The following is a 288,358-nucleotide window of genomic DNA, read 5'->3' as shown; positions in this document are numbered from 1 at the left end:
ATTTCATTCAGAGAAATCTTTTTTAAGTTAGTGATGTCTAAGTCAGTGTTTCTCAACCTCAGCATCTTTAAGACGTATGAACTTCAACTCCCAGAATTCCCCAGCCAGTTCTAATTCAGTGGAAAAGTCAAGGCTTAATGCTCATAATTTCTAGCTAGTATATTTGATTAAGGCAAAGGGTGGGGAGCTAGCCAAGCTTCTAGAGGCAATATTACTCTTTTTGCCCTTTTGTTTATTGATGGCTAGTGAAGGGGGAAAAAGGCATTTCTGGAGAAAATTGAAAGCTGTGACTCTTGTTTCTCCTTCTGTAATGGATCCTATTAACAGTTAACAAGTCTCTTAAATTAGGTTAATGTTGGTGGTACCATTCCCTGTTTTTCCCCTGGAAGGATTAGCACACTCTAAAGCTGCAGTGTACAAGCATTTTCATCAAATTGTTTCCTGCAGTGATGTTGGGATTACCAAAATGTCAACATATTCAAGGCGGCAATAATGCTGTAAGTAATTTTGATAACAGTTTGTTTGTTCACTTACTGAATTTCCGCTTCAGGTTTTCTAAAAGGCTTTTATGCACTGTTTTTGCATACAAATTCTTCAGAGGCTATCTTTGAAAATGGTTCAGAAATTGTGTTTGTGTTTATTGTTTATGAAGAGGAAATAACAGAAAAAACCAAAAATATTAATGATACTTTATACATATAAAATTATTCCATTTCTAAACAATAAAAACATTACATAAAATCATATTGGTCTACCTTTTAATTATATTAATAAAGACACATTTCATATGCAAGGTGCAAACATTTTTTCATTGTTTGAAACTTGGAATAACAGTATGTTGGTCTCAAAACAAAACAGGCTTATTTTGCTATGCTATATGCATGAAGATGAAACTTTTGGTCACCTAATGAGAAGGAAGGACTCATTGGGAAAGAGCCTAATGCTGGGAAAGATTGAGAGCAAAAGGAGAAGGGGATGACAGAGAATGAGGTGGCTGGATGGAGTCACCAAAGCAGTAGGCGTGAGCTTAAATGGACTCCAGAAAATGGTATAGGACAAGAAGGCCTGGAGGAATGTTGTCTTTGGGGTCACGATGGGTTGGATACGACTTCACAACTAACAACAAAATGCATGATAAATCCAAACTTCTTCAATAAAATTCTGTATTTTTGATCTGAAGTTAAACATCACTATTAAATTTTTCCAAAACCATGGTAACAAAGTGGAACAACATTGAGAGTCTTGGTTTTCCCTAGGTTTTTTGCTCATTAATTCTATTTGTTACTGAATCACTAAAGATCCGGAATAGTTTACAGCAGTGCAGACAAAACAAAAGAAACTTCTGTATAACCATTTAAAATATCCATGGCAAGCATCATTCAAATCAAACTATCAAAGACAACAGTAGAAGACAATTACATTGAAATGAAAAATCAGCAACAATTAACTAGTCTTTTACTTCTCATTTATTTCAATCACTTTAGACACCTTATAATAAATATATCAAGTTATTTGGTCACTAAACTTCCATTTGTTTAGTTTCCATGTAGATGCATATTTCATAGAAACAAATTTCATTTTACATATTATTGCAATTGAAAATTTGCAAACTGAAAATGTTATAGATTGATCTTAATGTAATACAGTGATCCAGGTATTACTATAATTGTTATTTTTTATAACAAAGAAATACTTATTGGCAACGTATTGATAAAATGTTTTCCCCTACCCTTTTAATACATATCGAGTAACATCTAATTCTGTCTAAATCTAAATCTTTTTTAACAGGAGTCTGTGCATTAGAAAATATGCACAATTATTGATTTATATTTAAATACAGAACGTGATGCTTTGATTCCGGTATCATGGGTATTTAGATCAGGGGTGTCAAACACAAGGCCCAGTGGCCTGATCCTGCCCACAGGGTCTATAGATCTGGCCCGCGAGTGCACCCTGGAAATAGTGAAGGACTGGCCAGCAAAAATGGGTTCCTGAGCTCCGTTTTTGCTGGCAGAGGTTGCAGGAGGCCATCCTAGCCGAAAGCCTCATTTTCACTGGCAGACTGCTTGGGCAACCACAGGCGCTCCCCAACATGAATGATGTCCTGCTGGCCATGCCCACCCTGGCCACGCCGAACACAACCCTGATGCAACCCTCAATGAAATTGATTTTGACACCCCTGATTTAGATTATTGAGTCTTGCCAAAAACGAGGCTTTTTAAGATGTCCACATCTTCTTGCATGACTGGGTGATCGCAGGACATCCTCAGATTAGAAGCTAGAATGTGACAGGAAAATGCTGGTTTCTGCACCAGGAGAATGTAGTGGTTGCTAGACTCTATAGTCTCCAAGAAAATCAAGGTCAGCTGAAGTATTAGTAAAAGAGGGGCAGGGGATTTTTACTTCTCCTCCCCAGTAATCGTGAATGCAGCCTGGCAAACTGTTCCTAAAATTCAGAACAGGTGCTTATTGAGTGGAGTGTAATGTAGTTTAAGAAGTTATTGCTGCAAATAAATTGGAAAGTTCAGCAATGCATGCAGAAATACTTGATAAGACACAATAAATTATTTCAACCAGTTTGATTTAAAGTTCAGAATTTAATGGACAGGAATAAATAGCTTTCCTACATTTCAAAAACACATCATTCTGTATTTTCCTTTCCAGAGAACTTTTAGATATCAATTCATAGCATGACGTTATTAGATAGGGATGAAGGAATGCAATCAGGAAAGACTAGTATGGAAGTATGGCTAAAATGAAAATGCAGGTGTGACCATGGAAATTCCTATAAAATTATTGAAATCTAATTTCACTAATATAAATTCACTGGCAATGGTTGGGTTGTGTCTTAATGAATGAACCAGCATGAGTTGCAATAAGTTGCAAATCAGTTTTCAAATCACAATAGCTGAATTCTCACTATATTAAGCAAAATAAACCACAAGCATGAATTAAGCCAACAGACTTAGGAGGCAATCTTATTTCTGTATTAAAAACTGAACTAAGACTAGCTTTAAGTTTTTTTTTAAATAGTTATCATTGCTTGGGAGTGACTATAGTGTATGTCTGTAGAGGGAAGGGAGAACTTATGGGATAAGTTTTAGTAATGGGGTGGGGGGAGAAGCAGCAAAGATTAAGCATAAGAAGAAAAACAGTAGACAGAAGTTGGCACAACCAAAGATACATATCAGATCACCATGTAAGATGGGATGGGATCCTTATATGTCCAGCTCCTCAGTGAAGGATCATTTCATCTGTTCTTAGTTGCCTTGCCGCCTGCTGATTTAACAGTTAAATAATGGATAGAAGGTACGGGTTTTTTGGAGTATAAGACGCACCGGAGTATAAGACTCATCAAGATTTTGAAGAGGCAAATTAAAAAAAAAGTTTTTGCACTCTGCAGACCTTGCCAAAACAGCCCGTTTTTCATCAAAAAAGGGCATGCATAGCCTTTATGAGGCTTATAGAGTGCTCCTGGGAGCAGGGGGGGGGGATGAACAAAAACCAGTCCGTTTTTCGCGCCCAGGAGCACTCTGGAAGCCTCTTAAAGTCTATGCACGCCATTTTTGCAAAGGGGGCAGGATTTTCGGAGGCCAAAAATGCTGTATTTAGTATATAAGATGCACCCAGATTTTCAGCCTCTTTTTTGAGGGAAAAAGATGTGTCTTATAGTCCAAAAAATACGGTACTTGTTTGATTCTCTGTACTTTAGTGTCTCTCCGCATTGCCTATTTAATATTCCATTTCAGTTTAACCAAAGATGAAACATCTAAATTTGTGTAATCGTTTCGCTGAGGTGATTTCTTGTCATGATTCTTTATAAACACTGAACTGCAAATAAATATTAAAAGAGAAAGAGGAACTTTTTGTTTTTATTTTTTTTAAATTAATACTAGAATATTTCATCTTTTTTCCCTTTGGAGTTCCTAGGGAAAAAGAACACCCCAGTATGTATTTTGGCAATTCTTGTAATGCAGATGTAACTGGGAAGCCAAAGATAAGGGTTCTTTGTAGCTGTAAGATCAGAAGCAGAAAAGCATGTGGGAGAAACAAGGGCAAGAGAAGCCTGAGCTGCTTCAAACTGGTGCATTGTAATGCACACGGTTGACATTGATAAATAGCTCCCTTTAACTAGCATCTGCAGCAGATTGTCAGGCTGAGAAGAGTTCCCAGCATACCATATTCCTCTGTGTGAATGAAATCTCTGTTGAGTCACTATTTACTCATCTACCTGTGAAAAGGATGGTGGTGGGGATAACATCCATTTCCTTGTTGCAGTTTTGTTTATTTGATTTTACTTTTAATCTTCTGTAGATATAACATGCTTATTTCTTCTGGTGCCTTTTGCAGGGATAGATACAGGTTATCCTGTTTTTGATTAGCCACATAGCTTCCCTCCCCCTTTTTTCAGGCTAAGTGGTTTTTAGAGTAAGAATGGGCTTTCTAAGGTCTGGAATCTTGTTTCCATTAAACAAGTGAATTAAATAGTATTCACTGTGTCTTTTATAGCTGAAAGAATGTACAGTTAAGCAAGATAAGAACTGGGTATAGTCTCAAAACTACTATTCCTCATGAAAGAGAAGAGAGAATGAGTACTTTAAAAAAAGTTCATTAGTTGAGACCTCAGTGTATTAAAAAGAGTAAAGCTTGTGTATTTTTCCAAAACCCACACTTTATTTGGTATTTCACCAGGGTTAAAACTTTGTAGGATATGTATCTTGATTGACACACAATGATTTACTCACCCTCAATTGAAAATAAATTCTATTATTAACTAACTAGTTTTTAAAAGGTCAGATACCTCCTAGTATTTCAGGGTCACCTTCAAATAGAGTTTAAATGAATTTTTCTAATAATGAAACATTCATAGGTACCCCGTTCTCCTAAAAATATTGCTGTTTAAAAAGTTGTTAATGAATAACAATATTCTAGCTGACATGTTATAAAACATCCAATATTTATGATGTCCATTTGCTTGCTATTCAGTCAAGGGTGGTATGTATTACAGTTAATGACAGGATTGAACAGAATTGGTAGATCTATAACAGTGATGGCTAACCTTTTGTTCTCGCATGCCAAAATCACTCACGGATGTGCTCATACCCATAATGCAATGCAGCCAACATGCATGCATGTGCTCCCCCCATGCAAAAAATTTAGCAACCAGTTCTCTGCCCGGATAGTGTGGCCATGGTGGGTATAGCCTACTTGGCCTTCTGCATCATGGCGGGGGGGAAGGCGTTTTCAGCTCCCCAGGCTCTGGAGGCTTCCTTCGAACTTCTGGAAGAGCAAAAATGGCCATCCTCTGGGCTCTGGAGGCCGGAAACAGGCCCGTTTCTGGACTTCCAGGAGGTCCATTTTTCACCCTCCCCAGGCTCTGAAGGCTTCTTTTGAGCCTCTGGGAGGGCAAAAATGTTCTCCCCTGGTCTCTGGAGGCCCTCTGGATGCTGAAATGAGCCCATTTCTGGACTTCCGGAACTTCCGCAAGGCCCATTTTTTGCCCTCCCAGAGCCTCCCCGCGGGCCCTGCACATACCTGGCATCCAAAACAGGCCTCATGGAGACTCCTGAGACCAAAAATGGAGCATGGGATCCCCACTGCACCTCCCGTGCTCGCCCCACCTCCATGCATGCACGTGTGTCTCCCGCGGTTCCACCACAAAACTGCGGTGGACTAAAGCGCGCTCGACGAAAGTGCGTACGTGACGTCATCACAGCGCGACGAAAACAGCACGCTGTGAGCGGTGAACTTAAAATTAATGCGTAAATCTAAACCTAACCCCCCCAAACCTAACCCTAAACCTAACTCTAAGCCTAACCCTTAACCTAACCCTAAACCTAACCCTAAACCTAACCCTTAACCTAATGCTAAACCTAACGCTAACCCTTAACCTAACCCTAAATCTAACCCTAACGCTTAACGTAACCCTAAACCTAACCCTAACCCTTAACCTAACCCTAACCCTAACCCTAAACCTAACCCTTACCTTTACGTGAATCGGCTTGCTTCAATTTAATTTTAATTTTAATTTAATTTATTTTTAATTTTATTTGTCGTGCTGCTGCTGATGTCACGTACGCGCTTTGATTGGGCGCGCTTTAGTGGACCGCGGTTTTGATGGGTCACGGTCTCCCGCATGCATGGCAGGGATCTGAAAATCAGCTGACCAGTGGGAGGCACATATGCATGCACAGTGGAACTGAGCTGGGCAATGGCTCACGTGCCTGCAGAGGGTGGCACACATGCCATAAGTTTGTCATCACGGACCTATAAAATGCTATTAAGAGGTGAATGAGAACTAAACTGTGTAGATAGGGGGGAAATAAGCAGAATGGAAGTATGGAATGAGGAAAAAAGAGGGAAGGGAAATTTAATAAAAGCCAATACAGTAATAGTGCCAGGTCTCTTTATCAACTCTCTATTGACTTGCATTCTGAGTCAGCATGAACTAGGATAAATTCTTGCTGCTAATGCATCGTAATGTAAACCTCCTTTACAGAATGATTGCTGTACTAGGTTTTCTTCACTCATCCTTGCTTTCACTTAATTTACATTCGGAGTTGTGCTGAAAGCAGTAAGGGACACTTCATTCCAAACCCAGTAATATTTTTCAATACATTTCCAAAGAATAAAAAAAATATTGATCTAATGTTTAGTCTCTAGAAGATTGATAAATACTGTTTATAGATATATTGAGTTTAATGTCCTCAGCAACTGGTGATTAATTTATTTTGTCCAGAGAATCAATTCTGCATTCAGTCCCTTATGTTTTCTAATTTAACTGCTGAATTTTATTGATTTAAGGATTTGAGGCCAAGGCTGATGTCAAAGTGCATTGTCATAATGCCTTGAGCCAAATATTGGGAATTCCACCTTATAAAATATTGTTCAAAATACAGAACTCCTTAAAAATTACATGTATGTCCAAACCTTATTTATCCAATTATACTGACCAAAAAAGAAAGAAAGAAAATAATCTTGAATGTGCAGTCAGATGTGAACAGCATCTATATATTGGCTGTCAAGAAACTAAGGTAAGCTAGTGCAGCCCAAACAAAAGAAACACTAATTCATTACATGACTTCAATTTTCTGTAGATAATGCAGTTTCTTTCCTTCAATGCCATGCATAAAACTTTAAATCTCTTTTCTTATTGTCACCTAATAGTTCACCTGGATGAAATTGCCCCTGGCTCTGCAAATATAGCAGTTAACTCTAACCTCTAAATTAGCAACCTATTGTGTTGCCTGGCAGCTTGCATATATAGGAGCTAATAAAACAACATACAGAATTGACTCACTTTTGAGCTTGTCATACATTGATGCAAAAAGCTGGTTTCTGAGCAGATTTTATTAGCACTTTCAGTAACAAACCTATTCTAAGACCTTGAAGCCAGTTTTCTAGATTTACTATGAATGACTAGCAACTCCTTTCAATATTGGACTTATTATGGATGCTTTGCCTGTCTTCTGTTGTTCGCCTGTTGTAAAAGGATAACCATGATTGTTATAGTCTTATTTTGTATTAATATTGGATGGTGGTATTTTCCTTATGTAGTCTGTAGGTTGTGCAACACTATTATTCAGATAATCACATTTTCAAATAAATAAAAGTATTATGTGTTCAGTCACCTTCTGGGACAGGCACAAATCAGGTTAATATAATCACATAGTTAATGTGAGGCATAGGCTGAATTCAAAGTTCTTAGACCACTACAATGTTTTAATACTGAGACAGCTCATCCCATGCCCAGTATTTGAAGCTGGCTATGATCCAACATTGACTAAGGTGTGTTTACATGGCACTGGAGATTAATGTATGGATTTTCAGCTAGCTCTCAAATACGCATTATCTAAATAAATCCTAATACATGTCTAGGAGATGTATATAATCTGTGTCTTTAATTAATCCCATTTCAGAAGTATTTTCCCTATTACCTAGCATCATCTAAAAGCTTATGAGTAGCGAGGGAAAGATGTTTGATTATAGTTTGACATGTTTTATATGAGAAACCTTTCACAGATATAGCATACAAATACCTTGCTTTTCATTTCAGATTGCTTGGAATTTTGTGCCTATGTAACATTTGAATAGTTCGCCCATGAGAGATTGAGGTCTACGAGAATCAATTTGGTGTAGTGGTTAAGGTGCCTGCTTAGAAATCAAGAGACTGTGACTCCCATCTTATATATTGAAAGCTAGCTGGGTGAACTGTGCTAGTCACTCTCTCAGCCCAAGCCATCTTACCGGATTGTTGTTGTGGGGGAAATAGGAGGAGAAGGAGTATTGATACATGTTCCACTTTCGAGTATTTTCAAAGTCATAAAGGTGGGATAAAAATCCAATCAATCAATCAATCAATCACACTCTTATTTTGTAAGAATTGCTTTGCATAGGCTAATGGTGAATTTCTAATGTTTATTCATTTCTACAGAAATAATTTAGATAGGGAATAGCTATAGTTGTTTCTGGTTTTACAACATACACTTTCACAGCCAACTGCTCCTTTTCCACCTGAGGCAAGATGATATATAGTGAAAACTGGCTTTGGTGCATGGACAGTTTGTTTGTTGACATTTTTAAAGATCCAAAGTAATATTTACAACTTCACTTTCAAAAGACAATCATTGCAGAAGATTTGATAACAATTTCAGAAGTTTTTTTTTATTTTAATAAGAAAAGATTAAGACACGTTTTCTAGTGGTTCATGGAGTATAATGTCCTTAATTCAAATCCTTAGCAGCATGGCAGCATTGAAGTTGATAGAACTTCGCTAAATTTCAATGTATGGGAGTTGTAGATCCTGGATTTTGGATGCATTCTTTAAATTAGCCCATTTGAATTATGTTGATTCAAAAACTAATGCCCTATGGTGTGCTATTTTTCCCTGTTGAAAGTTACATATAACACAAGTATTTTAGTAGCATATAAAGTAAAAATAATGCCGCAAAGATACTAATCTCTGCCCTAGTCTGCTATCTTTCTCAGACAGCAGTATTCGGAGACACATTTGGTTCTTACTTGATTATAATCCTTCATTCCCACCCTAGATTAGCATGCACAATTAAAGGCAAATTGTAAGAGAGGGATACACTTACAGGTAATTTATGCTATGATCCAGAACTTATTGCACTGGCAAATATCTGGCAGATAGTTTTCTTCTGGTCTATAATCTGTAAAAAAAATTCTTTATTGGATTATGTTTGTTGTCTATTAATTTATTGCTTTGTCTTTACTCTTAAGGCATGGATAGACATTTTGAGCTGTGTACTACCCTATGTCTCTTCTGTTGGTGTGGTTTTTCTAAAAATGGATTGACATTAGAAACTTGTAAAGAGAAGGAATGAGAATTGGGCTTCTTTTACATGTAGAGATGTCCTGGTATGATGAAAAAAATGTGTTCATCTTTGTCTTAATTTGTTAGTGGACACTAAGACACAAAGGATGAATTTTTGTTGCATTTCAGCTTTCAATCAAATCTATTACAAATATTCCTTTGCTCTCAGTGGAACATGTTCTGACCTCCGCCTCTTCATACACCAAAGCACACCGATACAAAGATACTTCAAGGATTTATTAACACACAGACTAGACCTTGTCAGCAATCCAGCACAGACCAGACCTTGGCAGCAATCCAACACAAACTGACCTTGGCAGCAATCCAGCCTGCCAAGCTAGCCATGTTAGCTTCTCCAGCTCTAGTGAATATATTGATTCCTGCGACGAGCGTGTGGAAAGTCATTCCTTTTATAGTCTTGAGACGAGCCTAATTACCACCAGCTGAGGTCAATTATCTCCTGTAACTGCGTAACTGTTCCTTACACCTATTAGTCCTCCGTTGCCGGGCATCCAGGACCAACTCCCTTGTCTCCTCCCCACTGCTCCAATGCATGACGTCAGGATCACACTCTCTTGTCTCCTCCCCACTGCTCCAAGGCTTAGGCGCCTCCTGGTGGCCAACCAGCCTCTCTGCGCCCTGCTCGGAGTCGGAACCCTGTCCAGGATCCTCCACATCCTCCAGAGCCCCTCACTGTCAGAGTCTGTGGCAGCTCCAACGGCTCCTGCTGGGCCACAATAGGAACAGGAACATATATATACTATATATTTTAGAATATTCCACTGAAGTGAAAGATTCAGTTGCTTATCCTACAGTGCACTTATTCTGAAATGCATTTAAAACTGCATATTGCTTTGGTTATAAACTTTCCTGGCTTTTATTATTAGATTTGCATGTTTCTTAATTATTACAGGAAATATTTATCAGGTAGATTAATGAGCTTTTCTCTGCAATAGTCAATCATTTATGATATTGTTAGAATGTTTAGGCAGAGACCTGTCAGTATATATAATCATCATTGCTCTATGAGTATACACCCCAATAGAGTCTAATAAGTTGTAAAAATGCAGATTTCTAGCCTGGAAGTTAAAAAGAAAAGCACAAACCAGTGTATATTGGCAAATAGATTTGAGATTTGATTCATTCATTGAGTGATTGATTATGCAGTATCAAGTTGTCCATTCTTAGTGACCACATACATAAATTTTCTCAGGACAGTCTAAAACCTTGTTCTTCAAGTCTCCCAACAATGCACCTATAAGTGTGGTTTGAGGGGCTGTCACAAAGAAGAAGAGAGGATCAACTTATTTTCCAAAGCACCAAAAGGCAAGACAAGAAACAATGGATGGAAACTAATCAAGGAAAGAAGCCATTTGGAATTAAGAAGAAACTTCCTAACAGTGAGGGCAATTAACCAGTGGAACAGCTTGCCTTCAGAGTTGTGCTTCAACATTGGAGGTTTTAAAGAAGAAACTGGACAGTCACTTGTCTCAAATTGTTTAAGATCTCCTACTTGAGCGGAGAGTTAGACTAGCAGACCTCCAAGATCCCTTCCAGCTCTATTTTGATTGATATTGGGTCCATCCATTTTATAGCTTGTTGTCCTCTCCCCCTTTCTTCCACCTTTCCAAACATTATAGACTTCTCCAGAGAGCTGGATTTTCACATAATGTATCCCAACTATGTTTAAGCCTGGCCATTTAGGCCTGAAGGTGAGCTGAGTTGATTTTTCTGTAATCCATTTCCTTCATTACTGGAGCTGATTGTAACAGATTGTTGTTTTCATTCAGTGCCGTTTCCATTGCTATTGCTTCTTATTTCCTTTTCTACTAGGCTTCCCAACATGCTGCTCTCCCCTGCTGTCTATTTACATTAGTGCTACGAATAAAGTATCCAAATTAAATACATCGATGCCAGTATTCACAATTTGCATAATATTGGATTGTGTTTTTTTAAGTGCTCAGCCCTAGGCACCCACAATTTTATGTCCAAGAGACAAATTTGGCTAGAGATAATTTCACCACATTGCTATTTTAGATTTCAGGCCAGTTAAGCTCTTGTGTCACTTGGGTGGCAGATGAATACTACTGCTGTGATTACATGTGTGACTTCTGAACACATTTCCCTAGTTCTTTCCCTATTTCTTTGTCTTGCATGATTTGGTCCAAATGCTTCATTTTCTCATGACAGAATATTGTTGCTACTATTCGTGAGATGTGTCGTTTAATCAAAGTAGTACCATTTGACTGAAAAATCCAGAAAATAAACCATTTTACTGCAATATGGAACAGTTATTCGAAGCAACAATTCAGTAGTAAGCCCCAGAAAACAGTATTTACAATTTTGGCAGTTCAAAAACGTGAAAAGTCAAATAAATAAAACTACCTTGGGGCTTTCCTGTTGCATATGACTCCACTCATTTCCAAGCAATTTGGCCATGCTGCTGGAATGATGAACCACATAACCCAACACATCTGGGGGACACCAGATTTTCAAAGACTGTCTTTGAGACAAATGATTAAATTCAGCTGAATCACAAACCTTTTAATGTTCTGAAAATACATGCCTTTCTGGGGCAACTATTGTACATTATAGAATGGATTCAGTGGGAAAAAAATCAGTCTTCCACAGGATTGCCCTGCAGTTTCTTTGTATTACAAACACAATAATTTTCAACTGCATAATTTTGGGAAAAGCTGATAACAAATACTTGCAGACTCAAACTTAATCCAGTATTTCCTTTCATCAATTAGTATTTAAAATATAAACTTTTGACCCTTCTTCCAATCAATAAAATGTCATCTTGTTTTTGTTATGGAGTAACCAATTCTCTCCTTAGGTATTTGATCTTCAACAGATTTATGATTATTTTGATTCTATATAATTTATAAATTTTATTTTTGAAGCAATTAATTAGAGAATAACTTTTGTTGGGGTAAGGCAAGGAATTTTCTCTATCCTGCTTATTTAGTTTCTTTATCCCCCTATTTGTGCTGCTTTTAAAAGCTTTTAAGGACCTTAGTAAACTTTAAAAAAAGTTGTTAAACATTAGCCTTCAAGGTCTATTTGCTATTTGGATAATTATAAAGTAGATGTGATAGCTTCTTAGGGTACATTCCCCAAAGGCATAAAGGGATGTCTTAGGTTAATTACCTATAATTCTAGGTCATAGATCTTTCTTCTTGCCACATGTTCCTTCAAAAAGCAGAAAGAAATTGCATTATTTTGAAAAATCAAAGCATCTTTTTTGTAGGCAGTTATCCAATCTTCAAGGATTTTTAGACTATCTTGGACTATCTTAGCTCAATTGAAGTAGGAGCAATTTTCTATAAATTAGCCTTTCCTCTGAAAATCACTATGCACTCTTATATCTGATTCATTCAGAATATAAATGGACATACCTTATATGTTAGAGATAAGTGTATCTGTAAAATTACCATGGCATCAATAGCTGCAGAGCTGTAAGAAATATAGTAGGGACCAATATGGTACACCAGTGGATTGATGGATTGGGACTTCAGATGCCCTCATAATCATGAAGTTTACTGTTATCTTTTACTCTTAACTTTGTTTATTCATGTATTGAATTTATCTAGCTGCCCATTTGATATGTAATTTAGGACAGTATATACAATTAGTAGTAAAAAATAACACATAACAAAATCAAACATATAAAAACATATACAACCAAAATGTATTTACAGAACTTCCTGACCCAGTGCCTAGGGGAAGTGGTGGGTCCATGGAAGGCAGCGTGGGACAGAGAGGGCGGGGGGAGAGAGAGGGAGGGAAGGAGAGAACATCTCCTAGGTCTCACCAAATGACTACTGGAGTAATGAGATCTTCCCAAACCTGTCAATTTATACCTGACAAATAGAAGTAATCAGAAATAGGTGGTCCTGCAAATAGTCAGCCCCTGTACTCTGAAAGGTTTTATAGATCACAACTTCAAATTGGACCCGGAAGCCTAGTGACAACTTGCAAAGTACATTCACTCCTTGCTAATTTGTTTAATGACTGTTCACAAATGTGAGAGTAATTTTAAAAAAATGCCAAACCAATGCATGTATTTAAATTTCATTCACCTGGTAACAACACATGCCAGAATGGAATAGCTGTATAAGAAAACCTCAGCTAAATGAGATGGCCACAATCAGTAATCTTCATAGCATTTCTCTATGTTTCTCAGACATGTGTTTGTTTAGTGAACATTTCACTTAATAAACATTTTGCTTCTGATTTAAGAAGCACATTGTGGTCACTTAATGAGAAGTGGATGTAAACGCTGTCACAAGGGAATATCAAGATGCATCCATAGTTTGTTTTCATTCTTCATCATCTGTAACTTCTGAGTGGTCCACGTAGAGTATGTTGCAGTAATTGAGAAGAAAAGAGGCAAATGCATGAGTGATCAGTATCTCCTGATGCAAAAAAGGGTACAATTAGGGCATAAGATAGATTTGTAGAAAAGTCATGACTGCCACTTGCTCTTCAAACAGGAACTGTGATTCTAGGAGAACCTCTGTCTGGAGGAGTGAGTTCAAATCTGAAGCAACTTGGTCTTCCTAAGGTTGAACTTGAGCCTGTTCTTCCCCATTCAGTTTCATATTGTCTTGAGGCACTCAAGAATGAGTGTACAAAGTTAGGGAAGAAATTATCAATATATTGATGATATGTGCGATATGTCAAGATTTCAATACATTTTGTTATTTTGACAAAATTGTAAGAATTTGGAACAATCTGGTCAAATTTGGACATTGCTTTGTTTATCAGACAAATTTCAGGCCTTTATCCTTTTTTCTTTCCTTTATAGGAATATAACTGTAGTATTTTGCCATCTCTGTTTATATATCTTAATTATATATGTATATAAAGTCAGGCTTTTAGGGGAGGTCATGTTGTATCTTGTCATTGTTTACAATTTGGTTTCTCTGTTGCTACACCTACTATGGGCTGTGGATGAAATGGCCTTTGTGGGAGATCCACTAGGCCTCACCCTAAAGACATTTTACTTCAAGCTTGTTTGGACAAGTCATGACCTCCTTAGATGCTTGAGATGGGATTTGTACTTCTCTCCAACAACCACTTTTTGTGTAATCTGCAGTTTCCTGTTTTAGTCATCTACCTAGTGCCGAGAAGACAAATTCCCAAATGCTCTTTCTTAGTTGGGACTATGGATCTTTTCAATGGTTTTCTCTCTACAGGTATGTCCTAAAGACTGGCTTAATTGGATGCTTAATTCATTACTTTGTCAGTGTCAAATATACTTTTATGATGTCTCTTATGACTTCACATTTTCTGAATTTTAATTTCAGATGGGTTTACTTTTTGAAGCTTTTATACTGATCTTTTAGTATGTATTTGTATTGATTTAAAAAAATGCAATACGTCTCAGAGTAGCTATAGGCCATATACAACTTTTTTTTAATAAATAACAGAAATAGTTTATTCCTTTTTTGATACAAGCTCAGTGTCAAATTGAAGGTGAAAACTGATGTTGTGTGAGGTTGCAGATATCTAGAAAGAGAGAAGACTTGAAAGCATCAATGTATCAGAGAAGAATATGAAATAAGCACCCTCTGCACACAAACAGAGAGAAAGATATGTGGTGAGATGAGGAGAATTTTATAAATCCCTTCCTTTCAGCAGCTTGGGTCAATGCAACTTAGTCCACTGGTAGCCCACTGGAAGAAAATTTCATCCCATCTAACATTGTAATCTAGTAGAAAATATGTTGCCTATAATTTTACTAAAAAGATTAATACATCCAAGATGGGAAATAGATGAATTATATTGCATTACATTATACTACAACATTGTATCTCTGGCCTCTTTTAATATAATAAAACTTTGCAGTATATTTAATGTGTTTACCATATATACTTGTGGATAAGCCAAGAATTTTAAGTGCCAAAGCACACCTAAAAATCAGGTACAGCTTATCCATAAATGGGCTAATCCACGAGTACATATGTTAATGCTATTTTAAAGTACCCATATTTCCCACACATACTTGTCGATAAACAGAACCTTAAATACTTAATCAAAATAGTATGAAAAATGTGGTCTGGTTAAAAAGTGGAAAGAGCTTATCCATGAATGTGCTTATCCATGAGTATTATGTGGTGTATCTTTGAGTGTAGGGTAAGTTAAGTTCATGACTTAAAAGTTTTCTTCTGCAACCTGCTTCTTTCGGAACCATTAATGAGAGGGTCTCTGTGCAAAATTCACGTCTGCTCCCTCTGACCACTGTCTGTATAACACCAACGCAGCCATTGACATTTTGTATTGTATTATTACCCGCATTTGAGTAAGATTTGCAAGATAATGCAGATGCTTTAACAAACCAATACTTGTGTAGTTAAAAACCACTACAAATTTCACACTGTCATATTTTATTTCTGATTGCTTGAAACTATAGTGAGTACAGTAGTGAATCTGGAAATCTCTGAGCATCTGTCTTTTGAAGCATTCTACTGCATATGTTTATAGAAAGCTGGATTTTTCTCCCTCCTTTGTTCTTTGTTTCTGCTTCTTGCTCTTGCCATCAGTGGTAACTTGCCTCAACACACATTACTTTTAATAGATAAATCCTATCAGTTTGAAACATCATGCATAGTTGGGATTATTTGTCCATTTTTCATTTTTTAATTCTGTAATTCTCTTGTCCTCCGAAGCTTTATCATTGTGTGTCAAATTGGTCTGAAATAAATGATGCAGAGAGTTGAAGTGCACGGTGCTCTTAGCTCAAATTCAAGTTCAGATCAGCACAGGACCATAATGATAAAACTAATTACAGTCTAATCGACATTTAATGACTTTTGCGAATGAGCTGATAGTTATCAGCAAGCTCACATGGACTGGGGTCAAACTTCCACCTGGCTGGTTTAAAAGTTGCCTCATAATGAATTTATGATAGCTCTGATCTTGGTTGGTTGTAATGTTAGTTAGTAAGGATTACAACTCTGCATATATTTTAATAGACTAAGCTATTCCATTTCCAGGAGTTGACTGTTAGAACAGTTATCTAGTTGTAATGATTTGTAGGAATGAGGAATGAAGGAAAGAGTTGCTGCCTAGGGAAGAATCAGAGAAGAGAGGGAGGAGCCTGCAGTTGCTTAAGACTTGGGGGAAAAAAATAAAACTTAGACCCATCCTAATTGATCAGTCTGTAAAAAGAGATAGCAGGAGATTTGTATTTTCAAAACTTACAAGATTCTGTAAATGTAGCCTTACAACTAGTGGTGGGATTTCAAATCTATTCCTACCGGTTCTATGAGAGTGTGCATTGCACACCTAATGTGTGCTTTGCGCGCATGCAGCACTCAAAGACCACTCTCGGTGTCAGCGCTGATGAGCTGAGCTATTTTTTAGTTCAGCTGAGGCAAGGCAATCCACTGTGCTGCCCCAATGATCTGAGTTAAAAAACAAGGGCATATAGGACAGCGAACGACGGGGACAGGAGGAAGGGCCCAACCAGAGGTGGTATTTGCGGGTTCTCCGAACTACTCAAAATTTTATCTGAACCAGCCTGAACCGGCTGAATGCCACCTCTGCTTACAACAAAATAGAAATAGTCTGTTTGTGTTTTCTGTTACTTTACGTGGGAGGACTGACACTAACTAGTTGTAGTAGGATAAATGCTACCTAATGAGACCTTCACTGACAATTTTTCAGTGAATAAAATCCAAAAGTGCTTTTGTTTTTGTTTCAGTTTATAATTCTCTTGATTTTTTTCCCATCCACACAAGTACACAGTAGGGTTTCATAACAATTTTGTCTATGCTATTATAATTCCTCTTTTGCCTTTTTCATGGATGACTGAATGTAATAAAACTCAAGGCTGAGAACCTCTAGACAATTTTATATATAATAACAAATAACTTACTGAATGAGAGTTGTAATGTAGACAGATGAGTAAGGGAAGATATTGGAAGGCTTGGAGAAACTTAAGATTTGCAGAAATATCAAATATTTAGAGGGAAGGAAATTAAGAAGGCTAATTAAAGCTGAACACTCTTAGTGGCTATTGCAATAATGAGTTATAAAAGGAGTGGCAGGGATGGAATGGGGACAGAAGTGGAGTGTCCTGAAATAAGACAAGGATGACTGATCTCTGTTCTGAAGAATAGGAGTCATACAGTGAAACATATTGATGGGCTGTCTGTTAAAACAAATCAAATCAAAAATGCTGAGCAGAGTCTCTGTAATGAGGCTTCTCCAAGTGTGAATGATTGCCTTCTGCTATGCAGTTATACAATAGAAATAAAAGTGAGGAAAAGCAAAGCAAATTGCATTTTACTTTTTAAACTGACTGTTTTGTTGGAGGCTCTTTTAGTTAAAGCACTGTCTTTAATCTATTTGTTTTGTTTTCCCATTTTCTTTGGCTGAAAAACCTAATCAATCAACCTGCTCTACCATATCCTAATCTCTTTTAACCTTGCATGTCCTATTTTTTTTATTCTCAGTTTAAAAGTCAATTATTCTGTAGCAGTGGCCTAGGGAAACACCCCTTTAATTGCTTTATTAGGGCTTTTTTCCCCTAGATATACCATCAAGAGTTTGCTTCATGTGTCTGAACCTCCTTATTGATTGGGACTCCAAAAGCTGGAATAGGCCACTAGAGTTTTCAGCCTTCTCTCAATGCTATTTAGATCTTAGCTCCCTTCTTTGTGTGTTCATTGATCCGTTTCTAAGATGTCTGATCCTCAGAGTCCTCCTTTCCCCTCCCCACTCTTTAGTTACAAAAACTTTCTAGGCATACATTGACAATGCACACACCAGTATAGGCCAGTAATAGTGGCTATTTACAACTGGTAATATTGGCTGATACTGGCTATCATTCTATTCCTCTTGAAATTTCATTCTACTTTATTTAAGACAAAGGTTTTCTTTTCTTGGTTGTTAATATGTTAAATATTACATTACTTTTCCTTCTCAATTTGGACTATTAAGGAATTTTTTTCAGCAACAACATGCATGCATAAATTCATAGATTGATAGATAATCCACCTCTTGTTTGTTTATAGTAACAACTCTACTCAGTAATAGAATAAAAGCACCATGTTTTTATAATGGAAAGAACTTTAGAAAGAAGTTAAGGGTTCAGATCCCATCTGGGTCAACCAAAAGTTTTTCATGAAGTTTATGAAACAGTTTTTGAAATGTAGCTCAAGGCTTAGCGTTGACAAGTAATAACAATTACCACTACCAAGGAAGATCTTTCCTTTTGCCTAGCTTTACTTCATAGTCCAACTGTTCTTGGAAACAACTCGGTAGCAAAGATGTATAAGTTTGTCTCAGGAAAAAAGTTTTGTGAATAAATAATCCATAGAAGCCTTTCAGTACTTAGGCAAAAGACTACTTTATGAAGTTGGAACTGCTGTTCCATGTTTGAAAAATGCACTGAAGCAATGAATTGCTGTCATAGTGTTTGAGGATAAGGTAAGAATAAAATAGAATTCTTATAATGCATGGTGGATGAATAATTAGCCTCTTAATTTATATATTTTTATTAGTAGATATAAGTGCAGCATAACATAAAATTTGTTTGGAGGGGCAGGTGAACTAATAAAGTAGTTAACATTTCAAGCAATCAGATTTCCCTCAGGATAGATGAAAGCATGAAACAATATGTTTTAATACCTGATAGAATAACCACTTTACAAGAGAGCTAATAATGGGAATTTGACAAGTGAATGAATGATTATATTAACATTCCACATAGGAATCATGTAATGGAGCACAGAGTTTCAAAAGGCCAATATTGTAAAGCAACAACCAGAGAGACAACACCCTAATCTAACAAGTAGCAACACATTCCTAGATGAAAACAAAGATTTAGTGAAAAGTTGTAGAGTTCCCAATTCATTATTCTTGGGGTGGTAGATTAAAGTGAGCAAGTATCTCAATCAAGGTATTGAATACATTTTAAAATTCTAACAGATGAGGCTAATTTGCTAAATTCTTCTTCTTAAAGAAGAGAAATCAAATCAAATCAAATCTATAATGCTGAAATAGTATATTTTAATAATAAATTTCCTCTAAAGGGTTCTACTCCAGCCCAATTCCCTTAAACAATTGTAAATTATCTCAGGTCATGATGCATAAACTAATTAAGTAGAGTCTTTGGCAGCCTAATGCAAGATCCAGTTTGTTCAAAGTGTATGGATTTGAGCCAGCCTAAGGCACTGAGCTTTTGTTGCTTGCTGCTCCTTAAAATACCTACTTTTTTGTTGGAGCTGTTTGTGCAGATCTTATCCAGATTCCAAATACCCATTTTCACCTGCTCTTTGTTGGAGTTGATATGGCCACCATTTGATTAATTGTAGTGTGAATTGCAAGGTACCTAATGCTCTTTGATTTTGTGGTGAAATAACTACTTTGTGTGCTTCAGACATAGATTTCTGTCATGTTTGATATGTCTCTTGTCCAGAAATCATAATTACAGAAACTATGACATGCCATAGTTTATTGAGTTGATCCTCCTCTTCCTAGAGTTATAAGTGTGAATCTATTTATTTACATATTACAAGGTACTATAGTTAGAAATTGGAAGAGAAGCACTCTTGTCAGTAGAGAAGCTGCCTTCATATGATGTTCAATCTGTTATTTGCACACTTGATATGATGTTCTATCCATTATACTTGCACATGAGAAAGAAAAGTGCTATAGTATCTTTATGATCATATGGTCATTGACCATAAAATATAATGAAATAATGGGAATAATACTTCTGATGGAAAAATAATGCTATCCAGGGCTTTTATAGAAAAGTATCACTAAATTACCGAGCTATGTTAAAAACCCTGTGTTTTCTTTGCCTGGCCTAAGCAAATTTGTAATTCCAAATACTGACATTCACTAATAACCCTAACAATTAGAAATACAGCTGTTGTTTATTTTCTAAATGAAATAGATTAGTCATGAAATCTGAATTGAAATTCTTTAACTGTTTTGAACAGTTTGCATACAGTACAGAATTTGTGCAGAGACTTCATATAATCAACACATTGGAATCTTGAAAGCTTACAAAGATTGAAAAATCTATAGAATTAATTTGAAGTAAGCATAAGTCTTAAAACATCTATATTACAGTTATTTTGTTTTCTATAAGAACACTTGTTAAGTTATCCCAAAGGGGAAAAATCTGAAGCAGAATAATAGAAATGGCCTTTCTTTTGTGGTCCAGAAGAAACTAAATAGTGATGGGAAAGATACCTTGATCACAGCTTAGAGATTTGGGAGAGACACTTCGTTTTCTCAGCAGTGGATTTAGAGGGTGTATGTTGTTTCAGAAGTTGAAAGGTAGAGCAGTATATCTAACTCCATTTTTAGTAAAAACAAAACAAACAAAAAAACCCACCACAATTTGGGTTTTCTTCTTCACAGTGAGTTTCTTATGTAAGATTTCTCTCCCCCCCCCCCCCCCCAGCAATATGTTGTTCAGTGTCAGTAGGATGTAGTTTTACATTTTCCCTGCAGACAGGATGATTTTCTTGGCAATCTGTGATTATAATTATTTGTTTGAAGCCTACAGTGAAGGACAATTTTGGCCAGTGATAAAATGACAGTGATTGCATGTAATTGCTGAAAACAACTTTGAGTTTTATTAATGAGATGCTGCAAACAACATCTTATAGATTATTATCTCATTTAACTGCCAATTCAGAAAAGTTAAGTGTTTTATAATTTACGTGCATTTTTCACTGTCCATAACTGCCAGTGTTTCGGATATAAACTTGTATCTATATTGACTTTGTAAAAGTGCACAGATAGGGAATAAACATAGATGTTACTAAACAGGCTCATTCAGAATATAAAGGTTTGTTTAAAAGAAGGTAATGCCAGCAAAAGAAAAGTTTATCTTTGGTAAGTATTTTAAATAGTTAAATTACCAGGCAAAGAACATACTTTTAAAACTACAATTGAATGTTATCACATGGCCCTGGAAACAGCCTAGGTGAATAAATGCCTAAGCTTTTTGCACAAAGAGATGGATTTTAAATGCTTAGCTTTTTTCCTGGATTTATTTGCTATCTATGAAATGTTCAGAATCCAAATTAGACATGTTTAGAAATTAATCAAATACTTAAAAGAGTTGTTGAAAGAGAGACAGTGTGTCGTTATTCTATAGGTTGGACTAGAAATGGACGGCTTAAGTATATTCCATTTAGATACAAATTTAATTTGGTGACCCTAGTCACAAATGTTAAACAAACAAAGTCACAAGTTTGATATGAGGAAAAATAAATATGAGGAAGTATGTGAAGATATGAGGAAATATGTGTTGCAAACATTATAAATACATGTGTAAAGGTGTGTGCATTGTGGGTGGATTGTGATTGTGGGTAAATTCAAATAATGCTAGCCATCATTAAAATACTGGTAGTCCTCAAGTTATGATGTCAATTGGAACTAGAATTTTGGTTGCTAAATAATGTGATCATAAAGTGAGATTTCTCATGACTGCATCTTATGGCCAGAAATCTTGGCAGTTCCCATTGCCATTATTAACCAAATCCTACCAGTTGTGAGGTGAGGATTCACCCTGTTCCAAGTCATTCCTGGCTTGGTGCCACCCAGCCCTGAGCTTTTCTTAGCAGTGTAGACTTCTCATTTTGTCACAGTGTGTTCAAAATATGATAATTTGAGCTTGATCCTTTCAAGTGAAAGTCTGGAATGATTTGTTTCTATGATCCACTTCTTTTCTTTGTTGTCTATGATATTCTCAGGAGTGGTCTGTAACATCAAAGTTCAAAAGCATTAATACACGTTTAATCTTATATCGTCAAAGCCCAATTTTCATTTCTATAAAATGTCACAGGAAAACCCATTGCCTAATTTTTCTGATCTTTTTAGTGTTTATGTATTTGTAGCAGCCCTGATTGGTGCTACACCAAATACTAGTCTGACATGTTTTTTTCTTGATTGCTAGTTCCTTTCCTATGGATAGTTGATCCTAAAAGGCAGAAATCTTATCCACCTCTTCAATTTTTTCCTTATCAACTGTATGTTTAGTTGTTGTTATCATTAGTTTGTTGTTCTTTTTATTTAATTTTAGTCCCATTTTTTTCACTGGTCATTGATTTTCATTACTAGAACTTCCATATTGTTTGAAACTTTAGCTATCAAAGTAGTATCAAAAAAGCCGAGGTGGCGCAGTGGTTAGGGTGCAGTACTGTAGGCCACTTCAGCTGACTGCTATCTGCAGTTCAGTGGTTCTAATCTCACCGGCTCAAGGTTGACTCAGCCTTCCATCCTTCCGAGGTGGGTGAAATGAGGACCCAGACTGTGGGGGCGATATGCTGATTCTGTAAACCGCTTAGAGAGGGCTGAAAGCCCTATGAAGCGGTATATAAGTCTAACTGCTATTGCTATTGCTATCATCAATATAGTGCAAGAGATTGATGTTTCTTTTTCCAGTTCAGCTTCCCTCATTGAATACTCAGTAGGTAAGTTAAATAAATAAGGGAGAATATTAGCCTTGTCTCTGTCCACTTGGAGCCAGTAATTTTTGCCTTATTCCATGTGGCTTGTGGCTTCTTGAATTGCATACAAGTTTCACATAAGGACAATGAGATATTCTGTAATTCATATTTTCTTAAACACATTCCAGACCATGACATGCTTAATGCAATTGAAATCTTTTCTATAATCAATGAAACAAATGCTGACTATTTTTGGGTATTCTGTTGCCTTCTCAGTTATCCAAAAGGCATCAGCAATATTGTCTCAAATGGAACCAGAAAACTACAGACCAGTCAGCTTGACATCCTGGAAAAAGTAACAAATCTCTGAACACTTAGAGACAAGCAACGTTATAACCAGAAGCCAACATGGATTTGTCAAAAACAGGTTTGTCATGCAAGACAAACCTTATTGCTTTCTTTGGCAAAGTGACTAAATTAATGGACCAGCAAAATGCTGTGGACTTAATTTACTTGGACTTTGGTAAAGTAGACAACAACCTATTACTTGGTAAGATAGAAAAATATGGGTTAGATAGCATCACCACCAGATGGATTCATAACTTGCTGACCAACTGCACTCAATGTGTAGTCCTTAATGGGAACTACATCTACATGGAGGGAAGGATGTAATGGAGTACCTCACAGTTCTATCTTAGGCCCAGTACTCTTTAATGTCTTCCTAAACAATTTAGATGAAGGGCTATAAGAGGAACTTTATCAAATGTGCAGTTGACAAGCTGGTGGGAATGGCCCATGCTCCAAAAGATAGGCTCAGGATTCAGAAGGATCTTGATAGACTTGAACACTGGGCCCTACCTAACCAAATGAAACTCAATGGTGAGAAAAGTAAAGCAAGAAAAACCAAATGCACAGGTATAGAATAGGTAATATTTGACTCAAAAGCAGTAACTGGGAGTTCTAGTGGACAGCCACATAAATATAAGCCAGTAGTGTGCTGCATCCACCCAAAAAGCCAATGTAGTCCTAGGCTGCATTAACAGAGGGATAACATCAAGATCAAGTGAAGTGCTACTACTGCTTTATAACATTTTGCTGCAATCACAGTTTGAATATTACATTCAGTTTTGGTTGCTATGATATAAAAAAGATGTTGAGACTTTGGAAAGAGTTCAGCGAAGAGCAACAAACCTAATTAATGGATTGGAGGCTAAATTATATGAAGAACAGTTGCAAGAACTGTACATGTCGAGTCTAATGAAAAGAAGGACTGTGGTGACATATCAGTCTTCCAATATCTAAGGGGCTGCCACAAAAGGGGGGGTCGACCTATTTTCCAAAGCACCTGAAGGCAAAACAAAGCAATGGATAGAAACTAATCAAGGAGAGATCCAACCAAGAAATGAGGAGAAATTTCCTGACAGAATTATAATCACTGGAACAGCTTGCCTTCAGAAGTTGAGGGTACTCAATCAGTGGAGATTTTAAAGGAGATATTGGACAGCCATAGGGTTTCCTGCCTGAGCAGTGGGTTGGATTAGAAAACCTCCAAGGTCCCTTCCAATTCTGTTATTCTGTTCTGTTCTTTTCTAAACCCAGTTTGATCATCTAGCATCTCCCTTTCTATGTACAGTTTAATCTGTATTGGATTATTCTTCTAGGAGGATAAATTAAGGATATTGCACAATAGTTTACATATTCCATTAGGATTAGCTAGCTTTGAAATTTATATGGAGACTTACCTCTTCCTATTTGTTAGCCATTGTCTTGTTCTGATCAGGCAAATGTGTGCAAGTGTGTTGAAGAATCTGCATTCCAGTATTTCAGGATTTGAATTTTTAGGTACAAACTATGCACTCATGGGTGCACAAGAGAATACACGAGCACAAAAACACAGACATGCATTTCCTTCTTTTTTTAATTTCCTAGCTGCAAGTCTTCATGCATTCTTCTTCAAGAATTATAAGAATTTTATATTCTGGATTCTTACTCCTCCATAGCAGTTACATCTTCGAAGCTGGAGATAAAAGACTTTGGCATTTGGGGCCTGTGCTGGGAATATATGATTTGCTAATGAATAATTTTAATAACTTTAATAAGTTTGTCTCCCCAAAGGAATGTAAAAGGAAATGTAAAAGACTAATCTGGGACAAATTTTGAAAGGGCAGGGCGTTACTTAAATGAGAGCAATGCCATAAAAGTGATTGGCTGTTAGAAAAACAAATTATTTTTGCCAAGAGGGTAGCAGTGCTCCCTGATATGAAAAACTATATAGCAACTATACCAAATTACCATAAATCTTCACACCTATATTACTTCACTTATATAACAAGCACATTAATTTCTAACTGAATAATCTAATGTTAAATCTCTTTTTATGTAGTGAAATCTCTGCAAATTTGGGTTAATGTTTCTTTAAAAAAGCATTCATTTTCTCCCAGTTCCCCTTTATATTTGTGTTCCTTATAGTGAAACAATTTTGTATCTTTAAATTTCTGCTATTTGGCACCTGAAAAAAATATTCTTGTGGAAAGTCATTATTTGACTGATATCATTAATATGGATATTCTCCCGCAGTGCACAGAGAATGACCTTTCAGGTAAGACAGCAGTCTTTTTAGTGACAATAAAGTAAAAGAAGAGCTAATATCGATTTTCTTCCAGAGATGAGAATACTCACTTTTATAGCTCCCATTTAAGAAAACCATTGAGAATAGAATAGAATAGAATAACAGCGTTGGACCTTGGAGGTCTTCTAGTCCAACCCTTTGCTCAGACAGGAAACCCTACGCCATTTCAGACTAATGGTTGTCCAATCTCTTCTTAAAAACTTCCAATGTTGGAGCATTCACAACTACTGGAGGCAAGTTGCTCCACTGACTAATTGTTCTGTCAGGAACTTTCTCCTTAGTTCTCATGAACATTGTTAAAGTTGGATAATAGGTTGGTTGAAGAACAAGATGGAGTTAAATGCAAACAAGGCAGAGATACTGTTGATCAGAAGGAAGCTGGACATTGGGATTTATTCAGTTGTGGATGGAGTTTCATTTCCTCTGAAAAAACAGTTTAAAGACCACTTGTCATTCAAACTTGCTACATGCTGAACGAGTAGTACTTATGACTACTCCTCAAAGCTCTGATGTCGCACACCCTCACAGTCATGTGATTATGATTCTGGTGTTTGGCAATCAGTTTGCAGTTACAATATAGTAGAAGCGGGGATCAACTTATTTTCCAAAGCATCAGAAGGCAAGACAAGAAACAATGGATGGAAACTAATTAAGGAGAGAAGCAGCCTAGAACTAAGGAGAAACTTTTTAATAGTGAGAACAATTAACCAGTATCCAAAATAAATAAAAATAAAAATTAACCAGCGGAACAATTTGCCTTCAGAAGTTGTGGCTGCTTCATCACTGGAGGTTTTTAAGAAAAGACTGAATAGCCATCTATCTAATGGTATAGGGGGTTGGACTAGAAGACCTCCAAGGTCCCTTCCAGCTGTGTTCTGATTAGAATTACATTTTTATTTTATCTTATTTTATTTATTCATTCATTTGTAATCTGCTTTTTATTATTTTTGCAAATAACTCAAGGTGGCAAACCTATCCACTTTCCTTTCCCTGTGAAGTGAATTGGCTGAGAGAGAGTGACTGATCCAAGGTCATCCAGCTGGTGTTCATGATTAAGGTGGGACCTGAACTCACAGTCTCCTGGTTTCTAACCTGATGCCTTAAGAATCAGCTAAACTGATTCTCATGGTCATGTGATTGCCATTTGTGACCCTCACTGCCAGCTTTAAAGAAGGAAAGTCAATGGGGGAGCTGATAGGAGATGGCAGATGGCAACCACATGACATTGAGTTTAATGACAGCAATTGGAATTGCTATTGCTGAGTGGCACGGTCATATGATATCATACTTCCTGACCACATCACTTAGCAGTAGAAATTCTGGTCCCAATTACTGTTAACAGAGAACTAGCTGTATTTAAATAGATTTCATTTCCATTACTATGAGTTGCTTGAGTGCCCTGTGGACAGTAAACTGGGGAGTAAATAAAAATATTTAAAAAGTAATATTAATTGGTTTTCAGAAAAAAAAGAATTCTTTTCTATAATAGCAGTACTTTCCCTTTTTAATCTTATGTTTTACTGTTTACATGATATTCCTTTAATAATTTATCCTGTATTATATAGAAAGCAAAATGCAGAACTCATCCTGGTGCCTCCAGCTGGGTTGTAGTAATGTTCCTCATTAAAGTAATCTATAATAATAATAATACTTCTTGGATGATGGGATTTGTATTACAGGCCTTTAGATCTGGAAAGGCAAAGTATAACTTTGGCAAAAGAAGTGTTTCCTATGTAATCCCTGCACTGTTCAAAATTGTTTTGTTTTTCAAATAGAGTTTTGGGGAACAGTAAAATCTTAGATGGTATGCCATGAGATTATTTTCAAGATATAGCAGAAGACAGAAAATTGGCATTAGCAAAATATACAGTTTTTCATTGTAGCTATAAAAGTCTTCAATTAAACAATTCCCCAAGGCAAAACATTTAGTATATTATTCTTTGGGTGAATTATTGTATGGGAAGGTTAACTGAGTACTAATATACGATTGTACTTCAACTAAGGAAAGATAGTATAATCCCCCCCCCCCCCCCCCAGTGCTACTCTATAAGATCTTTATGGCTATAAATGAACAAAACTGCCTTTCTCTTTAGAGGAACATTCTCCATGCCTTTCATAATTCATCATTTTCTTTTGAAATCTAGGGTAAGTTCACTCTTTTATCCATAAAACTGCAAAGTAAAGTTTATGCTAGCTAGGAATGTCCAACAGACATCAATGCACATGAAATATATAGATTTTATGCTAAAAAAGGGAACAATTACATCAAAAGGATATTTTTCAAAAAAGGAATCATGATTAAGGGACTTTCATTTGTAATTTTTACTCCAGTTGGATTTCCCCCCCATAACTAGGACTTTCATACATGACTTTCCACACAAATAATCAAAACAGGTGTTCCCAGAATATGTTTTCTTAAACAGCATGCCGGCAATCAAGGTCCATTTGACCTTGCTCTCTCCTAAGAAGCTGTCTGTTCTTGCAATGCTCAGACATCATTATCATAACATATCAGCACGGTGTTTTAAATGGTCCCAGATGAATAGGTCAATTCTGGGTTGAACAGAAGACAAAGTGATTCTGATCTTATTTGTGTCTGGATGACTTGAAAGAAGCTAAGGTCAACTGGGAGGGGTTGGCTCTGTACTGTGAATACCATATTCTCAAAATCACTTCATTTGATTTGGATACAGACTGATTTTGTCTTGATCCTGGAGCCGTGTCTTATTAGATGTGACTTGGATGGAGTTCAACCTTTTGGTACAGGATAGTGTAAAAAAAGAGAGAGAGAGAGAGAGAGAGAGAGAGAGAGAGAGAGAGAGAGAGAGAGAGAGAGAGAGAGAGAGAGAAAAATATTTTTCACAGCAATCAATTCTTCTGATTTACTGCTAAAATCAGAATGATACTTAGTCAACTCTGTAGAGTAACTTCTCTACGGTGTCTTGTGATACCAGACTGTTAAGTATTTAAAGTAAAGGTTCCCCTAGCACATATGTGCTAGTCGTTCCCAACTCTAGGGGGTGGTGCTCATCTTCGTTTCTAAGCCAAAGAGCAAGCTCTGTCCGAAGATGTTCTCCATGGTCATGTGGCTGGCATGACTAAATGTTGAAGGCACACGGAATGCTGTTACCTTTCCACCAAAGGTGGTTCCTATTTTTCTACTTGCATTTACATGCTTTCAAACTGCTAGGTTTGCAGAAGCTGGGACAAGTAATGGGAGCTCACTCTGTTATGCAGGGCTAGAGATTCGAACCACCAAACTGCCAACCTTTCTGATCGACAAGCTCAGTGTCTTAGCCACTGAGCCACTGCGTCCCTGTGTTAAGTATTTATAACAGAATAAATATTGTGTTTATTCTGTGTAAAGATTGTGTCACAACACTAGTAGTATACATAACTAACAGTGTTCACCATAACAGCACCTTTCCTATATTTTTATAAAGCAACTATATTTCTAAATTAACTTCAGTAATCTCCATTCAGTACCTCTATAGAGTGCCAGGTTGGGGAATCCTAAATGAACAAATGGTATAATAAATAAAATAAAGTCCTCTTTGAATTGAGTTGAAGTCCTGGTGACTTCACAAATATGTACATGAAGTTTTTTGGCTGTTTACTAAATTATAGTTCTGCATGTTTTTAGGGAACACTTGAAAAAATTCACTTGTAAGAAAGCCTTCTCATGTATGAGAGATTGAAAAAACCTGTTCTTAATGCCATTTCACTAGTACATTAATGTGTTTTTTATGTATTACATTGTAAAGGAAAAGGTCAAGATGGAGGGAGAAGCATAAAGTTTCAGTTCAAACAAGAACTAATTGACTCCCAAAATTGTTCATAAAAATCCTCCTAAGTTTGCTTTTTAATTGTCATCTTTTGATCAAAGTACTTGTATGCTCTTTATCAGTGTAACGTCTAAACATTTGGCAATTATTAGTGGATGCCCATGCCTTCCTATATAACACTGAAACAGTATTACAGCATTTTACTGATTGTGACATAAAGCAGAGTTTTAAGTGAATTTTTCAGTGCCACCTGATATATTTGATTGATCGTCTTTTTTCAGACTTGGATAATTAGCTATTTACTGACGAAATGTAATTGTATTTATATGTTATAGATAGATTCATATATCTTGGTAGTCTAATGGGCTAATGGACAATTTATGAAAATTTAGCATGTTGTTTGAATCTGGCCTCTACATTAAATCATAATACTTTGTATTTCTTGTGGCTTGTGAAAAATAGGAATTGGGTTTTGCTAATTCAGAGTTTGGATTTAGTATGCTGTATGAATTTAGCCTAGGAGAATGAGCTGAAATGACCCCAGTTAAAGTTCCAACTCTGCAATAAATGCATCAAATGGCATTTTTCAAACTGTTTCAAAGACTACCAAGAGAATGCTAGCATAGTAGGCGAAGTGGAAAAGTTGAAAACAACCTGGATGAAGACAGGGCAAACTACTTCCATATTGTTGCCAGGAAAACTTCATGGACATGCGTGTGAAGTCACCAAGGGTTAAACTCAACTCAAAGAGGACTTTATTTTATTTATTATACTGTTCATTACACTAGGATTCTCCAACCTGGTATTCTTCACATGTACTGAATGTAGATTATTGGAGTTCCTGGTCAGAAGGCGAATGCTAGCCTCTAGTCAATACTGGATAAAAAAAGTATATTCCAAGAAGCTGTATTTGCAATGTTGGGAGGAGTATTGTGACAGTGTATCACAAATGATCAACAGCATGGAGTTATCAGACTTTCTTGAATGGATCTTCATCTGAAAAGAAAATAGCAAGCAAGCTTGATTCTTGGGAGTTCCAAAGGTGCTTTTTCAAAACGCAACTGTGCTTTATTTTTCCTTGAAGACATTTTCCTTCGCTTCCAAGAAGCTTCTTCAGAATTCAGGGAAAAACAAGTGCCCTTTTCAAAAAGCACCTTTGAGACATCTATGACCTGGCTGAGAATTTCCATAGGTACTTGATTCTTGGGAGTTAGGCTTATTACCAGAACCATGTCAGAATCAAGTTCCACAGCACATGATTTTACACTTGTGAAAAACTCAATTGCCAATGTAAAAGAGATTTTTTAAAAGTTTCTATCAACCTTACTGCTCTACCTTTTGAGCCTTCAGCTCAGGTGCAGAGTTTACTGTACTTATAACCTTTGACTGAACTGTGACTACCGGTATGCCTTCGCCCTGTGGTGTTATCATCAGTGCTTCTGGTAATACTAGAGGTCTTGGATTTTTTGATTACTCCTCAAACCCTTTGGGACCTGGCACCAACTAAGATTTCTAGAAATGGGTAGCTAGTTTCCAAAAGAGTGGAATGTATAACCCGGACATGTTTCAGACCAAGCCGTGTTTGTTTAAAAATTCTGGATGCATTCCAATATTTATTTTATTTTTTAAAAAAAAATTACGTTCATCTAATATATATACTTGTATGCTCCACAATGATTTCCAAAGAAGTTAGCAAATATTGGCAAATTCTGCAAAGCAAGATAGGTTTATTGCTCTGACAACCATCATTATCACAGTTAATGTTTATTTCTGTTGCTATTTTACTGCCTGAACTCTTTCATTAGAAGGCAAAAAACTATGAGAGATTTATCTTTGGAAGTTGCTATTGCTTGTGTATAAGGTTGTGGCATTTCCGTTTTCTCTGTGTCTTCCTTTTTTATTCAATCATTAAATTGATATCAGACCTTATAATTTCTGTTTGATGGTCAAGATAGCTCATAGATTGATTACAGTTGTAATACAAATTAAGTAACATCTAATAACATCACTGTAAAACATAAACTAAAGTAGCTTTCTCTAACCAGGTATTTTTCAGATGATTGGATATAATTGAGAATTCCAGGCTAGTATAAAAATTATGGGAGTTATATCTCAATATATCTGGGAGATTAAATTAAATAGTCACTGACTCGTGCTAAGCTATTACTCTTTAAGAATGAGCTGGCATGGTCAAGCTTTCTTCTATGATAGTTTGATGATAATCTCAATGTCAGGGTGGAAAATCCAAAGATATTGGCTTTGCTCGTGATCCTTAAGAATCATGGTAAGATTTCTTTGCCTATAACGGAGAAGGGATATGACCTGAGTCTTAGAGTGTTGAAGATAGATTAGGAAGAATGGGGTGTTTCTTTCTCCATATGTCTGCAGGGCATCTGCTACTATACCTTAATGCCAGACTTCTATGTCACATCTCCTTAATGGTCATGTTTGTGCTTACCATTGAAGGATGGCTCTCCTTGCTTTCCACTTGGGAAAGGATCATCTGTCAAGAGCTTGTACAGATAGTCTTCGACTAATGACTGGTCGCTTAATGACTGTTCAGAGTTATGATCAACCTGAAAAAGAGAACTTATGAGCTGGATTCAAAGTTCCAACAGTCGGGCTCCCTCCATGGTCATGTGGCTAAATTTCAGCTGGTCGGCATCCCAGCCACATGTACAACCATTTGCAACATCCTGTGATCACTTGACTTCCATTTACGATGGATTTTTCAAAAACCAGCACGTCCATACCCATAGTGAATCATGGTTTGCTTAACAAAGGTGGCATTCTCTTTATGACCACCATATTCGCTTAATAACTGCTACAAAAGTCAAAAAATTGAGTCAATTACATGACTGACATGCAGTTGTGTTGGGCAAGTGCCATTATGGTCACATGTTGAGGACTACCTGTAGTGCTTTGACACTGTCCTTACTGCCTTCCTTGCAATATTTTAACTGCAAGATTGAACTGGGTAAGAGACAAGTTTTCACTACTCCGCTAAAGCCTTTTTTAGTATCCAGACATTAATTTGACAAAAGCCAAAGAGATGTATAATTCTCTCTCCTTTTCTTTTATTTCTTCCTCTCCCCTTTTTGAATTGCTGGTTCCCAATATAGAGACTGCTGCAAATCTTGTCTCATAGTCCAGTTAAGCTTTCTGCATTGTGATAACTGGATATAAGATCTTGCCTCCTCCTACAACAAGATTGGAGCCTGTTGTTTTTTATAATCTTCACTATCTGGCCTACAGAAGAGCAATAGGAATTAACCATTCAATATAGAATTTTGTTTCACCATTGTAGAATAATGTCAATATTGTTGACATTTTTTTCCCTTTTCAAGGAAAAAAAAAACTTTGCTTTTGTAGGCAGTAGTTCTCAACTTACGACTACAATAGAGCCTAAAATTCATGTTGCTAAGTGAGAAATTTGTCCCATTTAATGACTTTTCTTGCCACGTTTGCTAAACTAATCACTGCCGTTGTTAAATTGGTAACACAGTTGTTAAGTGAATCTGGTTTCTCCATTGACTTTGCTTGTCAGAAAATTGCAAAAGGGGATTACATGACCCCAGAACACTGCAACCATCATTCATGTGAGTCAGTTGTCAAGTCTCCAAATGTAATCGCGTGACCGTGGGGATATTGCAATGGTTGTAAGTTTGAAAAATAGTCATAAGCCACTTTTTTCAGTGCTGTTGTAACTTCAGTTACCAAGCAAACTGTTTACGTCCAAGCTCTACCTGTAGTTGGAGACTGACTGCAGAAATCTAAGATTGGAAACAGATAGGTTTGGCAAGTTCAAATCGGCCAGTAGATGGGGCATTCCTCTGTCAGACCAAAAAGCCTATTGGCGGTAGTAAACCTCCTCAAAGATAGGAAGATCACTTCCTAAGGCAGAAATCAGAGGATTCTAGTGATTCTGTCTAAGGCAATCGAAAAAGAGAAGCAACAGCATCTGAGGATTCATCCAGATCATGCTGATGTATTAGATTTCGTTGAAGCATTGCAACATTTATAGTATAAAATCCCTACCTGAGGCCTTATGACGCATGGAACCGTGTAATACAGATGTCAACCTTTCTCAAGCTCTTTTCATACGGAGTAACTCTCTTTCCCTTGGGACCTTTGTCTTTCTGCCCAGCTGAGTGAACATTTTGTATAATTAAACGGGGGCGTGAGGGAGATGCTGTTTCAATACAGCTCTACAAACAACAGGCAACGAGCCTGCTTTCCTTTTTATCAGGAGCATTGGAAATGCCTTTTGCCACAAGTCATGGTGCCAATCATTGCCTTGCACTTCTTAACCCCTAGAGAGGCTATTACTAAGACGTCTATTGAAAAGAATGGGAATGACTGTTTACTTGAAAGAAAGAAAAAGGCACCTCACTTCTGAGCCAGAAGAGCCTCAGGTGGGAACTGCACAGCTCTGTTGAAGTATGCAGCAAGGGGCCTGAAAAATTTGCAAATCAAGGTGTAACAAATTGTGGGCTGCTATACTTATAGGTAAACAATTGTATTTGGATTGGAATGCGATCAAAGTGCCCACACTCTAAAATGGCTGAAAAATGAGGCGGTCAGTGCCTATAAAACAGAAAAATGAATAAATGAAAATTTCATCTTGGAATGTGAGTAGCAGCTGGCTTTTTCTCATAGAGCTGAGATTCTTACAGAAAGAATAGGTAAGAAACGGGACCTGAGCCAATAAGTAGCAAGCCCCTTTCAAAACTCTGCAATGCCAACAAAACATATACAAAACATCTGATTTAAAATAAGAACCCAAGGACAAAAGCTTTGCTGTTAATCTTTAATACTTGTTTTCTTAGCAATGTTATGTATCATACTTGAATATCTTTCTTAATAAACCTGTTTGTTGCCTGTATCTTTTGTCTGTAACACTGCTTCTGGCTTTTTTTATTGTTCCCTTTAAGAAATTGTTTATATTTTAAAAGAAGCAAGAATTATATTCTTTGCTTGCTTCCAATATGCCTCAAGGAATAAGCACTTTCCCCAATAAAAGTTGTGTTTTGAAGATACTTCACTTGCTTCTTAAAAATGCACTGCATGAGAGTCCTACAATGTTTCCTACCTTCCTGAGATCAATTGTTAGTTGGCAGGTGCCTGCTGGAATTTATTTCTTTATTTAAAGGATGGTGCTGTTGCAGTTCAAGTACTAAGCCCTCATAGGACTTTACAAAGATAAAATTCCATTTCTACATCCAAATGCCATGTGAAAACAGGGAAAATGTTAGAAGAGAAGAAGAAGAAAAAGGCATAGTTAAATATATCTTCAGTTACTATTGTTTTATAATGACCAGCTGCTGTATTATGGAAAACAAGGCAAAGCAAGGAGAAGTTTGAATTTGTCAGCCCTTCAAGATAGGGCAGGTAAAGAAACAGAAACCAGAAGAAAATACTGGAATTCAATTGTATTGATATAGATTATAATAATGGAATCTCAAAAGCCTTCCTTCCTTCCTTCTTACAGCAAAGAGAGTCAAAGTGGGACAGTTTAATTTTTTTTCTTATACTTCCTTGTTTTTCTGGATTGAGTTTATGGTTTGCTAATGGTTTCCTCATACCTTCTCCAAGGTCACCTCTACATTCATGGAATGGACTGTTTTTCTTCCATTTCAGGGGACAAAATGAAACTCCATGGAACTTTTTTGGGATGCTCAAATAATCAGGTGTCAGAGATAGTAACCATTTTTTGGTTGAGATATTAAACCTATCTTTCTCTGTATTACTCTATGTCCATACTGTCCCTTTGAGTTGTAGAAGAATGTCCTGTGATGGCTTAGAAATTGCCTAGGCTTGAATTTTAACCTTTTCATTGTATAGGAACACCACAGACATGTAAGAAACATGGAGAATTATAGCAAAATGTCATGCTTTCCATACCATCAATGGGTCATTTTTTTCTTTTTCTATAAGTTTAATGCATGCCTGATGTAATAAGATAATTACTTGACTTAGAATTTCATTCAATTGTGGCTTCACTCCCTAACAAAATACTACCACTTCTCCTTAAGAACATTAAATGCTTTTTTAAAATAAGTAGTCAGATTTAATTTGTTTTCCAATATTTTTCAAGATTATTTCAAAAGTTTTTTTAGCAGCGATGTAGTAGCTGTTATCACCTATTTGTTAAAATGAAGGTTGAAGTTAATGTCTGTTCAATAATTGATCAGTTTGAGAGATAATGGTAAAAGATGCACTTTGCAAAAAAAGAATGTTTTTTTTTTCTGGAACGATTGCCAGTTTATGTTTCTAAAAATGTAAATAAAACAAGCCAGTTGCTTTGCTAAGATACGAAAATAAGAAACTCTTTGAGTACAGTATTTATGTTCAGCAAAATAAGGCAATATTGTACAAATTGTAAATGATTTTTCATAGAGCAATTATTGTCCATCTTTGATACTCTCGAAGGTTGTAACAGTCTTTATGAGTTAAACCATAGTGATGCAGAGTTTGGATTTACCAGGGTATCTCTGAAAACCATCTTCAATGGTAGTTTTAATGTAATTCTTACATTTGTCATGGCAGAAAATTAACAGAAGAGGCTTGCAATAGCTTCGCTGAGATAGCTGTGTGTATGAATACAATTGGATGATGTGTTATTAATTTTGACCAAGTTTTAGCTAAATCAGGAAGTTGTGTGTTTTTCAGACGATGCAATCTTGAATAATATTTGGGAAAGCTCAGTACCGTGCAAAGGAAAGAGGCTTCTACAGCTTCTATCTTAACTCCATTGTCAAAAAGACAAAATGTCCTCATTCCAAAGCTTCTTTTATCATTTATCATTTCTAATACTGTCAACACATGTAACCTACAAGAGGCACCAGGTTTGATAAAGGAGGTGTTTGTTGAATTTCTATTGAGGATGCTGTTGCCTATGTTCTTTTAAAATATCTTTTAAAAAATAAATATTGCAAAAAGTCTTTTGAAAAGGAAAACTGCATATTGCTTTGAGAGTTATGGAATGCACAGTATTTGTAGACAGCCTGTTGCATAAAAACATAAAATCTTACAGTTTGTTAAAGACTAATACATTGATCAAGGTATAACAGTGCCTGTTTTATTAGAAGCTTATGTTTCAGTTTATGTATATCCTTGATTAACTGGCGATAGAAAACCATGCACAGTAAAATGTTTTTAAAACAACAAAAATAACTTTTAGAACCTCTTTTCCCAAAATTTAAGAATAGCTCTGGTCCAGGGCAAAACCAAACCAACAAACAGCATGTTCTGGCTTTGCTAATAGGGAGATGGAACAGAGGCAGAGTACTTTAGTTTTAAAAAGACAATTAAAACTGCCCAAATCATTCCAGTTCATTCAAGAGAAAGGTAAAGATTCCCCTCGCACATATGTGCTAGTCATTCCCAACTCTATGGGGTAATGCTCATTTCTTTTTCAAAGTCAAAGAGCCAGCGCTGTCCAAAGACGTTGAAGATGTGGTCATGTGGCTGGCATAGCTAAACACCGAAGGCGCATGGAATGCTGTTACGTTCCCACCAAAGGTGGTTCCTATTTTTTCTACTTGCATTTTTTTACATGCTTTCGAATTGCTAGGTTGGCAGAAGCTGGGATACAAACTGCCAACCTTTCTGATTGACAAGCTCATTGACTTAGCCACTGAGCCACCTTCATTCAAGATATCAAGTAGCAACTTATCTTCTATTCAGCTTTCCTACTACGACCATTGGTCTCAAAACGTGTTTCTGCTGTTTCCGTAAGTGTCTGATATGCAATTGAGCTTTGGATCTGCTTGGTGTTTGGGTAGAGATGAATAATTATTAAGGGCAAATGAATCTCAGGATCAACAAAGTGATAAAATAGAGGAAGGAAAAGAGCAGAAAATTGTGACCCTGGAATTAGAATAGCTACCAGAGTAGAAAAGAAGCAGTTTTAGGTAAGAAAGAAGAGAAATGTTTTGGCAACCCTCCAAACCCCAAATTGATTTCTTGCCTAATTAGTGTGCAGGATCCTTAATTAAAGAAGTAAAATGGAAAATTATAGGATTTAGGGCAAGTACATTTTGAGCAACGAAGAGAAACCCAAGAGAACTAGGGAAGTCCTAGGCTATTTGATATCTTTTAAATCAGTTTACTGAAAGGAAGTTTGCTAAGACAAAGATGGTATTTGAGCATTGTAATATTACTCTGTTAATTTAAACATTTTTTGGGCAATTTTAGAATTAACACATTTTTTTCTTGCCAGGCTTCTAGAATTGCCATTTCAAATGTTTCTCCTATGGGTTGTTCTGTATGTACTAATATCTCTGGGAAATTCCCTTGAATCCAATTAAAATTGGAAATACGTACTCCTACTTCACTCAGACAGTAACCAAGGCTCATGAATAATACTACATACTTGGCTTCCAACAGAGTCACATACTTAATTAGTTTGGTTTCTTTTCCAGAAAAAAATGGAAAGTTTGTACTAAGATATTGGATAAATTTCAATACGTGTGAACTCAGGTAACTACCCTGTTTCCCTGAAAATAAGACCTCCCTGAATAATAAGCCCAGTTGGGCTTTTGAGTGCATATGCTAAAATTAGCCCTCTCCCAAAAATAAGCCCTCCCCAAAAATCTTGCAGCACAGCAGCAGGCATGAGGTAACCACACTCGCTGCCTCCTACACCTCAAAAATAATAAGACCTTCCCCGAAAATAAGGCCAAGCATTTATTGGTGGGGGGGAGAAATAAGACTCTGTCTTATTTTGGGGGAAACACAGTACTATGTCTGGGCTTCTCTGTAGTTCTCCAAGCGTAGCTGTTCTAAGACTCAGGAAATTCAGTCCAAAAATATGTTTTTGATACCATAGTATCAAAATGGCTAATTCTAGAGTATGTTATTATGAAAGCATCTTAAAGTAAAAATGTCAGGGTAGTCATCAACTATTAAAAAGATAGTATTTAATTAAACAAAATGAGACACAGTTTACAAAAAAAAAACATTAAAACTCATATGCACAACTCCAGTATCTAACAATAACAAGTTAACAAAGGAATAATAAAAATAAGACATTTATTTTTGAAGGATCTCCAATGGTAGAGATTTTCAGACTCTGTGCATCACTCAGGAAGGTCTGTCTTCTCCATTTACCAGGTGCACCGCAGATGGCAGTGAAACAAGGAGAAAATAAAAGTTTGTACCAGATTTATGTGGGCAGTAGCATACCATTTAGAATTTTAACTGAAAAAGCATCATTTTTCAGTTGGATCTAGAGACTGGTGGTTGAAAATGATGGCTGTCTATTAATTCTTTCAAATCAATTGCTTTATGTGCAGCAGTCTGGATTTGAAGGAGAAATGTGATTTAAAGTGAATATTGCAATGCTCCTTGAATTGTTGATACCTCCTTAAATCACCCATGAACTCAAGAAAAGATGTAGCATGTATAAGCAGTTGCCAGAGGTATGATGTGTAAACCTAGTATGTTGTGCCTTTGAAGTTTTCAAAAACTACTGAAAGGCAATCTCTACAACACTCTAATCTAGGGTGAGTATGTGAAAAGGAATATCTTTGAATATGTGAGGGAGACCTTTTCCAGGTCATTAAATGTCTGCAGGTAAATCAACTCAAATAGAATTTAGGAGTAAGTTGTCTCTGAACATAGGCTTAGCCTATCCTGTGTTCCTAAAATCCTTTTTCTCCATTAAAAAAAATTGCTGATTCTATCTCAAAATTGTAGAGATAGTGTCAGATAAGCTAAAACTCAAAATGGGTTTTGAGTTGATGAAGAAAATAACAAAAAGGGCTTCTTCAGAAATATTCAACTTTAAGACAAAAAGAATAGCATACTAAGCAACAAGTTAAAAGGAAAGGGCAGGGTTATTTTTAGTTCTTACATTCTCAATGTTTTCTTGGTTCTCAGAGCTTAAAACACGACTCAGACCCCTTTGCCTAGGTAACAGTCCTTTCATAGTTCAATCACTTTCAACTTCTTTACTCTCTACATTGTATGAGTATGTACTTATGTCATTTTATATAGATATTGAGGGAAAAGAGCATTGAGCCTGTTACTCCCCACAAAGTAGAGGCCTAGGGACTAACTACTATGCCCCAATTTACACTGACTGGATCCAGCACCCAAAGGAAGGAAGCGAACTACCGTAAAATGGTAATCCCAACTCTCAACCATATCCAAAAAAATAATCATAGTCCATGCCTACACAGCATACAGCCCGCCCACCCTGTACAGCTCACCAGCCAGTCTTGTGCAACCCGCCAGTATTTTTTTAAAGTAACACATTTAATGCTTCTGCCACTGTTGCTACCAGCTCAGCAGTTTTACTGCTCTGCTACCTTTGGAACAGCTGATCAACACATAAAGAAATCGATACTTCTTTATGCCCCACAAGAATTTTTAATTTACCAATGTAGGTCTTTCCCCTCAATGAGTTGTGCAGGACAGCTGTAGTTGATAGTATTGAAAACTGACAAGTGATCAAGAAGCACAAGAATGGATGGATGCATTAGCTCTATCCTTACTCCACCATAGGTCAGCTACAAGCAGAATCAGAGCTGTTACTGTATTAAATCCCACCCTCAAGCTTAACTGAGTCAGATATAGATAATCACGATAAGCCATCTTGAAATGGGTCTGGAGTCTAGACAATTTCCTTAAAAAGGAAGATTGGAAACAGATGATAGTTATCTAAATTTATTGGGTCCAAAGATAGCTTCTTGAGAGGGCACAACACTATCACAATGACTAAATGACTGAATGAATGAATGAACGAGCAAGCTTCAGTGTTGCAGTTCATTATAATAGATTTCTTTTTAAAATCCTGGATATTTTAATGAGGTGTAGAATTATAGATACTCTCTTGTACCAAACCTAAATTTTCCCACATTACTTATTATTGGGGGAAAAAAATATTTTCCCTTTAAAATACACAAGTTGATGTGAATTAAAGCAGCTTGCAATACATACAGTAGCCTCAACTACCTTGGCATATTTTGCCTATTCCTTGATAGCACACTTTACGTTGTAAGTTATTTTTGTGCCTGCAGGAATACTGCTCATGGTCTCTGCAGACGTCACCATCAGTACAGATTTCACCAAGTCTAGACAAGCCCTCAGGTTGTTCCAGTGTACTCCTGTGGAAAATCTCCCTTAGCTCTCAGACAGTCATTGAACAGGAGACATTCAGTCTGCAAATTATCTTTTTCTCCTCTAAACCGTTTTGCCACAAAACAATGACAGCAACCAGATAACCTGATAGAAATTTGCTTTTGCTTTGGTTAATTGATGGAGGTTGCGTTTAGCAGTACACTGCTTATTGTCACTGACTTGTGCTGGTTTTATGAACTGAAGATTGTCAAGGGTTGAGTATTTCTTTGCTTTGATCTTCCTATGAAACATGAAGTTTGTTGTTCCCTAATGAAGCGGTTTGTCAGTTGGCTTTATTCTTCAAAAAGCTTTTATAACTCTTTATGTCGTTATGTCACAGTACTAACATAGCAAATAAAGAAATGAAAGGTTTTTTTTCTCCTTTGCATTCAAGTTTTAATGCAGGTTTAAGTTGGCATTAATTAATCGGAAATATTTTTTGTTTACATTTTAGGACAAAATGCATGAGCCCCAAAACAGCAAATAGCAAATGCCTAAGTGTTAAGATACCCTACTGGTGTATTTTTTAAACTATGATTTGGATCTTTTCCTTTTCATTAGCCAGTGAAGTACCCAGGAATGGGCCTCAGATGCTATATTAAAACAATTGAAGCAAATTTAGCACTAAATGTTTTTGGATAAAAGTTCACAGAGAATATTAGCTTTTTCAGCACTTGCTACAAATGATATCAAATAATTGAAAGAGGCTTAATGACACAGCATTTTTTTTAGAAAGAAAAAATTAAACAGAACTCCAGCCACTGATTTAAAAAGCTGCCATGCTCTTTTGCTTTAAAATTGCCATTTGATGGCAATGAAAGGAATATTATTGTGACATATCGTATTTTTCGGAGTATAAGACGTACCTAGCTTTTGCCTCCCAGCAATTTGCCTCCTTGCCCCAAACAGCAAACAGTACAGATATACACTGTTTGTGGTGTTACATTTCAGTCTATACTTTTACAGATACTGTTAAAATTGCTGTACTTTCTGGAAGTATACATTATTCACTGCTATTTAAAAGAAGATACAACAGCATTGGGCCTCTGCAGATCAAGCATTTGTTTTAAAAAGCTTCTTCATTTTGTTAAGTTGCCTAGAACAATAATAAAGCAGTCTTTAAAAAATAAGTCTAATAATTTGAACATTCTATAGGCATTTATAGTTATTGACTTACATCCTTGCAGCAAACAACTTGTTTTAGTTTAGCCTGATTAGAAGAAAAAAAAATCTGCCTCTAACTCCCAGCAATTTGCCTCATTGCAGCAAACAGCTGCAAAGTTTCACTTTCAGTTTAAGCATGAGCCACCTGATGATCAGCTGTTTCAGGCTGCAGGGATTGCCATTTTTTGCCCTCCCCAGGCTCCTGGAAAGCCTCTGGAGCCTGGTGAGGGAGAAAATGGACCTACCCGGCCCACCGGAAGTCAGTAAACAGGCCATTTCCAGCCTTTGCAGGGCCTGCGGGAGAGGCTCTTTTTCGCCCTCCCCAGGCTCTAAGAAAGTCATGCATGCCTGCACGGGGCAGCAGGTTTTTTTTCCATGCATGCATGTGCAGGGGGCATGGCACGGGGGGCATTAACTTATGGGGTGGGCAGGCAAGTGCGCAATAGCGCATGCTGCTTTTGGCACACAAGGAGAAAAAGGTTTGCCATCACTGCCATAGCCTATTGCTGCCTTTGCAAGCCCCATTTTCTCCATTTGCTGCAAGGAGGAACTTGCTGGGAGGCGGAGGCCAAAGGGTGGGGGTCAATCAGTGGGTGGGGCTACATTCATTGTATAAAACACATCCAAATTTTCATCTGGGTGTGTGGAAAGGTGTGTCTTATACTCTGAAAAATACGGTAGAAGTAGTCCTAATTTAGCAACTACATTTTAGTGATCATTTGCAGTTACTAGGGAAATGAAATAATAACTTTATGACCAATAAGATCATAAGCACGGTTACTATTAGTGACTGCTTTGCTTGGTGACCAAGCTGCTGGTTGCAATAGTGGTCATTAAATAAGGACTCCCTGTATTTTATTTCAGTAATTTCTTAAAGAGTTTTGGCTTTGTTTTGCATTCTCTTTATGAAATAGTGCTTCTCATTAGCAATATAATTGTATTTTATGAATTTATCTAGTTTAAGAGATATCCTATCTCTTCAGTGTGGTCTTGCAGGCACCATGCAGCAGTAACCTCCAGCAAAGTTCATTGATGATCTCCATACATAATTTTTCTGGTGCAGCATCTTTGTTGAACCAGCAAAATCCCAAAAAGCCAATGTATATCAAACACTATACTGACTTTAAGCTTCTGTCAGAGAAGGGCCGGCAGCATTGCCCCTGTGTAGAGGGTGATAGATTGGGAGCCAATCAGGCTAATTTTGGTTTTCCTTTCTGGGTGAGAGATCTTTTCACCTTCAGTCCTGACCCTCAGGCTGGCAAAAACAAAAGAAGCACTTTTGTCACAACACTTTGCTGGAGGGTCTGTAGACCGCTTGGCTCAGGCAAGATACCTCCCTCTCTTGTGTGCTGTTGCTTCCCTTTTGCTGATCCTTCTTTGTTCAATGTCTCTTGCTTGTTTCCCTTGCGAGTTCTGCTCACCTTCAGGAACTCTGGTGAACCCATCTGGAAGTCTTGTCTCTGTATGAACCTCTCAGTAGGTTCATGTCACCAGACACTCCCCATGTTCTCCAAATAGTCTCAGGCTCTTTTCTGAGCAACATAAATACTTGTCACATTTGAATTAGCAATGACCTTTTCCATTTGTTTCACAGGCCTTGCTCTGATTAGCAGTTTCTCCATTTCAGAAACTAATTTTCTCACCCTGAAGTGGAGGTTGGGGGAGAGAGGGATAAATTGTCCCTGCCAATAGGGAAAATGCCATTTTTAATTGCTGGATACTGTATGCAGGGCTGTCAAAAGTTGCATTAAAAAATGGGGTTCCTAACCTTGGGTATATAGCTATTTTTTTATGGTGAAAGAAAAACAAAAGGAGGTGCAGATGATTATGTGCACATGCTGTTACAGAATTGTAGAAACATTATGTTGAGCTATAGACATCTGAGTTGCATTAGGATTTTCTTTGCAGAAGAGAATCTGGAATATTTTACTGTTAAGGTTTCAAGGGCTGTAATAGATTTTTCATCTGCTGCAGCAAAAGCCTTAGGCTTGGTCCATTAGACACCTAAGAATATTCTGCTTACCTGTTCTGGCTTCCTCTGAATTTGCTTATGAAATTCAAAGAGTTTTCTGAAGTCTGAGAGGGATATCAATCACATTCCATATTATGTTAGTAGTCAAAGAGGGCCATTAGCTTTAATACGTAATAACTCTGCCGTGAAGATAATAACATAAAATCCAAGGAATGTAATTTAGACAGTCTTTCTGCTCCAGCCTTGTGACTCCTGAAAATCTTTTATAATCCTATCCCCAGAGTCACAGAAAATTGTATTTGCTATATTATTATTTTTTTTTTAAAAAAAATGGCCGGCCAGTGGATGGAGGCAGTGGGAGGAGGAGAAGTGGTGTATCTCAGACTCATCATCTGTCTCAATCTATCCTATAGAAGTCTTCTTAAGTAGATAGCCCTTCCAGGAGAACCTTAAATCCCATTAGAGTGTTCTTTTTTATAACAGGATAATTGCTGAGTAACATTTACTGTGCTTTATTTGTAATACATTTGCAGGTATGTTATATTTTATATGGTTTTTATATTCCAATGGTTTATGTATCCTCATCAGCCTTCAAATAAATTCAAAGCATTGCTTATTCACAAGGTTTTTTTGTTGTTGAGGTGCATTCTTAGTTTCTGCATCATCTTGGGTCAAATTGTTTTTATCTGGTCCTGAATAATATTAGGCTGGGCTGATTAAATTCATTGCTGTTCCACTTTTATTGCCAGTCTGTTACTATGGATTTCCATTCCTTTCTTTTTGATATTTAATGCTGATCATGTATTTCATTAAACATTGAAGATATATTTAATACAATACATTCTTCCTAGAATGCTAGTCATTTCTTGACTGTTCAGTTGAAATGGCACTCTAATAAACATCTAAGCAATGAATAAGTTAATTAAAAGAGTTTCCTGCAATTTTTAAAGGAGGTAAATAATTTGGCTTATATATTTTATGTTCTATGTTTTATAATCAGATTACAGAATAGAAGCTAGGTACATTTCAGCAATGATAAGTGATAAAATGTCTACCACAATGCAAACTCTGCTCTTATATAGTTGCGTGTAGTTTTGGGATGGAAAAGATTTATATCATTAACTGGTGAGATCTGATGACACAGCAGGTACAAAAGCAAATAAATATTACGTTTTGCATCATTGTGATCAAGAATGGGTCACTAGTCATAATTCATAATTCACTGGGAAATTCTCCAGCAAGTATGGTTCATATGCTGTATTGGAACGAAGTTTTATAGATTAATTTAATGAAATATTAGGAAACTTTGTTGCATGCTGTTCAGAGTTGCTTTGGGTGAGATGTTATATAAATTAAAAAAAATAAAAAATTGGTATATAATGCTAACAAGGTAATATAAATTAGATCATTTGTATACCTTATCTCAGTGCTTTCAAAACCTGGGTAAATTACCCAAATTTGGTAAAAGTAGGTTTTCTTTGGGTAACTACACATGAAACCATCATCCAATCACAAAAGGGATATTTAAGTAAGGACTTTTTATTAAATGGTAAGGACTCTCTCATAAGCATTTTAGGGTAATGAAGGAAAAACTTTGGGAAGCCCTACCTTAGCTGGTATATACACCTCCAATTTACAAGATAAATGCAGCATTCCTGTCTTCCCATATAGCATGTGAGGCCTGAAAAGAAATCTTTCCTCATTAGACATGCCACCTTCGCTTTCCTTGTTACAGGAGAAAGTCACAAACAATTGACTTTGCCTTCTCTTGAGCTCAAAACAAAGTACTTCGTGTGCAGGAAAAATCTGGAAGTAATTGTCATCTTCTCTTCTGAGGGGGAAGATTGTCATTCTGCCTTCAGAAGCCTACAACAATCATTTTAAGACTCTCCCAGAGCAAGGGAAGGACAGTTGGAGGGTTCATTAAAGACCCCCTTTCTGATAGGATTTGCCTGCCAGATTGTATAATGGTGGAGAGAAGCTTGCCCTTGTGTCAGCTGTGTTTTCCCATCCTTGGGATATACAGAATTTCATGTCTTTTCACCAGCTGGTATCAGATTCCTCTTCTTCTTACTATTAGACTAAACTATTAGACTAAACTATTAGACTAAACTATTAGACTAAACTATTAGACTAAACTATTAGACTAAACTATTAGACTAAACTATTAGACTAAACTATTAGACTAAACTATTAGACTAAACTATTAGACTAAACTATTAGACTAAACTATTAGACTAAACTAAACTATCCTGTTAAAAGATGACACTTATATAACTACCCCTTTAATATTACAATTGAAGTGCCAAAGGACATGTAGACATTTGCAGAGACTCCACAAAAAGCTGGGTGAGAGCATGAACAATATTGAGGAGTACTGGGCCTAAGGCAGAGCCTTGGGGTACCCCACTGCATATTTCCCTCCATGTGGATGCAGGTCCATTAAGGACTACACATTCCATGCGATTGGTCAGCCAGTTACAAATCTATCTGGTGATGATGCTGTCTAACCCACATTTTTCTAACTTAGTAGTAGGTTAAGGTCAACTTTACCAAGTGCCTTACTGAAGTCTAAGTAAATTATATCCATGGCATTTCGTTGGTCTACTGATTTTGTCATTTTGTCAAATAATGCAATAAGATTTCTCTGGAATGATCTGTTTTTGAGAAACCCGTGTTGGCTTCTGGTTATGACTTGCTTGATTATCTTTTCCAGACTATTTCCATGTATTGATATCAGGCTGATTAGTCTAAATCTTGCTAAGGGCAACTCTAGGCATCTTACAGACATTGAGTAAAAGGCAGAATAAAACATTAAAATAATAAATAAAGTTCTTAAATTTAACAGTTCAATTAAAATAAAATTAAGCAGTATGGGGAGGGAGGGTACAAAGTGTGGAAAGAGAGGAGGTGGAATTGCTCTGATCCATTAGCCATCACATTTCCTTCCAAAACTCAAAAGTTCTAAAATGTTGACACCATCTAAAGTAAGCAAAGGGTACATATGCTTAACAGCTGCAGAATGTTCAAATAAAAATTCTCAATATTTTTTCCTTGTCAATAAACAGACTGTCACATCTTAATAGTATGGGAATTTGAGAGAAGAAGGATATGTCTTATAATTGTTAGAAGATGTGGATGGAATAGTTTTGCTTATACATTAGTGTTGTGGCCCAGCAGGAGCTGTTGGAGCTGCCACCAGACTCCAACAGCGAGGGGCCCTATGAGTCGGCTCTGGATGATGTGGAGGCCCCTGGACAGGGTTCCGACTCCGAGCAGGGCGCAGAGAAGCTAGTTGGCCACCAGGAGGCACCTGAGTCTTGGACCAGTGGGGAGGAGACAAGGGAGAGTGAGCCTGACTCCAGCAGTGAGTTGTTCCTGGATGCCCGGCATCGAAGAGCTAATAGGCGTAAGGAACAGTTGTGCAGTTACAGGAGGTAATTGCACTCAGCTGGTGGTCATTAGGCTCCTCTCCAGACTATAAAAAGACTACTTGTGCACACGCCCCTCTTTGCAGAAATCAGCGCATTGACTAAAAGTTGGAGGACTTTTGTAACTACCTTGGCAGGCTGGATTACTGCCAAGGTTTGTCTGAGTTGCTGCCAAAGTCCTTATCTGTTTGTTATGCTTGGCTTTTAGCCACCGAGGTTTTGGTTTCTTGCTATTAAAGTACACTCCAGTTAAGCTTATCTCGGCATTCGTTACTGGATGGAGGAGGGGGTCAGAACACATTAGCATATAGGTTTATTTCCTAAATGAATCTGCTTTAACTTCTTATCAAGATTTGCCTCTCTTTCCCTCTGCAAATAACTTCTGTCAGGTGGACATGGTATCCTATATATTAATATTACTATATTATATACTAGAAATAGATGCTATGGCTGTGTACACTGTTTATTTTGCCTTTCTTGATCTAAAGGAGAGGACAGTATTTTATTGTCTAAGAAAATAAAATATATAATTGCTTCATTCATTGAAGAACATACGTCTCTTCCTTTACCTGTATGGGTAAATTATACCTGAAAATACCAGTTGTGTTTTGATTCTGATACAACGTCATAATGTCTTATCCATAAATGCATGGCAATTGGGCGTCAACCAGGATAATGATATTGTGAAAAATGAAGCAAGTTTGAGATGATTTGCCCATGAATAGATTACTACAATACAAGTCCAAGTGAGCAAAAATCCAGAAATTATTGTCTACATTCTAACTTGAAGTGAAAACCATAAACTAGTTTAAATCTGTAAAGCTTCTGAGACATTTTTAATACAACCCACAAACCTGCTTTTGCATTCCTGTTACATATTTCTGATCCAGTCAGATATATTTCATAAATTTTTATATACCTAAAAATAATTACAAAAACGTTACTCTAATATTTTGGTTTATAATTATAAATTGTTGCCTTAGGTACTTGTATTTTATAATACGGTATATATTTCACATTTTGTCTGATGGCAATTTATACAGAAGGCATTTTTCTTAGTATTGAAAAGTAGTTGTAGTTTCCATATGCTGAATGTGTGGTAGCTCTTAAAAAGATACAATAAAATGTCAAATTTTAAAAAAGACAGTCTTATTATATGATCCTTAACTTCTGTATCATACAGTTTGATTTCCTTTTCAGCAGGTGGAACACAAGACTCTTACTCTAGGCAGATCATGGATCAAATTCTGACTGCACTTATCCTGGTGTGCCTAATTTTAAAAAATTCAAATTGGACATGTCACATTTTTAATGAATTTACTTTAAACATTTTAAAGGTTAATAGAGATTTAATAATTTAATCATAAACTGTCATCATTATTAATATTTTAGAGTTGTAATTTCTGAGCTTTGAAATGTACTTTATGACATATTTCCTGTTTTATTTTCTGAAGTTTGATTTTTAGAAAGAAGAGTTTTATTATAGCAGTTATTCCTTTTTTAGTTGCCTAGAATGAAATATCAATATAGAATATACAAACATGAAATCATCAGTTAAGGTAGTTGTTCTGTTGCAATTTTGTTTCTTCCCTCCATAGTGACTTTTTAATTATTGTTTGAGATGATTTTTAATGTACTTTTATAAATAACTAATCTTCTAGACCAGCGATGGTGAACCTTTTTTGACTCGCGTTCCATAAGCGGGGGGAGCGCAGGTTGTGTGTGGGCATGCTGCACCCATAATGCAATGTGTGACACCCCCCCCAGTGCGCATGCACGCATGACAGGTGCTTTCCCCATTTTATGCATGCTTTTTTCACCCTCCCCAGGCTCCAGAGGCTTTTTAGGAGCCTGGGGAGGGCGAAAACAGCGCCCCCCGGAGGCCTTCCGGAGGCTTCAGGAGATTTCCTGAAGTCACTTCTGGTTTGCTCATAAGGCTGTTTTTCAACATCCGGAGCCTTCAGGGAAGCCTCCTGAAGGTCCCTGAAGGCTCCGGAGTGCTTAAACCTGCCCTACGAGCAAGCCGGAAGTCTGTTCCTGAACTTCCGGTTGCCCGTAGGGCTGGCTTTTTGCACTCTGGAGGCTTCAGGGAAGCTCCTGAAGCCTCTGGGGGGCCTCCAGGGTGGCGGGGGGGGGCTGTTTCGGCTGTAAAGCCTCTGGAGCCTGGGGAGGGCGAAAAATGGCTTTTAAAAAGGCTAAACTTAGCTTGCCAAGACGCACAGTTATATCCCCAATTTCTTCAGCACTGTTGTAACTTTGAATTGTTATTAATGAATGGTCAAGCCAAGGACTATCTGTAAAATTTAGAATGACTAAACACATGAATACATGGAAATTCCATTCAACCAACTTAAAGTTGCTTCTTAAGTTTTATGGACTATTGTTGTTCTTGTTTTATTGGCTGTTACTCTCTCTCTGATTTTGAAGTTGTGATGTTCTCTGAAATTGCTACCATGCAGATCTAGGAACAAACATATTGATAGTCATTAAAAACAAAACAAAACAAAACACCAGGACCTAAGAAACTGATGTTCAAGTCCACCTTCAGAGATGGAAGCTGACTAGATCATTTTCTTTCAGTCCATAAACCCCTTGTGGGTTATTATACTTAATAGCAGGAAATGCTGTGTATGCTGCTTTGATTCCAGGAGAAAAAGCAAGACACTCACTTAAACACTCACTTGCTCTGATGATGTTACTTAGGTCAGTAATGAAATGTCTGCAAGGAAACAACCAAGTTCAAAGAGCATCAAACATTCCATAGTTCAACCCTGAGCTATGTATATATATTCTCTTCTATTGAAAAAGCAGAATATAAATCATAATCATAATAAATACATTAAAGCAGTATTCAGTTTTTGATACAATCCTCTGAAGAGCTAGGTGCACCAAATACAGGCTCACTAGTAGGAGTCTATGCATATTTGTTTTCTGTCTTCAAATAGTCATCTTTATAACTTTCCACAGTATTTTATGTGTAGAAGCCCACTTATTTATAGCAAATATGGAAAGATACATTTTTCTATAGATATAGAAGAGAGCAAGAACTGAACTGATGTTGACCTTCACGGCTTTTTTGTGTAATTGTGTTAAAATCTCAGTGTGTGCCTATTTCCAAAGACAAACTGAATGAGGATGGCTAATTTATCACCTGTGGTTTTCCATAACTGTTTCTCAAAACCTCCTGGAGTAATTGTTTGTTTCACATATCAAAGGAAGCAAGATAAAATCTTATTACGGGTGTTATGTTTGTATTAACATTTCTATTAACTCTCTTCTACTGGTGCAGCTTCAGATTAATTAGCTCTTCAAAGATGTTGAATAATCCAAAAAGAATCTTATCATTGAGAAGAATACAATCTATTCCCTTTTCTAATTTTTTCTCTCCTTAAGAATATATAGGTAGGCCTTGACTTAACAACCATAATTAAGTCCAAAATTTTTGTTGTTAAGTGAGACAGTTGTTAAGTGGGTTTTGCCCAGTTTTACGACCATTCTTGCCAAAGTTGAACCAGTTGCCAAGCATCTGAATTTTGATCACATGATCATGGGGATGCTGCAAAGGTTGTAACTCTGAAAAACAGTCCTAAGTCACATTTTTCAGTGCCGTTGTAATTTTGAATAGTCAATAAACAAACTGTTGTCACTTGAGGACTACTTATACAGAATTGGAAGGGACTGTTTAGCATGGAGGCTGGGGAATTCTCATCTTAAAGCCAACAACTTTGAAAAACACAGATTTAGTCCATCATATTCCATCTTCTGCTTATTTGAACCTACCTGAAAAAGTTATCTGATCTGCCTCATACAACTTCATCCCCCCCCCCCAGTTGAATTAAGAAAACTGTATCTGTATCGTAGAGAAACAGAAGGCCTTATTATGATATGTACACTTTTTAAGTAGGCATAGGTTGAGGGTTGCTCTGATATTGCAACCAAATTATAAAGACAAGTATGATACAAAACCTGTACAGGTAGTCCTTAACTTGCAACAGTTCATTTAGTGACCGTTTGAAGTTACAACAGCACTGAATAAAGTGACTTATAACTATTTTTCACAGGACCATTACAGCATCTCCATGCTGATGTGATCAGAATTCAGACACTTGGCAACTGATGCGATCACTTTTTGTGTCCTCACAAGCAAAGTCAATGGGAAAGCTAGATTCACTTAATAGCCGTGTTACTTATTTAACAAGTAACAGAATAGCAAAGTTGGAAAGGACTTTGGAGTCTTATACCCCAATCCCATGATCAAACAGGAAACCCTCTACCATTTCAGACACATGGTCATTCAGTTAACATGGGGTAAAACTCACTTAACAAATGTCTCACTTAGCAACAAAACTTTTGGACTCAGGTATGGTTGTAAGTTGAGGATTACCTGTAATTCATTTGAATTGAAAATGGGCAATCCATTTAATTGCTGGCTAAATCATAATGTATTTTTCATAAGGGATTTTAGTTGGTTTTTTCTCCTTCAGGACCAGGCTGTTTCAGTGAAGTTCATATGAGAAACGTCTGTTGAAACCTTAGGTCAGAATACTAATTGCTACCATACTATTTTTTTACTGCATTCTACTTAAATTATGTAACCAATATTTTAGCTAATTATTTTTATTAGCTTAAGTGAAAAGTATTGTTTCAGCCGATGCTTCCAAATGCAGAGATAATACAAAGTGTTGCTTAAAAATACTGTTGATTTGAAATACTGCAGATAGACTGCAGATGGGACTGGCTTGAAGGAACTACATCTTGCTGGCTACACTATAAAAACAGTTACAGTACCTTTAGGGCCCTTTCTGAGATAGTTTGATATGCCAATTTAACCTTTAACAAATTCAACAGTTTGGAAGCTGGCTATCTAAACTGCCTTCTTCCTTGTGTGAAAAATATTTCTGTGTCAAAGTGCTGACTGCTACTGAAAATGAAAATATATGCACTCAAATCTGCATAACGTCTTACTCAAAAGGTTAATGCTCCCACCTTTAACTTTTCCAGTTAGCTTTTGCAACATTTCATACTCAGGTTTCACGGAAATTGGAAGCTTTCTTATGTGAACTCTGAGCAGAAGAGAATTTGATTGTAGGTAATAGCTCCATTAGTTGGACAGTACAGGACAAACCAATCACAAACACTTCCTTGGTGGTCTGCAGTCTCACTCTCCCCATCGCATTACAAAGATCTTTTAAAATCACACACACATTATTTTCTAATGTTCAGATGAAGCATTTTTCTCCATGGAAACAGAAGCACATTAAAAAAAATCAGTCCAGGAATATATCCTATGCTTGTTAAGGCAGAAATGACTACAGAATTAACCTTTGATCATGCTATTTGGGAGATGATTGTGAATTAGAACAAAAGTATATTATTTTTATAGTTCTTAAGGTCCTTCATTGCCAGGAAGTGCTATTTTGAGACGCTGCAGAAAAATCCATTACAGATATAGATTGAAATATAGGCTTTTAGTTTTAAATGGAAAACACCTGCTGATATCAATATTGGGCTCTAATTGCAGACTTTTGTTACGTAGTATGGGAAAGAATTTTAACACCCCTTAATGCTTTTTTCCTTCAGTCTATTTCATGACCAGATACACAGGAATATGTCTGGAATTCACACAAATAATTTATTCAAATATAGATGCTACTGTGTCTTGAATAATATCATAGACCAACCCCCAACTCTGATGGTTTTGTGTATACATATTTGTTTAGGTACTTACATAAATAATTTTTTTCTGGTCCAAGTTATGACTCCCATACAGAGTTGTTCAGTTGGCTCTGACCATTTGTGGCCCCCACTGTTGTTCATGCCTGGCATTCCTTTATAGCATCAATTGGAGCTAATGAGGCCATCACCCACCTGATCAGAATGATCAGTGTGATCTTGGAAGGGAGGGGGTGTTGGAGCAATTGGGGAGGCATCAAAAGAAAAGTTCTCATTGTGATTGTCTACAATAAAAAAACCAAATTTCTAGAAACCTTATGTGATTAAATGGACAGGTGAACTTGGAAGCAACCCAAGTGTTACATGATCTCATATGAGATATAAGTGCTCTGCAACCAATAGGAAACAGTAACCACATTTAACACACATATGAATAGGAAGTTATCACAAGTTGCAGGAGAGGAAATGTCTAAATAAAAAAGAAAGAGGAAGGGAACTGATGAAAAAGGCCTGAAAGGAAATGTCAGGAGGACCAAATCACGTTTTTAAACCTGAAGGTTTTAAAATGCAAGAGTGTAGAACTAAAGTTGCTTCCTCCTTGATTTGTCAAATCAGGTTGCCTCCTTAAATCAAGTTGCCCTCTTAAATCAAATTCAGTACCATTTTTTTAAAATGGGTCAACAGAACCTTCAGGAAATGACAGGCTAGCCCATTTTTATATCTGTTCTAGAAGGCTAATCAAAGAAGAAGGAAAAAAAAATAGGCACACAGAGGAGCATCCTTGCAATCAAAATGATCAGGAGACACCTTCTCTATAAGATAGGCTAGAATTTTGGGACACAATTAAGTAATTTCTACACCATTCATCTCACCTAAGTAAATCTGGAGGTGTTACACTTCGCTTGGAAAAAGGACAACTGAAGGAGGAAATAGGTTATCGCCTATAAAGCCCTTCATGACACAGGGCTGATTTATTTGCAGAACCTCCTATCCCCAATCATTTCTGTTTGGACTATGAAAGTAGGCATGCTTTGAGTTGCTTTTAAGAAGCAAGGTTGATTGGTAGAACCTAGGAGATACTCTGTCACAGCACCTCCCTAACACCTTGACTTTTTGTTCTTCTGTAAAGCTCTGAAAATATGGTTCTTCCTGAGGTATTGGGCCAGGACATCTAGAATGAACTGTTGTGATTGGTTGATTCGGCTATTTCTATTACTTTATTGTTCTCTTTTCTGTTCTGAAAGTTTGTTGTATTTCTTTTCTTAGTGCCTTTTTTATGTTCCTAAAACTTGTACATTGGCTGGAGTTGCTTTTTGTGGCTTGGGCAGCCAAATAAATCAGTCAGAAAAACAGTTAGTTAGATTTTTTTAAAAACTGATTATATATCAAAAAAATCATGTTTAATTTTAAGATAAAGAAAGTGGATATAGATATAGTTTTGTTCCTCTATCAGAAAACCAGTGGTTGTCCAGTGAGGTGGCTGGAAGAGATTAAAGTTGATGTATAAGCTTATAGATGTAAAACTATTCAGTTGCTGCTGAGAAGGAAGTTTAATTACTGTTGAACATTAAAATTGAGCATAGGAAGAAAATTAAAAGTTTCAGATCAAATCTTGGAAATGCTACAGGGTAAATACATCTGTTTACATTTAATGACATATTTAGAATAATACAGAAAATGCCTAGAGCCTTTAGTTTGCAATTTAATATGTGGAAGAAATATTTTAAATTCAGAATTCCTGAATTTCAGTATTGGATACAAAATCTTTCTTTTCCCAGCAATGAATTTGAAGCTTGTGTTTTCAGTAAAATCAGTTAATGTTACAGCAATACCAAACAAAAAAAAATTTTTTTTTTAAATTTCAAATGCTGTTCTGGGATACTGGCTCTTTATGGATAGCAGAAATTATCAACTTTGTGTTATTGGTGTAGTTAGTTGAAGCATAAAGTAGCTAACGGATGTTCTAGCAAATGTTAGGCAATGAATGCAGTCAGTCAATGAATGAATGAGTGTTATTCATATTTTGAAAAAGGAATAAGAGGGAACCTAGCAACCAAATAGCCAAAGGACCTCAGTGTTAACAAACTTATAGCCAACACAGGATCAATGGAAGGGCCATACTCGAAAGAACCTCAGGTATGTAGCTGTAGATAGAGATAAAACTCTTAAGATGTAACCCATTCTTTGAAAATCTGTCCAGAATGCTGAATAATGTTGTGTGATTATGGATGGATTGAAATTAATTAAATAGAAGGAAATTAGTGTCTTGGAAAAGAGTGTGTAGCTCTTGAGACTATGCACATACCTTCAACAAAATCCATTTGTGCCTTTTCATGTTGGAATGGGCAGCTTCATTTTTCAAAACTCCTGCAGGTTATATACTACATATTGTCAAATGATTTTAGTAAGAGCTTTGTTATCTCGGTGTATCTGAAGGCTGCCAGGTTGGAGAAGGCTGACTTTTGACTGAACGTAAGTTATATTATGTAAGCACATTTCTATTTTAAAAAATTCTAACTCTGATCTACATTTTATTATGAAAAAATGCTACAGTTCACCTTCTTGCATTGTTTTTCCTCTGAAAATTGTCCTTCAAGGTTGCTATTTGTTATTGAAATAGCAACCTTGGGGAAACAGTGAAACGGTCACTAAAATAACAGTGTAAACAAATCTCTTTCTGATTACTTATCAAATGATTTTCACTACTCTGTATTTTTCCTCTTCTGCTCCATTTGATTTTATTTTTTTAATTGTTCCTAGTTATTCCTATGTTTGTGTTTTTTCTCTCCAATCTTCTTCCTGATGATTGTTTACTCATTTATGAATCAAATTTATAAGGCCACCCATCTATGCAATAAAACTCTGGGCAGCCATATAAATTATGGATCATATGCCCCTGAAGGCATGTTCCGAAAGTATATTAGCAAACTGCTTCCTATAGATAGGAACCTCTTAATCTAATCCGCCTTCGAGAGAACAAAAAAGTTGACGCTTGCCTCTTTTGCCTTCAGAAGCAGTCTAAATACAGTTGCCTCTCTAAATTGAAGCACTTTTTTGGAGCAGGTTTTATAGTCTTCTGCTTTCCCTCTTCCAGAAAGGATGTGCCTCTCTCACCACTGATGAGATCTATGCCCTAATGCACCTAATCCTAATTCTATCCATATATTTGGTTCTCAGAACTGAGGTAGGGACAACAGATCTATTCCTTGGTGGGACTAGAAATTTTGAATCTTCTTGAGCACTGCCAACACCGCCACCCCCAGATTACTTTTGCTGTCCTGACATGGTTAGAAACATTTGAACCAGCAGGTCAAACAAATAAAACAAGAGATGTTAAGAGTAAAACATATTTACCCATAAACTCATTTCCATTTTACCATCTTCTATGAGCCGGGAGTTGTACAAAATTTCCCTTGAGGGATCATCTACTTCAGGCATGCTCCTATGGATTCAGCAAGCACCTCTATTTCTAAATAGCCTAACCATGTTGTTAGCTGATTTGTGGTTCACAATTCCTTGGGAATGATTGCAAATTGTACTTATATCTGTAATGTAGTTAGTGCTTGAGAACGTTTTCATAAAAACATTGCATTTTAGTGGTCTGTTTAGATCCTGGAATGTAAATGCAGATGCTATTATATATCTTCTAAGATAATACAGAATGATATATTTTTTTGACTAAGTACAGAATCAATGCAAATCAAAGGGAACCTAATGTTTACAAAGGGCATCACAAAGTACCTTCTTTTGTTATTATTTTCTAGCCATAAAAATCTCTTCATTTTGGTGCTTTTGCTCGTGATAATGTTGGGTGCCAATTTTTTTAATATAGCAGGTCTGTTGAAGATAGGTGATACCAGCAGAGTACAAAGCACAGTTGGTTGTTTGGTACTTACATAGTAGGTAAGATACAGAATGTATGGGTCCATTCAGTGTGTAAGCATACATTAGAACTCAAAATTATTCCTTTGACAATCAATTCCATTTGAGCTGTTGACTTCTCTCTTCTAACTACTCTTTTCTCCCTGATGTGGATATATTTGTCTTTAAAAAGAGTTTTGGAGTATCTTCCAGATTTCTTAGTGACTTTCCTACCTGATTGATTAGAAAAAAATTCCATATGACTATATAATCAAGCAACGATATATTTTAATTTGAGGCCTAAGCAGCTAAGATTGCCAAGTACATTACAAACATTTTTTTCTAATTCATTCATTCATCTCATACCCCAGTAGCTCGGAGCAGAGAGAGAGGGGCACTTGGGAATACTTGGGAAGAGATTTGTAATCTTAGTCCTCATTCATTGGACCACACAAGTGAAGCTGTTTCTTCATTCATGCTTGTCAGCAATTGACTTAATCAGGCAGGGTTGGTATATTTTTAGCTCACGGTTGGTGATAAGTGCCAAAGCATTCGCAAGAGTGCAATATTTAGTAACAGGAGCTCATTTTGAGTTTGTCCTGCTTTCCTTTCCCACAAAACTGGTGTCTGTCTGTGATATATTTCATCCATACGGGACAAAAACTGTAAAGATGCATGCAGCTTTCAATGGTCTCTTTCAGCCCTGCTAAAGAAAACTTACCACTGCAGTCTTTCATGCCCCGAATTATTCAGACAGGTTAAACTATTTTTACAATGAATTAATTAAGGGTACTGGCAATTGTCCTAAGAGTACTGTATGCGTGCAAATTTACACTGATTTTTGCTGTATAAACCACCTCCCCTCCCCAGCATAACATAAATAATCATATATTCTGCAGAGAATCCTTAATTATTGCAGTTTGAATGAATAAAGAACATTATGCAATAATTTAGGAAAAGAACTATGCACCAGTTTAATTCTGGTGGCAAAATTGTATACCTAAAAATAGAATAGAGGAGATGCTTCCTCTCATTATCATAGTTGGTTCAAGAAGAATTCTGGCAACATAAGATTCCTTAGAAATAAATTTATGGTTTGCCTCAGCAAAATGTTTAAAAATCAATGGGAAATGGATAACGTTGTTATTATATAATGTGGCTTCTATTTCCTGTATATGCCAAACAAACATTTTGCAGAGATGAACTGCAACTATTTACTTGTGGTGCAGGGATAGAGAGACTTTTGATAAGATAGTGTGGCACCAAGATAGATCATTTCATGCTTGTTAAAGAGGGTGGGTAAGCAAGTATACTGTTTTAGGGAAAGTAACCCTGTACAATTTCAGCAATAGTTAGTCATCCTTTCAGCTTCTTGTTTAGTAGAGAGAGAGATAATTTTGCTAGTAGCATGTTTGCTAATTTGTATTCACCAGACTAGAAACCACAGGCCCTGTTGGCACAAAACTCCCGTGGATTTCAGTTTATTCGAGCATTTTGTTATTTTAACAGAAATGGTGCAATTTTAACAGTTGGACGCTTTGGCTTTTCAACAGTCAAATGGGGAAAGTCGTATGTCTCAGCAGTTAATTCAGTTTTAGATTCAGGCTGGAATCATCCAGATGTGGTGAGACTGCAATTCCCAGAATCCTCCGTCATGAAGAAATAAAGCTAAAATAATTTACTTTCTCATACTGTTTCCTGTAAAGTGACAGAGACTTTGCTTAGGAAAATAGCTTCTGTGCCATCATTAAAGCAGGGAATAAAATCATTTTTAAAAAAAAAGTCTTTTGTGTGTGTGTGTGGTTTCTATCACAGAAACAGCCTTTGTTCCCATTAGTGTATCTTAATTAGTTATTTTGCTTCACACTGGGAGTGATAGTCTGGAAGTCACACTTACGTTAGGGTAGAGTCATGCAGCCTTTGATCTCCCATCTTTTCCCACCTTCCAAATATTTGGTGAGAGGTGATGGATCACCTAACCCAATGTTATGCTTTCCCACTAAGAAGCTATGTTTCTATGCAGCATGTGTACAAATAAGTGGCTCAGTTGTGCTCAAAGATAACTTTTATTGCTTTTTTAGTTTCCTCTGACCTCCATCTGCAAGTTTTATTTCTTTTTATTTGCATTTAGATGTAGTTTTTCCAATCTGAGCCTTTGAAGAAAGGTACAGAATAAAAAATTCTAACCAAAAAACAGTAATCAATCATTACTATAAAACAAGGTGGAAATAAATCATGACAAAATGTAGAAGCTCTCAAATAAACTCACAGTAATAGCTAGTAAAGCAGACTCAAGGCAGCAATTCAGGCAATAGCTATATCTCTATAGAGTAACATGTATTTTGGCCTTTGCAATATGCATGCATAGAGAAAACCTAAGTGTTAAAACGTGGCCCTGATAACTATATGAGCTGTGTAGTATGAAAATATATTTCATTTGATAGTTCGTGCATGTTGCTGTATTTTGTGCATCACTTACCTACAGAGAAGCGAAAAAATGAGCACAATAATTTTGTTTTCATGAAATTGGACTTAGGTAAGGCATTGTAGAGGTAAAGCAGCTTTGAGGTAAATGAAGATGACAGACTGAACCCTAATGCATGGAAGATAACAAAGCTGTGATAGAAAAATAGGTAATGGATGAAAGATGGCATCTGATTTTAAATAGGGTTCCAAACAACAACAATAACAACAACGACTTAACTTGGGAGTTGTCCTGGACAAGTGCTAATTGGAGAGTGTCAGATAGAAATATAGGAATGCACAGTGGCTCAGTGGCTAAGACACTGAGCTTGTCGATTAGAAAGGATGGCAGTTCGGCGGTTCGGTCCCTAGTACCATATAATGGAGTGAATTTCCTTTACTTGTCCTAGCTTCTGCCAACCTAGCAGTTTAAAAGCATGTAAAAAATGCAAGTAGAAAAATAGGGATCACTTTGGTGGGAAGGTATCAGCGTTCCGTGTGCCTTCGACATTTAGTCATGATGGCCATATGACCACAGAGATGTCTTTGGACAGCACTGGCTCTTCAGCTTTGAAACAGAGATGAGCACCATCCCCTAGCGTCAGGAACAACTAGTACATATGTGCAAGGGGAACCTTTACCTTTACCTATGTATGATATATGTATGCAGGTAGGAGTACATTTTGTGTGTGTGTGTGTGTGTATATGTGAGTGTGTGTATGTGTGTGTGTGTGTGTATGGATGTATGAATATTTAGGCCACTATCCTATCTGGGGAGGGCTGATCTTGACTTGGTTATTCATGTACTAATAACTTGTGATCTATGTAAGGCTGTCTTTAATGATTTTTGATAAAGTTGCAATTCAACTGGTGTATAGTGGAACTTTCTGGGAATTGCTGTAGTGGGTGCCATATAGTTAGTTAATGAGCTTATGTTAGTAATACCTGGATGGAGAACAATGGCTGAAATTGAACCGAGGCAAAACAATAGCTTTGGGATTTGGGTTCTTTGGTCCTTGGATAATTGCTATCTCTGGTCTTGGGTGCAATTGCATTACCCCAGACAGACCCAATGCATAATTGGTGTGTGTGTGTGTTTGTGTGTGTGTATGTGTGTGTGTGTTCTCGACGGATGACTCCTGCTCAGGGAGAAAGTGGCAGTCATAGCTAGAAGGGCCTTTATACAACCGTGGGTTGTGCATCAATTACACCTTTCCTTGACCAAGACTCCCTGCTCATAGTTATTCATCTCCCATTTTGACTATTGCAATGCACTCTACATGGGGCTGCCCTTGAAAAGTATCTGGAAGGTTCAATTGGTGCAAAATGCTGTAGCCGGTATGGTTTTATGCAGACCTAGATTTACACATACATCATGTGTCTTGTAGGAGTTGCGTTGGCTGCTAATTTATTTCTGGGTCTAATTCAAAGTATGGGTTGTCACTTTCAAAGCTCTGCATGGCTTTAGGACTAGGTTATTTAAAGGATAGTCTTTTCCCAGACATATCTACCCAACCCACCAAACTGGGAAGGCAGGGAATGTTATGGGTTCTCTCTCCTAAGATCCATCTAGGAAGACTAAGAAGAAGGAACTTCACTGCACTAGCATCTTCTTTGTGGAACATCATCCCTGCAGAGATAAGATTCCACCCCACCCCCCACTTTCGTAAGCCCTGAAGACCTGGTTCTACCACCAGGGCTTGGCAGAACCAAGGGAACCCCAGAGTGATAAGGAGCCCATCAAGTGGCTTGCCTGATTGTTGTCACCGGGAATGGGGGCTTATTGGTCTTTATATAGGAGCCCTTGTAAGCCACCCAGAGTCACCGAGAATGAGTTGAGTGGCCATTAAAAAATTCTAAATAAATAAATAAATAAATAAATAAATAAATAAATAAATAAATAAATAAATAATAAACTGACTGCTGTACAAGATTTCCAAATTTAGAGTTCTAGTTTTAACTATAGGATAAGAAATACTTTCAATATTTTGATGCTCTATCCATCACAGGCTTTTCCCTTGATAGAGTTCAGCAATTAAATGCCTATGAGAAGCTTCCAAATAAAATATTTTGGAAGTAGTAAATAAATGTCATGTCTTAAATGCATGATAGCCTTATTTCCATATATTTAAAGCTCCCTAAACTGGTTGGTAATATTAACTTGTACTAAGTTCCATAATGTGCCTCTGTGATATGTGAAAACATATTTCTTTTTATCTTTCTGATCTTTTCTAATTTACTTGTCATTCATATTCCTTGGATGGCCTCAAATTCTAGCATTAAGAGATGTTTATCTCCCCACTCATTTTTTCCCAGCTGTGTAGAATTTGAAATACTTTTAGCATGTTTCTCCTTAACTACCTTTTCCCCTAGTTATAAAATTTCCTTATCAGGGAGTTGCAAGATGCATTAATTTTGTATATGTGAAGCATTTCATAACTATTAACATTTTAATCTTGAATCAAAGCACCCTTTAACTTCTTTCTGGGGGGTGGGTAGATTATAGCCTCTCCCTAAATCTAGTTGATGTTTGTTCATGGTATTATCACCTATGGCAGTCTGTGAAAAGTATGTGGTTATAACGCACCCCTAGCATTCTATATTCAGAGATTACCATTGGTTCTCTTCATATTTCCAAGCCATTCCTATATCATCTTCTACCTCATGGGTAATTCATACCAACTTGGAAGCTCTTCAACTCCAGTAAGTTTTTCTTTAGGATTTAGTTTAAGAACATTTTAATGCCAAACATTAAGAGTTTGTATCTGCTTTAAGTGGAACCTACTGCATGTGTAATTTAAACCTCTGTATTTTATGGTTCCAGAGAAAATTTCTAGATGTACAATATACAGAGATACATAGCTCAGTGGAGGCTAGTTGCTTTCTCTGAAGAACATATCAAGTTCAGTCTTCAGCTAATATCTCAGACAAAACATATCTCATGATCACAATTTTTTGATTGAGCCTAAAGACCAAACCAATTATTACGGCCCTTGCCATAAGAGTTTGAGGACAGGAAAAAAAATTGCATATAAAATCTAGAAAACCCTTTGGTAATACAAACATCAGAATCGAATCTTTAAATTTGTGAACTATCCAGACTGATTTCTGCCTAACATATGATCTGCCAGTTTGAGTGCCAACCAATAAGCATGCTTTATAGACTACTGGGCATTTAAAGAAAATATATATATATATATATATATATATATATATATATATATATATATATATATATATATATATATATATATATGTGTGTGTGTGTGTGTGTGTGTGTGTGTGTGTGTGTGTGTGTGTGTGTGTGTGTGTGTGTATATATATATATATATATATATATATATATATATATATATATATATATATATATATATATATATATATATATATATATATATATATATATATATATATATTGTGGCACCAGAAGGCCCATCTCTATTTTCTTCTCCAACCAACCATGATAATTTCAGAAATTACTCCTAGTGCAGAGTTCCCCAACCTTTCTGGCTTTGTGGACCAGCAGGGGGAGAAGAGGGAATGGTTCCATGCAAGTGGTTGGCAAACTTTTACATGCACATCTCCCATTTTGCGCACATACCTTGCAGGCGTACCTGCTATTCACATAAATGGAACATGTGTGCAAGTGTTCAACTGCTGCATGCAATCGCCCACCATTTCCACGGACTGGTTGCAAACAGCTCACGGCCCACTAGTGGGCTATGGCTCAGTGGTTGGGGATCTCTGTCCAAGTGCCGTATTTCCTGGAGTAAAAATAGCAGAAGCCAGGAAATGCTGTGTTTTGATAGCATCACAGATTCTTTGGAGGAGTCTCCACAGTGGAGATCAGACTCATCAATTGCTGCCTGCATTCAGAGTGATATTGAAGAATGAACTATCCCTGGAGGACCTTCTAACAAGATCAGGCTATATTCTGTTTTATTCTTTTTGAGCAGTTGTCATTGTTTTCACTCTGACTTCTTTTTATGTCTTCTGTGGATTGTTTGAAATGATTTTTTAAAATATCTTGTAAACTGCTGATTATCAAATTGATTGAAGTCAGGTACAAATGCAATAAATAAAACAAATAGGGCCTTTTTTGTGCCTTTGAGATTTTTTTACCTCACCCTTATTATTTTTAGATTCTTTTAATTTAGAAAAATGGAAAAGAGACACGTGGTTTAAAGAAAAAAATCCCTGAAAAATTCTTTATAAAGGATGCCTGTCTATGATACATAAGCCTTGTAAAGTTAATGACCTTTAGAAGTATGTCCATATGGGTACAAAATGCAAGAGTAAATTGCGATACGGAGGGTATCCAAAGAGACTAAAAAGGAGTTGATAGGGAGCAACTCCCAATAGTTTGCCTTCTGTTAAATGCACGTTTTATTATAGGGCATGAAATAACAGATGCTGCTTTGTGATATTTTGCATAACATTTTCTCAAAATTCCAAATGAGTTTCCAAAAATCTGAGGACTCCTGCTTTGGATAGAGAGATCTTTGAATAATTGATGTGATGCTTCATGCTTAACATTTTTATCAGTCCTTCAGTGTAGACCAAATTAAGAAATTAGCTCAGCAGAGATTCCAGGAATGCTTTTTTTATTGTAAGGTACAATAGCAAAATCTTGGAAGTCCACCCAAGATCTTCTCTGACCTATCTTATATTAAACAAAATCAATGCAAGGTTATTTTCAATCTCTTCCCTCTGTCTTAGGACAGTCTCTTCCCCTTAATGTCTCTCTCATACTTTCTCCAGGTCTATTATAAACTCCTTTACATGTTTGCTTTGTGGCCCCTAATTTGAATAGGCGTGTTCATTAACATTATTAATAGCTGCCTGATAAGCTATCAAGAATACAAGATTTATAGGTACCTTAAGTGTAATGGGCTGTGAGAATGACCTTGAGAGACAGGAAGAAGAGACACAGCCTAGACAACTGTCTGATAAGAGAATGAGTCCAAAGCAGGAATGGTGATGGAGAAAGCATCTCAGAACTGACTGTCCAGCATCTCAGAATTGACCCTCCCTAGTTCTCTGGAACATAAAGGCAACACTGATGTCTGTCCTTCAAGACAATCCAAATCAGAAACCAAAACTCAAAATATTAATACTTCCTTTATTGTAAGGTTACAGTAACAGGATCTTGCAAAACTAAAAGCACTTCCATCTTTTCCTCCTTTTCATTCCAGAGAACCAGGAAGAACTAGGAAGGTCAGTTCTGAAATACTTTCTTTACCTCCATTCCTGCTTTGAACTTTTTTTCTTATCAGACAGTTGTCTAGGCTGTAGCTCTTTCTCCTGTCTCTCAAGGTCATTCTCGCAGTCTAATAGAGAAAATACTAGTCTAAAAAATGGCCGTAGTGAAGGAATTAGGTTGCTTTAAGTTTTTGGTGTGAGAAATGCCTTCCAATGAAAGAGCTTCAGTTTTACTCAGCAATAAGCTGAAATAGGTAAATGACACAAACAATAGAATAAGTACAAGACAACATTATTATATGGGTGGTATCAGACGTGGGTTGCTGCCGATTCGGCCCGGATTGGCCAATCTGGTAATAGCACCAGCAAGAGGCTCCATCCACCCACCCGGATGCTTCTGCGCATGTGCAGAAGCGTTGCGTGCCCAAAACAGTAGTAAAATAATTAATAATCTACCTCTGGGTGGTATATTTTACGTATCCAACTATATAGACAGGACTAGGCCACCTGCCTAGTCCTTTTTTAATTTTGTAATTCGTGTAGTATTTTCTATGTGATCTTTGAAATTGGGATCATCTGACTCTTTTCATATATTCTACTATGTTAGCTTACAATGCAGTGGGGATACAAGTTTGGTAGCTTTCCATTAAACCTCTCTGAAACACAACCAAACTTTCTTTATCAGAAAAGAAGCATGTAATTATAACCTTGAATAACGAAATTGAGTTTTGAAAAGCTCTAAGTTTCCGTCCCCAGCTGGACTTTTAGAAAGACTGCCAAAATAGCATAGACTTTTCAAGTTGACAGTAAGTCTCACAAGCAGACCTAGTTCCCCGATGTTTCTTGCTGAGTTTTAAAGCCTAAGAAGCTCAAACAGTGTGTGTAACTTGGCATCCTCCTGCTACTTATGCTGTGCAACTCAAATTATACATAGCTTGAACTCCTTCTGCCAGTTTTATGCACACCTAGGGGACTAATAAACTTGCTGCTCATTAAATTCACCGGTAGCCCCCCTGGAACTGCACAGAAAGTAAACTAATGCCAAAACATTACAGTTATTCTATTCCAGCAATCAGTGAAAGCTTTGATGTAAATAATAGTAATCTGTTTTCCCCTATGTGATCTACAGCGGCCATTCTGGATCATTTTCTGCAGAATTATAAAATACTTGTTTCAGGGATAAAGTTGGAATATTAATTTATACATTGATTATAAAGATATGCTTATTATTAGGAAAGTTGATATACACTTTGTTTTGGTTCATATATTTGATTTCTTATTCATGTTCCTGAAGTTTTTTTTAGAGATTGAATAAGGTGAAGTTAATTTTCTAGTAATGCATTTTCCATTAAAAAAAAAAAAGCTCTAGAAATTTAAACTCATAAACTGGTTTAAATCTTACAATTGTTTTAGATAGATCTAGATGGCCCAGTAGGTGCTCTTCCTTCTGCCATGACATAAAGATTTCTGCTTGATTGTGCTACTTTTTTTGTCTGCAAAGGGTCAATCTTCCGAAGGCAGAAATAGGCTGGAAAGATTCCTGTATGATTATCTGCCGAAAGTGAACCTGATTAAATATATGGGTACCAGAATATGGGTGTTTTGCTTTCTATGTTCAATGTTCCTAGGCCAGCACAAGTAGTTCATCCAAAATATAAGGTGACAGTAATTGTAATATTAAACATTTCTGTTGACGAGGAAATGCATATGCCTGATGCTCTTATAGTAGTCAGAATTAGATAATGCTTTCTCATTGTTATTCAGGTTTCTCTGGTCTTCTGTTAGCAATTATTTTTTGGGGAGAGTTTGATGTAAGAGATACCATGATTCATTAATCATTTAATCTCCATGTGTTGAATTACTATGGACTTTAGTGAAAAGAGAGATGTTTCTTCAATTTGTAAAGATGGAGTACTTCCCAGCAGTGAATAATAGTATTTATTCCTTCTGTCTGAGCTTGGTGGTTATTTTCCTGATATATTAATTTTAGCATTATCAAATACTGTTTGCATTTATTCTTGTTTTAAACTTACTTCACTTCTCCACATTTAAGAAAAATTATATGTTTGAAAATAGAGAGGAAGGGATATTGAGACCACCCTTTTGAATATAGAAGTCTGTAAGTGAGCTCCACCTGTGGTTTCCTTTTGTGAGCTGCTAGAAGGTTGATCCTTTTGAACAGAACAATCAGTAGACAAGGAGGAATTGATAACATCAAATTTTAAAGTACAAATTTTTAATTAACAAGTCTGAGCAAATGGGATCTAATTAATAATTGAAGAAAGAACATGATTTCCAATTTAGTTTTAGCAGAAACATAAAGATACTTACATTCTATTTTTTTTAAATCAACACTACAGTAAATACAATGTAGCTGATTTCTTTTTGTCCTTTTAGTTTAATGGTTTCCTCTTACTTTTTGGTTTTTAGGATCCGGCATTTTCTTCAGTGATTCATGACAAACTACAGGTTCCCAACACTACCCGGAAAGCATGGAATGAGAGAGACAACCGGTGTGATGTGTGTGCCACTCACCTGAACCAGTTGAAGCAGGAGGCTATTCAGATGGTCTTAACACTTGAACAAGCAGCCAACGCAGAACACTGTGATGCTTCTCCTGGCTCTCCTCCTCCCCTTCCCAATATTCCCACCTTAGTGGGCTCTCGACATATGGGCAGCCTGCAACCCAGAGACTGGACATACCTGTCTGCTCCTTATGCTACTTCCAATTATGCTGGCTTTCTGCCTAACAAACTCAGTGGGAAAGTGAACAACATAGGAATCGTTAATGGGATAGAGAAGAAAAATGGTTCCTTGGGACACCAGACAAAGGTCAGTGTACAGATGGCTACCAGTCCCAGCAATGGTAACATCCTGAATTCTGTGGCTATCCAGGCTCATCAGTACCTAGACGGCACGTGGTCCTTGTCAAGAACAAATGGTATTACTCTGTATCCCTATCAAGTAAGTGGCGTTAGAAAGGATTTTCCCTCATTGATTCATACCTACAGAGTACTTTGTGGCTTTAAGAAATATGTGTGTACTAACTAATTCTATAATAGTGTCAGGTTATTTAATATAGAGTGGTGGATCTCATTTGCAATGACAGGAATTCATGACACTAAAGTAAACCAAACATGCTGCCTTATTTTTGCAGTCTTCACAACCATTCTGTGGATTGCTAAATTAGCATTGCAAGTAATAGATCTTTAGAATGAAGCAGTAACTGGATCTCAGATAGGTTCGGTGTTACTAAACATGTTTGATAAATGCAACTAGTGCTGCAGAGTTCTAAACATAAAAGTAGTGGCTTCTTTGCATGTTGAGTGGGCATTTTTTTCCTGGAAAATCTCCTAATGGGGAGAAATACAAATGCTGGATCTTTTTTCTTCGCTGCCTAGAAGAGTTTTAGCAGTAGTCCTTTGGAATTTTCTTCCTTCTATATTTCCAGCTGGAAAAGACGAGAAATGGAACTGGATTAAGCGGTTGAGGTCACCATCCCCACAGTGGGAAGGGATGTTCTAAAGCAGTGGTTCTCAACCTTCCCAATGCCGCGACCTTTTAATACAGTTCCTCATGTTGTGGTGACCCACAACCATAACATTTTCATTTCTACTTCATAACTTCTCATCCAAGAAGTTTCTTCAGCTCTGACAAGAGAGGGGGGAATGGAAGGATTTCAGTCTCCAAGGAATATATATCCTTCCATTCCTCACTGTCCTGTCAGAGCTGAAGAAGCTTCTTGAATTAGAAGCCAAATGTCTTCAAAGGAAAAATAAAGTCCAGTTGCCTCCAGAAAAAGCACCTTTTTGACATAACCTGGTCAACCCAGGGAACCCATGTCCCCATGGACTCTGGAATCTCCAACGTCTAAAGTGACCCCCCTGACAGCTGTATAACTGTGGAGGGTTGTTTATCACAGCGACCCTGGCTGTTTTCTTCCTCCTCTTCCCTCGTTCCCCCAGGCCATCACACTGGCCTCCCTCCTCTCTCGGCACAGTCAACCCATCAGTTCCTGCTTCAAGGAGGCTGACTCTTCCCCTCTGGCTGGCGGCAGGTCACCAGCGTTTGTTGTCAAAACTGCAAGTGGTCCACTCTGGAGGAAGTGGCTGCCTGCTCCCACCTCCACCCCTGGCCATCTTTACCAAATGTCCTCGCTCAAAACTCGGCTTCCCGCCTGGGCTCAAAACTCTGACATACATTTCCTAATAAGGTTTCGCAGGTATTGGCCAGCCCGCGTTTTCGAAAGGGCAAATCGGGGGGAGAATTAACAAGGGACCCTGGTTGGTTTTTGTGTGTGTGTGTGAAAGCGCCACTGAGAAATCTTCACAAGCAAAGAGAGCTTGAAATCCGGTGGGAGTTTCTAACTCACTTATTACACTTAGCAGTCGCCACAGAGAGTGACTCCTTCCTCCCTTCCTCCCTCTCTCTCGCTCCCTGCGCCTTTCTCCCAGCTAAAGGTGTTGGGCTTTCTATTCTCGATTTAGCTCCTGTGGCTAATTTGTCCTCAATGCCTCGGGGAAGAGACAGTGAGAGTTGGAAAAAGATTAAACCCGCAGGATCAGCACCAGGTTCCTAAAAGCCATGCAGCTCCTTCCATGTTGCCAACCTTGTTTGTGTGTTCAGTATGAACCTCTTCCTCACGAGGTCTCCTTAATCCTCTAGGCCCTAGAAAGATCATGTGTTTTCCGATGGTCTTAGGCGACCCTGTGAAAAGGTTGTTCGACCCCCAAAGGGGTCATGGCCCGCAGGTTGAGAACCGCTGTTCTAAAGGATATAGTTTCTACACAATCTTGCAGAATCAGCCTTCAAAACCATGTTGAAGAGTCAATGAGGAGAAGTCTAGTGTGGCGGTAGCCTGCTAAGACATGTTAGCAAAGCCAGAGAATGTGTTGTTACTATTCTTATGTGATTGTAAGCAGGTGTGACATCATCTTTAAAGAGGTAATGGTATTTTGCTCTCCCTTTTTGTTTGCTTTACTGATTCTCCATTTCAGTTTAATGAAGGCTAAATTACAATCAGACTAAATCATTTGTTGAATAATGGCCATGTTTGTTAACTGCAGGACTGGTAATTATGTTACCATCTGAGATTTTTCTTCCATTAAAGGTACAAAGAGATGCTTTATCCCAAAACCAAATAGCACAGAGGGGCATGGAGATGATCAGAGACTGTACAGAGTCAGGCTGTTTCCACTAGCAGATATTTTTCAGAAGTGCTGATCTAATAAGTCAGGGGAAAAAATAACTGGATAAAGAGTATTATAAATCTAGTGGGATTCATTGCCCTGTTCATCATCTTTTTATCAGTCTTATGTCTTGGAACAAGAGCTATGGGATAACTAGACTTAATGGCTCCTGAGGTTGGAATCTCACCACTGCAGTTAGCTTTCCTGGCAGAATTGATAGCCTGCCTGGCAGAATCGGTTGACTATTACGAAGGTGGATCTTATTTTATTCTGTAGACTCTGTGCATCTCAAATAAGAAAAAGTACTGTCTTGGACACGCATCTCAGCAAATCTTAACAAAGAAAATCTGCCAAAAAGAGGAACTCATAATATTTAACATATTAAAACAGTTTGGTCCAAGCTTTTAAAATCATGGGGATTAAATAGATAAGAGGAGAAGAAATAGTGAGGATTTCTTCACACTTTGCAGGCTGGCCATACTTTTATTGAATAAGATGGATCCCATCAGGTTTTGGGATATCATAAAAGAACAGGAAATTGTTGTGTTGCTTTATATGTAAAGCCAGGTACCAGAAGAATTTAATTTTCTGCCTCATGTGCCCTAGATACTGTGCATCATGACTTATGTGTGAGGTGGCCACTTGCTATTTATTCTTATTGTACGTGGTAAATTGTGCAGATGATCCTCGACTTAAAACAGTTCATTTAGTGACTATTCAAAGTTACAACATCACTAAAAAAAAGTGACTTACGGTTGTTTTTCTTACAGCATCTACATGTTCACATGACCAAGCTGTATGCTTGACAACTGGTTCATATTTATGATGGTTGTAGTGTCCTAGATTCATGTAATCCCCTTTTGTGGCCTTCTGACAAGCAAAGTCAATGGAGAAGCCAGATTCCCAGCCATGTTACTAACTTAACAACTGCAATGATTCACTTAAGAAAGATCATGAAATAGAGCAAAAATTACTTAACAAGTATCTCACTTACAACAGAAATTTAGGGCTCCATTGTGATTGTAAGTCAAATACATTCTACCTGTATAGAACCAGTCCTGTATTAACAGTTTGTACAACTTTATAGAAGAATGGTCATATGACAATTATAGAGTCCACATTTAGTGATTGCAGTCATGCAGTGTGGCGGTAGAAAGGTTGGGGAGCCAAACTTGGATCCTTCGTTGAAGAAAAACTCTCAAAATCATGCTCACACCTGGTGGGTGCCATTTACATTTTCCTCCCCATGTACGGGGAGAATCTTTACAGCCACATACCTTTCTGATCAGATGCATATTATCACAATAAACCACAGTTGGATAGACATGGATTACAGGAACTCTGAAATCTCTTTACTAAGGGGTGGCTCAGAAATTAGTGAACTAATCTTGAAGGGTATCCCAGAATAGACAATTTTCCACTAGGTTGTCCTTCCAAAAAATTGAAGTAGTGGTTCACGCCAGAAAGCTGTGGTCTTGCTATACTGCAGGAAATTTTGAAAGGAAGTAAAGTCAAGATGAATATTCTATTTTGTCTTTGATATTTGCTTATGGCCATCAGTTTTATACTTGTCCATTGCAGGGATTAGCTGCCCAACTTGTTATAGCAGACAATCAAGTACTCTCCAACCAAAGGTGGGGACCAGTCTAGGGAATTTGGTCCTTGGAACTTTTCAACAGCTTTGGAATACAGTGTATACCCGTGATGATGAACCTACGGCATGTGTGCCTCTCTGCTGGCACGCACACCATCACCCCAGGTCAGATCTCCATGACGTTTCTTTTGTGAGCTTCTGTTTCCCTGCAAACAATGAAACAGAAGCTCACGAAAGAAAATATCTTACCTCTTGCTGTGCTGCCAGTACTGGGATGCTCTACCTCCCGCTGGCCAGCTGGTCTTTAGGTCTCTGCTGCACATATTCACACACCTTTTCATTTGGACCAGAGGTGGGTTGCTGCCCGGATCAGCCAAACCGGTAGTAGCATTGGCGGGAGGCTCCGCCCACCCACCTGGAAGCTTCTGCTCATGCACAGAAGCGTCACGCATGGACACACAGGAGTGCGCCCAAACCGGCAGTAAAAAAATTGGCAACCCATCTCTGGTTTGGGAATGCATGCATGCACAGTTTGGGCACTCAGTGTTTAAAAGGTTCACCATCACTGGTCTGTACTAAGAGGGGTAAAGTGGCAAATAGAGCAATAAGGAGAGGGACTAGACCCATGTTCACTAGCCCATCATCTTTCGTGAACCAGAAGGATTTTTGCTTGTCCCTCTTACTCACATATTTGTATGCTTGTGTCAAGTTTTTATAGTCACCCACTAGCTTTGCATAGCATTGAAAGCATTAAAAATGCATCCATTATGAATACAGTAGTTTTTGACTTACAACTATTTATTTAGCAATTGTTCAATGTTACAGCAGCACTGAAAAAGAGTGACATGTGCAGGCCTCACACTTACAAACTTTGCAGCATCCCCATGATCACACGATCAAAATTTGAGTGTTGCAAGGTCATGTGTTCTCTGTTTATGAGCTTTCCAGGGAGCTTCCAACAAGCAAAATCAATGGGGGAAGCCAGATTTTCATAACAACCAGTTTGCTTAACAACTGCAGTGATTCCCTTAAGAACTGTGACAAAAAGATCATAAAATTGGACGTGGCTCACTTGAGAGTCATCTTGTTTAGCAACGGAAATTCTGGTCTCAGTTGTGGTCATAAGTCAAAGATACCTGTAGCACATAAATTCACATAGCACAACAAACACATACAGATGGTTCATATAATATTTTGGCCCAGTGCTTCAAAGAAGAGACAGGTCTTCAGATTTTTTTAAAAAGCCAGCAAAATTAGGGATCATCTATGTTCTGAAGTGGATGTTTTTTCCCCAAAGGGCAGCCACAGAGGGACAGAGAAGGCATCCTTCCTGGATGACATAAGATGGCACTGTTTAATATTCAAGAATTGTAGCATCCAAAAGTTTTAATATCTTATTGCATAGGCACAGATGTTCAGAGATTGGTAATCTTGCAAGTAACCAGGTCCTATGCTATGAGAATTTTATTTTTGGTCCTGCCTTCTTTCTAAGACTCAGAAAAATCAGTAGATGCTGGTTTGGGGCCTGCCTCTACCTTGCCATCCACAAATCATCTAATCATCATGTCTCAAAAGCACTATCCTCAGGACTCTCACACATTCCCTGACATCCAGTTTTTGGTGTATTGTGATGTGGATGTAGAACAACAGATTTTTATCTAGTCATAATTGGACAAGGCAGTCATGCTTGTGAAGCAAGATTGAGAGATCTGTCTCTATACCTTCTTGAAAACTGAAAAACATGCTTTCTAGGAGAAGCACCTGTGTACCCAGTGGTGATTTTTTCAGCTTTGGTAATACCGAATGGAATCATTATATGCAGGGGAAGCCAAGACTTACTGGATCTGTCCAAGAAGCTGTTCCCCAAGAAAATGGTGAACAATCCAGTAATATTTATTTTTTGATTAGTTATTTCCAAGATAGTGACAGTTTACTCAATATTTATTTATTTCTTTGTTTATTTAGTTATTTATTTATAACATTTATATAGCTAGCCCAATTTATATCAAACTTTAGGCGATTCTCAACCCACCCATTTTATTACACCTGTACTATTGTTCTGTGTCTTACTCTCATCCTGTGTGAGTCTAATAGTACAGCTGTATTATCGTTCTGCATCTTACTTTCAGAAAGTAGGTTGTATCCTGTCTTCTCATGGAATAGAGGAGTTAATCATTTTCTGTAGGGTCCTATCTAGAAGGACACTTCACGTAAGTCCAGCTTTCCTTTTGTACAATGAGAGGATTTTTGTCACTTCTCCACGTTCAATTTCATGCTTGCTATTTGAGACAATTGCTGTGGATATGAATGATATTCTTTTTGTAGAAAGAAATTTAGGATGCTAATAAATGTTTTCTTAAGGACCATAGTTCTGGCAGTTAGTCTTTAAATGACAAGTAACCAAGCAATCAGAAAAGAGGTGTAATTGTGTGTGCGTGTCCCAGCTTGTAGTCAAAACATCTGATTTCAACATTAGCCTTTTTTCAACAACAGAAACAATGCAAGAGATTGAGAATGAACAACATCTAGCCAATCTCTGTTGGATTCTGTGCTAATTATAAGTTTGTCTTACAGTCATTCTGGTATGATTTGATCTGACATGACGTTTTTATGCATGGCTTAATGACTTGGGAATCACTTGATTATCCTTCATGATAGCAAGAAAAAAATGAAATTGAAAGTAAAGAATATTCTAGCAACTAAAAGCAGCTAAGAAGGCTTATCCTGTGAGTATAACAACCCCATGACACAGCTGTGATGTGAAGAGTCATTTAAAAGAGTGAGATAATCCTTTAATGCAGTGCATGACATGAGAACACAATTAGTAAGGATTTGGATACTTGATTTTTTCCCCAGTCTAGTTAGTTTGTTCAGATATGGGGCATCTCTTTTATGACAAGCAATCTAAGATAATCTGGGCCTGGGAAAGCTAGGGTAGGGATAAGAAATTCTCAATAAAGTTTAATAAAGATGATACCTTTCTGTAGTAAAATATGCTATCAAATCATTCTGTGATGAAGAATGCATTTTTAAAGAATTTTCTTCTTTCAAGAAAATGTGTAAAATACATTTAAGATAGAAATTTAGTTTATAAGTATATTTTAAACCAATTCTGCTTTTATGGGAAAGTATACTGTATTTTGGAAAGTGACTAAAGTTGTTCCTTCTCTGAGTAAGGAATTAAATCTGGGATGGATGAATAAGGAACCAGAGGCTCTGAGGATAATTAAGGAATTTTCCTTGTTTCATTTTAAGAGAAGATGATACTATTTAGGGATACACAATAAATATATGTAACAAAAGATGGGGAAAAAACAAATGCTTCTGAATGATATAAACAATGCACAAATAAATATTCTAACATCCTCTTTTCACATTAACAAAAGTGCAGACCAATTCAGTGTTTGAGGAAATCTTAATGCTTATTTTACCCCTTCACTGTAACAATGATCTTTATTTTACATATATGAAAAGTAAGTCTGAAGGAGATTCCTTAGCCTTAGTCAGCTGAGATGACTACCAGAGCTGGCTCTCTGTATGAATGAAGAATGCCAGTTGATCATATGCTTCTGAATGATATGCTGAATGATTAGAAAAGAATGGTTATCCATGGACCAAAGTCATGGAGGAAGACTCCTAGATAGTGGAATAATTTTAATTATAATACTGTCTGGAAAGCTGAATGAGGTACTGCAGAATTTTTCACAATCAGTGCACATAGTTTGTTATTCCCAGGTGAATTCAAGAATAAAGGTAATGACCTGTCACCTTCCAAAGTGCTCAACTGTCTATCATGCTTAAGATTACTAGGGGTTCTTGGCTGAACATCAGTAAGCTTGTTTCATAAAGAAGTACAATTTTAATAATGCATGTCCTTAGTGTATTTTAATAAATATTTTTAAAGGAACTACATTTTACAAAGATTCTTCTAGCTAATCCAGTATGACCTTATTTACAATGTAAACAAATATTTTAGCTCATATATTTTTTAAACAATTCTTTATTTTGTGAAATAATTTTTTTATTTTTTTACTTAAAAAATAATATTGGGAAGAATAGTACTGAAGGGGATATTAGAAAACCGTATACAGTAAAATTTTATCTCAGTTGATAAATGTAATAAAATTAGATTGATGGGATTAATTTCCATTGTGTTAGATGAAATAGGATAACGATATGAAAGTTTGATGCATTTTAAACTACTGTTTCCTGATTTGGTTCTTTCCATCATCATAGGAGATTATGGAAGTTGGAGTCCATCATGTGGAGAAAACAATCCGGCAAGAAGAAAGATTATTTTATTTTGTTAGTTAAGCTTCTTACTTTCCTTCTTTTTTATTCAGAGAGGCCATCATTAAAATAATCATGAATTTGGGGTTTCAAAGACAGCATCCATATATAATGAGAATAATCCACTGAAATCTCCCAGTTGCAGATGCCCATGGATCCTCAGCCATTGATACAGTATTTTGGGGTCTTTTGGAGCAGACTGGCAGGAAAGTTATGGAGAAAGAAGATAGTGCCCTTTGTGTGAGCTGACTTCTTCCTGGGAGATAGTGGATTGCAGCATATTATGAGCAGTGGAAACATATTTTATAGCTAACAGGCAGAAGAAAATGGATTACAGGCTATTCAGAATAATGTGAAACAGTTCCTGCTGCAGGACTTTAAAGAACTATACAGAATAATTTTTGCATGGAAATTTGCTTGATTTGCACAAACTAGAATGCTGCTTTATGGGGATATAAAATAATTTGAGAATCAGTTCTCCTTGTTTTGATGGTAAAACTTTTGCTTCCAATTATTATACAATAATTGGTTAAATATGTGAATAAGAAATTTAGTGGCTTTGGTCATGTTTTGTTTGACCCAAGATAAAGAACAGCTGCTACACAGAGTTGCTTTCCTTTTGTCAGAATGACCATCCAGGTGTCCTCAGTATGTAAAAAGAATGAGAGACTATACACTCCATTCCACACTACTAGCTAGGAAACTTGATGAGATAGAAAAGAATTGCACTAATTGTAGTAAAGAAGAAATTGTCGGTAAGGAAAGATTAGACTTTTCTAGCTTTATGTAATATGTAATATACAACAATAATAGTCAATGGTATTTGTGACACATTTTTAAATGTTCAGTTCACTGAGTTTCATCTTTTTAATAATAATAACAATAACACAACAATAACAACAACAATAATAAATAAGATAAACAGCAAGAAAAAAAATCACAAAATACCGGGACTTGCAAATTGAGGTTGAGCGCCAGTGGAAAAAGAAATCATGTGTTGTCCCAATTGTAATTGGAGCTCTTGGAACAATACCTAAAGGGCTACCTCGCTATCTGGAAATTCTAAATTTACCTGACTTGAACATTCTGACTACAAAAAACCACCCTACTTGGAACAGCTTATGTCCTCCGATGTTACCTTAATAGTCCTAGGCCATTGGTTAGGACTCAAGCTGCTAGGCTACCAACCAGCCCCAAAGGCTGTGAATCTCACCAAAGATTAACCGCATAATAATTTGCCTGACTATTCCAAATTGTACCCATTCAGTTTGCAACTTGCCATTTGATTTAGTGTTGTCCAACTGTAATCTTTTTACTCTTTTTTTCCTTCTCTATTTTTTTTTGAGCTATAAATGCAAAACAGGCAAGACTAATTCCTCTTCCCTTTATAAAATTCACGTGAATCACTTTGTGAAATAGTAAGTACGGTACTTGTGCGGGGGGATATAGTGCAGTGCAACAAACCATAATATATAAGGCAAGTTTAAAATTATTTTCATGTTTTGGGAAGGAAGATTTTCATTTCTGTTTTGATTTAAGAAGTAATTTATAGTAACAAAGATATATGTTTCTCTGCTGGCCTAGCTGTGCTCAACAGGGCAATTCAAAGCAGCCAGTTTTAAATTTAACTTGCCATATCAAGACATTTTCCTTTGAATGTCCCTGATGAGTTTTTAAAAGTAGCATAGTTTGTACACTTAAACCAAGAATGATTGTTATGGGATTAGATACTAAATCCAGGGATTAAGTTGTTGGTCTCAGATGAAGAAGGCTTTTGAGATTTGGAATGAAAAAAAAGAAAAAGGAAAGGGGCCTTTTTTAAACCTATTGCCTTATTTGGTAACTTTGTCAGTAAGTGTCAATAACAGATAGGTAGATAAAAATGCCAAATCCAGTCTAAGCATCTGACTGACAAACATACTACTAATAATTGCGCTCTGAGAGAATTGTGCAAAACGCCCCATGGCATGGATCCATACCTATACTACAGAGATACATTACAACATCCTAAGTTCTTGGGAAGGCCTAGGTTCTTGGCATGAAGGCCAACACCTTCTAAAGAACTGGCAGATGTGATTTCACATTTGTAAATAAAATAATAATAATCACCACCAGTCAATTGCAAAAGGAAGCTTTACTTGGAAGAGCATCTATCCTGTGACAATACTTTAGCACAACAACATCTGCCTTTCTCAGGTCTTTGGAAAGGACTCGATAAGTGGATAAAAATGCCAAATCCAGTCTAAAATGTGGCTGACTATGACTAACCACCTCTTCCTCCACCACCACCACCACCACCACCACCACCACCACCACCACCACCACCACCTCCTTAAATATTTTCAAGCAGTGTGAGACTCTAATAAATCCTCAATAAATCCTAAATCCTAAGCCTTAACTGGATCTCCGATTTTTAGAGCATATTTGGAACCTGCTTTAAACATTGGAGGGCAGTTTATCTGAATCAGTTTGTGCTGGAGTGACAGAGACTTTCTACACTCCAATGATCTAATTTTAGGGAACTATAACCCCAGTATTACCGTGTTTCCCCAAAATTACGACATGTCCTGATAATAAGACCATGCCATAATTTCCTGTGGGCAAAAATATCCCGAAGGTGCAAAACCGCAGGAGCCGGGGGGAGGGGGGGCAAAGGTGCTCACATTGCTTGCCGCCTTTGGGAAACCGCTAGGTTGGTGGGTGGCGCTGTGCCCAGCTGGAGCGGGGAGTTGCTGGGCAGCTGCTCTCATAAACAGCCGCCCGGCAATGCCCCTTTCCAGCTGGGCAGAGCGCCACTCACCGACCCAGTAATATCCCAAAGGCACTAAGCCACGTGGTACTCTGCCTGGCTGGAAAGAGGTTGCGTGAGCATTGTTTTGCCTCCAGCTCGCGTGCCTCCCAGCCTCACCTTGCCCAGCTCTCCCTGCACGGCTGGGCCAGGGTGCCGCCACCGCCATGGCCCCACCGCCACTGCCCTGCTGCTGCTGCCATGCTCCGAGCATAGCCGGCTTCCAAACTCTGGAGATCTGCTGCCGAGTCTTCTGGCAGTGGCCGCTCTGGGACTACGCTCTATGGTTGTGGCTGGCTGTTGGAAGACTCTGGTGGGACAGAGAGTCTTCCCGCAGCCAGTCCACAACCACAGAGCGTAGTCCCAGAGCGGCCACTGCCAGAAGACTTGGCAGTGGATCTCCGGAGTTTGGAAGCTGGTTATGCTCGGAGTATGGCAGCGGTGGTAGCGGAGCCATGGAGGCGGAGGCGCCCTGGCCCAGCCCTGCAGGGAGAGCTGGGCATAATGAGGCTGAGAGGCACGCAAGCTGGAGGCAGAAAAAGTGCTCGTGCAACCTCTCTTTCCAGCCGGGCAGAGCACCATGTGGCTTAGCACCTTTGGGATATTACTGGGTCAGTGAATGGCGCTCTGCCCGGCTAGAAAGGGGAGTTGCCGGGCGGCTGCTCATGAGCGTGGTTATCTCATGGTGGCTTTGTTGTGCTGCTGTGACAGCGCAACACAGCCGTTTGCCCCTGAGGCTGTGCCCGGCTCTTCAGGTGCCCGCTCTCAAGAGAGCAGCCACCCGGTAACCACAAACCAAACCAACCATCCCCAATAATAAGGCCTAAGCAATTTTTTTGGGGGGGGTCAAAAGGAATAAGACCCTGTCTTATTTTTGGGAAACACGGTACTTGAGGACATTAGCTTTTGGGGAGGAGGGTGATATAAACAGTAGCATTCAATATCAAATAATAATAGTTTGGAAACCAGAAGAACAAGACTTTGAAGAGGGTATAAGAAGGCATAGGAAAATAGTGCTCAGTGATTAATTATATGACTCGGTTGGAATGTTTTCACAGTCAGTAGATTTCTAGTTCAATTTCATCAAATAAGCTTCACCCTTAATATATATCTATTTATCCATTCATACAATAAATGGCAGTATGTACAGCTACAAAGTCACTCTCTCAGTAATAAGAATATGTATCCTTCTCTGAGTAGAGGAAGATACATTCTCCATTACAAAATAAATGAATGAAACTCAATAATTGGCCGTAATCAAATTCCACAGCTATAAACAGAAGTATTCTTTCTGTTTATAAACAGTTTTTATGCCTTGACGAAAAGAGGAAAGACAGTTTTTATTAAATCCCTTTCTCTCCCCAGAGCTCTGGGTCACTTTCTACACTCTCCTAAGATTGCAGGGAGAAGAAGAAATCATGAAAGATTGTGTTTCTCCTTTTCGGTAGCAGAAACAAACCCAAATATATTCTTTTCTGCTATCTCTATATCCTTATCTATGTTTATATGTGTAAGTGATAGAAATAGAAATATTTTCAAATTAATTTGCCATTTGTAACACATATTTTGGTATTTTTTGAGGGTTTCTCAGATAGTCAAATTTTATTATTTATGTTTGAGATTTTTTCATTTCTCTGTTGGATATCATCATGTTTCCTTTTTAGTTGTTTTCCCCAGTTACTTAATGTATAAGGTAAAGGGTAAAGATTCCCCTTGAACATATGGGCTAGTCATTCCCGACTCTAGAGGGCCGTGCTCATCTCCGTTTCAAAGCCGAAGAGCCAGTGCTGTCCAAAAAGTCTCGGTGGTCATGTGGTCGGCATGACTAAATGCCGAAGGCGCACAGCACACTGTGACCTTCCAACCAAAGATGGCCTTTTTTTTTCTACTTTCATTTTTAAATGATTTCAAACTGCTAGGTTGGCAGAAACTGGGACAAGTAACGGGAGCTCACTCCATTATGCATCGCAAGGGATTCGAACCGCTGAACTGCCAACCTTCTGATGGGCAAGCTCTGTGTCTTATCCACTGATCCACCGCATCCCTTGCACTTGATTTATAGGAACCATATAAATGAAATCTATGTTCCTCCACTATATACTTTGGACTGAAGAAGCACTGATGTCTTCGAAGGTTTCCTGCTTGAGAGATGAGTTTTTAATAGCCACTTCAGATTTTTATTAGATCATTGTGGGAAGAACAAAGGTTGGACATTGCTACTTCAGCAATTAATATGAATTAGGTCTGATTAGTAAAATTTAAGCATTGCTTCTGATAAGAAGTCTCCTTGCTATCATAACTAGATTGTGCTGGAATCATTTTAATTACATCTGTCATAAATCTCTTGCATATTCCTGGTTGGCTAATTAATTTAATCTTCTTGTTTACTTAGGAAAGTATCAACCAAATCAGAACTGATTTAAATAGATGCTTCAGATCAATTGCATTAGTTATTGAAGCTATTTAATTGTTTCTTTAAAAAAATAAGTTATTTAAAAAATGACTGTATACAAGAGCTATGTCTATAAAGATGTTTTCCTATGCTTAAGTTCATAAATATATTTTCATCAGGAGTACATGAGTTTGACAAGGATTTAAGTAGAACTTTAGACTTCATCATTAAATAATAGGGGAAATGGAAACACTTATGAAACAAACACATGAAATTTAAAGCGAATTAGACATGAGTACACAAACTGTGTGTGCGTGCATACACTATATTAACTAAATTTGTGTAGTTTAAACCAGTGTTTTTCAACCTTTTTTGTGCAAAGGCACACTTTTTTCATGAAAAAAATCACGAGGCACACCACCATTAGAAAATTTAAAAAAAAATTAACTCTGTGCCTATATTGACTATATATAAAGTAATTCTCCCATGGCACACCTTACACTATGTCACGGCACACTAGTGTGCCATGGCACAGTGGTTGAAAAACACTGGTTTAAACCAACTTTAAACTATCCAAATAAACTAAACCAGTTGCCCTCCAGGTGTCTTACTTAGCTCCTAGCTAATTTAAGTATGTTAGGATCTCCTCCTAACTGTTGTTGATTGTGTTGTGAACTTCAGATGATATCACAATATTTCAGGTTGATGCTGTAGATGGATGGAACCAAGTAATGGTGTTTTAATCCTGAGTGTTAAACATTTCCTCCCTCTTGTGTGTCCCTTTGTATTTGCCATGGAACAGTTATTTGCTCTGACTCTTTTTATCAGTAAATAATACATTCTAGTTAATAGGGTATAGAGTTGCCGTCCTTCAGATATTCAGTAGAACCAGGACCCTAAGGCAAAGAGCAGAAATGCAGTATGTCTGGCGTTCAGATATTTTAGTGAAGATGGATTATGATGCTTCAGGCAGATACATTCACAAGAGCTTATGTACTGTGAAATGAAACTATACCCTCTACTTCAGTCAAACTACATCAGTTTCAGCTAAGGTTCAATAGCTACACTACAATTCCATTTTGGTGGATGCATAACTAGGTAAATTAGTAGTGGGTAACTATTTTCTGAAGTTAGAAGTTCCTTCTAGATCCTGAAATGGTGATTCATGGAATATTTGTGGCTTTGTAAAATATTCTCAGATATTGCCTCTGTTTATCCAGGGTGAATAATTTGTTTCAAATCTATGTTTCAAATAAAAAAAATAAGCTTACACAAAAGAGCGTTTAGTGGGTGGGTGCTAGCAATTTTTAATGTTATTCCGCAATGTCTTTTTTTGCAGATTGCAATTCAAGTCATGTCTTTCGAAAATCTTCTAAGATATATTTTTTCAATTACCTCTGTAGTAGATCAAGGAGAGATTGGATTCAATTCTTTCATTTTGTTTAAGTTAATGATTTTTGTAACCTGCCTCAAAAATATGGATCGTGGTCAAGGGAAAAATATATAAAACAGATAATAAAACAAACAAATAAAATCCAAATAAATTTCTTTAGTAGACACCACAGCTTAACCAGTTGCTGGGGCACAAAACACATTGAAATGAAGTAGTTCAAATTGTTTCTGAAAGGCTCACGGAGTAGGGGGTTACATCCCCCCCCCATGGGAAGAGTTGTCCTAAAGTAGCAGTCACCACTGGTGGTCCACAAATTTTTTTTGATGGTCCATAGAAAAATTATTTGCATTTTTTTATATTGCACAAAACCAGGGGTCCTCAAACTATGGCCCCTGGGCCGGATACATGCAATAAATGCTTGTGCTGCTGCAGAGAGTCTCCCTCTTCAGGATCTTTTTGTGCGGGTCGGAGGGAGGGCAGAAATTCTGACTTGAGGTCTGCTTCAGCCTCCTTGTGTGGAGCTTTGGGCAAAGGCTGGTGGGAAGCGCTGCTGGTGGCAAAGAGTCGAGGGCCTTGTTCCAGTGGGACTGTATCATGGTTTGGAACTGGCTGACCATCTCAGCCCACTGAGCCTCCAGGCGCCAGTACCTGGTCTTGCACTCCCGGAGGTCTTCCCTCTGCTTGGAAAGCCTATGTTCATAGTCCCCAGTGAGGTGCTTCTGCTGAGCCTCCTTCTCGGTCAGATCCAATTTGAACTGAGCCAGCTGTTTTGCCAACTTTTTCTCATGGTGGCTACTTAGCTCCAATAACTGCTTCCTATTGGGGCCCTAAGGAGCCTGGGAGGGCAGGTGACGAGTGGCTGGGAGTGGAGGGGTGAGTAGAGGCTGGTGAGATGCCCCTCAATGTGAGTGACATTAAGTTGGCCATGCCCACCCAGTCACATGACCACCTAACCACACCCAGCCAGTCATTAGACAGATCATATTAGTGTTCTGCAAGATTTAAAATTATGAATTTAATGGTCCCTGAGGTCCAAAAGGTTGAGGACCCCTGTCCTAAAGGGTTATAACTGGCACCCCAATTGAACTTGGGCAAATACTCTCTTATTTACAGCTCCATCTGCTGCCTGAGCAAGAACCGAGTCATGAAAGACTCAAGTCATGAACCACCTTTAGATACATAAATTGATTGATTGGGTATCATTGGACTGTCCATATTATTTCCTGATGGCCAGTAGTTCTGTCTTAGAAAGATTTAATCCGATATTATTTTCCTCATACAGACACACACAACTGCCAAACACCAGTTAACGACTGCCATGGAATCCTTAGCATGTCAAAACAGAGTAAAAAAAGTAATTTTGACAGATATGCAAACTCCTTTACCAAATAATGAGGGGTGGTGAGGGGTGAAACAAGTTTTAAGTTCACATAGGACAGATAATATTTGGAAGACACTAAATACCTCTTTTTTCCTCAAGATTATAAGGAAAGAGAGGTACAGCACAAACATTCAAGATTCTATTATGTCCAATCTCAATAAAAGCAGTTTTAGCCTTCCTGTGGAGTTATTTCCTGGTCTGGTCCACTTTGTGGGACTGACACTAGTGAAGATTAGGTGGATATTTCAAAGCTAGGTTTACCTGGGAAAAGAGCAGTTGGCCTTTAGTTTTCCATTGTAAGAAAAAGAGGTTCAATTGACTCACAGAGTCCTAATAATAAATTCATTAATAAAGGAATGCAGGATTTTTGCTTGTACAGTTTCCAAGAGTGTATTTTCTAATTTATTATCTTTTGATACTAAACCTGATTAGTGAAACTGAGTATATATCTTGTTTCTCTGGCTGTGTTCTGCTGTTAGGAATTTGGCAATAATCCACCAGAGTTCCCATTGTCATCCGCACCCCTTGGCTGGGTTTGCCTTCATTCTGACTAACAACAATCCATTTCTTCTTGGATTGTAGTTGATTTATCACCACTTTCTGAATAACCTTATCTAAAATGAGAAGTTAGAGACTGGTTGAAACACATGTTGGTCAAGAGAGGAGGCACAATGATCGTTTTCAAGGTAGGTGGTACTATCTAGTAGTGGGTTCCATATCCCATTGCAACTGGTACGCTGCAACAGGGCCTGGCATCCACCACGTGAACCCACATAGCATGTGTGAAGCGCGCACATGCGTACTTACTGCCTGCAATGCTCCAGCTGCTCAGTGGAGCATCGCGCAGGCACTGTACATGTTGTATATGTTTGTGTGAGGGAAAGAAGCAGGAGCCATGGAATCAGAGAGTAAGATGTTTATTGCGAGATGACAGCGATTCAAAACATCCCTGCAACTGTCAGGGTATTTATACTCGAGCCCAAAGCAACTGTCAAATGACCAGCCAATCAGAGAGCTGGTAACAGGGAACATTTGCATATATAACACTCCTTCCCCCCAGTTATTTGCATACTCAACACTCCTCTAACATTTGCATATATAACAGTACACTCTGTGCGTGTGTACGAAAGCCCAGATCGGCTCAAATAGCAGTAAGGAGAGTGGGCGGGAGGGTGGGCCCTCCGGAGCACAGTACTGGAATGGTACCTGGTGCTCCCAGAAGGCACCGGTACGCCCGTACTGGGATGTACCGGTCGTATCCCATCACTGGTACTATCATATAGCATTTATTACCTCCTGGATCCAGTTGCTCACCCTCTGCCTAGCTGCCAGTGTGAACCACGAGGAACATGGGCTGAGACACAGGTAAACAGAATTCAAAACTTCAGAAAACCCTAACCACTCCTTTAGATTTTACAAATTCAGAAGAAACCCAGCATGAAACAAAATCTTCCTCACCACCATAGGATTAACCTAATTCGTGTTTTAATTGCCCAAATTAAAGTAGGTACAAGCAACTTTTTCTGCCATAGAACCTACAAAAATTCTAGTCATTTGCCATGCCCATTTTTTCCTGAAAAGATCCAAATAATCTGAAACAGGTTGCCAAAAGGGAATATGAGAATGCAAGAAGATAATTCTCTGCAATAATTAATGTTCTTCTCCAGAATAAGCTTGGAGAAGATAATTAATAAACAGGCGAGCTAAAGACAAAATTAATTAATAAATACATACAGAAGATTTGCCCTGTGAACTACATAGAGGACCCTCATAATTAATTCCTGACTGTCATTCCTGCTGCAATTTTGCACTCCTCAGTTTGGTAGAATCTTACACGGGATTTATTTCTGAATCTGCTTGTGTAAGTTTGCATGATAAGGATTATGCACTCTAGCTACTGTATTTAATCAATGCTTTTCAGTAGTGCTAGAAAGGTAGCAATTGTGCTTCTGAAGCTTCCCTCTTCTATTCCCCAGATCCTCCCCCCCCAAAAAAAATTACCCAACATCAGTCATACTATGTAATTTCTCATTGCTTAAATATAGAATGAGGAGAAGAAGGAACAGGAGTTTAAAAAAAGATAACCACCTCTTACCATATCTTACTGTGGCATTGTTAGGAAGTGTGAAGTTCTTGGTACTCTCTGAGCTTGATTGTTTGCTTGCAATGATTCATTACCAACTGGGTAACATCATTAGTGTTACTGATTGTGGGGTTTACTCCCTGTTTATAAGGAGGGAGCAAATTATTGTATTTGGCAATCTATTGTATACAAACAGGGAGCAAATCTCACATTCACTAGCCCTGATATTACCTAGTTGGGTAATGAAATGTCTGCAAGCAAACAAACTCAAGAGTACCCCAAGTTCAATCCAATCAAATATTCCCTTCTATTGATAGTTAGGAAGTATCAGTAACTCTGCCACAGAAGAATTTTTACATCTCTCACTCAGCCATAGGCTTCTTTTACAATAACAGAGAATACGGTAGGTAAGCATGCATGCAATCAAATTCAAACATCTTCTGATTTAAATAATTGAGATTACTCTCTTATCTAAGCATTCCTTGAATCTTTCGTGAAAGAAAAGGGAGATCTATGTGGAAAAGACCACTGCTTAAAGCAAAAAACTTTGGATTGAAAAGATAAAGAGTTTCAATTCCTAGCATCTTCAAATAGAGCAGGAAAAACTACTTGAAGCCTAGGGAGATACTGCCTGTCAAGATAAACAGTTTGGAGTGATAATGATTCCTTATAGGAATTCTGTTCAGGTTCCATATAAGGCAGTTTTCTTTGTTGAATTCATTTATTTGAAGAGATTGTCAGATTGAACTATATAGCTAGTTGACTTTATGGCCACAAATTAGTTCTATAGTTAAACAATATAGCAAACAGAGACAGTGATAAGAATAGTTGAACTTTTTAGAGCAAATCGTACAACGACCTTTGAGGTCAGGAAGGATTTAAAAAAAAAAAAATCTTGAATATGTCCACGTTATTTATTATTTCTTTTTTGAAGCCTATTTATATGCTATACTCATTATCATACTTGATAGTGTCATAAAACATATACTCAGTAGGTAACTTATCAATATCTCAATAAGAGTATTCTGAATGTTAAGAGGATACTAGAATATCTAGAGGCAAATCTAAATAAATAGTAATGTTTCAGGTGAAATATTGAATTATAACATCTATCCTATTTCAATTCTCCATATTATGGTGATTTTTATTATGGGCTTATCTTAATTGAATATTTTATCTCCTATATTGTCTGTCTGTCTGTGTCTGTCTGTCTGCCTGTCTGTCTGCCTGTCTGTCTGCCTGCCTGTCTGTCTACCTACCTACCTACCTACCTACCTACCTACCTACCTACCTACCTACCTACCTACCTATCTGCTGATGCTTTATTTAAACTAATTTTGTATATCAGTGATTTCATGACCTCTATAGACTCCATGCAGTAAATAAATAAGAGGCGAGTGTTAACAGTGCCAGTCCTATAGCTTTTCTTATCCTTTTATTCAAATAGATTTATATACGGTCCTTAGTCAAAGAGCCTACTTACTGCTCATAAGTCATTTTCCTCAGTACTGTCAGAACTTCAAATGGTCATGAAGCTAATTCCATAAGTTGAAGACATCCTATGCTGGAAAGATCCAATTCAGACCCAATATTATGCACATCTTGGTTGCATAATACACTAGTTGTCTGTTATTATTAATATGGAGACAGGGCATGTTTAATCAGGATGGGATCCTCGGGATTCTTTTGGAGCATGTGGTAGCAGTGCCACTTTCGTTATTATTAATGCACCATTCATTTTCCCCATTGTGACAAAAATGCTACCCTGAATCAGTTATTCACAGAACATTTATCTACTATTCTAGGAATATATTGCTTGTACTCTATTTTAGAAATGAAACTTAGGCTATTGTTTTTAGCAATTTTGTTCTTTTAGGGGAAAGGGTACAAAATTACTTTGAGATATAAATGGATCCAAGAGACTTATTAAATGACTTGGAATGAGAAAAATTAAAGGAAAGAAAAACTAAGCTTGCTTTGTCTGTAAGGATGCCTATGTGAAAAACAGTGTCATCATGTGGTTGTTTACTGAGGGGTGAAATTTATTATTGCTAATGGAAGTTACCCTTTAATAACTAAACTTAGAATTGCAGCCAAAGGTACTGAGAGAAAAAAACTTCCATGGGGGTCAAACAAGTAAACATGGCAGCCATGTCCATATAGTCCCAACTACCATTTTTATGTTTTTGATACACCTGCCAGATGTTCCTCTCTGACAAAATCTAGTAGCAGTCTAAAGTTGACCTGTTTGATCTAACCCTATTCTCAATGGAAAAACAGGGTTGTTTTCTTTTTTCCTAAACAGCTTCATTTTTATATGCAAGGTATGAGGAATATCCATTGCTCAGAAAAAAAGCTTCCCTTTCTATTATATGAAGCTAATTCAGAAAATTGCAATTCCCTACTCTCAGTTCTGAACGATTGTTTTTTTTTATTTGTTTGGAACATGGAGAAAAATCATTTTCTGCCTGCCACTCCCTCTGCAGCAGATGCTTGTCATAGATCTGTCGAAAGCAGATGAATGATGAAGTTTAAAATATTGCCAGTCTGAAGGGGTGCTTATGCTGCATTTTGCTGACTTGTTTGCCACAATTGAAAAGGAGGGTCCTCGCTGCCTCAATAATGCTATTAAGCAGATCAGATTCACTTCGGTAGTTTCTGGTGGCATTCCTGTCAGTAGGAAAGCATGAGATCAATGTTATATGCTGTAGCAAAAGTAAGATCTCAACTTTTGGAAGTCTCATGACAGTAGTAGATGGCAGCTTGTTTGTGGATAAGTGAAATTTCTAATTATAATAAATGCTTCAAGCAAAGGTTGTACATGTCTTTGTATTTAAAGCCAGTGTTACTGAATAATCACTTGAAAGTGTAGAGTTGCTTGCTGACAAGAAAAGTGGAGTGCATTTGATTGTTGAGAGTGCATTTTTTCTTGTTCATAAAATTTATAGTCTTAATATATTTTCTTCTACTATACATTCTTCAACACTATAGTCTATAGTCTTCTCGAAACAGAGATGTTGTCAATTATTTATAAAACGAATACTTTATTTTGAAATATGTGAAAGCATTCTGGACTTCTACAAAATTTCTAAATATATGCTGAATCATTAGCAATACTGTCCTCCTCTATCCTGAGTTATGGAGATATTTGAAAGGTAAGTGAGCAATCAGTAACAGAGTGGGTAAGTCCCAAGTGTCTGTGGAGTTCTTAAGGGACAGAAAGCAGAGCGCGAAGTATGTGAGTGGGTGGGTGGGGAGTTTGGAGGCATTGTGTTTGTGCTTGCACTAGGATTTCCTCAACTCCTGAGGAACCCCATATTCTACTTAACAACCTATGTATTTATTTAGTGAATATATCGGGGAGCACAGGGTTAGGGACTCATTAAGTGACCTGTTCACTTAACACCCTGACTTTGTACTGAAATAGGCAGGTTTCATTACGGTCGTAACTTGAGGATTATCTGTATGAGGTCATCATGCAGGGTAGTTTTTGGATTCTCTGCCCATGTATTATATATGTTTGTGTTTAAAGAAGCTTGTGTGTTAGAAAAGAAAAAAAAGTGCTTTACCAAAATGAAACTTTTCATTGTTTTTGTCATAAAAGTACTTAAAAAGTACTTACTGTCAGTTTGATGGATTTGGGTGATCTTTTCTAACACATCTTGGATTTGTGCAACAGTGTACTTCTTAAATTATGCACAACTACTTCTATTTCTTGCAATAATGTCTCCTATTCCCCACTAATCTTTTCTTCCTCATTGGATGGATTTGGGTTTTTTTTATTAAAGTTTTTTTTTATTTTTTATTTTCAAAACAAACACAACACATAAAATCTTCCTTCCTTACATACTGTAGAAAGTGTATCAGTTGGTTACAAAAGATTTTCGTGCATCTCTTCCACAGTCATCAAGCATAATTCATATTTACTCAAGTATTTTAACTCAGATATTTATATATGTTACCATCATCATACCTCCATTTTTATTTGACTATAGTTGTTTAAACGTCCTTCATCATAAAATATACCAAGATTTAATACATAACCACATACTGGCATTTCATTTACTATTTCTAAAATCCTCTAATGACACTAAATCTTTATATCCTATTCTAGCTAAACATCCATTATATTTAATAACAAAGTTTTCTATCCGTCCTTCCAAATCACTGTTTACAATTTACATCTCATTTCCTTATATTGTACACATACATACATATATATATATATATATATATATATATATATATATATATATATATATATATATATATATATATATATATATATATATATAAATGTTATTATCATTATCCCTTCTTTATTTGACTATATCCTGCATCATATCATTTCCCCCCTAGTAATCAAGACTTAACTGAATCTAACTTAATTCTTTTTTTTAATTATTATTAACCTTTATGTATAATCCAAAAGGGTTTCTAATCTTCCTTTCATGGGTGCCATTCAATATTCATATCCAGTTATTACTTATCATAACACTACACATTGTATACATTATTATCATTATCAATTATGTAACTATATCTACTATCACTAAATTTCGTTAAGTGTAGCTAGTTTTAAATTATACTCTTCCATCTATCAACCTGTATCTTTCCAGTAACAAAACAGTGTCATATCTTCTGCCATTTGTGGCATCAATCCTCTAATCATCTCCTTAATCAGCTTTGTATGGACTCCTCTTAGCAACTCTTTGCTTATAAGATCTCTCATGTAATTTTGATGCCCTTCTTCTGTTTCCTTAATCTGCTTATTTTTGATTGCCGGTGGTGTTATCAAAACATTTGCTAATAAGATTTCTCTCTTTAAGACCATAAATTCTTTTATTTTTTCCTCTTCTGTATCTTCCCATCTGGAGTAAGTTTCCCCTCTATTTAATTCCTCTTTCAGTATTCCACTCTTTCCATTTTCAGAAACAAACCAATCACCATAAGTCTCAGCAATTTTAATTTCTTTATATTCATTTTCCTCTTTGATTTTTTGAATTCTAACTGCCACTTTTCCCATTTGATGAACATCTTCAACTTCTCCGTCATATTTTACTGTTAGATGCACTAAGTAATCCAACTTCTTCTCTATCCTCTCATTTGTATTTGATAATTTTTGTATTTCTGAGAATATCTTTTGCAGATTTAAAACTTCTTTCTGGTGTTGATATTGCACCATGATTTCTGGACTGCTACTCTAGCTTAGAAGGTTTTAGCAGAATTAAGTATCACAATAACATTTCACCTTTCTCTGGTTAAGAATCTGCTTCAAAGGAACATCTCTGTGTTTTTCTTCTTCTTATCACTCCCTATAAACAAGCTGTGAGTCCTTGAAGTGTCAAGCCAGGATAATCAGTGAAAGAAGTATTTCGTTTCCAATACACAAACATCTAGCTTCCGAGTAGCAGCGGTACAATGTTACAATGTTACAATTTCTTTGTTTCTTTTTGTATCTTTTTGTATTTCAAGTTAAAAAAAAGGTCCGATTCTTAAATGAGTTAGAAAAACACCCACAGTAATAAAGAGGAGAATTTTAGTCTACAGATTACGGAGAATAGTCAAAGAAAAAAAATAGAAGAAGGAAACTTAATCCATTCGTTTTAAAAGGCTTGCATAAATTCCATCCATAAAAATAGCATTTAAAAAGTAAGATAACCCACTGTTCAAAACCAGTCCAAATTTAATTCCGCCGCTTATTTCTTCTGTTCTCCAATTTAAATTAATTTTAAGTTTTTTTATAGGCAGTCACTTGTAAAACAGTAAAAATTCCTCACCTGCTGAAAACACTTTCTCTTTCCATATCCTTCCATTTTGAAGCTGCCCCGACTTCATCAGCCATTTGGCTGGATTTTTTGTCACCGGCTTGAAGAGTTTCTCTTGGATCAATCAGAGACTTTGTGATGTCCCTGTGATCAGCAAGATATATTCTTTCTGTTCACCATCTCTACGGGATGGTTTAAGTCCGTTTGGATCACCTAGAGACAAAAGTGTCAACTGCGATCTCAGAGCATTGAGATCGCATGTTGTGTCATCGCGACTTCAGCACTTCCCCCAGAGTTATTTGGTTTTGCTGACCCCTGTGGAGTTGAAAATCTTTTCCATTGTCATGGAGATGTTGAGATGGTAGTAATATTTCAGGTGATTGGAGTTCACCTACCACATTCAGAATTTCAGGCTTGCATGTGCTTATCTCAGCATTCCAAATAGCATCCAAAATTAAATCAGAGTCCAAGGCAAAGTATTGCTCAAAGTTCCAATTTATTAAGAGAGCCATGTTGGTACAACTGGGAAAACCCGAATCTGAAAGCTTCTAGGTTTTCCACACCTAGTTAAACTTTCAAGATCTTGTCCCATACCCACAAATCCATCACATGGTCCAATCTCCCACTGTCATGCTGGCAGCTTCCACCCATCCAGTTCCGGTCAGGTGCAGAGGTGCCGAGACAAAGGATGACCTTGGCTTGCTAGAAGGAATTTTGTTTTGGCTACACATTAAGTAACTCCGTACAGTCCCCCCTCCCATTTCCCACAATAGAAAAAGACATAGTAGAATAATAGAAAGTGTGGCAGACCAAAGATCCAAGAGCAATCTGGCTGCAGGCCTGACAGCTTACTCTTTAACATGCTTTCAAGTACTCACATTTTCCCCATTGAAACCCCTACCTCTCTGCTCCTGGATGTATCTTGTACCCTTTCCTCTTTGGAAGTTTGTTTCTGCTGTTCTTCACTGAGAGTTTCTCATGTTTTTGCTCTGTTCACCTTTCACAATAACCTTTAAAGAGGAAAAGCTGGCCTGCGGGCCTTTCATGTTCTCCTCCAGCAGCAAAAGTTCTGCAGAAGTCATTAGGACTGCTTTCTCAGTCCTGTCTTTTTGCAAAGCCTGATGTGTGTTTGTTCTTTTCCCCTCACTTCCCTCACAACGCTCCCTTGTTCCTATTTGCTCTTCTGTTTGCTTGCTTTTGTTGTAAGCTCATAGTTGCTTATTTGCTTTCTCAAGAGTGCTGACTGAGGCTGAGCTTTTGGCTCAGGAATGCTGCTCTGTGCAGAAGTTAATCAGAGAGTCTCCTGAAGCTATAAGTTTTTTTCCTTAGCTCTGATCATTAGTTTGGCAAACAAACAAACATAAACACTTGGCCAGAAGAACTCCCAGACCTTGTACAATCAGCTGAACAACTTTTCCAAAAGCTCATCCAAAAACTCAGCATGTGTCAGTCCAGGTTAGGAACAATTGGAAATGTTGGTTTTAGTTCTAAATACAGAAGCTTTTTCCAGCCTTAAATTTCCTGAATGAGCTTATAACAGGGACTTTAATTTAGAATGAAATGTGATAGCTTATGTACATATGTGCCTGCATTTGGGTTTGCATTTTACCCCCACAATCCCCTTCCTCTTCACTGCCTCATGTCTCAGCTAAACCAGACAGAAAACAAAATCAGATCAGCTAATTTCATTTTATTGTAAGGTTGCATTAACAGAATCTTGCAAATCTGAGGGTACAGATCAGAGGTGGGTTCCTATCAGTTTGGACCAGTTCGGCTGAGTAGGTAATAACGGTTCTATGCTCAGTGGCACCATCTTGATTTTCTGTTCTGCACATGTGCAGAACACAATCTTCATTGGAAAAATGTAATTTTTCCCCTTTTTGTAATGTTGTGCGCATGCGCAGACCGATCGACATTGATCTCACCACACCCACCCTGGCCACTCCCCCTTCCCCCCAAGGTCAAACACAACCCTGATGAGGCCCTCAGCGAAATTGATGGGGTGAACCACCAGTCACATAGAAAACACCCTGGATTACAGCATGTTCTTCCTAGGTTTCTGATGTATTCTTGGATGCTCTGGGTTTTATCGAGGACAGTGACTTTGTCACTCGCCAGACCTCACTTGCCCTCTTTACAGCTGGTGTACTGTCTCTGGGTATTCAACTTGGGGCGTAAACCTCTGTACATTGTGAGGAGTTTCTGGGTCTTCACATTGGTAGCTTTCATGTCCTGCTTTGGACAGCTAAATATACTGCCAGGGTGTCTATGACTAGCAGGGCATATATGTTGATGCTGTGGCTCTTGTTCTTCCCATTGAGCTGGCTGTTTGGGCCCTGCCTGATCCTTTCCTGTGTAATTCCAAGGTACTTTTAAGTGGTCTGTTTTCTATGTGACTGGTGGTTCACCCCATCAGTCTTAAGTACTTTCTTAATTACACACTGTTTGTGTAATTAATTATACATGTTAATATATGTGTTTAATATATTTAATATTCAATGCAGCTAACAAAATTTAAAACACGCAATACTGTAAAATATTAAAAATACAAATTAAAATTAACAGTAAGCTAAATATTAAAACAATTGAGCACCCAGCAAGAGAGATGCATCTTGTTCTTACATTATCATTGTATAGCGAGGTGGCTGGCTATATAAATTGTAAATAAAATCTTTATAGTTTTTAACATGGTGAGATGGGCCAAACCTAATGCACAAGGAGGAACATTGAATAGTATGAAAGCAGAATAGGAGAAAGCTTTCTATGTGTGAAAAAAAATGGACCTTTGGCAGTGAATGTAACTTGAAAAAAAAAGAGTGGTAGATCTTAACAACTGAAGCTAATTCTATTTATAACTGGAGAAGCAGTTCCTCAGACAGTCCAATCTTAAAGAATATATGACTAATGTTCTTTACCAAAACGTTAAGATGTACCTGGCAAAGCAATGGCAACAACTGCATATAAGCCAATACTAGCATCATACATTCTCTGTGTTTGCTACCTAATTGCTGCAGTTTATATCAGGTGTAGCCTCTTGACACCTTTTCAAGGGTAATTTTATGTAGAACTCATTGTAGTAATCAAGACAGGATGTTACAAAGATTTGGATACTGGCTCAGCAAGGGTCACTGTGCAAAGTTTTTCCTAGGATAGTGTCTGCCTACAAATATTTAAGACCAAAGAGGGCTGTACGATGGTTCAGCAGATAAGATGCTGGGCTTGTTAGCTGAAAAGCTGACAGCCTGGTTCAAGACCCAGCATCAAGCAACAGGGTGAGTGCCTGTCTTCACCTAGCTCCTGGCCACCTAGACGTTCAGAAGCATGCAAATGTGAGTAAATAAATAGGTACCACTTAGGTGGGGAGAAAATAGTGCTCCACAATGTCTTGCTGGCCACATGACCATGGAAACTTTTTTGGACAATGCAGGCTCATTGCCTCAAAACAAGAGTTGACTGCCACCCTTATAGTCAGCAGTAATTAACAAGAGTAAAATCTGCTGGGACTCTAAGAATCAAAGAGCATTTATAACTATGAACCTGTTTTTTTTTTTTTTAGCATCCCTACCCAAAATCAGTGGAAGTGCCATTCACAACTTCAGGTTTACGTACAAACTCTCATTTTTGTTTAAATTTAATTCAGTTTGTCCAACCTGTTATTAGATACTACAAAATGGTATTATTGCTTCCCTGCAATTCAACAAAAGAAATAATTTGGTTTTGGCACTTGATAAGAGCGGTGGTTAGAATACAGTACTGCTGACTGCTGGCTGCCAGTAGTTCGGCAGTTCAATTCTCACCAGCTCACCAGCCTTCCATCCTTTTGAGATGGGTAAAATGAGGGCATTATTGGGGGCAATATGCTGACTCTATAAACCACTGACAGAGGGCTGTAAAATACAATACAATACAATACAATAGCAGAGTTGGAAGGGACCTAGGAGGTCTTCTAGTCCAACCCCCTGCCTAAGCAGGAAACCCTATACCATTTCAGACAGATGGCTATCCAACATCTTCTTAAAGACTTGCAGTGTTGGGGCATTCACAACTTCTGGAGGCAAGCTGTACTAAGTACTATGAAGTGGTAAATAGGTCTAAGTGCTATTGCTATTCCAAAACTTGGTGCTCTTCCCAGAAGTTTCTTCTGAGTGTTGAACAGGATAGAGACAAGACAGAACCTTATTGGTTCATGAAAGAGGAAGCTAGGATACTCCGGGATTTTAGAATTCAGAGATGCAAGTGCCATGCAATGTCTCAGACTTAACTGTTGATAAGAAAGACCAAAAAAAAATCTGAATAATGAACTGTGGCAAAGAAAGCAAAGATATTATCAATAGTAATAGGTGCTTTGGAACAATTCCAAAACACCTGGAGCATTGTTTGAATACATTGGCACTGACAAATTCACCATCAGTTAGTTGCAAAAGGCAGCTTTACTTGGAACGGTTTACATCCTGCAACTATATTTTTAATATTATTAACAACAGATGCCTGTCTCACGTTCTTGGGAAGGACTCTGGTGAACAAAAATGCCACTTCCAGTCCAAACATCTGGCTGACAGTGCGACCAACATAATAATAATCTAGAAGTGCTTGTACATGCTTGTACTGTATCTAGCATGTGACCAATATGATAATTTGTTAAAGGTCTGGGAGGCAGAATATTAATTATTACAGTTTTTAGACTGCATTACTAGAAATAAAGATGTAAAATTATGGTGGTGCTTTGTGACTTGCAGCATCTTTCCCAAATAGAACTAAATATTTTAAATATTCCACATTGAGATGCTTCTCTTTGTGAGTTCCAAGCCTCCTGTTCGATAGAAAAACATTTCAAATTAAGCAGAGCTACTTATGGTATATTAGATGAGTTTGGGGACAAATAACATTAATTTAAAAAAAACATTTTCCCTCTACAGCACTTTGGTAGATACTTCTAGTAGTACGTTAGCAAATTCTTATTGCATCTCATTAATCTTAAAAAGAGACCAATTTTCTATGGTTGCTGTTCTTGAGGAAGAAAGTAAGAAGGACTACATGTTTTTTTAACTGTATGGTTCAGAACAAAGAATAGGAATTCAAAAAAGAATGTATTTGTGCTGCCCACTTGCACTTAAAAGTGTTTTTATGTATATAACATAAAAGATTGCATTGACTGTTGTTACTGGGCTAGGCAGTGATATTCTGCAACTATATTGACAAAGGACCCACTCAGAACTTATCCCATTAACCTATCCTAAACCTCTACCCACAAAAGAATTAGCTTCCTGATGGAACATATGAGTAAGGCAACTACTGTATTTGTTGGCGTTTTCCTTTTGAACAAGGCATTTTCAGAAAAAGAAGTAGCAATTTATTAAAAATCTATGCTGTGTATGTGTTTTATTATTCCTATTATATCTTTCTTGGTGTGTTAGAGGATTATAGGCACATATTCTGTTGGTTTAAAATAAAACTTGGGTATAGGAGTAGTTTCAACTTATTTGGAAAATTTATGGGTGGAGAGAGTATGTTTTTGGACACTTTTTGTGTTTCTGGTTTTCAGATATGCTATTTAACGTAAGACTTTTCTCCCCTATTATAAAACTGTCATATTCAGCCAGATAACATAGTTGTGACGAAAGTGGCTGAAAAATTCCCAGTTTAAATTTTCTTCTCTTCTTAAATCTTGAGATGGAAGGTTAAAGCTGGTTCTGAACTAATAGAGATCCATCGATATTCACTTTATAAGTGAATGCATAATTGTAATATAGATGTTTTTTTCCAATTGTGTTATAATATAAAGAGAAAAATACAATTGAAACTATAATCCACTATTAGAATAAAATAAATATTGAATACAGAGAAACCTCACTTACTGACTTATGACTCCAATTAGTCAGTTCTTCCTATAGTTATTAAGCAAATCACTCACAGTCATTAATAACAATAGCAACAGCATTTAAACTTACATACAACCCCATAGTGCTTTATAATGCACTTTACACAGTGCTTTACAATGTAGAAACATTATTTGCATATCGCTCCCAAACAATCTGGGTCCTTATTTTACTGACTTTGAAAGGATGGAAGGCTGACCTTGAGTTCTGTCAGGATTGAATTCCAGGCTGTGGGCAGAGTTTTGCCTGCAATTCTGCACTTTAAGCACTGAGACATCAGGGATCTGTGGTTAAGCACAATGTCACATGACTACAACTTTCTGCCTACTTCTCATTGACTTTACTTGGCAGAAGCTGGTTGAGAAGCTTGCAAATGCTAGTCATATGACCATGGGTTGCTCTGACTACTATAAACACATGCTGTATGCTAAGCACCCAGATCACAATCATGTGTGTGCAGATATGCTGCAATGACCCCAGATTTGAGGATTGTTTATTAATATCCTTTTTCAGCATGATCATAAATTTGAGACCGTTGCTGAATTAGCAATTGGTAAGGAAGGACTAAATGTATAAAATAATTTAAAAATTCCCACCGAAGGCCTGATCAGTGATCATCATAAGCTCTCCTTAGCCTTCTGTTATTCAGGAATATGTGTGACTGTTTTTTCCACTCAAGAAAATTTGACCCATTATTGGAAACTGCTGAAATATCTAGGTGTGATAATCATCCACGAAAATTAATAAACTATTTATTTCCTCTGGAATGACCACTCTAATTGGAATTTGTATATAGCAGCATCTTTGTATTGAAATGTGTAAGAATCACACAAAAACTTTCTTATAGCTATAAAAATATGAAATATCAGACTTATATCTGATATAAATTATGATAAACATGACTGACAAAACTCATGGAGAATGATTTGGGCATTAATACAAAAGAGTCTTCTTCCTAGAATCAGGGCCTTGGAAGACCTTTAATTCTCTTTGTACCCAGGTCAGTAGTCAAACATCTACATGGTCAAATGGGAGTGTTTCACTGGATCAGAGTTCTGTGATTGTGTAAGAAGTAGATTCTACAGAATTTCCCAATTTGTCATATCTTAGGAGCCGATAGTTTCACACTGTAGGACCTCACTGAGGTCAACTCATGAGCAAAGAAATATGTCTTGATGGATGGACACAAGGAAAAAAAAGACGGTTGAAATCATGTCTTGTGATATTGCAGTTTGCTGTAGTGCTGTGTTGGCTCATTTGCAGCTTCACTTATCTCTCCTTTGTTCAGTTAGAAGATATATCTTCTTGAACTTTATGTATAATGATTTGTTATTTAATAGTGACTTCTGCCCAGCCTGAATTGGCTTAGGAAAGTGCTATCCCCAGTCATTTCTAGGAATCACCTTTTCTTCCTTAGAGCAGTGGTCCCCAACCTTTTTATCGCCGCGGACCAGTCAGCCTTTGATAATTTTACCGTGGCCCGCTGAGCGCACGCAGGGGTGGGGGGCGTTGTTCACGACGACACATTGATTGTTTATATATCAGATTGTTTTGATTAAACCAAAACTATTTTAAATAAAGATATGAAATTAATCAAGTATTGCATTTATTTTTCAAAATGAATGTACAATTTTTTTATTATTTAAGTTTTGTACCCTATCTTTTCTAACTAACGTTAACTTTAAAAAGATGTTACATCAGACTACAATACAAGTAATTAAATGAAGACTAAAATAAGTGTTTTGGCATATTGAGCTTTTTATATTTCTTTCTTATATTGCTTCCTTAGTTGAGAACTTGCTCCTCAGCTTACTTACGCATTAACTGTTTGTTGCTTTTATGGTTTATTCATTCACTGCTCCATCTTCAGTTTTTTTCACAGGGGGCAGGGCTTCCTTCCTCCCTCCCTCCCTTCCTTCCTTCCTTCCCTCCCTCCATTCCTTTGGCCACCAATTTTGATCCAATTCTCTCTCTCTCACACACACACACACACACACACACACACACACACACACGTTCTTTGGGGGGGTTGAATTACTCCGCCTCACTGCGCAAAGTCGGCTCAGCATGCGTTTGGCCCCCACTTATGCCGAATCAAATCCGCGGCCGGCGGGACCAGGGGGTTGCATTTCAAAGCCACCAGTCCTCTTGCTTCTTCTCCTTCACCGGCAAAGCTCCCGCTGGCGGCTCCGCCCATGGCAGCAGCGGTGGTGCCTCCCCCTCCGCTCGGACCACCTCAGCTGGGCTCTGGGTTATCCCTGCCTCCACCTCCGCCGCTTTCCTACTAGCTCCCGCGGCCTCAAAAGCACGGCAGAGGAGGAAGGGGGAGGGATAATGCGGGAGCCAGCTCAGGTGCTCCGTTTGGAGGGAGAGGCACTGCCACTGCCATGGGCAGGGCACCAGCGGGAGCTTTGCCAGTGAAGGAGAAGAAGCAAGAGGACTGGCGGCTCATCAAAACAAGTCTGGGGAGGTCCTTTGCAGGCGGCCAGTTCTAGACGCCTGTAAAGGACTTCCCCACGTTTGCTTTACAGAAAACTCTGCGCGGCAGATAGAATCTGCTGCGCGGGCTTTTTTTGTGACGTGCGCGGCCGCGCAGGCGCGCACCTTAGAGGGAACAGTGATCATGGCCCCCAGTCGCTGTGCGGCCCGGTGCCAGGTACTCCACGGCCCGGCACCGGTCCGCGGACCGGGGGTTGGGGACCACTGCCTTAGAGAATGTGATTATTTTTCCATCTACATAGTTTATTATAACAGACTAGCATGAAAATTAGATTGCATAATTTATATTATGTCAAGCTGAATATCATCCAATCCCCAATCATTTTGTTTTTTTATTTTACGACCTGTGTGTGTGTGAGAGAGAGGGGGGGGAGGGAAGGGAGTGAGGGAGAAGATTTTACCACACTATAGTGGGCTGCTGGATGTGTCTGCTGATTGACTTTCAGAATCAATTGTATAACTTAATGCAAATATTATTCATGTAAAATGCAACACAATTGGATTTCACAATGAATGAAGAATATATGAAGCAATCAGAAGGTGGTATTAAATAGCAGTGGTGTTAGTGCGTGCTGTTTACTTAGAAATAAAATCAGTTAAAGTCCAAGTGAGGATTTCCCCATTAAATGTTTAGGATCAAATTACTAAGTAAATGTCAAAGAAGTAGCTGAACAAGTTAAAATGGGGAATGCCAGTTAGGAGTATTCTGCACCTACCAAAATAATGGTGTGATAAAAAGAACAATCTACCCACAAATAGATAACAAGTTTTTATCTGCTCTGTATATTATTTTGCTAGGTTGTGATCTTCTGTCAGTATTAAAGCTTGCAGAGAGTCAATTTTTTTCTTAAGGAGCCTAGAGGAATAATCTAAGAAGTGAAGTTTGATCTTAGACTGGAGAATATGGGTGTATTAAAATACCTAATTAAATTACCAGGAATAAAATGCTTCCATGAAAATTGTACTTTTTGATGTGCAGGACATCATTCATATAACCTTGAATTTCAGTAGAACAGGTTACTTATGATGTCAAGATAAATATGTAGACCAGCTTGCTTCATATGAGGAAAAATGTGGAGGCAAGAGAAATGCAAATGTAATAGATGGTAACAAGGTCATTTAATATCTTCTTTTCTCAGGAAATGTAGAAAGATGTTAAAAACCTTTTATTAATACTGCATTGCACCCTCAATATCTGTATTTTTAAGTTTGAAATTTTATAGCTGTAACTATGAATGTTGTTTACTTTTAATTATAATTTGCAATGATGTTTTAGTGCATTTTAGAAATTATGATTTTAGTTTCAATGGTGTTTTAGATTGACCTTATTGTTAGTCTTTGCAGTCTGGTTTGACCAGGAGTGAATGGGAGAAAAGAGAGGAAGAAAGAAAGAAGGTTTTGTGTTATGAACAGCACAGAAGCAGAATAAAAATTCCTACTTTGACTGTACTCTTTGATCTGTATATTTGCTACTTTATTTAATATTACAATATTATAGTTGGAGCATAGTATGACAAACAGATCACATAATTTTGAAGCTCAGAATAGTTATTTGCTTGGTATTCTTTGTAGTCACCAAGCTTGCAGTTTCAACCTGTGTTGAGTGAAGTTATGCGGCAGCATTCATAAGTATGTGTAGAAGTTACTTTTAATAAATAGGCTTTGACTAATACCTTCAAAGTCCACAAATTGTTCCAGAGGCGCAAAGATATTATTTAGATTTTCTCCTTCAATCCAAAGGAATACCAATGCCATAATGAAAACGTTACAGGGTCAGAATGTTATTTTAGCTCATAGCTTCCAACAAAAATGAAGTAAAGTTCTAGCAAGACTGTGCTTGAAGTTCATGTGCTAGAATTTATGAATCCCAAGTTTCACAATGGGATTATAAAAGATGTAAATGAATTTAAAGATCATGATATAATGTTGAAGGAAATGTATGTTTTCTTTTTAGCCAAATACACACATATCCTGCATAGTATAGTGGTGAATATAATACCTTCTAAGAGTCCATTGGAGTGGAAATACCAATAAATTGAAATAAAGCAAAATAAAAGAAATAAACTTTGTTTTGTTTTTAGATTTCCCAGTTGATCAGCGAGTCTGGCCGCGATGGACTGACTGAAGCTGTGCTGAACCATTACAATGCAGATAAACCTTCCTTGTATAGCTTCCCCAGTTCCCAGACTACCTGTGTTCCTAGTGATACCTCCACAGGTACCTCAGTGGCAGCTTCCTTTTTTGCCAGGTAAGACTAAAACTTCTGCTTTGGATTATTTTAAATTCTTAAATACCTTTATAAAGAAAGCATGCTTGAAGATTTGATGAAAGGGTATGGTAACACAGTATGGTTTTATTTACATAGAATTATTTGTTGGGTAGGGAATAACATGAGATACAACTTTTGTCCTAATTTAGTTGGGAAGAAATGCTTTTAAATGCACAAGAGTTTGAAAACAACATTCTCTGGAACCCAGTCCTTTATTCAAGAGAGAGTGGCTGCTGAATTGAGGCTCCTGTCATTTGTTGACTGCCACCCTATATATATTCATGTCACTCTAGTAATTTTTACAAGTGATCCTTTGTCACTAGTCGATGGCCTTAATGCTATTTACAGTGTAACATGTTTCCAAGGTGAAGGCAATTTAACTACTCCAAACTAAGGGTTTTTGTTGAAAATAACCACCTGTATACTGAGTTAGTCTTTTCTTTGGAAAAATCATTATGGAAATAATAGTAATTCTTGTTCCTGATTTGACATGTTAGAAAATCCTATAGATATGTCTAGACTGAATCAAACAACCCCATCATTTTCTTTCACACTCTTTACCAGAATCATAGAGGCTTTCTGACAATAACATAATCAAAACAATGCCCACAATTTAAAATACTATTGATTTTTACTGAACAGATCGGCACAAAAAACTAAAATCTTGAGTCAATACTACATGTATTCCTCAGGAAGTTGGTGATCTTTTGAGGGATATCTGCAAGTCTCCAATTAATGATTTTAGGTAAATCAATCTAACGTTTTTATTACAACATTTACTGTATAGTGTGTCAGGATTGCAAATAGCATCCAAAATTAAATCAGACTCCAAGGCAATGTATTGCTCAAAGTTCCAATTTATTAAGCGAGCCATGTTGGTTTTCTCCACCCAGTTGGAAGTTTAAGATCTTGCCCCCACAGCCACAAGTCTATCACGTGGTCCAATCTCCCACTGCCACGCAGGCAGTTTCCACCCATCCAGTTCCGGCCAGAAGCAGAGACAAAGGATGACCTTGACTTTCTAGAAAGAATTTTGTTATGGCTACATATCATCCGACTCCGTATAATTCCCCCCTCCCATTTTCCCACAATAGAAAATGCATAGTAGAATAATAGAAAGTGTGGCAGGCCTCAGATCCAAAAGAAAAGATGGCTGCAGGCCTGACACAGTGGCTCAGTCTGATTATCTTGTATGTTTAAGCATTATACTGAAAGTAATGGATGCTGCAGTAAAAGACCAAAGTATAAGATCCAGTCTTGTGTTGATTTATCAGAATCTATCATTTCCTTTATCCAAGAGAAAAAAATAGAAATTTCTTCTTTCACTTCGGGGCTAGATTACTTTCTACTGTACATGAATAGTCATAGGCTACTTACATATGTTCAACTGTTTTATAAATACACACACACACACACACACACACACACAGAGAGAGAGAGAGAGAGAGAGAGAGAGAGAGAGAGAGAGAGAGAGAGAGAGAGAGAGATGTGGATGTTCATGTGATTATATCTTTAGTGTTTTCATTGTTGAACTATGTGGAAATGTATAATGGATTTACCTGCCTTCTGGTTCATATTTACATTTAAATATGTTGGAGTTGGAGGTTAGATCTGGTAAAATAATTGCTAAAACAAAAGTTTGAATTGGCCCTCAGTATCTCTATCTTTTACTCTGGAAAGTTGTAGATTAGAACAAGAGAAATTGGGCAGCAAGGGCTTCACAGCAATTGTTATCCTTTGTCAGGTTAGACAGATAAAATTGATGTTTAGACTGCAGAATTTTTGTTCCAAGTTTCTAGAAATATTTAAGTAACAAGAAATTGTATCTGTAGATGAGAAAAGAAATTACATCGAAGAAATGAATAATTATTGCTACCTATTCATTACAAATATAAGTGGTATACTTTGACTTTCAGGTTTCAAAATAAAAATTCAGAATGAAAGCAGGACATTAACGTTATTCTTAGAGTAGAAAATACCAGATTCAAGAGACTGATGAATCTAGTGTAAAATAGTTGCTCTTACCAGTCTTATAAAAAAATTAGAAGAAAACCTGTAAAATCTTAATGATAATCATTTGCTTTGCCAACTTTCTTCCAGTTATAACAAACTGACTAACACAGTTGCTAAAGCACAGCTGTAACATTTTTTAACACTCCAGCCACACAATTACCATCTCTTCTGAGTACTGTTGACAAGGCTGGTAAAAGAAATAGTGTTTTGTTAAGAAGGCAATTCATTCAGCCAACTTTCTCCATGCAATTAGTGGGCACAAACCAATGGCTACTTGAAAATGTAAAGAAACCTCTGTGTAACTTCAAGAAAAGTTAACATATGTCTAGCTTTCAGCTTGGCTCAAGGTTATATGTTTATCTATGGTTTTATTTTACAACAAGATCACAGTATTTTGGGGAAGAATTATAAAACGGCTGTGTTGTTTAAATACATAGCTGATTTATACACATTCCTCAATTTAGCGTAAATCTTTTTGTATATTGACATGAAATTATTATTTTATAAAGGAGCGTGTGTGCTTCTAAATTGAGCTATTTTTTACCCATAGGCACTGCATTCATGAAAAATAAAAACTCATTTATGATATGATACAAGAAATTGATCTTGTGGACTGTTAATCTTCAAAATCAGAGTAAATGAATTGGCCAATTAGAAATACAAAAGTGAAAAAAGGCAAAAAATATTTGTAGTTTCTACTGTGTTTGTGCATGTATGAGTGTGAACAGATTTGCACTTTTGTCATGGAAGATTTTCATAATAGCTCTATTTGTATGATAGTCTTGGATATATTATATAAAAAGGAGCATTACTGACGTATTTCAACCAAATATGCAGGATATAACTATGGAGGAAGTACATTACAGGTAGTCCTTGATTTACAAAAGTTTGTTTAGCGACCATTTAAAATGGCACTTATGGCCATTTTTCATACCATTGCAGCATCCCTAAGGCCACATGATCAAAATTCAGACACATGGCATTTTTATGACAGTTGCACTGTCCTGTGGTCATGTGATTCCTTTTTGTAATGTTCTGACAAGCAAAGTCAAAAGGGAAGCCACAAAGGGGACAACCATTTTGCTAACTTACTCACTGCAATGATTCACTTTTTTCAACAATTGTGGCAAGAAAGGTTGTAAAATGGGACAAAAAAAAATCACTTAAATATTTCACTTAGCCACAAAAATTTAGACTCAGTTATGGTCATAAGTCGAGGATATGTTGACAGATTTGCTTTCCAGCCATGGACACAAACATCTGAATAAAAGAATCTGGTGCCTTCCAGAGGCATTCAACTATAATTCCAATAATTATCAACTAGCATAGTACAGGGAAAAGAAAGAAATTGCATCTATTCAATTCAATTCAATTCAATTCAATTTATTAAATTTATATGCCGCCCTTTCCCCCCGAAGGGGACTCAGGGCGGCTCACAACTCGAACCGGGGAGGCGAATACAGACAAAAGATTTAAAAGCAACAACATAACAATATATAATTTAAAAACTCACAACAGTCATACCATTCGAGACGGGGGCAACAGCTCTTTAGCCCCAGGCCTGTCGGAACAACCAGGTTTTGAGGGCTTTGCGGAAGGCCTGGAGGGTGGTGAGGGTTCGAATCTCCACGGGGAGTTCGTTCCAGAGGGTCGGAGCAGCCACAGAGAAGGCTCTCCTCCGGGTAGTCGCCAGTCAACACTGGCCGGCAGAGGAGGCCTAATCTGTGGGATCTAATCGGTCTAGTAGAGGTAATTGGCAGCAGGCGGTCTCTCAAGTACCCAGGTCCAATACCATGAAGGGCTTTATAAGTAACGACTAGCGCCTTGAAGCGTATCCGGAGACCAATAGGCAGCCAGTACAGCTCGCGGAGGATAGGTGTTACGTGGGTGAACCGAGGTACACCCACAATCGCTCGCGCGGCTGCATTCTGGACAAGCTGAAGTCTCCGAATACTCTTCAAGGGCTGCCTCATGTAGAGCCAGAAAACGTATTGTGTAGTTGTGCTTGCTGATTCTCATTTAACTTTTGCCATAGAGCTGTTTTCCAGATAAAATAAAGTAATCCTTATCATGCCAGGTGCTTTTAAGGTGGGATGTTCATAGAATAAATAAACAATATGATAGAAGCAGTTAGACATTAATTTTGCAGCAGAATGCCCAAAGGCACCCTTATGAAAAGCACCAGCAATAAATGATGCAAAATTGCTATGTGTATATATACTGTATATATATTCAGTTTTTAAAAAAAGAAATTCAGCAATAAATAAAACATGTACATTTAAATTAGCACTTAAGTTCCAAAGTATTGCTAACTCCTAAGAAATAAGAAAAGCTTATATGCCTACACATCTATTTTGTAGGTCTTCACACCTATGTGTAGGTTTGACACGCTCAGTCAACATAAAGGATGGGAATCTGGGTGCAAAGGCCTTCAAAAAGATTTGCTTTGATCATCTGTGTGAAGACCCCTCACTGATAGGAAATATCCACCTGAGTCAATAGAATTAAACAGTTCCCTGATTCTAAAACCGTGAAATGACTTGGGTAGATTGGATAGTTATCTCCCCCTCCCCCAAATAAAAATTGAATTCTAGAATTAGAGAATTGTTAATGCCTAAAGTTCATATTGAAGCATGTTATTCCATAGTTCAGTACTCTTGTTCTGAACTTAAATAAACTAAAAAATACTTATTTTTCTTCATGTTATTACATTTTGCAGTATCTTCATTTTCAGGTTTGCAAGAAGGGTGTCCTGGTCCAGAAAAGAGCACAGATAAATCAAGGCAAAGGACCTCCTAGCTACATCTGGTACCTGCTCTAGGGGGACCCCCAAAGTTTACACCTATTCCATTTGGAGAAGTGCGGTACATCCAGAAATAAAGTTAATAGGTCCCTCATACTGGAAGAACCAATCACTCCATTTTGGCCTTGACAGTATTGCTTGCCCAAACCAGGGTTGGGAAAATCTAGTATCATCAGCATACTGATGGTTTTGGGCTGTATACTTGCTAGCAAAGGATTGCACTCAGTGCTTTCATGCAGATATTAACTGAGAGGAATGAGAGTGTTGAGCTCCAAGACCCATCATATCCTAGAACCAACCTCAGAGAAAAGAAACACCATGTAATACCATGCTTCCCACTCCTAATCCCATGATCACAAATTTATTTATCTAATTCACAAACACAAATTCAGGGCAGCTTACAACATTAAAAAATATGAAAATATAAAACCCATGAAACTCTACTCCCCCCCCCCCCCAATCATGAAAACTGCAGAGACACCCAGAAGAACTAGGAAATTCTGGCTACTCCCTTCTAGACTGCTAAAAGGCATTCTCAAACATAGCCAATGCTGTCTCCATGCTATGTCCTGGTTTAAAACCCAACTAGAAATGATTCAGAGGATTTGTTTCATCCAGGGCTCTCTAAAGTTACAAGCCAATTGTGTTTCCAAGAAAGGGAAGGTTGGGTCTATCAGTGGCTTTATAGGAAGAAGTAAACATTGACCAATGCAGAGAATCATATCTCTGAGAGAGAACTATCTTCTTGGTAATACACATTATGTCAATCACCTCATTGAGGATAAGAGGTCAAAATTTGCTTTCCTTGAAGTATTTTTCTTTATTTGCATTGTGGTCAATACACAAGGCACTCTTTTGTTCTGAAATGAACAATATGTAGTCTTTCAGATGCTGTTGTATTTTCTCTGATCATTCACTATTGGCATGCTCACTGCAGCTGATGGAAACTAGAGTCAACAATATTTGGAGGGGCATGTGTTTTCCAACCTTTTAGTTTATACTTTGTTTACTTTCTGTTGGATTATTCCAATTATGATCCTGTCTTTATATCTTTATTGGACAATTTTTTTTTGCTGTGCTTATCTTAGTTTCTGGTCTGTTAATTTAATAGTTTAATTATATCCCCTGAATTGGATGCTTTGGCTCTTTTATTTGCAAATGAAGATTTGCATCTGTGTATCTCCCACATTCTTTAGTAACCCAACTCTTTTCTATATGTCCCTGTGTACAAATAGCACAGCACAGCACAGCACAGCATTTTATTTTTTTGAAGATAGTCTTAAGTGGAATAAAAAAATGGTAGAAGCAAAAAACTCAATTTCACTTGTCCTTTGTCCTAATTATAATTGTGAATGGCATGAGATTACCATTTATTTTCTAAAATGGGATCAAAATGGAAATCAGGGTCATGGCCTAATTTTATAAAAAGAACAGCAGAAGGGTTTTAGGTAATCTGCAAATATTTTAACAATGAAGATATTTGCAGATTTTTTTTAAAAAACCCCACTAATTTACCTAGCACGTTTTTGTTTATATATTATTATATGTGGAAATAGAAAACGATGTTATTCTGCCATGAAGCTATGTACCCTCAACAGTTCGGGGAATTTTTTTTGAAGGTCCCTCTAGATGAGAATTTATGAGTTCACAATATTATATGAAGGAGGAAGAAAATGAGCAAACAGGATAATGTTTGCATTTGAATTGAAGATTGAACTCCATGTCATTCTTTTCTGTTTATTTCTAACCTTATTTTAGACTGCTTCCAAATGTAGAGGAACATTTTGTATTTTTGGACAAGAGTAATCCTTTCTGATCTTTTAAAAATAAAACCGACCTATCCCACTGTTCCCTGTCAACAAAAGCACAATATTTAATACTTCAATTCCAAGGAACAAATAATGTTCTAAATGAAAGCAGATCTTTTCCTTTCTCCTTGTGCCAGCTCTTTGTTTAAGCAGTGAGCAGGCGGCTTACATTCATCCCAGATGTTCATGAAAAAAAAATCCTTAATATACAACAGAATTTTACTTTATTTTTATACACTTGGTTGTAACATGTGTAAAAATATCAAGATCTTAAAAGTGCCATACTGATATGCTGTCCAAGGAAGCATTTAGTACCGGTAATGTGAGTAAAATTATAATGCTTTACTTTCTTGAAACTTTTTTCAAGGACTAAGATTCTTTGGATTTTTGAATAATAGTAAACAAAAGCCAGAAGGTAAGAAGGAAAGATTAGAAGAATAAAGGGGAAGAGCACACGGCATCTGTCCTAGATGGATAGAGCCCCCATTATTACTTGCCATGCAAATATCTGGATAAGAACCAATCAGCTTAACTCAGAAATGTCTAAAGAATGGAATCTTTTTCTTGGCTAAGTCTATGGTTTTGATATATAGTAAGATAAGAACAAATGCCTGATATCAGAGAGATAATTTGCATCAGGGATAGGCAGGTTTATTTTGGGGAAATAGAGCAAAAAGAAGGACCTTTCCTTCCTGCCTATTATCTAGGTGCCACTGATATGACTTAATCTTTGTTTGACTCAGGGGTGGTTTTCAAAAATTTCAGCAATGGGTTCTTTGCCTGGTTGCTGGGTGGGCATAGCCGTGGTGGGCATGGTCTAGTTGACCTCCTGCACCACGGGAGGAGGGGCAATTTCGCCTTCTCCAGGATCCGGTGGCTTTCTTCAAACCTCTGGGAGGGTGAAAACTGCCTCCTCCGGGCTCTGGAGGCCTTTCAGAAGACTCGTTTTCTCCCCTCCCTGAGCTTCCACACGGGCCCTGCACTTACCTCACATCCAAAATGGGCCGCATGGAGACTCCTGCTAGGGGTGGGGTGGGATGGGCGGGGTCATCCAGGGGTGGGATTTGGAGTTTTTCCGAACTAGCCATAATGTTAGCTACGGATTCTCCAAAACCCGGGCGAACCTGTAGCAGCGCACCCCTGGTTTGACTACATGATCAAAGTGAAGGGAAAAACTATGTAGCAGCTTTGTACCTAGGATTACTATCCTTTCTGGTGTGGCAATGTGAATTGGATGGTTCAGTTCAATAATAATTTGCTCTTTCTACTTAGAAATCTTCCATTAATTACACTTCTAACATTTTTGCTTGCGCAAGCTTTTGGATCCAGTCTCTTCCTTCAAGCAGCTGAAGGTGGAGAGCTGGGAATACCTGAGAATTGCTTTCAGTCCAAAGGGATGTTACGAGGATAGATGAAGATCTGACTATGATTTATTTAGGTTTATAAGCAGTCTCACTTCAGAAGCTTTGGGCAGTATATGAAATCAAACACAAATGTAATGTAATAAAGACAGTAATAAAACCATAAGCAATAACAGACAATTATAAACTGACACACAAATAAGTGATTTCTTTCATGCAGCAATTAGACCATATGCTTTGCATAATTATTCCATTCCCTTTTTTCATTATGATTTAATACCATTCACCTTAATAGACAAAAATAATTTTTTGAGCCTTTCTGTACTTGGAAGGCTGCTGACCAATTTAATGCTTGTGGATGCCATGTTTGAAGCATAATCAAATCTCAGCCATTATGTACAACTGCAGTCATAGCTTAAAAATAAGAGGGTAATTTAATAGAGAGTATATGGAGATAGTGTAGAATTATTTTATAAAATGTAATTCTGGCATATTATTTAACCTTCAAGATTACTAAAAAGCTTCTTGAAAAACTTTTGTTTAGAAAAGAGAAAATTAAAATGTCAAGTGATTGAAAGAAATAGCAAAGCACTAACCTAATAACAGCAACTTCAGTTGTCTGATGATTAGGCAGCCTAACAAATTCAATTATTGAATCAATTTGGTTGGAAGTAAATCCTGATAAATTCAATGAAATTATAAATTCAGTGAAATTTCCTAGAATAATAATAGTGATAATAATGATAAAATAGTATAATGTAAAAAAAATGAATAGTTTTCTTTCAGTGTTGCGCAAATATTAAATCACATAGTCCGAATTAATTGTATAGATACTATGCTGCTTTATAACATTAAAAACAATAGAAAGGAAAAGACCTAGAAATCAGTGTAACAGGCAAAATCATCTAAAAAATCTGAGCAGATTACTCAAAATTCCTTTGTCTTGTCTCTGTTTACAGGCTAATTCAAATATTAACAACAACAAAAAAAGATTTGCTACTTCCTTTTTAGTAAATGTACTTAACGCTATGAGCATAACATTCCAGGCTTCAAGAAAAGGTGTACAAACCTGAATAAATTTAATCCATATTTGCTAAATATTCTACAAGTAAAATATAATATGTAGGTATTTATAATATTGTTCTCATTTACTCATTCAGTCCTTTCTGTTTGTCAGTAACTGCTTCTTTGAGTTCTTATAAGTTCATGTTTGTATCATCAGCCAGCCTCCTTGAGTTTGTATTCAGTTGCCTTCATTTGTTTACAACTACCATGTTCTTCCTTTTGATATTATATTGTATATCAAAACATGTAAGCATCATTATTAAAGTTTCTTGTGAGCAGTTGTATGTTATTTCAAACAATATGCTTTATATGTATCTGCTATGCATTCGGAATGGACTGTGATTTGTGTGTGTTTGTGTGTATGTGTGTGTGTGTGTGTGTGTGTGTTAGAGTCATTTTGTATAATTTGGCATTTTTGGATGCTGCTGCTGTTACTATATTATTATTATTTTCAAGAGCGGTGCATCAAAATTTCAATAATGTGTGACATTGTGTGTACAGGAAAATGACAATAAAGGTTAAGTTCTTGTAGTTCAAAGTTTTTTAAACAATGTTCTCTGACATAGTTCAAAGGCATACATTGTCCAGCCTTTATGATTATTCACATTCATAGATAAATGTTGCAACTGGGAAAAGTGATGACCTTGACAGTACACATCTTTGTTGTCAGGTGATGTTTCTGCACATTAATATTTTGTCCAGATCTACTATAGGCTGTGTCTCAACTATTTCATAGCTGTAGTCATCATCTCTGTGAATTTTTAACCCTAGGAAGTTAAAATTATCCCTCTAACTTTTCCACTTGTTTGCACTGCATTGGTACATCTGGTAATGTAATTTTTTAAAAAGAAAACTTGATGGCAGAGAAGCTTTTGCACTTTCACTTTTAACAAAAGATTCTTTAAATGTTCCTCAATTCTAGCCTTCATAGTGATATTTCAGGGTCCAATCTGGGTTCGTCATTGGGACCAGAGGTTTAGTCTTTCAAGCTTTTGGACTTGTGTTGGAACCCATCCTCAGTGAACTTTTCTATACCAGAATCATAGTGATGTCACCAGCATATAAAGTTTTTATGTTTCTCCCAGTAATTTTAATTCCAAGTTCAGCTTCTTTGCCTTCAGGTTTTCTCATAGTATATTCTGCATACAATTTAAATAAAAGGGGCAGTATATGACCTTGGCATACTTCCTTCCCTGTTCTGAATGTTTTAATTTAACTTCATTTTATTAACATTATTATTTAACTTATGCATTAATTACATGGTAGGTTACCTAACAAAATTTGGTTTTTTATCCTCCTCATCTGAGAGAAAAAAAATATTTCTATGTTTTCCGCAGTCTACATGGCTGTTATATACATGTTTCCTTCAATTTATTTAAAACAAAAGCTATTACAGTTCTCGGTGGTGCAAAACTGATTCCTACATTGAATTTGATTCACTGAAGCAAAACCAATCTAGAATTTTAAGATTAACAATCCATGTCCCCCCATTTTGTCAGAAATGCTGGATTGCATCTAAATGCTATTGTGGTAAAAGTATTAGGTATGATTGCAGAGAACACACATGAAAAGTATATATAATTTATTAAAATGTATAGTGATAGCAGCAGGAATCAGTCTGGAATAAAAAGAAACCTTGCTATAAATCTAGAATTGGGAGAATAAAATAGAATATGAAGTAAAACCCTGATTTTATATATTCATAGCAGAAATCTAACCAAATTCTATCAGGAATTGCTTTCTTAAATACAATGATCACACAGCAAAGCAAACTAAGATACTTAGAATGCAGGTAGTCCTCAAATTATGACCAATTGCTTAGTAACCATTCAAAGTTACGACACCCCACCCCCACCCCCCAGGGCTATAACTCGGATTCAAAGTTTCAAAGATATTTGATCACATTTTGGGTGCTCAGTAAATGGACTTCATTTTTGACTGACTGTAATTCACATGAGACAAATTTATGGCATTTTTTTGGCCAAAAACCAGCATTCCAGTTTTCAACAAGAGACCCTGATCCTTTGTGGATAGTGGATTTGTTTAACAATTGCAAAGTTTGTTTAACAACTATGGCAATTCACTTAATGACTGTCCCAAAAAAAGGTTTTAAAATCAGGTATGGTCATGTGGTGACCTGCTTAATAACCAGCATGTCTTATGAACATAGCTCCTGGCTCAATTTGAAGAGTTTAAGAAAAAAATTTCAGAGCTTTGATTCTATTCTGCTTTAGAAGTGGAATTTCACCTAGTGATGACTTTCTAGGACTCTCTTCATTTTTGGAATTTGATTTGGTCAGCTGTATGTTGGAGAGTAAATATTGGGTGTAAAGTGCCAGGAAAGTAGGACTTGAACTTTCACTATTACTGACAGCTCTGAAATAGCACATTCAGCATATCTTGTGGAATTAGAATCATCCAAACATAGAAAGACCTTTACTCTTGCATGTGTGATATCCTTCCTTTAGCTATTTTGAGTGTGTTGTGGTCTGCCAGTGGCCAGCAGAGCTGGCAGTAGATTGGACCATGAGAAGGTTAGGGAGGAACATGGGCCAGTCCTGGAGTCTGAGGAAGGCTCTGATGAGGGCAGAGATATCCCTAAGAGGGATATAAAAATAAACTTGAGTTTATTTAAGATACTCTCTGTCATTCTATAGACATTCAAAATTACGTGAAAGGTTTCCAGATTGTTCACCTCAAACCTATGTCTGTTTACAGTATTCTTCTCAGTCTATAATGTCATGACAACACATAAAGTTAATAACATTTTACACTGTATCCATGCTAGGAATTGATTGCCAGGAAAGTTGTACATTTTATGGTTCTGTGTTATCTTACAATGGTCTGTTTGAAATAAATTATGTATTTAATATTATTTTACAAGATATGAATTAAGTGCAGTTGTTCAGTAGTTTAAACACTCTTTAAAATTGCACTTTTTGTTACTGGTCTATAAACTGATCTTTTCAAGCCTTTGGGCACTGTTTTGTTTTCCTGCTTAAAAACTACAAGTAACATTAACAGCATCATCTGGTACTTTTGAAGTTCTGTCGCATTTAACCAACTTTCTAGAATGTCTGGTTCTAATTTAGTGACACATACATATTGATTTTTGAATATTTTTTGTACAGTTTTCTGTATATTCATGCCCTTTTGCCCTGATGCATATCTACTTCCTCCACTAGATCTTTGTCTTTTATCATATCCATCTTTGCATCTTTTTCCCTTGATTTCTGTAATGTTCTTAAATATTTTGCCCTTTCTGTTTAATTGTTATCCTAAGTTTCTTTCCTCTGCATATTTAGATAATTTATAATACACACACACTCTTAAATGCCAATACATAATATATTGTTTTTAATCAAGAAATCCTTGATATACCATTATGTCTTTTCTAATGCAATGCCTAAATATAGTGGTACTTAGGTACTCAACTACTTCAAAACTTGACAAATTTGGTATTGTGACACAATGTCCTAGTACTCGTCGTTTGTTTGGTACTTGATGCATTGTGATAGGAAGAGAGGGCCGGCTGCAGAAGGCAGACAGGAAGTCAGCCATGCTGGGCAGGTCATTGCAGAAGGAAGCTGGGACCAGCTACAGAGGTCTGACAGGACATTGGTTGTGCCGAGAAGGTTGATCACATAGGAAAAGGGGCAGACAGGAAGTTCTTTCTGGCCAAAACAATAGATCACATGGTTTGTTTTGTACTCATTGTCTTTAAATTCCTGGTACAATATTTGTGAAATAGTTGTTAATTGTTATATGAAGCATGTCTGTCTGTCTGCCTGCCTGCCTGCCTGCCTGCCTGCCTGCCTGCCTGCCTGCTTGTCTGTCTGTCTCTGTCTAGAATTGTTCTGGAATTAGATGCTGCCTAAATAAAATAAAATATATTCTACATGATACTTTGCAGCTGATCATGAGTGCTAAGGGAAGTCATGAAATTACACATAAATGCTGTCTCGTCTCCAACTTTATTTTGCCATCTTGATCTCAAAAAAATTGGGGCAGACTTTTTTTTCTATCTCTACCTTCGTTGCTTTGTACATCATATCTTGATTATTGCTTTTTAACTGGTTGTCATTGGATTAAATACTTAAGACCTAGGCTAATGCCAAAGCTCAGTCTTTTAAGCATTGTAAAAATTAATTTGATTCCAATAATGACATGGGAATTAAGGAAGTTTAGTTTGGCGCATATATTTTACAAGTTTAGAACTTAATTTATTAATATTTGTTTTAATGGCAAATGCTTCACTGAGATTTGTTAACAAAACATATTAGTCCTCTATTTTGCCAAGTTTCCACTTGACTTAGATAATTTGCTCTATTTCCTTATCCCCCACTTTACCCCCAAAGGTCAAGGATCAAGTTGTTTAGTACAAAAGCAATGCTATGTTTTTACAAACCTTAGCAGCAAATGCTAATTGTGGCTTTATATAGTGAGTTTCCTCTTTGTGCCTCCATTTGCAAACAGGCAATTATGTGCACATTGCATGGCTGGAGAAATACAAAGGTAATACTGGAGTGTGCATATCAGTGCATATTGCCAAATTACGTGGGTTTCTTTTCTGTTATTTTTTTTTCTTTTTGGCACTGGATCAGATTTTAAAACTTGCCAGTACGTTAAGGTGACCAGATTTTCAGATTGGAAAAGAGGGACGCCCTTCACCGGGGGGGGGGGGGGGTTAAAAAAATTTTTTGGGCAAAAGGTCACCCCAGGACACCAGCATAAATACGAATCTGTTGCCAAACAAAATTTTGATCACGTGACCATGAGGATGCTGCAACGGTCGCTAAGTGTGAAAAATGGTCGCAACGGTCGCTAAGTGTGAAAAATGGTCGCAACGGTCGCTAAGTGTGAAAAATGGTCGCAACGGTCGCTAAGTGTGAAAAATGGTCGCAACGGTCGCTAAGTGTGAAAAATGGTCGCAACGGTCGCTAAGTGTGAAAAATAGTCATCAGTCACTTTTTTCAATGCCATTGTAACTTTGGTCACTAAATGTTTTCCCCCTCCTCGAGACTCCTCACTTCTTCCTTCATTCCTCTTGCTTATCTACCTTCACCTTATCTGTCTTCTGTTCTTTCCCTCTCTTCCTTCCTTCTTCCCTCCTTCCATCCTTTTCTTTCCTCACTCACTCCCTTCCTCCTTTTTTCTCTTCCTTCCTCCTTCCATTCTTTCAGCTTCATGGGAGAGGCAGCTGCCGGCCGTTTCACCTCGCGCAGAGAACTTCCACTCGGTCCCAGGGCTTCTGCCGGGTGGGGGGGTGGGGGGGCTTGATTAAAAATTTTATACGGAGCAACAAAAATTTTCATACATCACAAAAATAGTATTGTAATATTTTTTTATTTCAACATAACTACAATATAATACATTTATTTACATTTATATTTATTAAATATATTGACAAAAATTATGTACAGTACAAATATAATAATTTATTTACATTTATATTTATTAAATATATTGACAAAAATTATGTACAGAATAATTTTACTCTTTGGCATATTTCTCACTTGAGTGAATTTTTTTTAGTAGATTGCTGTCATTGTTTAAAAGGTCATGAAATTTTTCACACGAATTCGTTAAATTATATTTTACACATAAAATGGCTTTCAAAGTCTCAACACTTAATTGTGATTTTTCTGATGTCCACACTTGATTTACCGTAGAAAAAACACGTTCAATCGCAGCATTAGTTCCTGGTAAGGACAGCGCGTATTCCACAATTTTTAATATATTATTACATGAAATATGGTTTCTTTGAAAATGATTAAACATTTCTATCCATTTATTCTCTGTTGTCATTTTTGCTGATGCCCAAGATTCAACTTTTTCCTTATTCATATATAGTTTTAAATGTGATACCTCAGTAAAAAGATTAGTTTCAGAAATATCACTATTTGGGAAATTTTGATGAATATGCTCGAATGATTTTTGCACATCATGCCAATCAAGTTCTTTTTTTAATTCAACCCAATTAAAATGTTCGATATTGTTAAAATGTACCGTCCACTCTTCTAAATAATCTACGCAGTTTTTATAGAAGTTTTTAAAATGATTCATGGTATCTGCACGATTTATTGCACCTTCTTCTTCTAGCTGCCTTATAGTATTACGGATAGTAATGGGAATAAAAATTGTATCTAACCGCTGTTGACACTGAAATTTTAAATTATTAAGTTCATTTGCTACTTCAATTGCCGAAATTTTGTCACCTTCAATAATTTTTATACTATTTTGAAAAAGAGCTGCTTGATTGTGTACAAACTCTAGCCAAATTTTTGAATATTCTTTTTCAAAAAGCTCTTTTAAAATTCTAGGACATCTATCCTGTGATAGAAAGTAGGACTTCAAAGGATCGAATAGTTTCAAAATTCTTTCGACAGCTGGCAAAAGAGCTAACCAGCGTGTTTTACTATATCCAAGCATTTTGTGATATTCGACTTCTGCATCTTGACAAAATTCTTTAAGATTTTCAACGCGCACAGTGTATATATGAAAATAACAATAAATTTTAACAATAATATTTTCCACGTCTATGGGCAACAAGTCAGCAGCTGTTTGAATAGCATTATGTATTATGTGCGCTGCACAACCAACACCAATAATATTTTGACTAAGGTTTTGGTTTAATTTATAAAAAATATTATTGGTACCCCTTCTCACTTTTCCTCCAAAATTTGCATTTGTATTGTCTCCACAATATGCGATTATTTTGTGTTTTAAATTGTTTTGTTCCAAAATTTTAATAATGGAACTGAAAATTATTTCCGAAGTTTCGCCAGGCAAAGAAACAAAATCTAACATTCTAATTTTTATTCCAGTTTCCGAATCAAAAAATCGAATAAGGGTTGGAAATAATTTGATATCCTTATGATTTGATGCATCAGAGTATATGGATACAAAATTAATTTTCTCTAGATTTTTGCTTAATTCTGTAAATGCATATGGGGAAAGCACATTACGCACAATTGCCTCGGATTTAGTTCTAGCACAGGTAAATTTTTTGTTGAATAACTTTTTGACCACTTGTGTTGTACAGTCCATAGATCGGAAGGAATGATTGTGATTAATAGTATGAAAAGACATAAGTCCTTCTGCCAATGCTAATTTCTTGTCTTCGTCTGCATATGTTGGTTTATGAAAATAGTCTTGCATTCTGGAGGAAGATGCAACAGCATCTACATATCTCTTATGTTTCTGCGTCTCCAAATGCTTTGTAATATCATGCCTCCCACCGTGCGCAATAGAAAATTCGCCATTGCATTTCTCACATCTTACTATGTGGTCGCTTTTTGTTTTTTTAAGAAAAGGAAATTCATTTCTTAGATCATCGTTGAATTTGCATCCTCTTTTCTTACTCATGTTAATAATCTAAAAAAAATTAAAATTATATGATTTTATACTATATAAAATTCAATGAGGGTGAAACACACCAAATCTGGCAAAGCTGCCTTGCACCAACCTGCCCTGCCCATAGAATAGCAGCCACTTTGAGACACATAAACCTGGTCTGGACATATTGCATCACAAAGATTTGCAAAGATCACATTTGCAAAAAGGAACATTTCTTGTAGTAAATACATTTTATAAACAATTTAAAAATAAAAATCCCCCCAAAATAAAAATCCCCCCAAAATAATAAAAAGGTATTCTATAAATAAAATAAATCCTTAAAAACCATTGTTAAGTATTACACCAGCAATAATTTATACTGTCACCATTTCAAACTATTCCACACAGAATAAATTGAAGTAAAATCATTTTAAACCATGAGGTTCCACAACGGTCGCTAAGTGTGAAAATGGTCGCTAAGTGTGAAAAATGGTCATCAGTCACTTTTTTCAATGCCATTGTATCTTCCTGATTATTAAAGTGCAAATTCACTCAGTGTCAATCATGACTCCTGAGTCCATTTCAAAGTATTGTGCATAGAAATTTTAAAAATGGCTTGTTTCAATTTATTTTGGATAGAATCTTTTTTTAAATAGTCTAAGACAATTTAAAAAAAGAATCAACACAGAATACCACTATTTTAAAAAATCATATGCACAATAAATAACATATTATTTTAAAATACATTAAAAAAGAAAAGAAAAAACCCGGCTCACTTACCAGCAGGCAGGCAGAGTCAGCAGATCTTCGTAGCGATGGATGGAAGCACACAGGGAGCCTAGTATATACGCAACTGCAGTAACAATGACAATGATGAAGGATTGGATTGAGTTAAAGAATAAAAGAATTCTGATCTTAGAAGGTCATGACCTGCAGGCAGGCTGGCATAATTTCTTATGGAATGACAAACATAAAATGCACAAATACTTTCAAAATCATTTAATTGGAACTTTAGTGCAACAATGGCTTAAAATAAAAAAAACACTATGTGAAAACCCCAAATTGGCTATCACCAACAGAAAGAACGACACACCCAAATTTTACAGATTGGAACAAAATTCTAAGATACAGAGATCTAATTGATAGACAGGGAAATTTAAAAACAATTGAAGAATTGGCAGATCAGAATATGAAAGGTGATTGGCTAACCTACCTCCAAATTAAAACTAAATACAATAAAGACACTAAAATATATGGTATTGAAACAGAACCACACGAATTGGATAAAATTATTCAAAGTCTGGACAGAAAGATGATAGGGAAAATATACAAATTCCTCTTGAAGTATCAAATGGAAGAGGAAATTGGAAACTGTAAAAGAACCAATGATAAAATGGGCACAGAACTTTGGCTATAACATTTAACTAGACAAATGGGAAAAATTTTGGGGAATAAATTTAAGAATGACACTATCAATCCCATACAAGGAAAACCAGTACAAAATGCTTTATTATAGATGGCATCTGGCACCGTCAAGGTTGGCCAAAATTTCAACAAATACCTCGCTAAATTTCTGGAAATGTGATTCAATACATCATGGCACATATTATCATTTATGGTGGACTTGTGAAGAGGCAAAAAAATTCTGGAAAAGGATCAAAAATTGGTTGGAAGAAATAACAAAGGTTAAGTTAGATTGGAAACCTGAACTCTTTCTATTAGGAATTATACCGATGAAATACAAAAAAGAAATACAATATCTAATATTACGCATACTTACAGTAGCAAGGATCGCTTTCGCCCAGAAGTAGAAAAATAAACTAAACCTAAATGAAGAAGAAATAATAAGAAAAATTATGGACTGTGCCGAAATGGATATATTAACAAAAGAAATACAGGGAAAAGAAGAATCAGAATTTTATTGGATATGGGATAATTGGTATATAGTTGGATGGAACAAAGGAATCACAGACAGTGGTCACATTGTCCTCCAGTCATATTGGCTCAGAAACTCTGGCAGTGAAGCATGCAAGTCTTAAAGCTGTCAAGTTACAAGATCCTTGCACCCCTAACCCTTTAGGGGAAAAAAACACAGGGATCTTCAAACCTGACAGCTTTAAGACTGTGGACTTCAACTCCCAGAATTCCTCCTCCAGTCATATTGGCTCAGAAACTCTGGCAGTGAAGCATACAAGTCTTAAAGCTGTCAAGTTACAAGATCCTTGCACCCCTAACCCTTTAGGGGAAAAAAACACAGGGATCTTCAAACCTGACAGCTTTAAGACTGTGGACTTCAACTCCCAGAATTCCTCCTCCAGTCATATTGGCTCAGAAACTCTGGCAGTGAAGCATGCAAGTCTTAAAGCTGTCAAGTTACAAGATCCTTGCACCCCCAACCCTTTAGGGGAAAAGAACACAGGGATCTTCAAACCTGACAGCTTAAGACTGTGGACTTCAACTCCCAGAATTCCTCCTCCAGTCATGTGGCAGCGACATCATCTGCTCCATCTTCGGGTTTTTTCACAGGGGCAGGGCTGCCGCTGAAGATGCTGACGAGCCTCCCCCCCACCAGAATAACTCCTGCCGCCTCCCCCTCCTCCTCCAAGAGGACCACCACATTTGCTGCCCAGCGCTGCAGCCGAGGTGAAGGCCGCCAAAGCTCCCGCAGGCGCCCCCGCCCATGGCAGCGGCGGCGGTGCCTGCCTCCCGCTCCGCTCGGAACACCTCACCTAAGCAGGGAGCTTTGGCGGCTTCACCTCAGCCGCAGCGTTGGGCGGCAAATCCAGCAGTGCTGTTGGGGAGGAGGAGGCAGCAGAAGATATTCCGTTCGAGCAGAAAGCCTCCCATCCCTTGCCCTGCTTTCTGCTCGAACGGAATATCTTCTGCTGCCTCCTCCTCCCCAACAGCACGGCTGGATTTGCCGCCCAACGCTGCGGCTGAGGTGAAGCCGCCAAAGCTCCCTGCTTAGGTGAGGTGTTCCGAGCGGAGCGGGAGGCAGGCACCGCCGCCGCTGCCATGGGCGGGGGCGCCGGTGCCTGCCTCCCGCTCCGCTCGGAACACCTCACCTAAGCAGGGAGCTTTGGCGGCTTCACCTCAGCCGCAGCGTTGGGCGGCAAATCCAGCAGTGCTGTTGGGGAGGAGGAGGCAGCAGAAGATATTCCGTTCGAGCAGAAAGCAGGGCAAGGGATGGGAGGAAAGGAAAGAGCCTGAAGCGCCCGAAGCGATGGGAAAACAGTTTTCCACCCCCTCCTCCGACCTCCTCTCTCCGCCCCGAGCACGCGGCGACCAGCAAGCAAGCAAGCCGGTGTTTTTCCACCCCCTCCTCCGACCTCCTCTCTCCGCCCCGAGCACGTGGCGACCAGCAAGCCAGTGTTTTCCACGGGGTGGAAAACACTGGCTTGCTGGTCGCCACGTGCTCGGGGCGGAGAGAGGAGGTCGGAGGAGGGGGTGGAAAAACACCGGCTTGCTTGCTTGCTGGTCGCCGCGTGCTCGGGGCGGAGAGAGGAGGTCGGAGGAGGGCCTCCTCCGACCTCCTCTCTCCGCCCCGAGCACGCGGCGACCAGCAAGCAAGCAAGCCGGTGTTTTCCACCCCCTCCTCCGACCTCCTCTCTCCGCCCCGAGCACGCGGCGACCAGCAAGCAAGCCGGTGTTTTCCACCCCCTCCTCCGACCTCCGACCTCCTCTCTCCGCCCCGAGCACGCGGCGACCAGCAAGCAAGCCGGTGTTTTCCACCCCCTCCTCCGACCTCCTCTCTCCGCCCCGAGCACGCGGCGACCAGCAAGCAAGCCGGTGTTTTCCACCCCCTCCTCCGACCTCCTCTCTCCGCCCCGAGCACGCGGCGACCAGCAAGCAAGCCGGTGTTTTCCACCCCCTCCTCCGACCTCCGACCTCCTCTCTCCGCCCCGAGCACGCGGCGACCAGCAAGCAAGCCGGTGTTTTCCACCCCCTCCTCCGACCTCCTCTCTCCGCCCCGAGCACGCGGCGACCAGCAAGCAAGCCGGTGTTTTCCACCCCCTCCTCCGACCTCCTCTCTCCGCCCCAAGCACGTGGCGACCAGCAAGCAAGCAAGCCGGTGTTTTCCACCCCCTCCTCCGACCTCCTCTCTCCGCCCCGAGCACGCGGCGACCAGCAAGCAAGCAAGCCGGTGTTTTCCACCCCCTCCTCCGACCTCCTCTCTCCGCCCCGAGCACGTGGCGACCAGCAAGCCAGTGTTTTCCACCCCCTCCTCCGACCTCCTCTCTCCGCCCCGAGCACGCGGCGACCAGCAAGCAAGCAAGCCGGTGTTTTCCACCCCCTCCTCCGACCTCCTCTCTCCGCCCCGAGCACGCGGCGACCAGCAAGCAAGCAAGCCGGTGTTTTCCACCCCCTCCTCCGACCTCCTCTCTCCGCCCCGAGCACGTGGCGACCAGCAAGCCAGTGTTTTCCACCCCCTCCTCCGACCTCCTCTCTCCGCCCCAAGCACGTGGCGACCAGCAAGCAAGCAAGCCGGTGTTTTCCACCCCCTCCTCCGACCTCCTCTCTCCGCCCCGAGCACGCGGCGACCAGCAAGCAAGCAAGCCGGTGTTTTCCACCCCCTCCTCCGACCTCCTCTCTCCGCCCCGAGCACGTGGCGACCAGCAAGCCAGTGTTTTCCACCCCCTCCTCCGACCTCCTCTCTCCGCCCCGAGCACGCGGCGACCAGCAAGCAAGCAAGCCGGTGTTTTCCACCCCCTCCTCCGACCTCCTCTCTCCGCCCCGAGCACGCGGCGACCAGCAAGCAAGCCGGTGTTTTCTCCACCCCCTCCTCCGACCTCCGACCTCCTCTCTCCGCCCCGAGCACGCGGCGACCAGCAAGCAAGCCGGTGTTTTCCACCCCCTCCTCCGACCTCCTCTCTCCGCCCCAAGCACGTGGCGACCAGCAAGCAAGCAAGCCGATGTTTTCCACCCCCTCCTCCGACCTCCTCTCTCCGCCCCAAGCACGTGGCGACCAGCAAGCAAGCAAGCCGGTGTTTTCCACCCCCTCCTCCGACCTCCTCTCTCCGCCCCGAGCACGCGGCGACCAGCAAGCAAGCAAGCCGGTGTTTTCCACCCCCTCCTCCGACCTCCTCTCTCCGCCCCGAGCACGTGGCGACCAGCAAGCCAGTGTTTTCCACCCCCTCCTCCGACCTCCTCTCTCCGCCCCGAGCACGCGGCGACCAGCAAGCAAGCAAGCCGGTGTTTTCCACCCCCTCCTCCGACCTCCTCTCTCCGCCCCAAGCACGCGGCGACCAGCAAGCAAGCCGGTGTTTTCCACCCCCTCCTCCTCTCTCCTTAAATAAAATTAAATTATAATAAAATTACAATAAAATTATCAGAATAAAATAAAATAATACGTTATTTATTTACTCACCAGTGAGTAAGCGCAGCAGCTGCAACCCCCAACAAGAAAGATGAAATGGAAACTCGCGCATGCGCCCTCAGCTAAGGAGTCCAGCCAATCAGTGAGCTGGTTGGGATGGAAAATTTTCAGCACGTGGCGTGCTGAAAATTTTCCATCCCAGCCAGCTCACTGATTGGCTGGAGTCCAGCCAATCAAATATTGAGCGGCAGGCTGGGCTGGCTTAAATTTGTAGGTAGCATAACGAAACGATGAGCCAGCCCAGCAGCTGATGGGCGGGAGCTGCGCGCGCCAAAAAAAGCGTGCCTTTTTAAAAAGCGGGCGGGACGCGGGAATATGCAACAAAAGGCGGGGGTGTCCCGCCAAAAGCGGGACGTCTGGTCACCTTACAGTACGTTCACTAGATTTTGATTTGTCAACCGGATCTACCTAGCTTCACCCACATCCTGCCTGTCTTGAGATGGTGTTTGCAGGGAAACTGAATGTCAGCCCAAGTAATGCCTAGAATCTTATTAACCAGTCACCAAGGAGTTATTTGGTTAAAAAAAATAAGTCCTTAGTTCAGGCATTGTAGTCTTAAGTGTTACACCAAGTGGATAGTTTTATTTAGATTGATTAATGCTCAACTGTTAGAAGCTTCTCCAACTTTGTTTCTTTGCCTCAAAAGTGCTGTCAGATAATTATCTAGAGGAGTCTAAATTACCTTTAATCAGCTGCATGTCAGAGAGAAGTTCAAGAGGTGACAGTTTTTTGCAGCCTTCTCTGATGGTGTACAGATGTTAAAGAGCCCCATTCAAGATGGAAATTGGCAATTCTCAAGGTTTCTTTAAATCTCTCTTCTGAAGTTAAATGGAGCCATTAGATCTTGTCTCAAGGAAACAACTCCTGTTACTTTAACTCCTGTTGCTATTTGGGCCTGGACTATTTTCCATCTTGACTGCCAGAAGATTAAATTCGACTTCATTTTAGTGAAATTGCCAATATATACACTTTTGCTATCTTGGAAATAGCAAGACTATTTAAAAATCTTACTTAGTTCTGAAAGCAGCAGAATCAAATTAGTATTGTTAAGTGACATTGATTATCTTTTAAGTTGCAACAGAATGAATATCCAGCAATCTAATTTTCTGCAGAAATCAGAGAGCCATGAGGATAAAAATAACGTCTACAGAAACAAAGAAAATTGCGTCTAAACTGTGTCTTAATGATAGACTTCTTTAATTTGTATATATGTATATTTTATATCTGACATATTTTATTATCTTAAAATTATATCCTTCTGAGCTTTATATTTATCTTTGGACCCTAAACAAATGTTTGTTCCTGAGATTTATCACATCCTTTTCATCCATCTAGTAAGGACTCTCTTAATATGGGGCAAGCATTGCAGTGGATCTGTATTTTTCATAATGATATATATCCAATTATGCTTGCTTTGAGATTGCTTGGGCAAATAGGCAATAGGCTTTCAGAATGTGTTTCCTTATTCACTCTTTGTTGAACTGTGGACTCCAGAGCCAGATTGATGTAGTGATTAAGGCACTGATTTAAGGGTAAGGAAATTGAACTTCTAATTTTCAGTTAGACACAGAAGCCAATTGGGTGACCTTGGACTATTACAATCTCTCAGCTCCAAACCATTTTCAAGCTCTGTGGCAAACCTGTGGAAGAACAAATCCCTTGTTGTATCATGCATGGATAATTTTACCATTTGATCCAGGTAGTGCAGACCCTGTAGCCAAGTGGAACAAATATTTTCAAAAACAATAAACAAGAACCATGATGATTTCCTTCATATAGGGCAAAATGCTAGCTGCTTTTGAAGTCCCCTTTTCAGATTATGTCATTGTTTCCCATTGTGCAAGCTATATAATTTCCCAGTAGTATGGGCAGTGAGAGACTATGCATGATTGGGATGCTGTTGGTTACTATCCAGTGTATTTGGAGGTCATCACATTGGTGAAGTCTGGATTAAATAGCCTGATTAGAGGAATTTGGGTAAATGTCTATAGAGATTCTCAGTCATCCAGTCATGGTTGTCCCAAAGGTGCTTTTTCAAAAAGACAACTCGACTTTTCCGATATTTTTCTTTGAAAATGTTACTTCTCATCCAAGAAACTTTTTCATTTCTAGAACTGAAGAAGCTTCTTGGATGAAAAGTGAAAGAAGAATATGGGTACTTTGCAGAAATTTTATTGTGGCAAAAAAGCAACATTGCAAAATAGGTGACTGCAATTTGCATATGTTGCTATACATCAGTTTTACATTTTAGGTATATCCAATTAAATGTTATATATACACTTATAGGATCATTTCTTCAAGAATACTAGTTAGAGGCTCTTCCATTCTTACCTGTACAGCCAAATTAAACCTGGTGTTTTGGATGCAGAATAGAGACTCTTATCACTGAGCCCTTAAAGCCCTTTTGAAACACTGATGAACATTCTACAAAGAGTAATATTTTTTTGGCATTATATTGATTTTATATAGCTTCATTACTCTTGGACCTTCCTCAGTAGATTATAACACAGCAATGGCAACATAACATCTAGCAAAGATAGTGATAGCCTTCTTCATTCTCATCAGTTTGCTGTCTAGGTAATAACTTATATTGTCCTTACTGGCGATGGGGAAAAATATGATACTGATTGTTTGATTAATAGCCAATGGCATGTATCTCCGGTTCTGCTTGCCCTTTTAAGATATAAATATACAAATCAAAAGAATTTGTATCTATTATTAACATCATTGGCATTGACAAAGTCATCAAAATTACTTGGAACAGCTTACAACGTGTGATAATACTTTTTAATGCCATCAAACAACATCTGTCTACCACAAGTCTTTGGTAATATTTCGATAGGTGATAAAAATACCAAACCCTGTCTAAACATCTGTCTGACTGTGTGAAGAACCATAAAATGTATTATAGCCACTCAAGTACAAAAAATTCTGGGTGGCTTTTAATTTTGCAATATCAAAAAAGAAATCAGAATAATTATTCTGTTTTAAAATTACATAAATATCTACCTTATTCCATAAATAGCAAGAATGAAAGACCATTAATGATGAAGACTGATAAATAATATTGTTTGGTTTGCATTTTTTTAAATGAAAGAATTATTTAGAAAGTCCTTTGTCAAGCTGAAATATCCGGTTTCCATTAACAATTTCTTTGGTTTGATTTTTAGTAGAATGCTGAATTTGTAAGACTATGTAAGGCAAATATATTCAACTTATTTGTACTCCACCATATGTTAAAAAACTAAAACTTCACCATGTGCTTTAAAAATGCAAGTATCAGTTCTAAGAGACAAAAACATATTGGGTGGAGAAAAATGCGGTTTCCTTTGTTGTAGAAAAGAGGAGCAGGATTTAGACCAAACTTACAGTAATAACCTTCTTTACTCTGTCACCCAGAATTCTCAGCAGGGATTCTGGAGTTGGAAATCCTGGAGCTGAAGTCCATTTAAAACAGTGGTTCCCAACCGTTTTTTGGCCATGCCCCACCTAAGCATCTTTAAAATCCTGATGCCCCCCCACCCTTTTATATGTTATAAAGTAACATATAATTCTTACTTTACTCAAAAAGTGAACTCTCCTCACCCGGAGGAAGTCTAAAAGGCTATTAACTTGGTTTAAACAAGGTTCAAATTGCCCCCATTAAAAAGCAAATTGCCCCCCTGTGGGACGTGGGCCCCACGTTGGGAACCCCACTGATTTAAAATAAAATAGATTTAAATGATATATTATTTTAATTCACTTTTTTTGCTCAAGAAGCATACATGAAGCACAATACAGCTATAAAGTAAAACAGACACTGATGAAATAAAACCCTTGGGTGTCTGTGAATGTTTGTCTCTGTGATTATACATGGAATTGAGATCTTAAAGATATTTTAACATTCATATTCACTGTTTTTTAGTCCATTTTTTCAGATGATGGACAAATCATGTAGGACAACATCCCCATTACTTAAAATCAATGTGAATAAATACTTCAGTTTTAGAGTTTTTTTGTTGTGTTCGTTCAGGGATAGGCAGCTACAGGTTGCATGTAACTGGTCTCTAATGCAGACTTCTACATTAAAATTTTACCCCTGAAATTCAGTTCAAAATGACTAATAGTAGCATGGAATAACGATAGAAGTGGAAATAAGAATTCTGGGAGAAAAACTACTTCCATTTCTGTCATTAAAACATCCATTCTATCACCTATCTTGCTTGAAATTGCGGTTCTGAAATTGAAAGATTTTGTTATTAATTTTTGAGTTTTAACCTTTTTTTAAAAAAATGGAAGCTTCTAGTTCTTAATGCCTAAAACACTACAATATAAACCCAAAGCATATGGGCCTCCTCCTTGCTGATCCAGGTAAATCATCTATGCCTCTCCAGTTAGTTAGGGGATTGAATTGTGACTCTGATTGCTAAGAAAGTCACCCACTTCTGTGTTCCTCTTTCAACTAAAGCAATTTCCCCACTTTTGAATGCAACTGATCCAATAAAAGACATACTTAATTTTTTCCAAGTTTTGCAATAAAACCTGGATTAAAAATATTTTTTTTCCAGTTAAGAAGAAACTGAATTGATTTGTGATGTTGCATCCCAGTGGTGGGTTCTGGGTGGTATGGCCCAGTACAGGTGTACTGGTGGTAGCTGGAATCAGCAGCTACCATACCGGAACGGTGGGCCATTTGGTCCACCCACCCGCCCATGTTCCTTATTGCTTTTTGAGGCAAACGGGCCAATTATACATGTGCGTGCAGAGCTTGTGCGACTTCCGCCGAGCAGCTGAGTGTTGTTGGACGGTGGCGTGCACATGAGTGAGCAGCGCACGTGCCCACTGAGGATGCTTGACCCCATCACAACATACGGGTTGTGACAGGATCTGGAACACACTACTGTCGCATCCATGTAAACGTCCTGCAAAATAGCACAAGTAACCACAAATATTATTCAGTGTGCAAGACTACTATGTGATCTAGAGTTCTGGTAGCATGTACATTTATCAACTGGACCATAAAGAATGATTGAGTATTGCCACTGAATATGATAATAGTAATAGTTTGCTTAAAACCACACTAACGTGGTGTAGAAAGAATATACAATGTAGTACCAACGATGGATTATCTTCATCAGTTCTTGATGACTTGCTGAAATAAATTTAAAGGAAATGCTATGCCCCAGAGATTTCTGATGAGATTCATTGAGTTCAGGTTCTAAATCTTCTCCCTGGAGCTTTTAAAGATTTTTGTGCTTAATATCTTGAACAGTTCCTGATATATGAACAGTTCTTTCAGCTAAAGAAATCTGTAACCGTGCTTTTCCATGATTTTCATAGGAGCAGAATCATAAATCATTCCAAATCATAAAAATATTGGTAAATCTTTATTTTGGAATTAATATTACATTTCATGTCTCTCTCCACTGCCAATACCTCCTGTCCATTGCACTACTATAGCACTGGCTGCCCAGGCCCTTTATTCATTCATTCTGTACCATGCAACAATTGCTCGCTTAACAATCAAGGCATTGAGAAACATCACTTTTGATATAAAGAAAGAAACAGAAAAGGCCTAAGAAACCTTCTAAAGTCTTCTGTAGTGGAAGTCATCAGGAATGGGTCTTCTCCATCTTGGTAATCATGATTATTTATTTACTCACTCTTTCAACTCTATTGTGGGTTAACTTTTTATCCACACGTACCTATCACATGGGATACAATGATAAAATATAGTTAGCTCATAACTCACAGCAAGCAGTGAGTTCTGTGACTGAGAAGGGTTTTGATAAGATTTTGGGCTTGTCAATTGGGAAGTTGGCAGTTCTAGACCTAAATACCATATGCTCTTGCTAACCTAGGAGTTTGAAAGCATGCAAATGCAAGTAGATAAATAGGTATTACTTTGGTGGGAAGGTAACAGTGTTCCATATGCCTCGGCGTATAGTCATGCTGGCCACATGACCATGGAAGTATCTTTGGACAATGCTAATTCCCTCAGCTAAGAAGTGAACAAACTTTCATTTTATATACTAATGGCTTGTCCTGTCATTGTTGGTGGGAATGGTCTTGGTGGCTCCTTGTTTATGGTGCTGTTACCACAATATTATACTCACATGCCCTCCCAGAGCCAAATGCTTGGTGGTTGTTTGCCATGGGTTTTAAACGTGAGGTTTAATTTATCACTGCTTTTGTCTTAACTTAGTTGTTTTGTCTATCATCCATTCTTAATAAGAATTTTATGGTAAAGGGGATATAAAATAAGATATTTGTCTATAAAATATACTTCTAATATGTCACAATCTGATCTGCAACCAACATGAGTTTGAAGATCCTTGAAGGAAACATTATTAAAAAAAAAGTTTTTGTAGACAATATTTCTTGAAATTTAATTAAAAAAAGATTGACATGCTGAAAAGAATAAAAGTAGACTAACTTCATTATCACTGATATTCTTACTAGTCTGTAATATAATTAGGATATTGGCAGAGGAAAAAATTTCTTTCTTCTTCCTCATTCAAACAATGTATGTTTGCATAAACCTTTGACTGGGTTTCTATCACATTCCACCATAAATGCCTGATAATTAACAGAATGCTAGACTTAGCAGTTAAGATAATTGCTTTGGAAGCTGCTCATTAATTCATATTCCCATTTAAAAAATCACTGATATAATTTTTTGTTACAGATTTTGAAAAACGGTATAAACCAATGATAGTTACTTGCATGCAGGTTGCCCGGAATTAATGATGTAGGATAGGATTAGGCAAACCCTACTTCTTCCTGAATAGTTTTAATTAAATTTCAATTGACTTAACAAAAAAGAAATCTAATGATAGTTATTAAGCAGAATTTTTGCTGATAGTGGTCAGTGGAGAGATTATCATATGGAGAGGAGATACTGTCTGCTTCATTATGTCTGCTTTTTATAATGGCTCATAAGCCGTGTTTCTTTGTTAACTTTTCTTTGTGATTTGAAAGGGATGGATGTGTGCCAATTTTATATTGCGTCTGTTCTTTTATTGTTGCATTTTTATATTACAGGAGGGTGGTTTTTTTTGTAAACCACGTTGCTATCAGATGATGCATTCAAAATACAAAGATTTCCAGTAAACATAGTACCTTCCATTATCACTGGCAAAATTCAGAATTGTGTTCTGGTTTCAGCAAAAAAAAGGATTTTTTCTGCTAGAAAGGATTCTGTATCACAAGTTGCTGAGAGCATACACATATTTCATTGTTCCTTTGGTCATATGGCAGCTAACACTTATGACTTGAAGCCTCTCTTATGATAGAATGCTTTGTCCACAAATACATTTTCTGCTGTGCAAATGATATTTCCTGTGAGGTGTAAATGTTACAGTTAAAGACTATGTATCAGCTAACATTCATCTGTGTTGATTTGGAATATCAAAGCAGGTTGTTTATTTAACCCAGTGTTGGTAACATTTAGTATCCAAGATGCATTTAGTTTAGTTTTGCTCTTGTGTTTGAGGTGATATATACATTACACTAGAAGTCTGGAACTTGAGTAATAATAATTTAACTTCTCCCACTCCCCTCCCCTCCCCTCCCCTCCCCTCTCTTCCCCTCAGCTTGTTTGAAACATGTCACTGCTTGTCCAAGTAGTTTCTAGAACTCTACCTAGATAAGTGAGAATCTTCATCAATATATGCATTAGAAGAGTCATCTGTAGGTATACATATTCATGCAATAGCACTTAGACTTATATACCGCTTCACAGTGCTTTCCAGCCCTCTCTAAGTGGTTTGCAGAGTCAGCATATTGCCCCCAACAACCTAGGTTTTCATTTTACCGACCTCGGAATGATGGAAGGCTGAATCAACCTTGAGCCAGTCAGGATCAAACTCTTGAAGTGAGCAGTAAGTTAGCCTTGCAGTACTGCATTCTAACCACTGTGCCACCAGGGCTCTTCTGCATTTCTAAGTACTATATCTAATTTGACTTTACTACTTTTTCTTTCTTTAATTATTTTTGTTTCTTAACTTTCTAAATACCTTCTTGTTTTCTTAAAGTATAGCACTACATAAATCATTTACAATAATATAAATTTGGATTTAACAACCTTTTGGGAATAATGGATTCCCCCCACCAATCTAATAAATACCATTTTATTGGTTTCTTGATCCACTGTGGAATAGTGGTAATGGCATGGATACAGGGGTGATGGTGCACAATTGATGAGAATAGTGTTGTACTTTATAACAGAAGCCCTGCCCCATCATTAACATTACACACGTTACAAAAAAAATGGTAGAGCCTGTATCACAGTGGTGCTGTGCTTCTTTTGTCATATTGACGAATGCACTGACTCCTGTAGATAACTGATTTGTGGATCAAGCAGTGGAGATTTGATTGTTTCTGAACAATCATACTGTTCCGGAATAATCAATATGGCTAATTAGCATGGTTTATGTTGAAAAATTAATATGTCCCTGTCCTCTCTCAGTCAGTTCTCTGCTATCCTATCTGAGCATACATGAGGATGTGAACAGGAGGTTGCTAATACTTGTATCTTGGAAAGATAGGCATTTTTGAAATGAGTATAGAAAGAGTATTTTATTCATTTATTTAATCTCTTGCATCCAGAGTAATTGCCCGAGAACTGAACTGCAAGAACTGCATATGGAACAATTTCTTTCCCAATCTATTCATTCAGGTGATGTGCTCCTGCTAGTACAGCAAAATTAACTCCTCACACATAGGAAGGAATGCACTCACCTCTGACAGTAGATAGAGGAAGTGCTTGAAGAACTCTACTTTGAGAACAGTTTTCTATTTTAAGCAATCATTATCACTAGCTTTATTAAATGAGCAAGGGTTTTTTTTGTGCGTTTTCATTCAGTTTGGTTAATTAGGCCAAAAGGCTAAAAATATTTGCATTGGTAAATGAAATGAATGGGAATTGGCTATGTTAAGAAGTCGTTAGATTAATACATTGGTATAAAAGTTCATAATCAGTTTCTGAGCTTTTTCCAATCCTCATACTTACGCCAGTTGCGTCCTTTTTTTGGATCAGGAGGCATTGAATGTTTCTTTCTCAACTCACCATTCCACTACTGTAATTCACTATTCATAAGTTTTAGCTGGTTCAAGTACGGCAGCCCAAGTAATTATGGATGCACCACAGTTAACCCATGTATCACTTCTATTCCAGTAGGAGTAGATATAGTGGCTACCAGTGGCTACCGGTTAGCTTCTGTGTGCAATTCAGAATATTGGTTGCCATCTTTAAAGTCAGAACCTGGATGCTTTTGAGTCTGCCCATTCCAAATCAAATCTGCCCATCCTGAGCGATCAGAGACAGAAGGGCTTGCTGAGGTTCTCACATTCAATGCATCTGTAGAGACCCTGTTGTTAAGATTTCTCAGTAATGCCCTCCCCTCTGCCCCCCACTTCTGTGGAACAGTCTGCCCCAGAACATCTGGATCATTTTCTTCCTGACAAGCTTTCACAGAATGGCAAAACATTGCTCTTTGAGAGAGCATTTACCAGACATTGAAGACTAATCTGCTCCTAGCCTGTGGTTCATTAAGTCAATGCTGTGTGGTGAGAAAATCCTCACTTAAATATTTTTTAAAAAGCAATTGGCGATAGATGCAGCAAAGTATACTACAGGTGAAACTCAAAAAATTAGAATATTGTGCAAAAGTTCATTTATTTCAGTAATGCAACTTAAAAGGTGAAACTAATATATGAGATAGACTCATTACATGCAAAGGAAGATAGTTCAAGCCATGATTTGTCATAATTGTGATGATTATGGTTTACAGCTCATGAAAATCCCAAATCCACAATCTCAGAAAATTAGAATATTGTGAAAAGGTGCAATATTCTAGGCTCAAAGTGTCCCACTCTAATCAGCTAATTAAGCCATAACACCTGCAAAGGGTTCCTGAGCTTTTAAATGGTCTCTCAGTCTGGTTCAGTAGGAATCACAATCAAGGGGAAAGACTGCTGACCTGACAGTTGTGCAGAAAACCACCATTGACACCCTCCATAAGGAGGGAAAGCCTCAAAAGGTAATTGCAAAAGAAGTTGGATGTTCCCAAACTGCTGTATCACATTATTAGAAAGTTATGGGGAAGGGAAAAGTGTAGAAGAAAAAGGTGCACAAGCAGCAGGGATGACCGCAGCCTGGAGAAGATTGTCAGGAAAAGGCCATTCAAAAGTGTTGGGGACTTTCACAAGGAGTGGACTGAGGCTGGAGTCAGTGCATCAAAAGTCACCACACACAGATGGATCCTGGACATGGGCTTCAAATGTCATATTCCTCTTGTGAAGTCGCTCCTGAACAACAATCAACGTCAGAAGCGTTTTACCTGGGCTAAAGAAAAACCGACCTGGTCTGTTGCTCAGTCGTCCAAAGTTCTCTTTTCTGATGAGAGCAACTTTTGCATCTCATTTGGAAACCAAGGACCCAGAGTATGGAGGAGGAATGGAGAGGCACACTGCAAAATGCTTGAAGTCCAGTGTGACGTTTCCACAGTCTGTGTTGATTTGGGGAACCATGTCATCTGCTGATGTTGGTCCACTGTGCTTCATTAAGTCTAGGGTCAACGCAGCCGTCTACCAGGAGATTTTGGAGCAGTTCATGCTTCCTTCTGCAGACGAGATTTATGGGGATGCTGACTTCATTTTCCAGCAGGACTTGACACCTGCCCACACTGCCAGAAACACCAAAACCTGGTTCAATGACTGTGGAATTACTGTGCTTGGTTGGCCAGCAAACTTGCTTGACCTGAACCCAATAGAGAATCTATGGGGTGTTGCCAAGAGAAAGATGAGAGACATGAGACTGAACAATGCAGAACAGCTGAAGGGCGCTATTGAAGCATCCTGGTCTTCCATAACACCTCAGCATTGCCACAGGCTGATGGCTTCCATGCCACTCCACATTGAAACAGTAATTGCTGCAAAAGGGGCCTAAACCAAGTACTGGGTACATATGCATACTTATACTTTTCAGAGGTGCGATATTGTTCTATGTACAATCCTTGTTTTATTGATTGCATGTAATATTCTAATTTTCTGAGATTGTGGATTTGAGATGTAAGCCATAATTATCACAATTATGACAAATCACAGCTTGAACTATCTTGCTTTGTATGTAATGAGGCTATCTCATATATTAGTTTCACCTTTTAAGTTTCATTACTGAAATAAATGAACTTTTGCACGATATTCTAATTTTTCACCTGCATATTGGAATGCACTGAAACAGTGTTTTTCAGAGTTCTGTGAGTTACCCACACAGCTAAAAGTTGCTGAAGCTGAGAAAGAACTGTAGTACTGAAGTGCCAAGGAAGTGTCAGGAACTCCCCTCCTCAGCGGAAACAAGTGTACAAATTATAGACAAGTGCTTTGTTAAGATTTATAAACAAGATAAATAAAACCTTGTAAATCTCTCTGTGATTTACAATGTGACCCTAAACAGCAGAAGTGTAGATAAACTATTAGAATTGACCTCCCAATGGCTTTTTACTCTACCAGGATTCCATTCTATTAGATATTATCAACACGTTCAATAAACAGTAGTGTTTATTGCATCCGCATCCTTTCACACCATTCCATTCACACTCTGAAGGAAGGACAGCTGTCTGGTTTCTGTTATCTGTCGCCAGTCCAGGGTCACAGCCTGAGCTGCATGCTTTTTAATATCTAAGCTAACATAGCATATGGCCCATTTCTAAGGCATAAATGAATGTATGACTTAACAGATGAACTGAACCTCCACAGGTGTTGGCAAGGGATGTAGTTTGGACAGAATGATGACAGCTGTGTTATGTTATGCCAACTCAGTGCAAGTTCCACCTGTTTTGTATGTGTGTCATGATGTCATATGCTTATACAAAAGTGGTAGAGTTTTATCACTTTGACAGAAACAGCAAGATCCTACACGTGCTTATATAATATATCAGTTAGGTAATATTGTATTGATTTGGCTTTGTCATTTAAAAAAAAACTGTACTCTATGTTGGTAGATTAGGTTGCACAGTCTCTGGGGTAATCGAATAGCATAAATACATAAATAAATAATAAATAAACAAATAATAAATAAATCCCAGGAAGCACAGCCAGTAAGCACAATTATTCAGATGTTTAGTCCAATATACCTGGAACATGCCAAGTTAGAAATCAAAGCAAGTTGCAAGATGCTAATTATTGAAATAGTTCTGACTTGCCTTTATTAAAATAAAGAGCATATCTATTTATTCCTCTAAAGTGAGAAGTTGAAATGGCATGCATGATTTGGAAAAAATAATTTAAGAAATAGATATTTGCCAAGTCGTGAAACTCTTATAGGGAGTTAACCTCAGTTGAATTCCAGGTTTGTAAATGAAAACGTTTCTGGGAATGTGGCTGAGACCGGAGTATTCTTTCATGTAGACATTTGGACATGCCTGCAGCAACATGAATTAGCAGCTCTGATTATATATCATAAAGAGTGGGAAACCTGGAACTGTGGTTCCTAGGGCAGAAATAATAATAATTGTTGAACGTTTTGTTGCTCGATTCTGTCTCTGTATGAACAAAGAGAAATATGCAATTTAAATACTTAACATTTGGGACTCCTCCCCCCCCAAAAGCAAAGACTGACTCATAAAGCATATCTCAAATCCTTATATACAGTGCCAATATTAAGAATATAGCACTTTAAGAAAATCCATGATGGATTAGACCATTTAGTCTAGTCCTCCAATAGTGATTCCAATAGAAAGTAAGAGTATATAAGCAGTAATTTCTCCTGCTGTTCTTTCAGTCAGTTTCCCATCCTTAGTGTCTAGCGGCACTCAGAGGTGCTGCCCTGATTCTATGGCCCCATGTTGCAGCTCCTGGATACCAATTCTTATTCCTTGGCATCATACCCAAAATGAAATAACCCAATATTATTGTCTTCATGTCTAGTATAAACTTCCTATAATATCTAGATCATGGATATCAAACTTGATCGTGTCACGTGGTGACATGTGTCGTATCACGATGTTTTTTGCTTTTGCAGAGCCAGGTGGGCATGAGCTGCACATGATGCATCCTGTCCACGGGCCGCTAGTTTGAAACCCCTGGCTCTAGATCAGTGGGTCTCAATCTTCCTAAAGCCGCGACCCTTTAATATAGTTCCTCATGTTGTGGTGACCTCCAACCATAAGATTATTTTATGTTTTCTGTATTTTTTCAAAAATATGTGTTTTCCAATGGTCTTAGGCAACCCTTGTGAAAGGGTCGTTCGATCCCCAAAGGGGTACCAAACCACAGGTTGAGAACCACTGCTCTAAATGATTATTTGAGTCTTGATTTCTGTTGACATAGTTGTACCATTGTATTTTGCAATAGAGTGGAAGTGGCTTATTGCTGTTTCTCCCACCCCCCCCCCGAATGTCACCCCCCCCACTAGTTCAGCCTACAGCTGGGAATTTGCTGTTAGTTTCCCACTGAAATGCTAAACGAGCAAGTCTTACCATAGCCTTTTGAGATCAGCCAAAATCAACTACCTGGAGCTATCTAGTTGGGTATTTGAGAATGCAGATATTGCTGCTTTTGTTAATTGGGGATTATAGGAATTACAGCTCAACACATTTCAAAGACATCAAGTTTGAGAAGGTTGCTGTAGTTTGACCTAGCAAGCCAATAAATATTCATGCAAGCTCACTCATAAAATATTTACTATATGTATTTAACTCCCAGTGTATAACTGATGGGAAATGAGCATGGTCTATATTAATAAGCAAGTCATAAGCATTTCACAGTTTTAGGGAGCTCTTGCTCAGACAGACAGGTAGACTTTGCAGTCTTAAAACAGCAGTATTTGAAATGAAACCTGCAGAGAACACAGATCAATTTGGCTGGAAGGCATCTCAGAGGTCTGCTAGTCCAACCTCTTGCTCAAGGACACTGTATATCATCCTGGTCAAAGTATATTTTTCAAAACCTTAAGGGATGGAGCATCTACAACTGCAGGAGGCAAACCATTCCATTGATTGTTCTCCCTGCCAGAAAATTTCTCCTTACTTTTAAGTTGGATCTCTTTTTAGAGAAATTTATATTTAAGAGGCTTTACACAATTTTACATTATGTCAAAATACAGAAGTGACTACTGGGATAAATATTATTTGATTATGTAAGATGTGTACATCTGAATGTATTTGGGGAATGTTGGGAGTAGCTTTTCAGAACTGTAAAGATTGGTTTTTTTATCATTCTAAGATTTTTTTTTTTGGTCTTAAATTGAATGGATTATATAGTTCAGGGTGTCTTTGTTGTGCTACCATTAAATGACAAGGTCTAATACATTTTGCTAAGCAACGTAACAGAGAGAATGAGGCATTCTTGTTTCCTGCCATCAGCCATGTCAACATCGGCAGATTTATACTGGAGTCACAGAACTATGACTTTGAGGTCACCACAATAGCTACTGCTTTATAGCTTACACAGCAATTAACAGTACACCTTCTATGATCACATTATGATGCTGATACTTGATGTACAGAGTATAATACAGAGTTTTTTTTTAAAATAATACTCAGTAGCAAAGCCAGACTGTCAATATATTTTCTCTGACACCTCAGATAATTCAGTCTTCCATAACCCGTTTTTTACCCAACACAATTCTGTTGTTAGAGTACAGAATTCCCTATAGGATAACATAATTGTTCGGTTTCTGGGAGGTATATTCATTTCTCCAGGTTGGGTTAGCTTGGTTCAATATGGGGAGAATAGCAGAAGTGCTAGGGAAGAGAAGATCCTACCATCAACAGATATGTACCATCAATAGATAATGAGGTGGCTGACATTGGGAAATCTTACCACAGGCTGAAAAGGGCTGGACCTAACATTGAGACATTAATTATAGCAGCATAAGAACAGGCACTAAGCACCAGATCCATAGAAACAGAGGGCCATACTAAACAGGACCTGAGGTGCACACAGTGCAGAGAGCTCTCCAGAACAGTCTAACACATATTGGCAGGGTATAAAGGTGTAGGCTGAAACAGCATACACTGAACAACACGACCAAGTACCTGGTATTGTATACAGGAACATCTGCACAGTGTATGTGCTAGACTCTTCCAAGTCTAGATGGGAGATTCCACAGAAAGAATAACAAGGTTAAGATCCTGTGTGACTTCCAGATCCAGATGGATACACAGGTTCTGACCAATCAACCAGATATTATGGTAGTTGTCAAGGTCTAGAAGACAGCACTGGTGATAGATGTAGTCATGCCAAATGACAGCAACATTGGGCAGAATGAACATGAGAAGCTGGAGAAGTATCAGGGTCTGAAGGAGAAACTGGAGGAGGTATGGAAACTAAAGGCCAAAGTGATTCCAGTGGTAGTAGGAGCAATTGGGGTTGTGACTCTTAAGCAAGGAGAGTGCCTCCAACAGAACTTAGGAATAGCATTAGAAGTCCCTATCCAGAAGAGTGCAGTGCAAAAAGAGCTAAGATCCTGCACAGACTCCTCAAACTCTCAAGCCCCTGGTAGAGGACCCGAAATTGGGGACAACACATACTATCCATGGATAACAAAGACATTTATTTAAATATAAAATACACATGCACACACTTCATTATGTATTGGTTTCTGCATGTTTAATTTAAAAGAAATAAAACTATCTTAACATTTGTTTAAATGTTTTAAAAAATGGTATATATGCTGAATAACAATGCCCTAATTTGCAGTGGATTGGAATAATTTATATAGTTAATTAAAATAATTACAAGTGACATAAAATGTCCATCCTCTCCCATTCACCCCAAAGTAGTAAAGACTCTTCAAATTCAGTTCAACCCCTGGCATCTACACAAATACATATGTATAATTTCCTTGGCTACAATATAGAACTGTTTGCAGTTCCTTCTAAGGTGTTCTTTTTAAAGCATTACAATCTAGCCTAAGAACTTTGGGGTTTCTTGCTCTCCTATTCAGACACTATTCGTGACCAGCTATATAGATTAGATTAGCCAAGGTCAGGTAAAAATGACCTTGACATCCATGCTACAATTAGGAATTAGCTGAATTTGATTTGGGGCATCTAAATGTGGATTAACATCATCCTTTATTACTAACCATTTTCTTCATATACATACATTCATTCATTTCCTCCCTCCCTCCTCTCTCTCACACACACTCACACACACACAGGGTTGGTACTATGGCTTTATAGCAAGGTGGAAGAGACTTCTTCCTTCACACTTTCAGTTTTCTGGTTAACTGCTATCTGGTATTGCAGTTCTCAAGTAGCATTTGAATAATAGAATTATCCTTCATGGGTTCCTAACCCTAAAGGCACAAAACATATTCTCCCAGGGATCTCCAAAGGGTCTGTGTGCTCATGAGAAGCATTTTGTCTTATTTTCTGTTTATGGGCAACAATTTAATGGAACTGTGTGCAAATTCCTCATTTTTCATAATATTTATTCTTACAGAGATGCGCAAATCACTGTTATATTTGGTAAACTATGGAAGCAAATATTGTAGCCTTGAACACTCAGCCTTGTACATTGAAATCAATTGTGTACCTTCTGGGTTTTGTACTTACTCCTTGTATATCTGGCCTAGTGATTCCTGCAATATTTATTGAGTATTTTCAAAATGAATTGGTAATGCTTTTTAGTTTTGCCTTTTAAATATTAACTATTACTGTTCCAACTTTTTCATTCAGCTAGAAAGATGGTGTTATACAATGGCACTGCAGGATTTGGATCTAAACAAGTAGGGTTTATTGAGTCACCTTGGGTAAGCAACTACATGTTCAGAACTGTTTAAATAGCGTCCATCTCAACTAATGGCTTAAACTATTATATATCACTTTTGAGGCCATATAAATTTTCACTGTGTTCATTCTTCTTCAGAGATTTATACGTATTTCATCCATTTCTTAATGTCTCAATTCATCTGATTTTCAGAAACTTGAAAAGTTTTGCCAAAGAAAAGTTCTTTGGCAAACGGGTGTTTTCCTGGAAAACACTGATCCCTAAATATTTAATAGAAACCGGGCATGAAATGAAACCCAATTGTCTACATATTGCTATTACTACAGTATTAGTTAGTAAAATATTGATTGCATTTTGTCTTATTGTATGCATGGAATATTTATTATAACACTATATATAGAGAGCATCCTGCCCTCCAAATACCATTAATTTCAATAGATTGCTTTATTGTACAAACATTCAAAAACAGAATTAAAAATTGAAAGAGGTAAGGGAAAAATAATCCCATTTGTAATTATCTAAGCAGAAGGGCTAGATTTTTTTAAATATTAAAGATACAAAATTTGGGGAGATCCATATTATTATAGTGTTGAAACATCTGAATCTGCACCATTTCAAAGGCTTTATCCACCTTCTAATAAAGTCATCATGCTGTTCCATTCTTATCAGAATAGAACGCTGAAGTATCTTTCAGACATCTAATATTATTGGATGCACTTTAATAGATCCAGCACAATTTTTTGTGCTGAAAGAATTACCAATGGTAATACATTCTGAAGTCTTCAGGCCAAAGTAACAGACAAAATCTTAACATTCGTGTTTAACAAATATATTGAAACATAAGTCATATAGTTTGGGGACTCAAATGAATGGATCCAATTTTATATAACTATTGCATATAGCCCATTTGATGGGGATTGGCTCCCATTTTCGAAAGACACATTTTTTATCTCTAATTATGTAGGATCGTTTTTTTAAAAAATAGCTCTTTGTTAACAATCAAGATCTCATATGTCCCTGGAGTCTTCTTACTTTTTATTACACAGATTGTACCAAATGTTTCTTGCAAAGTTAAAGCTAAGTCCCTTTAATGGGCATATGAAAATAACTGGATAATTTATTTTCATTTTTTAAATTTCCGCTGAATCAGTATCTCTACATTTGCCACGTATAGATGTGATAAAACCATATAAATTGCAAATTAATTTTATTATGGTCCCTATAAATTTCCCAGTGGATACTCTTGGTATAAGTATTATATTACATTGTTTCAAACAAAACCTAGCAATTTGTCAAGTTTCCCCCCCTCCCAGTTCCCAGCATAGTTGCTTAATATTCTTTCATTATTCCATTTTCAGAGTATAATACAGCTCCAGTTTCATAGATCTAAAAGCATATGATTCAATTCCAAAGAATGAGTTCTAGTGTAAACATTCAAAGCTTCCTTTATATCTTTGTCTGAGTTTCTAGAATGGAATTCTTTCTCTTTTTTTTCTGCAAAAGATGTAAGCTATTGTCTAACTCATTAATTTGTTTGACCATATCCCAAACTGTCCTCAGGTTTCCAATCATTTACTAAATATATCAATATTTTTCAATGCTTTTGTTATTGATAAAAAAACCCGACTGGTCTAGCAATGACATATTGAATGAAATACCATATCTCTCTAATTTGAATTTTCTTACCAATAGTAAATAATAATATAACTGTAGCATGACTAGAAACTTTCATTTAGCCGGTATTACACTTTTCAAGTAAACTACCTATAGACTGAGGCATTAAAGAATAATTTTCACTTAAGAATATTGGATTGTTAATGTTATACATTAAAGTTTCTGCTTATTTAAATACAATTATCTCCATATATCCACCAGATTAAATCCCTGCTTATTTGGAATATTTGGGTTTTTTGGATATTTTATTATGATAAATCAATGGATCCAAAATTAAATTAAAATCCTAAGCTACTATTATCTCATTTTCTTGGAAGCAAAATAGGTTTGCAAACAAAATATAAAATACTTGGTTAATTTATTTCTCTTCCATACCCCAGCCCTAGCTAAACTAACTTTTGTTTGATGAGCTACCATTTTGTTGCAACCATAATTTTTCCACCCTTAACTTTAAGATAGTTTACAGCACTTTTCAAATAAGTCATATAATTTCTTTACTCTAGTATATAATGGATAACCAAAAAATGTTTGCAATTTTGCTGGCAATCAGTAAACTATGTCTAATTTTTTTCTCTGTATTCCATTTCACCATGGTTACCCCAAATTGCTATGTCTATGCATATTGTGTACATTATGCATATAAGTCATAATCATATGCCAATCCGCAATTCTGACAAATTTTCACAAATCTGCTTGATCTGATTCGCGAAAAACTGGCTGCAGTAAGCTTCTTTTCTTTTTTCTTTCTTGTCTCTTTGTTTTCATTTAGTGATTTCCTACATGGTTTCTCTAGAGCAGTAAGACAGTAAGTTTTTTCCCCTCTCAAGATCCTTTCCCACTTTTAAAAATTATGCAGGTTCCCTTAAGGTAAACATTGATAATTATAACCCATACAAATGAAAGAGCTTTTAGGCCACACTTTGAGAAACCCTGCTCTGGAAAACATGTGGCGGGAGTGAATTCTTTGTTATCCTTCTTCCCCATCAAATAGCTTCCCCATTAAATACATGATCAATCATTTCTGTGTATACCCAAATCGCTGAGCAGTGCAGTTTTTCTGATATTATTGGTAGAAGGTGACTTAGCCATATCCTCATTCTTTGCCCTCCAGGCAACTGCCGCCCTGTTTTGATGATCAAAACCTCTACAAAAACGAGGAAAGCTTCCTATATTGCAATACTTGCATTTTTAGTCCTCATTACTTTTACAGGATCAGAGGACCCGGAAATTGAATTGGAAACCTCAAGAGCTTTCCAAAGTGAGACGAGAGCCAGATAGGAAGGTTATCACTGTCAGTTCCATATGCTTAATTAGAAACTCTGAAGATTATCATTTCCTCCAGTAGAGTGTCAAAGCCGCCTTTGGAATTGAAACTGATCACAAAACCCATATAGAAAATAGGGTTTGTGAACCATAGCTAAAGTCTGTTTATCTGAGGCAACCACTGGAAAGAGAAAAGGGGGGAAAAAACTGCCTGAGTGGCATTTCTCAAGCAGAACTCCTGTAATGCATAATGGAATAATTAGCTATAAACCACTAGTGTCTGTGTAAAAGCTGTTACTCTGTCAAGGTGTAAGGTGTATGCTGCCTTGGCCAGTGTCTTTTACTGGCAAAAATAATTAGCCCTCCTTTGCTTTGTCACTGACTTTGCTCTTTTTCTTTAATATTTAACACTGTGAACTTGAAACATATATCTCTGATGCTTATATAGTGGAAGGGGTTAGGTTCTTTCCCGCTTCCTTCCCTTCTTCAGAGCAAGTAAAGCTTAGAAGAAAGTGAAACTCTGTTGGTGTTATATATCATGTATCCGAGCAATTAAATGTGTGGCAGGCAGGGAGGTTCACCAAAATGAAAGGAAGCTCACAAAGAGCATCATCCACATCCTTATTTCCAGGAATACCCTTATGTTGCCTATCTTCCTGTTGGTGTTCTTAGGAAAAAATAGAAACTGGGAGGTAAGTGAGTGTCCTGAAGAGTTAGGAAAAGTGACAGGGATTTAATATCATCTGCTGGTCTCATGTGAAAGAGACATTTTGAAACTGACCATCTCTTGAAAGATTAGCACTATATCTGAATATGGCAAGTGTTAAACCTCTAACAATTCAGTGATAGCAAAAGGGCTTTTTGAACTTTTTATAGAACTTTTTTTCTTCTTAAGGAAATGTCTTTCTGATGGCTTCAGAATAACAAAGAATTTTTATTTTTGGAGAGCAGCAAAAAAAAAAAAGTTATATTAAGAAACTGGAAAAGCAATATTATTCCAAATGTCAAGGAATGGTTTTTTTTTGGAAATGTATAATCAATTTAGTTTGGAAAAATAAATATTTTTTACTAATCAAAGGATACAGCAATATGTGTTCTGTGATCTCTTATGGAATACTACCTTGTTCATAATACGGTAACAAATTAATTGGTATGATTTATATTTATACTACTGATAAATATAAAATGTAGGGTTTTTTTTGTTTTCCCTCCTTAGTTTGTATTTCTAATTTATATTGGTATTTTTATTTTTTAAAGATTAGATTGTTTAGTTGCAAAAATGAAGATATGAAAAATAAAGAATCTATTTTTTTAACAATTTACACAGTCCAGGTATTTACATAGATTGACATATTTAGCCTTGACTGGAATCCCTTTATAAAGTAAGTGTTCTGTATCATTTAGAAATTAAACCAGAATATTTATATTTCCTCTCTGTGAAATGTATACATATTTGTACTTAGCGATCTTGCTTTGTTGTTGATGATGTGTAGGAAAAGTACTTACATTGTAAGACATGAAGCACTTGGAAAAACAACCCAAATCTATCCCTCTGGACATAATATTTACACATTTGGTGGAATTTCTAGACATCTTAAAGAATCAATGAACACCTGTGCCTTCTCACTAGCCACCTATGGTAAATGAAAGTTTGGCTGTTAAGCTGTTGGGGGATGCATTGGGAGAATGAGGAAACATACTTGGTGAGGAAAAGGAGTTAAGATTAAGAACCATTCTTCCTCTCTATGGAAAAAAAAAAGTCAAAGGCTGGTTGGTTGCCACATGTTCCAGCCAAGTTTAACTGTTATAATTAATGCTTGACCTATAGTAAAGGACTTCTAAGTTTGATCTGGAAAGTCATGTCATTTTAATTAAAACAAGAAGATATGATTCTACTTCCTGGCTGAAAACATCTTTAGAACGGATGCTTTTTAGATACAATGGATTAGCTTGCAAATTTTATTTAGCCACTCCTGTTGGCTTGGAGCTGCAGAAACCAAAAGGAGTAACAAGAACTTTTCTACTGCCATCTGCTGGTTTTGAATGTATTCATTTATTTACTCGATATGTAATTATTTAACAGAATGACAGAGTTGGAAGGGACCTTGGAGGTCTTCTAGTCCAACCCCCTGCTCAAGCAGGAAATTCTAGACAAATGGTTGTCCAATTTCTTCTTAAAAATCTCCACTGATGAAGCACCCACAACCTTTGCAGGCAAATCTTTCCACTGATTAATTGTTCTAACCATCAGGAATTTTTTCCTTAGTTCTAGGCTGGTTTTCTCCGCTTTTACTTCTTGTCCTCCCTTCAGGTGCTTTGGAGAATAGGTTGACCCCTCCCTCTTCTTTGTAGCAGCCCCTTAGATATTGGAATACTGCTATCATGTCATCCCAGTTCTTTTCTGCAACCTTTCTTCATGCAGTATCTTTAATTATATGCTTTAAAAGCTGTCTTTTTTCTTAGGTGTGCATTTAGAAGTGAGAAAGGTACTGCTATGATATCCAAATTAAGATAACCAAATACTCTCAGAGGCCAGAGAGATAAACATTATAAAATACCACTTTATAATGCCTTGGTAAGCCACATTTGGAATACTGCATTCAGTTTTGGTCGCCACAATGTAAAAAAAAATGTGGAGATTTAGAAAGAGCGCAGAGAAGAGCAACAAAGATGATTAGGGGACTGGAAACTAAAACATATGAAGAACGGCTGCAGGAACTGGGTATGTCTAGTTTAATGAAAAGAAGGACTAGGGGAGACATGATAGCAGTATTCCAATATCTCAGGGGTTGCCACAAATAAGAGTAGGCAAGCTATTTTCCGAAGCACCCGAGGACAGGACAAAAAGCAATGGATGGAAACTAATCAAGGAGGGAAGCAACCTAGAACTAAGGAGAAATTTCCTGACAGTTAAAACAATTTCAGTAGTCAGTGGGGCAACCTGCTTCCAGAAGTTGTGAATGTTCAACACTGGAAGCTTTTAAGAAGAAATTGAACAACCATTTGTCTGAAATGGTAAATGGCCTGAGCAAGGGGTTGGACTAGAAGATCTCCAAGGTCCCTTCCAACTCTTGTTATTCTATTATATTGGAATGGGTCTAGCTGATGGACAGAAGTAACACTAGAGATGTTACCTCTGTGTTAACTATTATACAATTACATTGCATTGCATGATTTAAATGTCAAAAACTTATAAAATCCTTTAATGCCCCAAATGACTTCTTAATATCTTTCTCTGTCTGTAATGATATAATTCAGTTTGGCTTGGTCTATCAATAACCTATATTCCTCCTTTTAGAAAGAAATTGAAACGGTGCCAAATTTTAGGTCAGACTTTCATGAAGGGTTTTATGGCCCTTGCTTTCCCCCTCTTACTAACAATGACAAGTAGCTTTTTAACTTTTTGAGTAAAATTCTCTAATCCTGACATTCAATTTTTTTGTTTGTTTGTTTTGTCTCACATTTCTGAAAGTCAAAATAATATCCTTTCCTTTCAATGAATTATTTTCCTTATTAGCTGTGCAACTCCATATACTATGTCAGATGTAAACCTTACTACATTGTTAATTAATTTTCTATCTAAATATAGTTCATTTAATAAAATGAGAATTAAGTTGGCCAGCGTAAATGGCACCTGGTCTAATGTCTGTTGGCATATGGGATGTCTTGTCTTTGAACATGTTGGCAATGATTTTCATGATTTTTTAAACCAATAATTTGATAGAAATATTCATGTTTCTCTGTGGGGAAAAACAGGACTCTGTTTTATATCCCTAACCCATTATTGGTGGCTTTTTTCAATACTTGGTTACTACAATTTATATTGAGCATGTTCCATTAATTTTAAAATTGGCTTCAGTACAAATATTTAGCATCTTTTTTTTTTTTTACTGACCTGAGAATTGAGCTGTAGGAAACTTGGCTGACGTCCTTTTTAGGGATAATTTTGGATTAGCAAAACCAGGATGCTATTCTGTTTGGGAATTAGCTGGATAATTCCCAGGTGCATCTGGAGGGCAGCTAGTTGGGGAAGGACTTCTATTCAGCTATTAATATACTCCTGTAATCATCATGTTCCTGTTCCTTCCTTTCCTTCTTCTGAGTTTGATTTTACTATAGTCCATTGAAATTGTTTTGTAGATGTAAGTAAGTTTGGTAGGTTAAGTGCATTGCTTGAAATTATTTCCACAAGTAGGAATTCTTTTCTTATTGAGCATTATAAAAATTATAAAATTTGCCTCTGAGATTCCATCTTTTCATTAGTGATGCCATAAAGAGGCTGAGAGGTATCGTTAAAGATAGATGTTTTTATTACTAGGCCAGGGTAAAACATATTATTTTTTTCCTGATAGTTTAATTAAGCATAGGGTTTTTTGTATACCACAGTGTATGATGCATTTTATTCTCATTAGATATATGCAGTTCTATGATAAATGACACAATAGGATTCTGATGTAAGACTTATTGCAATTTGTAGAGAGTTAAGTCGAAACCGCCTTGAATTCCTTAGAGCAGGGGTGTCACACTCAAGCCCTGGGGGCTGGATCTGGCCCTTGGGGTGCTTAGATCTAGCCCACAGGGCCACCCTGAAAACACCAGGGCATTTCCAGGGTGGTTTTCAGAAGCAGAGAGTTACAGGAGGCCATCACAGCCAAAAATGGAGCTTGGGAGCCTGTTTTCGCTGGTAGAGCGGTCGGGCCACCACAGGCGCCCCTGATACGTGTGACATTGAGCTGGTTACACCCACCCTGGCTATGACCATTCTGGTCTCCTAAGGTCGAACACAGCCCTGATGTCGCCCTCAATGAAATCAAGTTTGACACCTCTGCCTTAAAGTGTTATCTAGTAGTTTTCATATGAAAACTGCCCATTTGGGAAGTTTCTTGTATAATAGGCAGAGAATAATAAAGAATTCAGCTTGAACCTTACAATTCAAATGGGTCTGGTTGTTTGCACCTTACACAGTCCTACATTCAGACCCAATTTCAGCCTAAGTATAATTATTCTGTGGATGGTGAGTGTAGGGGAAGGGAATCTTGTATAAATCTTAGCCACTGAGTACATGGTTTGGCCAAAAGGAAATCTTATATTCTTGTGAAGTGAAGAATGAAGATCCACTATCACACCCTTTTAATTTAGATTTTGAGCACATAAAGGCTTATTGGTAAGAATTAAGGGATTTCCCAGTTTACCTTTCTCTTATTGAAGAATTAGAATAGAATCTTCTGAGTGGAAAAAGGAATCACAATAAAAAAAGTCTAGCTAAAACAATCCTGTCTCCCTCTCTGAAACATCTTCCCTTTTACAAGCCACTTTGATCAGAAACCAGTACTGTGAAACTTTATGGAGTAGATGCAATATGCATTAGAAACTCAAGCTTATAAATTGATTTGGAGCATAAAAATCCTGATAGCTCCAGTGTGCAGCAGTGAATTAAGTTTTGACATTATTCTGAATTTCTTCCAGAGATTATTCTCATACAATTTCCCCTTTTTGCTTTAACATGAGCTATGGCGATGTTACGATGTTAACCCTACATGTTAATTCTTATGATCTCACCTCTGTCTACAACCCCTATGCCCATATGTGTGATTTCTCTTTGGAGGTCAGAATTTCTTTGCTATTTTTCTGTATCTGATAGCTGATGTTTGGTTCCTTTCTACATTTTAATGACCTCTCAGGAACTGTTTTTTTTCCTGTTTATAGTAACAAGTGGTAGTACCAGATTATTACTGGAGTGTTAAAAATATAAAAATAAACAGGAGTGAATTGCATTATTGATTTACTGTTGAGATCTAGCTCTGTAAATTCTGAGATTAACTGAATTACACATAGAATTACACGCTTTTAAAAGGGGGAATGATTCCAAACAAGTACGTTTATTCGCACAATGAAATGCAGAAACAATCAGATACTGTTGAATTAAATAAGAAGAGTCTGGGTGAATCATACCAAAAATCAACCTAGTTCAGATGTCATAGTAGCTAAATACTTTTTGAATGTCCTCATGCAGGTTTTGAAGGCATTGGGGCCCTCTTATATTCCCCAGCAATTTGTATTCAGGAGTCTCCAATCTTGAAAGTTGACTTTAGTCATTGCAACTAATAGTAATTAATAACCCTAGTAAAATTCCTGATAGATTCCACACAAAGTCCTTATTCTTATTTTCAAAGCTTTCTGTAGCTTTGTTCCCACTCATTTTTTGGATGCTGGATTGTGTTTTTTTTCCCTTGTGATGTTCATTTGTCTAATTCCACCGCACCCAGATATTCAAAGGTCTCCTGTTCCAGGCTCAAACAATCCATTGTTCTCTGTTTTGCCTTCCCCAAAACGTCTGACGGTACTTTTCTTCTTCTGTATGAATAAAACAGAGCCTTATAACTGTAAAGTCAACAAAATACCAGGCAAGTACAATTATGGTTTAAAAAGGTTGAGTCCATAATTAACAACTAAGCTTATGTAAAATAATTGATATATGGCAGGCCAAGGATTGCTGGAATTAAAATGAGTAAGAACTAAAAAAAAGGCATGAATAGAAGGCAAATTAAAAAGAATTCTGGGCATAAAACTGCATTGGTTCATTGTGAATGGACATAAGAAATCAGTGAAAAATAGGGATTATCTCCAAATCAAATTACCTGAGATAAATAAAAAAATATTGTTTCTAGAGACTAATATACTATCTACATCTTTATAGTGTAATTTTCACAATTATTGCCAGCAGTACAGCATTTTAAAGAATCCTCTCCAGATACAGAAACCTATACTAAGTGGCCGTTACTGTTGAGCGATTATGGTATGGGGGCCATTATAGAAGTGAGAAACCCCCCTATTCTATCTGTAGGCAATATTATGGATACTTCTGATCCCCATGGAAATACGTTTGAAAATATTAATATAGCAATTTAGAAATCTTTCTTTGGTCTTCAATTGTATCTCCATCACAGATTAGATATAAATAAGAGTTTTTTCCTTATTTTAGGCAGCAGTCTAATGCAAAATAGGTCTACATAGGTCTATTTTGGACAGATACAAATACTGCATGGAATCCTTGCAATCTATCCGACACAAATGTTAAACTACCTCTATAATGTAGTCTTTAATTCAGTGCTGCCCAATCTTTTCCTTCATACCCCAAACAGATTTGGGGTACAACAAACAGTTTCATTTTGTGCTGTCTATGAAGGCAACTTCATAGGTGCTTGGAAATGGCGATAATTGTACTCTGGCTTTCCCAGCTACCACATGATATTCATCGTGGTTTCTTACCAAAAAAGCTTCCAAATTATCCCTCCAACAAAATTTTGCCCTGACTGCTTGACCTAACTTCAGTCAGTTGCCCTGTAAAACCATTAATGGTTTGTGGTCATTGCTCAAAAACCACTTTTGCCCAATTTTGGAATAATTTACCCAGGTTTGGGAAGTTCTATTTTATTTGGCTTAATATAATATTTTAAAGAATTTAGAGAGATCTAGGAAGTAACTTTGTTAATCATCAGTACCTCTCATAAAATAACTCTAAATAGCAAATGGTTTCAAGATAAAAATAAGTCAGGATAATCATGAAGATTTAAAAGGGTTTCTACTGAAAACAGGCATGTGTATCTGAATTTATTAGGGACCCATTGTTTAGAAAAATATTTGAGGAACCAAATGAGCATCATGGATAAGAGAGTTAAAAGATTATCAAAATGTAAATCAACTTTGGGAATTAAGCATGCAATCCAATATATGGCTGGCAGGACACCCAGCACACAATATAATTTCCATTTATCTGATCATAATTAATTGAAACAGGTTTAACAAATATGTTACAAATTCACAAAAACTGAAATACTTACTAACATTATTACTTTCACATATTTAATCCATAAAAATTATATCATTTAGTAACAAGGATGATTAGTAAGATTCAGAATCCGTCCATTCTGTCATCAGTGTCTTTTAGAATGAGAAGTCAGGTTCATGTCTTGTACCAGAGCTTGTCATATCACGCAATACAGATTAAGGGAATGCATGCTCTGAAACAACTTTTCCTATTTATATTATGTGGGCTGAAATGTTGCTCTCTAAAATATATTTTAGAACAGAGGTCTTCAACCTTGGCAACTTTAAGCCTGGTGGACTTCAACTCCCAGAATTCCCCAGCCAGCAAAGCTTCTGTGAGTTGAAATCCTCCAGGCTTAAAGTCTCCAAGGTTGGATACCTCTGTTTTTAGAAGGTTAATTTTCTTTTCCCTGATAATAAGGGGTATTTAGATATATAATTTTATATCTGAAATGCTGAGCTTTTAAAACTGTCCAGTAATAGACTTCCCACTTTTGGGGACCAAAATGACCACACAGCTATCATTTGCATCTGCAAATCATTCCCAGTATATTTTAAATCCAATCCACATTTCCTGCACTTTGTCCTCAATATCTGCAGACTGGAAATGAATTCAACATGTTGTTAAAATATAAATGTTTGCAAGTTTAGAGATCATGGACAACATCTTGAGGCAATAATTGTTCACTCTAGGCTAGCCCAGAGCTGGCTTCAGATAATACAGTCCAAGAACATTATCTTTCTCTGCTTCAAACTTTCCATTTTTTGAGGTTTTTCTCCGGCACTGGTTTTCCAGTGCTTGATGGATAAAGCAGACAACTCGTACCCTTAATCTTTCCTTTATATTAAAAAAAGAAGAAGGAAAAGATTCTAGCAATATGATAGCACTTGTCTGATTATTCTTTTAAATTGAAAAAGGGACTTCCTCAGTGACAAATATTACAAAGGCAATCCATCACTTTCCAGACTGTAATCAGTTCACAATTGACCCTAGTTGCATTCTGACAGTAATTACAGAACGGTTTTAACTCCAGAGCAAAATAAGACAGGAGAAGTACAGAATGTCAAACAAATCTTAACTTTCATTGAGAAATGTGTCCACAATCTGTTTAAAGGCCCTTAATTGACAATTGATTATTATTTTTTATTTTGTTTTCAATATGTGAAGTTGGGTATGTTGTAAATTCCAGATTTAAAACTGATGAACTTTTTCACAATTACACTGATTCTTAGTTTATGGAAACAAGGGAAGAAAACAGGTCATAAATTTGGAGCATTAGTGACTTGTTTATCATGTATTTGTGTTGAGTTCTGTGTGTAGGACAACTGAATGTCATTTCTGCATTTTTACTTTTGTAATTTCTCTAGCTGATGACTTCACATTTCCCCCCTTTTTTCCAAAACCGCCAGCTGAAAAGTAATTTTGAATGTTGATAAATGCCTCACATTTTGTTGGCAAAACAAGCATCTCATAATAAATAACAAAGAGCAAAACATATATCTCATATTGAAGTATAATCACTTTCTTCTTGGGGTTTCCAGCTGACAGGCTTCTTGGCTCAGGAGTTTTTATTCTATTTATTGAAACCATGATTGTTTTCAAATTACAGTTTAAGAATAGTGTGAGACAGCTTGTACTTCCCTAGAATCATAATGCATTTGCCAATTCAAACCTCAATACTTGGTTTGCTCATCCCTAAAATACAATCAGCTATTTTCAGCAAAGTTCTAACAAAAGAGGCTTTTTTGCATTGTATGTTTGAAAAGTGAGAATTACTTTGGTCTGGATTTTTGCAACCATTCAACATTGTTGGTTCTATGTATTGCCTGTCAGCATTTTTAAGAAACCCGTTTTGCACATTGGCGCCAAGTTAGAGATATGTGTCCTTTCCAAAAAAAAAACCAATGCCAATATTTATGATACAAATAGTCTTCATTTAACAATGGCTTGTTCAACAACATCAAAGTTACGATGGGGCTGAACAAGTGGTACTTATGATGAGTCATTGAAATTCCAGGTGTTCCAGCATCTCCACAGTTCCATGGTCATGATCTGCATGCTTAGCAACTGGCTCACACTTATAACGTTGCAGTGTCCTGCAGTCATGTGATTGCCATTTGTAACCTTCCTTACTGGCTTTCCAATAGTAAAGTCAATGGGAAACCAGTAGGGAAGGTTGCAGGGTGTTCCAGTATGTCATTTGCACCCTCCCCTACCTGACAGGAAAGGTGTATGGAGATTCTCAGACATCCTGGTCATGGTTGTCCCAAAGGTGCTTTTTCAGGAGGCAACTGGACCTTCTTGTTTTTTCTTTGAAGGTGTTTTTCTTCTCATCCAAGAAGCTTCTTCAGGTCTAACTGGATGATGGGGAATGGAAGGATTTATATTCCTTGCAGACAGCTGGTCCATTGTATTCTTTTAGAGAGTTGTTGAGGCCACTTGGAGTTTTATCTGTGTCCTCAGGGTCAGCTGTGTAGTGCAAAGATGCAGATAACAAGGCTGCACACCTATTTACACTATTCAAGTGACCCTGAAGACACAGGTAAACCTCCATGTGACCTCAATAACTCTTTAAAAGAATGCAAATCTGCAAGTAATATAAATGTCCTTGCTGTCTGCAAGGAATATAAATCCTTCCATTCCCCACTACCCAGTCAGAGCTGAAGAAACTTCTTGGATGAAAAGTGAAATATCTTCAAAGAAAAAACAAGAAGGTTCAGTTGCCTCCTGAAAAAGCACCTTTGAGACTATCTGACAGTAGCCACCTCTGGCCCTGTTGTAGGTGCCTCACGGGCCACTCATGCATCCTAACCCACCTAGCAGCAGTAACCATATCTCCCTGCCATACTCACACCCTCCTCATGCACCCTCCTCCACCTCACACAGCCAGCCTCACTACATTCATGCTATGCCATGAGGGTAGCTGCACACCCTCCCCTACCCAGGAACAGCCAACCTGCCTTGTTCGCGCTGCATTTTACTTGCCCTCAGGCCTGTTTGGAAGCCATCTGGGATTTGTTTAATGACACCCCCCCCGATCCTTGTTTTACGATAGCAATGGGGATTGCCGTTGCTAAGTGATGTAGTCCTGTGACATTGTACTTTACAACTGCATTGCTTAGCAGTGGAAATCCCGGTTCCAATTAATGTTGTTAACCGAAGACTATCTTATCTGGGGAAATGAAAAATGGAGGAAAAAAGAGAATAAATGCCAGTTTTATCAGTTGCTGCACAAAACTGATTTCGGTGCCAAAGCCTATTATGGAGTGATATGCAATGAGAGTATAATGCATTTAGATAAGGGCATTTTCTACTCCATATCGGTATCTTTTTCCTGACACAACTGTATTTTTTTCCCTGTAAGGAGGATAAAGAATGAAATTAAGGACCAGCTTCAGGATTCTGTGGACTCTCGTGAAGTGACCATTTGTCTCACTCCTTTACCCTACTGCTCAGCCAACCGTTCCAGTCAGAATCACTTTTATGCTTTTATGCAGGAACTAACAGAGTGGCAGCCTCATTTAGGGAAAGAACAGAAGGGGAGGGGGGCAGAGAAACAGCCATTGTGATTGCAAGCCCTGCCTTAATGGGTGTTCAATACCATGTAAACACTGCTGGCATACATGCAAACTGTAGGCTTGTGGCTCAGTACGCATAATCTGGAACAGGGCAGGCAGAGAGATCTTTGATCATTTAGACAAGTCTATGCATATACAGTTTATATGCATGGCAGGGTGTGTTTACACAGGCTAGTAATGGATGAGACGAGCGGCAACCATCTTCGGTGGTGCACTTCCCACTTGCACTTTTCTTGAGTGTTCTTGGATTGTTTTGTCTGAGTTGTGCTAAACACATTCAGGCTAATCAGCTCAATAAATTTGGCGATTTAGGACATTCTGAACCATTTAAATAGTTTTCAACAAGTATTCCAAAATTTTAAAATGTTTATAAGATTGTAAGATGTTAAAATGTCGGCTTGTTTGCTTTCTTTTTGATCAGCCGCTACCATCTTATTTGTGGTGCAATTTATCTCTCGAGGATCTCTCACTGTATAGAAAAACTCTCTTGAGTTGATTAAATTTGGACCTGATGAAGCACTAGTGTTTTCCTTAGGCAATGCTTCACTGCCTTGACCCTTGTAACTTACTATTATTTTAGAGGCAAAAGTCCTCTAGGAGAGAAATATTTTTGTACTTGATATTGAGCCAAGAAGGAGGGAAGCTTCCAGGGCCAGTTAGTCATGCTGTAAATAAATATTTTGGCATTCCTTTTAAAATGTGTACATTAAGTGCAACATACGTCTCAGTTACAGTGGGATTTTTTCTTGTGCAAAAATGATATTATGTGTGGATCCTTAATCCAACTCAGTTTCTAAAATATAGAATTCAAATATATGTGTTTGATTTATATTCATATCTGGATATGCTAATATTCTTGATTACTTGTTATGGACAAAGTACTCTGTTTCCCCGAAAATAAGAACTCCCCAGATAATAAGCCCAATCAGGCTTTTGAGCGTATGTGCTAAAATCAGCCCCCCCTGTGTAGTCATCTCATGGCAGCAGCCATGAGGTGACCACACTCACCACGTCCCGCACCTCAAAAATAATAAGACCTCCCTGAAAATAAGGCCAAGTGCTTATTTCAGAGAGAAAATAAGATCCTGTCTTATTGTCAGGAAAACACGGTAGTACAATCATAAGAAATAAATAGGAATAAAATATTGAACTGAAGCAGAAAGAAATTAAGAAAGGATAAAAGGCAATTCTTTTTTTTAAAGTAATCTTTATTAGTTATACATTTTTTAAAGAGTAAAACATACAAATACAAATACAATTTTAAACATACAACCCCCCCTCCCCTCCCCCCCCGCGGTGACAGTCATTCACAGCCCAACTTTTTTCTTTCCTTCCTCATTGTTAGGTCTCTAAGCCACATCTTCTCATTACAAAATTCAGGGATCTATTACAATACCCATGTTCACTTTTAACTTTCCCCATTTTAAGTCCCTGCTGTTCTCCTTGTCGCCCACATATACCATAAGTTCCAGCTAAGGTAATGTTCCGTTTCTCCTTTGTCCCTCAGCCAACCCGCCATTCTGTCCATTTCTGCACATTCATAGATCTTTTTAATTATAGCATCTTCCAACAGTATGGTAGTGGATTTCCAACATTGTGCATAAGTTATTCTTGCAGCCACAATTATATGTAGGCTCAAATGCCATATTGAATTGCTCATGTTTTCTGGTTTAATGCTTAGTAGAAGGTTCTCAGGTCTCTATTCCATGTTTGCCCCGGTAACCTCTTTTAGCCATTTTTTAATCCTTTTCCAGTATTTCGTGGCCTCAGTACAGGACCACCAAATATGGTAGAATGTGCCATCCTTTCTTTCACATTTCCAACACAATGGAGATAACCCAGGGAACATCTTGGCTAACCTCGTTGGGGGGAAGAAAAGGCAATTCTTTTAGTAGTACTGTAGTAATAATACTTTAAAATATGTAATATTTGTTGATATCATCACTTTTGCTTTTCCCTTTCAGCTTACTTTTCTAAATCAGATATGAGTGTCAGTTTTCTACCTCATTTTTGAAAACCATTTCAGATGACCACAATCTAAAACCACTTTTATATTGTATAATAATCTCTATCTTCTTCTTAAGTAACAGGCGCACATGAATATTCAGCTGTATCAAAAGCAATAAAGTTATCCCATGTTCTATTTTATCCCTGCTAACCATAAACAATTGCCTTGGAAATATTTTGCACATTTCCAATATTTAATTGGCTATATTTATTTAGATCTAACAGAAGGTCAGTCAGTTACAGGTGAATGCTTTAATTACTACTGCAGAATCTATACAGTGTTACAGAGTTATTTTTCCATGTCTAGAGAACTTCCGATTCGTCTCTTGTTTCAGACAATGCAAGTTAAATTACCTGAACTCTCCTGAGCAGTGCTGAGTGACACAGTTGTTTTCAATTCAATGGGCTACATACATTCTGTCATTGTGTTTCAACCAGTTGTGTTTCAGATCAGGTTTACTCTGCCTCTGTTTAGTAGCAAGGTGACGATCACTTACAACTTCATTGTCTTTTCAGAGCTGTTGCTGTATTCTAAATCAGGATTTTTCTCTTTGGGTTATAAACATAGCACTTTATGAGTTGTGTTTTGTAATTAGACATAACTCCATTTTGTAAAGTATGGAGAGCTTGGTAAAAGCTTATTATTTGCAATAGCTCTTTTTGTTGTATCAGTCAAGTATATTACAACTTCTGTGTCTCTTTCTTTATGAGTGTCACAGAATGCTGTGAGATAATAGGCTTAGACAAGCCTCAGTTCACTATAATTGTTTCCTGCCACACTCTACTGATAACTTCAGTAAGAAGAGAACAATTTGTGATGACAAGCAGAATTACTACATTGCTGATTGATGGATATTTGTAGATGAGAGATATGGAAGTTTGGTCAATTATTGGAGTGTTGCAGTGGTGGGATTCAATTTTTTTTACTACCGGTTCTGTGGGCATGGCTTGGTGGGCATGGCATTGGCTTGGGCGTGACTTGGTGGGCATGGCGGGGGAAGGATACTGTAAAATCTCCATTCCCTCCCCACTTCAGGGGAAGGATACTGCAAAATCCCCATTTCATCTCGATCAGCTGGGACTCGGGAGGCAGAGAATAGATGGAGGCGGGGCCAGTCAGAGGTGGTATTTACCAGTTTTCCGAATTACTGAAAATTTCTGCTACTGGTTCTCCAGAACTGATCAGAACCTGCTGAATACCACCTCTGGAGTGTTGCCACTATTTGAGCATACTACCATTGACTGGATAGTGCTGCCAATCATTGTCAAGTAATAGATCAGAGGTATGGCTTATCAGGAAGGGAGATGATGCTATTATTCTGAAAGTAAGTTTTGTCATAAAATGACTGCCCCAAAGGTGTGTCTGTTAATAAAGGGACTGCTGTGAGAGCCTGGCCATTCATTAAAAACCCTATGTGTAAAAAGCAAGCTAGTGAAGGGATGCTCCAACCCAGTGAATGCTCCTTTACTGCTCCAGTTTATCTTTGTTTTTTATCTAGGCAGCTCGGCACACTGTCAAAAGAAGTACAAGGCTGTAGAACTACCCAACATTATGTATTCAAATATCTATGGAGCCTGTGCAACATTATTTTAAATAAAGATGATGCTTGAGGCTGGGACTTGTGTCTGCTTCCAGTTTTCAAAATTAAAAAGACAAAAAAGAATTAAAGGCAGATGGGGGAAGGAGCTTGACAGGAACCAGTGAGGAAGTTGTATTTAGCACATGAGCCTATTGGAGCAACACTGGAATTAAATCTGGATATTAATTCTGTTGAGCTTCTTTCACCTTTGGCATTCTCCCTCTCCTTCCGTCTCCCCTTTCCCCCTCCCTCCCTCCCCATTTCAACCTGGATTATTCTTCCAATATTAATAAATGTATTAGTTATTATCTATAATATTTATAGATAATAAATAATGGCAGCTTGCCATGTGCCCCCCCAGCCCCAACAGTGATGATGATGCTATAGCTGTCAGCTTTCCCACTTGCCATTTACTGTACTTTCCATTCACTTCTGTGCAGATTTATCACATGGTATTGCTGGATATATTTTTGTATTTTCAAGAATGGGGATGGAGCCACTCTTGCTTCCAGATTCATGTGCAAAAATAAAATAATGTTACATTATGCTGATCAATTTTAGACTCATTTCACTAACATGGTTTCATATGCAGTGTAAGGAAATAAAGTTAATCCTGAAATTGGGCTTTGGTGAACATGGTGGTCAAGAGAGGAGAGACTCATGCCAGCAACATTTGAAAAAAAGACCTAGCATATACTGTAGGTGTTTCAAAGCCAGTGGTGGAAGTCACTGAGCTAAGATGGGAGATTCCTGATTCCCGCCCCCCCGCCACACACACACTTCCTTTACTAGTGGCCATAGGTGGCATCTGCTTTTCCTTTGTGTATTATTGTGTGTATTTTTTCTCTGTTCTGTTTTCTGTTTCAAATATTCTGGTTTATTATTGTGCACAACTCTAAATCCATATGCAGTGAGTTCCCTATAGGGGAAATAGGGAAGCCTTGAATGCTATCCAATTGACTCTTTCATGGGGTGCCATATCAAGTTTGTTTCTATTGTGTTTAGCTTTCAAAAAAAAATCCTTCTGACATACAGATGTTAAGACAGATAAACTGTCCAGGGCCCTTTTAAAAAAAAAGATTTATTTCCAACTCCCAATTCCTTGAAATTATAAAAAGCTGGACTAAAATGGGCCATGGCTTGATCCAGCAGGACTGCATTATTTCAGCTGTTGTCTTCCTGTGTTCTGGGAAGGGGAGAAGAGGGGAGGGAGAGAGGGAAAGAGAAGCGGTGGGAGGAAGAAGAAACATGAATGCATGAATGCATATAAAGGAGTATGGTGGTTTTAATATGTGAGTGTATCTATGTATGAGAAAAAGAGAGAGGGATGGAGAGAGAGAGGAAGAAGTACAAATATCTTTCTAGGATTTCTATTAGCCTACTGTAGCTCAGTAATTCACTTAAAAAGGAAAACTAAACAATTACTTCTTCTTAGGAATCTGCTTTATACTGAATCAGACTACTGATAAGTTTAATCTAACCAGCAGTGATTCTCCAGACTTTCGGTCAGTTGTCACATTTGCTTTTTGCATCCAATGAGCCAAGGGCAGTCCTACTGAATCAAATCCTGGCCTACATTGCTACTTTTAAAGGACAATCTGACAGTCTGCAGTTAATAATTTTACTGGCTTTCGGTGTCATAGGATTCCTTAAAATAGAGAGGGTTTGTCTCCACAATGCACTTAAAATATCTGAGTATCAACACAACGAAAAATAGAACAATTTGCTTGCAGTTTCAGTTTATAGCAATAGCAGTTAGACTTATATACCGCTTCATAGGGCTTTCAGCCCTCTCTAAGCGGTTTACAAAGTCAGCATATCTCCCCACAGTCTGGGTCCTCATTTCACCCACCTCAGAAGGATGGAAGGCTGAGTCAACCTTGAGCCGGTGAGATTAGAACCGCTGAACTGCAGATAACAGTCAGCTGAAGTGGCCTGCAGTACTGCACCCTAACCACTGTGCCACCTCGGCTCATATTATTATATTATGTATGGCTTGGAGGAATACATGCTAAGTACTATCTCTTTTATTTTTGTTTTTCCTTAAATGTTCAAGTCTGGGGCTTGTTTGACACTAGGCATGCTGTGTCCATTGTACCTTTTATTACCAGACTCTTAAGTCTATTTTATATTATTATCAAGATTCCCTTTATAGCACACATTACTTTGAGAGAAGAGCACAGCCTTCACAATGCTATGCAAAACCCTTAAGATAATTTTGTTTCATTTGGGGTCTGTACCCATTACAGCATTAAGGAAAAAGAGAAATATTGTAGAATCGGATCATACAAGATATACAGTTCAGACTTGTAAACATTTTGATACCTGTTAAATATAAAAATATTTATTATTGTGTTTACATTAGCAATATATAAATATAATTAATAGTTCCAAAATAAAAGCACTCTATTATTCTGACTTTCATATGTTATTGATTAATTGGTAATTGACCGGCCTTCTCTGTTGCTCCAATGTCTTCTGTTACCTGTTGCTGTTCTTCTTTGAATGCCAGATGAGTTTCTTGGTTTCTGGACATCTCTAGCCACATGCTTGCAAATACTGATTCCTTTCCTTGCCTTGTTTTTAGGAAACAGATACATCTTCCGACATCTTTTTCTTTCCTACTAATACCACTCCTTCTGTCTCCCCTGACCATACACCACGTCTTTTTTGCATTTATCCAATCTGTCATTGCCAATGCCCTTTGAAGTCTGCTCCTTTATTCACTCGTACCATGCTCTTCTCTTCTTCCCCATCTTTTCTGAAAACATCAGAGCATATCAAGCATTTACTTACCACCTAATGACAATTGCACTTTCTTTTGTGTTTTCCTCACTTCTGTGTTTTCTCATGCAGTGCGTTATACTGGAAACCAGACAAAGGCATGCTGGATGAACATAGGCAAATCTGAGCCTCATTTAGCTGTCTAGGTCATATGGCAGACCTACCTGACATGAATCAATTGCTTCCAATCTATATGCAAGTTTCCTGTGTCTAAAGCTTGGGGAGTTGTTAAAAGTGGACATAAAAAGGGTTGAACTACTCGGGTTAATGCATGTGTCTCAGGCATTTTTCAGAGGACTGGGGTGCCTGACAAAATAGATGTTGGTAGACCAAGAAAGGCCCATAAAGAAACAGACATTGAAGAAATCTGGTCATGCAAATGGATGATTATTTGCATGATGTTAAATGGCACCTTAAGCCCTGTGCAACTGAACATTTCCTCTTTTAGCAAGGTATCTGATGGGTAGGCAATAGCTGAACTCAGCTAATCTGTCTAGATCAGGGTTTCTTTCCCTCAGCAATTCTAAGATGTGTGGACTTCCATATTCTGGGAGCTGAAATTCACATATATTAAAGTTGCTGTGGCTGAAAAACATTGGTGTCAAACCCAAGGCCTACGGGCTGATCTGGCCTGTGGAGTGCTTAGATCTGGCCCATGGGGCTGCCCTATAAACAGCGAAGGACCAGCCCATGGTGCCTGTGCCAGCAAAAAGGGATCTTGGGAGGGCTGCATGTGACCCTCCCGAGCTCCGTTTTCGCTGGCAGAGTGCTTGGGCCACCACAGGCGCCCCCAACACAAGTGATGTCGAGCTGGCCACGCCGACCCTGGCCACACACCCCACGCCTTCAGTAAGTGTATCCTATTCTCTTCACTACCAGTTGGGTAGCTGGAGTGCGCACACATGTGCAGAGGGTCCGTGATGACATCAGGTTGGGTGGGCAGAGCCTCGCACCACTGCCACTACTGGTTCGCCCCGAACCGATGCGAACCGTCAGCATACCACCTCTGCACCCCCCCCCCCATGCAATATCAAATATTACCCTGATGTGGCCCTCAATGAAATCGAGTTTGACATTCCTGGTCTAAACCGAAGGTGAAAACATTGCTTATTTGAGGCATTATTATGTGTCTTAAATTCCACAAATCTTGCCATTTTTATTCTTATTTCATTTTAAAATTAGCACATCAATCAGATTGCTTAGTACTTTTGCACTATAATGGCAATATGAAATAAGGCAGACTGACCACATTAAAGTAAACTGAATAGCAAGTAGCTATCTCTTCAGATCTGTCCTTTGCCATTTATGAATAGCTAGTCACTTTTTAAAATTCAACCTTCACAAAGCTATTACATTTGTTATTATAGGTAAAATGATTAGTCTGCTATGAAGCCCTGTTTTTGAAGTAGTCTTTAGAGCCATTTTTCTTCATGAACAAAAGTTAAGTACGTTGCTATTTTCAGAGATTCTTTTGAAAAAGCACTGATTGAAATCAGCAAATGTGCTGAATGTTGAAATGGTGTCAAGGTGAGAGGAAAGGAAAAGAAGAGGGGGGAAAAATCTGGTTGCCTCTCAGGAGTTTTACATATCTTTCTTTCAGGTCCCAGAAGCTCTAACCTGATAAAACCAGCCAGAAAGATAATTCTGGGATAGATCAATACTCTGCAGTTTGAATCAGAGATTTCTTTTTTTCTCTTTTTAAGATAAACAGGAAGAGTGATTTAATTTTGCTGAGCAAATCAGGTTATTGCTCACTTGCCCTCTTTTTCAAAAAAAAAATCAAGACTGTTGGTTCTATTCCATACAAAATAGAACATTACAGAATATCCAGCAGAAATTAGTTTGCATTGTAACAATATATGTCTCTTAAGTGCTATCTAAAGCAGTGGGTCTCAACTTTCCTAATGCCGCGACCCTTTAATACAGTTCCTCATGTTGTGGTGACCCACAACCATAAAATTATTTTATGTTTTCTGTAATTTTTCGAAAATATGTGTTTTCCCATGGTCTTGGGTGACCCCTGTGAAAAGGTTGTTCGACTCCCAAAGGGGTCCCGACCCACAGGTTGAGAACCACTGATCTAGAGAGAAACAAAGAAATGGATTGCCGGTTAGACAAGTGACATTACCTTGTAAAAGAAGTCAAGCAAAATATCTTGTTAGATTTTAAGCTTACATTTCCCTCAAAAGAGTGTCCAAGGAAGATGGCAAATGTTTGACCTTGATCTAAAATAGGGTAGCAATTTCCTAAGAAATTATCCAAAGCAGATACAAGAACCCTTCACTTACTAACGATAATTGAGAACAGGAATTCTGTTTCTAAATGATGGCACATCACATGACCCCCCCTGACTTATGGCCACGGTTCCAGCAGTCCTAGTTGCTATCATTAGGCATGATTGCGTGGTTGAAACATCATGTGATCACATGATTGCTATTTGCAACTTCCTGCTGGCTTCCCCATTGACTTTGCTTGTTGGACGCGGACAGTGAAATTTGCAAATGGTGATGACATGACTACAGGATGCTGCAGTATGATAGTTGCAAGCCAGCCCCTGATTCAGGTTTTCCCAGATGTGCCAACATGGCTCTCTTAATAAATTGGAACTTAGAGGAATCTTTTGCCTTGGAGTCTGATTTACTTTTGGATGCTATTTGGAACCCTGACATTGTGTACTTGAATCACAATCATGTGACCAAAGGGATGCTCTTGTGGCTGCAACTGTGAGGAGCTGCCGTAAGTACCCCTTGTTCAGCATATTGTAACTTTGAATGGTCACTGAATGTGTGCATATTCAGCAAGGTCCAGTCTTTTGCAGAGCTGCTGTGCTGTGTTCCTGTCATAGAAGGTAGCACTCATCAAAAACTTGCAGGAACATGTGCATATGTTCTGTGGGGGAACATGCTACACTAAGCTCCATGCTCTGGCTCTCTGACATTCCTCCTCACAGAAACAAATCATGGGCAGAGTTGTATGAATGCTCAACAGAATCCCATTTGATTTCTGATGAGAAAACGACTTGAAAATAAAGGGAGCTGTGGAGGGGAAATTGGAAAGGAAATGTCAAGAGGTCAGATCTGTGCAACAAGCTGGAGACATACTATACATTTCCCTTAGCTCACTTCAGACTTTCTGTCCTGACTTCTTGTTATATTATCTTAATTAAATATTATTATTATTATACAATTGTATCACAGCGGCCAGTTGTTTTGCCGGATTTGGCATTGGTTACTAGTCGGGCCTCACCCAGGGGCCTAGGACGTCGTAACGTATTTTCGTAATATGCGTGCAGATCCAAGCAGTGCGGCTTTTTGCATTTGACTGATGGTGATTTTGTCAATTTTTAACTGTTTCAAATGTAATTCCAGTGCTTTTGGAATAGCACCCAGTGTGCCAATTACCACTGGAATTACCACTGCTGGTTTGTGCCATAGTCGTTGAATTTCGATTTTTAAGTCCTGGTATTTTGCGATTTTTTCATGTTCCTTCTCAGCGACCCTGCTATCACCTGGTATTGCGATGTCTATGATTGTGACCTTGTTTTTCTCAACCAGTGTGATGTCTGGTGTATTATGCGCCAGTATTTTGTCTGTTTGTATGCGAAAATCCCACAAGATCTTGACCATCTGATTTTCGGTGACTTTTTCAGGCTGATGTTCCCACCAGTTTGTTGCTGTTTTAATATTATAATTTTTACACAAATTCCAATGGATCATTTGTGCTACTGAATTGTGCCACAATTTATAATCAGTCTGTGCAATTTTTTTACAGCAGCTGAGTATGTGATCAACAGTTTCATCAGCTTCTTTGCAAAGTCTGCATTTGGCATCATCAGAGGATTTTTCAATTTTGGCCTTAATGGCATTTGTGCGGATAGCTTGTTCTTGTGCAGCCAGGATTAGTGACTCTGTTTCTTTCTTTAATGTACCTGTTGTTAACCATAACCAAGTTTGTTCACTGTCCACTTTATCTTTTATTTTTTCCAGAAATTGGCCATGCAGTGCTTTGTTCTGCCAACTCTCCATTCTTGATTTTATCACATGTATTCTTGTTTCGTCTGTTGGGCCTTCAGTAGTTTTTTGTTCTTTACTTCAATTAATAGATGTTCTTGACTTTCTTTTAAATAATCAGCCAGTGCATGTTTTTCTTCTTCAACTGTTTGCTTCACTTGTAATAATCCTCTGCCACCTTATTTTCGGGGCAGGCATCACCACGTGGATGTAAACTATAGTGCATTGTCATTAGTTTCCTGGTTTTTTGGTCCAAAATGTCCAAATCAGCTTGTGTCCAGTTAACTATACCAGCTGTGTATCTTATAACTGGTATTGCCCAGGTATTTATGGCCTTGATTGTATTTCCACCATTCAATTTAGATTTCAAAATTTTCCTAACTCTGTTGGTGTACTCTCGCCTGACAATAGTTTTTACTTCTCCATGCTTGATATTATCCAACTGCAGAATGCCTAAGTATTTGTAGGCTTCATTTTCGTTGCATTTAATTAGTTGGCCATTGGGCATTTCAATTCCCTCACATGCAGTGATTTTGCCTCTTTTTATGGATACAGCGGCACATTTTTCCATGCCAAACTGCATTGAAATATCTGTGCTGAATACTCGGACTGCGTTCGTCAATGATTGGATTTCTATTTCTGATTTTCCATAGAGTTTCAAATCATCCATATATAGTAAATGCGAATTTTTTTCAGCTTCTTTGGCTGTTTGGTAGCCTAATTTCATTTTTTTTTTAAGATTACTGATAGTGGGATCATCGTGATGATGATGAGAAGAGGTGAATCACCCTGGAAAATACCTTGCTTGATATTAACCATTCCGTAGATCTCATTCCCTACTGCCAACTCAGTTCTCCATTGTTTCATCGCCTTTTCAGTAAAGGATGTAATATTTTTGCTAATGCCAGTTGTTTCTAAGCATTTTATGATCCAACTATGTGGCAGTGAGTCAAATGCCTTTTTGTAATCAATCCAGACCATATTCAAGTTTGTTTTTCTGTTCTTACAATTTTCTAATATCATTTTATCAATTAGGAGCTGATCTTTTGTGCCCCTGCTCCTTCTTTTGTTGCCTTTTTGCTCTACTGGCAAGATGTTGTTTGTTTCCAAATAATCCATCATGTTATCTGCAATAATGCCTGTGAGTAATTTGAAGGTTGTTGGCAAGCATGTTATTGGTCTGTAGTTTTCAGGTGTTGTTCCTTTAGTTGCATCTTTCTGAATCAAGTATGTTTTTCCAGTTGTCAACCATTCATCAATTTGGCTCTTTTGTAAAATTTAATTCAGTTGCCTGGCCAATATTGCATGTAAACTGGTCAGATATTTGAGCCAGAAACCATGTAATTGGTCCTTTCCAGGTGATGTCCAATTCTTTACCTTTTTTACTCGATTTTTGACCATCTCAGTTGTTATTTCTAATACTTGCGTTTGTTTGTTGCCAATGCTTTTCTCAAAGTCATGTATCCACTTTGCTTCCTTATTGTAGTCCTTTGCATTTTCCCACAATTCTTTCCAGAATTCAACTGTGGCCTGCTTTTCTGGTTTTTCACTTTTGGTGTCACCATTCACATTAAGATTTTGATAAAAACGCCGTTGGTCTGATCGAAATTGCTGATTTTGTTTATATTGGATGATTCATGCCTCATATCTTTCAATTTTTCTAGCTGTTGCTGTTATCCGCTGTTTTACAATCTCTACAGCTTCATTGATGTTTCTTGTATCCAATCTATATCTTCTGATTAGCCGATCTATGGTTTTGTTGTTTTTAAGCCGTTGCTCATGCATGTTCTTTAAGTTACTAGCATCTGCTCTTAATTTTTTGACTTTTTGTGCTAATCGGATTTTCTACTTTGGCTTTGATGCTTTTTCTGTTGTGTGACTAGGTACTTTGATTTTAATGCCTAGTTCATTAGTGACTATTACAGCTGCGCTGTACATTAACTGGTTCGTTTCCAAGATGGATCCCGATTCAATTGTTGAAAACACTGCATTAACCATTTTCATGATAGGGGCCAAAATTTTCTTAGGCACAGTTTTTAGTGATGGTAAACGTTGCCTTTCCTCATTAAGCAGAAAATGCTCCATGATCTTATCCTTCAATTCTTTTTGTTTTTGAGTTAGTTCATCAGTTGGTTCAGTGATAACTGGTTCTAGTGGTGGTGGTGTTATTTCCTCCCCGAGAGCTTCTTCTGGGAGTTCTACTATAATGTCTTTAGTTGTGTCTTGAATATCAGTTATTTCTGCTTGTGATATTGTTTTTTTGGTTTTGCAATTTGCCTGAATTTCCTCAATTATTATTATTATTATTATTATTATTATTATTATTAGTAGTAGTAGTAGTAGTAGTAGTAGTAGTAGTAGTAATAAAAGGAAAACTGATACATTGCAGAGCAAAGCATTATTCTCAAGCCTTATCTTCATTTTTTTTTAAAACTCCTCTGAGCCCTATGTAGTTCTCATATTTATTTTTAGAGAATAAAATTAGTGGATAGCTGCAGCTCAGGATTTATTTGGAAGCTGGCCTAGTTGCCCAGAAAAAGATTAAAGCAAGCCAGACAAGGCTATGCTTCTCTAAATTTTATGCTGGTAAATGTGTGTTTTGTGAATGGCTGTATTTATTGTATCAGCCATTTTTCTAAATGGCAACTCCTCCATCACACTTATATGATAAGAATACCAGGCTATGCTCTCACATGCCTGAAACAGTGAACTATTCCTACATTATTTAACCTCTAATAATAAAAGTTGGCATGTATACTGCAAATCAGAAAAAAAGAAATACCAGTTCCAAAAGAATAGTTAGTCCTTAATTTACAATTTGTTGATTAGCAACTATTCAAAGTTATGATGGACCTCCCCAGAGGTACTCAAAACCCAGTTTCAAAGTTCCGATGGCCGCCACCCCCTCCAATCGAAGTTGCATTTTGAGTGTTTGGCAACCATCTTACATTTATGGCCATTTGTAGCATCACAGGGTGGCACGGACACAATTTACAGCTTTTTTTTGCCCAAAACATGGTTATTTCCAACATCCCAACTGTTTTCCTAATAACTAACGTGTTTGCTTTTGTTTAACAAGTATTGGAAAAAAGGTTATAAAATCAGATGACATGGTGATTCACTTAATGACCAGCATGACTTATAACTAAATTCCAGACACAATTAAAGTAATAAACCGAGGATTACCTGTACTTATGTGATTAGCAACAGGTTGTTAAACTATTTAAAAGAGGTTGGATCAGAAAATGAAAAATGTGTCTAAATGAAGAGAACAAAAATCATTATGTCTGTAAAGAACTATGGGATTAAGAAGTTATAAGATTGACACACAACATTGATACTAATTAGTTTTATCCCTTAACTTTAGAGCCACAATAATCTTTTCCTAGTGTAGGAAATTTGTAAGAATTGACCTGTTCCCTCTTCCTGCTTCTATCTATCTATCTATCTATCTATCTATCTATCTATCTATCTATCTATCTATCTATCTATCTATCTATCTATCTATCATCTACCTACCTACCTACCTATCTATCATCTATGTAAAATTAACTTCCTTTGCAAATTGCCATTTTCATTGATGATGATATATAAAGATTATCCCAGAGTTCAGGGCAAGGATATCTTGTTAGTACAGTATAGTGTGGTGCTTTTCAACCTTGGCCCACCTGAAGATGCATGGACTTCAACTCCCAGAATTCCCCAGAATGGCTGGGGGATTCTGGGAGTTGAAGTCCACACATCTTCAGATGACCAAGGTTGATTAACACTGGTATAATGAATAAATTTCCAGTGAAACCAGTGATGGGGGTATAATGACATATTTTTATAGCTGGACACTTTCTATAAGCCAAAGTACTTATTTTTCATAGAGAATAATAGTTCATTTAAACCCAGAAGCTTGATTGGGGAAAGGGGTTGCACAAATTGGGAAAATCAAGCTGGACAATTTTTTACAGGACCATGAAACTTGTCAGAAGTTTTAGGAATTGATCTCCTGGCTAAGATCACCTATGAACCTTTCTACAGAACTCTGCGTTCAAGTAATGGAATGATCTCAACATTCTTTGAACAGGAAAACATCCCCATGGAACCCCAGATCTGCAAACCACAAAGCAGAAGTTTTACAAATTGAGAAGAGCTGCAGTTGATTTTTTTGGGGGGGGGGAGGGGAAGCTCTGAGTTATCCAAGGAGAACCACAGACAGTTTTTAAAACACAAGATTCTATCAGATATTTATTTTTTTAAACCATATTTTCAAACCTCTATCATTAGTTGTTTTAAGGCTAAATAAAATGCATTTGAATATTTGGTATCAAAAGAATGTGTTAAAATCAGAACAGGCCAATTTGTAAATACTGCAGTAATTGCTATACATTATAGTTAAGGAACATTAGTAACTAGAATGTGGTAGGTCCATAACTTCGATAATTATATTAAGCTGCTCATAAAATGTTGGGTTGAGTTTTAAATTGTAATTAAATACAGAAGGCCACTTGCTGTGATGGTCTTGAATGATAATGTATGCAAATTAATGAAAAAGCTGCCTGCTTCTGAAGTGTTTCAACTCTCACAAAATGACAAGATTTGTAGCTGCAGAGCCTCAGTACAATTGCATTATAGTCTTTCTATCACCATAAGTTGATTTTCTCAGAGACAAAGAAATATTTAAATGACTAGAAATATCTGTTATATGTATATCAGGTTTTCTCACTGGAGATATTAGAAGAATGCAAATCCTGTAAACTCCATAAAACCAATGGAATAACAATAGGCTTTCTTGACTTTTAAAAATCAGGTTATAATAGCCCATTGCACAAGTGTGAAAAGGAAAAGAGTAGTCTAGCAATTTCAGGAGAATTGCCTTAACCATTACCTCATAGTGTTATATAGCAGGGGTCCCAGCACTGGTCCACGGCATGCCAGAAACTGGTCCACGCAAACAAGCAAAGCCCCATCTGCGTGGTGCAGACAGCAAAACCACGCCTACTCTGGTCGTGGAAAAATTCTATCCCCCCCCCTTTTTTTTTAAATGACTTAGGGCTGGGAGGGAGGAGAGAATGCTTCATTGAAACTATGCTGATTGGACTGCAAGATAAATCAGTGTCTCCGATTAGAGAAAAATCCCTACTGATTTAATTAGCTATTTAACAAAGGCTTTTCAAAATTTTCAGTGCCAGGGCAAATTTTGTATTAAATTATGAATTGGTCTTGACTGTGTGCAATAATTGTATATAAAGGTATCACAATGATTTGCTTTATGACTATAATACTTCCAGTTGAGTTTAGTTAACAGGTATTATAAAAGAGTGGCTTAAATCACCCAAGGAATATATTGAAATAGTTCCCAAAAAGGATAACTTGTTTTACTATTTTAATGAAATTGAGTTTATGATTATTTTAATGAAATTGAGTTTATGATTTAACGTAGAACAGCAAGCATCAAGGATTTATTTGGTTTTGAAGAGGCAAGTTCATAGAGATATGGGTAGGCATATAAGCATATAGACAAAAACACAGATGCAAGCAGAAACTAAAATTATATTCAGCTGTGTCTTGGACCACTGAGCTGCAAATAGTTTGCCATTTGAAGAAAGTTACATTCTGAAATTAAATTGAAGAATTCAGGTGTGATTAATCTCACTCAGCGGGATCTTCATTATGCATAAACTCTTAATTTTCTTTCCTTTGATTGGCTGGGCTAAGATTGCAGCATAAATATATTTTATAGGAAGTAAATTCTACTGAATTCATAGAGGCCTTAACTGAGTAGTCATTCATAGTACTACATTAAATTAACTAGAAATCTTGGAAAAGAGCTCCTTTAACTATAACTGCATATGTTGTATATTTGAGCCATCCTCCACACAAAACCAAAATGTACCCCAAAGGTGTATTTTTATCAGAAGTATCAATTCAAGAGTTGAGTAAGTTATTACCTTGATTAATTTTGTATTGTTTCTCTATATCAAGAATCATAGTATTGTTGTCTTTTGGCAATAATACATGTATGACACACCTAGCTCTGTATTATAATGAATTTACTGCTAAGCCTGGTAAGACCAATACTCAGTGCATGTATGTGCAGGTTTCCCACATAAATTAACTCTAAAATTCTACTTTAAACCTATGAAAATTTCCATTTTGGTTTTTAAAGCACTCTTGAGAAGTAAGTAGTTGATGAGTAAACTACTCATATTTTTCAGAGTATAAGACACACCTTTTTTCCTCAAAAAAGAGGCTGAAAATCTAGGTGCGTCTTATACATAGAATAAAGCATTTTATGCCTCCCGAAGCCCCGCCCCTTCATCAAAATGGCCCTGCATAGCCTTATGGAGGTTTCTAGAGAGCTCCTGGGAGCTGGGAAGGGCAGAGATGAGCAAAAGTGGGCCGGTTTTGCCCCTCCAGCCCCCAGCAGCACTCTATAAGCTTCCATAATGCTATGCATGCATTTTTTGACAAAAAACAGGCTTGTTTTCACGAAAAAATGGGCTGTTTTTTTACTCAGATTTGCCTTTCCCCAGGAGCATTCTGCAAGTCTCCCCAAGGCTATTCATGCCTTTTATTTGGAAAAAAAATGGGCCCATTTTGGCAAAAACTGATGAGAATTACATTGATCAAGTGCTGTGCCAGCAGAAACAAAGTCTTAAGGTTTGTCAGCGATTTCTTCTCCAGCACATGGATAAATACACCTGGAAACATCTACCTACCTACTCTCTCTCTCCCTACCTACCTACTGTATTTCCCTCTCTCTCTCTCTCTCTCTCTTTCTCTCTCTCTCTCTCTCTCCCCCTCTACCTACTCTCTCTTTCTCCCTATCTATCTACTGTATTTCTCTCTCTCTCTCTATTTCTCTCTCTCTATCCCTCTACCTACCTATCTACACACTCTTTCCCCCTACCTACCTACTGTATTTCTCTCTCTCTCTCTCTCTCCCTCTCCCTCTCCCTCCCTCCCTCCCTCCCTCCCTCTCTCTCTCTCTATATCTGTCTGTCTGTCTGTCTGTCTGTCTGTCTGTCTGTCTATCTATCTATCTATCTATCTATCTATCTATCTATCTATCTATCTATCTATCTATCTATCCCTTTATCTACCTATGTCACGTTCCGGCGTTCACGTTGCATACAAAGAGAGATTCAGTTTGTTTGGTGAAAAACTTTTATCTTTATCTAAGAAACTACATGATAACCAGCACTAAATGACAATGATACAAAGGTAATCAAATCCAAGTCAGTTCTAACCAAGCTAACACCATCACCCATATGTGTGTGTGTGTGTGTGTGTGTATGTATATGTATATGTATATGTATGTATGTATGTATATATATATATATATGTATGTATGTATGTATGTATGTATGTATATATGTATGTATATATATATATGTATGTATGTATGTATGTATGCATGCACGCACGCACGCACGCACGCACGCATGCACATACATACACACCATTACCCCACCCAGCTCCACCCACAACTCCACCCGGATGACACCCACCCACCCACCATCACCATGACCCACACCCTCAGCCACTCCCCCACTCAGTGTCATCATAGCCTCTTTCCTGGTAAGCCGCATCCGAGCAAAAGAGTTACATCAGAGTAGGCAGTTGCACCCGAGTAGAAGAGCCGCATGCAGATACAGGCTCAATCGACATCAGAGAGGCAACATCAACGTGGCAACATTAGTGGTGTGTAAGCATGGCCGAGCGGGCATTGGGATGGACAGGTTCCCCCTGGATGGCAGCCTGAGAGCTGACATCCTACCAACCTACCTAACTACCTACCTACCTACTGTACTTCTCTTTCTTCCTCTCCCTCTCTATCCCTCTATCTACCTATCTACTTTTTTTATTTGCCTCTTCAAAACCTTGGTGCGTCTTATACTCCGAAAAATACGGTATAGATTTCTAATATAGAAGAACTGCATATCCAGAATTGAATGTGTTAGCCATTTTTCTAGGTTGATGGCTAACTTTTTTGTTGATGGGTGGCAAAAATGCAAGCATGCATGCACAATAGCGCATGTGTGTGCTAACACCTATAATGCAAAGAGCCCCACCATAAATGCATGGTGCGCATACATCCTCCCCATGCGCACCACACTGCTTACCTCCAAGCTGAGCTTGGTATTTCCTCCGGGGGCTGGGGGAGTCTGTTTTCACCCTCCTCAGGCTCCAGAAAAGACTCCAGAGCCTGGGAAGGACAAAAAACTGGTCCATCAGGCCTACTGGAAGTTCAGAAATGATCTGTTTCCAGCTTCCGGAGTCTGGGGAGGGTGAAAAATGGGCCCAAATGGCCTACTGGAAGTTCAGAAATGATCCATTGGGCCTGTTTTTCTCCTCCCCAGGCTCCAGAGGCTTTCCTAAAGCCTTGGTAGGGTGAAAATGGCTTTGCCTGGCCTTCTGAAAGGCCAAAAATCAGCTGGCTGGCACGCGCATGCATGCTGGACCTGACGGCTCCCGTGCTGGCAGATATGGCTCCACATGCCATAGGTTCACCATCATGCTTCTTGTTGATCAAATTCCAAACACCCTTAAGGAATAATAAACTCTTAATGCCTTCCTAAAAAGCCAGGATCCCAGGAATCAGAGTGTTTCCCGGAATTGGAGAAGCCACTAAAAAGGCAGGCTGTCTAGCTCCTGCCCTGTCACATCCTGTATAATGGGACCCCTCAGGACTCCCTGTTCAAATAAAGGATAGTCAGGAACAAATGTTGCTAGCAAATATAATTCAATGAAAGCAACCATGTAAACTTTAAAGGCAATCATAAGCATTTTGAATTGTATCTTTAATGAAAATAGTAACTAGTGTAGTGTCCGTAGCATTGGCTAAATCCCTGTCTAAATCTATCTCTAGTTAGCAGAAGGATTGCCAGATTTTAGACTAATTATAACTTCTGGATAATCTAAAAGCAGAAGACCCAAGACATTTATAAACCAAGGAGAATAGGACAAAAAAATCCTGCTGATTATGTTACCTAGCCTGGTAATGAAAGGTTCAGAAACTAAATTGAAACAAGCTTGAAGATCAAACCCTTGCTAAAATCTAAATGCAGCTTTAGAAAGAATGTGTTGCAATAGTCTAGTTGCAAGAGAGCATGGGTCACTGTTGTCAGGACCATCAACTGAAATGAGGGGATCCTTGGTGCTCTCTAAACTTGGCTGATTTCTTGCAGATGACAATGTTTCATTAGGTATTGAAACATCTGCAAGAAAGCAATCAAGCCCAGAGAGCCCCAAGGATCTCTCATTTTCAACCCTGAACTACAAATATTCTTCTTTATTATCAGCTGAAGCTGGACAAAGATCACCCTGCCCATAGCTTCCCCTTGCTTTTCTAGCATAAGCTGAGATTCTACCAGGATCCCAAAATATGAATATGTTCTTTTAGAGGATGTGTGATTATGTGGAAAGTTAGTATTGGAACCAGAATTCAGACAGGTCATTTACTGACAAACAGTAATGCCATCTAGCACAGATTTAACCTATTGATTTCATGCACATAAGCCCACCAGATTCCAGGTCAGAACTTTTATTACATCCCCAATTTGGCATGATAATATTCATTTGAGTATAGTCATCATATTGACGATACCTACCACAAACTGACAGACAACTTCCTCTAGCAGTTTTATGTCAATGTTAACATTTTATTTCTAACCGCATTTTATTTGAGATTACTAGTTTGAAATATTGTTGTTTTAACAATCACTGTTGTGGTTTTGCTTCTTCAATTTTGGGAGGGCCAAAATGTGTCTCAAGGATTGATGAACATCTTCTATCTTCATTTGGGGAAACAATCTGATTTTTCATAGGTTCCTGTACATAAGTCACTGTATAAACTCTTTAAGGACATAATACAATACTGTGAAATAAATTTCCTGAATGTCTGATGGTTTGAAAGATCCACTTTGAATTAGCACCATTGTGATAATCACATTTATACATATAAGTTAAGCAGTATCTTGTGAACAGCAATTACTTTTTCTAAATTGTCTTATTTTGATGCATTTGGAAAGAAAACTTTATTGGGCCTTTTTCCATAGATAAGAGAGGAGCTTGTAACTATCATATTATTATCCACATTTCTTCATTTTTCACTTCTAATAGAAAAAGAGAGGCAAAATACAGTATGTGTATTTTACATTCATTTTTCAATTGTTGGCCAACATGAAATCAGGTTATTGTGTTTTAATGCCATTCCAAAGGTTAGTACTGTCAAAATGGCATATCATTCTGTTTTGAAAAGGCCATATGTCTTCCAACAATGTTTCTTATTCTTTAAGAAAAAATGTCAGCAATAGATCTTTTGGTTCAATACATATTTTTAAAAAATTAAATACTAATTAAAGTAACAAAACAACAAAGGGTAAGGATATTTGGGAAAAGAAACAGCAGAGAAAGAACAGTAGAAACATCTAACCAAGTATAAGGACATAATTTGGGTATAAGCTGTAGATATCACAAAGAATCTGCCTTGGAAGTGTACATTGGCATAAATTAAGATGTTGCTATTCTTAAAACTTAATCGATTCAAAAGCTTAAAAATATGATGCAAAGGCTTTCAGAGTATATTCAAGAGAGCTATATCTTTATCTTTTATATAGAACATTTATTTTGGTAAGCATTAATGAAAACTACAGAATTGAAAAATGGACAATTGAATAACAATTTGAAGGGTAAAAGTGTATAAACGAAAGGAGGAAGATAGACTAGATTTAAAGATTATTTATAGTCCATCAAGACCACATTTGGTGGCCTTCACAAACTCCCTAGCCCCAGGGTAAGGAAAGCTGTTTAAAGAAAGCATGGGCAATTGCCAAAAAATATTCAAGTTCTTAGCTGATTCATTTTCAAACCCAAATTTCATAAATACTCTGGTTGTAAAGTCAGCCCTTGTACCAGATAGCATTTGATGATTTCTGGTGTCCACCAGCTTGTATTGCATGGGCTAGCATTATCTTGTTTGAGGAAGGCTTTGTGATGAAGCAAAGTGAGATACGTACTCTTTTTCAGGCTGTCATAAGAAAGGCCAGTCTGTCTGTGAGTAAGGCAGGAACGGTTACTTGAGAAAGTGCCAACAGATGACTCTACTACACCAAAAGCTACATGAAATAACATCTAAATGCACACTAAATTCAGTTTCCAGTCTTACAAACCCATTCTACCCAAATTCTATTTTGGTGGCAAGTGTTTTTTTTTAGAGCAAGACACCTGTGAGCAGATTGTCTATCCTTTTGCTGTATATCTAGTATCTTTGACTACTATGCCTTCAATGCCGTATTCAAATTCTCTGAGATCACAGTTTCTTTGCTGAAGTGAGGCAAGCTCCATTGAAGTCATTGTCCTTTTTAAACCACTAAGTAACATTTGTTTCACCATTTGACTTCCCTCCCATCTTTGCAAGTCTTTGTGCCTTTACCTTTGGCAAGCTGTTATTTCATTGGCATCCTTATGGAGTTAGTTCAACATGTATTAAATAAATCTATCTAATTACAAGAGCTCAATTAAATGCATATTAAGTTTGAACCGATCAAGGTCTAAGATTCAATGTGATCTTCCAACTAGACTAGAGAATGTAGAGGAGGAGGACTTAATGGCAATCTAGAGAGAGAGCTCATTGCAAAACATTTTTCTTTCAGCTGCTAAAGAGAAGACTACATTTGGAGACATTCATGTAGCAATGGTCTATACTCGTCCCCACACATTGATTATATAATGGGAAGTCAAATTTGTGGAATTTTAAAATATATAAAAAAATTAAAATATATTGGACCCTTAAAAAAGAGAGGTCAGAGTTCCAATCTGTCCAACCATGTAGATTTCTAAGGAACTTCTAACTTCATCTACTCTTTATGAACATATAAAGTGTGATTCCAATGGCAACATTACAGGAGAAAATTATTTTTCAGTGCTAAAGGCGTTTCCATACGATCACAGCAAATTAAAAATTGTAGCCATACAGTGTATTTGAAGTTGGATTGTAGCAATATCCTAAATTGAATTGTCTGTTTAGGTATTGAAAGCATAGGAAATTCTAGTTCTCCTTACTTAAATCAAAGTGCAGCTTATTTAACTTTCTGAGTTGCTGCTTATATGTTTGATTCTCAGCTGCATGCATACATCTCTACATCTCTCTCTTTTCTCTCCTCCTGCATGACAGGAAACAGACTATATGTTGGTTGAAGTTCAAAATATCTTGGTATAAGTTCTTTATATATTTCTTGATTTCCCTTGGGCCGCTTAATAGAAATTAACACAACCACTTATAGCCAAATATTTCACATGTATGCACAGGACACCCAAGAAAAATATATTTTGTGAACCAAATATCCATTATGAAACAGAATTCTCTAATATTTATTTCTATTTATATGCTGTATTACTTTTTCATTGTCTACAACCTGGCCTATATTCTTAGCTGAAGAACTATACAATTAAAAAGTGCCTTGTATAAATTTAGCCATTTTTAAAATTCTTGCCTGGTTTTTATTAAGAATGATTCATGCAATAAACACAGGCAATTTTGTTGCTGACATCACTTGGCAACATGGTGGAGATTTCATTAATTATTTGATAGCATCTTCATTTCCCTTTCTTTTCCCTCTACAGAGCTGCTCAGAAGTTGAATCTGTCATCCAAAAAGAAGAAGCACCGACCCTCTGCATCCTCCGTTTCTGAATCTCATCTATTTGCCACCAAATTCAGCATGATCCTGCAGATCTCACCTCCACCTGCTCCACCTTGTTTATTAAGGGCAGTCAGCAAGGTGAAAGATAATCCAGGATTGGGCAAGGTACAGATTAAACCCTTATAGTTCTACTAATCTGTTGCAGCAAAACAAAAATTGTGAGACTCCCCCCCTCTCCCCAAAAGGCATCTTTTCAAGCTGTGTGTGTCACTTGGCACTGGCTGAAATTTTTATCATAACTAGTTTGTATTAACAAAGAGGCAAGATACAATAGCTTGTTTCTTTAATCCCCAAAGTAGCTTCAAAACAAGGAAAAGTTATGCCCTGTGCATGAGATTTCCCCCAACATCTGTGTATTTATTCTTCCATGCTTGCTCAGACAGTATTGACAATGAAGGCAAATATATGTGTCCCGGGATAATGATGTGAGATCGAATTTGGGTAGGTCACTGGGACCAGAGATTTACTCTTCCGAGCTTTCGGACTTATGCTGGAACCCATCTTCAGGGAAATTCTCTCTACTGAAATACGTGCTTTGGGCTGTTCTGTGAGTCATGTTTATGTGGTGCCTTCCTATTGGCTGATTGGTGTGTTGATCACTGGTGATTCACTGGTGTTTCCTTGTGCTGCCAAGTCCTTGGGTTCTAAGTATTGATAAGCTGGTGGTAATTCAACACTCCTGTTAACTGACAAGGGGCCTGTTGCCCAGGCTTCAATCTTTTTCCTGGCTATCTTTGTACCTGCAATGCTGACTCTTTAGTGCCTATTTCTTCGAAGACATTTTTAATTAGTATAAATAACCCTAACCTCAAAAAAATGATCTTAAAAGAGGGCTCACTAAATCATATACTGCACAATAATAGATCAAGTATTAGATAAGGGATTAACATATGTATTAAATAGACTATTCCAGACTAATCAGTAGATAAATATTCTCCTGTAACAGTATGGGTTGAATCAACTATCCTTATTAACTTGATACATGCTTGCAATTAAAAAAAATGGTTATTTACAGTGTAATTCTATGCATGTTTGCTCTGATTTGATCAGGCTTATTCCCACGAAAATAGGTGTAGGTTTTCAGCAATTATCAATGGTATATCATTAACATTTGAGAAAGGTAATGATTTGTTATCTTTTTCTGTCTTGCATCCCTCTCTATAAATACAGATTAAGTACCAAAATCAACTCCAACTAGAAATGAATAGCTTCTTGTACATTCTTGACAAACAGTAAAAATAGCAGAATGTCAATCCATCTTGGCAAATGTATTTCATTCTTATTCTTTTTTAATTTCATGTACATTGCTCTAAAATCATTGTTACATTGCTTTTTAATGGCGTTAATGCCAGTCTCAAATGAACTGAAATTAAAATGCTTAAGGATAGTGCAGTGAAAGAAGAAAATAATATGTCATGTAATTTCTGACCCTTCTCTTTTTTCTAAATTAATTCCCAATCAATTAAAGAGGTGCACATTGCAGAGAATTACACTTAGCAAGAGAGTTAGAAGACTCATATAACCTGATATCTGTTTGTCCATATATATCTAATTCATGGAAATGATTTCATAGGACATTTTATCAGTCTTATGACTAAATATGTTTGAGGACTTCCAATAATTGCTTCTCAAATGTAAAAAAGGATTTTGAACTAGTATTGACTAACAAAGGCATTATTTCAGAGATTAATATAATAATAATAATACAATAATGCAATTATTAATAAATTAGCTAACCCATGCTTGGGTTATTTTTATGTAGCAAATAGTTCTGGTAGTACTAGACATTATTATTACATCACTTAGCTGTTCACTCACATGGCCGGGAAACAACTATGAGATTATGAGAAAATAAAATAATAAGCAGTTCCCACATTTGCATTAAATGAACCTGCTCTTCACCTCTGTCCAAGCTTAGCCATGTTTTATGGATATTGATTACAGACCTGGCATGTTAGAGCCTGTGTTATTTACAAACAGTCCCACTTTGGCCTATAAGATCTCTCTTCTGGCTTTCTTACCAAAGCACTCTACAATTATGCATAATTTAATTCACGATCAAAGGATGTGGGGGCAAGATCTGAAGTGCTTTCTGAAGTAATTCTTAAATTCTGGCCTGAATGGAGTATGAGGATTGAAGAATCATATGCCATATCTTTATTGGAACATATTTTGTATTTGCTTGAATGCGTTTTCGGTATGGTCCAGTAATCTGCTTTCTCAAAACCCCAAGTCATGCAAAGAGATATGCTCACCTTTAAACAAATGTGAATCCAACTGTTCTTCAGACTAAAGGCCGCTGGACCCTGGATGATCAGAAGAGTAAAGAGTTCGATGGACAAGATCTTAAGATGTAGAAATCAAATACTGACATACTTTGTTATTGTATATTTTTTAAAAATGCCTGAAATTATATTTCTGAACGTGGAATGTTTCCACCATAAGTAATTATTTTTATTCTGTATATTTATAGTTGAGGGCATAATTATCATGGAATGGGGGAATTAAGTGAGTCCTTTCTTTCAAAACAAAATTGGAAAGAATATGCAGAAACTCCGAAAGGTGTGCAAAACACTTCAGATTTGATATTCCCTATTGCACGATTCAGTATGCATGTTTTTAAGTATAAAAGAGCCGTTTTAATGAGAAGCATTCTGTTTCTAACATTTTGATAGTGTTCTGAGCTGAGATCTGAGTATTTTGAACTCAGCTACTTTTCAGCTCAAAAGCAACATGAGTGAGGCGGTTTATTTCCCACTAGAAGCAGGTTTGGGTACAAAATCAGCATTTTGAATGTGAGGAATGGGAATATTTTACACATATCTAAAAGGCGTTTTTACAGTTGATTTTGTTTTAAGATGAACCATATATTATGCCAGCTCAAATAAGTATGAGCATGGAGCAAGAATATTTCAGGAAATATACTTTGTGGATGGCAGGATTGGATTATTTATTTGTTTATTTATAAGACTTTATATTGCCTTGGGAGCAGATGACTCTAAGCAATTTACAGTACAGTATGCATTAAATCAAGAATTAAAACTGTATATAGTACGTTATCACAAGGACTTTATATAAAATCCAGTGCAACCTCTCCATCAACTTCATTCTTAGCATCATATTAAATGAAGAGAAGCATTCTAATAACCAGGAGCCCAGCAAAGAAGAGACACCTGGTTCAGATTTAACAATATAACTTTTCATCATAAGACCAATCTTGTGAATCTTCACTGGACTTTGCTTTGCCTCTTTCTCTTATTCTCCCTCAGGCACAGATGAAAAGTATTAACTTTCGTATTCAGAAGAAATATGCTTCTTTGTAAATCCCTATTCAGAATGAATGGTGTTTAAAATAGTTTTTTAAAAAGTTATTTTTTTAATTCTACCTTTATTATTGCTATAAGTAATTCAAGGCAGCAAACATACCTAATACTTCTTCCTCCTATTTTCCCTACAACAACAACAACCTTGTGAAGAGAGTTGCACTGAAAGAAAAAGACTGGCCCAAGGTCACCTAGACAGCTTTTGAGCATACGCAAGACAAAAACTCTTGGTCTCCTGGTTTCTAGCCTGGTGCCTTAACCACTAGACCAAACATTAATATTAACAAACATTAAAGTACATCATATATAACAATAAAGCCAAAAGAAGACAGTTAGTTGTCATGTGAAATATGAGGGTTGTGGAGAAATGCATGCAAATGTAATTAACCAAGATTCTGGTAATTAATTGACTGAAATTTCTTGGAGACAACTGTAATATATGCTATTTATAATGGATCACTGGTGCATTAGCCATAGTTCATTTCAATCGTTATATGATTACATTATTCCTTAGGAGAAAGGACTGCTTCCTTCCTTGTCATTTTAGTTTATTTATAGCAAGTATGTTTGCTTAGAAATTTAGAGAAATAGAAATAAAACAAAATCCTGCCCTCTTTCAAAATAAGTGAGGAAAAATAGGTTAAAGCAGATGGAACTTTCATAGATTCTTTTCATTGCATGTGGAGGTGGACTTTCTTGGCCACAAATATTTTTTAGTATTCTATTTTTTTAAAAAAAACTCCAGTCAGCTTCTGAAATATGTGCTGCCAATATTCATCAAGAGAATATTAAAAATGAAGCAAGAGAAAAAGTTATCTTGTCTGCTGAAAGTTCTGCACTGGGACTTAGAGTAAGTCAAAAGTTAATTGCTGTAGGACAAATGAGAGTTAAAACCATTATCCCTTGGAAACAATTTCTGAGAGGAAGAACAAAAACTGTTTCTCCTCCAAGTTACTATGGTTACAGAAATGGGAACAAGGAGGAATACCCCATGAGGCATTTGAAGAAGACATGTGCGTTCATCATTGTAGTCAAACAGATTGTTCTATAAATTAAATAGTTCCACATGAGATGAAAGCCAGGTGGCCTTTAGCCCTCAAGTTGGAGTGGCCCATTACAAGGATATTCTTCAGGAAACAGGTTTGATGGATTGGACTGAAATCTTTGCTGGACCAACTAATAGTACATTTTGAGAGGAACAAGTTTTAGCATCTTTTATTGAGGAAGGAGAGAAGAAAGGGAAGCTTCTATCAGAAAGTCAAAGCTGGAAAAAAAAACATGGACTATCTAGAATCCTTGGCCTAGATTTCCACAACTATACTTTCACATTAAGGCACGTGATGGCTCAGTGGCTAAGACGCTGAGCTTGTGAATCAGAAAGGTCGGCAGTTCAGTGGTTCGAATCCCTAGCACCACCTAACGGAGAGAGCTCCGGTTACTTGTCCCAGCTTCTGCCAACCTAGCAGTTCGAAATCATGTAAAAATGCAAGTAGAAAAATAGGAACCACCTTTGGTGGGAAGGTAACAGTGTTCCATGTGCTTTTGCCGTTTAGTCATGCAAGCCACAGGACCATGGAGACATCTTTGGACAGCACTGGCTCTTTGGCTTTGAAATGGAGATGAGCACTGCCCCCTAGAATCAGGAACGACTAGCGCTTATGTGCGAGGAGAATCTTTACCTTTTTATTTTCACATTGATTTTCTCTTTCTGAAAGAAAGATGTGAAGATTGTGTCAGTGAGTACCTGGTATTTAAGGTTGTTTCTGTTTATTTGCATTAGAATGAGGAATGTGCTTCTGTAGCAATAGCATTTAGACTTATTTACCGCCCCATAATGCTTTACAGCACTTTGAACAATTTACAATGTCAGCATTATTCATTATTCAGTGTCCTTAACATGATCCATGCTATTAACAATATGTTAAATTGTTAGAGAAATCCATTTATTGGTATTCTCATGAGCCAAAACCTTAAATCAAGAATAAATTTTATCTTTTGAGTTTTGTTTGGAGAAAAACAAGATGAGGCTCGCTATTGAAACATAGCAGTGAAAATTAATAGCAGTTCCTTGGTTTGTTTAACTGCTTCACATGGTGGTGTCAACCAGTACACTTGCTAGATTACAACAGGTCCAAAGTCAACAAAGTCTGATTTATTGTGATGGGTGAATTGGATCCTATGTGTTTCGATAAAGCCTTCCACATATTTCATTCTGAAGTCCATCTCATTTCAAGACTTTAAACGTTTTGTTGTTTTATGTGTGCCTATGAAACCTTGCTCAATGGGCAGGATGAAAAAGATGTTAGAGGTTTTGCTATAATAGTACTATAATAACAGAGACTGATGATCTAATCTAGTTTATTGATTCAGCAACAAGGTTATGCAGCTTGTTTTTGAAATGCACCAACTTAGTAATAGGTGATACATTAAAGAATGAGGATATATTTATCTAACAGAGTTGGGAGTGTATTTTTTTAGTCTTGTTAGTTTTAATTTTTAAAAAGGATCCTCAGATATATCTTGTAGTTTCATTTTAAGTGATAAATAAAATGGTTATGTTGATGCAGTTTTGTTTCCAAATATGTATGTTCCATCCTTGAAAAAATAAATTTAATATGAAAGGGTAGAAAAACCAGCACAATCAAGATGAAATGATATCTATTAAGATAAAATATTAGAAATAGAAACTGATGACAATTCAAATTCTAAAAAAAGATTCGTTGGATATTCTTATATGTGGCAAAATATATACATTTTAAGTTTTGTTCCCCTTTTTTGTTTGAAAATTAGGGTTTTCTGAACTGTGTGATTCCACTAGGGCCACAATGCAGAACACATATTTTTCTTGGTATTATGATATTCACATTCTAACATCAATTTTTCACCTGTCTGCTTCTTCTGAACAGGCCAAAATGAAGAAAAACTATATTCATTGGAGTTTAACAACTTGCATAACTCCATCTGTAGCAACAATGAAAATCATTGTTACTTAATCACTACATTTATAATTGCTGTCAGATGAAATGATACTTTTCCACTTTATATTCCAAATATAATTTATAAGCAGACCATGTAATGCATAATACATTTTTACATAGTAGTAAAATTGCAGTTAAAAGTATTTCTCATTTTCTCCATTGCATATTTTTTAAACCTCTATGGGTAGAAATATCTCACGAGTGGCAACAATTACTTGAAGAACAGTGTTGCCAGCAGGAAACTGTGAGGCAGAAATCATGGACTCAATTAGGGAATAAGATCCAACCTTCCTATAATTACCTTCTTCTCTCTTCCCCAAACTTGAAGGTAGTTGGAATTTTGATTGGAAGTAATTCATTTTCTTTGATTAATTACCACTGGCATAGCTAGAGACCTCTCTGTGATGTATGATATGCTACACAAGGGTTCAAAAAAACCCCAACAACACAATCCTACCTCTTGTGAGGTAAATCTCTTAATTTCTGAAAGTTTAAAGACTTCCTTTAGCTAAGCTAGGGCAGATTCTGTCCCCTTTGAAAGAGTAAACATGCTTGTAAATTTTATCCAGTTTTATAAACAAACAAAAAAGTAGTTGATGCTTCCTTTAAGAAAAATAATTTTAGATTCTTAATATATCTCGAGCAAGGAACTCCCTTCCTCCTTTGTATCTGGAAGATACCAAAGATCAGCATGTTGGTCAAGTCCATCCAATATCAATTCCATGAAAAAGAAATGAAAAAGTACTTTTCCAGTATTGAACAGGTAATGACATATCTGCTTCATATCTGAAGCAAAGCATATTATGGTGAAAGCAGTCAGGGAATAAAAGGCTTTACTTTTCAAAATGTTAGATGGAGTTCACATTTCATCTCACAGTTGCCTCTTTTGTGCTGGCTGTGTCCTCTTCATAATATTACCATAGTATGTTTGTGAATTCCATTTGCTTTTGGTATTTACATTTGCCGTTTAGTACTTACAGTGGATATAAATAACAAAAGATAGATGCAGAAGAATGCACAGTTTCCTCCTTTGTTTCCCTAGGTAGAAGATACATTAAAATGCCTAGAAGTTATTTTTAAGTGAGATTTGTAATCTATTTGTGTGATCTATGCTCACAAATGCTGTAAGTACTTTCACAAATAAATGTAACTATAAGACAAAATCATGCAAACTAGTTAGCTAGTGGCTGGTTGTATTAGCATAAGAATAAATAGCTAAACATTATAATAATTAATGTGCAAGTATTTTCTGAAGTTTTTCCTTAGCAGTACTAAAGCTCTGCATTTCATCAGATCCTTTGAGGGCTGAAAAGTGATGATATTTCAGTATTCTAAATCAATTTCTCTGGGATTCTTCTTTATATTTTGAATATAGACTTTTCAAAGAGCATGATATTATGTTTAAATAAAAGGACCGCCTGTGAAACTTCCCAAAGAAGTTTGCTCAAATTGACTTCTCAAAGCTTAACTCGTTACTCCTTTTAACCCGTCTGAAGTCCTACATGTTGAAATGCAAGTAGTCCTTGCCTTATGATCAGTGGCTTAGTGATCATTCAAAGTTATGATGGAATATCTGGAAGATACCTGAACCCAGATTCTAAGTTACAATGTTCAACTCTCTCCCCCCCCCCGGTCACATGACCACATTTTAGTTGCTCAGCAAGCAAATTTATGACCATTTGATGATACTTTATCTGAGACCAACATTAACTTCCAGGTTTTGGCAAAACTGGACTATAGTGAACTATGTGTTAGTTTTGATTTCACTTATTTAAAGAGCAGATTAGTGAGTGGAGGTACCTTCCTGTTCAAAGAATGGCATGTGTGTGTGTGTGTGTGTGTGTATGTGTGTGTGTGTGTGTGTAAAATGTATTATGGCAACTGAGCAGAATTGCAAGTAAGAATATTATAAATTAAAAATAAAATAAAACCAAACCAAGATAAAATATTACAATTAGTAGTGGGTTCGTCAACAGATAATAAACATTTGCCTAATTTTACAGACAGTATAATAAAATTTGGCTTTGTTCAAAAAAGACGGACTCATATTGTTTTGATAACAACAACTCTACATGGAAATACCAGCATTTCCTGGTATTTAACCAGGAATTATAGGGTCCTTGAATTCAATACAGAGAATAGTATAGCAGGCCATGAGCTATAGTTTCAACAGGCCTTGTCTACAACAGGTGCAGTCTCAGCTCATTGAGACTTTTTGTATCAGCCCTCGAAAACTTCAAATTGGGGACAATGTTAAAGTATGCTAATCTTAGTGCTGTTCAGAATTTGGAAACAGGTGGTATAAGTATCCCAATGGTTTATACAAAGAGACTTAATAAGAAAAACATTCTTGGATAGAACAGACTGTTGAGCCTCCAAGTCTTTGATATGTTGTTTAAATACACTGAGTACAGATTCAAAACTCCATTATTAGGAATCTGACCTTCCTGGAAAAGCCAGGACATTGAAGTTTTTGTAAGGTTGTCCTGAAACATATTGACCATAACCTATTGCAAATCAAGTCCATGATCCTGTTTGAACTCTAGTTAGTCTTGCCACTCTCTTAATATTATATTTGGAACACAAGGAACTACCTTAAATATAGCCATTAGAAATTTAGATTGAATGCTTTCATAAGGAGCAATAGAGTAAAGTTCTAGTGGGCACCAAAAAGTGGTTGTATATTCAGTCTTAGCTGAATATAGCTTCAGTATTGCTTGGATATGCTGTTCCTCTCTAGTGAAATGAAAAGATTAAATTGAGACCATTGGTGTTTGATCATTTTGTATAACATAATTTTGGTGTGCACTGCATTTGTTGGAGCTATACAAAGCCATTAAGAAGGATTTCACAAAATACTCACAAAGGATTTACTTTTTCCAATACTCTGGCCATTTATCCTCTGGTCATGAAGTTTGGATCTTTTTGCAAAGATCAAGATCTGATTCCAATGCTTCCTTATATTAACTTGGGTAGAAAGGTCATCTATGCCCTTTTTAAGAAAAAATAAATATGTATTAGTCACAGAGGTATTAGTGAATCCCAGACTGGAAGTTCCGACCAGTTTTAGTTATCACAAGACTTTGCTTGGGAATAGGCATTAGTCCAGAATCAACTGGACAGTATCAATCAACTTCTTTCTTGATAATTAGAGTGTATGACACTGATCTTACTTAAATTTCTTTTTATGTTGGTTAAAGCTTTGAAAATCCTTTGGCAGCAAATTGTTTTGATGCATGTGTTTGAAATTTATAGTAATTTATAAATTTGAGATTTGCATGTTAACAAAATGAAAGTTGTGAGAAGCTTTCTTATATACAAAATAGCTGACATGGAGCGTGTAACCATGACAAAAGCTGGTTTATCAGAAGGTTCTGAAAAATGTTCTCTGACATGCCAGTGAACCTTCATGAAACCCAAAACAACATTGAGCATAAAGATGACACTATATATTGTTGTTTTGCTTCACAGATTCAGCTTCCATTTTAATTTTTAATTTAAAAAAATTCCTTTGAAAAAATTATTTGGGTCTGATGGACAAAAAAGGAGGTTTATTTCAGACTGCCTGTGTTCTCTGTGTTAGAGAATTGTCAAATAAACATGAGATGCCATTCTTTTATTTAATAGTAATGCGCCCAGGATCCTCTCTTGGAGTGGTGCAAGGAGGCAACTTGGTGACACAGTAATGAGCCCAGAAGGGGATTTTTAAAGTAGGAATGGAACAGGAGGCAAACTGCAAATATATCTATCGATCATACATACAGTATGTATCCCACCTCCTACAAGGCTAATTGTATTATCTCACCAATGCTGCATTTAGAAATTAGCTGTATTTAGGCAACCCATATCCCATTGGGTCATCATTTCAGATATATTTTCTTAGCTGGCAGAGAAACAGAATAGCCAAAGGTGAGCAAAAAAGCTATGCAATCAGGAGTTACTTCTGATTTCCTTGCCATCTGTCCCATTGAGTTTCCTTGTTAGAATCTGGCAGGGAACACAAGAAATCTTCCTCCCTTCCTCAAATATGATAAGAAAATGGATGAGCAAGAACAAAACAATAGCCTTTATTTGTACCCTTGCTTAGAAGACTTAATTATTCTTCTAAAGGGGAAAAGGATGTTGTGCAGAAACATATCTTTTCCTCACCACTCTCATAGCTCAGAATATGAGAGAAAGAGAAAGAGAGAATGGATAGACAGATGGACAGACATTTATTTTTGTTTTATGACAAAGTCGCAACATCTCAAATACGTGGGAGGAGAACAGATAGTTGTTCTATTCTTATTTTCCTGCCAGGGTAAATACAAGATGCCAATTAAAATATTGTGAGATGTAGTTCACCCTTGTAAGAAGCTTTGTTTTCCAGCCTGTGTACCTGAGTGATTTGAGCACATTTTCATAAAATACTTTAAATTTACATTCTGAGTTTTTGTCCTTCTCTAAACCCTTTGCCATGCATGCACATAATTTAAACATTGGATTTTGCCTCTAAATTACTCTCATTTCTCTGGAGCATGCTGAGCTATGTCCTGGCACAAGATCTGACAGCGGCACGAGGGATGTGTGTGCTGTCTGGCCACACAGAAGGTGGAGGCATGCACTCTGATTGATAACAGCATGTGCAGATGCGATAAACATAAAGAGGCCCAGGCTCCGTTTTGGGAAAGTTGAACAGCAACATAAACGAGGAAACGGAACTCCCCCAGAGACTTGTACTTGATGTTCAGTGGGAATCATGAATCTTTTCAGATTGCTAGAAAGATTTATCATGAGGCCAATTCTGTGACATGAGGCGGTGCAGACATTCAACTCCACTAAGATCTTTTCTAGGCTATCATAGCATATTAATAACGCAATAGTAATAATAGAAGTACAAATTAAAAATAACTAGATAGAAGAGATGAATAACAGGTTTGAGACTTTGGAGATCGCTTTAACTCAATCAGATAGGACAGCTAATGTAGGGAAAACTTCAGGATCTCCTTGTTAATTACTTTGCATTTAATAAACAACATGGTGTCTACTAGATTATTATAGGTGAGGGATTAGGCTTCTATTATATTGGACAAAGATGTAAATTTTTCATAGACAGTTAAGTTTCACCATTTTCTTTGTAATTTATTTTAAGTATGCTGTCAACATTTCCAACTCACTTCCATCTCCAACCAGTGAAGGATTCATTTTGCAGAAGGATAAAAAGATATCAAGATGCCTAAAATTAGGCTCATATTGTATGGAATAATGCTTCATCTTTAATGGGATGTAATATTGTAGGGGGAAGTAAATGCTTCTGCTAGTATCACGCCCCGTGTCAAGGCTTTCTAGGATCTTCCTAAAATCAATTTTAGAAATCCACAATAATGTCTTATTTTTATTGTATTTAATCAATTCTGCCTGTTATCCAACAAAGCGACACGTGTGCATATACAAGCACATAAAATATGTTAAGATTATGTAATCATTTTGTGTTATCTGCATGAAGGGAGGGAACAGTGTTGTTGAGGGAACAGTGGATCTGCCCATTATGTAACATGGATTCCATCCTTCCACTTTGTCCACACTAAGCATTGAATTCTGCAGTTGAGAAATCTGAATACTTAATTTTTCATGTAAGTCAAAAGCAGGCACGTTTTGATTCACGTCACAGATTGGGACATAGGACTCCATGTGGAAAATTAATGAACAATTGCATGTTGCATGTTTAAACATTGCATGTTTAAAATATACATAAATCCAACAGTTTTAGTAGTTTGGGAGATTTATCTATTCAGAGGCAGCAAAATGTTTTGGATCAGTCCTAGATATAGCTGATATGAGAGCATTTTCTTTACCACTGCCTCCCATTCCCTTTTGTTTAATTATCTAGGGCAAAGGTTTAGCTCTCTATTTGTAAACTACTATGTACTCCTGCAGTGGTACCTATAAATACTAGCAATACATCTGTTCATGTTTTAAATAGACAGACACAGTTGTTTTTATGTAGCAGCAATTGGGAGATATTCATTACAGTGATGAATACAATACACTATTGGAAGATCTGAAGGCTCGGGGCAGGTTGTCATGGAGCAAATCTATTTATGTGGTCCCTAAATCAGAGAAATACTTTGAAAAGCTAAGAAATCAGTTCTCAGCCAATGAACCAGCAACAGTGTGGAGAATGCTGAAGAATATCATTGACTATAGCAGACCTCCTCCCTTATTGAAGAGAATCGTCAACTGACAGATGACCTGAATGTGGTCTACTGTAGGTTTGAGAGATCACTGTCATCTACTTTCCCTATCTCGATACACCAACAGCAGCCAAATTTCCTACATTATCTCCATTGCTCCGGGACCCCTCACCTCTTGTGATTTTAGAAAAAGTTGTGTGAGATCTATTTCATAGACAAAAGATCAAAAAAGTACCTTTTTGAAAGCCTGTGCTGAAGAGCTGGTCCACATCCTCACCCGAATCTTTAATAAATCACTGGAGATGAGTTATTCTTGCTTCAAACACCCTATCATCATCCTGGTTCCTAAGAAATCCTCCATCAGGGAGCTGAATGACTACTGCCTGGTTGCTCTGACATCTATAGTTAGGAAGAACTTTGAGAGGTTAGTGCTGCCCACCTGAAAGTCATTACAGATCCTCTGTTAGACTTCTTGCAACTTGCTGATTGAGCAAAAAGATTGGCAGATATGTCAACATGGCATTGCATTACATCTTGAATCCCCGGGGATCTATGCACAGGTCTTTTTTGTGGACTTCAGTTCAACATTCAATACCATCATTCCAGAAATTAAACTGATTAAACTCTAAACTGATTCAGGCCTGCCCATACATAGTACTTGTGGGAGGATTATTAGTTTTTTAGCAGATAGAAAGCAACAGGTGATGTTAGGGAAAATTACATCTAGTATTCAGACAATTAACACTGCTCAGGGCTGTGTGCTCTTCTCTCTATATACCAGTGACTGCATTTTTAAGAATCCCTCTGTTAAAATACTGAAGTTTGCAGATGATACAATGGTCATTGGCCTCATTCGAGACGGTGATGAGTCTGCATATAGATGGGAGGTTGAACAGCTGGCCCTGTAATGAAGAATCTGGAACTGAACATGCTTAAAACTGTTGAGATTAGAGTGGATTTTGGGAGGAACCTTCCTATTGCACCACCTCTTACTATATTCAACAGTTTTAGTAATTTGGCACAATATCAGCAATAGAGTCCTTTAGGTTTTTGGGTTCTATAATCTCCCATGACCTGAAATGGACACCTAACATTAGAAGCATCATTAAAAGGTACAACAAAAAATGTTCTTCCTGCATCAGTTCAGAAGATTCAGACTGTCCCAGCAGCTATTGATACAATTTTACAGATGAATTATTAGGTCTGTCGTTTGTACTTTTATAACTGTCTGGTTTGGTATAGCAACCAAACAGGACAGGTACAGATTCCAGATAGGACTACAGAAAGACCAATTGCAACCAGCCTGCCTTCCATAAAAGACCTGTATCTTATGCAGGTTAGAAGGAGGGCTGAGAAAATAGCTACACACCACTCACATCCTGGACATAAACTGTTTCAACTCCTTCCCTCAGATGATGCTATAAGGCATTGCATATCAAAACAAGTAGACACAGGAACAGTTTTTTCCCCTCGTATGATCACTCAGCTGAACACCTAATTCTCACAGTGCTGTCTAATGTCTATGTATACTTATAGTACCCATGTAGTATGTCTGTAGTATTATTTATCCTTCCTATTATCTTCTTTATTATCCCCTCCTATTGGTATGATGGCGATGCTGCTGCTGCTGCTTTTCCTTTGCATGTACACTGAGAGCTTTTGCTTCTGAGACAAATTCCTTGTGCATTTCTAATCATACAAGATCAGATAAAGTATTCTATCCTATCCTATCCTAACCTATCCTAGTCAACATCGGCTTGATAGCGCACAATCAAAATCAAATTGATGGAAATAGATTGCATTTTACAATTGGGGCTGGCTTAAAAAATGATATGTACCAAGGGAAGCCAGAATCAAGGTTTTTTTTCCTCCTTTTTTGTCACTGTACTTGCAAATTTAAAATTGGGTGAATCCTTGTCACACGACATTAAGTTGATGACAAGAGGACAATTCACTGCACCTTTTCACTGTTTTAGTAACTTTGTAATCTGCCTAGAGATCTTTGATTTTTTAATGAATTAGAAATGAATGAGATAATATTGCTTCAAAGAAGTCTTTGTTCTTGAAGCAATAGAGTGCTAATAAAAACTGAAAGAATTAATTTAATTTGAATGTATCTACTGTTGTATTGGTAGCGATTCTTAGAAATTTTCTCCACAAATTCATATAATTGTAAGTGGAACAGTTTAACATGACTATAAGAATATAGTAATTAACATGTTGGGGAAGCAGAGGGTAGATTGCCACAAATGTTTCCTTTGCCTTTGAGATAATATAAAAAATGCATCATTCTAAATTGTATTAAAACCACAAATCATGATACAATTCAAGTTTAAAGGAATAAATTGTAGTCATAGCAGTGTGTGTGCGGTGTTTTCTTAGAAGAAATAATTGGCTGTGTTCACACTTTGCACTGAGTCATGATATGTGGTTTGCTAACCATGGTTTATGCCTTGAGTCTGGACCTTGATCGGCAAATTATGATTAAGACTTTTCCACCTTGCAGTGTGTAAGACTAGAAATTCTGTTTCTGTATAAAACAATGAATGTAGAGTATATTCACCAAGTCCTCAACAGGTTGTATTCTTTTGTGTATACATATATTTGTTTTTATAGTTTTTATAGCAATTTACTGGTACATGTTGCTGACTTAGGCAGAGGTTAACCAATGGAGGTTAGATAAGAATAAGAGAAGCCCAGGATATTTCACAAGTGAAAAATATAAATAACCTTGAATAAATCAGTTAAAACAGAACCAACACTTATTAAACACAGTAAATATAAGCATTAAATCAGGGAAATTATTTTTAAAATAAGAACTAATGTAATGGGCTATGTAAAAGAATTGTAGTCCTGGAATACATTGTTATCTTCTAATGTCCTTTATCTTCTTTCCAGTTTAGTTTTTGATCAGAGAAGTGTTATAGATACTAACTTTGTTTAATTATGTCATGTGGAATTCAGGGGAAACATTTGATGGGTGCTGCTATTGGTAATACACTTTTGCATGTCTTAGATTATATATGGAAAATTCATACACAAATGAGAAATTAATTTTTTCTCAAAATGTATATCCCCAGTCTAAAAGACAGATTTTTAGAATGGCAAACATACATGATTGAGTTTCCCCTGTGTCCTGTCCTGGGCTTGGAATGTAGAAAAAGATGCTCACAGAATCAAAGACATGCCCTAAAAATTATTTTACTCTGAAGTATCCATAATTCTAAATGTACTTTTTGTTACTACTTCCCACTAAAACAATTCTTCTAAGAGAAGGGGAAAGGTTTCCCCTTTCCAATCATCTCCATTTCCCATCTGAGGGAACCAACATTGTCTGAAGACATTTCCGTGGTCATGTGGCCACCATGATTATGCACCAAGGCTGTTTCACTGTTACCCTCCCACTGAAGTGGTACCTATTTATCTATTCAAATTTGCATGCTTTCCTACTGCTAGAAGGACAGGAGCTAACGGAAACTCACCCTCTCTCAAACCCTGACTATCAACTTTCCAGCTGACAAGGTCAGCGTCTTTAACTGCTGAGCCACTGTGTCCTATCTTATAAATATATATGGTTGTCCATCAAGGATCTTGTATCTGTTCAGAAAGTTTCTGTAAGCATAACTGCAAAATGGTTTCCGTTCTTCTTGAAATATGGATCCCATATTACTTATGCTTTTTTTTTCTCCAGCTGCAAATTGGCTTTCCTGTTGGTATCTCTAATTGTACAAATATGCCACAAGTGTGAAAATGATCATAAGTCATTTTTCAGCACAATTGTAACTTTGAACTTACAAACGGTTGTAAAATGCAGACTACCTGTATATAAATTTACCAAATAAGTAAATAAAATCCTACAAAGACAGTTTTTAATTATTTACAATATATACAATATAACTATTACAATGATATTTACAAAATTAAATTAATATAACTATTACAATGATATTAAAAGTTAAGTGGTAGAAAATTTAACTAGTTAAAGTTAACAGGTGCTTCTTTAACTTTTCAACCAGTTATTTCATTTTCTTGTTTGATAGTAAATACATTAAAGCCTAGTTGTACTTACTATAGTAGAACAGAATGTTGATACCTTGTACATTTCTGACAACTGCATTAACATTGATGTCACACTATCCTATCTTACCCATCTGCTGTGCCATGAGAGAGGTATGGTAGCTCTTGATGTTCTTTTCTTAATTTCCCCACTCAAAATTATGGTGTATTAGTGCAAAATTCCTAATAGTAATTGTTAGGTAAGCTCCCCATTGGGAGAGTGAGTACACTCAGCGAAGTGTTGTGAGAGTTGTGTTGGAGAACACACAAACTAGCATACAGAGGCACTGCAGTTTAAATAGGCTTTTACTTTCGTGGAAATAGAGGTATCAGTGTCCATCAAACAGTCCAAGTCATACACGAATAAGTCAGTCATCAATGTCTTTCAGTTAAGGGATAATCCAAATAACATAGTCCATAATCATACAAACAGTCCGGTACTCAAAGTTTGCTAGCAGTTGCAAAACTTGCAATAGCTCATGGCACTTCCAGATCAGCCCAGCATCTAACAAACAGAAAGAGAGCTAACAGTCATTCTGGCTCCCTATTATGGCCAATTGAGGAAAAGCAGCAACCAATCACATTATATAATATGCTTTAAAGAAACAGGTATAGCATTGTTACATGATTTATATATTGCCAACCCAACCGTTAGAATTATATTCCTAATAGTAATTTACACATATCTTTGTCCCATCAGCAAAAGTACATAAAGAATGATCAGAAGCATGTTATATTGTGCCAAATAAGACTTATAAATTAAGATTTAATCATATCAGTAATAGTCTCTATGCACAGTACACTTTCATAGGTAATGTAGATAATTTTTAATTACATGGGTGCAGGAATTTCAAGAATATTTTTGCTGAATTACCCTTTTGTTAGATTTTTCCCATTGATTTACAAGCAACAGTATTTTTTCATATCTAATTCAGGACTTTCCTTTAATAGTATATGAGTGTTTTTCCTGTGCAGCAGACATATCTCTTTTTTCACTTCAGTTTTCACGGTTCTCTTTTCAACGTGTCTACTCTGTTTCTTTCACCAAAATTTTTCTTTTTACCTTATATTTCCTAACAAAGTTTCCTTGTCTGTTCACTAAAATGAATTTTATTAATTTGTTTGTAATTCTAACATATTATATTTGTAATTGTAACATATGTGGATGAACCATCTATTTCTTAAACAAATTCTTATATTGAATGATGGATTGTCTTCAAAATAATAATAAAAGCAATACAGTATATACTGCTGTTTATGAACTAGTCCCTTATGATCTATTACACTTCCCAGCCTTGTATCAACATAATGTTCAACAAGGTATTCATTCAGAGTAGAAGAGGTAAAATACATCTACCTAAAAAAAATCAATATTGTCTTTAATAAACTGATGATTGGTAATAAAAGATACAAGCCTCTCTTTGTCCAATATCATGCTAAGTAGAAAAAGGGTAGTAGCAATATAAGTTGAATGTGGGCATTTTAGGATTTGAAGAATCATGTTTCATAATACTGAACCGGACAAAAATTGAATTAAAGAAATATGCTGGGGTAACATATTTAAGACAGTAATTACTAGGCATCCTAAGATCTTTTTGTATGAATTTTTAAAATCCATTTAAATTCATGACTTTGTTTAAGTTATTTTAAAGTTCACCTAATTTGTGATGAACAATTCTTATTTCACGATAGCTATGTATCTAAAAGTTAACTGTTCTTTTTTATGTCAGTGATTAAGAGTGAAATCCTAGAGAAATCTCTACAATTTACATTTCATTGCTTAGAGCTGCATAGAGAATGAAAAAGAGGCAGAAACATGTTGAAGTATATCCCCATAGTTTCTTTCGTTTCATAATCATGCTGTCATTTTTTTTTTTTTTAGTTCTTTGAAAAGAAAGAGGAAACAATATATCCAACTGATTGACCCAGTCTTCTTAGATCATGTGCTGTTAGCACCTTTATTTGAATTCAAAAGACTGGGGGAAAGGATCACATACAAGGCTGTCTTTATTCTTCTTACTGTTAAACATTCACAAAAAATAAATTCAGAATTGTGCCTAATACTACATCTGAATTACAGTAAATTGAAGCTGAGTTAAAATAAAACAGAAGTCCAAGTACTATTAATGAATAGCTCATCTCCCAAGTTAACTAAGGATTGCATTCATCATAAGCCCTAATTTTGTATCCCTTAGGAGGATGAATGTATTAAAGTTTCACAGATCTTCTGTGATGTCACCGGCATATTCTGTCATATTTGAGAAACTAGAAGGAACAAGAACTGTTCTTAAAGATAACCTGGATCCTCAGATTAACAGATTGTCTGAAGATCATTTACACTGTACAGTTATTGCTATATTTAATATTGCAGACTCATGATCATTATTATGCAACATATTCTTTTTCTTTTTGAATCCCATAATATTCAAAGTGTAAAAATAGTAACCACTAGCTGCATATTACTGTCTGCAAAAGGGCAGATAATAATATCTTTCTTTACAGTCAGTATGCCTGCAGAATCCTATGTTTTTGGGGCACTGTTTAGGTGGAATTTAATGTGACTTAAGTCTACATATATTATTGAGTGGATATTTCAGTGAAAATTTTACAGGCAAATTCTTTGTACTTTGTTCAAAGTTCAAAGAAAGAATTTGACTGTGTAGTCCATTTTTTAGGCATGGAACCCCCCCCCCCCTTTAACGTGCCCTGATGTGTGCTCTCTTGTGCTCTCAGACACATACATTCCTATCCTACATCATTAAAATACACTGTGGTTAATCTAATCCATAACAGTTGGTATGATTAGATTAGCAGTTTGATTGGAACAGATTTCATATAGTTCCATTAATAAAACAGAAAAGTACAAAAAATGAAATAGAGTTTTGTATTTTTTTTAAAAAACTTACAGCAGAGGAATTAACTGGATACATTTACTTGTCAGCTTGCGGCAAAACTCATGTTATGCTAGAAACATTCAGTAAATAGTTTGTCTTTATAGTTCTCTCTTTTAAAAAAAATCATATTAAAAGGTCTGTGCTTTCAGATGGGAATGATTACTCTTTCTTTGTTGCCCTTGAAGACTTGATTCACATTGACAGTGTTTTTACTATTTCATAGTTAACAAATGCCAGAGTGTTTCTCTAAAGGGCTTATATTTCAAGCTGAATACACATACAAACACACATACCGAGCATATATACTGTTTATATTTAAGGAACTTCAACCGGTGATAGGGGTAGGAATAGCACCAACTACCCAAGACTTTAACAGTTTGTTGCATTTCTTTTTGCTCTGAATAAGCTAGAATTACAGCGCTTTTATGAATGCTAGAAAATCAAATCATATTATTCCAATATCAAATATCAAATATTATGAGGACAAGGAAAGAACCACTTGTAAATGGAATCTGTATTAAATTGACTAACAGTTATAAGGAAAAGTGCATCGTGGTTCTCTACTAAAGAAATTCGCTTGGTTGTTACTTGTATACATAAAACTCTACTTAATTTGCCCTCCCAAAATGCTGAAGCAACTGACCATTGTAAATTATACAATAATTTGTAATGCATTTTTGCTATTGTCCTGGATCAGAGATGTCAAACTGGCTGCCCGCAGGCCAGATGCATCACATGCAGGCCATGGCCACCCCATCTCTGTGAGTGGGAAAAATGTTGTGAAACGTCACATGACAGCAATGTGATGCGGCGAGTTTGACACCCATGTCCTAGATAGAGGCAAGAGAACATGCATCATATTAAAAAAAATCTGAGAGAGAAAATTAGAGACTAGAGAAGTTGGGAAGTGCAGTAAAGCTCTGTCACCAAAAATGACAGCATGGCTTTATCATTTATCACATATAATTCCTACCTATAGAAAATTATATCAGAGAAGCTTTCCACTCATCATGCTTTTGAAAAAGGGTATATCTTAAAAATGAGATGAAGGTAAGTTATTAGTTCTTGGTGAGTTGTATGGATAGCGATAGGTTCTAGGAGGATGTAACGTTGTATGTTCAGTTATTGCTGGAATCTCAGGTCCTTTTGATTCTGATTATTTTCATTATCAATGTTATCAATATATATTATTAACCATTACCCTGTTTCCTTTCTGTCACCAAATGAATAGAAAATACAAAAAGTGTAAACTCTTTTTTATTGAATTTTTCTCCCCTCCCCCCATTGAAATAATTCTTTTCAAATAATCCTTTTTTAAAGCTCAGATATATATTTATGATGAACATTCAGCGGTATTAAGAGCCGAGGTGGCGCAGTGGTTAAATGCAGCACTGCAGGCTACTTCAGCTGACTGCAGTTCTGCAGTTCAGCTGTTCAAATCTCACCGGCTCAGGGTTGACTCAGCCTTCCATCCTTCCGAGGTGGGTAAAATGAGGACCCGGATTGTTGTTGGGGGCAATATGCTGACTCTGTAAACCGCTTAGAGAGAGCTGAAAGCCCTATGAAGCGGTATATAAGTCTAACTGCTATTGCTATCCATGGGTATACCATAGGGCAAGAAGATAAAATTATAGATGACACATTTTCATGATGCAAATTCTTCTCCTTTTTTGCATGTGTCATGACGTGCCCACATATAGGAAAGGGGCAAGGCTTGTGTTATGCTGTTGCAGTGTTGTTTCATCATTTTGATGAAATTGTTGGGTTTTGCAATGTAAGTACAGCATATGTAATTTTCCACCCTGCAATATGGAAGAGAATGGAACACTTATCAAATTTTCCCCTCTCCGACTAGGTTTTTTATCTGGAGCCACGTTTATAGTATATTGTGTGCATTCTGTCTCCCCCCCCCTGCCAAATATAGAACCTCTCCCCTTTTTTGGACATAATTTTTCAAAATGTAAATGCTTCCCTAGCACAGCATCATCTGAATTTGTTAATTTAAATTGAAATGTGACATGGTTGATTTTTCTATCTCTACTTAGGTATGCAAGAGTTATGCCAGTGTTGTTGTTTTTTAAAATAATGAAAGTTGCCAAAGACAGGGAGAATCCATGGATATATATTTGAAATGTTTCTATTAGTGCTCATCCTCATTCCCTTTCTTTATATTTCATCCAATTATGTCAAGCAAGTTATAGTAATTTTGTTGGTTTCACTGATAGTTATTGGAAGATTTGCTTTTAGAATTGAAGTGCAGATTTGGACTCCAAATTAAGTCAGAATCTCAAAACCAATCAGTGAGGAATTGGTCTGTTTTCTGGGACACTGAATTTGGATCTGAACCATACCTTGTCCCTGCAAAATACTACTATTCTCCCTGAAAGGTACAGGAAACTGTATGCCCTGCCAAGATTAAGGATTGCAAATATTGGAGCTGCAGGTGATTGGTGTTGCTAGCCAGACCTAATGGAAGTTTTACTTCAACAATCTGAAAGGAGCAGTTTGATGTCTTTGCTCAGAGATATGGCTTATATTAAACAATGGAATGACTTATCAGACTGGGAAATCCTGTTGTTTAGGTGCACTTTGTACAATAGGATCACTTGTAATTGAATGGGCTAGTGAAGAAAAGGCCATGTTGATCATACAACCCATGATATGTTTTATTTAGATCAACTGCTTTGAGATTTCATGTATCAGATGTAAATTAAAAAGAAATCTAAATCCCAGATGAACTACTAGGAAAGATTCCAAGTTTTTTATAATGGGAAATTGCTTTTACATAAATCACACTTTTTTCCCCTTGGCTAGATTCGTCTGGTCGGTTGCAATTACCCATAAATTTCAGAAGATGGTTTGCCTGTGGATATGCATTATTTAAGAGGATTATTAAGTACATTTGCCTTACCATACATGCCAATGAATGATACTAAAAACCTCCCTACTATTGTAAAATTGAAATTATATACCAGAGCATTTCTGGAATATTGCTATAGCTTATAAAAGAAATGATTTATAGTTTGGTATTACTATATTATGAAAGAGATAAGCACTTTTTAAATGTTTATCAGATGAAGACTATTTTCTTTATCTTAGGAGTTTCTCCTGCCCTCCTTTCACTTATTGTGTTATCAGTAGCCGCATCAAACAATGTGGCTACTGAATGGAGAAGTAACTTATAGGCATCTTTCATCATGCCACGGCTAATAGAGAGCAGATCAGCTATGCTGAGTCTCCTAGAGATAAACTTTTTGTTGCTTTTTGTCCATGCTGCTTTGCTATTTCCATCCTACCTATTTTGCCTCCCTCCCGCAGGGAGCTGGTCCACTGATTAAATTTAATTCAAAAATTATCTGCAGAACTCTTAAGAATTAAACCAGATTTTTTTCATCATATTCATCATATTTTACTTTGGTTTCATACCTTCCAGCCTGTAAGCCTGAAAGGTTTTTTTCCTAATTTTTTTGTAAACTGAAGAGTAGGATGTTATTTCTTCAGACACTGGATGGTAAAAGACAGTCAGCTATTCTTGATGTGATATTATCCAATAAGAAATAATTAGATGAATAAAAAGGGTAGCAGAAACATTGAGCAAAGTAACCATGTAATGGTGTAATTTTGGGGTCCTTGGTGTTCTCTGAGCTTGATTGTTTGCTTGCAGACATTACATTACTCAGCTAGGTAACTTTATCAACATGTTTGGGATTTGCTCCTTGTATATATACAACAGCTTGCCCTACCAGAGTTGATGGGAGTGAGGGTTTTCTCCTTGGTAATTTTTTAATTAGGGTTTTGCTTTCTGCTTGATTGTTGTAACCTATTACAACTATACAACATCACCAAAGCACACAAACAGACCAAAGTCTCCTAGTGATTGTCCACTAGGATTCCAAGATATCTCTTACAGTTACTACTATTGAGTGAGGTGCCATCTATACTGTACCTGTGCATTTGATTTTTCTTGCCTAAATATAGAACCTTACTTTTTTCACCATTGAATTTCATTTTGTTAGATAGTGCCCAATATTCAAGCCTGTCAAGATCCTTCTGAATCTTAAGCCTATCTTCTGGAGTGTTGGCTATTCATGACAGCTTGGTGTCATCTGCAGATATAATGAGTTACCCATCTATCCCCTCATATATATCATTGATGAAGAAGTTGAAGAGTACTTGGCCTAAAACGGACCCTTGGGGTATCCCACTGCATATTTCCCTCCATGTAGATGCAGTTCAATTGAGGACTACTCATTGAGTGTGGTTGGTCAGCCAATTACAAATCTATCTGGTAGTGATGTTGTCTAACCCACATTTTTCTATCTTATCAAGTAGTAGGGTGTGGTCTACTATGTCAAATGCCTTACTGAAATCCAAGTAAATTATATCCATATCATTCCTCTGGTCCACTTATTTTGTCACCTTGTCAAAGAATGCAATAAGATTAGAGATTCCATGCTATCTTAAGCTTTTAAAAAAACTTTCTATTGAGACTTAATAGCCAGTTATGTTCAAAAAAAGAAAATTGGCTTGTGTCCTTCTGTTTGCTTTAAAAAAATGTTTAATGTAGGTTTCCAGGGTACAGGAGGGCCTTTCAATTGTATGCCTGGGCATTAAAACAAACAAAAAGTTTGCTATTTCTTTGGCCTACAATCGTTTGCTCAATTGAGTTGTTAATCTGTGGTTTTGAATTACCAGTATAAATGAAGTTTGCAAACTGATTCAGCTCATGCTGCTAGGCTACATAGAGTTACAAGAGGCAATTATTTTAAAGCACACCTGGAAATCAAAATAACGGCCCACGTTTTTTTTTAAAAGCAGTTGAAAAACAAAGTGCCATGATAGCTAACTTCTTTTTAACAAAGCTTTGATAATTGCCATCACATGCACCCTCCATCCAATCTTATTTTGTGTTTCAGTCCTGAAGAAAAGCTAATTACGAAAGACATAAGAACCCATTTGCAGGATTCCACAAAGTTAGATTTAAAGTCTTTGTGGATAGCAGCTGCGGGGCATCAATCTGGATTCATGATAAATGCTTCTGACATTTTCCACAGTCAGAACTAATATGGAAGGCCTTTGTATTTATTCTCATATGTCAGGGTCTGCATTATTGATCAGGTGCCATTCATTAAAGGTTGCTACATGCTAGGGAAAAAAAAACTATACAGACCCTGAGATACACTCTACAGAATGAATTTAGAAGGTTTTCATTAATTCAGCATTAAAGTTGCATAACAAAAAGTTGAAGCTGTATTGCCAGATCTTATCAAATATTTATTAAAATATTTTTAAAACAATATTTGTTGTCAGTTCTTATCAACATATATTTTTTTAAATAATAAATTTGTTTGGGTTAGAAATAATGTATGCAATGAATGCCAGTAGGCCATGCTCTTAACAAATAATTACCCATTTCATTCATAATAAAAATGTTACATAGTAATTTCCTTTGTCTTGTTTGCAACACGGCTACATGAATAAGCCTATGAAGTGTCCAGGGGCTGAGCTTAATTAATTTTATTTTTTATATTATCAGAAGTGGTAGTAAACTATACTGGAGGTGGTTGGAGAGATTAAATATATCATTTAGTTCCATCAGAGCACTAGACTACTTCAGTATTCAGGATTAAAGATCAATATTAGTGACATTTAAGAATATTGTTGGAATCATACAACAGAATTATCTTGTGTTAGTTAAATTTTCTTGTCTTTAACCTGATAATCCTACATTCCTGAAATTAAAACAATAAAATTAAAAACTGTATAGAGAAGATCCTGTTGGCCAAACAGTTATTCTGTTAAATGTTGCTTTTAGAATAAAACCTAGCTATTGTGTTTACTAATTATAGCATTTGCAAAATGATGGTTATTGAAGATGTTGTAATATTATTGTATGTTACAGATAAAGGCAAAGGTTCTATAAAGTTTTAAATTGTGCTTCCTTCGGAGACACAAATTAGTACCTGGTAAAATTGGAAACTTATAATGTAAACCAATGGTGGGATTCAAGTAATTTAACAACCAGTTCTCTGCCCTAATGATTTCTTCCAACAGCCAGTTTGCCAAACTGCTCAGAAAGTTAACAACTGGTCCTCCCGAAGTAGTGCAAACTGGCTGAACTCTACCACTGTAAACCAAAAATCACTGGATAGTAGTGTTTTGTTTTGTAGCTTGCAGATCCTAAGGCATCTTAAACACTATAGAAGAATCTAGACGAGAATTTATCCCAGCTCACACAAGATGCCAGCTAAGAGTGCCATTTTGCACCACCACCCCATCATCTTAGACACAAAGCATCCATGAAAGGAAAGCAGACTGTGGCAAAGGAAGATTAGAGCAGATTCAAAAGCTGTGGGACCAAACATGAGACCATCAGAATAATCTTTTCAAAGAACTTATAGATAAAGGCTTTCTAGGCAGAAGGAATGTTTAATTTTCTGTCATCAGCTCACAATGCTGCTATAGAGTTGGATAGCTGTGGAACCATTTAGTTCCATAAACTTTGGCAGTGTTGTTAAAGCTTCTTGGAGCTCTCTGGCAAATCACAGCGGCATGTGAGTCTATGGAACTGAATTGGATTTCACAGTTTTCTCATTCCACGGATTTCCACAGTAATTTTCTGATAGTTTTCCTTAATTATATTCTATTCAGTACACATCTCTGTAGCTAACAATTTTTAAAAGACAATTATATTATTTCACTATAATTTGATAAATGGTAGACCTCTAGTGATTTCTTTACAAGGGTTTCTAACTAAATCTATAAAGGAAAAGCATCAAATTAAAGTTATTTTTAGTATTTTTAAATTAAGCTTTTTTAATTAAGAAAGTTCAAAAAAATCAACCCAGTTATTTTTGTGAAACAGGTAATTTCACCTGTATTGAAAACAGTTCCCAGTACGGATACATGATAAATAGTAATGGGGTTCTACTTAAACATGACCCAGAAAGGCTGACGTTCAAAGAAGAGATCAGTTAATTTACCTAATGCATTTCAGTTAAGAATTGATGGGTTGCTGGTGGTTTAAACTTCCATGATTTATTGCAAAAGGTTCCAGTTTTGGATTTTGAGTGCTCCAAAACTGAAATAGCAGTTTATAAAAGATCTCCATCTAGTCTCTGTAAAATCACAACTATGTAACCCAGGATAGATAATTTACTAATTTTAATATAGAGCATCTCTTACAATCTATTTCCTCTCACTGTTGTCCTTCATTGATGATGGTTATTATTTTACTTTAAGGACAGAAGACTGATAATATGTAAGTGATGCCATTCAGATTTACTGATAAAAGATAGGCATTGTGGGAGTGGCTTATGATTTTGACTTCATGATTTTGACTTCAAAGCTAATGATGACTTCATTAGCTTTGAAGTCCCATAAGGTTGGTCTTCACCTCTTAGGACATCTGTGATCATGAAAATCCTTTCTTGCACCTTTTTTTTTAACCATAGAGCTCAATGATGTTTGTGAGGTAAACACTCTCAAAGAAAACAATATTGTAAAATAAGTGACTCTGTCTAAAATGTGAGTAGAACTGGATTGTTCTGATCATTTGAGTTCATGCCAGATGATAGCTACACAAACATGGTGCTAATTAAACTATGGTTGTGCTTTTAATCCATGTATATCTCCTAGAGTCATTTTGGAAGATGGGTAGTCTTACCAAATTGTTTAAATACTTTAATAAATTGTTGAAATAAAATGAATTAGAAAAACCCCTATATTAACTATGTGCATTATGCAGCTGTTGCCTATTGTACAACAACATTCTGTGTTGAATGACAGATTTAGCAGGGCTAAATTAATATTTACTAAATTTAAAAAAGCAAGTTTCTGTCTTTTTTGTGATGCAATGATTTTGATGCCTATCCATGTTTCCTATACATAGAGTTAGATAGCTGACTGTGAAAACCTAAGGAAGATAATGGCTACATTTCTTATTTTCGTTGCACTGCTATAAACAAAAAATCAGTGGGTTCTATTCAATTTCTGCTTTTGGACAGTGAAATAGATTGTTTTTGTCTGCCCTTCGTCCCTCTCGAAGCAAAACACTACTGGTTTTATGGCACCAGAGAAGCTGTCAAAGCCTGGAAAAAAATGGTTGGAGTTTATAAGGCACCATAAAGAAAGGAAGAAAAAGGTAAAGAAAGTGTCATCCCAGTTCAGACAGCAGAAAATATTTCCTGGACCCTTTTATTTAGACTTGCTGGTAGACTTTTGGAATTCACTCTTCCCTAGTTAATTATGTCTATGGATATTCTCCATCATCTAGGTCAGTGGTTCCCAAACTTGGCAACTTTAAGACTTGTGGACTTCAACTCCCAGAATTCTCCAGCTAGCTCTTCTACAAGTCTTAAAGTTGCCAAGTTTGGGAATCACTGATCTAGGTCATGGTTGTCCCAAAGGTTCTTTTTCAAGAGGCAACTGGACTTCCTGGGAAAAAAAGTCCAGCCTCTTGAAAAAGAATCTTTGGGACCTAATTAATTACATGATCATTAGTTAGTGACAGCCTTCTATGTAGATCAAGCAGAAAATATGGCCAGATGAGCTAATTCTACTTTATTGTAAAGCTAATCTGAAAGCAAAGTTTTCCTGCCATCTCTTTTACAGCCTGAGAAACTAGGGAGAGTTCCTATTTGCCTCATTCAATTTCATTCCAGATGTGGGTTATGCTGTCTCTTATTTGATCATTCTCTAGGCCAGTGATGGCGGACCTTTTTCTCCTCAGATGCCAAAAGCACACACGCGTGCGCTATCACACATGCTCATATGCCCACCCCCATAATTTAATGTCCCCCTGTGCACATGCATGCATGATCTCCCTTGGCTGCCCCAAGCATGTGCACATGGCTTTCTTGGAGCCTAGGGAGGGTGAAAATGCCTGCTCCCCCGGAGGCCCTCCAGAGGCCAGAAGCATCCCCTTTTCCAACTTCCAGTGGGCAGGATAGGTCCATTTTTTGCCCTCCCCAGGCTCTAGAGGCTTTCTAGGAGCCCGGGAAGGGTGAAAATCAGGGCTGGGTTTCAACCGGTTCGCACCGGTCCCTGCGATCCGGTTGGTCGCCGAACCCGGAAGTAAGTAACTTCCGGGAACGGCGAAGCCCCCCCCCCCGCGCCCGCGCGCGCCCGCACACCCGCGCCCGCTCCTTACCCGGTTTTTTTGAATTTCGCGCTTTCCACGCATGCGCAGAATGCCTGCGTGATCCTCCAGGAGCAGCTGGAGCATCGCGCAGACGCTAATGCGCATGCGCGCGCCGCGTGCGTGCACGCGCGCGCCGCGTGCGTGCGCGAGGACGCCGCCGGCCTCGTTCCAACCGATCCGGTTGGAACGGGGCGAGAAACCCACCCCTGGTGAAAATGGTCCAACATGCAAACTGGAAGTTGGGAATGGACTTCCAAGTTGCCCTTTGGGCCGTTCTTCTCCCTCCAGAAGCCTCCAGGGGGCAAAAAACTGCCCAATGCGCAAACTGGAAGTTCAGGAACGAATGTTCGTCACCACAGCTCTAGGCAGTGTTTCTTAGCTTGTCTCGCAAGGTCTTTCCCACATATAGTTACATTTAGTTTCAGTCAGTTTAGATGGCAGTATACCTCACAAATGTGACACTAGGCAGCAAACCAAATTTAAAAACCATACTCCCAATGATGTAAGAAATAAACTAGTATACTATGGCATCTGAGAAAACCAACAACTAATCACTGGGTTCCTCTAACTATCTGACTTGAATGCCTGGGGGAAAACAGGTCTTAACAGCTTTTTGAAAATCCAAGGCAGTCAGGAGTAACCTAACTGTGGGTCGTATGGTGTTCCCGAGGGCAGACATTGTGAGAGAAAAAACATACTTTCTGGTCCCACAAGATGGCATTTTTTAATCAGTGGGCCTGGAGCATGCTCCTCCTGCCAGATCTGATGGGATAAACATGATCCTTCATAAAAGTAACGCAGCCCCATGTCATGAAGGGCATAACAGTAACCCGAACCTTGAATTGCACCTGGAATATTTTCAAGGAGATGCAAAAAAAAAAAAATCATAATAATCAGCAATTGTTTCTGCTTTTATGTAAAAAACAAAACAAAATTGAAACAACAGTCTGTCAACACATCCTGTAGTCTGTACTTATTTAATAGTCATAGCCCTGGGCTAAGAAGCTGCTCACTTTGAAGCCACTTGTGAAAGTTCACGTGACCTAATGAAGACATGTTGAATAAAAAGAAAGGATTTACATCAGATTGAACTCCTGCAATACTAAAATGCCCTAGATAATGGCAAGAATTAAAACACCGAACAATTCATTGTTCTCACTGTCCTAGGTGTGTTGGTTTATATCTGGATAACTGCCAATCTTACTGTGAATTTACTTGGTTTCAGACTCATGATAAAAGAAATATAATTCCTTTTCAGTTTCTTATTTGCTGTGGCTAGATTAAAAAAAAACTTCTCTTGTGAGAAAATGGCTATAAGTCACAAGATGATACACATTTTATTATACTGTTCATTCTGCGGCTGCTTACAGTAAGAAATGATGTGATTCCTTCCATTATTTCAAGCAGTGGCAATGAAGAATTACAAAGCCTACTCTTGATTAACCTCAAATAAGTCTGGTCCTGTAGTCAGCAATTGCCATTATGTTGATGGAGTGCTAATATAACTTGATAGTTCTGCTCTGCCTCTGCCTCCATGGACAGTGCCACTCTAACCAAACCCCTGGCTGTAAAAAACAAGCCCAATAAAAGGTGCCAGAATGACTGATGGGATTAGTGACTCATAAAAGATACCCTGCCCAAAGAGAAAGTTCCAGCTTTATGTGTTACACAAAGAGCTAAATAATTCAAACATGAAACCTTAGCAGTTTGGGTTTAGGTAGAGCTGCTCACACTACTGAAAAAGATCTTTGTAACCCACCATATCTCTTCATTATTATTTGGTAGTAGTGAAAGAAAATTTACCTAAATTCCAACTTGGATATAAACATTTCTCCTGGAAAAGAGTTATTCTTCAGGATTCGTGCATTTCTAAATCCTGTACTGCAGTTATTTGGGGTGGGTTGGGGTGGAAGACAGAAATCGGTATTAGGAAAATTGTACACAAAGTCCACAAAAATCAGATTTCTGAATAGAATTTGGTATAGACTTTTGTTTTCATCATTTTATGAAATCAGGGTGAAGCAAAGATGGTGAAAATGGGACATGCAGAAAAACCAAACTTAATGCATACAGTTCTTTCTAATTAGAGACATCTATTTCTTCTTCCGAAGATCGTTTTCTGGAGAGAGAAAAAGCCCACCATCAAAGTGCCTTTGGCAACCAGCCAATACATTTATTATTTTGTGAGTTTTCATGGATCATGTAAAGTCCAAGGTCCTATGGAATAGTTTTTATATGTATATGCAGCTATTTGGGAGGGCAAGAGAAAGAAAGCAAAGGGGGGCTTGACAATAAGCATAATGATAATAAATTGATTTCTATACTGGGACATTATCTAGAGGATAAAGAAAAGAAAAGTCATTAGGGAACTTCAGGCAGAACTTCAGTATCTGCGACTCCAGAGGTACACTGTAGAAGCATATTCTATGTCACAATTCTCAGGAGTAATTTAATTCAGAAAGTTAATAGCAAAAAGGATACAATACTTACAAGAAAAGACCTATGCAAGTTTCAGAGTCAGTAGAAATTTTCCCAGTTGGTTATGGGGATTTGAAAAACTATTCCAAATAGCTGCTAGACTATTTGGTGTCCCCCCCCCCTTTCATTCAGTCATGTCCGATTCTTGGAGACTTCCTGGACAAGTCCCTGCAGTTTTTTTGGGCAAAATGTTTTAGAAGTGGTTTGTTATTTCCTCCTTCCTGAGAGAAACTGACTGGCCCAAGGTTAGCCAGCTGGCCTCACGTCAAGTTGAACTAGTACTTATCATTTCCCAATTTCTAGCTCCACCTCTTAACCGCTATATCAAACTATTTGTTACCCAAATGCAAAACTTAAAAATAAATATGTAACTAAGTATTTTGTGTCAAGAAAAAAAGTATTGAAAACACTGGTTTCAGACAAAATATAAATTATGGGAAATTAAAACTACATTATATATTCTCCAATATTTATTTCAGTAGGACAGAGATTATTTTAATAGTACAGCCAGATAATGTCTACTTAGTTTCTTAAGACTTGATAGGAAGAAGATATGTATAAAATTACATTTTAGAATTTAGATTGATTATAATAATATTCTCTGTTCAATGTGATTTTATTATTTGCTACTTTTTATTTGTGGCACTTGGTAATTGCAGCCAATTAAGAATTACATTATGAATGAAATAGCATCATCCTTTCCTAGCCATTAAATTTGGTCACAAATTTAGCCAGTTTGGTTCAGTGATTAAGGCATCAGGTATGAAACCAGGAGACAGTGAATTCTAGTCTATTCTAGTATGAATAAAGCCAGCTGACTATGACTGTGAGATAGTCACTTTCTCTCAGCCCCGGGAAAGCGGAAATGGTAACGCACTTCTGAAAAACCTTGCCAAGAAAGCTTCAAAGACTTACTCGAGCAGTCTTTAAGAATCAGACATGATTGAACAAAAGAAAAAAAAATACATGAGAGCAACAAAAAGAGGGGAGAGAGAGTGGTTTTGCATGAACCTAGATCCCGCGCATGCGTAGATAAAACTTTGTTCTCTCGCCCACTGTTCACATGGCCTGTTTATTAATAGGCCATAAATCAGTACCCCTAAATAGAATTTTTTTCTTTTTTCTTTATTGTTTAATCGTAGAAAATAAAATACAAAACAGTAAAACAAACAAGCAAAATAAAACAAAAAAACATACATTCAACCCTAACAACAAAAAAGATTTGAGATTTGAGATTTGAGATTTTATTAATATTTGTAGGCCGCCCTTTTCCCTGAGGGGACTCAGGGCGGCTCACATAAAATCAGGGAGGGGGAATACAAACATTGACATAGAGACATATAATAAAATAGCAAGCAACATACATTCATCATTCGGGAGGGGCGCCTATCCTTGTCCCCAGGCCTGACGGGCTAGCCAGTTCTTAAGGGCTGTGCGGAAGGCCTGGACGGTGGAGAGGGTACGAATCTCCACGGGGAGCTCGTTCCAAAGGGTCGGGGCTACTACTGAGAAGGCCCTCCTCCTTGTAGTTGCCAGCCGGCACTGGCTGGCCGATGGAATAGGGAGGAGGCCTAATCTATGAGATCTTATTGGTCGCAGGGAGGTAATTGGCAGAAGGCGGTCTCTCAAGTATCCAGATCCACTACCATGCAGGGCTTTATGGGTGACTAATAACACCTTGAAGCGCATCCGGAGATCGACAGGTAGCCAGCGCAGCTCGCGGAAGATAGGTGTTATGTGGGTGAACCGAGGTGCACCCACAATCACTCGCGCGGCCGCGTTCTGTACTAGCTGAAGTCGCCGGATGCTCTTCAAGGGCAGCCCCATGTAGAGCACATTGCAGTATTCCAGCCTAGAGGTCACAAGGGCCCGAGTGACTGTTGTGAGAGCCTCCCGATTCAGAAAAAATAGTGTACAAAAAAGGAGAAAAAGAAAAATCTCTCTCTCTCTCTCTCTCTCTCTCTCTCTCTCTCTCTCTCTCTCTCTCTCTCTCTCTCTCTCTCTCTCTCTCTCTCTTTTAATTATTGTGAAATCTATCAGACCCTGAACATAGGATTTTTAAAATATACTTTGCACTTTAAATTCATAATAGTTTCTTTCAGTTTGGCATCTTTTTGTTCTTGTGTCTAAATTGTTTAAGAAATACTGACTATATTCACACAGAACAGTAATAACATTCATTTAAGGTTACATTCACAGGATGAAATAGAAACCAGCATGAAGTTTACATATACTCTTCCTCCCTTTCTCTCTCTTGTTTCCTCTTCTCAGTAACTGGCAGGAGGAATACACAAGGCTTTAGTCCCCCTGTATCATATTTCTGCCATTTTGTTTAAGAATTGTGATTTCAAATAAATACCAGTCAATTGCTAAATAAACAATTCAGAATTTAAAATTTAAAACAAAAATAAGCTAGTTGCCTTTATTTTAAGACATCATTCTAGATTTGATGAAAATAAAAAATAAGTGCTAAGGTAAAATTAGTATGCTTTGACTTCTACTTGTTTGGGAGAAGATAAGCTTGTTAACTGCTGGAACAGTCTCAGGTATCAGGACCTTGCTATAAATTATAATTATTGATATCTATGAACCATGCCATCCAGTTTTATAATAATTTTGAGAGCAAAAGACTAGTCTAAAAAAAAAGAGAAGTGGGAAAAGACAGTGTTTAATTTACCAAACTAAATAGTGTGAAATTATTAGGGCAATTCAGTCTCACATTTTGAAGACATATTTCTTCTATAAAGTCTTACCTGATCTGTTACTTTTGTAGCCTATTTACACAAATTGTGTAGTAATGTAAATCATATGTACATATGACTTACTATGGTGCAGTACTTTGAGAACCTTTTAAATATTATTAAAATTGAAGACTTTTTCATTCTGCTGTGGTGAGTGCCCATTCAGATGACTGAAAAATGCCTGTTCCATTTCTAGCTGTTATTGTTCTAGCTTTGTTAATTTCAGGTTAATTTAGAAGTAAAGCAGCACTTATGTTATCTTCTTTTAGTGTGGCCCATGGAAAGCAGTTTGCCTACACACACATGTGACAAGGAAGGTGATAATCTTGAAATGGAACCTTATCTCACTTGCTTTAACAGTTCAAGTCATTAATTCTGATATGCCAGATTTATACAGAAAGCAGGGTATTGAATTGGAATTGCCAGAATATTTATTTTAAATACCCATGAGTTTGTCATTATTTTCATAGCATTTAATGAAATACACTATTGTTATTATGTTTTTGCTAACAGGTGAAAGTCATGTTGCGCATTTGTTCTACTCTGGCCAGAGACTCTTCAGAATCCAGTTCCTTCTTAAAGGTTGATCCCCGCAAGAAACAAATTACTTTATATGACCCCTTGTCTTCTGGAGGCCAGAATGCTTTCCAAAAAAGGAGCACCCAAGTACCACCCAAGATGTTTGTATTTGATGCAGTTTTCCCTCAAGATGCGTCCCAGGTACACAGCAACTCTTATCAAAGCCTGAAGCATCATTCCACCATAATTTTCAAGGTTGATTGTTTAGAAGTATTGAATCAATGATGCATACAATTTGTTCTAAATGCATATTGAAATTTGAACTGTAAACAGTTCAAAATGTGTAACTTGTTTTATTCCAAAATCAATGGCAATATATTAAAAATATCAGTGTAAGATGAAAATAGGATAGAATTGACAAATAGTGACAGTAGTTAGCCAATATTTTTGTATTCGCTTGTAAATTCACTTCTCTTCATTTCTGCTTGTATTCTTGAATTTTTCTAAGATACAAGTGCCAATATTTCATTCCATTAAAATCAGCACCATAGAACTCTTTTCACAAAACTTCTGTTCTTCAGCAACTCATATTTTCTATTGTCTGTCTGCTGATTGTCACCATGCTTCAAACTGCCTGTTATCTTTAGGTCTCTGCAAAGAATTGTGTTCTACTATTATGATGATTTCCTACTCCTCCAAGCTACTTTGAGTAAGCATTTAGTCTGCCTCTTCTCCTCTTTTAATGTTGCATAATCCTATTAGCTAAGTTAGACCAAGAACAGTTAGGTACCGGTCAGTCACAAAGAATGAGAGATTTGATCCCATATTTCCATGCTCCTAATTCAGTATTCTGAACATTGCACCAAACTCTCTGATGGGTGAATGGAGTAATGTATAGTGGAATGCCAATATTAAGATCATAGGTATCCTTATTCTTGAGGAAGTAAAGCAAGTCAAGCAACTACTTTTTCATAATTGATTTATTAGCCTCCATGAACAAGGTATTGTGATCTCATCCAGTGACTCTCCATTTGCTCCAAGAAGAGATATACAGTATTTGTGTTCAGAAAATAAAATAAAAAATATCTCCTTTATGACAGGCTGAGGTATGTGCTGGAACTGTAGCTGAAGTGATCCAGTCTGTGGTGAATGGTGCAGATGGATGTGTATTTTGTTTTGGACATGCCAAACTCGGTTAGTATATTTTTAATTCAGATAATATTACACTGTATCATATATATTTTACATGATATTCTTATCTATTTCTTTACCTGTTGATATGTTTTCCTTCTAATTCTCTGAAATAGCAAATACATATGTGTATATTTGCCCTCAGCATAGCTTTAGAATAGAAGGTTGCTTGGAAGGATTCTGAGTAGAGAGTAGAGAAGAAACAGTTAATATTTGTAATGTTTGGAATAAAAGAAGTAGTTATGCTTACATTCTCAGGATTACTAGCATTTTTGGACACTAATGTCTAGAAATATTTTGAGAAGTTGTTCCTTGATTCAAGGCCATGTTTACAGTTGACCGGATGCTGTTGATAAGCTATTGCCAGTATCCATGAAAAAGAGTTACATTTTACAACTTTAGCTGTGTTTTATTCCATATAGTTATGTAATGGGGTGTCTGGGCCATAAAAATAAACTTGATAAAAATAAATTTGAATAATAGCATGAAATGTTGGTCTTTTTTGTACATGTTCTTATGTATGTAAATCTATTTGGTGTTATTTTAATCTCTTCTGCTGTATTCCCAACAGGAAAATCCTATACCATGATTGGAAAAGATGATTCCATGCAAAACCTTGGTATAATACCTTGCGCCATCTCCTGGCTTTTCAAGCTGATTCATGAAAGAAAAGAGAAAACAGGCGCACGTTTCTCAGTCCGAATCTCTGCAGTAGAAGTGTGGGGAAAAGAAGAACATCTGAGAGATTTGCTGTCCGAAGTAGCAACAGGTAGCTTACAAGATGGTCAGTCACCAGGTGTCTACCTTAGTGAGGACCCCATATGTGGCATGCAGGTAAATATAAAACTCTTTTCTGTCACAATGTAACTCATGGTGCCCTGTTTTATAAGGCTGGTTTTGAATAATAATAAATTCGAAAACATACATTTTTCTAACTTGGAAGTGTTTACTTTTAGGCTTACAAGGAACTTTATGACCTGCAGCTGCAGGCTATCCACTCTTCTAACCTAAATATTTGTGCCTTTGGCATAACTTGATGTTCAACAGGAACCTCTCTTTTCTGTAAAATGTTAAAGGATTCAGATCATACTAAACTTCCGTTCCTCCTATAATAATTTCACAATATATTATAGCATATTGAAATATTTACAATATTGCACAAAAGCTGGAAGACAATTATATGTCTGGATAGAGATACAGTTTGTGGAAATAGCACAGTTTAGACTAATAGGATTAGTATTGTTGTATGACATACTAATAGCTACTTATTAATTACTGCTATGTTATGAAAAGAAGCCAAGAATAACTTATGGAACCCCAAATGATAGGCATAAGGGAGGGAAACTAATTCTTGGTCAAATTGCAGAAACCCTGTTGCCAGAAAAAGCCACTTCCTGTGTGAAAAAAAATCTCCTGCTTTGGGCATCTATTATACAGGTGGCACGTGGAGCCATTTGTCAGGGCACGCGAGGCGTTGGCCTGTCAGCTGGCCAGCGCGCATGCATGCGCTGGCCAGCTGAGTGCAACCTTTTTTAAAGCCATTTTTCACCCTCCCCAGGATCCAGAGGTTTATAGGAGCCCGGGGAGAGCAAAGAGAGCCTCTCCCCCCCCCCCCCGAGGCCCTCCAGAGGCTTCAGGAGCTTCCCTGAAGCTTTGAGAATGCAAAAAGCTGGCGCCATGGGCAAGCTGAAAGTTTGGGAACGGACTTCCAGTTTGCTCGTAGGGTCGTTTTTTGCCTGAAGGTCCCTGAAGCCTCCAGAGGGCTTAAACTGACCCTACGAGCAAACCGGAAGTGACTTAAGATTTGCTCATATGGTTGTTTTTTTGGCCCTGAAGCCTCTGGGGGGGCGGGGAGGCTGTTTTCGCCCTTCCCAGGCTCCTATAAAGCCTCTGGAGCCTGGGGAGGGCGAAAAAAGCATGCAAAAATGGGGGGGAGCACCTGTCATACGTGCATGTGCACTGAGGGGCTCGCACGTTGCATTAGGGGTGCGGCACACCCACGTATGCCCCCCTTGCGCTCCCCCCTTATGGCACGCGAGCCCAAAAAGGTTCGTCACCGCTGCTTTATAGTCTTAAATGTTTAAATTAATGTGTGAGAAGAGACAGAAAAAGAGAAAAAAGCTAGATTTCATGATTTTAAGGAAAACTGAAATTGAGTGTAGAAGGATGAGTACTTTGGATTTCAAAAATTGATTGGTCTTTTTTTTTAATTCAGAGGATTGCATACTAGAAAGCTAATGTGTAAAAAAGTTCAAGGTTTATTATGGTTCTTTACAATGATAGTGAAAACACAACACAAAGAAATCTAATGAGAAAAATAAAGAGAGAGAAACAAAAAGAACAACATAGCAAGAACTAAAAGGGTACACAGGAGAAACAGAAAGAGGAATAGGTGACCGAGAAAAAAATATGTGGCAACAGTGATGAGATACCATAAAAGCAGTGTCAGGAAAATAACAGGTCAAAAGAAATCAGTTACTCAGGAAGGTGATGGGTCTGCCTTCAGTCCAAGAAGAATGAAATGAGCCTACTGTTGGATTGGATTCCTTGGCATAATCCCTTGGCATAATCCTGCATTAATTGGAGTTGGACTTGATGATCTAAATAGGTTTACCCAACTATGATTCTGTGTGGCAGGAGAAATGTATGTATGTATGTATGTATGTATGTATGTATGTATGTATGTATGTATGTATGTATGTATGTATTGTGTCACAACTCCTGGTATGCCCAAATATGGGAGGGAGCATACTGCTTCCCTTTTCTGTCTTTCGGCTCACCCTAGGAGCCATCCAGGCAGAAAGCCATTTTTTTATGTTGCCTTTATCAGCACAAATGCAACACACACACACACACACACACACACACACAAACACACACACACACACACACACACACACACACACACACACACACACAAATTTTAAATAAATAAACATTGATCACAAAAAATAACACCTGGTTATTTCAATTGTGTGGATAGACTGCAAGTTCAGAAACAATCACATGCATCTACAATCCAGGATTCTAAATTCCAAGTGAATGTTGTCTTCCGGTGTTTGATTCATTATCTTCACTGTACAGTAAATTCTTTATACGGTGACACATTCCAATTTTTTATATAAAATTTAAGAACCTAGTCATATCTGTGAGCTATAGTTATCAGCATATTAACCATATTAACAGTTATGAATCTGAAACAAAAATATAACCATTGGTCAACTCAATATCATATGGATAAGGGTCCCATCTTCATATTAGATTATACAATACTATAACATAGTAGAACTGGTAATTTCTCTTGGAACATTCTCTGAGAAATCCAATAAGTATGGAAAAGAAAATCTTGTTGTGAATCAGTCTGATTTTTAGATCATATAGATTGCTTAATCCATCATTATTATACACAATTTTTAAAATAATTTAAACAATAGTTAAATTGCCATCTGTTGCACATTTCCATAGGGATATTAGAAACTCTTGGTAGTATTACTAATCAAATTAGTATTGTTTCAGTTTATTTATTTGTTTAAAACTTTAATATAACTGCCCATCTTATGTAAAATATGGGCAGTTTCCAATTAAAAATTTGACCTGATATATTTCCAAGATGTTGGTTATATGAATAAGCTTTGGTATAGAATATGCATAATTATCAATAAAATGTAATACATCATCAGCATATATTAACATGTCATTCATTCATTTATTAAAATTCTGTGCCACCCATCTCATTATTAAGTGGTTCTGGGCAGCCTACAATGGATATAAAACAGTATAAAACTAGAAGAACTTTAAAACAATAAAACCTTCAGAAGTAAGAATTAATACATTAAAATTAACCCAGATAAAATAGAAAGGACCAGTACAAAAAACAGGGTGGAAGTGGCATTTTCTCCTAATCTATTAACCCCTCCAAAGTGGGACACTCCAAGCCAGTTGATAGAGCCAGGTTTTTCAGTTTTTCCTTTCAGTCTTGGCATGTGATTGATATCTTAATTAGTTTGAACTAAAAAAGTAATGAAAAAAATCCTTCAAAGTAATTCATAGAACAAAGTAGCTGAATCTACAATGTAGTGATTTGGATGTCAAAGGACTTAGGATATGGCATAACTAAACAGCAAAAGACCAGCCTGTGGGGCCTCTGCCAGCAAAAATGGAGCTCCATTTTCACTGGCGGAGGGTTGCAGGAGCCTGTCACAACTGAAAACGGAGCTTGGGAGCCAATTTTCACTGGCAGAGCGCTCAGGCCATCACAGGCACCCCCGACAAGAGTGATGTTGAACTGATCGGGCCCACCCTGGCCACACCCACCCCAGTCCCCTGAGGTGAAACATAACCCTGATGCGGCCCTCAATGAAATCGAGTTTGACACTCCTGGTCTCGATGAAGAAAGGAAGCATGGCAACCAGCATGATACTAGATTCAGCATCAAATTTTGTTCTTTTCTCCTTTGAAAGAATTTCAGCTGCAGATATTCTGTAAAGCAGCATGTTCCTTAATCAGGGCAAAATTGTATTTTGACTTTGTTAACTGACAATTCCTTAGCAGTGTTGAATCTCAATAAGCTTTCTATGTCTCTGGGTACCTTGCAGCTTCAAAACCAAAGTGAACTCAGAGCTCCCACTGCAGAAAAAGCTGCTTTTTTTCTTGATGCAGCAATTGCCTCCCGTCGAAGCAGTCAGCAAGATTGTCAGGAGGAAGATCAGAAGAATTCACATATGCTCTTCACTTTGCACATCTATCAGTATCGAATGGAGAAGAGTGGCAAAGGGGGAAGTAAGTCTCATTGTTTTCCCACCCACTCCTATGATTAGCCATTATTCAGATGGCTTGTATTCATCTGATTCATACATATGCAACAAGTATATTATATCATGCAACATTTTTAATAGTGGTGTGCATGTGATATGGTGATCAGACCTATTGTTATTGTTGGCCTAGTACACATATTGATGCTGTGAGTCTAAGGATGGTTCAGAATGAAACAGGGGAGAGTTATTTTTGTGATTTACTGTCACTTCTACAAATGATTGTGCCAGCCTCTTTTCAGTTCTTGTTGTGTGAAGCCAATGCTGATGGCTATAAGGAAGGAGGGGGGAAGGGATATATATATATCTCTCAAATAATAAAAGATAATATCATTTTGCTCTATAAATCTTCAGATTCTATTGTCTGAACCTAAATATGTCTAAGTACCAGAAACTGCCCTTTTCTCGGCCATTCAGATTTGGATGTAAACCATGTTTTTGCCCAGGAAATGAACTGGCAATGTACGCAAACATTTGGAAACAGTCAGAAAAAGCTTCCAAAGCAACCACTTGAATTGAAAAATGGAACCAGCTGCTTTAATGAATCAGAAAGGAGTCTTTTGGATGGGTTTTTGCACATTCCAAAGCACCTTTTCTAAAGTTGCATAGTCATTCATGTATTTGGCTTATTCTTTTTCTTTTTCTTTCTTTGTTCAAGAGGTAGAGTATTAATTGGTTAATTTTAGCACTATATTAAAAAAGATCTACAGAATTCAGCAGGACTTGAGTCAGATTCTGGGGGATAAGGTTATCATTTATGCCCAAATCATGCTTTCAATGACAAGGTATCATTTATTTTGTCACTTTTATTTCTTTTCTGACAGTGTCAGGAGGCCGTAGTCGATTACATCTCATTGATCTGGGAAGCTGTGTTAAACCTCTCAGCAAAAACCGTGAAGGGGGTTCTGGGCTCTGCCTTTCTTTGTCTGCATTGGGCAATGTCATTCTTGCCCTTGTCAATGGCAGCAAACACATTCCATACAAGTAAGTGAGTTTTCTTGGCCTCTCTTCATGTTATCGCTCTCTTACTTACCTGTGCAAAGGTAATGAATTGAATTACAGGCTTGTAATAGTGTTGCATATGAAAGTTGCAGAGATCATAAAAATCTCATGGATCAAATACAGATAGGTTAAATCCATGGGCATCATTGATGGCTCCTTACAAAATTGTGGAACTTTTTCTTAGTCTGAAGGCTGCATTTGGCTTTCAGGTCATGTGCATAGAACTATCCTCCAAAAGCAGTGGGCTGGAACAGGATAAGAATTTGTTTTGATTTGATTTACATTTAATTAAAATTAAATATAGCTAATATGTTTAGTCTGCAGTTATGTATACAAAGGGTTTTCCCTTTCTATCACATTAAAAGTTATAATTGGTAACAGCTTTTGAAGGTCTCTGAGAGCTACATCAATTGTTTTCAAGGCCTATACTTGGTTCTGAGGCTTCAGATTTATGACATATCAGTCTTCCTAACCAGCAGAGAAGATTCATTGCTGAACTATTTGCATTATTGGCACACATTTATTCAGGATTATAAAATGGCCACTTGCTTTGAACAAAAAAGAATCCATTTCAGAAGATGAAGTGTTGAGTCATTTATAATTTGGAAGAGGCCTCATTTTCTTCGTGTTTATGCCATTGCTTTCAGTATGAATACCATTGTTAGTGGCATACTTGAAGGAAAAAATATAAAGGACAAACAGATATGTGTAAAGCAGCAGGATATTTTGTTGTTGTTCTTTCCTTAACTGGTTGTACTGTATTTCATGTTTGTTGTTTGAAGATATATACATATTTCATTTATTTAAAGCCATTATATCCTACTGTTTGACCTGAAAGTCTCCCAGATCACATTTGAGTTTCTTTTTAATTCATATTTACATTAATAAAATCATACTAACGATATGTAAACAGTTCTAAATAAATCCACCACCCGTAAAATGAATATTGAGACAATAAAAGCCAGATTAGATTTAGAAGCTACTTGAAGCACCTGGGGACATTCTTGATGGGATTCCATAGTTAGAAGCCACCACTGAGTAATGTTTGTCTCTAAAGCTTGACAACCTTGCTTGTTTTATGTGGCTTACTAATGAACACAGTAGGACTTCATAAAATACAGACAGATTCTTTATTTTTTCAAGGTTTTTGAAAATATCAGTTCCTATAAAACATTGGTATTAGCTAACTCCAGCAGCTGCTTTTCTTGGCAGTGTATATTTAAAAAAGAAAGAAAGAAAATGAAAGAAGCTTTGCATACACTATATTGGCAAGTGCCTGCTGCAGCGGTTTATAGCAATTAAGCTACAATTCTTTTGGGTTCTTGCACACATGGAGATGCCAGAACATTTATTCATGTTTGCATCTATCTCTTGAGAAGTGACACAAAACTGTCTCTTTGTAAGCTACAAACAGAATCTATTTGTAAAAGGAACATTTAGCCTGTTCAGATGATTTGCCAACCATCAACTAAAACCAGTCCCAAGGATATAATTTATATAAGAACACACACAGCTAAAGTGGTAGTGCCCAGTTTTGACAAAACAAAAAGTCTGTAAATAGATTGTAAATTCGGTTTGTAGGATCAGTTCTGGACAAGAAGGGCAACTAGACGTAATAAATGAATTCTGGAACATAATAGATTATATCCAATTAGGGCAATGCTAATTTAACTACCATTAAAAAAAGAAGGGCAAAATTCAGATAACACAATAGGGAAGTCAGACAAGTAGGGAAGTCGGGCATATACATGAGTCCTGCTTGTTGTATGGAACACAAAGTAAAGCAATAATCCAGACTCAAAAGAAAAGAAAAAGGTATTATCTCATCTCAACCCTACTTCCCATGCACATATTTAAGCTACGCTTATGGTAAACATTATTTTTTTTTAATAATGAGAATCATTTTATTTAATTTTCTTATTTAAATGTGCTTATTCTGTAGTAATTAAAAGCTATTAGGCACATGTGTGCTTCTGAAATTAACATATACAGTTTGAATGGAAACATGGGTATTCAGTCAAGCATCAGTGCTGAGTGGAAATTTACCATATACTTATGCACATAAATAAGAAGAAAATGAGAAAACTTCAAACTAATTGTAAATTGCTGAAAGGGATTGGCTCTGCTTCTTGGTCACTATTTTAAAAAGATGGATGGATGGATGGATGGATGGATGGATAGTAATTCTAAATTTTCTACTTCAGCTGAAATATTTATGAGCATCCACATACTATCTATTACTTGGCCTATTAAACACCAGAACTCCAGGATTTTCCCAAAGATATATAAATGGGCTCCAAAACAGAACTCAGAAGATTCTTTAGGGAAATTAAGATTTTCCTTCTTCATTTTTCCTTTCTAAAGCTTTTCTGGAAATTAAAGAAAGGTCTCAGTGGCATTTATATTATTCTCAAGATACTATTGCCAATTTGAGGATCACTGGAAATTCCTGTCTTCCTCTTCCCACTACTTTGGGAGATCGGACTTCAGTTATTTCACTATATTAGCCACTTCATTAAAATATAAAAGGAAGATTTCAGTGGAGAATCAGTATGCATGTTTATATTTCCAAATTTTTTCTTGAATAAGGAGCTCATTCTTTTCCACGTGCTGTAAAAATTCATAGTCTTCTAGAGAAGGGAAGAAGTATGGCCTGACATAATTAAGTTTCACAGGACTTACTTAAGGCAATAATGAGAAAGTTTTATTAAAATGATTGCAGAAATTGTTACTACTGCTTTATTTCTCTAAAAGCATTAAATTATCTATGTCTGATTTCTAAGATGAATGTGTCTCTTTGGCTCTCCAATGAAAACTCATTTGCACACATTCCAAATACTCCTTTATAATGATCATTATAAAAAAAACCTCGATGCTGGTTGCTAGGCAGCAGGGCTAATAATTCATAGTAATGCAAAAGTAATCATTTTATAAAGTATTTATGAATTTCTTACTAAATAATATCAGTTTAATTTACTTTAGGACATAAATCTTACAAAACGTTATAGCCTTCTACATTGTATCATTTAGGAATATAACTTCGCATATATATATATATATATATAGTGTGTGTGTGTGTGTGTGTGTGTGTGTGTGTAGTATTTGTGCTGATAAATAAATACTACACAAATGTAACAAAGGCAACAGTAAAATATTGGGCTTTCTGTCTGGATGGTCTCTTGTGACGAGCCGATGGACAGAGAATGGAAGCAGTTAGCTTCCTCCCATAATTGGGGCATACCAGGGGTTGTGACTTTATATATATATACATATACATACGGTATACATATACATATACATATACATATACATATACATATACATATACATATACATATACATATACATATACATATACATATACATATACATATACATATACATATACATATACATATACATATACATATACATATACATATACATATACATACATACATACATACAATGACTGGGATTTTTCACCTTCTGTTGTCATTGGTTTTAAAATATTGATGGTGTTCAGATCATCCATAGGATTGCCAGTTTCAAGCACATAGGAAAATCATAGAAGTAGAGTTCTGAATTTATTGCATTGTGATTGATAAAAATGCAGAAAATGGTATGTTAGTAAAATACGAGCAGCTTTTTTTCTTATTTACTATTGTATATCATCCTCTGCCACTGCAGTGACTACTTAGGGTGAAGCGGGCATACATATAGCACCTGGCTTTGAAATCAAAGAGTAGATGATAGTCATGGTCAGGGTGGCCTTTACATAGATGCATCTTGTGTGCCAGATCCTTCTATTTCTAGATCAGGAGGTTCTGCTCACTGTCATTTATACCTTAGTCATTCCTATTAGATTACTACAGCATACTGTACAAGGGGCTTGCCTTGAAAATCACTTGGAAGCTTTAATTGGTCTAGAATGCAGTGATGCACACAATTTTGAATTTTCCAAAGTTCGCCCGTGTAACACCACTACTGCATGAGCTACATTGACTTCCAAGTAGCAATCTGAAATGCTGGTTATCATCTTTAAAGCCATAAATGACACAGGGCCAGTATACTTGGGGAACTACCTACTTCTAAAGAGTTTTGCCCATTTCAACAAATCCAAAGGAGTGAGTAGATTCCAGGTCCCCACAACCTTGCAGAATCAAGGGGGCATGCATTCTTTGTCATGGTGTCTACCAAATGAAACAGCCTCCTACCTGTGGCTTGAATGGCCCCTTCCTCTTGGCCTTCCAGAAAAGTATGACAACTTGCCTTTCCACTCAAGTGTTAGGCCCAGGGTGTGAGAGGAACTCAATATATGCGTCCTTTTTATGGAATGGTTATACAGTGCCTTGGTTATTTATTTATTTATTTTTCTTGCATTGTATGATTTAAGTTGCTTATGGTTTTACATTTTTTTTTGTATATACTGTTTGCTTCCCAAACTTATGTATTTTTTTGGGCAGCTAAATAATGTTTCTAAAGAGAAAGTAGAAAGAGCGTCCAATTGGCCTAAATAAATTTGTCAGCAGCATGATGAGTTAAATACTCTTTGTTCCCATACAGCGAGGTTTTTTTCCCACCCTAAAATGCTCATGCAAAATTGTTGCATTGTGTTTACTAATGTGTACTCTACTGTCATCATCATGGTCAACTACCAAATGGATTACTGCAATGAGTGTCTATGGGACTCCCCTGAAAGCCCTTACAAGTTTAAGCTGGTTCAGAATGGAGTAATTAACGGTGCACTTGGGCATGCCCAAGTTATATCTCTGTTTTGCAAGCTTCATTGGCATCCAGTGTGCTTCTGGGTACAAATCAGATTTATAAGTTGTTGTGATCCTGTTTTTATAATATTGGACAAAGAACCCATTGCATTCCTATGATAATGAGATAAGATCTATAAGAAACTTACTATCTCATGCATAAAATCCTCTATGATCATATTTGCACTGTTAATTCATATTCATGTACTTGCTCAAGCATATTTATAACAATTGTAATTGCTATTTTTTTCCTACTGTCAGTTTTTGGATGCAAATGAGTGTTACTCTACCTTATGAACATATGGGAATAAAATACCAGCATTTTACTAATAGAAATGTGCAATCCAGTGAAAACATACACTCTGTTAAAATGAATATAAGACAAAAATTCATTCTGCCTTACTATTTCTATTTAGCTGGGAACAGTTCCATTGAACCAGAAGGGTCTTAACTTGTTATTGGTGTGATTTAGCCTTGCTGATTTCAATAAGACCATTGGTACTTGCTGTTTTAGAGCAGTTCAGACACATGATGTAGTAGGCATTGTAACACAAGAATAAAGAGGGTCTGCAATGCAGAATTAGATATAGATGTAATTAATTAACTAATTAATTATTAAAATATAATTATGTACAATTACTGACTACTTTACACAGCTTTAAGAGGTAAAGATAGCTGAGAATGCACATATGAACCACTAATCTGCCTATTTCCTTAAATATGACTTGATTGGAATTAATTCCAGTCAAATTTATAAATGAAAGGAAATGTTCTCATGAGCATCGGTAATTTTTAACAAAGAACAATATAACACATCTTTCTTCTTTCTGGTGACTGCAACACTAACAATAACTGAGCAAAAATAGATTTTCTCCTTCACAAAGGACATGTTAGATTCCCCCTTCGAAGGTATAATTTGGCTGAAGATTTGACACAATAAGACAGTAATTAAATCTTTTTCATAATTCAAGACTGGTACAAATGAATTCAGAGTCTCTGACTATTATGCCTGACCTCTAAACGTATGTATTTTCTGGATTCTGTTTCCCCATATTTTCATTTCTGTAAATAGAGTTTTCTCACACCTGTAACTAGGACTTACCTCCTTATATTCTCTGCATTCTTGTTTTAGGAATATTTAACTATGAATGAAATCCCAACAGAATACCACAATTAATTTTGACTAGTATTTCATGTACATGGAAGATCTGAACATCATTATTTTTTGAATAAAGCTGATACATGCTCCTGTGTGTGTGCCCAAGATAAGGGAATAAGACAGCTAACATGGTCTATACAACTATATCATTCATACATACACACACACACACACACACACACACACACACACACACACACACACACACACACGGATTCTGGTTAATTCAACACGTCAATATTATCTGCATATAGTAATGAATGTCCAGAAACTAACATGAACCTGAAAAGAATTTATGCTAGCATAGTTCAATTAGATTGTTACAAATATAGTCAGAGCCTATTACAATTTCAGAAATCTGTAGCAGAGAATCCCCTGATTATCACCTTGGCTAAAACAACCCAAAGAGGTGCCAGTTTTTAAATCCTGCCAACCCTGGCCTGCTCTTCTGTTTCTATTGACCATTCTCCTGGCAAAAAATAATGTATTTGAAGGAAATGCCTATTTTTATATGTCTTCATAAATCATTTGGATTAGTTTGGGTGTGTTCCTTGTATAATTATTTTATAATCCATTTGTTAGAGCATTTCGTCATGTACTAAGCAAATCAAACCTATTAAAGTGGAAACATTTCCATTCCTTTAATTTACCCCTACTGAGAGATTTATACCACTTGGGATGTTTATATGGTGATTAACAGTGCTATAACAAAGAATCTTAATTTGAAACTTGGCAAAGCTGCCTTTTATAATGTCTTTATATGAGTCTCTTATGTTACTATTTAAATCAATCCATACATTTATCCTTCCCACTTGGAGTAATTTGTATGAATGCTACCTAACTCTTCAGAGGAGTAGGTATGAATCAGAGCCGCTTGTGCCGGTTTGATCTGGTTCAGCTGAACTGGTAGTGGAAGTCAGGCCTGGGTTGCAGTGACCTAGGCCTGCCAGGCCCCCCAAACCAGTTCCCTTGCCGCTGCTGGGCCGCCGCCATTTTGGATTTTAGTGACTGTACATGCGCAGTTCACTGTAAATTGTTCTGCGCATGCAGATCGAACTATTTACATTCAACAGCGCATGCACACATGCATAATGTGCATCTCGGGTGTGCACAGGTTATGAACCGGTAGTAACACTGGCAGCAATGCATCCCTGGTGTGAATGCTGATAGAACTGAACAACAAATAAGAATTTTCTGACATTTTCATTTCCAATGAAGACTTTTCTCTACTGGATATATAGTTATCCACAAGGAGTACTAATTTTTATAAGCTTTTAATATTTACTTTAAAAGTCAGTTATTGGAGATTGAGGAATCTGGGCTAAAATATAGGTTCTTCTTGGTTCTGCTATGTTATTCTCTTTTCTTTTAAATCTTGGCTATACAAGCAGCAAAGAAGAGAATCCATGGCTGAAAGGTTCTTTCCATTCTGAATCTCACATATCATGAAGTTCAGATCTCTCAAAATCTCATGTTGGCCAGGAGATGAAGACTAAGGGAGGGGACCTCTTCAGCCTTAATGAAGCCAACACAGGCCAAATATGAAAAATAAAGGAAAGAGGATGTTGAAAAGGTCAACTGGAGGGCAGTGTGGCTTTCCAATTTAAAAGTAGATCCAGAAAAAAAAAACTTTCCAGGAAAATGGTTCTTGGAAGGGTGAGAGAGGGTATATTTATTTTCTTAACTAGTCAAACAGCTTATAGTGTTTCATTGTGTCTGCTTACCCCCAGCATAAACACAGCTCTTATGAGGGCAAATCTGAATCTCAACAATATGGAGAGTAGAACTGTAAATACAATCACCTGCTTTTTGTGTTGTATTTGTGATGATTGCATTGATTTTATGTTAGTCTTCCTCAGATTTTCATCCCTTCTTGCAAACTTGTTATTCACAGATTTTCATTAATTATTACCTAAAGTAATTTATACACTGTTGCACTATTAATTTACACCTTAGCTTTCAGAGCAAGAATCAGAAATGTTCATTCCCAGACATTTCATTCATTAAGTGATAGTTCAATGAAGCGAACAGTATGTTCTTTAATTTAGTCTTAAACTGCTAATACTCTAAATCTTTTAACTTCTCAAAGTAAGACATGGGAGAGATTACTGCCATAGTTGCTATCTCTTAAAAACAGTTTCTGAATAATAAAGTCTCTGTGGTTTACATGTTTATACTACACATCACATCTACGTAATAATGGATGCATTGGGTTCACTGGGGTCATTCCTTACTAAGGGATATGATGCCTGTTTAGGTGTCCTGTTCCACTTGATTGAGGGGACGTAGGAATTTTCCTTGAAGGACTTAGCAAGTTCTTGATTTCTGCCTGAAATTAGGAAGTAATTTGGGCCTTGCATCACATCACTTCTGTCTGTCCTTTCTCTCTCTATGCACCAATCCAGTACTGTATTTTAGTTTACCAAGGTCCTCCAAAAGATGAAGCTCTAGAAGATATCTTCCTGGAGTACCTTGGAGGAAGACCTAAAGTGACTGATTGGACATGATTGGAACTCATATCGGGATTACCTCATGGCAATAAGGATAGGAAAATGCCATCTGCCCTTACTGTATCTGCTGATAGCCATCCAGTGGCTCTTTTTAGGGGTACCCATTTCCAGGGGGCAGTGAGCAGAACAAGAGATTGTGAAGAACATTCAGATTATTTATTAGATAAAGTCATTCAGCTCTGCTCCAAGATGAACTCCAACTGGGCAGCCCCATCTGAGGTTTCTGAAACAGTCTTGTGTTGGGATGTAGGATGAATGAACTGGAATAATGCCTGAGGAAATGGACAGGATTCTTTCCTCTTTAATGATTTGTTAAGGTAGCCAGGGAGGTAATCTGTGGTTGAATCCATGCTGGAGTACCAACCTTGTTGACAGAGGGAACTGTGCCTTCAGCCTTGAAGGAGGCAGTGGGGTATTCCTTTCTCAAGAGACTAGTCTTGGGCCCAGTGATTTTGAACAAGTATCATCATGCAACTTTCTCTTTTTGGGCAAATTTGTTAAGAAGGTGGTCAGATTGCAATTACAGTCTGGAGAATTCTAGATCCATTTCAGTTACATTTCAGACTAGGACTCAGTCTTAAGACATCCTTGCAGACATCTTTGTGGACCTGTGGCAGAGTTAGGATGAAGATGGTGCATTTATCCTAACATTTCTTAATCTTTCAGTGGTGAATGTCCATGGCTTCTACCATGATGTCCTTTCCTATGGCATTTGATATAATCTTATATCCTAGAGACATGATAACCTATTCTGGTCCAGTTATCTCTGTGTTTTATTTTGCACATTCCCAAGATTAGTGCAGCATGGTAGTGTTACCCTGAAAAAGATTTATTCAGAAATTCTGGGATCCTGGGAAAACAAATTCTCTTTCTGGAATTTGGAACTACTTTTTTGGGGGAAAGGGGGGGCTTGGTAATAATGAGGTTCATCTTTTTAGCTTTGCCTTTGTCTTCACTGTAGCTAAAGACATAATGGGATTTCATCCTTGGGAGGTGAAAAGATGATTACTTCATAGCCATGTAAGTTTTTAATTAAGAATTAATTACATTTTTATCCCAGCTTTTTTCCTGAAGAACTCGGGGTAGTTTATACAGTTCCCCTCATTTTAGTCTCACAATAACTGATGCCGAATAGGCTGTGATCTGGAGACCAATTCAAGGTTACCCAATGAGCTTCATGGTTCAATACAGTTTTGAATGAGGCTTTTGTTAGTATTGATCCATGACTAATTGTGTTGTTAAGCACTAGGAAGCAAGAGGGGAAGGTATGACTTACCTGCATATTGTCTATAGTAAGGAAAGGCTTCTTGTTAACCTATATGCCCTACTGTTTCAAAGAAAAATATATGTGGACAAGCAGGTAGTTTTAATTCATCTTCAGATAGCATACAGATACTCGTCTCAGATATATAATTAAGTAGAAATCCAAGTCTTGTTTGTCTTATACTCTGTACAAATGTTATGTATATCTATATGGAGATCGCTGAAGAACAAGTTTAGATGATTTGTAATCTTCATTTGGAGGAAAGGCAGAATGTAAATACAGCATTATCATCACAGAGATTGGCAGTGCTATCACTGGCTGCACTGGGACAGCATTCCTTGGGGATATTTTCCATTCATGTGACTTAGGTAAGATATAAAGATACACACAATCATTTTTGCTATATCGTGAAATTTGTTCCTTTCTGTGTGATCATAAACCTTCTGAAAACCGATTAAGTAGTTTCTGCCGAAAGTGTTTTCCTGCTGTAATTGTAATATAAGATGTGTATATCACATGGGGAAAATAAGTAAATCTGAACTATCAGAAAATGTTAGCAAAGGCATAATTTTTCACATTCTTCAATCAATCATTTAGTTATTGATTATATTTATTTTGTGTTCACTGGAGAGCTTGCTATCTTTCAGAATTAATTGGATACAAAGACAGAGTGCATTTCTGAGACTATAAGTACATAATTGAACTCTACAACAGTCCTTAAAAATCTGTGTACAGAATAATACACTTGTTAAGACTTGTCAGTGGCGAGATGTAATTAGGTGGAAGTAATGAGTCCTCTGTTACTTACCTCTAAGTAAATATTTGTGGAATGGTTTCCCTGATGTCATTCTCTGGTTGTCAAGGACGGGCACACCCGATGCACCCATACGTCTGTATATTTTTAAAAAATCCCAGAGAGTTTAACATGATTTAAATAATAGGATTAGCATAATAATTAAGATTTGTAATTACTGCATTTTACTGACAAATTAGAGGATATCCAATCCACAAAACTGCCTCTGAGCTTTGCTGGTATTATGCTGTAAACTAAGAAATACAAAAAGTGCAGCAAGAAAAGCCAAATATTTTCCCCCTTCAGTGATTCCAATACCACAAAAAAAAATGTTATTGAAACGTGAATCTTTAGTATGGGAACTATGCATCACAGATATAAGCTCTGAGACTAGAGGAATTCAACTCTGGCCTTGAAGAAGAAGTAAGAAAGGGGAAACGGTTGCTCAAACAGAAAATAGGAAGCATGAGAAAAAGATTGTGTGGCTTAAGTATCGTATCCTTAATCAGGGACAGTGAAAGTTTTCATAACCTCATTAATGTATCTTACAACAATAATGCAACATTCTTAGGATCCTTCAGTGTCTGTTTCTTGACCTGACCTATCTCAAGACTCTTTGATGCTAAGGGTGGGATGTTTATTCCTATTGTGCATGTTTGCAGCTCAGTCCCTTTCCCCTCAGTTGCTTTTTAATTACTGCAGGAGCTATATGGAACAGGATGTTATGTTACTATTTAGAATTAAGTTAGGGATAGTTTTTATATTCTTTCTTTTGTTTATTTTCCTAAATGTTGCTTTCTTTTCCTCATTATCTTGTTTAAAATTCTACTGAGAAAAAAATTGGTGAGAATGTTGCAGATATGAGTTCCATTCTCAAATCATTTCTATGATTTCCAAGACTTATTTTTGTAAATGCTCTAAGTGTAGGTATTGCTATTTGCTTAATATGTTTTAAAGAGGCACATACAATTATGAATTCATTCTGACAAATTCACTAAGAAATTATGACGCTGTCAGTCTTCTCTCTCATGGCTGTTTTGGAAGAGGTCAGTGTTAGCCAGGAGAATGCCTGAATCCCCTCTTGCTTTCAGAATTAATTGCTCCAAATTTTCAATACCTCTGAATTATCAGACTCCTCAGCAGTCACCAAGAGAGGGCTTATATACCTGGATGCTGCATAGCCATTTCACCATACAAGAAATTGAAACGACATTATAAGCATTGTTAGAGGAAGAAATGTTTAACACTTTCACTGCTGACACCTACAGCAATATTAGTTTCCTGTTCAATGGCCAACACCATCCCACTACTCTTCTTAGGCATCACAAGGCTGAGTACATAGTGTCTTAGCCCATACCTATTGGTTTAGTCTTATAGCATGCAACAAGGGATTTCCTTCTGTTACAGTATTTGGAAACATGATATTCTTGGTTCTGAAATTTATATGCTATAATCATTCGCCTGACAATCATAGGCAAGACCAAACTTCACCAATTCTCAGAGACATCTCAGACTCTAATTTCTGATATATTCTAATCCTCAATAGAGTGGTAGTTAATAGTGATTTTTCTGCTCCTTATGATGGCTTTACCAACTGAATTGGAAATCAAATGACTGGGATAAATGTAGTAGCATTCATCCTATCATTGCCCTATGTATCTCAGTATTATGCTCCTTTCATTTCTTATGCAGCTTTTCCTCTGCAATAATCTGAAAAAAATCTTTTCGTCATTTCAAGATCAATGATATCTGCTGCAGCCAAAGGACTGACCAGTTTGTCTGTCTGTAAGAGAGCTCAGTTTCATTAATTCAACTCTACTGTGGTCTGTACACATTTGGGCTTCTGATACTTCATCATTTGAAACAACATCTTCTGGTTCCAAACATCATTAATTGAGTTTGGAAGAACTTTCTTAGTCAGCCAGTCAATCTGGTTATGACGCCAGGAATTGGAGTAGTCTTTAAGATTCCTATGTGGAGCAACTGTTGCACATAGCAAGATCTTTCAAAAATAACATCACTAGTTGCCAAAATTGTTTTCCAGATTGTTTCCCCATCTATACCCTCCAGATGGGCACTATCTAACAAAATGAAGTTCAATGGTGAAATTCTACATTCAGGCAAGAAAAACTAATTGCACAGATATAGTATAGGCTCAATAGTAGTAACTGTGAGAGAGACCTTAGAGTCCTAGTGGACAATCACTTAAATATGAGCCAGCAGTTTACTGCAGCTTCCAAAAAAACCAGTGCAGTCCTAGGCAGAGGGATAGAGTCAAGATCATGTAAAATGTTAATGCCACTCTATAATGCCTTGGTAAGATGGCACTTGGAATACTGCATCCAGTTTTGGTCACTATATTATAAAAAAGATGTTGAGACTCTGGAAAGAATACGGAGAAGAGCAACAAAGATGATTAGGGGACTGAAGACTAAAACATATAAACAATGATTGCTGGTATTGGGTACAGCTTGTTTTATGAAAAGAGCTAGGAGTGACATGATAGCAGTGTTCCAATAGCTAAGGGGCTTCCACAAAGAAAAGGGAGTCACCCTATTCTCCAAGGGACCTGAAGATGGATGGAAACTAATCAAGGAGAAAAGCTACCTAGAACTAAGGAGAAATTTCCTGACAGAACAATTAATCAGTGGAACAACCTTCCTCCAAAAGTAAATGGTCCAACACTAGAAGCTATTAAGAAGAGATTGGACAACCATTTGTCTGAAATGCTATAGGATTTACTGCCTGAGCAAGGGGTTGGATTAGAAGTCCTCCATGTCCATTCCAACTCTGTTATTCTGTATTCTGTATCCTATACATGCACTTCCAATGATACCGCATGAAATCATTGGCCAAAATCTGCTTCTGTGTTGGGTATCGTAGGATCCATGGGAGGTTTAGATAAACTTGATTGATATTTATTCAATATCAGTATCATTTCACCCAACATCTTACTATTTGATTACCTAAAGGATATGCTGGATCTCTGAAAAATAAGGAGGAACAAAAATTCAATGCAATAAGGCATCACTCTTAATTGTTGCTCTACTGTTCTGTATTGGAATTAATTGAGCATATCTGAAACAATATCAGGTAGAGGATATTTTTTTCCACACTGGATGAGAAAAGAAGCCTGAGCACTCTCTTTATTTATAGGTTTTAGTTTATTTATTGAAGACATTAGACCAGTGTTTCTCAACCTTGGCAACTTGAAGATGTCAAGACTTCAACTCCCAGAATTCCCCAGCCAGCATTTGCTGGCTGGGGAATTCTGGGAGTTGAAGTCCGGACATCTTCAAGTTACCAAGGTTGAGAAACACTGCATTAGACTTCAATGGCAGACAGTTATGAATCACAGGACTGTGCTAGAATGTATATAACCATATAAAAACTATAATTTTTAATTGACAATTTTGTCAATGCTAAGACTGATGGTATTATGCATGCATAAAAAGAATGCCATCTAAGATATACTGTATATAAAATCTGCAGGCAGAATCATATTCTCAGTATTATCTTTCTTGTAGTCAACTTTGCCACTCAACTTTGATTCCCGGTAGGAGGAAAATCCATCTGACAATTATAGAAGTGATCACTGATTTGTTACCTCATCCATTACATCAATGTATATTAGATGATTCAAATGGTGCTTATACATGTTCCATTATAGACCTTCCATCTGGTTCCCCTTTTATACAATATTCTGGGACATGGGAATCTTTTACAATAGATATGTGTTTGTTGACCATAATCCTGAACAGTTACACCTTTCAGATCTTAACCTTCTTGCACTTGAACAATTTTTATCCTTCTCTTCTTCTGGGACCATGTCTGGAAAGGATATGTGCCATATCCTTTATAAGTTGCATATAAAAGTAAGATGGAGAAATACAGTTGGTTTTAGATTTTGTTTATGTCTGAATGATGACCTCCATGTTTGATAGTCTCACTGGAGAGATTGATTAGCATCTATGGATTTTGATGATTTAAACTTACACATTGTAATCTGTCTCCAACAAATGATGTATCATCACTTTATGCTACCATGATCTTCTTGGAGTTAGAGAGCGATGTGAAACAGTTTGCCTTTCGTAGGGCAACATTCTGGCTTCCAGCCAATATAGACAGATTCTTCTGCTAATGAGCAGAATCCAGCACAGGTGGCTAATCACACTGATAATGATGAGATGCCAAAAGACCTTGGCAATGTACCAAGTATGAAGACAAGGGTACAAGAAAAAAACAAATAAAATATTTCTGTGTGCCTTTGGAGATAATTGCTAGCCAATTCCCAGAATTTTCTAGAATTATGATGAGGTCTACTTAAACATTGATTAACAAACTTCTGCTTTGTTGGAAACATCTTTCCTTGAGTCTCTTGTAATCATTTTAGCAATAGCACTTGTACTTATATATGCTTCATAGTGCTTTTCAATCCTCTCTAAGCGGTTTACAGAGTCAGCATATTGCCCCCAACAGTCTGGGTCCTTATTTTACCCACCTCAGAAGGATGAAAGGCTGAGTCTGGTGGGATTCGATCTGCCAAACTGCAGGCAGCCAGTGATCAGCAGAAGTAGCCTGCAATCTGCACTCTAACCACTGCTCCACCATTGCTCGCATATTCTTGAGATATCATGGCTTCTTATCTTGTACTTATATGAGCTCTTTTGACATCTTTCATCCGACTTGTATAATTATTCTATAATTATTCATTTATCATTATTACGGCTTTGCTCCTGATTTATACTTTGTACTCTTACACAAGGTGGGATTTCTCCTATGACTGATACAGCTTCAAATTCTGGCTTGGCTGATCCCAAGTTATGGCTTAAGACGCCCAGCATTTGTGACAGTTTGTTCTGCAGTTTTGAAACTGCATTCCCCTTTGGAATGTCATCTGTACACAGAAGTCTCTTTATCCTGACACAAACAATACTCCATTAACAATTGTCCAAACACACTTCGTCTGTATCTCAGCAAACCTTTGCAGCTGAGAAAGCCCAAGGACAGTTTAAAGTGCTATGCTCTGGATGTGGTGTTTTTCCTATTATACTGATTCAAGATACTGTATGCAGAAAACTTAGGCTACGCATTATAGTGGCAGCCTGAAACAACATGTTCATGTGCGTCCAGTTGTTTATGCTGGTATCATGTGGATCCATTCTCTGAATACTGCAACCACATGGAATCAAGCACAGCACACAAGCCACCTAAAGCCCTTGAAAACATCCTAAGTAAGCCCAAAAGACTCAGCACCTCCAAAGAAGAAAAAAACAGGAGTCATCTACAACATAAAGTGTAATGACTGCAACAGTTATTGTATAGAGCAAACAGGGAGAAGACTGACAGAACATATAGGTGAATACCAATTAGCAGTCAGAAGACATAATGGAAACTCTTTAATTTCACAATATATGAACAGACTTAAATGTAGTTTCAATTGGGAAACTGTGACCATCCCAGACCAAGCCAAGTTTTAAAATGCTAAGGAATTTCTAGAAGCCTGGTACTGTGACAAATTAGTAATCAATAGACACCTAGTCATAAACAGTATCTATATACTATGCAAAAGAGACAACAAGCCAAATAATAAGTCAGGTTTCTCAAAAGTTTGTTATCATTGCAGCAGGGGTGGGTTTCAACCAGTTCGCACCGGTCCCTGCGATCCGGTTGGTCACCGAACCCGGAAGTAAGTAACTTCCGGGAACGGCGAAGCCCCCCCCCCCGCGCCCGCACACCCGCGCCCGCTCCTTACCCGGTTTTTACGAATTCTGCGCTTCCACGCATGCGCAGAATGCATACAGCGCCTGCGCGATCCTCCAGGAGCAGCTGGAGCATCGCGCAGACGCTAGTATGCATGCGCACGCCGCGTGCGTGCGCGAGGACGCCGCACGCGTGTGCGAGGACGCCGCCGGCCCCGTTCCAACCAAACCGGTTGGAACGGGGCGAGAAACCCACCCCTGCATTGCAGGATCTGTTTGTCCTCATTGCCCTAGCACACCAAATATTTGTAGAACAGTAGTTCATTTGAAATTGCAATTAGTATTAAAATAAGTGTCCGACATAAGAAATAGGAGGGGTATGAGTATAATTGCTAAAAGCCTGTTGCATCTTAATAGGGAATAATACAGGCAAGGAAGACCTTATTCAGGTTAAGGGAATCTCACCTATTTTCATGACCTGCCCAGTCATATTATTATAAAATCTTTTTGAAAGTTATTGAATATGCATGAGATAATAATGAATATTTGATCTTAATTTTGCTTGAGGAATTAACTCTAATATTCAAGTTGTAATGAATTCCATCAGGGGAGCATCAGGCAGATTTCATTAAACTCTCCTGAAGAATGGGACTAGAAGAAGTGGTGGGACTGCATTATCTTCTCTAATACTTATGTACAGCATAACGTAAGTATTAGAGAAGACAATGCAGTCCCACCACTTCTTCTAGTGTCATTCTTCAGGAGAGTTTAATGAATTCTGCCTGATGTTCCCCTGGTGGAGTTCTTACAACCTCAATCTAAACATACATACATACTTGCACAGATACTCTTTATATGTAGTTTTGTAGATTTGTTGAGTTAAGCTAAATTTGCAGCCATCAGGAATGTTTTGTTAGTCCCATATTGATATGAATTGATGTGGGCAAGCTCATTAAAAGATGATACAAAACCATACTGTAAATTTTTTTAGTACAATATAATAGAAAATGTCAAGAAATAGAAAATATAGATACTAGGCATATATACTACTTACTATTAGCATAATATGCCTAAAATTTGTTATTCATAAAATAATAATTGCAACATTGACTAAGTCATTTGCCAGGGTAGTCAGGGTAGAAAAGAGGAATGTTTTTGCCATTAACTGGCTTCTCTTTACTCTTTTTCATTTCTTTTTTTACCTTCTCTTTACTCTTTTTTCATTTATGTAAAATTGGTTAGGGGGCTGTGGATAACTTTTCTTAAATAATAAGTTTTAGTAGAGAAGGTATCAGCTCAACAGTCAAACATTTCCTGTTTGCATTTCCAATGTCATCCTTGGAGAAAACTAGAGAGATGAATGAATTCCCTCTTTGGATTTTGATGATTTTACAAGAAGTATGAGTGAAGAATGGACAATTTCAGTAATGTTAGATAACTATTTCTGTCTCACTTGAATATTCTCTATTTCATTGCTATCTGAAGCACAATGTGAGTACTTGACATGAACTTGGAATTAGATAAAATTTGTTTCAGTTGTTTATAATTGTACATTTTTCCTGTTAAGAATGTCTCCCAAAATTGTGATGTTATCTAATTTTTAAAAGGGGGTAATTATTATTATGCATCAATCTAATGGAGAAATACTTTTTCTTGACCATTGGAAGGGTACATTGTTTAACAGATGTATCATTAATAGGTTACCTCTTTGTAACCTTCAATTAAGAAATTCTAAAAAAGAACAGCTCCTCCATTCAGGTCAAGCTCTGTGAGATTGACATATTCAGGAAACAAGAGCTGCTGGTAATTGTGGAAAGTCCTGTATTGCTAATAGGGTAATACAGCAGAACCTTGAAAACCTAGCAAAATAATGCCTATGGGGAACTTATACTTCATGTAAAGTACAAGTTACATTAGAGATACTCTGAGCCTCTTGCTCACACTTTCCCCCTTTTCTAGTCCAGTTGCTCCCCTAACTGACTTGCTGCCTCCTCCATGTTATCAAGATTTGTTAGGCATTCCATCACAATCCCAGCTGCTCATATTCAGGTGATATCCTGTTTCCACTTATATAGATATGTGATGGAAACGAGAAATGCCTTATTCCTTTGAGAATAAGGAAAATTTGGGTGTGGGGGAACCTGGTTATTAGTTCAGTTAAATATCATACATAGAAAGGAAAGCTAAACTCATTCCCCTACCCAAAATGATTTTTTATAAGATGTGAATTCATATTCTGTTTCCCCAATGATTGCAATGCTCTCTGTTGCCCAGTAGCTGATTTGTGTGCCATCAAGAAAGCTATAAGGAAAGACGAGTAATTTCCAATAAGAATCTTTAGAAATTATTTATTTAAAATAAGCTCCTTTGCATTTTATTCTGAAATGTTCTAGTTTCTTATTTTTTGCTAAATATTGGACAAAAGGAATATAAACCAATTCTGCCTGCTGCCTGAATGATGAATAAAATGGTTTGTTGGTTTCCCCCCTATTACCTGGATGTTAGGAGTAATAATTATATACATTAAATATTGTAGAGCAAAATATTTATATTGTGTATATTTTAATATAAAATGTTTAGACATCATAAAAAATGAAGAGTCTAGAATATATGTTTAAGTATTTTAAAGTGAACAATAATGCATTTTAAATAAACACAGATTAATGTCGAAATGGAATATAAAAATTTATGAACATCTATGTTTGAAATTAACATGAACTGAACCTAGATTTATAGCCTTCTACCCAAGGAAATGTCAGGTACAAAAAAACCCAGACAAAATGAAAGAGGTGAAATTCATGCCTGAAAGTTTAAGGCTTTTAAATAATCAAAACTAAAACTAGTGATAATTAAACAGCTTTTATCAGTTTTAAATATTACAATAAAAATGAGTTCATAAATACGATAAATTCTGTAGTCTGTGTAGAAATAGAAACAAAATAAAGTAACTGACCATTAATTAAAAATAGATTTTTATATCTTGCTACGCTAATATGGTTTGTCTATTATGCTATGAGGTGTGAATTTTGTTTCATAGATTAGCCTTACATGTAAACGAGATCACTCAGCACATCCTACAAATAAAATGTTATTCAAAAGGGTCTTCATTTTGATAATCAAAATAAAGAATAGAATCAAAACAGAGCTGAAGTTCTTATTCTACTAATAATATGGTTTTGCAATTTTAATGTAAAAGAAGCATAACCAATGTTGCCAAATACATGCCTAGAAATCATGATTCCCCTCTCCCTTTATTTTGAGAGATGGACTACATAACTTTGCTAAGTTTGCGGGGAAAAATACTTTTGTCTTCATGCCATTTCATAAATTTATCTCAGTCCTCAATCTCATGAAAAGTGGTTGTGTTTTGTCAGAAGTAGCGAAAATACTTTCATAAATTGATTTTGCAATTTTTGAAAAAAGTATCCTTTCCAATCCTAAATGATGTGCAACGGCATGCCCTGTGCACATCTTTTTTTCTGTGATCTCATTACTTTAGTAGCATATACAGATACCACTTGAAAAAGACGTCATTAGTCATTGCTAATGGCAGAGATGAGGAATCCAATCATTTTTGTACTTGAACTGCTTGGGCACTTCTGTGATTCTGGCTGCCAAAGGAAGGCATGAGTGTTTATTTGGGTATTCACTTCAAAACTTCAGATGCTATACCCGTTTTAGTGTCTGATTCTTTATTTAGCTAAGAACATACAGTTGATTATAGAATTGTAAAGTTTTGATACCAACATGCAGCCTCAGTCAATTTTTCTTAACTGTAGAAGCATTCAAATATTACAGTTTTGGCCTAGTTCCATTTCTAGAAAGCCTGATTTTAAAGACTTTTGCTTTTTACTTTGCAGTTCATGGTAAAGAAGGTTATTACAGAACAAGTTACTGCTTTTGCATAAGTTTTTATTACCATACATATATTAAAGAGAAAAGTACAAAGAAACTATACATTAATATTTAATATCCTTCCTATTGTTATGAAGAGATTTCTGTATTTTTTGTGATACAGAATTATGTAATATATATGTCATATTATAACCTAATGTATTTTGCATGCCAAAAATAAATTCAACTAAGCATGTCTGTTGTTCAAGTGATTTGTTCAGAGAAAAGGTTGTTTTCAAAAGAGAGACACAAAGAAAGAGATAATAACTTTTTCTGTAGACTCAACTAGAGGTTGTAGGATCACTGTGCTAAAGTAGCAATTACATTCTGCAAATTATAAAATACAGTTAAACTGGAAGGGTCTATTAAAATGCCAGGACATAATAATCCCTCTACATTTACTGGCAATTCCCCTTTTAGGAATCCAATGAGAAATATCAAACAACCATTAAAAGTCAAAAAGGATCCCACAAAATTGCAGTAGTGTTATTGTATAAGGCATGATGGCTCGCCAGTTAAAGATGCTGAGGTTGTCAGCAGGAAAGCTAACAGTTCGCGTTTGAGACCTGAGGGGCTGGACAATGGGGTAAGGTCCCATTACTTGCCTCAGCACCTGCCCACCTAGCAGTTTGAAAGCAAATAGATTAATAGGTACCACTTTGGTGAGAAGATAACGGCGTTCTGTTCATCTTGGTGAATAGTCACAGAAATGTCTTCTGACAACGGTAGCTCCCTCAGAGATGAGCATCACCCCCTAGAATCCAACATAACTGGACAAGGGAATCCTTTGCCTTTAATTATAATCAGTTTTAAGGGATATAAAAAAGGCCTATCATTATTTTTCTGGACAGATATTAACATTTATCAAAGCAAGTTGGTAAGTCTTCAAAAAGAATTTTCAAGAAAATAAGACACAAATAAGAATGTAATAAAAGTATTGTGTCGCACGTATCCTGATTATGTGTCAGTACACGCTGCATTTACTAGTTGGGATAATAGAACAATAAGCAGGCAGGCAAGGTAAACCCTAGATTAGAGATCCTGGGCTGCACAGGATGCCATAATCATGCCTGCAATAAACCAGTTTGGGGTCATGCTTGTGGCATGCTCTTCCAAATGTCCTAAAACTGATTACTAATAACTGTTCATACCATTTTCAAGGAATGTTGCATCTGGCATGAATAAAATTAAGGCTTTAGAAAACTTGCTTTGTCTCTATCTTATCGAAAATCATTATGTATGGACCTTGATTAACCAAAGGCAGGATGGGTGATGGAGGTCAATATTTATCGATTCCTCTGATTGTGATCAAAGGATATGGAAGGTTGCTTCTTGGAATGTAAGAGTAGTAAATGATAAAACACCCCAAATAAAAGGGAAAAATAGATGTGTGTTTCTGCATCTTAAAATAATGTAGAGAGTAAAGAAGATGACCTTGATGGAAAGACAGAAGACCTGCAATGTTTATCTCCTTGTTGCCTTGGTAACTGAACTTCTCCGTCTCCATCCAGGATATTTCTTTACTCTCTACAGAGAAAGTGCAGTAGCTTTGAATGGAAGTGATGTAATTTTATGGATAGAATTTGCAGGCTTCACATGAACAAAACAAACCTGTAGGTTTTATTTATTTCATTATTTTTTAATGGCAACCATTCCAACAGACTCTGACCAGAATGCATAGTTAAAACAATTTAAAATATATACAAAACAAGATACCCTGAACTAAAAACAGCCAAAATAAAACATGACATGGCAGTTTCCTCCTCTACATTAACCCCAGACCTGAGAACAAAGCCAGGTTTTATGAGACTTTCAGAACCCCAATGGAGTAGGCATCATCCTTATCTTGGGGGATGGGTGGGGGAAGATGCCATTCAGAGACAGGGGCTTTGACCGAGAAGACAATGTTCAATAGAAGAAATCTGGAACATACTCACTCTGCCTGAATTTACCAGGCAGGACAAATAATGGGAGAGAGTTGGTCCTTCAGATAACTGGGACCTATGCCATTAAGGGCTTTAAAGTAACAACTAGCACCTTGAATTGCACACAGAAGCCAACTAGTAGCCAATACAGCTCACATAGCTCTGATACATGGGCATATTAGGAAGTGCCCATTACTGCTCGCACTGCTGCATTTTGAACCGGCTGTAGCTTCCATATAGTCTTCAAGGATAGCCCCACCTAGAACACATTGCAGTAGTCCAGTCATGAAATGACCAAGAAAATTCATTTCCAGTCTGAAATGAAATGAAATGAAAGAACTAACATGTATAATCAAAAGTATAAAATGGTATCATCTAAGTTGCTGTAAGTATGACATTAGGAATTCATGGGTTGGTAACGGTTCTATAAAATAAGTTGTAATAGAAGAACCAGATACTTTTTGGGGGGAAATGTGCCACATTCTGAATAAAGCCAATCTGGAAGGGGGGGAGATTCTGTTAAATGTAATGAATGAATGAATGGAAATGAGAGTTTACAGGAAAAATGATTGTGCCATTCAGAGATGTAAGAATGAATGACAATGATGACTGTTTAGTGCATCTCTGCCGGAAGAGAATGTACAGGTCATGTATGAAAAAGTATTAGAAAATAAATTAAGCTATGTATAGAATGAATGGATTCAAAATGTGGGGATTATTTAGAAGGAAATGAAAATAATTACAAAGTGCTGTAGAAGTGTGTGGAGCTAATACTAATGGAAAGAATGGAGAAATAACAAAGAAACTGTAGATGAGCAAAAATCTATGCAACATAATGTTTTCTATCAAAATGGATATAAGATAAAGATACTGTGTTTAGAAGAAATAGTAAGGGGTGGTCACAATTAAAGAAGCAAAATAGTTTGATGGAAATAAAAACTTTTGAATGTGGGTTAAACAAGGAGACTCCATCAGAGTGGATAGAATTAAAAATGAAAATGTTTTCATTATTTGAATTAAAGACTTGAAAGTTAGAGATCTGTATAGGAATGATATAGGGTTACGCGGTGGCTCAGTGGCTAAGATGCTGAACTTGTCAATCAGAAAGGCCGGTAGTTTGGTGGTTTGAATCCCTAGCGCCGTGTAACAGAGTGAGCTCCCGCTCCTTGTCCCTGCTTCTGCCAACCTAGCAGTTTGAAAGCAAGTAAAAATGCAAGCAGAAAAATAGGAACTTTGATGGGAAGGTAGCAGTGTTCCATGCCCCTTTGGCATTTAGTCATGCCGGCCATATGACCATGGAGATGTCTTCGGACAGTGCTGGCTCTTCAGCTTTAAAACGGAGATGAGCACCACCCCCAAGAGTCGGGAATGACTAGCACATACGTGCAAAGAGAACCTATACCTTTACCTTTTATAGGAATGATGTGTCAGTCAGATAATAAAAATGAAACAAAGGTTGCAGATATCAGGGTCCAAGAAAAAAAATGTTGAAAAGTATGTAAAAATGGAGGAATGGTAAAGGTGCAGGAATTAATATAAGAAAGAAAAGTAAAAGGACTGAGAAGAAAGGAAGAGTAATAACATTGTGGTTCAATGGTTTTGATGACATTCTCAAAAAATAGAATGGGAAGTTTAAAGACCAATTTTTCAATTTCAATTTCAATTTTAATGGATTTGTATGCCACCCAATCCTGAAGGACTCCAGGTGGCTTACATAAAAACAGTTTAAAAAATATTTTAAAAATTTAAAATACAAGACAGAAAGGAATTAAAAAAAAGATACAACATGCACTCGATTTTAATGGGGCTGAAGCTCAAGATCAGCAGCCCCAGGCCTGCCGGAACAGCCAGGTCTTAACAGACTTTTGGAAGGCTGAGAGAGGGGGTAGGGTATGGATCTCAGGGGGTAGATCGTTCCAAAGGGCCGGGGCAGCTACAGAGAAGGCTCTCCCCTGAGTAGCCGCCAGATGACATTGTGTAGTCGACGGCACCCGGAGAAGGCCCACCCTGTGAGATCTTATTGGGCGCTGGGAGGTATGTTGCAGGAGGCGGTCACTGAGATATCCAGGTCCTAGGCCATGTAGGGCTTTAAAGGTGATATCCAGCACCTTGAAGCGTGTTCGGAGACCAATAGGGAGCCAGTGCAGCTCACGGAGGATAGGTGTAACATGGGTGTATCTAGGTACACCCAGTATCGCTCGTGCGGCTGCATTCTGGACCAATTGTAGTCTCCGAACACTTTTCAAGGGCAGCCCCATGTAGAGCGCATTACATAGTCGAGCCTTGAGGTGACAAGGGCATGAGTGACCATTTGGAGTGCCTCCCAGTCCAGATAGGGCCGCAACTGGTGCACCAGGCGAACCTGGGCAAAAGCTCCTCTGGTCACAGCTGACAAATGGTGTTCTAATATCAGCTGCAGGTCCAGGAGAACACCCAAGTTGCGGGCCCTCTCTGAGGGGTGTAAAATTTCACCCCCCAGGTTTAAAGGTGGAATATCTGGACTATCTTTGGGGGGCAGCATCCAAAGCCACTCAGTCTTGTCAGGGTTGAGCGCAAGCTTGTTCATTCCCATCCAGACCCTGACAGCTTCCAGGCACTGGCACATTACCAAAAGTCAATGTATGGAGCAATCAAGTTTGCAAATATTAAAAAAAACCTGCTGAGAAATATAATTAATAGTGTTGGTGCAAACTAGATGTGGTATGGTAAGTTATCCTCTTCTCTTACATCCTGCCTTTAATTTATTTGGCTTACTATTTCTTAGGCCCTTTCTGAGCTCTACATTATGTTGCTTAGGGAATAATGTGATGAGTATCTACTGTATACAGTATATCTGGGATATTATCCATCAACTAGTTAACTATGACATGGCACGTCAGTCTGTTTCCTAAATTGCAGTCACTGATGCAAGAATGATTACTTGATATTCAAAATTCCCTTTAATGTTTTTGCTTTAGTTAAACCATTTGTTTAATAGTTACTGGACACCACTGGAATTTTTTAAAAAATATACCTTCCAATTTCCCTGAGGACATACTAAATGCACCATATTTTCTCTTAAACATTTGTTTCTTTCATTTGACTAAAACAAAAATCGATTATGAGATTTGTGACTAACAAAAGATATATGGTTGGTTTAATATGACATCACACAGGTATATCACGGACACAGTACAATATCAGGGAGCCTTTGGGAATTGTACATGAAAGACATAATAGATGGTTAAGAGGAAAATGGAATTTCTCCCTTGGAGAACTGACATAATATATTCCCATGCTCTGGTTTTATAGTATCCTCATTGGCTTCTTTGCTCTATAATTAATCCCTCATGTTTAGGAGAAAATTATTAACAGATATGTCTAGATAACACAATTTCTACTTCTAAATTGTAAAATATATATTTCATGTTTTGCATTTTTATGATAGTTACATAAGGACAATTATACACCCAGCCCTTGGAAAATAAATGCAGTGTTTTTACAGGAATCAGATTAACTAAAAAACCTGTTGTTGTGTGGTATTAACATCCTCCATTTTTATTGCCTTGTCCTGTTCTACTGATTTGGTGTTATGAAATGCCAAGCAAAGAAAGATAGAGAAGCAGTTCTCCTAGGTGCTGCTTGGAGAGTCCACACATGGGTTAACATCAGCCTGCTGCCCAAGGACTGCCTGCCTCGTCAAGGCCATTCTAAGTCTAGGCCACAGGAGGCAGGTTCCAAATAGCAGTTAGCAGTTAGACTTATATACCACTTCAGCCCTCTCTAAGCGGTTTACAGAGTCAGCATATTGCCCCCAACAACAATCCGGGTCCTCATTTTACCCACCTCAGAAGGATGGAAGGCTGAGTCAACCCTGAGCCGGTGAGATTTGAACAGCCGAACTGCAGAACTGCAGTCAGCTGAAGTAGCCTGCAGTGCTGCATTTAACCACTGCGCCACCTTGGCTCTGAAGACCAGGCCTACTATACACATTTCCGCCTCTCCCCTTGATACCTCAGGTTATCAGGAAGATCTTGTTGGAGAGAATGGAGGTTCTGCTAGTTTTCCTGCACTGGCTAAGGAGGTCCTGGTTCACCGACCTTGTCAGCCTGTCAGTGACCAAGCACTGGTGCATACCTCAGGAGCAAATCTCCCTCAGCCAAGGGGCCATTCCGCATCTGGATTCTCAATGGCTCCAATTGGCTGTTTGGACCTCCTGAGGTGGGACAACTTCTCTGACAAGGTCATCTGCACTATCCAGGCATCCAGACAGCCTTCTACAGTGTGGATCTATGATGTAACATGGACTATCTTTTCCTCTTGGTGTCACTCCCATCACATCGATGCCACCGCAGACGGCTGCTAGTCACTATTTTGTCCAGAGACGCTTCTCAACCATTAAGCAGACACCCAAGGGTCCATAGCTTCCTGAAAGGGGATACCAATCTACCCCCCCCCCTCGTGACAGCACACTGATACCCTACTTGGGACCTATTGATGGTTCTGCAGACTCTAACATCGGCGCCATTCAAACCAATTTGTTTCATTAGCCTGCAACATTTCTCGTTTAAAACTGTCTTTCTAGTAGCCATCACTTCAGTGCGCAGAATTTCAGAGCTGGCAGTGCTCTCAGTTAGGGAGGACCTCTCCCAAAAAGTAACATCTTATTCCATAGATCACAAGAGGTCATCCTCCCCGACTTCTGCCTGCACCCCAGACATCCCAGGGAGCGCATCTTATACAAATTGAACGTGCGCCGCACAGTGTGGATATACAAGAAGAGGACAGCTCCCTTTCACAAATTGGAATCATTCTTCATATCCTTCCAGCCCACCTCCATGGGCAGGAAGGTATTGTCTTCCACCATAGGACTGCACGCCTGCATTAAGCTAGCTTATGAACATCAAGCTAGGCCTGTTCCTCCTCGTATAACAGCGCACTCTACAAAGAGTGCTGCAACTACGTCCGCTTGGGCCATGCAAGCTCCTATCGAGGAGATCTGCAGGGCAGCTACCTGGTCCTCGCCGTCTCCATTCATTCGTAATTACAGATTGGACTCCTTTGCGGCCACTGAAACTTCCTTTGGACGGAGGGTCTTGCAGTGGGTCCTCGCAGCTCCTGCTAACCAGGACATTCCTTCTTCCCACCCTGGAACTACATGGGTGGGTGTGTCCCATGCTTGGACTCTCCAAGCAGTGCCTAGGAGAAAGACTTTGGGCTTACCTGAACGGTCATTCTCTAGGCGCTGTGGGAGAGTCCAACCCCACCCTGGGGTATTCCACTGGAGCGTGAGTCACCACTCTGAGAACATAGTGCACCTTTACCAACATCCTTCTAGGCCTCATCTTTTCATTTTTTAAACTGGCGTCTAAATGGAGCAGGAGGTGTGGCTACACAAACTTTGAACTCAGTCCTTGGGCAGCAAGCTGAAGTTAACCCATGCTTGGACTCTCCCACAGTGCCTAGAGAATGACCATTCAGGTAAGCCAACAGTCATTTTCTGACCAGTGAGCTACTGATATTTTTTTCCCTCCACATTGCCATTTTGGATTAGATTTGGCCTAAAGAGCTTTTTCTCTGTAGAAACTATACATAGAATTCATTAATATTTTTCTTTAACCTAAGCTATACAGGTAATGGTTCTGCTGCCCCACCTAAGTATTCATCTATTAAGAATTGTTTTTATATTTTAGCTATAGGTACTCCTCAACTTACAACCAGTCATTTAGTGACCAATTTTATGACCAACTTGAAATAGGGACAACTGCTTCAAAGTTCCAATGGTTGGCCCCCTCCACAGTCCCATCCCAAACTTTGGGCACACAGGAACAGTGTCACACATTTACAGCCTTTTCAAGCATCCTTGAAATGGATTGTTGACTATGTTTGACAATGTTTGCCAAAACCCAGCACTTACTTCTGGTTTTCAGCAAAACTGTGCCCATAGTGAACCATTGGTTTGTTTAATAACCACAACAGCCACTTTATGACCGCTGTGTTCACTTAATGACTTCTGTAAAAAAAAAGTTCATAAAATCCAGTTGGTCTTATTACTATTCCAACATACAATGGATAGGTTCCAGGGTTACCTGTATATGATATCCAAATAATGTATTGAAAACAGTTCCTCTGCAATATTGATTTCTTTCATACTTAGCAAAATAACTCTTGTTTAGCAGCAGAGCTCTATACTATGCTAAGTTTCCCAAATTCAAATTATTTTGGTTTGGAGCGTGCTGTTTCATGTTCAAAACAAACTTTTTTGTTCACTTGGGATAAGTTTCAAGTTTGTAATAGCTCTGCTTCAAGATCAAAACACCTGTTTGGGAGAGGTGAAATGCGCTGCAAAGTGTGAAAAGAATCAATTAATGCAAAGCAGTTGTTTTAATCTAGAAATAGGGCATTTTGCACTTACAGTGCCTTGAATTCAAAATGTATAGGTATGCCTGTAAAGCACTAAGCATCCTATTGATGCAACATTTATAAAATCTTTTTTGTCTTAATAACTTAACATGGCTTTTTATGGCATTCCCAATTAATCTTCCCTCTTAATTCCTGCAAATAATTATGAAATAATGAATTGCAAACACTGTTAAAATAATTTTAGCCAAAAGGTTTTATTTGTTGTTCCTTTGCTGTCTTATTTCTTTCATCTTGTTGTTACTTCATTCTTCTTGCTTCATTATATTTATCTTTTAATTAAAATCGTCTTGTTAGTACACCATTAATGTTCAAAAGCATAATATTGTAAAAACAAAATGAAAAACCCAAAGTTAATGTAAATATCCTGTTTAAATTTTACATTGGATTACAATTCCCACCATATGCTGTGACTTTTGGTTTAGGTGGTAAAAACACTATCATGCATAATCAGATGATGTTACTTTAGGGTGATTTGGAATCTAATCTATCTTTGCTTATTGTGTAATATTTAGAACTGTATGTCAAGGATTAGGCAGAGAGGCATTTGACACTCAAACAACATAAATGACACATAACAAATGTAAACTAAACTCAATATCTTTACAGAATCTGCGGAGCATGTACAGAAACCTTTGTACTGCCAATATGTTGCACTGGATTTTATTATTTTACTAGACAACCCATGACCCACTGGGTCATTCTTTCAGAGATATTTCCTTACCTAAATAGAGAACAGAATGGCCATGGGTGGGCAAAAAAGCAGTGGGAGAGAGAGCAACCTGTGTATCCATACACATATCCACATACAAAATATGCAGGACATCATTATGATACAATTCTATTCTACATTTGCTTATATTTGGCACAAGCAGATGTGTGCCTGACAGCATACAGTCCAAATATTCTTATCAGCTGGAAGATCTGAGTCAGTGAACAATTAATTTATAATAAAAAAATGTGTGAAGCAACTGTATTGATTGCTAAGTTCATCCACAAAGTCATTAGTCAGTCACTGACAAAGTAAACATCAGTCAGAGACTTTTAATGGCATTTTTAGAAATAGAGTTACTATATAAGATGATTGTAAGAAAAGAGAACTGTGATGAGATATTAAACCAACCTCTTCTGAATGTTTGTACTATGTTACTTGCCTGTATCTTTAAAATATCATTTTTTGACAACGTCTTCAGAAAATCATGTCGCCTATAAGAATTAAGTTAATGTTTTCATAACTTAAATTATTTTCTTTAACATAATAAAAATGCAACTTGCTTTATTCTGGAGGAACATTGCTGTTATATTTTGATTGTAAATTGTGAAATTAAAAAAAATCCAATGAACTGAATGAATTAATTGCAACCTGAAAAGTCACAAAAGCAATTATATGTAACTAGTGGTTTGGCTCATTGGTTGTTTTTTTTAAAAAAAGCAGTTGTATGAAACTGGTGCCATTTATTGACTGATTTAGAAAAGTAACAAAGCACTCCATCATTAGTACATCTTCTAGAAAATTACAGAATTGGTAGGAAAATGGATCTGAATATAAAATACAAAGTATTCACAAATTGTGTGGTTAGCAATATTTTCCTTTGCTTGTTTCTTCTTGGGAACCAGATTTAAATAGGATAAGAGGAAATCAGATGACTGCAGCCTCTAGCAAAGTAGAAGGAATCACCAAGATAAAGTTAGGGAAAAATGAGTTAGCTTGTGTAGAGGTGGTATAGTTAAAAATAAAACCATTTGTTCTTCATGAAGGCAATTTGATTAATTTGTTACATTCCAACACCCAGGATGGATTTCCGTGTAATGCAAAGAGGGTCTATGAACGAAGCACATCCATCATGTGTAGACTACACTGCTTTTCTGATGATGGCTCCATATTCCCCGGAGACTTAAATGTAATCTGTTGTTGCCCTTTTGCTCTGACATTTGATGTTTTACTTTGAGGGAAGTGTGAGCAAATAAAAGGCTAGATATTGATTTTTGCACTGAAGTTAATAATTTCCACACATGTAATGCTTGGAATGGTGCTTACTGTTATACAGAATTTGATATTACAATATTTCTTGATGAACAAGAGAATACATAACTCTATGTGACAAACTTTTTGTGTCTCTTGGTTCAGAGCTAAGTCAGGTCAGTAGCAAAATGAGTACAGTTGCTTTATTGTGAACTTAATAGACTTTTGTTTACATCACAGGCTACCATGTACTGTGGTCGGATTGACTAATTATACCCATGGGAAGCTGCAAATAGATAAAATCAGCACAGCGTATTGGGCACATTTGCAAAACTTCCAAACTTTGTAATAAATACTTAGTTTAAACTTGCTGAGAAAGGGACTATCAATTTATTCATTGGAACTAACAATATGATTTGTTGCATCAATATCTTCAGTCTTTTCAGAAACAATTCACAGGAATTTTGAAATTTTTCATTATATCCATATATAATAATGTAGTTCCTGATCTAAACTCTATACTATATTTTCCTGAAAGGAAGATGTGTTTTTAGCCAGCTGTTTTTAGTTCTACAAATTGTTATCAAAAAGGAAGTAGAATTTTCTTCTTTCTTCTCTCTCTCTCTCCCTCCCTCTCTCCTTCCCTCCCTCCTTCCCTCCATCTCTCTCTCTCTCTCTCTCTTTCTCTTTCTATTTCTCTTTCTCTTTCTCTCTCTCCATCCCCTGCTCTCTCTCTGTACCATTTGCACAAATCTGAAATATTTTTTGGGGGAAATTAGATTTATATGGACTTGACAAAGGGAAACTACAGTAGATATTATATGGAAGTTTTGATGTCCTTATAATTTCTCCCTCCCCTTTTAGGCTAGTTTTCAATGAAGGATAAACGAACAGTATCAAATCCCCCCCTCCTTTTCCTTCATTTATGACCAATGCTTTTACTGTATTTAAGTAAACTATTGTTCCTGCTTGGAAATTAAAACTTGGTCCTAGCCTGAGAGTACATAAATCCCTCCCTCTCTTTCTGCTTAGTGTTAAGCTGCTACATATTTAATTTTGTATCATTGTAATTGTTTTCATTTTCTTTTTATTTGCCATCTAGAATCACTGGTTGAGATGGCTGGCCATACAAATTGGATGGATGGATGGAGTTTGGCTACAATTTTCTTATATTGGTAGCACAGGCTTTCATTAAACTTCTTCCAGAAGAAGGTTTCATGTGAGGCATTCTTTCCCCATCTGCATAAGACTCTGTAGTATAGTGTTATGATTTCTCACCCCTTTCTTTTCTTCAGTGGCCTTACATGACTCCACTTTTTCACTGAAAAAAACAAGCATTGTTTAAAAAAAACAGCAAACGTACATACTAGGCAAATAAGCAACCAAGAACAGTCTTAATTGTTATGTTTGTAACTGGCCATCCCTAATCCTTTTTTAATGTGGATGTGTCATGCTGTCTAAGTAAATACATTAGCACTCAAGTCAGGTATCGGCCTCTGAGCATCTGCATTAGTAAACCGGTTCTTTCTTGCCCCCATCTTGTTCTTCCTTTCCCTAGTCTCTACCAGTAGCAGCAAAACTGCTAGTTTTCTGGAACTGCTTTCTAAAAACAACAAATAACCTAGTGGAACTGTTAAAAATCAGGTTTATGCAGGAGTATATTCTATTAGATACATTTCTTAATGAATACAATTATTTAGGAAGTGTTTTAAGGTATGCAGTTTAATTGTTCTTACCTGGTTTCTACTGCCAGTTGGAGCAGCTAAACAAGACGAAGTTAGAAACCCCATTCTTGCATTTGAGTTGTGACAGAGTAAGTCAGGGAACATGGATTGCTTGTAATGCTAAGCAAACCACAGACTTTCCTGATTATTTAGTCACTGTCATGGACAGAAGTGATGGCGCGACTGATCATTGTTTACTACCTCATTAAATGCACTTGAGAGATTATCATTATGTGCAAACTGGCCAACCAAGTACTTGAGAGATTAAAACCAACAACTTAAATGGTTCCTAAAGGACAAAAAGCAATTCAGAGCAATGTCTGCGGCTTTGCTGTAATATATTTCCACAACTTCCCAGCATTTAATAGACTTCAGATGATATATTTAGAATCAAGGCTACAGGTATCTTAAAATCTATTCAATGTAAAAGCATAGAAATGCACCCTTGAAATAAAGGTTTAATATGGTGAAAGGACTTTTAAAATAAGAATGTTAGCTATAAAAAGGAGAAATACTGGAAAGCTTTCATTTCATTTTTCCCAGGAAGTTATTAAATTTATTGAGACAAGACTACTTCCAACTAAACACTTCCCATAATAATATACCGTATTTTTCGGAGTATAAGACACACCAAGATTTTGAAGAGGCAAATTAAAAAAAAAGGTTTTGCACTCTGCAGACCTCCCAAAAATGGCTCATTTTTCATGAAAACGGGTCCATTTTTTGTAAAAAAAAAAAGGGGGGGCATGCATAGCCTTTAGGAGGCTTATAGAGTGCTCCTGGAGGCGGGGGGGGGCAATACTGAGCAAAAAACGTCCCATTTTTCACTCATTTCTGCCCTCCCCAGCCCCCAGGAGCATTCTGAAAGCCTCCTAAAGATTATGCACGGCCATTTTGGTGACGTTCGGGAGGCAAAAACATGATGTATTCAGGTTATAAGATGCACCAGATTTTCAACCTCTTTTTTGAGGGAAAAAGGTGTGTCTTATACTCCAAAAGATACGGTAATTGCATCCAAGCATCATAAACAAATTTCTATAAAGAAATGTCTGGTTCTATATCAGTAGAATAGTAGAGTAGACTTTGGGAATATGTTTTTTTTTAATGTAATACTTTTATCCTCGTTTTAAAGATTTACATTTTATATGTAAATTAATATATTGTCATACTTGTCATGGCAAGAAGAGGGCAGTTTTTCTGCGGGTTGCATGATATAGGGGCCACCACTGTGAAGAGGCACCTTTGGCCTTCCATCATTTTGACCCCACTTTTAGTGAGGAGTTTGAAAAACCCAATTCACAGGGTGTGTTGATTACATGCATGCCAAACCGTGAAGGTTAAACCAGCACCTAGAAGTCTTGCTAACCAGTGCTATAGCTTCAGTGTAAATGTAGCATTGCTGAACCATTTTTTAAAATCAGAAATTAGGCCACTGCATTTTGTTCAGTCTCCATGTAAAGCATATTGCAGTAGTGTAACTTTAAGAGAATAGAATTATGAATTACTATTGAAATGTTTTATACTTTTACTGCAACATTTCATCAAACAACCTTTTTCATACCTTCTATTAACATAACTTCACATACTTCTCTTGCATAGTTCTTTTCTTTCTTTCATACATATTCCATAATTTATTTCCTTGTATTGACTTCATACTGTTGAATGTTACCTTTCAGTATTTTTACATTTAGGACTTTTTCATCCTGCAGACATCCTTTCATTCTATTTTCCTTCTGAAATTTCTTTGTCTTCCCTATCCATTTCTTCTCCCCAAATCTACTTTTAACAGTATAGGTAGTCCTACTTTAGCGACCACAATTGGGACTGGCAAAGCAGTCACTAACTCAGTGGTTAAGCAAAGCGGTCATTAAGTGAAACCATGACTGTGCTTACTTCAACCTTACTTCAGCTTTCTTTAGCTTTACAGACCTGCAAAGGCTATAAATGTGAGGACTGGTCTCAGATCTTCTTTTTTTATCACTGTTGTAATTGCAGATGATCACTAAACAAATCAACCAGTTGCTAAACCAGGACAATCTATAACCAAATAGATGTTTCACCCAAATTCAGAACCTCACATCACTCCTTTGCTCCCTTATTTCCATAAACAAATCAATCATGCTTTTTAAATTATACTTTCCATATAAATATGCTTTAAAATTATTAGGTTAAAATTAGCAAAAGAAAAGAATACCTATATACAACAACACTGAAATATTAGTATAGATTCAAAATAATAAGCGTAATAATATTTTCAGAGAGGGAAAGTTCTGGATATTATAAACAAAACAATTCTAAAAAGGTTAAGTGTATTACTTGAAAATCTTTTCCTTGATTTAAAAAAAAAAACATCCAACCCTAATTCAGATGTTCAATGGTATATAGAAACATGCCTTTGGTTTGAATGAACTGTAGATTTTATAATTCATTTAGTTGACACCCATAATTGAAAAATCCATGGTTTTTATAGATTTCAAATACTAACATAATGTTTATAGATAGCATGTTAATTCTATTGAAGAACCCCAAATACTAATAATAATATGGAATAACAAAACTATATGTATTACATTTCCAGCAGAAAGTGACTCTTGAAGAAGATGACTTTAAGTGTGTTGTAGATATGTTAAATTTTTCTGAATGTATTAATGAAAGTAGGTGTAATTTGGGGGAGGGGAAGCACTGTGCCTTGAAGAGATGCATCTGAGTCAGGCTCACCAGGGACATTTCAGTAAAATGATAGAACAGCCACATGAAAGTCTTGTCTGGAAGCACATCTTCCCAGATCATTTTAATGCTAGAGAATCACATCAAAATTAGAACAGATTTAATTTTATGACTATGGATTTTATAAAATGTAGTGTGGCAGGATATTTTAATATTCATCCTTGCACTGTGCCCACAAAATTATTTTCATTTCAGGTATACATATTTAAGAGAGGGTGTGTTGGGGTAGGGGAGAATTACAGGCTTCTTTCAAATTTAAAGGAAATATTTCAGTCAGTGCTTCTGCATCCATACAAATGAGTGTCTGTATGTATGAGTGTGTATAGACCAGAGGTGATATTCTACTGGTTCGGACTGGATCACCCGAACCGGTAGTGGAAATCGCGGGTGGCTCAATATGCGCATGCGCAGGCATGGCCCGATATGCACATGTGCACACGTGCTCGCATTTACAAATGGTAGGAAAGGTAAGCGTATACCACCCCTGGTGTAGACACACATCCACATCCACAAACATACATGATATGTATAAACAAATGGAAAGACATTTCGATTCCCACCACGGACAAACAGCTACAGAAGCTGATGGAGTTGGCCAAAATGGCTAAATTGACCATTTCGGTTAAAAAAAGAATATAAGTATCTTGGTTGTCACATGGAGACCGCTTCTGGACTTTATACTTGAGGTGGAAAAAGTGAAACTTTGATTTTGGGTTTTACCGATTAGACTTATGTTTATAGAAATAGCTAGGTTATATTACTGTGGAAAAGCAAAAAGTTGTGGTTTGATGTGAATGCTTTATTTTACTGTAACAGAGGAAGTCAACACTTTTTTTTTTCCTTTTCCTCACTTCTCTTCCCCCCTTTGGTCTCACTGTCTTCCTATTTTCTTTTGTATTTGGAATCTTATTTTATAACCTAATAAAAAATTCTGAAAAAATAATATATATACACATATACACAAACATATGCACACACATACCAGCGTGCTCTCTCTCTCTCCCACAAACTCACACATACACATATACAAATAGATAGATAGACAGATAGATAGATAGAAAGAAAGAAAGAAAGAAAGAAAGAAAGAAAGAAAGAAAGAAAGAATATGTATATCTGTGTATATGTATTCTTTAGCAGACAACCAAGGCAGTCTGACTAATCTGTCAGAAGTACATGTCATTACCATTTGAAGAGATGCTGTTTGGCATTTCAGGAGGAGATGAATCTCATTAAGAAATAACAGGGTATAGGTTTTAAGTGAATCACAGATTTCTTCTGTTCAATTCCTATCCATTTTAGCAGAGCTTTCACAGAAGCATCTCCCAGTGGATGCTCATGTTAGTAGCACTGAATTAATGCTTCTCATCACCAACAAATACACATAGGGACCATTTCACTTCTGAATTGTCTTAGGTACTGCTGACAACAGCAAGGTCTTTCTTTATTTCTTTCATTCATTCTTTTCTCGCTTTTGCTTAATTTTTGACAGCTCACATTTGCACATAGGAATAAACCAATAGCATTCTGATTTACCCAGGTTCTTCATTACCAAAGCAATTGTTATTCAGTACCATTTCCAGGTCTAATTACCATCACAGAGTGTGCAAGAAAAAATGTGGCAGGACATTAGAATTTTAAAACTGAGCCCATTTAGTTTACACAGAATGTGGCAGAAACATAAGCAGCAGAAACCAATCTCGTCTTCATTCATCAAAAAGAAATCAGCAGAGATGAAGCCTGTGCCATTTTGGGAGGTCTTCTTCTTCCTTTGTGTTTTATCCTTTTGGTGCAGTAGAATTTTCCCTTGAATTTCTGGTTTTCCACAAGTCAGTTTCCTCTACCGAAAGCAGTAGCAGGAAAATATACAAAAAGGGAAGCATCATCATTTACCAACTTGTTCAACTGTACATGTAGTACACTAGAATCGTTAAGAACAGTGCTAATTAGCATTCCATTAAAAGGATGAAATCCTGCTAAAACCCAGGGTCTGATTCTGACAGTGCTAGTGAAACATCGCTCACTAATGCAGCCTTAATTCTTTTTATTTTGCAGAGACAGCAAGCTGACCATGTTGCTCCGAGAGTCCCTTGGGAACATGAACTGCCGTACCACCATGATAGCTCACATTTCAGCAGCTGCAGGAAACTATGCTGAAACCCTTTCTACTATCCAGATTGCATCCAGGGTTTTAAGAATGAAGAAAAAGAAAACTAAGGTAAGGGCAGTCTTTGGTTGTCATTCATTGGAAAAAGCAAAGCAGCCCAAGATAGTAAATAAATGGAAGGCCACCTCTACAGAAATCAATATTCATGGTCTTTGAGTGCATGGCAGTACATTTAAGAGTGCGTGTGGAAAGGAGGGGGAGTCATATGTTTTGTACTTAGTGAATTATGCAGTGCTTTTAACAGCCACATACATGGCAGAGAACTTGTGTTCTTTTCTTAAAATATTATTAGTACAGAGAGCTCCTTGAAATTCAGTTTTCTTTCTCATAATTCATATTAATCGCCTGCGGAATATAAATCAATTTTTTGAGATCAATGAACAGATTCCACAATTATTGCTATCCAACAGACTGTTCATAGAAAGAAACCTTTGCAAAACAATAGGTTGTTGTGTGTGACATCAATGTTAATTTCCCTGTAATTTTCTTCATTACTTTTTCAAGTACAAGCTTGTCAGGGCATTTTAAGCCAATATTAGCAGTTAGTGTGTGAATTAAGCTCAATTTCTGATCTGAGCCGTGTGAAATCTTCTGAAGAAATAAAACATTTGCAAGATGAAGATATTTACTGAGAAGTTGTGGCTGTAATGTTTATTGAGTGCAATATTACTTCTCAATGCTACCTTTTAAAAAGTTGTTTTAGCAAATTAGAGCGGCGCTGAAGTGACAAAGAAAACATAGAAAGATAACACAGCCAGAACTTTCAAAGCTGTTTTCAATGGGGGCCCTGGGCTTGGTATTTTTATAATATTTAAACAAATGTATTAACATTTGTTGTATGCTGCCCAGAGTCACTTTCCATAAGATGGACAGCTATTCGACTGATAAATTAATGAATAAATAAAAAAACCTTTTACATGGTTGTTTCTCACTGAAAATTGGGAATCGCATACTTTTTATTTACATGTGGTTGTTCGCAGTTTCACAATAATAAAGAAGTTAACATGGGAGGTGAAGAACTTTGGATATTGTTTCAGTTAACATTTTCTAGCATCTTTATTGGAAATAACAACTTCCAAACATTTCCTGAGCCAGCAAACAGGCTTTCTGTTCTTTGTTTTGTTTTGTTTCCACCTCACAGAACTCTTCTAGCTCAGAGGCACTCTTAGTTATCCCTGCACGGACTCTAGGTTTGATGTCTTTTCACAGATTTTTAATCTTGTTCAACTCTGGGGACTGTGAAGGCCATTCCAAAATGGTTATCTTTCTTTCCTGCAAGTATGTTATGGCTGATTTTGCAATGGTGGAGTCAGATCATTGTCCTGTTGAAACATCCAACTTCTTTTCCAATTCAATTTCTTCAGTGACTGAGGGACATCTAGAGCAGTGGTTCTCAACCTTCCTAATGCCGCAACCCTTTAATACAGTTCCTCATGTTGTGGTGATTCCCAACCATAAAATTGTTTTATGTTTTCCGTATTTTTTTTTTAAATATGTGTTTTCCGATGGTCTTAGGCAACCCCTGTGAAAGGGTCGTTCGACCCCCAAAGGGGTCCCAACCCACAGGTTGAGAACCTCTGATCTTGAGTACGTTGATATTTATTTGAATCCATTCTTCCTTTCACACGCAATATTTCCTGTGTCATTGGCTCCCACACAACCATAAGCCATAACAGAGCCATCCCCATATAATACTAATGTGTTATTTCCTTCAAATGCACTGCTCTTTTTCCTGAAATGGGTCTTCTGTTATCATACCCTGAACTATACAGTTTTTGATCCAACTATTTTGTTTCAAAACGTTTCAGATTTATCAAGGCTTTTAAAAAAAAAATCTTTAGCCCAGGATTGAATGGGGTTGGTTGGCATCTAAGTCAAGTAAACAAATAAATGTTTATTTTCATAATTATGGTTAAAAGGAAAAAAATTACCTTCTGGAAACTCTCCCATGCAGTTTATTACTGTTTAAGAAATGCTATATTGTGGATCTGTGTACAAATACAGACCCAGTGCCAGCTAAATTTTTCAAAAAGTCATTTGCGCCTTGCTTTTTAGATCTGACCAGTTTGGGGACAATTCTGGCAGAGATCTTTTTTGTCTTCCAAATCTTGCCTTAATTTCAACAGTTCCAACATTTCCCATCAGTGTTTCTATTAGAAGTGCTAGCTGGAAGGACTCAAGAGTTGTTTTTTTTGTAAGAGTAATTATCTTCATTTTCAAATGTTCTGGTAGCTCTTGGGGTTTATGTGGTTGTTGAAAGTGAGCAAAACAAAATCCATAACTTAAGGGTAGAAAGGTCAAGATATATTTTTCCTAAGAAAGTGTCTTCACCTGGCTAATTATAGGCCTAACAAATCAATCAGTATTTTGAGCCTTGTATGAGATCTAGTGAAAACTCTCTAGTGGAGAAGCAGATAGTTGTGAGATTTGAAAGCATCTGAGAACAGCAAGATCAAAATCTTCCAGCATTATCAGAATTTATCCAAGTTATGCACTTAAGCAACAATGTCAAAAATATGACTCATTAAGTCATCTAGTAAGTGTGATTTGGAGTTTTTTTTAATTAGGTTGCACAATATTTGACTCTGTAATATTGTTGTATTGAGGTATAGTGAGTGGCTGAAAATATGACTTTAGATGGAATTCTGAGGATCACATTGCTTCTCTGTGCATCTGAGAAATTTTATAATGAATAAAATTCACTAAAGAATTAAAATGCTTGAAATCAATTACTATTCCTTTCATCTCAAAATTATTTTTTACTCATGTTGTTGCTAGTGTGGTCTGTGTGTGTGTGTGTGTGTGTGTGTGTGTTTCATGTGTGTGCATGCATGCGTGCATATGGACCTGCTTAAAATTTACAAGCAATCTGTGCAGTTGTGTTCTGTAAGGATTTGACCATTTTCTCCATGATATCAGGCAGCACAACTGTTGTGGCGATATTCCCTAATACACTGTGACAAATTACTGCACTCTTTCCCATTCTAGTACCCTCTGCATTTGTTGGGTTCAGAACTGTCAAAACCCCCATTGAGCATTATAACTGAGTATTTTATAACTGAGAGCATCAGACTGGGAAAGACTTATCCTGAATGAGGCACAATGGCATTCCAAATATTGAAAGACATATCATTGCTTACTTGAATACATGGTCCTGGGAAGCATTTTTTGGATTTCTAACTTTTCATCTCTCTCTTCTGATTTTTAGTATACATCAAGCTCTTCTGGAGGAGAAAGTTCTTGTGAAGAAGGGAGAATGAGGAGACCAACCCAACTTAGACCTTTCCATTCACGGAATGTTGTTGATCCAGACTTCCCAATTCTTCATTTATCAAATGACCCAGATTATTCTTCCAGCAGCGAACAGTCATGTGACACTGTCATTTATGTTGGCCCCAATGGGACAGCTCTTTCTGATAAGGAGTTGACTGATAACGAAGGCCCCCCTGATTTTGTCCCTATAGTTCCTGCTCTTCAGAAAACTAAAAATGAAGGCAAGTTGGAAGAAATGAACGAGACAGCCCCTGAAAGAGATTGCTTGAAGTGCAATACATTTGCAGAACTCCAAGAGCGGTTAGACTGCATTGATGGCAGTGAAGAGACAGACAGATTTCTTTTTGAAGAACTACCAGTTCAGTTTAACTCAGACCCAGTGACTAAATGTCCTTTATCAGGCCAAGAGGCAGAGCACCGTAGTGCATCAGAGCCAAGCAGGGAAGATGACTTGGTGGTCTGCCAGGAACTTGATAACGATGCCAAGGAAAATTTAAATGCTACAGCTAGCAAAATCCAGGGAGGTCACTCCCCTGTTCATAGTAGGATGCTTAATGAGATTTCCTCTCCTCAGAACCATTGGAATGTTACAGGCAGTCCTAGTAGTCAGTTTAATAGTTCTCAGCAACCCCACTGCACAGATCTGCAAAGCAGCCGAGAAAGCCTTAATAGCTGTGGCTTCATAGAAAGCAAGCCACGGCCAATGGGATCACCACGGCTTGGTATTGCAAGCCTTTCAAAGGCCTCTGATTACAAACCACCAGCTTCTCCTTCTCAGAGGTGCAAAGTTTATACTCAGAAAGGGGTATTGCCCAACCCAGCACCGCCACCATCATCGTTAAGCAAAGATTCGGGCATGGTATCCAGTGAATCTCTGATGCAATCCGAAATCCGCACCCCTCCCATTGGAATGAGTCCTCAGCTCTTGAAAAAGTCACTTTCTTCTGGCAACATTGATTACAGAGAGATGATTGACAATGTAGAGCAGCAACAAGAATATCTTTCTCCAGAGTCAAAGCAGGAGATTTTGAGTACAACTATGGTCACAGTGCAGCAGCCATTAGAACTTAATGGGGAGGATGAGCTGGTATTTACCCTAGTTGAAGAACTGACCATTAGTGGAGTTTTGGAAAACGGGCGGCCAACAAGTATCATCAGTTTTAACAGTGATTGTTCTGTACAAGCATTAGCTTCCGGGTCTAGACCAGTTAGCATTATCAGCAGTATTAGTGAAGATCTTGAGTGCTACTCCAGCACAGCTCCCATTTCTGAAGTAAGCATTACCCAGTTCCTGCCTCTTCCAAAAATGGGACCAGTGGACAAAGCCGAAGAAGCTGAAAGTAGACGTTCCTCTATTAGCTCATGGCTGAGTGAAATGAGTACTGGGAGTGATGGTGAACAGTCATGCCACAGTTTCATAGCACAGGCATGCTATGGTCATGGAGAAGCAATGGCAGAAGCTGCTCCTTCCGAACTTGCAAAAGCAATTCAAAATAATGGTGCAGTTTGCATCAATGACAAGCAGAATCGTTGCACTGAGGATATGTTTGTGTTGCCAGACGGGGTTGACAGAAATATTAATAAATTATCTCCCATCAGAAGCTGTAAAATATCAGCCATGGAAAAGACTACCGTCACAATATCAAACACTACAAGCGTAAGCAGTTGTGAAGAATTCATTCCAATGAAGACTAACATTACAATATTCCCCTGTATTGCTGTTAATTCTTTTAAAGCCCAGGAAAGTACTGAGGCCATATCAGCAGTAGCATCATCAGCCAGAACTTCCTATCCTCATGAAGGAAAAGAATCCAATGCAAGAAAAGACCTGAAATTTGATGATCCTTGGCTAAAGAGGGAAGATAGTGTAAAAAATGAATATGGTCTCAAGGCTGAAACAGTACCTGGGCAAAATAAGAAACAGAATTCTGCCGACAGGTTCAGTACCAGCAGCGGAGAGATTTCGAGTTCCCCAGGAACTGAAAACCCAAGGAGGGTTGTAGATGAATGTGAAGTGGGACTGTCGGGTTCTGCAACCCACAGCCCCCTTCATTCTACTGAGAGTTTGAAAAATGGCAGCCTTAGCAGAGGATTCCAGAAGACCAACAAGTTGGAGGAACTGGATGTGGTTTCCCATCATTACATAGAGGAGAGTGGTAGCCTGAGCTCTTCTGTGTCATCCCAAACATCGAAAGCAAGCTTAGAAAGGAAGGTAGCGTCTCCCAAGCACGGTGTTCTTACCCGCCCCAAAGGAACACCACCATTACCTCCTGTGAGGAAATCTAGCCTTGACCAGAAGAATAGAGCCAGTCCACAGCACAGTGCTTGTAGCAGTAGTACCAGCAGCCCTTCCAACCAACTGCCGTCTTTTCTGGCTAGCTTTCCTGATGAACTGAATGGGAAACAAAAGAGTTCCAGTATGGAGAGTGGGAACAATAGCAGTAGTAAATTATTTAGTGCAAAACTGGAACAGTTGGCTAGCAGAACCAATTCCCTTGGAAGGTCCAATGGGAGTCATTATGAATGCCTGTCCTTGGAAAGGGCAGAAAGTTTATCCTCTGTCAGCTCCAAGATGAACACTGGGAAAGACACCACCATGCCCCGAGCCAGCAGAAGCCTCAACCGCAATGCAATGTCCTCCCCAACAAACTCTGGCTTTTCCCAATCTGCAGGAGCTTCACCAAAAGCCAGTCAATCAAAGATCTCAGCTGTGAGCAAGCTTCTTTTGGCAAGTCCAAAGGCTCGAAGCCTGGCTGCGTCCACTACCAAAACCCTTAGCTTTTCAACCAAGTCCCTTCCTCAGTCTGTGGGACAGAGTTCAAGCTTGCCTCCAAATGGAAAGAACATGTCCTGGTCAACTCAGTCTCTTAGCAGGAACCGAGGCTCTGGTCTTTCTTCCAAATTGCCCCTCAGAGCTGTTAATGGGAGGATTTCAGAACTGCTGCAAGGAAATGCTGGCACCCGAGGAATGCAGCTGTGCAGGAACTCAGACACAGACGAACGTAGCAGCGCTCATGGGGACAAGAAACCCTCTGTTCACCTGCTCCCTTCACCATACAGCAAGATCACACCTCCTAGGAAGCCTCATCGCTGCAGCAGTGGCCACGGAAGTGACAACAGCAGTGTCCTGAGTGGGGAGCTTCCTCCAGCCATGGGGAAAACAGCTCTGTTCTACCACAGTGGAGGAAGCAGTGGATATGAGAGCATGATCAGAGACAGTGAAGCCACAGGAAGCACTTCATCCGCACAAGACTCTATGAGTGAGAACAGCAGCTCCATCAGTGGCAGGTGCCGAAGCCTCAAAAACTCCAAAAAACGTTCAAATACAGGTATGTCCCCGGTGGGTGTCTTGAGAAAAGCTCTGCAAATAGCAAGTTGAGCTTCCAAGTAAGTTAGACTTGCACCACATGGCAAAGTAAGCATTCAACAATTGAGGGGAGGGGAAGGTGGTAATTAATTACGCTTAATGGTGGCAGTGCACAAAATCAGAATATGAATATATATCTATCCTGTATTATAAATGTAGAGCTCGGATGCTGCATTCTGACACTTTGAAATGGAGGATGCCAGGAAACGCAGTGTATTTTCCTGAAATTAATTCACTAAATTAATCAAGAGATTTTATATGGCCGCCTGCCTCACAGAAGTGGCTCTGGGTAGCATACAAAGATTTGAAAAACCCAGCAATTAAAAAACAATAATCCATGATGCCCTGAGGTAAATGATGAATTCCAGTCCTAAAATCCCATCCATAACACTGTTGCCTAACTGGCCTTAATTCTTAGGAAACAGGCAGGTTCCAAAGCTTACAAAATGCTAATAGGCCACCCAGATTTCAAACCACCCAGATCAGGACCACCCAGGACCTTGGGTGAATGCATTTCAAGAAGGCAAGGGTCTCTTCTGAGGGGGAGGATTTTCCTTCTTGGAAGACTCCGTGTTATCTGAGGAAGATCAAAACATTGTCTACTGAAACAACTGTTGCCAATCTTGTGCCTTTCAGATATGCTGAGACAGCAGCTCCGATCATTTCTAATCATAGAATAGAATAGAATAGAATAATAGAATAGAATAGAATAGAATGCCATGCAATGCAATGCAATGCAATGCAATGCAATGCAATGCAATGCAATGCAATACCAGAGTTGGAATGGACTTTTGAGGTCTTCTAGTCTAACCCCCTGCCTAGGCAGGAAACCCTACACCCCTTCAGACAAATGGCTATCCAACATCTTCTTAAAAACCTCCAGTGTTGGAGCAGTCACAACTTCTGGAGGCAAGTTGTTGCACTGATTAATTGTTCTAACTGTCAGGAAGTTTCTCCTCAGTTTTAAGTTGCTTTGCTCCTTGATTAGTTTCGATTCATTGCTTCTTGTTCTACCTTCAGGTGCTTTGGAGAACAGCTTGACTGTTCCCTCTTCTTTGTGGCAACCCCTGAGATATTGGAACATTGCTATCATGTCTCCCTTAGTCCTTCTTTTCATTAAATTAGACATACCCAGTTCCTGCAACCGTTCCTCATATGTTTTAGTCTCCGGTCCCCTAATCATCTTTGTTGCTCTTCTCTGCACTCTTTCCAGAGTCTCCACATCTTTTCTACATTGTGGCAACCAAAACTGAATGCAGTATTCCAAGTGTGACCTTACCAAGGCATTATAAAGTGGTATTAACACTTCACGTGATCTTGATTCTATCCCTCTATTTAGTGCTGACTAGGAATTATGGGACTATTGTCATAACATATCTCAAGAGCACAAGTTAAATAATCTTTCAAAGTATCCTTGACTTTCAGTAAATGAAATTCAAATGAAATGTCTTTCATAGCGACCCAAGGAAATCGGGTGGTTTTATTTGAGTGATAGCAAAATGAAAGATCTGTATACTTTTATGTTTAATGGTGACTTTTTATATGTGACTGAGAGGTCAAATGTTTTAATAGACTGTCAAGCTCTCAAGAAATAATCACTTGATTTTCTGCAAAGGTCTTCATTACTAGTAGAAAAATGCAGCTGTATGTTAAAAGCCTATCAAAGGGATGCTTCCATGCAATATATCCCTAGTGTAGTTAAAGGGTAGTTACTTTGAGATTCTTCTGCTTTCTCTTCCCTGGAGTCAAGAATCTCCTGCAATGGCCCTTGCTTTTTCTCTTAACTGTCTTGATGCCTCTGATTTCCAAAGACATTCCATCACATAAACCCCATATCCCTTTTGTTCATTGTACAATTTCTAAGAGTATCCTAAGACTGTTTTCCCCTCACCATCTGCCCATACATTATTATGATGGTGATTCAGACTAGTCTTTCATTCTTAATAAAGAAGGATAAAGAAGAAGTAAATGTTTCCTAGGATGGCTGTCAAGTGAATAAAAGTACCCAATTCTTTCGTCTCTAAATAACTTTAATTTTCTTCTTGGCAAGATATTTCAGAAGTGATTTGCCATAATCTTCTTTCTAGGATTGACAGAAAGTGACTGGCCCAAGTTCACCCAACTGCCTTTGTAACCAAAGGCAGAATTAGAACTCATGGTTCCCTGGTTTTTAGCCTAGTGCCTTAATTATTACACCAAACTGACTCATATACCATTGAATTATTCCCAGAGAAATCAAATCACATCCAGCAATGATCCATTGGTCAATATCTACCAAACCACTTGAAATCTGCTTGAATAAATTGATGAAACTAGGTAAATCTTGATCTATCTAAACCTATTTCTAAGAGCAAACTTAGCAATAGATCACTCAACAATGAGACTGATTTAAAAGTAAACTGCATATATAGAGACTCCACTCCAAATCAGGCCTTGGGGAGGGAGAAATTAATTATTCCGTTGTGGTTCAAATTCAGATCAAATGGAGGGAATTTTGCATGTAAAATATAATTCTGTATTTTACATTTGGCATATAAAATATAATTCTGCACATGGGCAAATGTGTGGGCTTTTTAAAATGAAGAATTGGCATTGTGCAATACATTGAAAGAGCCCATTTCTACCATTAGCTTCCTGTTGGCAAACAGTCCTAAACACAAAACAAGGCTCCCTGTAGATTATTTTATAGAGGCTTCAGTCAGAGAAGATATTTTGTGCTTGCTCCTATATTCTGCCAATAGCATGTTGTAGGCAGCTAAAGGTTTAAACTTCTCTGCAATCCCTAGAAATTCCCACCAGAACAAAACTTGGTTTCATTCATAGTTCAGCATATTGGTTGAGATCCAGAAATTCTCAAAATACATACAGTATCTTAAAATACATGCAGTTCAGTTAATTCCCTTTCAAAGAAAGCACTATCATTCAGAATATAGAAGGGGAGTGAGAAATGTGTCCTTTTCATCTTCAGCAGGAGGAAAGACCTTTCCTGTATTGAGTCTCAGCTGTATCACCTTCCTCCAGAAAATGGTTTTCAAGCCACCTTTGATAGGAGAGACATAAAATGCATATCCGCCCTTGGCACCATTTGTAATTGCTTCCTAGTAGGAAAAAGTGAGGTGAGGCTGTGATTCAGTCTGAGTAGTCTTCCATGCTGCAGTTGCATTATCATCTGCAAGAAACTGCCATTCAACAAGGAGAGTTTACTACATTAGCAAACAAAGATGCATATTGCAATGTAGAATAATTGTGCCCTTGTGGAAGAAGTCTGCCCAGGGTAAAATCAATGCCACCCGTAGAGTACAGTGGTGGATTCCTACAGTTTCGGACTGTTTTGGCCAAACCGGTAGTGGTTTAGTGGCTTGGGTCGCTGGAACTGGCAGTGACCCAGGCCTGCCATGCCCCCGAATTGTTTCTCCGGGCAGCGCCATAGGTGCCGCCATTTTGTTTTTCAGATCTGCACATTTGCAGAACAATTTTAATTGCACTGCGCATGTGTGTGCAGCACACACATGAGCGAACCAGCAGTAATGCTTGCCAGAACCTACCCCTGGTAGAGTAGCTTACTAGTTTCCCATGATACTAGAAGATAGCAGTCTAGAATGTAAATGAATAGGTTCCTGAACAAAAGTAGGCTGGATAGAAAATACAATTCCAGATTTCTACCAATAATTCTACTGCTAAAACAAAAAAAGGCTAGTCATCCCATGTTAATATCACAATCCTCTGCTCTCCTTGTTGTTAAATTCTCAACCAAAAACAAAGCATTCGGTGTCAACCCATGGTGACATTGGAGGTATTTCTCTTGCTTGACATACACCAATTACATGTTTGTTCTTACGGAGTAAGATCCTCTGTTAGAAGGGTATAAGCGTTTGTAAAAAATGATTTAGGTCTAGCAAACCTTGGCAATAATGCAGGAATTTGGATGGGTTGACCCTTGAGGTTCCTTGCAGCAGACTCCCTGGGAATTACTTGCCCTATTACCCTGGTAGAGTTTGCATCTATTGATCTTCAGCATAATGTGTAAAGTTCATCTCGATTGAATTGTGCAAAGAAAGCTATGTGCAATGGGTGAGTAAGATTAAACCTGAATATTGAGTTAGAAGGTAGCTGTTTAGACCAGTCTTTTGAATTCTCTGTACTGGTTTCCAATTTACAGATAACAAGTTGTATTTAATTGTATTAAATACTGGAAAAAAATTAGGACAAAGGCTCTTTACCCCCTCCCTGAAACGGGCTTATGAATTGATACAATCTATTGCTTCCCAGCATATTTTCTTTGTATTTTTCCCCTACAGTAAATAGCGTAGATGGTGAAAGCACATTCTTTTTTATGTCAACAGATTTATGAGATAATAAAAACAAAAAATGACTGCAGAACTGACCAAGATTAAGTTGAGCTGCAAAGGGTGGGGGAGGGCGCTCTGCTTACACTGAATTTGGATGAAAAGTGTAGTACAGTACTTTAGTTTTTCCCCTTTTCAAGAGTGATCTCCTTCTCTTGATTTGTATCAATGTATAAAAGGAGGGTTTTTTTAAAAATCAGGAAGCACAGCATTTCCATTTGGATACTATTTTGACCTGTGCTTGATAAGAGCACTGGAACCTACCTGATTTCCTGTCATGAATATTCATTGCCATAATGAATATGATGGGGTAAATATGTTCATTTCAGGTCAGGTGACCTTGTCTGGTTTATTTATGAATATTATTAACAGAAATACTAGCTGTAGGGCATGATCAATATGAATCGACATCAGTTCCCACTAAAAAAGGCCACAAAGACTTTTTAAGCAAATCATGAACACCATTAAATTTTACCGTTACTTTTTGAAGCTCCATCAGTTTGTGCAAACAATTACTCTTGTCTCACTGCCTCCACAAAATTTTCCTTTTTTTGTAAGTGCATTACTCAATACCTGAGATCCTTTGAGAAGTGATAAAAAAGTAGCGGGTAAGTGGCAAAGTGATCTAGGGACTAAAGGATGATTACCTACAGTACTTAGGAGAACTTTGTAATATTGAGAGGAGCTATGTACTCACTCTGACTTTGGAAAAATCAAAATATCCACTACTGTGAGCATTCTGGGGGTGGGGAGGAGATGATAATGGAAGATAGACGTGACTTCGCTGCTCCTTTATAATACTGGAGGAAATGTGGTGAAGCTATAGTGTTATTGCAGCAATGCAAAACTGAAATATAATATTTTTTTAAAAAAGATTTGTGGGAAGTGAAACAAAGTGATTGTATTAAACCATCTACAGGCTTCTCTGCTTCTACACAAAATATGTCTGCTGATCAAAGAGTGATAAGTGTGTACGTGTTGAGGGGTGGGGGGAGAACCTGCTTCCTGATCCTAGAGCTAAATTGCAGAAAATGTTGGAGAAAAAAGCAAAGTAACCAGCATAGGGGGGAATCTGTATTTTGATGTTATATTACCACATTTCAACACATATATATCCAAAGTACTCTTGAATCTAAACTGATATAAACATAAGCCTTTTTACAAAAAGTTCACTTGCTTATTACGCAGAGCCAAGGTGGCGCAGTGGTTAAATGCAGCACTGCAGGCTACTGCTAGATCAGCAGGTCAGCGGTTCAAATCTCACCGGCTCAGGGTTGACTCAGCCTTCCATCCTTCCGAGGTGGGAAAAATGAGGACCCAGATTGTTGGGGGCAATATGCTGACTCTCTGTAAACCGCTTAGAGAGGCCTGAAAGGCCTATGAAGCGGTATATAAGTCTACTGCTATTGCTATATCCTGTTTTCAGTTATGTCATTGTTAGACATAAAATTTTGGAGAAAAAAGTGGTAAAATCATAATTGAAGTAAACCTGCAATTAAGCTTTTCATATGCATTCAAGGTATCACTCAAGTTCTTAAACAATCTTCACAAATGCTTTGAGTTTTTCCAAAGTGTTATTTATTGGGTTCCAATTCCCATCCCTTAAGATGTTTCCAACCCTTTGCAAGCTCCTGAACATGGAGTAAATATCATTTGAAACAGCTTTCAAAAACTATGCAGAAATTTCATTATCTCCTCCCTCTCATAGATACTCTTTTCTTTTTATAAATCATATCCATTTTACAGACAGATCAAATAACTTGGTTTGCCTGAATAATATATTTTTATTGATGATAAATCTAATTTAGTGCAAGGCAGTTCAGAAGAGAGGTGTGCTTGGTATTTTAAGACATGGATATTTATGTCCAGTCCAGAGAACAGCTTATTACAGAAAGAGAACACACCATAGAATCTTTCAGGCCTGCCTGCTTGTTGGTTGGTTGTTTCATGGGGATGATTAGCCAGTGAAATTGAGAAATTCAAAATTGTTCAGAGCTATATTAGCTCAACATCATTGCTATATAAGCTCACAAAAGTTTATATGGATATCTGTTTTCAGAGAGAATCCAATTCTTGAGTTTTCCAGGTTTGAGTAGTATGGTTAAACATGACCTCTTTTATTGTTGTTTTTAACAAATCTTAACAAAAACTGTGTTCATGGAGAGACTGATTCAAGCTTAAATGGGTTTGAAATGTAAAGGAGGGTGCAGGAATGCAATTAAGTTATACTGTGGGCCCTTCTGGTTGCCAGCCATGTTTTCTCTTTGAGGAAAACTTTAACTTTCCTGCCTATACTGCATGCTGTGACTACAAAACACATTTAGTCCATATAGCATACTGGGCAGGGGAGAATGGGAATGACATATTCAACTAAGCACATTTAGCAATTTAAACTTACTTCAAAAATCTAAGCAGGTTGTACACGGTTAGTCTTTGGATGGGAAAATCCAAGACTGATGACTAGACTGAGAAGTTGCCAAGTATGATTTGAGAGAAGGTGGCATTCTCTCATCTTCCAAAGTGCTAAACCCAACAGAGACGGCTATGTACAGTCTCCTCATAAGGAGCAACTGACTGGAACAGTTGTGGGCAGTCTCAGTTTCCTTCCTTATCCAGAGAGGAATTATAAAGAACTGATTCACTCGTCAGCTCTGCTTGTAATGACTTAAAATTTTCATCTATGCTCGCTGAAAATCAGGTTTATTAGTTATTTATTTAAGAGGAAATACTTTATTTTTTAAAAAAATAAATAAAATAAATATGAGTTTTCCCCTTTGTTCTTTTTTTAATAGCTTATTTCACAGGTTTGTGATATTGGATGACAGAAAAGCAATAATACAATATGTTCAAAAACTCAAGTATCCATAATATAGGAAGTATTTTCTCTTCTGAGATTTTCAGAATTGAATCTGGAAAATTTCTAACCTAGAATTAATAAGTTGCAATCCAAAAGATCTGTAAGGTAGTAAAGAAATATGTCATACAAGTACCCAAGTCCTTGACAGATGATGCAAAAATACAAATGTTTAACCAATCAAGTGTATAATTTCTTCTCAGCTCAAAAAAATAATATTGAATCTCTCCTGTTTTAAAATGAATCAGAAAGCAAAAGAATGATGATTGGCTTTGCACTGGACAACATGTGTTATTTGGTTTTAAAACCAAGATCCTCTTGAACCAAACAGCATCAAGCATAATTGCTTTTTAGTTTCTTCATCACAACTGATGACAATGGCAGTTGAGGTGGTAATTCATAATACAGGGGATAGGTTTACATTTCTAGTGAAGTTCATAGTATAGAAGGCCTTGATACATCTGTGAGCTTAGGGACCTTTTTAAATCTGAAGGCTGAACAGGATGTAGAGATGGTAAAATGAGATTCAAAACGTCTGTGCTTGGAGGGTAGGATGTTGTGTTCCCTCCCTCCCTCCCCCCTCTCTCTATTTCCCCTCCTTCCCCCCAGCTTTGAAAAGATGAACCCTTTTTACAAACTCAACTATATCATGTTTTTCATAAACACAGTCAGGTTTTAACAGAGGAAGTAACAATGGAGTAATGTGGTGGAAAGTTCCATGGGACATACCTTAGTTGAATTGGCCAGTGCTTGACCATTTACAAACAAAATCTGATGACTTAGCTTGCTTGGATTTACTTAAAGGAATATAATTGTATGTCAGAATTGCTTCATCTTTTGGAAGAGAAGGGAAAAAAAGAATAGTATTGATTCATTGAAAGGAAAACATTTAGCATGCTTGGGCCAATCATCAGCTGAAACTAATTTCTGGATACATAAACATCAGACAGCTGGCAGAGCAATCACGAGTTGAAATCCAGCCTCACTAAAGTGAAATGTTTGGGGAAAAGAATCGCCACTGGGAGGTTGGAGTACTGGGCACTGCCTGCTGTTACCACCGCCTTCTCTGGGACTTCTCCCAAATTACTTGTCAATCTGCCATGTTCAGTGAGGAGCTGCCTCCTGACAGTAAAGCTCATTTGCAGGCCTTAAAATTAATGAAGGTAGGCAGAGCAGTTGCAAGAGAGATGCGCCTGGCTGAATGGACTTACTGGCACAACTAAAAAATTGCTCTTGGCAAATCGACTGAAATGAAAATGTTGATTGTTTTTGATGATTCTTTGGGTTTTACTCAGAGTTCAACCCAGTGAAAGGGCCAATGTTATTACTGAAACTCAAACCATATATTTATGCTATGCTAAGTACTTCCATAATAAAGGAACGATATGTATCAATATATCTTTGATTCATCAAAAAAATAGCCATCCTTATTCAAATACATGTTTATTTTCTATTCTTTCTATATTATTGTACCCATTAGATGTTGCTACACTGGCTGAACCATAGACTCAGCCATATTGTATCAGGTTCAAGACAGTGGCCATCCTTTTTCTACTGGTATTTCAATAACTCATGAAGTCACAGGAGAAAAACTGGAATAAAGTTCTAACACTGCTTGAAGACAGCAGCTCTGTCCTACCTGGCCATATTTCCTGCATGCAGAAGGCATGAAACGTAGAGTGTTCCTGACAACAGTATGGCATCAGGTTGCCCCTCTCTTCTTCTGGGATATATTTGAAGAGCTCTTGGTGGGAGGTCTTTCCAACAAGCTTGGGATTCCCTTGAGTCTCCTATTCAAGTACTGACTGTTGCCCCATGCTTAAGCTTTCCAAGATAAGCCATGCACTTATCCAGAGGATAAATGTATCATCTGCTGGACACCTAGGAATTTAAAATCCCTATTCGAAGTCAAAATATATTGACACTTTGAAACAAATATTCAACAATTCAGTAATACAACTATAAGCATTTCAAAGCTGCTACACTCTTTGTAGAAGAATTATGTACAGGGTGGGTAAAAATACAAGAGTTAGGAGTAACTTGAACTTTCTGTTTTTCATTACATGTCATTTTGTCCTAAGAGAAAAATATGTATTTCTGAATTTTTTAATTTTTTAATATGAAAATGCACACATACTATATTAGATTTGCTATACAGGATTTCTGAATGTTATGGAAAGATTCAAATTATAAAACTTCTGCACCAGTGTGATTTAACTCTGTTCCTCTTCTCCTTTTACTACATGATATTTAATCCACATAACAGGCCTCTAGTTATGGTCCTACAGCTGCATTGCAACTATTACATTATTTATTGTTACATTTCTTTTCTGGCTAGACTTTGACCAAAAGAGATCACCTAAAGGAATTACTTGATCCTCTCAGAAACAGGTGGTAGAAATTACAGTCAATCAAGTTAGGCCACTAAATGAAATTTCCTCATGGGCAATTTGGCCATTGGAGCTATATAACTTTGGAAGCTGAAAACAAACAGGCCTCTTTTTATATTGTTAGAGTCGCAATAGGAGAACTGTCTGGTGTGGCTCATATTATCTTATGAATAGACACACTGATGGGTGAGAACCTTCTCAAATCTCCTGAAGTTCCAGGAGTATATGTATAGCATGTATATCAATGTATAACAATACATTATAGCCTTTGCAAACCTTACCATCTCACTTTATATATTCTTCAGAATCATTTGGTGTAGTAAAGGTAGTGTAGTTTTATCTCAGCTGAGCCTCTTTATACATACCGTATGTGTTCAACTGGACACTTCTTGAACTATGCAGAAAATCTATTTTTGTATTGCTGTGAATTTCTGTGGACTCTGATTCTGAATTACTGTGGAGTACTAATATTAATGATCCATCTTAAGCAAAATAGATAAACTGTGAGAGTTTTGTCTACTTAGAAGTACGCCCTACTGAGTTTAAAAGGGCTTAGTTCCTTTTAATCCTTTCTAAGCAGAGGAACTCTAAAGCAGCAGATTTTCCTTAAGTCTCACTGTATTCATAGTGTCTAACTAATCAGCTTGTTAACCACTGCTTACTTAAAATGGATTGAGTTTCAGATCGCTATCTCTGTAAGAAGTAGGGAATTGTTACTCATTGCTTTCAGCTACACTAATAAATATTTGCAAATGTGGTTCAAAAGGTGGAATCCAAATATATGTACATAGGATTCTGCTCAACCGAGTTCACAAAGGTAAATGACTGGCTTTGAAGAAAATAGAACAGAGTTAGTTTTATTACGGCTGTTAAAAATCTGAAATGAATGATGAAGCAGAATAAACAGGCTGTAGCTCCTTCCCTCTACTTAACTGCCTTTCTATCTATTGTTCTCTTCTGGAGAAAATGTTTATTTTAATTCAGTTTGAGGAGTTTTTCCATTTGTAGCAGAAAATGCACGTAACTCCTCTCCATAAAAAGCAAAAGACCCTGACAAGAACCAGAATCTCTATTGTTATATTTTATCTGCTGTTTTCCCAAGTATTCTTCTAAATTGTCTATAAAAGGGGTGTCAAACCTGCGGCCCACGGGCTGGATGCGTCACATGCTGGCCATGCCCAACCCCATTTTAGCAAAGGGGGGGGGAGTCACATTACGTCATGTGACAAAAATGTGACACCAAGTTTAACAATCCTGGTCCATAACATAATATGAGTACACAGCATTGGGAGCCTGAGTACATACATGCAGGGTTAACAAACGGATTTAGTCAATTGATTTCAAATAAGGTTTTTTTCAACCTTATATGTTAAATTGTCATAAACCCATGCTTAAATTTAGTGAGCATATTTCTGAAATGCACCTAAATTATTTTGAATTAAAAATAATCTGTGCTTAGAGTGTTCTTTTTCAGTGGTATAAGAGTAATTTTTAACAACCAGTGGATATAATTTAAAGTCTGATTCAGAGTCTCCTGGCCAAATTATCTTAATCTCTCTTCAGACTGTGACTGCAATAGCCTTCGGCTAGAGGTAAAAGGCATCTATAATTTTTTTCTCCCTTTCACTATGTTAAGCTGGAAAAGCAAATACAGCTCCCCTGCCACTTGCCCTAAGACAAGGAGACTAACTGCTCTCCTTCCTTTCCTTTTCTGTGTTGCCTACAGCATTGAAAAGTAGATTTTTCTCAATTCATGCTGTACCTGAAACTTTTTGTATCATAATGCCCTTCTCAAAACAGCAGTGTACGTTTGAAGCAAACTTTTTTTCCCTTTGATATGCTGCTGGTATGATATACAAACTGGGAGGCTAAAATTGTAATCATAACTTCACTGGTTTTCAAAACTATTCTGGTGTAGCATTATACCTGCCCTTGAATTTCATTTTGTCATGGTCCAAACAAACTCAAACTCATTTGTGTGTTCCTTATCTGAGAAAGCCTGATTTCTCTGTGACGCATGATAGGCTTCCAAAAGTGGAAAAAATCAGTTTCAAATATGCAGAATCATTACTCCATGCAGTGGTGTATTAACCATTAAGCTGACTAAGCATGTGCTTAGGGTACCCGGCCCAAAGGGGGCACCACAAAGTTGAGAAGAAGAAAAAAACAATGAAGATTTGTACAGTATGTACAAAGGAAGGGGACACCAAGATTTGTCAGCGCTTAGGGTACCAGTGAGCCTTAATCTGCCATTGACTCCATGTACGATAATCTTTGAAGATTTCAGTTGTATTAGGGGCACTAACTCATCCATCATCATGAATAGATCAAACCTTCTTAAGATGATCATTGTTAGATTTTATTTGGTCTTTCTTTGAATTTTGAATTGGTAAAATGCAGGGTGTTACTAATTTTCCCTATTTTTTATTTTTTCCATTTATTAACAAGAATAAATACTAACATTGGAATATGTATTATTTTATTGGGGTTGTTACTTCCAACTTTCCAATTTTTTAAAGTATATTTGGCACCAAAAACTTTAGTGAGGACTTTTAGATAAATCATTTAAATCTATTACATTGGAGAAGATTTACACTGTAATCCTGGACATGCTTATATCCTGTGTATTTGGAACTCTTGTAAAATGTGAAATAGTTCCTGTAAGAATTCTAGTAATCATAATTAACATTGGAAGGACATCAGGTTGAGGAATGATTGTAAATTGCAATGTTAACCACAATAGTACAGATATTGTTGCAGTTTCCCATAGGGTTGAATTATAATAGATTTTTGAACAGTTATTTGACATGTATTGGAAACCTGTGGATCTTTTAAAGAAATAACTGGTGTTCTGTGCTCAATGTAGGAGATGCGCTGCTCAAAATGCAGCATTGGTTCAACATAGTGTCCAGATTCTCTAACTATTCTTGGTGCTTCTTTGTAGTTTGCCATCAAAGTCACCAGGACTTGCCCTACTATTTTTTTTCAAGATCAAACAAAGCTAGTCAGCTGCTGACCAGAAGTTAACTTTTTTATTAAATTGATTCTGAAATATTCTTTTTTTCATGCTTAGCTTTTAAGTTATATATCAATGGTTGAAAACTAGGAGAAGTAGAATGGAAATATACATCACATATTTTTACAGTTGCAAAAAATTGTATAGTGCAACATTGGAAAGAAACTCGGTCTCTACCAATTATACAATAGTCAGAGGAAGTCAGTTTTCCAAATCTGAGTAGCAAGTATTTTACTACTAAGAGTCCATTTGGAGAACTACTTAGAAAATTGGGCTGTGTACAGGGGTGAAATCCTCCTGGTTCAGCCTGGTTCAGTTGAACCGGTAGGAACGATTGTCTCTCGTTCTTGTGAATCGGTAGTAAAAAAAAAAGTTCCAACAATCACACAGCTCAGTTGTGAGCCATGCGATCATCGGACCCTCTTCATTTCACTTTTAAATCATTTTTTACTACCTATTCGCCAAAACCAGTAGTTTAAAAAATACTTTAAAAAGTGAAAAAAGAGCTTCTGACGATCGTGCAGCTCACAGATGAGCTGCGTGATTGTCAGAAGCTTCCCCCCCCTTTTTAAAGAATTTGTTTCCTGCCTATTCGCCTGAACCGGCAGTAAAAAAATGCTTTAAAAAGTGAAAAAAGTTGACCACACCCACACAGTCACATGACCCACCAAGCCAACCCCATAAAACCAGTGGACAAAAAATTAGATTTTACCACTGTCTATGTATGTTTCCCTTGCCTGTATTTTTAAATTCATTTAAATGTTACTGATTTTATTTTATAACATGTGAATATATATGTAAGATGAGCTTGGTTTAATAAATAAGAGGTATGTGATTTTGTAACTTTTCAGTTTTTTTCTTTTACATAACATAAACAGGAGATAAAAAACCTACCCACTTCCTGATTCTTAGGATATTTCAAAGAAATTCAGAGATTGTGTGAAATGGAATCTAATCTCATCCATAGTGTTATGAAATGAACAATCATCTTGCAAACAAAAGTTATCTGCAATGTTTCCTTCCTCTCGATTATCCTTTAAATGACTTTTAAGAGAGAAATGTCATGTTATAATGATTATATGCAATTGCTTGTAGATTTGTCATATTATATTGAATTATTGGTAGGAATCAGTATAATACAACAGTATTCAAGGTTTGTCCATTGACAACACTTTACAACTTAACATTGTTTAGGTTCTCAGAGACGGAGACTCATTCCAGCTTTGTCGCTTGACACTACATCTCCTATAAGGAAGCCTACCAGCCCAGCCATACGCTGGGTAGATGGACCTCTGCGAAGTGCCCAAAGAGGGATGGGAGAGCCCTTTGAAATCAAAGTCTATGAAATTGATGATGTGGAACGGCTCCAGCGACGGCGCATGGGGGATAACAATGTGAGGCCATACAAATATTATTTTTAACAAGGACAGATATTGGTTTTATGTTACTGTGTATTTATTTGTAGATGTTTTCAGCAACATTTGCAAATCACTCTTTAAAATATATCCAGTGAAGTAGGCATGATCCTAAATTCAAATAGAACCCACAATACTTTCTGGAAACGGTGTTGATATTTATTTGTATGTATGTAACCTTTGCAGTCAAATCCAGTCAGATAATACCAACATTTTAAAAAAGAAACATTTTTTAAAAAAATAAAAAATAAAATGTAGCATGCTGCAAGAAATAATGACGGTTAACTTTGCCTCAATAACTAGACAGGTAGCCCTCAACTTATGATCACGATTGGAACTGGAACTTCTGTCACTAAGTGATGTGATTGTTATTTTTATGACCTTTTTTGCTGCAGTAGTTAAGTGAATCCCATTGATTTTGCTTGTTAGAAAGGTCGCAAATGGCAATCACAAGACCCCAGGACACTGCAGCCATTTTAAATACATGCCAATTGCCTGGAGCTCAAATTTTAATCATACGACATAAGTCATAAGTTACTTTTTTCAGGGCCACCGTAACTTTGAATAGTTGTTAAATGAATGCTCATAAGTCAAGGACTACCTGTACTCACACCCTCATCTGATCCACAAGTCCATGCTCACTTCTATAAACACAAAGAAACAATGTCCAGAGAATCAGATTTACATTAATCAGAATAAGAATGATGGGTACACAGGAAACCCTGATTCAAAAGCTTTCAGTATACCATCCCTTTTAGACTATATATGTTTCTGAAGAATGCCAACTAGGTAATGTAAATTGAAAGACAAGGGTTTTGTTTTTCAATTCTTGAAACCAAAGATTGCAATGCCACCTATAACATTTGAAAATCTATAGCGGGTGGTATGGTGACACATCCATAGTCCTGATCACTTGTCAAAGATAATGAATGGAGGGCTGTTATTTATGGTGAGTAGTCCGGAAAGACCATTTTTTGCTCTAGTGACTCACTCCTAGTTTCAGATTCATTCAGGTTAAAAGGAAATTGAGTGTTTTCCCCAGTAATTTTCTCTTACAAATACCTCCTCTCAGGAACTATGGTAGTGAGAATAATACATTTCGTCTTAACTTCTGCTTTCACTCTTGGAATTGTAACCTTGATAATGAACCTTTTTCTTTGCAGAAAATGTAATTGCTTTAGGATGTGAAATAAAAATGAGAATAAAATAAAATATTTTTAAAAAAATCCATTTGGAAGAATTTAATGTGCTACAATAACATTATTACTCACCATCCCTTAAATGTCCAAGGTTTATTTGTGTAACTGGTTCCCCATAATTTAACTTAAGTTTGTTTCTGATTCCTACCAAATGAGAAATAATTGTCCTGGAGAAATGGTTTTGTCTCATCTTTACTCTTTACTCTTTTTTCTTCTTCTCATATGTCTTGCTGGGTAGGAGGTGATTTGCTACAACGCTAAGCTAAAAATCTTGGAGCACCGGCAGCAGCGAATTGCAGAGGTCAAGGCCAAGTACGAGTGGTTAATGAGAGAGCTGGAAGTAACCAAACAGTATTTGATGTTGGATCCCAATAAATGGCTCAGTGAATGTAAGGTTTTATGCCTCCTTGGTTAATTCTTTGCAACAACATTTTACTGGAATTTCAGCTTAGCCACTACTCTTTTTAAAGCAAGTAAAATTTCAATCTTGAAATTATATTTGACCTCAAGCAGGTTTGGATTGTCTGTGATTCTATTACGGTTCCCACATAATTTCCATTAAACTGTGACATTGGAAGCAAGTGGGCGTATTTGTTCAAAAGCTGAATCAGAGAAGTGAGAAATATTGCCATCACCAGATTAACGCATAGGCGTCTCAGTCCACAGCTTCTGAAAATGAGGTTTCTTTTCCTCTTCTGCCCTCATTTCACTCGGACATACAAGAAGTCTGCTCTCTGCTTATTAAATAATACTATAAGGCAAATTTAACCATTGCTCAAAATGACTTTTTAATCAGAAATTAATCTGATTCTTTATATATAGTCAGGAAAGAACAGAGATCACAGAGTTTGAAAAGCTACTTCAGTTATTGAGTCCAACCCCTTGCTTAGCTTAGGAAACTGAATGTTAGCATTTTTGACAGATAAGTATCTTACCTCTGCATGAATGTAACTATGAAAGGGAAGACTGGAATCTTTCCAAGTAATTGGTTCTACTCTAAACTGCTTTTATTTATTAGGTTTTTTAAAAAACAAATTGAGTTGGAATCTGCCTTCTAATAACTTAAATCCATGTGTTTATGTTCTAGGTTCTGGAATAAGTATGTTATTATACTGAGAATTTTTAATCTTCATAGAACTTAGTTTCTAGTCCCCTTATCATCCTCTTGGTCTTTTTCAGAAGTTTTTCCAAATCTCTCCTGAAGTGTAATAACTAGAATTAGGCATAGCACTACAAGTGGGGTGAATTGAAGCAAAATAAAGGGGAACAATTACATTTAAATTTAAAAATTAAACAATTTTTTTCTTCAAAATGTATGGCTCTTCATGTCTCCATGGATCACAGAATGCCAGGCCCTCTGTCCTCCACTATCTCCTAAATATATGTTCATTGAATTAGAATAGAATAGAGCTGGAAGGGACCTTTGAGGTCTTCTAATCCAGCCGCTTGCTCAAGCAGGAGAACTTATACCATTTCAGACAAGTGACTGTCTAGTCCTGTGATGGCGAACCTATGGCACGTGTGCCACAGGTGGCAAGGTGGCGCAGTGGTTAAATGCAGCACTGCAGGCTACTGCTAGAGCCAAGGTGGCGCAGTGGTTAAATGCAGCACTGCAGGCTACTGCTAGAGCCAAGGTGGCACAGTGGTTAAATGCAGCACTGCAGGCTACTGCTAGATCAGCAGTTCAGCGGTTCAAATCTCACCGGCTCAGGGTTGACTCAGCCTTCCATCCTTCCGAGGTGGGTAAAATGAGGACCCAGATTGTTGGGGGCAATATGCTGACTCTCTGTAAACCGCTTAGAGAGGGCTGAAAGCCCTATGAAGCGGTATATAAGTCTACTGCTATTGCTATTGCTATTGCAAGCAGAGCCATTTCTGAGGGCATGTGAGGCGTTGTCCTGTCAGTTCCAGCTGATTTTCGACCTTGATTTTCAGCCGTTTTTTGCCCTCTGGAGAGCGAAAAACCACCCAACACACAAACCAGAAGTTTGGGAATGGACCTGACCCTACGGAGGGGGGAGGACAGGGGAGGCCATTTTCACCTTCACCAGTCTCCTAGAAAGCCTCTGGAGCCTGGGGAGGGCAAAAAATGGACCTACTGGGCCAACTGGAAATCATAAAGCAGGCTGTTTCTGTCCTCTGGAGGGCCTCCGGGGTGCCAGGGGAGGCTGTTTTCACCCTCCCCAGGCTGCAAAAAACCCATATTTGGATTTTTTTGCATCCAGAACTTACCATTATCTAATATTCAGCTAATAATCAGCTATTCCAAGATATTTTTCAAAAATGTTACCAATGTGTTGTTGGTGGCGGCAGTGGTGATGATTATTATTTTGGCACCATCCAATTGCCAGGCTCTGACTTCACAATATAGCGAAGAAAGCAAGGCAGCATAGCAAATATAACAACATAGCAAGACAGGATAAAAATAAAATAGCAAAATACAAATGAATGCACAAGATGGAAATGTAGCCACTCATGAGAAAACTGTATTCGGAATCCATCTACAAGGCACTCCAGTCACATTCCAGAATGCCAAGGATAGGATCCCTGATCGTGCAGGGACCTCATTCCAAAGTACATGTGCCAGAAGGAAAAGGCATGTTTCCTGGGTCCCAAAATATGACACTGTTTAATAAAAAGGACCTGGAGTATGTCAATACTGTTGACCCACATTGACTAGGCAAAAGCAATGGGAAGTAGGCAGTCCCTCAAATAATCCATCCCTATGCCACATAGGACTTTATAGGAAATAACCAGGACTGTGAATCATACCTGGAATTATACTGGCAACCCAATGTAGCTCAGTCCCTGTACTTTGGACCATTGAAAGCTTTCAAGTGACTTTCAAGTGGAGCTCCATGTGCGGCACATTACAGTGGTTGAGCTGTGAAATGATTAGGGCATGAGTGACTGTCTGAAGTCATCCAACCAGCACTTGTTTATTTTTTAATGTATTTATTTTTATCCCACCTGTATTATTATTCTATAAGTAACCCAAGGCAGCGAACATTCCTAATACTCCCTCCTCTATTTTCTCCACACTAACAACCCTGTGAGGCTGAGAAAGAATGACCAGCCAAAAGTCACCCAGCCAGCTTTCATGCCTAAGAAGGGTAAATCTCAGTGTTCTGGTTTCTAGTCTGGTTGATCCTTTGTTTCCCAAGTGAAGAATTTTGCATTTGGCTCTATTAAATTACATCTGATTACCCTGAGCTCAGGGTAATCAAGATTATTTTTAACTTTACTTCTGTCTTTTAAGATGATTAGCAAATTATCTAATTTTATGTCAGCCACAAATTTGATAGCTTTCCATTTGCCTCTTCATCCCTTAATACAGTTGTTGACAAGTAGGGAGCTCAGAACTAAATTCTGTGGCACCTCCCTTAATTCTTCACTCTCGTTTAATAAAGAATCATTCATGAACAATGAGCAATCTAGCTATTTTGTGAACAATAGAAAGCAGTGCTTTGTCTGCTGCCTTATGCTTCCAGGTAAATTGTAGTGTACAGATTTAATATATAAATACAGTACAGATCACTATAAAACATGAATATAATCACTATTGTTTTGAATGTATTGCTTCTTTCAATCTAATACACATTTTGCCTTTGGCTACAAATATCACTTTCTATTTTTTTAATCTTCCACAACTTTTCTACCCCACAAACTGAGGATAACAGTTTTGGTAGCCTTCTTCAGCCTGTTTTCTTCCACATGTATTCAATTTCAAGTGCCATCTAGAGGAAACCAGATTAGAGATGAATGACTGAAAACATCTGGTGATAGGAATGCTAATGCATGAAAACTCATTCTAAGTAAACAACCTAAAAAGGGCATATTTTTTGTTTTTTTTAAATGGAATGATTTTATTTTACTAGGTATAGCTGTTTGCAACCCAGCCAGTGAAAATTAGAAAAACAAGTGGATAATTCAATGGCTTGCAAAGTTGCCTTATGCAAATAGTAACATGAATTCTGGTATTTTTTGTATATATTTTTAATAGTAGCAGTGAATAGATTCTTGTACTCATGAATGTTGAGTACATTCACTGAATGTTGAGTATCCATATATGAATATAAATCATTCAATTTGCAAGATAGAGCTTGCATTTTTCTCTCTGACAGTAATTGGGTTAGTCTTGTTTCTCCACCAGTTTTTATTTCTTTTCTTACAGTTGATCTGGAACATGTTTTTGACTTGGATTCCCTGGAGTACTTGGAGGCTCTTGAATGTGTGACTGAGCGGTTAGAGAGTCATGTCAATTATTGCAAGGCCCACCTCATGATGATCACCTGCTTTGACATCTCTTCCAGACGTCGATGAAGAATTAACCTCAAGAATCTTTTGGACTACTGCCAGACACCCATTTCCTTCTTTTTGAACTTATATCCCAAAGACCCAGAATGAGGATGAAGGTTGGTGCCATGTTTTGACTGTGCGAGAAGATGGATTTTTTAAAATGATGCTGAATATATGTTGGAAAGCAAAGACGCTGAAAATAAGGATGTGGATTCTTCAAGCCTGAAAGAGCACTTTGAGAAATCTTGAGGACATGTTTGTACATAGAAACTGCTGCAGAAATGATTTACCCCTAATTCCCCCCCCCAGCCCATCAATAACTGAAGAGGGAGGAAGAAGCAGGTGTAGGGAGTTGCTGAGAGCCCCAGTATAGTAAAAATACATATCTGAAGTGCCTTGCAAATCTTTATTATCCAAACATTTATGTTCATACTTCTTGTACAGATGGTGCTAGTCGACAAAAAAAAAAAAGACAAAAAAAAACAGATCACATTTTTTGAAATGTATTTACAGCCTGTTATTTTCACTTGGTGTTTTATTCTATTTCTGACTTGCTGTTTCTACGTAACTTGTGTTTGTAGAGATATTTCTTATCTGATACAGCATATAAATAAATGTTAACTGTCTTTTGTTGTTCAAGAGCAGAGTAAGACCACTCAAAGGGGGGGGAGGTTAAAACTTCTGGATTAATCCCACCGATGTATGATGTAATAGAGGTTTCCCAGCTCTTAGTATGAACAAAAATGAGAATACAAAAATACAACATGATAAGATTTCAGTTGGCACTAAGAAAATAGGGTATCACATGGTTTTGTAATATGTTCTCCTTTGAGGTACTGAAATAAATACATTGTTATGCATATTCCTATTTTGTTACTATTTAACCAAATATACAAACTTTTCCTAGCATTGCAATCATAGAGTTGGATTGGGAGGACCTAAGGAAGGTCATGTAGTCAAAGTATTTCCTCAAGTTCAAGTTGAGATAACTTGTGACTCCATTCATATTTATATGCTCAAGAATTTAATTGGTAAATCTGTTTAGCCAACTCTGAAACCTTTGTATGCTTATACGTATTATCACCATCTAATGTTTTTCCCCAACTGTACAGATACCTAATTTGTTCTCAATTAGGGATGGTCACCATAACACAACAATTTTGCTGAAAAGGAAAGAAAAGGGTGGGGGGAGACCTGTAAAGTTGTTACTCAAAGGAATCTTTATAATTCTAGATTTTGTCTAATCAGATAAAAATACTGAAAACTGCAAGTATTCATAACCTTTCCACAGAAAGGCTGAAGCTATTTGCATTAGAATTAAAATTACTGATTCTGTGCTACCAGTCCCCATAATTCTCCCTTTCTGTGTGCTGATCTTTGCTTACCCATACAACAGAAATGATAAATTGGTTAATGTTATTTATCCAGCTGAGTCAGAATACAAAAGATATTCAGAAGTGCATTGTGAAAAGTAAAATACAGAATGAAAGTTGATAGAGTTATCTAGTTAAATCCCAAACCTCTTGTTTTAATTTGTTTCATTGTTTTCGCCAAGTCAATTAATTTGCTTTGGGATTCTTTCTTTTCTGCATTGTTTTTATTAATGTTAAAGACCATCTGAGTGATAGAAAGTGTTAGAAAACACTTCATTTTATGCATCTTAATATGTGCTATATGCATAAATAGAATGAACTATGTACAAAAAAGGTTAATTACAAATGAATTAAAAGTAAAAAAAAACCAAGCACTTGGTCAACAATGTAGGTTATGTAGCTTATATAAATTTCCTCAATACTAGTGTTTTTGCCTTGCTATCCTGCTTGTAGGCTTCCTTGATACCTCTAATTGGGCAGTAGGAGAAATAGCAGGCTAGAACGGTAGAACTTTGATCTCATCTGATACAGTTCTACTTATGTTTAGAAGCATAACAATGGCACACACCAAGGTTTCAATCCATAGTCCTTAGAAAGAAAATATGATTTTTTTTGTGGCAGCAAAAGGACTAGAGTTAAGAAAAAGAGTCCTTACCCTGATCTCTTTCTCTCTTTTTCTAAATCTGGGAGATTCTACTATTTAAAATAAAGGAAACTAGTGTTTGGGGAATTCCTTTTGGCAGGCTGGATTCTCCATTTATTTAGGACTATGGATATAAAAGATTGCTTCTGACATGTGAAGTTCTATTTGGATCAGAACATTCCACCTCATGGTTAAGTTTCACTATACTTTTCATAGGGCTAAAATGAAAATATAGACACCTCATCACCATTGCTATCATTATAACGTGAACTCAGAATTTTTTTCCCTTCCTTTTTTTGAACAAATTAATGCTAGGAATAAAATGAAACTTCTGGCAGTATTAATTGACAAGATCACAATTTACTGTCTTTTACTGTATTAAAAGTTAATCACATTCATGTTGCCCATGGAACAGATTGATTTGTCTGGTCTGTATATGTATGCAATTGCCTAAATTAAAAGGAAAAATGGTTTAGATTTGTGAAAACCAATCCTATACTCCAAAAAACTAGAGCCAAAAAACCTAAGCAGTGGAATCCTAACCAATTTTACTCAGAATTACAGTCCAACGTATTCAGCAAGGCTTTCAAGTAAACTTAGGATAGACAGTTGTACCCATTGTTGAATAAATTGGCTTTTAGTGATATATTATAGAGAATTTTTACTGGTATTTACTAAGACTACCACATTTAATTAAGACTTAAAATTAAAAATGTTACAGGAAAAATAAAACTACTGTTTAAGAGGGCTCATGCTTTAATTTGCACATCCCTTTGACTTTATTCCTAATGGCCATCTCTCTGTGGACCAGAATGGTTCTCAGTGAAGTTGGAAGAAGAGAGTAAAGATTATTAAATGTAGAAAGATGAAAATACTTTGAAAAGCCCTCAATGGAGGAATAGTTGGCAAAGAGGACAGAATTTGAAAAGGTGGGAAAATGACTTGTTTGATAAAGGAAAATACAAAGTTTTCTTAATGACTGGAATCCCTTTATGGACTTTTTGCTGAAAACTGAAAAAAAAGGAATGTTTGATTTATGGGTTTGATTATTGGAAATGGTAGAATATGAAAAAAGTGAGCCACAGCTAACCTCATAGAGAGAAAGAGTGGATAAAATAGAAATGCATTTATAACCGTTATAAAATTGGAAGCCACCCCTCTACAGGTAGTCCTCTACTTACGGCCATAATTGAGGCCAGATTTTATGTTGATAAGTGAGAAATTTGTTAAGTGAGTTTTGCCTCATTTTATGACTCTTTCTGCATTTGTTAAGTGAATCACTGCAGTTGTTAAGTGAATTTCGCTTGCTCATCGGCTTTGCTTGTCAGTAGGTAGCAAAAGATGATCACATGATCCCAGGAAACTGCAATCATCATAAATATGAACCAGTTGTCAAGCATCCAAATGTAAATCATGTGACCATGGGGATACTGTAACAGTCATAAGTGTGAAAAATGGTCATAAGTCACTTTTTTCAGTGCTGTTATAACTTCAAACAGTCACTAAACGAACTGTTGTAAATTAAGGATTACCTGTATATCTTTTTCTTTTTCTCTGTCTTTTTTTTGTCTTTTTTCATTACTTTCTTATTTACTTATCAAATTTATTTTCTTTATTTTGTCTTTTAAATGTGTATTGTTTTACAAAATAAAAACTTCTTTAATAAATTAATCCAAAAAAGAAAAAGAGAGGAGTAGGAAGAAGAGCAGCAAGTACAGTAGGTAAATTAATAATAGCTTCATGCAATGTCATTTTCACCGCATTATTTGCATATATACCTCCTTCCAGCTCTGCCCAGTGAACAAATTTCCATAAGTAGAGTTCTAATACTTTCAGCATCTCATGCACTGATTAATCTGAAATATTATTGTCCTGCTTGATCACAAAATCCTTTTATAAAATGCTAAAATCTTCTAACTGAACCTACTGGGAATAGCAAAGAGCTGCATAGAATGTCTTCAAGAGGCCACCCCCAGGGAAACTAATGATTTTTATAATTTGCTCTGGACCTCTGCATTGTTTGTTTTTATTTTTTATTTATGGGGGAATAACAAGAACATTGTTTCTATGACATATCACAACAATGTATTTGAGAAGATGCCTATAAGATTTAAATCTCAGTATGATTAACAAGGTTAATTTTTGAATTAATAAATATAAGATCACCCTTTGGGGGGACTTGTTATAAAAAGGACAGATGTGACTTTTCTAGCCATTGCTGTCTACTTGTATTTCTATTTGACTACTACTTCTATCGTTCACTTTTCTACTCAAAATTTCTCATACAAGATTTCAGTTATCCATATTCTCCTGATATGGAAGAAGAACGTGTTAGTTCCTGAGTTGATGGTAAAAGTGTGATAAACATCTAGCTAAATTTGTACTCAATCTAGGCTTAGAGTTTGAGTAGCTCCTTCATTGGCTATCAATTACAATTTGGGCTAACAATGGAAAAAGTATATATAGTGTCTATGCTCATGTTTTCAGATAATGGAATTATTTTTCTTTGAAATCTGCCCCCTTGCCTTTTCTTTTGTATTTTTTTCAAGTTTCTTTAAAGTTCCAGAAAAATAAATAAAAGCAGATGGGTTGTTAGTACAACATGAAACAAAACAGTTGCAAGGCTACCCGGCATTTAGAGTAGTTACATCTGGTCATCACTTAGTGTGGAAGTTAATGTATGATACGTTCAGGCCATCTCTGTGAGTGTGATTTAATGAATTAGGAACTATAAAAGTGACTTGACTATACATTCACATGTATACTACAGAATGAATCTTACAGCTAAACTAAACGTAAGAGATGTAGTTTGGGTGCTTTTAAAAAAAGCTATAACTCTTCAATCTATTTTCGGGCTGTGATGCTGGGAGAGACTTAATTTTTCCAAATCTGACTTGTTCCCCCTATGACCTATTTTCTCCTGGAGGCAAAATTCAGATGCTCCTAAATGGCAGTTTGATGAGGAAGAGTGAAATACTGATCCACATGAGGCTCAGAAACAACAGTATACATTAGCACACTTTTTCTTACTTGCTGTGCATTCTAACCAGTTTTTCAATTTTCCTGAATTGTATTTCCAGGCTGTATCATGGGAAAACAGATATGATACTTTACCTAAGTGTGTGTGTGTGTGTGTGTGTGTGTGTGTGTGTGTGTGTGTGAGAGAGAGAGAGAGAGAGAGAGAGAGAGAGAGAGAGAGAGAGAGAGAGAGAGAGAGAGAGAATAACTAGATGGTCAAAAATAACAAATTGTTTTCATGTATTTGGCACAATTATTCACAAGAATTAGAACTTAACAAAGCTCATCACAAATAAAACTTTTTATCTGAATAAACTGGTTATTTATGCTGCATTTTATAGAAACAATACTTAAAAACATGTTTATTCTTCAGATTATGAAGTCCAGCTGGTATATTTGTTTCATGTCACCTTTCAAAAAAGGTAGCATCCATAAACTGATGAGAAAATAATTTGAATATTGCTAAGTTAACATTCATTCCAGGCCTCCAGTTTTAATGGATGGCCATGTATATAAAAACTTTTAGGATCGAGACAAAACATGAATCAGGGTTTTTTATAATCCATCTTCTTATCTCCTGCCCTACTATTAGCCTATGTGAGGATAAGACTATAACATCACAGATGTCTTGCCATTAATATGAAAGCAATGAATGCTTTCATTGTGTGTATCATTTCTGATGGAACATGGATATATAACTGGCATCTAAAATGGCATCTGTTGCCTTTATTATTGTCCTAGCCAAAATGTAAACCATTAATCAAATAGACGAGATAGCAATTCATTACCACACATAAAGTCTCAACTTATGTTATCTGTTTACTTCACATGGCATTCTATAATCCCAAAAAATTCTGACTGATTTTTGGCTCATACAAGGATTTCTGAATATTAATTGGTCCATCCTAAATTCTTTGTTCAACATCTGCTTAAGATTTATGAAATTCCTATTCTATGTGTCTTTTTTTTTCTTTTTATCAGATAATTATACTCAATGGTTTGAGTGATCATTCTAAATTCTGATTTTATTTCCATCACAAAGCAGTTGTCTCAAACCAAGTAAGCAACTGTTGTAGGTTTCTCAAAGGATGTTTCTATCCAGAATCGATATTATTGGGAAATAGTAATTCATTTGCATATATTGTACACCATCTGTTAGAAATTGTATTCAAAATTAGTTTTCAATTTGATCAAACTCTGTTATAATGCAAAAAAAATTATTGAGTTAGACTCTAAAGGTAAGGATGGATCAGAACAAAGATCTATGCAGTTTACAGTTATGATGGCCCCACAAGAACAGGAAGGACGAAATATTCATTAATAGGGGCGATAATGTAGATGCATGAAAAGTAACCATTGATAAATTTGTCCTCCAAGAATTTATCCA

General features: G+C 37.3%; 1 protein-coding gene across 1 annotated transcript; it reads left to right on the top strand.

Moving 5' to 3' along the window:
* Positions 1-65,667: 65,667 nt before the first annotated feature.
* KIF26B (kinesin family member 26B) lies at positions 65,668-285,478 on the top strand. The gene is made up of 14 exons (XM_087718931.1): positions 65,668-65,733; positions 66,505-67,038; positions 101,409-101,575; positions 177,423-177,606; positions 211,800-212,006; positions 212,906-212,999; positions 213,568-213,830; positions 217,592-217,775; positions 218,632-218,791; positions 255,667-255,829; positions 258,987-262,380; positions 276,219-276,418; positions 277,877-278,027; positions 281,813-285,478. Exons 1-14 carry the CDS (start codon positions 65,668-65,670, stop codon positions 281,959-281,961), a joined length of 5,916 nt encoding a protein of 1,971 aa, XP_087575057.1. The 3' UTR covers positions 281,962-285,478.
* The last annotated feature ends 2,880 nt before the right edge of the window (positions 285,479-288,358 follow it).

The sequence above is a fragment of the Thamnophis sirtalis genome, unplaced genomic scaffold (assembly GCF_051295495.1).
Source record: "Thamnophis sirtalis isolate CommonGarterSnake01/CBP01778 unplaced genomic scaffold, rThaSir2_p1.2 scaffold_6, whole genome shotgun sequence".
NCBI classification, from domain to species: Eukaryota; Metazoa; Chordata; class Lepidosauria; order Squamata; family Natricidae; genus Thamnophis; species Thamnophis sirtalis.
This window is presented reverse-complemented; position numbering and strand designations above follow the sequence as displayed.

What these genes read in the sequence shown, in the direction of transcription:
- KIF26B (XM_087718931.1), top strand. Translation starts at nt 65,668, where the DNA reads ATGGGTGTTTTGCTTTCTATGTTCAATGTTCCTAGGCCAGCACAAGTA. An exon ending in TTTTGGACATGCCAAACTCG is followed by an intron (nt 213,000 to 213,567) that starts GTTAGTATATTT and finishes TATTCCCAACAG; the next exon opens with GAAAATCCTATACCATGATT. An exon ending in TGAAGAAAAAGAAAACTAAG is followed by an intron (nt 255,830 to 258,986) that starts GTAAGGGCAGTC and finishes TCTGATTTTTAG; the next exon opens with TATACATCAAGCTCTTCTGG.